General features: G+C 36.3%; 1 protein-coding gene and 1 pseudogene across 1 annotated transcript; one reads left to right on the top strand and one right to left on the bottom strand.

Moving 5' to 3' along the window:
- Positions 1-47,017: 47,017 nt before the first annotated feature.
- Positions 47,018-203,900, bottom strand: NYAP2 (neuronal tyrosine-phosphorylated phosphoinositide-3-kinase adaptor 2). The gene is made up of 6 exons (XM_072621522.1): positions 203,821-203,900; positions 194,943-195,244; positions 151,665-152,759; positions 116,657-116,866; positions 93,339-93,442; positions 47,018-47,458 (listed from the first exon to the last, which is right to left on the bottom strand). Exons 1-6 carry the CDS (start codon positions 203,898-203,900, stop codon positions 47,231-47,233), a joined length of 2,019 nt encoding a protein of 672 aa, XP_072477623.1. The 3' UTR covers positions 47,018-47,230.
- A 67,214-nt stretch (positions 203,901-271,114) lies between these two features.
- On the top strand, positions 271,115-284,357 carry LOC140512391 (eukaryotic translation initiation factor 2 subunit 1 pseudogene; annotated as a pseudogene).
- Positions 284,358-285,336: the final 979 nt, after the last annotated feature.

Here is a 285,336-nt window from a genome sequence, read left to right as displayed (position 1 = left end):
TGTAAAATCTCTTTTCCCCAAATATAGATTGCACTTCGTACTATGCTTGGCTTTCTCTTACTTTAAAATCACAAAACCTAAGGTAGAATGATCAATTTCTTTTAAGTTTCCCAAAACTTTAAATAATAAATATAAATTTAAAAATATTTCATTTATATACTATACAGCATGGTGTAAGGTAATCACCCTAGTTATTATTATCCGTATATTTTTAGGTAAGAAAACTGAGATTTATAGAACAGAAGCCACTTTTCCTTGGTCAAACAACTAACAAGAATTGGAAGCAGTCTGAGCTATGCTCCCTCTATGTCTATATGAAAATGTCTCCATGTTGTCTCCATGTCTAACACTGTCACACCTAACTTATACTTCTCTGCTTGTTTTTTCTACAATTCACTCTTTCTTAATGGTCAAAATTAGACCTGTAAAATCAATCTTTCTATCACTTCTCCCACTTTTGAAGCCATAAATTAAAATATTATTATAAATTTGAGAGCTGAAGAAATTTCTGAAAAATCATCATCTAGTTTTCTCCTTAATTTTACATATAAGGAAACTGAGGTCCATTATCCTACAGATAAAAATAATAAGAAACAAGATTGTATTTAACTTTAGTCCTCTGACTATAAATTTGGTGCTTTTTTTCCATAGTACTGTGCAAGTCAGGAATTCAAGAAGGAGGGAGGGAGGGGAAGAGACAGACAGACACAGACACAGAGAAACAGAGAGACAGATACAGAGAGAGACAGAGTGACAAAGAGACAGAGAGACAATCTTCTTCAGTTGAAGTCCCTCATTTTTACCATTATTGCTTTAGCGTCACTTCTATGGGCTTAAATTTTTGTTTAATTCATTTCCTACTTTGGGCCTAGAGATATGAAGTATACTTCCACCATAATAGGCAGCTAGGTGGCATAGTGAATATGGAGTTTGACTTAAGAATCAGAAAAACCTCAGTTTAAACTCTGCCTCAGACATCTGCTCTCTGTGTTACCCTGAGCAAGTCATTTAACCTTTCTCAGATGGTTTCCCCAAGTGTAGAGTAGAAGAATAAAGGCATATGTCACAGAGATGTCAAAATAAAATTTAATATGTATATGTAGTATTTTGTGAACCTCAAAGTGTTACATAAATACTAATATTATTATCCTTATGTTATTTCTTTTCCCCCCTATAAATCCTGCCCTAAATGTTCTCTTTCATGCTTCTTCCATGTAGCTTATGTATTTTCCTCCCATGAAAATCTCTTTTTAGACAGGGTTTTCATATTATTCCTTTTTTGTCTAATTTAATTCTTTTTTAATAGCATTTACCTTTTCCACAATTACATTCATTCTAGTTGTGATTCATATCCCACCTAGACTAGGTGATACTATAACTTCCTCTTTTTAAATACTTTAGTTTGTCTTACTTAGTATCTATATTTTGCACATTTAGAATAGATATTTGAATTCATGCATTTTATTGTTGCACCTCTTTTTTATATAGTAAGTTGCAGTTTCTCTCTACTAATATTATTTTCATTTTATTTTATTTATTTTAAAACTGAATCATCCAGACTGGAAGGTTTAGAGATACTCATGGCCCCAAGTCTTCCCCTCCCCTTAATTTGTGTGAGAGTTTTGACTGGCTCTTTTTCCTAACTGGGCAAGCTCACCCTTTCTTAGGCAACCTGGTGTCTCCATGCAACTAAAGACTTGCCCTATTGATGCCAGACGTCTTAGTCTAGTCATTTGGTTGGGTTATTATGCTACATCTCTGGTCTCTGGAGCTCAAGAGATGTGCCAGCTTCAACCCTCCCTGTAACAAGGATTACAGGGATATGACAACATGCCTGGCTGCTAATATTGCTTTAGCAGTCACTACTGATAGTTTCTGATTTGGTCGATACATGTGCATTTCCCTCTATTTTCCAATTAAATAACTATTAATCAGATTTGTAATTTCTTAGGCAAATATGCATTTTATTAGTTATCACTCCATTCCTGGGCTAAAATTTATCTTAAGCTGAAGTCCTAAAATACATTTATTTTTCCTTCAGATATCATACTAGTTAATTGCTTATATCCAAATACAGTTTTCTCAGGTGAAGCGCCTCCTTTCAATTATTAGCAATAAAGAAAACATCTGTGCTTCTGAAGTCTTTTACATGTATAGCATTTCATAATCTCTAGGTTTCTCTTAGGCATATTATTTGTCCCTAAGTGAACCCCAGAATTAAGTAATTGTTTATCTTTGTTTGGGTATTAGGTGGTTCTCAGACATATCCTAGATTCATTTTGTTCGAAGACCTAGAATCTCTTAGATTCTAACAGTTATGGTACACTTATACTATACTTGACTCCATATTGAACACTTTCTGTTGGGATTGGAAGCTCAATTCCATGTGGACAGTCTCGGGAGGGTAAAGGTGGGAGCTTCTAAATCTTAGAGCTCTCACGAGACCCCCCCAGGAAATGGTAGGGAATCGAGGTGAACCGAGCTATCTCGAGTAATTCCGCCTCTTCCCGTGAGAAACGTGATGGGAGAGAGATCTCCCCGCCCTCGAGATTGTCCCGGATCTGGGCACACCTAGTTACCTAACAGCATGGTATTCAGATGCAAACTATGCGGCTGAAGGTTAAGTAGGATTGAGGAAGCCTGAAAGCTCTCTTAGCACGTGAGGAGCCAAGAGGACAGTAGGCTCCGCTTCTCTTCTCTCTCCCCTCCCCCTCTCTCCCCGCTTGTACTTCTACTTCCAATCCCTTAAGATCTTAGCCTCCTTAGGAAATCTCCCCCTCTTCCTCCTAAGGAAGACCACCCTGCACTTGTAACCGAGACCCTGAAATAAAGCTCAACCCTTGTTCGACTCTGGAACGTCCTTTCTCTCATATGAGCATCCTGTTTTGGCCAACCGAAGACCTCGGAGGTGAGGTAAGAAGACTTGAGTAGCCCACACAGGCCTCTAGGCCTGGCAACTTTCAATCACTCTATCAAATAATCAACAATAATTTATTAAGTGCCTACTGTGTTACAGGCAACGTGCTACACAATGGGGATACAAAGAAAAATGAAACAGATGTTGCTCTTAAGGTCATTACATTTCATAGAGGGAAACATAATGTTTATTGGGCAAGTAGGTGGGTCAGTGGATATGACACCATGCCTGGAGTCAGGAAGACGTGAGTTCAAATCCAGCCTCAGAAACTCAAGGCTGTGTGACCCTTGACAAGTCACTCAATCCTGTTTGTCGCAGTTTCCTCATCTGTAAAATGAGCTGGAGAAGGAAATGGCAAACCATTCTAGCATCTTTGCCAAGAAAATCCAAATGGGGTTATGAAGAGTCAGAGACAACTGAAACAATTGAACAACAACAACCATAATGGAAAAAATGTATACAGAAAATACAAAGTTTTAAAAATATAGGTGTGGAAAGAACTGGGGATAGAATAAGGTTTTGTGGTAAAAAGTGATGCTACAACTTAACCTTGAAGGAAGTGCCAGATGCTGCAAGTTGAAGGAGAAGAATGAATACATTTTTAAGCACAAGAGATGTCCAATGCAAAGGCAGAAAGAAGAAAGATGGCGATCCAGTAAATCAGGAACACAGACAGGGACAGTTTGGAAGGCCCAAAGAAAATGCACAAACTGTCATTTTACCCTTTCTAACCTTCCAACATGCAATAACTTGACTAAAATATTACCAGAAGAAATGGAGGTGACATATATTATTTTGCAATATTAGAACTAGGGGAAGAGGATTGTGAGCAGCGAGTGGTTCATAAAAGAGTTCTTTTAAATGGATGAGGAGTATAATTGAGGGCAATAAGTTTCAAAACAGGCCTTCAAAGAAGCTGATGTACCAAGCTATAGGTAGAAAATTTTCTGATTTTCTACATAGTAAAGTCAGCCACCTAACCAAGCAAACCCTTCCGCTTGAAGTTCATTCCCCTACTTTTATCAGTCTCTTCTTTGTTATATACACCAAGACTGAGACCTATGTGTAATAATTTACGCTTGGAGCTGAAGGAATGGAAAGAAAAAATTCCTTGTCAAATAAACTCTCCTTTCCCAGAGGCATTGACTATCTGATTGGGTTGGAAGAGCTAGATCAGAAAACAAAGTTTTGGAGAGAGCTTACCACCCTCATGTCTTATAACTGATAGAGCATTATACTGATGGAGTCTCCCCACGCCCAAGCCTTGGGGCCCAGGGAGATACTGGAGGGAGCAAGGTGGGAAGCTGAACCCAGTGGGAACATCACTGCTTTGAAGATGACAGTGGAGAAAGTACAGCTTAGAGAATTCAGAGAAAGGTAGAGGGTAGGGCAAGTCACACACAACCATTAAAATATTAACATGCATACACCTAAATGAAGTAAGTTCAATAAGTTGTTTGTTTGTTTTTTTAATTTATCAGTTACGGCACCTAGAATTCACTTATACATTGACTTCTCATAGTTTGTTATGTTTGCTGCTTTTCATCTATTTCTACTTCAGACATGACTTGTCATCTCTGACTGCTCACTTCTGTAGCTACCATTTCTTGTTAGCAATATTGGTTTTCTTTTCCTTAATAGGAACTTCGTGAAAATGAAAGGATTTGGTTACATGCTTTGCTGAAGCCACTAATGGGTCTCAGCTCCTTCCTTATCTGAGGGAAGTCGTGATAGGGGATAGTACTGCCCTCACCACTCCAAGAAACTGCCAGGTCTTGTGAATTCTCCCTAGCTCAAACTCTCATCTCTTCTTCCTCAGAAGATTGTATTTGCTCTTAACCAATAATAATGATTGGAATTTGTGTTGTGCTTTAATGCTAATTAAGGACTTTGCATATGTTATCACATATGATTCTCACAACAACCCAGTGAACCAGGTGCTATTACTATCCCCACTTTGCAGATAAGGAAAATTAGTCTGCCAGAACAACTGACTTGGTCAGATCTCAGTTAATAAGTGTCAAAATCAGAATTTGGATTCAGGACTTACCTGACCCTCATACCTTCGGTCCATGCCTTCACCTTACTATTTATGCATTATATGAGTAATAATTCTAAGATACTGTCCCTATCAAATCATTCCCCTGTTCAAAAATGATCAATGCTTCTTAATTGTCTACCAAAAAAAGCATAAAATTTTGATTAGGACATTTACAGACTCTTGTACTCTGTCTCCTACTGACCTTCCTGGTCTTTTCTCAAATCCTCCACTTCACACTTATAGGTTCCAAATAACTCCAACTAGTCTTACCATGTACTCTTCTGTTGGTATAGTTTTTTTTTCCTTCCCTAAATGGGTTCTTTCCTCTATCTTAATCTGACCAAGTACCTCCCTTCAAGGTCTTTTTTAGGTGCTATTTCCTCTAAGAAACATTCTCTCATTCCCTCTCCTCCCAAGATGAAAGTGACCTCACCCTTCTTAATTTCCCATATACCCTTCTGCCTAGATCTTTCCTTTATGCTTACCACATTTGCCTTTGCATCAGAATTATTTGCTTTGCTATCTTCCCCTAACTCTACTTTCCTACCACTGGATTGTAAGCTTCCTGAAAATAGCCTATAGCACTTGTGTCATATTGATCTGTACATATCTAGAGCCTTGGATTAGTGTCTTGCATGCACAGGATGTTAAGAAATGTTTTTCATTTTATTTTCCTTTTCCTAGTACTCTTTGTGCTTAAGCAATGAGGATTTCGCAACTATTCAATTAAAATTCAAGGATCTAGAGAGATACCTATTTATCTTCTTATAGACAAAGGACCTGTTCACTGCTTACCTGAAAGGTAAATTATTTATAATTGTTTCAAGTCTACTTGTGAGATTATTTAGCATTGCCAACTTTAAACACAAAAGCATGAATGCTGTCTTCCAGAGCTAGAGCTTTACCTCAGTGGTTACACCACTGAATGCAAGTAAGTGGACTTTCAAAGGGTAGGGGATAAATTTCACATAAAGGCTACATGAAATTCCAATCTGCCTCTTATGCCTCTCCTCTCCCTCCCCTTCCCATTCCAATAATTTTGATTTTCTAAGCTGGACCAAATGTTAAAATTTTTCAAGCTGGAGTCACTGATCCCCTCATGAATTGTATCCTTTCCTTATCTTCCTTTTCCATGAAGTCATGCACACTTCTCAGGAAGCACCCCCTGCTGTTGCTGGAAATGGTCCACAGTATTCATCATACAACATTAATCATATACTTACTTCAAAAACTATGGACCTTCATGCAGTTGGATTCAGAATAGAACTGCCTACACAGCATCACAGCATGCAGGTGATATAGCTAAGATGCCTAATGAATCCCAATGTGCTAGGGCTTTGCAGTAGCAAAAACACAAATGGAACTTTAGATGGAAACCACTATTTGGGAGAGAGTGCTTTTTAAATGTTAACGTTCTGAAACTTTGGATCTCAAAACAGAAGATTCAAGAATTTCACATTCTATTCTGCATTTATGTTACTTATTTTGTGATGAGTAAGGTGCTCATTTAGTGCCCAAAGTCTTATCCAATCCCCCTTCTTTAAATACAGATTCTTAAAGCCATGTTGTAAAGGCTTCAGCTATCATTGTGATAAGACAAGTTTCTTTCTTTGTTTTTATTTTTGAAAATCAACCTAAGTATGGAGACGCTTATCTACAATACTCTGAATATTTGGTAATGAATTCTTTGGTTATGGCAACCCATAAGCAGAGAATAATACACAATGCCCTTCTGTCTTCTATGACTTCCTATGACTTCCGCTATGTCAGTGACTGGCAGGTAGAGAAGCCAAAGGTGCTTGGAACACCAATGCAAATTTCACAGTGTCAATGACAGTTATGAATATGCTGGTACAATTCTGAATTGCCAAATACAACAGACTCTCCACATGAAATACAAAGCCAAAACATTTATTTAGACACCAGAAAAACCAAATCCCGACACCAGAAAAACCAAATCCCAACATGAGAAAGCCAAATCCATCATAGTAACAAAGATATCTACACACAATAACAATGCAAAGGGCAGCACCATCCCCAAGCTTTCCCTCTGTGAGACTTCCCACAAACCAACTCCCTTAAACAAATCACAAAATAAGCTCTCTCACTCATGCTAGCCAGCTACCTGCTTTTCTCTGTATCCCTCAGTTCTGACTGCTCTGATCAAATTTTCTCTCAGCTCTGCTCCAGTTCTGGCTCTTCCTGTACTACCCTTCCTGTTCTATCCCTTCTTCTTCCACCCCTTCTTGTTCCACCCAATCAGCAAGCTCTTCCCTCCACAGACTCATGTACATCAGGTTTCCATGTGACCCAAAAGGTCACATGGGCCTTTTAAGGAATGGCAAAGATCTTACCATTTAAATTACCATTACAGTGCTAAGAATCAAAAAGTTTATAAGTTGTCTACAAACCTGAATTTCAGTGATAGTGCTCTAAATTTGAGATCCTTGTCCAATTACCAAATAGTAGAGACACAATTGGATAAACTGAATTTTACCTGTCTGATATTCCTGCTATGCATACACATATCCACACACAGGACAAAAAATGCAGTTTGTTGAAACAATCTGTAACACATTTTTGATGAAAAACAACAGTGTTAAGATTTAAAAAAGAAAATAAGCCAGTCATCAAGTGAGAATGAGACATAATCAATGTATGCCTCCATGTTCCATTGGGATCCTTGTGATATAAAGAGAATTGCAAGAAAGTACTCAGCAACCTTGTCATGACAGAATAGGCATATATGATTGATCATCTTCATCACAGGAGAAAATATCTCCACTGATGAGATCACAGTTCCACTGGAATATAAGGTATTTTATACCTGATTTAAAATGTTTTTATCATACATCTAGAGATATAAATTGCACCAGACTAAATTATAGTTAACTGTATAGTTTTTTGCAGAGTATGTGACTTGTTGGTAGAATAAAACAACAAAAAAAAAGAATCCCCCCTGTAAAATCAGTTATATGATATCCCTAGAAGGAAGAGATTTTCTGATTATATGATAACTATGTTATATAGACTAAATATTTCAGAGCACTTTCCCCACTAAAACACCAGAAGGTAAATTGTTAGTCCTTCATCTCCAAGAGGACCAATTAAGTCACAGTGTGATGTAGTGACTTGGGCATGAGTTGGATTTAAGTGAAGTAGAGTTGCACAAAGTCACCAACCCCTTTCCAAAGTCATCAGTAGCCACACCCTGGTAAAACAGTCTCAGCAGATGAACCCACACTGAAAGTAACTAACAGGTCTTAAACTCATCTTTGAATTAGGAGGATTTCTCCCCCAAGCATGAGAAGAATGAGCAGATGAGAACAATTTCCTCCAAAGGCAGTGGAAATAGGTGCTATGGAGTGCTCAGAGCTTGGTCAAATATCAAAGATACTAAGGTCATCCACTGCATCCCAGGCCATTCTCTGTCATCCTGGTTTTTGTCTTTTTTTTTTTTTATTAATTTTTAACATTTATTTTCACACAATTTTGGGTTACAAATTTTCTCCCCTTTCATCCCCTCCCCCACCCCAAACCCAAGCTTTCTAATTGCCCCTGTGACCTATCTGCTCTCTCCTCTATCCTCCCTCCCTGCCCTTGTCTCCGTCTTCTCTTTTGTCCTGTAGGATCAGATAGCTTTCTTGACTCCTTAACCTGTATTTCTTGTTACCCAGTGGTAAGAACATTACCTTTGGTCCTAACACTTTGAGTTCTAACCTCCTTAGCTCCCTCCCTCTCCACCCCTTCCCCTTGAAAGACAGGCAATTCAATATAGGCCATATCTGTTTAGTTTTGCAAATGATTTCCATACTAGTTGTGTTGTATAAGACTAATTATATTTCCCTCCATCCTATCCTGTCCCCCTTTACTTCTATTTTCTTATGGTTCTTTCCCTCCCCATGAGTGTCGACCTCGTATTGCATTCTCCTCCCCATGCCCTCCCCTCCATTCTCCGCCCCACCCTGCTTGTGCCCCTGTCCCCCACTCTCCTGTATTATGAGATAGGTTTTCCTATCAAAATGAGTGTGCATTATATTCTTTCCTTTAGTGGAATGTGATGAGAGTAGACCTCATGTTTTTCTCTTGCCTCCCCTCTTTATCCCACCACTAATAAGTCTTTTGCTTGCCTCTTTTATGAGAGATAATTTGCCCCATATAACTTCTCCCTTTCTCCTCCCAATATTTCTCTCTCACTGCTTGATTTCATTTTTTTTTTAAATTTATGATCCCATCCTCTTCAATTCACTCTGTGCACTCCGTCTCAATGTATGTGTGCATGTGTGCATGTGTGTGTGTGTGTACTCCCACCCAGTGCCCAGATACTGAAATGTTTCAAGAGTTATAAATATTGTCTTTCCATGTAGGAATGTAAACAGTTCAACTTTAGTAAGTCCCTTATGATTTCTCTTTGCTGTTCGCCTTTACATGGTTCTCTTCATTCTTGTGTTAGAAAGTCAAATTTTCTTTCCAGCTCTGGTCTTTTCATCAGGAAAATTTGAAAGTCTTCTATTTCATTGAAAGACCATTTTTTCTCCTGAAGTATTATACTCAGTTTTGCTAGGTAGGTGATTCTTGGCTTCAGTCCTAGTTCCTTTGACTTCTGGAATATCCTATTCCATTCCCTTCTATCCCTCAATGTAGAGGGTGCCAGATCTTGTGCTATCCTGATTGTATTTCCACAATACTTGAATTGTTTCTTTCTAGCTGCTTGCAATATTTTCTCTTTCACCTGGGAATTCTGGAGTTTGGCCACAATGCGAAAAAAAGTTTCTCTTTTTTGGATCTCTTTCATGCGGTGTTCTGCGGATTCCTTGAATATTTATTTTGCCTTCTGGTTCTAGAATCTCAGGGCAGTTTTCCTTGATAATTTCATGGAAGATGATGTCTAGGCTCTTCTTTTGATCATGGTTTTCAGGTAGTCCCAGAATTTTTACATTGTCTCTCCTGATTCTATTTTCCAGGTCAGTTGTTTTTCCAATAAGATATTTCACATTATCTTCCATTTTTCGAATCTGCACGGTATGTTCTGAGATATCTGTCTTTCTCAAAAAGTCCTTAGCATCCATCCGTACCATTCCAGTTTTGAAAGATCTATTTTCTTCAGTGAGCTTTTGAATCTCCTTTTCCATTTGGCTAATTCTGCTTTTGAAAGCATTCTTCTCCTCATTGGCCCCTTGCACCTCCCTTGCCAACTAAGTTAGGCTAGTTCTCAAGTTGCCAATTTCTTCAAGATTTTTTTGGTTCTCCTTTAGCAGGGAGCTGATCTGCTTTTCATGCTTCTCCCTCATCCCTCTCATTTCTCTTCCCAGTCTTTCCTCCACCTCTCTAACTTGATTTTCAAAATTCCTCTTGAGCTCTTCCATGGCCCGAGCCCATTGGGTGGGCTGGGACACAGAATCCTCAATTTCTATGTCTTTGCCTGATGGCAGGCATTGTTCCTCCCCATCAGAAAGGAAGGGAGGAAGTGTCTTTTCTCCGGTAAAGTACCCTTCAATAGTTTTATTTCTTTTCCCTTTTCTTGGCATTTTCTCCAACCAGTGGCCTGACCTCTGAATGTTCTCCTCACACCCACCTCGCCTCCTGGTCCTCCCAGCCAGCGTTTGGGGACTGAGATTCAAATGCTGCTTCCCGCCTTAGGATTTTTGGTGGGGGCAGGGCTGCTATTCAGTGTGAGAATTAAGTTCAGGTGCTGAGGTCAGGGGCAGGGCCGCCTCTCAGGCATAGTTCCCTCTGGGGGTTTATGCACAGACCTTCCACAATGGGTCCAGGCTCCTGCCCGTTTGGGGAGCCCCCATCCGCAGCCGCCTCTCAGCCCCCACCTCCTGGGGGACCCGAGCCTTAGGGGCACCCCACTCCCCTCTCAACCCGCCAAAGAGACTCTCTCACCCACCCCCGTCAGTCACCTGTTGGTGGGGGGGGGCCCGTGCCGCCGCTGAAGATCCCGCCTCCGGAGCCCTCTCAGATCTGTGCCTCTCGGAGCCGTGGCCGGCGCTGCTGCCACCGCAGGTCCAGACTGGGCTCCGCGTGTGCAGCGCGACGGACCTTTTGCGAGAGGTTTGCAGGTCCCTCTGTGGGTGGGGGGACCCGCGTGGCCGCTGGAGATCCCGTCCCCATAGTCCTCTCGGATCTCTTCCCCTCAGTGTCGCGGCCGCGGCAGGGCCGCACTCCGCTCCCCGTCCCAGCGCCCAGTCCGAGGCGCGAAGGACCGCCCGCGAGAGGTCCGCAGGTCTCTCCGGAGCAGGAATCTCCCTCGCTCCAATACTCCGTGGTCTCTGGGTGCAGAATTCGCCCTGGCTTGGTCCCCTCTAGCCGTTCTGTGGTTTGTGTGTTCAGAGCTACGTGTATGTGCATCTTTCTACTTTGCCATCTTGGCTCCGCCCCCTGGCTTTTGTCTTAGAAGGCAAATTGTGAAAATGGTAGCACTTATTAAAGAAGTAAAATCCAGAATTTGAACCTGTAAGTTTTAACTCCAAGTCTAGTATTCTTTCCATGATAGCATTCTACCTCAGCTGTTCGAACTGAACATGGGAAGGACAGAGTGAGAGCATGAAATGCCTCTTCTGGATTGCTTGTGGAGTAGGATAGACATCAGCTCTGCCTCTAATGGCAGAGATGCAATTATCCAACCTGAAAACAAGAAAATAGGTTCCCAACCCAGTGGTTGGATGAATGTGATTCTGTAGTCCAAAAATTCCCAGAGATGGAATTGGTAGAACAGTTATATTTAAATTCCTGGTTTTTTTTTCAATGTGGGTACTTAGTCCGCTGATTTTGAGCTGGAAAGGACCTTAGAGATAACCTATAGCAGAAATTACTAACTTTTTTGTTTATTTCATTTGCATCTTTGGCAGTTGGGTGAAAACAGTGGGCCCTTTCTTAAAATAATTGTTTTGTCTATATTAATAATTTTTAAAATGCTAAATTTCAGTAATAGGTTAGAGAAAATAAATGTCAATTTTTTCTCATCCAAGATCATGAACTTTCTACAACAAATCCAAGTGTTCCACAGCATTAAGAACTCTTGTCCTAGACTTACATTTTACAAACAAAGAACGTAAGAGGTTGAGTTACTTTTAAAAGGATATAGCAGCTGTAAGTAACAGCATTGTGCTTTGAACCCAACTTCCCCTAACTCCACTATATCAAACTGTCTTGATAAGATCTACAAGATTACAATTGGATGGTATAGATTTCAAGAACCCAAAATTGCTTTCATACTACAATGAAGCATGAGGGGAGAATTTGAGCAAAGGATTTTAATTTTACCAAAGAAAAGAAACTATGGGACTCTCCATTCATTGCCCCATCATGTCATTATGTAGAATGTGAATATTGTTAATGCAAAATGTTAATTTCCTTTGACAAGTAAAACTTATTATTGCTATCATTATACCAAACCCTCTATCTGAAACCTCAGGATGATATACAGGTAGGCTTGGATATTAGAAGGCTATCAGTGGTACATAGGTTCTGCAGGTCCTACCAAGCTGGCAAGATTCAAAATAGAGAACTAGGGATGGACTATGTTGTATCTGGGACCAGGATACCTCAGACTAGAGATATTAATCAACAGGTTGGCTTTGGCCATAGTGATCCTTGATAGCCATTTACTGCACAGAAGGATTGTGATTTTATCCGTGATGGGATAAAAGTAAACACACCAATGAAAAGACAATGAGAAATGGCCTTAAAAATAAAAGAAGGGAACAGAGTACCCAGTAGTACTGGCAAAAAACAAAAATGCTGTTGCCTTAACTCTATTTGATGGATGTATATACTATTAGTAGATTTACTGTCAGAGACATAGAAGAGCAATGAAAAATTTAAAAAAACTGATTCAAACAGCAAAATGAATTATCCACACTCCTACTTTGCTTGATTTAAACAAATATGATGAAGTAACAAAGTTTTATAATTGATAGAACACGGGACTTGGAGTTAAGAAGATCTGGGTTCAATTCTACTTATTATTTATTAGCTTTCTGACCTTTGGCAGTGTTGTTTGACCTCTCTGATACTCAGTTTCCTGATCTATGAAATGGGGATAATTACAGCACCTACCACATGGGAGTATAGTAGGATTACATGAAATAATGTACATTAAAAAACTCTTCCAACATTAAAGTACTGTATCAATGCGAAGCCCTGTTTTTATTCACAGGAAAGAAATCCCTGAGCTGAGAATCAGGAGATCAATAAATCCAATATGTATTTACAAAGCTTCTATTGTATTCAAGGCTCAGTCACTAGGGATACAGAAATCAGTAAATAAATATTTACTAAGTGCCTACTGTGTACAAAGATTGGGAATTCAAAGACAAGTAAAGATTGTCCTTGACCTCCCAGTCTAATAGGAAAGGCAACTTGCAACCATCTGTATACAGTCAAGATTTTTACAAGATAAATTTGAAATAATCAACATAGGAAAGGCACTAGAATGAAAGGTTTTAGAAAAGGCTTCCTGTAGAACGTGGAATTTCAGCCTGGACTTCAAGTGAGTCATAGAAGCCAGGAAGCAGAAACAAAAAGGAAGAGCATTCTGGGTATTGGGACAGCCACTGGAAATGCCCAAAGCTGAGATATAAACTATCTTATTTGGAGAAAGGAGCTTGTGTGTGTGTGTGTGTGTGTGTGTGTGTGTGTGTGTGTGTGTGTGTGTGTGTGTGTGTGTGTGGAGTGTTAGGGAAGACAGAGGGAACAAATATAAGCAAGTAAAGAAATTGGAAAAAGCTTCTCTTTGAGAAAGATACCTAAACTGGACTTTCAAGGAGGGCCCAAATGACATTTCGTGTGACACTTGGCAAATCATTTACCTCACTTGATTTTCTCATTCAAAATGAAAGGTTTGTTCTAAATGATCATTGAGGTCCCTTTCCTGCTCTAAAATTCTAAGCTTAAGCAAAGTTCAGGGAATAGGAAATGGAATTCCAGCTATGGCCATTAAATAAGGGACAAAAATCATATTAGAATCACAAAATTCACTGAGGAAACTGTCCAGGAGACATTCAATCATTTGCGTAAGGACACATAGCTATTCATTAGCGGTACATGAATGATCACTCAAGTTTTAGTCTTATTTTGGTGTTCTTTTCTTGCCACAGTGTCTTAAAGCTTAACTAGAAGTTTCCCCTAAGCTGGACAACAAGGGCTGCAGAGACTTTTGCTGGTTTCATGTTAAATAGACAACATAGAAAATTGTACTCAAAGATAAATTGCCAATCAGCATCTTATTGTGGTGTTTTGGGCACCACCTCAGGAAACAATCTGTTAAACTGGCCATTGAAGCAGCTGAAGCCAATTGCATACATCTGAGAACTCGGTATTTGATGCGGGTCTCCAATACTTTTATATATTTTTTTCTACTAGGTAAAATTTATTCCTTGTGGTTAAGAATAAAGTATAGTAAACATATCCTTCAAAGGCATATCAAAGTGCAAATATTTCTGCAAACAACAAACCACATCCAAAGAACTAATTACTCAAGAGACTCAGCTTACTGTGGTTGATCTACAAGGATCTAAGGGGGAGGGAGGAAAAGGCCTTCTTTGTGGTACATCTTACACACCAGATGGCTAATTAGTCTATGAATTAACTCTGAATATATGGTTTTGAACTCTACATACCCCAGTTACCAATGACTTCAGCACCATCTGATGTAGTATTCATTGTGATTCTTTACAACTGGAATGTATATTGTTTCCAATAAGATGTTAGTGCATTTGTCTTGAATATAACCTTTCTTTCTTAAAAATATATTTATTATTTATTTTTTCTTTTTAAATTTTGACCTCCAAATGTTCATTTATCTTCCCTCACACACTGAGAAGGCAAACAATATGATACAAATTACACATGTGAAGTCAAGCAAAACATATTCCATACCATCCATATTGCAAAAAAAAAGAAAGAAGGGAGAAAGGTAGGAGGGAAGGACGAAAGGGAAAATGGAGAAATGATGGAAGGTAGGAAGGAAGAAAAGGAGGGAAAGTGGGAGGGAGAAAAAGAGAAAATCATACCTCAATTTGCACTCAGAGTTTATCAGTTCTCTTTCTCTGGTGATGGGGAGCATTTTTTCATTAAAAATCTTCTGGAATTGTTTTGGAACATTGCACTGATCAAAGTAGTCAAGTCTTTCACAGTTGATTATCATTATAATACTGCTGTTACTGTGTACAATGATCTCCCAGCTTTTTTCATTTCATTTTGTATCATATTATACAGCTCTTACTATGTTTTGTTTTATTTCTTTTTAACCACCTCCATCATCATTTCTTATAATACAATAGTATTCCATCACAATCATACGACATTGCTTGTTCATCCATTCCCCAATTGATGATTGCCCCTTCAATTTCTAACTCTTTGCTACCACAAAAAGAACTTCTATAAATATCTTTATACATATAGATCTTTTTTCCTTTTTCTTTGATTTCTTGATGATTCAAGCGTAGTAGTGGTATTGTTGGATCAAAGGGTATACATAGCTGAAGAACAATGAGTATTAGTTGTAGAGAGATAGTTTTAGGTTGTATATAGGGAAAGCTTCATAACAATTAAGGTTTTTCCTACTACCATATGAAATAATCAGTTTCTTTTCACTAAAGAACTTTGAATTGAGACTCTATATTATTTGTTCTCATGTATGCTGCAAAAGAGATTTATTTTCACATATAGATTAGACAAAAGAACTGAGATCTCTTCCAACTCAGAGAATTTATGATTCCTTGAAAATGCATATAAACAAAATCAGATTTGAGTTTCAGTATTAAGTTTTCTAGGGCAGCTAGGTGGAACAGTCATAGTGTTCTGGACCTGCAGTCAACAAGACTCTAAATTTAACTCCGACCTCAGACGCTGATTAGCTGTATGATGCTAGAATGTCACTTACCCCGTTTTGTCTCAATTTATTCATCTGTAATATGAGCTGGAGAAGGAAATGGCAAGCTATTACAGTATGTTTGTCAAAACAAGCAAACAACAAAACAATAATATGGTCACAAGGAGTTAGACATGACTGAAATGACTGAATGGTGACATTAACAAGTATAAGTTTTCAAATAATACTTCAGCCCACCTGACTTGATGATAGCATTCTTTTGTTTGTATACATCCAGAGCAGATGCTCAGTAAATATTCCATTTGATTAAATAACTATTTTTTAGGAATCTAATACTGAGGTGCTTTGGAGAGAAAGGCAAAAAAATAAATAGCAATCCTTTCCTTCCAAGGGTATTGAGTCTAGAGGCAGTTTCTTAACCTGGGCACTCCTTATTCCAATGAGATACATCCTAGTTCTAAATCTTTTCTTTACCAAAGAAATGGTTTCATTAAGAAGCACAAAGGAAGCTACTAAAAAGTACCTAAAAATATTATGAATTGTTCTAGAGTAGCAGCAAGGATTTGAGTTTGATTGGAGATAATTAACATATCCACATATCTGAGACCAGGAGCCATGTTATCAGTTTCTTATCTTGCTATTTACTTGATTCCTAGTAAATGTTGATGGGAACTCCGGCTATCTGACTTTCAGTATAATACCTACAACCATTTTTTGTTTTCTTATTTTGTGAAAGCAGTGGATTTAGATTGTTTGCCTCGTTGTCATTTCTTAGTTTCAAATACACAGATTTATTGCTCGTTGTGAATATGTAGTGGACTGTCAAGTTTATTTTTCCAAATATATTTTATAAAACCTATCCATTTCCTTTCTTAAGACCCAACATGAAGCTGCTAAAAAGTCTTCTATGTTGATTCCATCCCACATTGGTTTCTCCTCTCCTCTGAATTCCAAAGATCTCCCTCCCATTTAGTACTTCATTATACTGTCAGGTGGAATTCATGGTTGATTCAGGTGTGTTTGTCTTGCCCTTTAAGCTAGACTGTATACCTTTTGAGGTAATTGACTATATCTTATGTCTCATGTTATGATAGGGTCTACCCTCTGGCACATAGAGGAAGCTCAATGAATACTTAGGTTTTAAACAATCCTAATCAATTCACTATCCAACTTTCTGTAGGGTTTTTATATACTTTTCCATCCCTTTTGATATATCCCTGATTCCCTTTTCTCTACCTTCTGAGCTGAGAAATTTACTTTTTTCACTGAAAAGAGTAAGGTACTCCCTCTTTTGTCTTGTCTTAACCTCAAATAACTCAAATCTCTTCTTCTACTGCTTCCTCCTTCATCCTTGTCTCAAATGAAGAGGTGGCCCTTCTCCTTGCCAAAATGATCCCTCTATGTGCACAATTGATCCCATTCTATCCCATCTTCCCCAGCAAATTACACTCTCTGCCATCCTATTTTTCTAACTAATCTTTAATTTTACTCTGTCTTTTCAATGTTTCTCTACTGTCTAAAAACATCCATATCTATTTCATCTTCAGAAACTTTCATTTGATCCGTTCGTGTCTGAGAGCTTTCATCCCATATTTCTCCTCCCTTTCATAACTGAGTTCCCTGGAATTAGGAAGACCTAAATTCAAATCTAATCTCAAAGACTTTGTAGCTGTGTGACCTTGGGCAAGTCATTTAACCTTTATATGCCTCAATTTCATCATTTTTAAAATGTAGAAAATAATACATCTGCCTGCTGAGGTTATACGCATAAAATAAGTTAATATTCTGTGAAGTACTTTACAAACCTCAAAGCACTGTATATGTACTAGCTACTACTTCTATAATAATTACTATTAAAATTGATGTCTTTACTTTTTTTTCCCTTTCACTGTCTTCTTAAGCCTATGCAACCTGGCTTATGAATTCATCATTTAATTGCAACTGATTTTTCCAAAGTTATCAATGACCTCTTAATTGACAAATCAAATGTTTATTTATTGACTTCTCTGATACATTTGATACTGTTGATCACCATCTTCCTCTTTAAAGTATATGACTACATATATATGTATATATACATATATTTCTTTGTATATCAATAAATATGTAGGAATCAGCATATTAAGTTTGTAAAACTATAGAATCTTCTTTACCAAAGGGCTTCAAAAATAAGAAAGAATTTCACCTTCCTGGGTTAATTTATATCTAAGCAGGGGAGCATGCCAGATAACTTCACAAATTACTACAATGCTTTGATTCATGACTCTATGCTGTCATTCATTTTCAAGCACAGGGGTCCTAGTGACTAATAAAGAAGGCAAATGAATATCATTCACCTTGAAAGCACTAACTGCCATATAAATATTAAGCATCATAAAATGATGATTGCTTCAGTTAAAACAAACACCTAACTATAGCCATAAAAATTCCTAAAGTTTTGCATGATCAGTGATTACTGAAAAATGATATTATATTGCATTGGAAATCAATATCCAATTTGTTGAAGATTGTGATTTCAAAGGATCTTGAAGATTTCCTGTGTAATAGTGAATAAAAATTTGACCTAGGCAACAATTATAGTTCTTGTCTGTGACTTATGAAAAGGTAACTTAGGGAAGAGAAATCGATAACGGTATTTTATGCATTTATGCTTATTATGAAAGGACAAATGAAGCTGGGGAAGAGAGGACCTATCTGTTTTGATGAACAGTGGATCTCTGATAACAAGGCTGCAAATATATAAAGAAAAACTGGCATAAAGGAATACATAAAGTATCAATTAAAAGCACTAGTGCTTAAAGCTACCCAGGGGAGTATTTTTTTTAAAAGATTTTTGTTGCTGAAAGTTTCACTTCATTAAAGAATTACAATAATCATTGGTCACTAAACATGGTAAATGGAACACACAGAAAGGTAATTGATTTTTAAGAGAAAATAAATATAGTTTGAAGAAACTATTTATATATAATATACTATAGGCCAATGAGAAGAATGTCTTTCCACATTTCCCAAAATATCATTCTTAAAGAAGCACTTTTTTGGAAATGCAAACTTCATAAATTATAAGATTCCCCATTCAACAATCACATTGCCTTGGGAAAATGAGAGAAATCTGAAAACCTGATGGGAAAATACACATCGTTGTAAGTTTTATAAGTAGAATGATTAGTTGATATGTATCTCAAGTCTTGTGAAGTTTGCTTAAATTGCTAAGCTCTACGGTATTGCTAAAAATAGGTTATCTCCCCACAGTGGGACAATAGGATCCCTTTTCTCATTACAACCATTTCCATGCTAAGGGCTGGCAGCTAAGTTTCAACATAACCAGATTTCATGAGGAAAAATAATCTAACTAAAGGGTCTATGTTGTTGCAGTTGTTCAATTGTATCTCACTTTTCATGATTTCATTTTGAGTTTTTTTGACAGATACTGAAGTGGTTTTCTATTTCTTTCTCCAGTTAATTTTAAAAATGAGAGAATTGAGATTAAGTGACTGTCCAGGGTCACAAAGCTAGAATGTGTCTGAGGTTAGATTTGAACTCATAAAGTTGAGTCATCCTGACTTTAGGCCCAATACTCCATGCACTTTACCATCGACCTTGTATAATAAAGAGGCAAATATAATCCATAATTCATCATCTTAAATTCTCCACGTATATATATATATATGTATATATGTATATATACATATATATATATATATATATGGGATGAATGCTTGGGGTTGACTTCATATCATAATTCTTTGCATCATTTTAATTCCACTTGGAGTTATCTTTTTAAAAAAAAATCAGAATATCCTTTGAATATAGCTTACTTCTTAGTTTCCACAGGTGTGGTTAAAAGAGTCCCCAACTTCTACACAAATATTCAAAGTAACAATGCATTTCAATGATATCTTTCTTATTATACCAACACACAAAAATGAAGAAAAACACTTTAATGACTGACAGCAACCCATAAATCAGCAATATTTTCCTCAGTACAGGTGAGAGAAAAATCTCCCATAGACCCTATAAAGTCACTAAATTCTTTCCATCATTCTCTTGGTTTAACTGTCCTTGAAGTAGAAATGGAATTATAATTAAATCAGAGGCAATCTTCTGGCATTCTAATGAATCCTATTTTGATCATAGGACATATATAGTAATCTAATAGCATCTTATAGATGTAGACTTTGCCTGGAAGAAGAAAAGAACCCTGGGTTGCCATGCAAGATTCCCCCTTCCCATCAAATCTACATTATCTAAAGAACTTATGATAATACTGGAAGGTCTTTTGATCCCCATGTCATCATCCCTTCTTTTGCTGCATCTCCAGGGGCCACATATATAATTTTTATCTCCACAAAAGGCTAGAACTATTTAGGAAGTTCCCTCTTTCTATGTAGATAGCTGAATAATTTCAGAATATTCAAGTTTGGGGTTGGTGGAGAGGGAATCCTGGAGCTCAGGAAATGGACTCATTTGAAGACTTGCTTTTGAGAATTCTTCATACTTGGCCATAGGAACTGCTGTCCTGGGACAATTTTGTTGAGAATCGGTGGAACTAGATGGTTGTAAAATGGCCTTTACCAGGGCTATGTCCAGCTTCTCAGGATATAGAAGCTTGGAATTCTCTGAAATCTTACTAATCTTTTACTCCTTCCAGATGTTATTATTTTTCAAGGCATGAGGCCATGGTGCAGACATCTTTGGGAGGTTGGTGTGGAGAATCCTAGGAGCATGTGCAAAGAAAAACCCACAACCCTAGGCAACAAAGTATGTTTTCAGGATTCTTGCTCATACACATCTCTTCAAACATAGGGAAAAAAAGAATGGCTGTAAATGATTTAGCACAGAGAAGTAGATCTGACCTGCATTGGTCTGAGGCAGTAGAAAACCACATGTGGCCTTCTAGGTCCTTGGGTGTGGCCTTTTGATGGAATCCAAGTTTAACAGAACAAACCTTTTTATTAGAGGGATTTGTTTTGTGAAGTTTGGATTTAGTCAAAGGACCACACTTGAGGACCTAGAAGGCCAGGTGTGGCCTTGAGGCTGCAGGTTCTCAATCCCTGGTCTAAGGCAATCGTTTCTCTGCTGTTACATCTATATCTGCCTAAGCTAATAGCTTCATTCACTAATGGATTAATCCTAAGGAGATGAACTCCTCTTCAGTGAGGCTTTACTGAGTACCAATAGATATTCAAGTTCTCACAGTTGTCTGGATGTGTATAGACACATACTACCATACTTCCTTTTGAAGAAGATACAAGATATAAATCAAAGGTCTGTACAAAGGCTTTTTGTCCTGTGAATTCATCAGTTAAATCAGCTAAAATCCTGAGTCACAATATTCATGCACAAAAACACTTCTCTTTAAAAGGAGTAAGATTTTTGGTATTCAAATTCTTTAGTATCAGAATGAAATTGACTATGATGAATGTGCTCAAAAAAAGCATTAATATGGTTTCTCTAGAAAATATACTCAAAGTACAAAGTAACTAGATACCAGGTTTAGAACAGTTACTTTTTCCTTATCACAAAAGGATTACTTATCATGCAAGATTCTTCAGCTGACATTGACAAATACTCAACACATGAAGCAGTTACCCATAACTCCTTTTAAATGCACCCTAAGGTTAAAACTGCAGAGAGACCTCCGGGACTGCTGAGTAGATTTCCCTTTTACCTAAGGCTATACTATCAGAGCAGCAATTCATTCAAGGTCCATATCTCCCTTGCAGGCAAATAGGACTCATCCTTCCAGGAGGAGTCATCTTTTCTAAGAAGTGTGTAGCTGCTGGAAGAAACTTCACCCCTGGGCAAGTAGCTCCAAGACATTTCAGTGACATCTGACCTTTCAAAATCATCAGGTAGCTGCTAAGACCAGAAGCATCCATCTCTTAGGATAACAGTTACTTTTTTTCCTTTAAGAGAAAGAGGCATCCAGAAATAAGGTTTTGTTTCAGATTCATTTAGATAATCCAATGTTCTCTCACTGTTCTGTATGTGAAGCCACTATAGCTTCTGCTAGTAGAGAAGGAAAACCCATTCAAGTTCCAAGTAACAAGCTCAATAAAAGTGCAACCGAGAAAAAGGTAGACATTTAGACCTTTCCTTTTTTGCCTACTGAATGAGTAACTGGCTTTTCCCTACTCAGTTCCTAATCTTTGTTGGCATATCCCCATTATTATGAGCACCAAGGGACCAACCAAGAGCTTCTGATTATGAATGATTTTTTTACCAAGGGACCAGAACATCACTAGAAGTGACCAGAACATCAAGGGTAATGGAAGGTATCAGGGCAAAAAAGAAAAAAAAAAGAGACTCAGCTTGATGGGGTCTATCCTAGTCCAATAGATCAGGAGGACTCTACAGATTATTCCCCAGATCATTACATTTGTGTGATGGTTATTTATGTATGTCATATCCTCCTTTCAGAGTATGATCTCTAATAAAAGTGCAAAGATAAAAGTTTATGTCTCCTTTAAGTCCTAGTATCAAAGTCTACAATGTATTAGACATTTAATAATTATTTGTTTAATCAAAGTGAATTTCTTGTTAGTTTAATGAATATGCTGACTGTTACATTTATGTGTTTTCACAGAGATGTAGAACTGTCATTTGTTGGGGAAAGGGCATGAGGTAAGGAGAAGGAAGTGAAGGAAGGATGTCAAGGCCTTTAAAGGAGGAAAAATGTGGGGGATAGAAAGCATATGATCTCATCTCTTTCAGATTTCTTTTTGAACTCTTTTCCCTTTTATTTCTGATTTCAATCACTATTGCCTTTTTCCAAATGAAATTCAAAGTTCAGCCTTATTTCATTGTTTAATGCCACCAATATTTATTATATAGAAATTATATGTGATAAACTATTCCTAAGAAATGAAAATATATGGATGGGAAACAGCAGAGCCCCAAGCCCCAAGGAGCTGACCCACAATGAGATGGATACAATAGCTGTATAAACTAGCAGAAAGGAGAGGTCCAGGTGAAGGGCTATGGGACTATGAAAAACAAAGAGAAGAGATGATTTTGAGGTTAAGAAATCAGAAAGAGACAGAGAGAGAGACAGAGAAACAGAACAAAAGAGAGAGAGAGAGAGAAAGAGAAAGAGATAGGCAGAAACAAGAAAAATAAAGAGACATAGACACAGAGAGACAGATAGAAACAAAGAAACAGACACATAAAGAGACATACTCAGAGAGACAGAGACAGTGAGAGATAGAGACAAACATACACAGAGAAACAAAGGGACAGAGACAGACTGAGAAAACAGACATAGAGAGTTGGAGAGAGACAAAGACAGAGGCAGAGAGACATAAAGGAGAACGAGAGACACAAAGAAAGTCAGGGAGAGAACCTTCCCAGACTGGAAGGATAAAGAGACAGGGCCTTGGCAATTATTGCATCCAACCACCTCATTTATATTTTATCTATGCAAACAACTGTTTGATTTGGGTAATTCATTAAAAATAGATAAATCAATTTGGTTTAAGGATAGGACATTGGGTTTTAAGAGACCTGGATGATGGTCCTCCGTTCCATCATTTCCTATATAGTCTGACCTTGGTCAAACCATCTCGCTGGCCCTCAGCTTTAAAATGAGGGAAGAGGGTTAGATGACACCTTAAGATTAATTGCAGCTCTAACATTCTAGGACCCACTGTTCTTAACCACATTAGAAGTATTGGTTTCAGTCTAGATAGCTTTCCATTGAACAAGTCATTTCTAGAAAGTTATAATCAGGGGCTTCTAATCTTCTCCAAAGTGGCTCCAACTCTAGATGTAGTCTATCTCTCAGAATATCTTTAGAATAACCTAGAATTTTTGTGGTTAAATAGACATATGTAGAATGATTTTACATATACATGTGTATATATGTATATATGTGTGCATACGCATAATACACATATATACGTGTGTACATTTTTGTGTCTAATGGTAGTCATTTCCAGGGTCTAGGTGAGAGAGGAAAAAAAAGAAATTTACATGATATATTTTACACAGTTTCATACAGTTTCATCTTTTTAAAAATTCCACTATGTTACAGAAATGTTTATTTTATTTCCTAAAATGAAAACAAAATAAATGTATTTTTTTAAAAAGTGATTTTCCCTTTCAGGGCTATCTGAGGTCCCCTTGCAGTTCTCTATTCCTATGGCAGATCTGAACAGTCACAATTGAAGGATATGTACTCAGAGAATGCCCAAGATCATTAAATGGCATTCAGAGTTTTCAGGGTATATTCTTAATGCAGTTTTAAGCACAATAAATGCTGAAGAAATGTATTTAAAGATTTGAACATTCAATAAGGTGGAGAATTTCACCTGTCATTACTTGTCAAATATTCACCCACTAATGTATCCTTTCTTTCCTTCTTTTTTCCTCTTCTCTGTGTCTTTTCTTTTTGCAATTCTTTTTGCAGCAGGGGTTATGTGGCTACATCCTTGTTTGGCACCATATCTAAGGGTCAGTAAGAAAAGTTTAGTAAGAGAAGTTAAGAGCATACGGCAAAAATAAAATTATAACTCAAATTTACATGACATTTTAAAGCATGCAAAGTATGAGAAATAGGGGAAAGAAGAGATGATTTTCAGGTTGAGAATTTTTTCATTTGTTGCTGCTCAGTCATTTCATTTCTGTCTGACTTCTCCTGACCACATTTGGGATTTCCTTGGCAAAGGTACTGGAGTGCATTTTACTGATGAGGAAACCCAGGCCAACAGGGTTAAGTGACTTGCCCAGGGTCATCCACCCAGTAAATGTCTGCAGTCAAATTTGAATTCAGGAAGAGTTTTCCTGACTTCAGGCATGGGCTCTATCCGCTCTGCCACTTACCTGCCTTTGAGGCTCATGGTAACACTGAGAGTTAAGTGCTAAAATTGTCCCCATTTTACAGATGACAAAATTGAAGGTTAAGTCATCCAGGTTCACATGGTCAGTAAGTGTTGGAGAGTGAGTGCTGTGAGAGCATTCAGAAGCACATGGATGCAACCTGAAAAAAATAAATACCTGAAAAGAAGGAAAGTTACCATTGAAATGTTAATTAGGTTGTTTTCTTTTTTCAGTCAAATGATTGAGAATAGAAAAATAAAAACAATTGTGTTTAAGTTTTGTTTTTGTTTTTGTTTTTTGTACAACTAAGGTAGCACACAAACAGTTGACTCATTTTTGAACCTAACTCTATGGTGAAGAATTACTCACAGAGTAGAATACCTACAGTTAAATTCAGGATAAGCGAGTCAGTTTCGGAGACCATGGAACTAGTTAAAATATTCAAACTTCATTCAATTATTTAACAATGTTTAGGAGAACTCTAGTCTCCTTGGAGCCTTGGAGTTCTCATGAAGAACTTCACTCATTGCAAAGCTGTATACCTCCAACACTGCCAAGGACAGAAAAAAATCTGCAGCATCAATACAGTAGAATATCATAGGGGCTCACTGCAATTTAATAATTCATTTATTTGTTTTGATGCTTCAAAGATCTATGATTTCATTGGTTAATTCCCTCCAATAGTGCACATGGCCATTTCTCAACAGCTTAGTATATGGACCTCTGGAATTACCACAGCTGAAAAATCTATCTTTTCCCTATGTCCCAGGTACTGAGTCTATTTGTGTGCCTCTCTGAATTTGGCTCAGCTACTGAATATCACAAGGGGAGGACAGGGAAGGCAGTAAGCATTCATACAGTGCCTGCTATAGTGTTGAGTAATATTATCAAATATTAGCCTCACAACTCTGCCATCAACTGCCTCTATTATAAGATCTGTTACAAGTATCTGTCTAACTTGAGAGAACCTGGGAAAGTTTGTGCTCTGCTAGTATAGCTTTTCAAAATCCCAATTTAACTCTATGCCACAATGGGTCTGAGTAGGATTTTAATGGAATAAGACTAGGCCTAGAGTTAGGAAATGGATCTGTTATCTTAATGGGATAGGACATTCCTGGATAAGTAAATTACTTCTACCAATGATGGCTGGTACCTTCTCTGAAACTTATAATCTGAGCCTAAACTAGCATTTAGTAAATGTCCACTCTGTGCAAGAAAGTTAAGTGACTCAATGGATAGAGTGCTGGACCTAGAGTTAGAAAGACCTGAGTTCAAATCTAGTCTCAGACATTTACTGGCAGTATAACCCTGAACAAGTCACTTAACCTTTGTTTGATTTAATCCACAGGAGAAGGAAAATGGAAAACCTCCCCAGTATCTTTGTCAAGAAAATTCCTGGATAGTTTTGTTATGCCATGGTGCACCTCTGAGCACTAGCCAATGGGAAAAGAGGACCTGTCCAGGACAAGGATAAAGGTGCTCTCATTTACACACTCAGGCTCACAACCTACCATTAAAAACTAAAAGCCTTCCTGGCTTCTACAATGAGTGCTGTCTTTTTCCAAGGCAAGTATGTCTCTCGCATGGAGGAATAATCCACAATATGAAGGAATTATCTGCCTACAGGGTGTTATTTTATTCCATAATGAGGATGCCCCAGATACTGAAGGAAATTCTAGGGATTTTCAGGAGTATGGGAGACTAGTATGATTTTGAATTCCAGAGGAAGTCTAGAACAGGGTGGGGAGGGGCCAGGTCATGAAAGGCTTTAAAAGCCCAAGTGCCTAGAACAGAGAGAATTTAAATGGCTTGCACAGGATCACTCAGGCAGTTGGCATCCAGCATTACTTGAATTCAGATCCACCTATCTCCAAGGCCAGCTTTGAATGTCAGAACAGAATAAATGGCAAAAATTGTATGGGTTAGTGCAGAGAGAAAGAACTGAGAGATACATTCTCAAAGGAAAGAGACTGAGCATCTCTTCTGTTTTGATGATTGGATCTGTGTGCTACCAAACAACAGTGAATTTGTGATTTCAACATTTTACTCCCCTCTCAAATGTGGCTGCCTCTTTCTGCTTCCTTTGTGATGTTGTTCTTTTCCCTATCTTTCTCAATTTTTGAGAACTGCAGGTCACCTTGGCGTCATAATTAGAAATCAGAAAAGGGCATTTAATTTTTTTATATATTTTTAGGAAAAAAATAGTAATACATATAATGTGTCTGAATGCCTGGGAGGATTTTCATGGGCATGTGTGTCCAGAATACTTTGTACAGAGGCACAGAGATATAGAAAGCTTCCCAGCAGCCCCATTCGGGGTTTTTTTTCTCCCTTTTTACATTCTTTTACAAAAGATTTCATGGGACATACTGAGGACATTGGTTGACTAGAGAATGACATTGTCTATGTTAGTTTGTTGGAAGGAACAGACTAATTTGGGGTGGGGTGAGGCGGGATGTGCATTGACTGTTGGAAACTGAAGGGAGTTAAATGAGACTTTCTAACTCTTTGTCAAAGAGAGATTTGAAGTAACTTCATAGATACTACTAACAGAGGGAAGAAAGTTCAAATGCCCAAAGGGTTTAATTAACTGACTAGCTGGTCTATGTTATAAAAAAGCTTAGCCTTTGTGGTTAAGACTCTGGGAAGTGACAGATCTCTGTTAGAGAGAAAGAGCTTTTTATTCCTACTTCAATTACTGTCTATCAAGGAACATGTCTTTCTAAAATAATTGAGACCTGGTCTTTGAGCTGAGAGGTAGCAATTCAGGTGAGATTTTCAGTTAAAGGCCAGTAGGGGGCAACAGGGAAGAAAGCCTAGCAGAAGGCAAGGCAGGGCAGAAGGTGAAGGAAGAAAGAAGATGGGAGGAGATAGAGGAGAGAGTGGGTAGAGAGTAGAAGGAAAACGGTGAGAGTCCACAAGAGTTCGGGGGGATTTTGTTGTTGTTCAGTTATGTCTGACTCTTCATGACCACGTTTGGAGTTTCACTTGGCAAAGATATTAGCATTGCCATTTACTTCTCCAATTCATTTTACAGATGAAGAAACTGAGGCAAACAAGGTTAAGTGACTTGCCCAGGATCTGACAGTGGCTGAAACCAGATCTGAACTCAAGAATGCCTGACTTCAGGCCTGGCACCCTGTGCCACCTAGCTACTTTTTATCTTAGAGGATTTTCATGCTCAAAAAGAGAAGGGAGGGATGGGGAAGGAAATAAACATTCATTAAGTACTTTCTTTATTTCTGGCCAGTACTATGCTAAGTGCTGGGGGTAGAAATACAAGTAAAAATGACAGACAGTCTCTACCATCAAAGAGTTTATGTTCCAGTAACTGGAAAATTATAGTAACCTTTCAGAAAGCAGAGGGATTGTAAAGACTTAGAAAGAATGCACCCCAATAATCTGTGATACCAAGAAAGCTGAGACTGGTGGAGGTTTGGATTTGGGAGTTCTAAGCTATATGGGTCTAAGGCAGGGGTAGGGAACTAGTTGTATATCTTCTCTAAATTTGACATTGATATGGTAATTTCCCGGAAGACAAGCTTCCTGGTTGCCTAAGAAGAAGTAAAATAGCCTGGGTTGGAAATAGAACATGTGAACAATTAAGGAAACCCTGGAAAGGGAAGAAAGGAGAGAGAGAGATACACAGAGACAGAGAGAGAGAGACACAGAGACAGAGAGAGAGAGACAGAGACAGAGAGACAGAGAGAGAGGTGAGGACAGAGAGAGAGGAAGAAGAAGAAGAAGAAAAAGAAAGACAAAGAGAAGAAGGACAAGGAGGAGGACAAGGAGGAGAAAAGTGAAGGAAGAAGAGAAGAAGGAATATAGAAGGAAGATTGTATGGATGGAAGGAGGAAGAAAGAATGAAAGGAGGAAAGAAAGAGAAGGAAGGGAAAAAACTGAAATAAAAAAATGCAATAGTAATTGGCAAACTTTATGAAAAGAGGATAATGATGTCACCAGAAGACATTGATGAACTTTCAGTGCTAGAGATGTGATTTGATTCTCAGACACACCTCTTTGTGCTTTCCAGCTTCCCCTGCATGGTCCTTATTTACTGAGATCTTGCTAACTGGCTGAGATCATGAGGGGATTAGTTAACTGGTCAGAAGGAAAAATTACAGGAATCCCTTTGCAGGCATTGTATGTAAGAGTCTAATGCATTACCCATACTTGCATTGAGGTTGTATTCCTGGGTACCAGTCCCAGGGCAAAGAGGAGTACCTGTACTCCATAACTTATGGCCCCAGTGGAGTGGAGCCCCTGGTTACAATTCAAGGGTGGAAAAGAGTGCTTGTGGTGACTCACAAACCAGAGCAGAAGCCAGGAGAGTAGTAACCACATCTCTCATCAGATCATATCACCTTACAGAAGAACTGTAAGCCTACAGACACCCCTAAACAAACTCTGAAACCAGCTGCTCAAAAAACCTGAAGCCTGGGACAGTGCCCAATTGGCCCAACTTTAATAAAAACTAAAAGTCAAGAAATAGGCTGGAAAAATAAACAAAAGAAGGTTCTAAATACAGAAAATGACTATGACAGGGAAAAACAAATACAAACTTGGAAGAAGACCAAAACATCTAAAGTGCTACATCCAAAGAGTCAAAGGAAAAATGTGAATTGGTCTAAGGTCTTGGAAGAGCTCAAAAAGTATCTTAAAACTCAAGAGAGATAGAGGAAGAATTGGGAAAATAATTATAGTTTTGCAGGAAAAACATGAAAAAATGAGTCAGTAACTTGGTAAAGGAGGTACAGAAAATACTGAAATAACACCATTAAACTAGGGTAGGCTAAAGCATAAGAGCAGCAAAAATGCAATGAAGAGAACTCCTAACAAAGCAGAATCGATCACATGGGAAGAGATCTATAAAAATTAATTGAAGGGAAGAACTCCTTAAAACATATAATAGGCCAAATGGACATACAAAAGCTGAACGAAGAAAATAACTTTCTAAAAATTTGAATTGGGCAAGTGAAAGCTAATTAATAGCTTTAAGAGACATCAAGAAGAAATAAAATCAAATTAAAAGAATCAAAATAATAGAAGAAATTCTATGATATTTCATTGGAAAACCACTGACCTGAAAAATAGATCCAGGAGAGATAATTTGAAAATTAAAGGACTAACTTAAAAACTTGATCAAAAAAGAGCCTAGATATAATCTTTTTTTAAAAAAAAATTATCAAGGAAAACTGTCTTGATATTCTAGAAGCAGAGGGTAAAGTGGAAATTGAAATAAAATCCATTGATCACCTTCTAAAAGAGATTCCAAAATGAAAACTGTCAGGAATATTGTATCCAAATTCTTGAGTTCCCAGGTCAAAGAGAAAATAGTGTAAGCAGCCAGAAAGAAACAATTCAAATATCATGGGACCACAACTGGGATAACACAAGATTTAGTAGGTTGTACATTAAAGGATCAGAGATCTTAGAACATGATATTCCAGAGGGCAAAAGAGTTAGAATTATAATCGAGTCACCAACCCAGCAAAACTGAGTATGATCCTGGAAAAGAGAGCTTTCAGGCATCCCTGATAACAAATAACCAAAATGGCAGAGAAAATTTGTCTTTCTTTTATTTTTTTAGATAATATTTTATTTTTCCTATTATACGTAAAAATAGTTATCAACATTCATTTTTATAAGATTTTAAGTTCAAAATTGTTCTTACTTCCTCCATACTCTTCCACTTCCCAAGACAGTAAGTAATCTGATATAGTTTATACATGTGGAATCATGTTAAACATATTTTCACATTAGTCATATTGTAAAAGAAGAATCAGAACAAAAGGGAAAAACCATGAGAAAAAAAAAAGTGAAAACTATATGCTTCAATCTGCATTCAGACTCCCTAATTCTCTGGGTGTAGATAGCATTTTTCCATCATGAGTCTTTTTTAAATTTTCTTACATCATTGTTTTGTTGAGAAGAGTTAAATATATCCAAGTTGATCATTGCACAATGTTGTCTCTGTATACAGTGTTCTCCTTGTTCTGCTCATTTTACTCAGCATCAATTCGTCTAAGTCTTTCTAGGTTTTTCTGAAATCCACCAGCTCATCATTTCTTATAGAACAATAGCATTCCATTACATTTATATACCACAACTTGTTCAACCATTCCCCAATTCATGGACCTTCCGTCAATTTCCACTTCTTTTCCACCTCAAAAAAAGACTTGCTATAAGTATTTTTGATACATGTAGGTCCTTTCCCCCTTTTAAAGATCACTTTGGAATACAGGTTTATTAGTGGTATTGCTAGATCAAAGGGTATACATGGTTTTATACTCCTTTGGTCATAATTCTAACTTGCTCTCTAGAATGTTTGGAACAGTTCTCAACTCCACCAACAATATAATACTGTCCCGATTTTCCCACATCTTCTCCAACATTTATTATTTACTTTTCAGTCATATTTGCCAATCTAATACATGAGAGAGGTACCTACAGTTGTTTTGATTTGCATTTCTCTAATCGATAACGATTTACAGCATTTTTTCATATGACTATAGATAGTTTTAATTTCTTAATCAGAAAACTGCTGTTAGTATCCTTTGACAATTAATCAATTGTATTCTTATAAATTTGACTGAGCTCTCTATATATTTGAGAAATGAGGCCTCTATCAGAAACACTGGCTGCAAAACAAATAAATAAATGTTTCCCAGATTTCTGTTTGCCTTCCAATCTTGGTTTCATTGGTTTTGCTTGTGCAAAAACTTTTTTTTTTAATTTTGAATTCAAAATTTTTCATTTTGAATTCAAAATTTTCTGTATTTCTTGTTTGGTCCTAATTTTTTCTCTTCTCCATAGATATGACAGGTAAACTATCCCTTGCTCTCCTCATTTGCTAATGGGATCACCCTCTATGTCTAAGTCATGTAGCCATTTTGACCTTATCTTGGTGTATATGGTGTAAAATGTTGGTCTATGCCTACTTTCAGGTTATCAAAGAGTAGATTACTGTCGTTATTGACTGAGTCTTGTACCCATTCTATTCCACTGATCCACCACTCTATTTTTAAGTACCAAATACTTTTAATGATTGTCCCTTTACAATACACTTTAGATCTGGTTGCAGTGAAAATAAAATTAGGATCTTTTGCTTTTTTGTTTTACTAAAAGTGCCTCTGACTGAATAATGTGATTGAGTAGGATCTTTCCCACCCACTGATGTACTTGCTCATTGTGGGAAGTTTGATTACTGGAGTTGTTTTGTAGGAGGGTCCCAATTTTATCTTTTTTTTTTCTATTGAGGCCTTGGTCAGAGGGTTATGCCCTCTGGCTCTAAAAAGTATACAAATGCTCTGAGGGTGAAGTTTTACTTTGGGACTTACTGACTGTAAGTGTTTCTTTGGCTAGGACTCTAGGAAGCTGTTAATTAGCCCCCCAGCTAAAACCCAGAAGTTCATGCTTCCCTCTGTGACAACTATGTATACATTATGGTCAGGCAATTTGGAAGCATTGTCTGTTGATTTATTTTTGATTTCTCTGAAATTTTGATTTTGATTTTCTCTGATACCTGCACTTGATTAAAGTGATTGTTAACCCTTTGAAAGCTGCTTTTCTTTTATGAATGCAGATCTAAGAACCTGTTGTTGTAGGAGGCTCCCTTGTGTATGTTGAGGTGCTTACTGATACACTGGTACAATTATACCACCTTTCTTTGCCTTTTCTTCCTCACTAATTCCCTTGATATCCTTCACCTTTTGTTCTTCCAGATGAATGTTATTATGACTTTTTCTAACTCTATGAAATATTTTTGGTAGTTTGATTGGTATGGCATTTAATAAGCAAATTAATTTAGGTAGAATTGTCATTTTGATTATATTAGCTCAGTCTATCCATGAGCAATTGATTTTTTTCCAATTATATATAGAAATGATAATTTATGTGGCTTTATTTTATGTCTTATAACTTTGCTAAAGTTGTTAATCATTTCAAGTAGTTGTATTTTTAGTTTATTCTCTATGACTCTCTAAGTAGACCATCATACCATCTGCAAGAAGTGATAGTTTTGTTTCCTCATTGCCAATTCTAATTCCTTCAATTTATTTTTCTTCTCTTATCACTAAAGCTAACTTTTCTAGTACAATATTGAATAAAAGTTATGATAATGGCCATCCCTGTTTCACCCTGATCTTATTGGGAAGGCTTCTAGCTTATCTGCTACAATAATGAAAATGCTGGCTGATGGTTTTAGAGAGTTATTATTTTAAAGGAGAACTCCATTTATTCTTAGGTTCTCTAGTGTTTTTAATAGGAATGGGTGCTGCATTTTGTTAAAAACTTTTTCTGCATCTATTGAGATAATCATATGAATTTTTTGGTTTTGTTATTGATATGGTGAATTATATTGATAGTTTTCCTAATATTGTACCAGCCCAACATTCCTAGTATAAATCTTACCTGGTTATAGTGTATAATTTTTGTGATAAATTGTTGTAATCTCTTTGCTAATATTTTATTTATATTTTTACTTAATTATTCATTAGAGAAATTTATCTATAATTTTCTTTTTCTATTTTATATCTTCCTGATTTAGCTATCATCACTATATTTGTGTTACAAAAGGAATTTAAGAAGACTCCATCTACATTTCCAAGTCATTTATACAGATTGGTATTGATTGTTCTTTGGTGTGGTAGAATTCACTTGTAAAACCATTTGTCACTAGAAATTTTTTTCTTATGGAATTCATTGATGACTTGTTCAATTTATTTTGCTACTTTTTTTAAATTTCCACTTCCATTAATCTGGGCAAATTATATTTTCACCTAGATTGTTAGATTTATTGGCACACAGTTGGGCAAGATAGTTCCTAATTATTGCTTTTTCTCTTCATTGGTGGTGAATTCACCCTTTTTATTTCTGATACTGGTAATTTGGTTTTTCCTTTTTCCTTAATCAAATTAACCACAGGTTTATCTACTTTATTGGGCTTTTTTCCATAAACATCACCTCTTAGTTTTATTGATTAGTTAAATAGTTTCCTTGATTTCAATTATATTAATTTCTCCTTTCATTTCTCAGAATTTCTACTTTGATGTTTAATTTGGTATTTTTAGCTTTGTTAGTTGCATGTCTAATTCCTTGATTTGCTCTTTTTCTATTGTATTCATTTAAGAAATTAGAGACATTAAATTTCCCCTAAGTACTACTTTGGCTACATCTTTTAAATTTTTGGCACATTGTGTCATTATTGTCACTCTATTTGATGAAATTATTGATTGTTTCAATTATTTATTGAGAGACTCATTCTTCAGGATTATATTCCATAGTTTCCAATTAATCTTTATTCTCTCTTTCCATGGTCTTTTATTAAATGTAATTTTATCACATCATGATCTGAAAATGATGCATTTAATATTTCTATCTTTCTTTATTTGATTCTGAGAGGTTTTTAATGCCCTGATATATGGTCAATTTTTGTGTAGATTCCATGTATCATTGAGAAAAATGTATATTTCTTTCTACCCCATTCAATTTTCTCCAGAGGTCTGTCATTTCTATCTTTTCTAAAATTCTATTCATATCCTTAACTTATTTCTTGTTTATTTTATGGTTAGCTTTGTCTAATTCTGGAAGGTAGAGATTGAGGTCCCCCATTCATATAGTTTTGCTCTCTATTTCTTTTTGTAACTCACTTAACTTTTCCTCTAAGAATATGAATGCTATACTACTTGATGCACATGTTTAGTATCATTATTACTTCACTAAAATGCCTTTTAGCAAGATGTAGTTTCCTTCCTTGTTCTTTTTATTTTTTAAAATTAATTTGTTTTCAGTTTTCAATAATCACTTCCATAAGCCTTAAATTTTCTCCTCCTTTCTCCCTCTTGCTTCTCTCCCCAAGTTGGCATGCAATCTTATATGGGTTCTACACATAAATTCATATTGAACACATTTTCGCATTACTCATGTTGTATAGAATTAAAATGAATGGAAGAAACCATGAGAAAAAAAAAATAACACAAGAGAAAATATTCTGCTTCATTTGCATTCCAATTCCATAGTTTTTTCTCTGGAAGTGGATGACATTTTGCCTCAAGAGTCCTTTGTGAATGTTCTAGGTCCTTGCATTGCTGTGAAGGGCTAAGTCTATCAGAAACAGTCCTCACAAACTGTGGCTGTTACTGCGTAAAATGTTCCCCTGGTTATGCTCAGTTCACTTAGCATCAGTTTGTATAAGTCTCTCCAGGATTTTCTGAAGTCCTGAGGTTCATTTCTTATAGCATAATAGTACTCCATTCCATTCATATGCCATGATTTCTTCAGCCATTTCCAATTGATGGGCATTCCCTCAATTTCTCATTCTTGGTCGCCACAAAGTGGCACTATAAATATTTTTGTATAGGTAGGATCTTTTCCCCATTTTTATGATCTCTTGGGGATACAGTCCTAGAAGTGGTATTGTTGGGTCAAAGGGAATGTACATTTTTGTAGTCCCTTGAGCATAGTTTCAAATTGCTCTCCAGAATGGTTGAATCAGCTCACAGCCAACAAAGAATTAGTGTTCCAACTCTCCCACATTTTCTCCAACATTTATCACCTTTCTGTTTTATCACATTAGCCAATCTGACAGGTGTGATGTGGTACCTCAGAGTTATTTTAATTTGCATCTCTCTAATCAATAGTGATTTAGGACATTTTTTCATATGACTACAGAGAGCTTCAATTTCTTCCTCTGGAAACTGCCTGTTCATATCCTTTGACCATTTATCAACTGGGAATGACTTGCCTTGTTTCTTTAAATTAGATCTATTTTTGCTTTTGCTTTGTCTGAGATCAGGATTACTACCCCTGCTTTCCTGTTGTTTTTTAACTTCAGATGAAACATAGTATATTCTGCTCCAGCCTTTTATATTTATTCTGTGTGTATGTCTCTCCACTTCAAATGTGTTTTTTGTAAACAACATATTTAAGGATTCTGTGGGTTTTTTTTTTTTAATTCACTCTGATATCTGCTTGCATTTTATGGGAGCATTCTTCCCATTTGCATTCACAGTTATGATCACTCACTTTGTATTTCCTTCCATCCTATTTTGCCCCATTTTTATGCTTTTATCTCTTCTCTCACCCTAGCCTTCCTCACGAGTGTTTTGCTTCTGACCACCACCTCCGTCAATCTTTCCTCCCTTACATTTCCTCCCTCTTTCCTTTTCCCTTTTCCTTCATACTTCTTTATAGGATAAGATAAATTTCTATACCTAAACTAGTGTGTATATTGTTCCCTCTTTGAGCCAAACCCTATGACATTAAGGATTAAACAATGCTCATCTCTTCCATTCTTTCCCTCTTCTGTAATAGGTCTTTCGCAACTCTTCATATAATGCAGTTTATCTTATTCTGCCTCCCCCTTTCATCTTCTCCCAAAGTAATCCTTTTTTCACACCATAAATTTTTTCATATCATCACATCATAATCAACTTATACTTACATTCTATGTATATCCCTTCTAACTGTCCAACTGAGATATAGTTCTCAAGAGTTACAAGTGTCATCTTCACACATAGGGGTGTAAACTGCTTAAATTGAATAACATTTTTCTTATGTTTTTACCTTTTTATGCTCCTCATGAGTCTTGTATTTGAAGATTGATTTTCTGTTCAGCTTTGGTCTTTTCATCAGGAAAAAATGAATTGAAAATAGAGAATTTTATTGAATATCCATCTTTTCCCCTGAAAGATTATGCTCAGTTTTGTTGGTTAGTTGATTCTTGGTTGTAATCCAAGATCCTTTCCCTTCCAGAATACCATTTTTCAATTCCTATTATGCTTTAATGCAGAAGCTTCTAAGTCCCATGTAATTCTGATTGTGGCTCCTTTATATTTGAATTATTTCTTTCTGGCTATTTGCAGTATTTTTTTCCTTGATCTGATAGTTTTGGAATTTGCTACAATATCCCTTGGAGTTTTCATTTTTGGACTTTTTTCCAAGAAGTGATTGGTAGTTTCTTTCAACTACTATTTTACCCTGTGGTTATAGGACACCAGCACAGTTTTCTTTGATAATTTCTTGAAATATACAATCTAGCTTCTTTTTCTTTTTTAATCAAGGCTTTCAGGCTGCACAATAATTCTTAAATTATCTCTCCTGGATCTATTTTCCAGGTCAGTTGAATGAGGTATTTTACAATTTCTTCAGATTTTTTGTTCATTCTTTCAGTTCTGTTTGATTCTTGAGATCACATAGAATCATTAGCTTGCACTTGCCCAATTCTAATTTTTAAGGAATTATTTTCTTCAGTTGGTATTTGTACCTCCTTTTCCATTTAGACAATCCTAAATTTTAAGTAGAGTTAATTTTTAAGTAGAGTTGGTTTTAAGGAGTTTTCTTCAACAGATTTTTTTCTACATTTGGTCAATTTTACTTTTTTAGGAATAGTTTTATTCAGTCAATTTTGTTTCCTTTTCCAAGCTATTGACTATCTTTTGCATAACTCTCATTTCTTTTTGAATTTTTTTCTACCTCTATTGATTTTTAAATTTTTTTTTGAGCTCTTACAAGAGGATGTTTTTGGACTTGAGACAAGTTCATATTTCCCTTTGAGGTTTTGCATGTGGGCATTTTGATACTTTTATCCTATTTTGAGTTGTGTTTTCATCTTCCTTTTTGTCATAGTAGCTTTCTGTGGTCCGGGCTCTTTTCTCTTTTTTTCTTATTTTCTAGTCTATTTCATGACTTTTATTGGGGGTACTGTTTCAAGGTTCTTTTGCTTGGGACCAGGGACCTGACCATTGTCTTTCTGCTCCAGGGTTTCAGGTACTGGTGACTTGTTCACTGCCCTGGACTGACCCAGTCTAGTTGTACCTGTTGTGCCCTGAGTTCCAGATCTGGCAGTTTAGCTTCTGTGCTGGGACTAGATGCCTCACAACTGGTCTACCGTCCCACTGGCCTGCTGAGCTAGGACTGTGGGGTATCAGTTGATGATCTGTGCTATGGCTAAGAGCCTCCTACTAACTTCCTGGACACCAACTGCAGTGAGCTGTGCTCCCCTTTTATCTAAGTGAGACAGACCTTTCCCGAAATCCTTCTGAGGTATCTCAAGCAAGAAAGTTATTTCCTTCCAGCTTTTTGTGGTTTCTGTGGCTCTGAAATCTGTTTAGAGGCTTGATTTAATGTTGCTTCTGAGGGAAGCTGAGGAGAACTCAGGAAGCTTCCTGACTTTTCTCTGCCATCTTGGGTCTCCCTCCAGAAAATTTGAATTTCAACTACAAGACTCAAGAGAAACATAAAAAAAGGTAAACAGAAAAGAAAAATCATAAAATATTACATGATTAAATTGTTTATGAACCAATGTTGAGTAAAGTGAGCAAAATCAGAACACTGTACACAGTAACAACAGCCCTGTGCAATGATCAACTGTGATGAACTTAGAGCTTCTCAGCAGGGCAATGATCCAAGACAATTCCAAGGGACTCACAATGGAAAAGACTGACAGTATCCAGAGAAAGAACTATGAAGCTTGGTGCAGACTGAAGCATACTGTTTTCCCTTTTTTTGTTTTGTTTTTCTTTCTTGTGGTCTTTCCCTTTATTCTGAGTCTTCTTTCTCAAGATGACTAATGTGGAAATATGTTTAATATGATTGTGCATGTAAAACCTATATCAGATTGTCTTGGAGCAGGGAGAGGGAAAGGAGGGAGGGAGAAAAATTTGAAGCTTAAAGTCTTATAAAGATGAATATTGAAAACTATCTTTACAAGTAATTGGGGAAAATACGATTAAGTCTAAAATAAGATTAATAGGTTTACATTCCTACATGAGAATATGATACTTGTAATTCCTAAGACCTTTTTCATTGTTCAGACAATTAAAAGGAATATATTTAAAAAGAGGGCATTAGTGTCAGTTGAATATGATGTGATTTTATCTTAAAAATAATAAATTAAGGGGAGAGAAAGAGGAATTCACTGGAAAAGGGGGGAAATGAAAATAGAATGAGATAAACTATCTCACATGAGAAAGCCATAAAAGAACTTTTATAGTGGAGGGGAAGATGGAGGAGGTGAGTGGGAACACTTTAATCTTATTCTCATCAGAACTGGCTCAAAGAATGAAGAACAAGCACACTCAGTTGAGTATAGAAATCTATCATACTGTGTAGAAAAGTAAAAGGGGAAATAGAGAAGAGAAGAGAATAAGGGGTTGATAGAAGAGTGGATATATTGGGGGAGGCAGTAATCAGAAGCAAAACACTTTTGAGGATAGACAGGGTGACAAGAAACAATTGGATAAACGGGAGAAATAGGGTGGAGGGAAATACACAGTTATGATTCTAAAGTAATTACAAGTATTTGTAACACCTCATTTCTCAAATGTATAGAGAACTACGTCAAATTTACAAAACTAAAAGTCATTCCCCAATTAATAAATGGGATATGAGCAAACAGATTTCAGACAAAGTGACAATATCTGTAGTCATATGAAAAGATGCTTAAGTTAGTTTAGATTAGAGAAATGCAAATTAAAACAGCTCTGAGATATTATCTCACATCTATCAGATTGGATATGACAGAAAAAGAAAAGGACAAATTGTAAAGCGTGTAAGCTCAGTTTTCACGTGGACAGTCTCGGGCAGGTAAAGGTGAGGACTCGTAAACCTCAGAGTTCTCATGAGGCCCCCCCCAGGGAACAGCTGGGAATTGAGGCGTGAAACACGGGCTATCTTGTGCATTTCCACCTCTTCTCAGTGGGAAACTTGCTGGGGAGAGCATCCCACCCTTGAGATTGGCCCGTGGTCTGAGCACACCTGTTGTTAACTAGCTAAGGGCTGAGAACACGCATGGTATTCATGTGCAAACTAGGTGGCTGGAGAGCTTAAGTAGGGACAGAAAAGCCTGAAGGCCCTTTTCTGGATGTGGAGTCCCTTCCGGGGGCTCTTCGTGCTGAGGGGCCCTTGGAGGGAAGAGGCTCCCCCCCCTTCCGCTCCCATCCTCTTGCTGTATGATCCTTGCCCTGTTGGGAGGAGGAGGATTCCTCTCTCCTGAGGAAGAATTCACCCTGCACATGTAACTAAGACCCTGAATAAAGCTTAACCCTTGCTCGACTCTGGAAAGTCTCTTCTCTCAACATGTTTATCCGGTTGATCCCCGAAGACCTGGACGACAGGTAAGAAAGGCTAGGGTAGCCCTTCGGCCTCTAGGCCGAACAACAAATGTTGGAGGGGAAGTGGAGAAATTGAGACATTTGTTGGTGGAGTTGTGAGCTGATCCAACCATTCTGGAGAGCAATTTGGAACTATGTTCAAGGGACGATAAAATCACAAATAACCTTTGACCAAGCAATACCACCAGTAGGTCTGTATCCCAAAGAGATATAATAAAGAGAATAACTAACATGTACAAAATATTTTTAGCAGAACTCTAATGGTGGCAAAGAATTGGAAACTGAAGGGAAGTCCACTAATGGAAGAATGGATGAACAATTTGTGGTACATAATTGTGATAGAATACTATTCAGTTATAAGAAATGATGAGCAGGAATCTTTCAGAAAAACTTGGAAAGACCTATATGAACTGATGCAAAATGAAGTGAGCAGAACCAGGAGAACATTGCACATAGCAACAGCAATATTGTATTATGATTAATTATAAATGACTTAGCTATTTTCAGGGATATAAAGACCCAAGACAGTTCATAAGGATTTGATGAAAAATGCTATTCATCTCAAGAGAAAGAATTGATAGATTATAAATGCAATTGATGCATATTTTTTTAACTATGTTTTTCTTGGGGAGTTTGGTTTTTTTTTTGGTCTGTATTTTCTTTCACAGCATGGATAATATGGGAATATGTTTGGCATTACTGTATATGTATGACCTATGTCAATGCCTTCTCAATGAAGGGGGAGGAAGGGAGGGAGAGAATCTGGTACTCATTCTTTTTTAATGAAATAGAAAGTGTCTTAGCAAGGTTAGTACATTCTTATCTTAATTTAAATTTAGTTTAGTAATTTGATTTCCTACTAAGACAAACTTGGAGAATAAAACTTTTAATGGCATGGTAAAGATGGTAATTTAGAGAATAAGTTACTTTAGGGGAGAACAGGCCTATGTGGTTCAGTGCATATGCATGTGTGTGTGTATGCGCACATGTGTACATGCACGCATGCATGCACAACAATCTTTGAGCCGTCATGAAGATACTAAATATTCCAAAATAGAGAAAATATTGAAAACAATGTTAAAGATTTTGAGAGGTTAATATTCAATATTTGTGGGAGATCTCTGTAAATAGGTTTTTAGAAAGAACATTTGCATAGAAGAAAATGTAGGTGGTTTATGAAGTGCTTGGAGAAAGCAAGAAAAGAAAAATTAAATACTGGATGGTGAACTAAATGGTATTCTTTTTGTAAGCTGTAGACAACTATTATTGTCATAGTGCCCTCAAATGAACCTCAAGTCAACACCATAGGAGATGTCTTCAAATAAAATTTGAAGTTTAATTCAGTTGGGATATGGAACTCAAGAAGATAACTAATATTTGGGACATGTGGAATGAGAAATTCCATTTGGGAGAGGCAAAGTCCTCACTGTACTCACCTCTGTGCCAATCAGAGAGGGGCACTGCCTAATTGTGAGACAGTATTATGGAACTTCATGGTAGAGTCTTTTCTGGGGTGTGGTCATTGGGGAAAAAACTTACCTTGTGGCAATTTCTAATTTTAACTAATTATTAATACTTAAAGCTAAATTAAAATATTATCATCCTCCCTCCAAATTTCAGAACCCTGGGGAAAAGTCTCAAGATCCTCGCCATAGTTATTGTCCTGACCCTACCCTCATCCTAAGAGCCAACCTTGTCTTTCCACATATAAGATACTAAGTATATACTTGCTATTTACTGTATATCTTAGATGTCTACAGGAGTTCAAATTTAATTTCTGGTAAAGAGGCTGGACTCTAGTAGTTCTAAGAATGAATATCAATTCATACCTCAGAGCTGTCTATTTCTTTGATTGCCTAGGTTCATGACTGCTGGAAGTTTGTTTTTAAGTCAAAACTGTAGGAATAGGAATGTAAAATTCCTTTTTATTTTACTGTCTACCCTTACCTCCCCATCCCCCAAAATCTAATGTGAATCCAGTGGCTCCAAAGTAAGTCTCTGATTCAAGTGTTTCCCTCAATGTATGAAAAGACCATATACAGCATCACATACTGTGACATAACTTGAGAAAATCCACACTAATCTTCCTTTTTTCCTCTCTCCCTTAAAAAAGAAAATGACATGACCCATGGAAAACCCATGCAAAATGGACCTACTAATTTACTATCAATCATGCAATGTCAAGGTTAGTTATTTTAAACTATTGCTTTTATTATAATTACACAGGATCACAAATCAGTAAGCACAAAAGGATTGTAAAATATTTTCAATGCACTAAGGAAATCAAAACTCCCCCCCAAACAACATATTGTTACTTCAGAGTATCAAAGTACATTTATAATTACATGTCACTTAAAAAATCAAGTACAAAAATGAAAAGAAACGATATCTGTGTGTAGACTGTGTATGTAGAAATAGTTAAGAAATACATGAGTACAGAAATTTGCTATCTACTCTTGCTTTGCACATATTTTCAGGCACAGACCTGACACTTCTAATGACTCATGAAGAAAGCAATAGAACATTCAGTTATTAAGATATTAGTAAACATGTTACATTAGAATGAAACGTAGTTAGAATGGTTTCCTCTCTTTTAAAAACCCTGTCTTTTAAAAATGTAGTGCCATTATCCACTAAAAAACATACTATCTTATATCATTTTCTTAGTAGCTATTCTTTTAAATTTTTCCAAAAGAGTGATAAAGTAAACATACAGTGGCTAAATACGTAAACACATTATTTTAGTGCAAGAATAACAAGACCTGTGATTTGACTGTGCTTTCTTGTCATCACAGTGCACTTTACACAAATTGCTACACTAGAAAGGTTAACCCCAAGAGTTCTGAACAAAAGAAGTGCATACTAAACATTTTATAAATATATACAGTATGTATACTGTATGTGGGTGCATACATGTGTCAATGCAGATACATTAGGGATGAGGAGACCCAATTATATGGGGAGGTCATTAAACACCTCAAAAGATTGTTCAAATATCTTTGTTGGGGCCAACCCCAACGACATTCCTCTAAGGATGTTCATCCCTAAATTTGAAGGTTAAAGGGAAATTTCATCAGTTGTTTCTTTATCCCTTCAATACACCTGTTTGCCAAGAAGACATTGATCCAAACACCAAACTGTTTTCGATTCAGTCCAATCCTCAAGTCACTGAGTTCAAGAGCAGTTCTTCACATTGCAAAACCTGTTAGCCCATTATTGATTTACATAATTCCATTGGCATACTTCATGTGTGCCTGAAGACGCTTACATATAAACAGACATTATGTGTTGTAAATTAGCTTTAATGCATTCCAGTCATTTGTTTTGATTATCTACTTGATCTGGAAAACACTAAAGAGAAGGCATATATACAAATATCAAACATTAATTATTTAAACAATCCTCCTTTGTTTGCAATATAATAATTTCGACTTGGGAATGTTAGTGATTGTCTAATTAATTGCCCCAGTTCTGCAAATACCAACTTGCCCTCTCATCCAATGCAATTCAATTAACTCTGATGCAGCAAATAATTATTCAGTGCACGCTTTGTGCAAGGCATTGTACTGGGCACTATAGGGCACATGAAGATGGGGAAGCCAGTCTTCCACTTAGAATGAATAGGTCAGAAATGACTATGTCATTGATTTAATGTATTTCCATGGACTATAAGTAGGCAGGGTGAGTTGGTCAAAGCATTTTGTTGCCTGACTAGCTTAAATATGTACTTGCAAGAATGAATTGGTTTTTGTGGTATAAGCTATTGGCATTTTCTGCATTTCATATGCAAATATATAAAGAAGGACTTGAATTAAGCACTCTGATGCTATGCATGGATAGCATTGTATCTGAGGCCACTGAATAGTGCCCCCTTCCTCATATCAGCATATGGATGATGCTAAGCTTGTCTGTATACATATATTGACTTCTGACTTGACTAGACACATTTGTCAAACAACTGCTTCAACTATTTTCACTCATGAGATCATTGAAATAAATCAAAACTCTCCATCTAAGGCATATAGACACAGCCTAAGCTAAACATTAACAGCATGCTACTGAACAACATGGGATCCTTGAAGAAATATTCCACTTACTACCTGAGTATAGCTGAGTCTAGACAGAGAACTGATTTTAAAAAGGTATAATTAAGTCATGTCAGCCTTCATTTATTAAGTCCAGAAAGATTTCTGGAATGCTTAGGATGTGCAGGACCCTGTTTGAATTTATCTCTTAAGTAAAATTGTTAGTTGACTGAGAGCAATGATATATATATATTTGTATCCATTCAAAACAAATATGGTGGTGGGTTATATAAGTCAGTTTTGCAAATGTGGATCTTATCAACTAGTGCCAGAGATCACTGATTATTTCGTACTTGCTTCAGTTACATCTACATGAGAAAAGATGGAGACCTACATTTATACGATAACAAAGAAACTCTATGCCAGGGGACATACTGATGTGTTCTGTTTCTGTATAAAGGTGATAGCATTCTCATGTTGAATCTGGGTGTTTCCTTTTCTTTTTTTCATTTTCTCACTTTCACTTCAAAAAAGTTTATTTCATTTCTATTGAGGGAATATGTATGAAGAAAATCCGTCTCCTTGACTACCAATGAGGCCATTTCCTGACCTTGGAGCTGAACTAGTCAACTGTAACAAAGCAACCTGATGACCATGTCATGCCTGATTTGGTCAGGAAGAAAACTAACCAGATCAGTCCAAGTGTTTGGAAATGTTAACATTCCACTTTCAATAATCAGATGAGATCCAAAATTTTGTCTTTTTTCTGCTTCTCAAAAGGTTGTCTTTTTAATTTACCTTGCCTATTAACACTCTTTTCAGCTCCAGATTAAAAAAAAAAAAGTAATGAGAGAAGAGAGAAATACTTTTTTTTTGTTGTAATAAGCAAACCAGTTGATGAAAGCTTTTCTTATGCAAATTCATCCCTATTCCAATGTAAGATTAATGAGGGTAGTTTTCTTTTTTGTCCTTGGCACCCACCACAGGACTTTGCATATTGCATATGCTCATTGCTTAATAAATGCTCATTGGATTCGATTAGATACATGCAACCAACAATTAATTTCATGGGCATGTAATGAAAGTATCAGGAATAAAAATCACATTAATGTCACTTTTTCATATCACCCAATTGTATCATATTTGGATTTGACTTGGGAGAAATTACATGGAAATCCATGTTCTAACCTAAGAAACTGGAAAAGTTATCCAGGAGAATCAAATGCTGATGGACACAACACACATATCCATCAAAATTAAACACTTATTCTTGAGTTACCCATCTGTCAAGTTATATACTCAGTCTCAGTTCTCATTCTTAGTTAAAAAGAGGTTAGGCAAGAAGTGACAAGCACATTAATATTCTCTTTAAAAATCATTTCCTCAATAAAAATTTCAAGGTTATGGCAAGGATTACAACCTTGGTCCTAAAGGAGAACCACATCTCTTGAGCTTGACTTGGTTGAATCTCTGTGGTAGATTTAATTAAATAGATAGTAAAGATTTATGTAAATAAACAGAAAACTAAGATCATAAAAAACTTTTTAAGTATGTTTTAATAAAAGTTTTCACTCTTATAAGCCAGTAGTGGTTGGATTTGAAACAACATACAGCTGGTGAATTTTAGGGACAGTAATTATTTTGAAGTGATAAAAGACCTTTTTGATAACTTCCTATAATTATGGTTCTGTTTTATTTTCCCACCTCCATTATGGAAAATCCTCTTACTCTTAATTTGCTTTTGCAAATTTTCCTGCATATTCACTCACACATGTATATACAAACACTTACCTTTTTCCTTATCTTGTACAGAATTCTGAGTTTGGACATCAAAATATACATTAGCTATAAATTATTAAAATTATCTTCAAAATATCTCAAAGGCTTGAAAGGAACTACACTGATAAAGCATTACTCAAGGTTTAGCAATATAGATTACAAAAAACTATGAAATTCTTTTATATTTGGTTTTATTGACAAGCACTGTAGTATTGCTGTCAATATCTTTTTAAAGGAAAGCCAATGACAGTGATGTCAAAAACACACTTTTTTCAAAGAATACTAAAGTGATTGTTAAAGAAGAATGTTCATTCTGTCAAATTTAAGAAGCATAGTCATTGAAATATACAAAATATATGTGATTATTAACTTTTCATTTATCTGTGGCAATACCCATATTTTTACTAATGTGTTTTTGGAAGATATATAGCTCTCAATGCAAATCCCACTATCATATACAATTGGACCCATTCCATTTTTTAAAAACAAATTAAACAAAATAAAAGTCACAATTCTTTGGTTGTGGTCATGGTATCATAATTTCTTACAAAGGGAAATTCTGCATGGAAAACTCTGACCTGAACATCAAAAATTGATGGATGATTCTGGAGAAATGTGATTTTTATCTTAAATGTAGTTAACTGGACAAACATTTGAGTATACACACATCCATGAAATCAATGTAAACAAATATTGAATGACTTTCATAAATTCTTTTTTTTCTCAGGCAAAAGAAAAATAAAAACACATATCCTCCTTTCTTTCATTCTTCCATCTGTCAGGAATTGTGGCTACATTGCCATTGTAAAAAAAAAAAATTTAAAAAGCCTTCTAGAAAACAGTATAATTCTTCAGATTCTGATATTCCTTTTCATAGTCACAGTGAACCCTGGTCTCCGCTAATAAAATCAACAATGCAAGGAAGTGTATCCCTACAGATATTTCTAAAGTAAAGTTATTCTACTAGGTTAGCCAAGTATATCGGAATAACTATCTCTGGAGAGTTGACTAACCATTATTTAATATAAACAAGAGGATATTTAAGATAAACTCCTTAAAACTAATGTAGCAAAATAGATTGGTTTTAATGTGATGTGGACATCCAAATTAGATGCTACATTTGCGTTAATTTCCTGTCAAGTTTTAATAAAAATTAAAAGTAACAGATGTGCCTAATGAATATGGTGATATTCAACTTCTACCATCCCAGCACCAGATTTATTCATATATTATACTGCTGAACGATGATTTATACTCACATGCTTTTGTACAGAAAACAAATTTAGGTGGGTAAGAAAAGGAAACAAATTAGAGGATTACATAGAAAATAGAAAATAAATTGCTTAATACATTATATAGTAAAACTCTTGATACCTCTGTAAATTATATATGTATATATGAGTACTATTTCAGGTGTTTTTTGATAGATTAGTAAAATATTTACATTTTAAATACCTTTTGGATTAAAAAAAAATCCTTAATAAACACACATATCTTAATTTGTTGGTAAAAGTAATTTGCCTTGGACTTATTTTAAGCACAACTTAACATGGATTTCCAAGGGGAATGTCATCATTTTATCACAAGTAGAGAAGATACATGTTGACCAACACCCTCTTAAACAGGCCTGGTAAACACTGTGCCCCTTACAAGTGAAATAATAGTCTTATGGAGCTTGCAGCATCTCCTACTTTGTCATATTGCAGTATCCCAAAATACTGTTTGTTGTTTAGAATATGGTGGAGGACTGCACTTCTTTGACCCTGTATTCTTCTTCCAGCTCGGTAGAATCGGCATGCTATCTTGTTTGCAAAGCCCCTTCTCCGTTTTCTGTCTCGCCTTGATCTCTTTGCACAAGCAGCGTTTTTTCTCAATCATCTCCATCATCGTATGGTCTCCATGCAACCACTGCATGCATGCCACCTACCAAAAGAGAAAGACTGATTACAGCACAGACAAGATCTGACTGTAGAGAAGAATTTTTCCTTTTGTCAGAAATTTGGTTTAAAATGTCATCCATGTCCAAGATTCCTTCTTCCACTGGCAAAGCTAAAAATGAATTGGTGAATATTATACAGGGACCTAAAATAATTAGAACAGATAACAATTACTCATAACAGTACTTTATTCTTCCCAGTTAGCAAAGATTGTAATGTTATGTGACATGATCTCATACTTGAATCATTGAGGTCTAATCAAGAAAACATTACTTTCGTAAGTCTGTTTTATACTGTATTTTTAAACTTCTTTAATCCATCCAAATGCAACAGCTGATTTTGTTCTTCTTTTCAGGGCAATCTTATTGTTTTGTAATAGGGTTTAATAAGCATTGTCTGAATTCTGCTGAGATGGTTTGAAAAGCTAAAGCCTTCATTCATAAATTGTATGTTATAGAATTGCATGATTCTTGTTAGTATTTAATGACTCATGTTACTTTGATCTGAATAATGGCCAATTATTTTAATCTTGCATCCAGAATATTATATTGCCAAAACATTATATCAATTTAGAATTTTGAAGTTCAAAGTAACCTTCAGTAAAGAGTGTATTTTAATCTCATCTTATGCCTTTAGTGAATGACCCAATTGGATTTACTGGTTTTTGAGACCCAATGAAGTAAAGTCAAATCCAAGATCAGAAAACTGGTGAGTGGGAAAGATGAGATATGAACCTAATTCAACCTGACTCCAAATGCAACACTCAACACCATATTCTCCAGCCTCCATTAAGCCTTCTCTCAATCCTCCAGTTGCTAAACATCTTTCCAACCTTAAATATTTTTGTGTATGTACATGACTGTTTTTTTCCCCTCGAAATGCAATTTGTATTGCAGTGCCTCAAATATTATGGTATTATTACTGAGTCTAAAAGCAGCTCAAGAATACTTGGCACTCTGTGACATCATCTCTAAAAGGAGAAGGTTGAAGTAGATGACCTCCAAAACCCTTCCTAATCATGAAGCCTGGATAGAAATTCAATAGGCAAAGTTGGGAAAGGAAGAAATTCCCAGCACAGTGAATAACGTGATGAAAGATAGAAAGATAATAGAGGGTACATTTGAGGAGAGAGGATTCTCAGTTTGCTAGAGGTTAGAGGGTATCAAAGGAAGCAGTATGAAATACACCTGCATTGGTAGGGTGGTGCCACATTGTTGAGGGTCATGGATTATAAGCTAGGGAAATTGAACTTTACTCAGGGCAACTACTGAACATCTTTGAGCAGGAGAATGACCATGATGCTTATATGTATGTATGTATATATTACATATGTGTGTATGTGTATGTTTGTGTGTGTGTGTGCAGTCTGCCAGCAGTGCCAAAGATGGCATGGAGGCAGAGATAGAGTAAGAAGATGGAAAATCTTACTACACAGAAGCTAGTCTCTGAATTGTGGAAATGAAAGGCATCTGATATAATAGTAAAATTTTATTCCAATGTCTCATTTTGGTTTGGGGATTATCCTGGGTCACAAAGACTGTAAGAAGAAAAAAATTGGGAATGTTTTCACTATAGGCCCAGTGCTCAACGATGGAGCTGTCCTGTGAGGACAAACACAGCTAAGTCCAAAGAGGTCATCAGCAGAAGAATTGCCCCAGATGATAAATTTGCTCACAGCAGTTTACAAAAACCAACCACTGGTACATGGAAGAGCTATTGATTTCATTGGTAGCAGATGTACTTAACCCACCCAATAATAACATATCTTTTGAAGTCTGAAGGTTGCATCTAGGAGAGAATATAAGCTAATCCTTTCATCTTGTAAATTTAGAAAAGAAGTACATGCTTGTTATCTACACCAAACATCATTCACAAGAGGTGAGAAATTGAAAGCAGGTTCAATAGCTTATTTCAAGTAGACAGGTTTGACTGGTTCTGACTTTGTAATTTTCATCAGCATTTACTCTTTTAATTCTATCTAATGGGCTATGGGGAACCATCAGTGCTATAACAGACAAGTTAGGTGATATAGTGGATACAACAATGGACTTCAAAGTCAAGAAGACCTAAGTTTGAAACATGTTTTCAACTATTTAATAGTTGTGTGGCCACAGGAAAATCACATAACCTCTCTGTACCTTGATTTTTTCATCTCTAAAAATAGCACCAATCTTACAGCATTGTAAGGATCAAATGATTTAACATATAAAGTGCTTTGCAAACCATACGATACTATATAAATAGAAGTTTTGTTTTTCTTTACTACAGTCTAAGACACAGGCTAACTATGTTAAGGAGGAATTATAACTACTTTGGACACAGAGTAATATATATATTTTTTTCAGCCATAGCAATGAACAAATTGCATTTCTCAAGAGCTATGAAGTTTTCTTGCTTGAGGGACAAAATTATAGATCTTTCAAATACAGAAGACATTTCTTAATTCTATAAAGGAATCCCTTTCACCCTAAGTAGTTTTTAAAAATTCATTTTTGTTGTCTTTTATTTTACCTGTCATTGAATCCTTTAAGTATTCTTTTTTAATTAAAAAAAGTTTTCAAATTAGAACAACATTAATGCAATTGTTAGGCAACTCTTAATAAATGCTTGTTGACTCTTGATTGAATGACAGCTCTCACTAATGTCACATTCTGGCTATCAAAAGCAAGAGAGTGCCTGTGCTTCAGTTTTATCAATGAATGACTCCAGTGATGATTAATAAGCAAGGACCTCTGACTTGGAAAGCTATTTTCAATATTAAAAAGATGTCATATCAAAGAGAAGTTAGACTTATTTTGCCAAACGTTACAAGGCAGGATTGGGAAAACTGGAAGATATGTAGAGGCAATTTTAGGCTCAATAAAAGCAAACATAACTAACAATTTTAACTGTGTTCAAATGAGAATGGGTTGACTGGGGTGGAGGCGATTATTAAGTCCCCATTACTGGATGTATGTAAGTATAGTTTGGACTTAGCAGGAACATTACAAAGGTTGTCTTTTTTATTTTTTTTTTCTATTCAGGCTTATTTTGTATTAGATGACTTTGTAAAGTTCTTGAGATGATCTGATTAAACATTATGAGTAAACCCTCCAAATCATTTCCAGAGTTCAGAGGCTGGAACTCAGCATCAGGAAATGAGGGTTCAACATATTTAGCTACTTACTACAACTCCAAAAATGACACCCTTTAGATGTACAAATCTCAACTTTAGTAGTTATGCTGCAGAATGCTAAGATTGCAATATGACTTACTAAGGATATCATAGCAAAAATATGCAAGAATGGGAAAAGTACAATAGGGTACACAGATTCAAGGTCTTATCTGCTTCTATTTTCACTTTATTTTTTTTAATATTCTAACTTTCTCCTGCAAGTCATGTGAACAAACAATACTACAGATGGAGAAAACTGGTGAACATGAAGTAAAATGACTTGAACATAGAATAGGTATTCCATGAAGTAGGGATCATTTTTGTCTTTGAATACATAGCACCTAGCCCTGTGTCTGGCATATAGTAGGTGCTTAATTGATGCTTGCTGGCTGATTGATTATAGAGACAGGGAAATGTAGTGGAAACAACTCTACTGAGTCTAGAACTTGGACTCAGTATCCACTTCCAATAATAACTATGTCACTATAGAAAAGTTATTCAACTTCAATTGTCTTGAGTTTCCTCCTCCTTTGTGAAAAATAATACCTTCTAAACTGTCTATAAATTACAATTGTTGTTATTATAACTGTCAGAATTCTCATTTTGTTGATATTATTATGACCTTGTTAAATATACATCCTGTTTATTTTCCAAATATTTTTAATGAGTATAATTTAATTTCTGAAGCTACATAGATTCAACTTTTAATTACTTATATAGCCAGGCTGGCTGATTTGTAGACTACATGAAGCAAATTTTCAATCACAGATTGGCCTCTATGTGCTGACCATTCAGTGCCAGACTATTATCCTTTGCTACTCAAACACATACATGTGTGAATGGTACCATCTGCAATGCCATCTTGTATCCATGTTGTCTATACCACCGACTGGGAAAGAACCCAAGGGTCTCACAATATCCTTGCTTTCTTCCTCAGATTTCAAAATGTGCTCTTCAGAATTAGCCAAGCATGGCAGCAGGCTTTTGTCGTCAACAAGGAGGAACAGAGTTGAAGGCTAATGGGATGAAGTACTTGATGCAGATGGGTGACATTTTGAATGGTCACCAGAGGTCATACAGATTTAGAGATACTTGTATTTTCTCTCTTATACTTTGGATGGAATAGGATAATATTCTGGAACTTATAAGGATTAGATTAGTCAGTAGGTATTGCCAATCTATAAACTTATGGGCTAGATGAAGTTAATTCCCCAGGTGCTATACTATGCCTTTCTCAATGAAGATAATTGAAAGGTTATTATATTTTTTCTATTCTACCATTCAACCCTTACTCTTGGGTTTATGGTAAATTAGTGACCGTAGGCTTCTAAAAGTTTTGGCCAGTGGGAATGAAATTTGGAAGGTTCTATCACACTAGAAAATAGAGGCCTGGAGACAGAGTCTGCATAATCTATATGAGGCCTAGTCAAGCTAAATGCAGGGAAGCTCACCACCAGAAGACCAGGCATGAGGGGATGAATGTTTTTGTAGCTTTTCTGGTTGCAGTAGCTTATGCAGGGGATTCTTGAAGGTCTTTCAGAATGGTTTTCTGTCTTAGCAGAAGAAATACTGTTAAAATATCCATTCTGTCAGTTTACTGACATTTTGCTTAATATAAAATTGGTTGAGGAGCAAAGAGTTGGATCACAGAGATTCTATCACTGACTCTCTCTTACCCCTCCCTCTACCTTCACCCTTCACTCCTGGAGGATATAGTTGGGAAGAATGCATTTCAAGAATATCATACAGCTCTCCAAAATATCTTTCAGTCAATCCTTGAGTGAAAGATATTTGCCTAAAGAAACCCTTGATGTTAAAAATAGTTGGACATTCTTTATTTTTACAGAGTTTTATCATTTTAATTGATTTGACTCATGGAGTTATAAATAAAAATTTAGTTGAGATGACAGTGCAAATCAGAGAAAATGGTTCTGTGCTAGTCTTCCCAAATATTATCCAAGTGAATAGGAATATATATGCCTGAAAATCATATACTATCTCAGATTATTTATTACCTCAAAATAATCTTTATTCATATTTTATAATGCTTTAAGGTTAGCAAATGCAACCTTCTGAGATATTTAGTGCATGGATTATCATTCCTATCTCATAGCTAGGAAACTTATGCACTGAAGGGCTAATGGCTTTTTCAGGGCCACAAAGCTATTAAGTTCAGAAGTCATAGAACTTAGAGCTAAAAGGGTCCTTACAGTACATTATATCAAGGTCTCGCCTTTTGTAGATAAGAAAATTGAGTGCCTGACAGGGGTAACTTTGTAACTTCTCCAAGGTCATACATCTACTGATTGATAGAGTGTATCTTTGAACTCAGATCCTGATTCCAAAAGCCAGAGCTCTTTCCATTATACCATGGAGTGTGATCTATTTTATTACTGTTGATATGCAAATGCATTAAAAGACCACAGGACATATTTTATATGTTATAGCAACAGATGTGCTACTAAGCACATCACATTATGACACAGTGTATTTCAGCACCAAGGACAACCCACCCTCAAAGTGCTTACTTACTGAACGTAGTGCTAACTTTTTCTTTATTACTAGAACACATTTTCATAAATAGAAAATGCACTGATGGGCAGTGTAAATGTATTTATTACAGGTTCTACCTTGGTGTCAGAACTGTCTGGGCTCAAGTCTTTCCTCTAATACACTGAGTGACCATAAAAAAGTAACATAAGCATTTCAGGCAACTCACATCATTCCTAAGAGCAGATAAGTTATCAACCTGTATTGATAAGGAAAATTTTCACACTCAAAGTATAATCACAGATGTGGACAAAAAAAATACAGTAAAAGGGAAAGATGAAACAAAGTGGGGGAATAAATCTTTACATAGCAGGACTAGATTTGGAATTAGAAAGATCTGAGTTCAAATCTAGCCTCTGACACTAGCTATGTGGCCCTGGATAAGATACTTAATCCCTATTTGCCTCAGTTTCCTCATATGTAAAATGAACTGGAGAAGGAAATGCCAAACCATTCTAGTACCTTTGCCAACAAAACCCCAAATGGGGTCACGAAGGATCGAGCATGACAGAATAACAACAGAAGCTATTAAAAAATAATTGGATGCTGTCAATGTTGTATGTATGCATACATGCACACATACACAGATGTACACATACATACATACACAACACACGTTTATATCCAATAAAAGTGAACGTATAGATTTATTAACAAGTTCTTCCAACATTGTTCATTTCATGTAAGATAAGGTCTAGTAATCTGGTAATCACAAGAATTTAATTTTAATCCAAATTAATTAAGAAAACAAATCTTTCTGCAAGTCATTTCTACAGTTCCCACCACACGCTATTGTAACAAAAGATGTTGCGAGAATTATGCATGTAAAGAGAAAATTCTAGTTTGAACTCTGTCATATGTAGATATGAAAACATACTCCTTTAGTAATTTCATAATTCATAGGATCAAAACATAGAGAGAAACAGAGCTCATTTACTCCATTCCCTTCAGTTCATAGTAAATGAAACTGAAATCTATTTGGTAAAGTGACTTTTCCAAAGTCACACAGGCAACAGGGAACAGAGCAAGGATTCAAATACAAGCCCTTTCAATTCAACACTCTTTCTGTTATACAGTGTTTTCTCCTAATTATTACCTGGTTGTCAATGAATTCTCTTTGTCATGACTCATATTTAATGTAAAAAATAAAACCAGATATTGATATAAGAAAATATTCCCATCCACCTTAAAACTGCTTCAACATCTATAGTATAGATTTTAGTATACTGTATTTCCATATGTCATCTATATTACAATTATATTAATGTTTTATCTCATTCTGATTCAATTAAAATTAAGTATACGATGGATGAAGCAATGTTTTACTTACTAATAATTTGTTGACTGACTAAAATAGAGAAGGAAATTGTTATCTCTGCATATGGACATATTCACTAATGAGAAGATATTATCACTATAGAACTCAAACATAATTTTGTAATAATCGTACATGAGCCATCAAAATTAGATTTTTCCTTCCAAAGGTTAAGATATGTGTCTGTATCTCTGATGGCATAATAGTTCATCTCAGGAAACATTTGTAGGTGGTCCATGGATATGCTATTTAGTCATAGTCTGAGATGATAATAAAGCAAAGTAGAAATCAGCTAACAGCTAATTTGCAATCTCTGAATATATAATTAGGTAATGGGAATTTTATAGTTGTAGTATCAACATGGAATCTTCCTTTGATATTTAGAGTACTTGAGGTAAAATTTATCTTTGTGCTTGATTACAAAATGTCTAGGAAAACACAAGGAAATGTGTTCTATTACACATACACGCACATACACATGTACAAATATACATCCATATGTGTATATATGCTCTAGGACAAATCACACAAGTCTCAACAAGTATTTCTGAAGTAAAGAAGTAAGAGAAAGAGAAGAAAGATTCTGTCAATGATGACGACATTTGAAAAACCAAAACATACAATGTGCAATCAGGAATTTTTTAAGTGATTACTTTAAAAAAATACTGAATTTTTAGTGTATATAAATGATTAACTATGATTCTCAAACTATATTTACTAATTACATTTTTAAATGTAGTTACAACCTAGGTTAATATGATTACCTTATTAATTACTCCATGGGTTCTCCCTTATTCAGTTTTCATTTATTTTATGCATTCTGGGTAGAGCACTGAGCATTGAGTTAGGAGCACATGAGTGCAAAAAATGCTTCAAACACTTACTAGCTGCATGGCATCTAATATGACTTAATGTTGCTAAAACTAGTGTTTCTTATCTATAAAATGAAAGTAATAATAACACCTACCTTCCAGGATTGTTGTGCAGAACAAATGAGAGGATGCACGTAAAGTGTCTGGTAAGCTTAAAGTACTGTATAATATGAAGTTAGTATTATTATGTTTAGAATAACACTTGAAATGAATAGCATTAAATTTACATAACATATTGCTTAATGTATACTTTAGTAAGTGCAAAACTGATGAAAACACTGATGGTACTTTATGTGAATACTCTCATTATATTATGTCTACCTTGTGGTTGTTCAGTCGTTTCAGTTATGTCCAACTCTTTGTGATCCCATTTGGGTTTTTTTTTTTGCAAAGAAATTGGAATGGTTTGCCATCTCCTCCTCTAGTTCATTTTTTTTTTCAGATGAGGAAACTGAGAGAAATAGGGCAAAGTACCTTGTCCAGGGTCATACAGCTACTATCTGAGGTCAGAGTTGAGTTCAGGAAGATGATTGTTCCTGACTATAGACGTGGCACTCTATCCACTGTGCCACCTGGTTGCCCTGTTAATGCTGAGTCCTTCAATATTCAAGATTAATCTCTGATACACAGATTTTAGGGGCTAACCTACAACTTTCATGATTCCATTGAAATAATTTCTTCCATTTGTCCCAAAGTAGTTTGTCCTCTTATTCCTGTCTTATCACTGAGAAATTAATTTGCTTATCAGGGTGAGGCATGATGAAAAATTTTCCAAATTAAATTTAAATCTTTCCTCAATACAATATTCACAAACTTTAAAAAAAAATTTTAAAACTCACTATTTTAGTATTATATTAACTTATCATCCTACCTGACAGTTAAGGTCTGGTGTCTTGAAATCAATTATTTTTCAGGGGTGCCCAGATTGTGATCAATACTTTCATAGCTAAGAAATGTACTGTAAATTTGTCTTAAACATCATATTATATGGGGTTCATTTTTGAAATGTAAAGATATTTTTGAATAAGCCAACTACAACAAAGTAAAAAAAAATGCATTAGAACAGAAAAGGACGTTAAAAAGAAGTGATGTTTTAGACACTGCAATGAAGACATGGGGATATCATCAAACAAACAACTATTCCCTCACTTGGGCTTTTATTTGAAGACTATCTAGTATATACTGGAAAAAAAATTTAAAACCTGAGTAATAGTGGTGATATAATTTTAAATTCAAAGGAAGTCAGAAATCTTTACTGCAGTATAATTGAAAATGCACACTATTGTTGGACCGAGAAAACCCAGCTTTGTGTCCCTGTTCTGACTCTTACTAGAAGGGTTGCTTTGGGCAAGTTTCTTCTCTTGTTTGTACTACAGTTTCCTCATCTATCAAAACAAGGTGTTTGGATTGAATGATGCCTGACATTATCTTTCAGGTTCTATTTTCTGCTGATACAGTATTTTTCCTTGTTACTATTAGAAATAATTAAATGAGACCAAACGTCTATGGTGTAAATCCAACCTCTCTTTTGTTGCTTAGGCATAATTGTGTTAGAATAGAGACCCAGTGTGGTATAGTGGGAAGAAAGTTAGCTTTGGGGGATCCAAGATTCTTCTGACTCACACTAGCTTTGTGACCTTGGTGAGACACCACCTCTCAGTACTGAGGGTAACTCCAAGACCCTAAGTTTCATTTGAGTTTTAGATCTGCCCTAGTAAAGGGAGTTTCTTTGCTGAGAGTGATGAAATCCGTCTGGGCCAAAAATAGTAGGCAGCGTGAAAAGGAATATATTCTGAAAGGAAACACTTTTTTATACACTTTAAAGACTTTCTAAGTCACAGTTTGAAATGCAGGCTTATCTATGGTATCTGGTAGATAAGATCACAGGCTAGTTGTTGGCATTTACCAAATGAACAACCCCAAAACTCATGTGATTTCTAATGTTCTGCCAGTAGATGTTGTCTATTTTATAAAAACTAAACCCTAAACACAACACACACACATATAAAATATATTTTATTTTTATAATTCAAGAAGATAACTAAGTCCAAAATATTTTACCAAAATGGGGTATTAGCATGCAGAATCCTTGCAAACCAAAACAAGGTAAAAACCACACACCATCTATGTGATTTGTCACATGTTGTCTAGTGAAAAGTAATGATCAAGCAAACACACAGACTATATTGATACAAAAACATGCTATATAGACACAGACATAAGTGAGAGTACACATACATACACACAGAGAACACATGTAGAAAGACTAATAACTGTTCAATATACTATATAAGGCTATTTAGACTTAATGGTTTCGATAAGTTCTTGGTTCTTGAGTACACAACTGCTGAGATTCACGTTGTGATTTATTTTCAGATATCTAAAATCCTTGTTTATTGTCTGTATTAAGGTTCAGAAAAGTTTAGGAACCCTAAGTTTGCAGAGAAATCCTAAACCATACACATCCTTCAGCCACCTTGACCTAAGATAATTCATTTCATGGGAAAGTTGAAACATAGTAAACAAGAATGAGTTGCTGAATCAAGCTCAGGGCTTGGCATTTTGTAAAACTCTAGAATAATACATTTATGCAAGGCTTATCTTTTTCCCCTATTTGAAGAATATCAAACATTTTTTGTCCAGGACAGACTAAAAATAACTGCAGGGAAAAATAAATAAATCACATCCACAACCTCAAATAAAGAAGGCACAACATATTTGGTACCATCATACAAATTAAAATTAACGAAGACTCTTGTACTGGGTGCAATGTATGTTGTTAATGTGATTAAGCTAATTGTTTGTATTAAAAAAAAATTCTGAGTACTTTTCAGAGTTAATTTACAGGTTTTTAAATGAACAAGTAATTTATTTTGTAAAGAGAAGGCCTTAAAGAGACATTCCCTGAAGGAGCAAGGAACGTTACAAGATAAAATTCAATTACAGCACACATTGATGTTTAGGCTAAACATATTATTTTAATAGCTTGCATTAGCATTCATTAAATCCCAAATTCATTTCTTTATAAAATATCTGTTTTTAATAGTGTCTAAAAAGGCCTGACCATGGACAAACTGGGGAAATTAATATTCCCCTAAGCTTCTCTCCTTGTGGGCAGAAAAGAAAAGGATGAAGAAGATATAAAATATCTTCATATACTAGCTCAAGAAAACCATAAGAATTGCTTTCAGTTCTTATAAGCTTAATAAGTTTTGAGGTAAAGAATGTTAGTTCTTTTTCCTCCTTGTTTTACATCTATTTAAAATGCCCTGCAAAAACAGTGACTCAGTCAGAGGTAGCATTGACCCCAAAACCTAAAGACTGTTGCCAATAGTCCAACAATTGTACTTTAAGGGATGCTGATTCAACTTGCTTCCTTTATAAGTTACTTGGAATCATACCAGAATCAGACTATGTCCTCAAAACAGACTGGGAAGGCTTCATTGTGCCAGGACATAGCCTATGTCATCAAGGGGGAGAAAACTGATGAATAAGCAGTTTCTTTCAGAGCAGCTCTATATAATTTTTAGAACAAAGTTGCTGCCCAGTCACCTCGGGGTTTTTCCTGTGTGAGCCTTCCTCCCTCATAGCTTACTTCCTTCTCTTTGGTTCTACTTTTTCCTTTCACGTAATACAGCCAGCCCATGCAGAGAGCACAGTGCTGATGGACTGGTCACATTGTTTGAATGTGATGTACATTTGCCTAAAGGATTATTTTACAAAGAAGTCATACAAGGCAAGCACTCATATGGAGGTCTTGAGAAGTGATACAAGAACACTTTCAAAGTCTCTCTGAAGAACTTTGGAATCTATTGTGAGACATGAGAGACAATGGCACAGGACCCAGCATGGCATGCCCACATCAATGAAGGTCTTATGATCTATGAGCAAAACAGAACTATGGTAGTTCCAAAGAAACATGAGATGCACAAATTTAGAGACATCTCCACTCCAAGTGTTCATGTGCACTATTTGTATCCAAACGATGGTAGAGCCTCCAAACTCATATTGGTCTGATTGGCCATATTCTGACACTGTATCCTGACCCCAGCATAGTGATGTCATTTTAGTCCTTTTTGAGAATGAAAGACCATGTTTTTGCCTTTACTCAATACCTTGTTAATTTGCCATTTTTCCAAGCAGCTATTTGGTGAAGTTGATGATGTTGGACTCAATGAAAAAGATCTGAATTCGTATCTTGCCTCAGATCCTCAATAAGTGAATGATCCTGGGCAAGTAATTTTACTTCTAAATGGATCCAACAGTATCACCTACCTCTTTGGGTTATTGTGAGAACCAGAAGATGTATAAAGCACTTTGCAAACCTTAAGGTGCTATGTAAATGCTTACTATTCTATTATTTTCCTCGTCTTCTCTTCCCCAAATCATTGTCTTTTCTAGGTCACCTACTTGTCTTTGTTTCTCTGCATTTCTATTGTTTATGTGAAAGAGAATCTAACAAGCACATATTAAGAGTTTACAATAAACAAGGCACTCATAGCTACAGGGATGTAAAGAGACATTGCAGACAATAGCAGCACCCAGAGCAGTAGTAACAAGCAGTCACAATAACAGCAGCAAAAATTAATCCCTGACCTCAAGGGGTTTATATTCTATTGAAAGATAAAAAGATAAAAGTTCAGTCTTTAAGCCAGTTTCCAATCCAACTCATTGTATGATTGTTTTACACCTATCTCTCCATCTTTTAAAAGAACAGAGCAGGAGATATTATCAAATGTTTTGCTAACCTCTAGGTTAGCATATCTACAGCATTCCGTGACCTACCAGCCTAGTAACCTTGTTAAAAGAAGAGTAGGTTGTCATGACCTGTTCTTTAAGCCACAGTTGTCTCTTTGTGATCACTATTTTCTTTACTACGTGTTTATTAACCATCCCTTTAACAATACATTATAGAATTTGGCCAGAAGTTGAAGTAAGTACTGACCCATTTTTTTTTAAATCCTTAAATCAGAATAGCATATACACTTCTCTGATCTTACCATACCTCTGTCACTCTCCAGAATCTTTCAAAGACCCCTGACAATGACTGAGCAGTCATATTTACTAATATTTTCAGTATCCTAGGATGTAAAAGTTTAAGATGGCTTCCAAGATTCCTTCGGCAATTCATTTAGGCTATGACAAATTCATCAAGGATTCCAATATGAATTTTTTAAAATTTTCCCATTTTTGTCTCAGGAATCAACTCCATATTTTCATTTTATTTCTATCCTTCTACTGCAAATATTCTCCACTGAATTCCCTGTACATCAATGGGTGGTCTTTTTTTTAAATAAGTTCCCCTCTTTCTGCTCATCATGACTGTTTGTCTTTATCTTCATGAATATATACTTGAGAACTTTTCATCCTTCCTGCGATGACTTTCACCTATAAAATTTTAGCCCACATATGCTACCCAAGATTTCCCTAAATCTGTTGAAACTGATTTTCTGAAAATCTAGAATTTACAACAGGGTATGCCCATTTATCTCTGACTCTGTCCCTGGTTCAGATTGTTTGTCTTTTTCAAATTAGAATAGTCATTTACCTCCAAAATTCAAAATTCACATTATTTGTACTGGTTCTTCTTTGTCACTAACAAGGCAATTCTAGAATCTAAGTTTTCCTCTTTGGCATCTCTACCCTTTCATACAAAGATACAAAAGATATTAAGATCATTAAGGCAAGCAAGAAATGTTTAACTCATTTTTCTTTTGAGCATGCTACTACCTACCCTTCTAGATCTAAAATCTAGTCACTGATTTCATCCCACCAGGCTCTCCGCTGATCCTAATGATACAAATGCACTTTCCCAAATCAGAAACTCCAGTTCACCTTGATTTTTAAGCCACATATTGTGTATGTTGGGATAAAATCTGATGTTATGAGTTTATTGCTGGCTCATTTCTTATCTTTTGTCTTTTATAAATTTCTGGATATCTTTACTGCTACTGTTCCTGGAATATAGATTGGTGTACGTATGCAAATGGTTTTTTCTCTTCTTCCTTTTCAGCTTAAAAACCCTTCAATTACATTTTCAATTTTGTTTGTCAACACTCATTTATTAAGTGTTTACAATATGTCAGGTTCTATGTTAAGAACTAGAGATACAAAGAAAGAAACAAAACCACTCTCCTTGCCTTTAAGGAGCATCTTTTATTAGGTGTCCTTTAGGGTCCATCACTCATGACAAATTCTAAGCCACAGTACAGACATCCAAATTCCATCTTCAGATTCCATCATCTTAACCAACTGTTTGCTTACCAATTTTGCCTTTTTCTTCTGAACACTTTCACAAATAGCAGCAGCAGTGGAGAAAACAACGACCTCTTCCCCTAAGGGCTTCACTTTATTGTCCAACACTTAGTCATCTTTAGCAATGCTTTCTAGATTCTTTCTGGCAGCATAATTTGTGCTCATATCAATGATCAGAATTGGCTAGCAGTCACTGATTTTGGCAAATCTTAGGAAGTACTTTATCTTAGCATGGATATATAAACCAGGAAGACAGCATACCTTTTCTTTCTGTTACGATGTTTGCCAAACAGCTATGTACCCCCTTCCCCCAAATCAGATATTTGCTCACTGCCATTATCTGTCTACTTCTTTTGACCTCAAATGGATGCTCTTTTAGCAGACGGCACCTGTGGTCTGTGGCCCCATTGTCTGAAGGGTTAAGAGCTGTTTCTTCATTAGAAGTCTCAATTGTCTTTTCTTCAGTAAGAACCAAAGTTATTTGCTTTTGTAGATGAGGAATCTGAGGCCCAGAGAAGTTAAGTGATGAAGGTAGCTAATACAGTATATAGAACTCTCAACTTGGAATCAGGAAGTCCTGAATTCAAATCCTGCCTCAGACAATTATCAACTACGTATCCCTGGACAAGTCAATGAATTTTCCTCAGCCTCCATTTCCTCATCTGTAAATTGAGGATAATAATAGCATATATCAGGGTTGATGTGAGGATAAAATTGTAAAGTGTTTTGCAAAATGTTATATACTAGAGAAATGTCAGCTATTGCCCTCCTCCTCCTCCTCTGTCTTTACCTACAATGACTTAAGTGGTAAGAGGCAGAACCAATATTTCAACCTTTAATCCAAATATTTTGCTCTCTGTGCAACATCCAGTCTTACACTGGATATCCTGATATATATGCTTTTTGTCAACCCATGTGTAATAATTCTTACTGAATTTAATTTTACTAAATCCTGTCCATCGTTCTGGAATTTTGAGATCATTTTACATATAGACTCTCTTATCTAATGTTTTAAAGTTAGTACTATACAACTTTGTGTCATCTATAGATTCGATAAGCATACCATGTAAATCCCATCCAAGACATTGATAAAATTACTGAACAATACACGGCCAAGGGCAGATCCCTGATGTATTCCACTAGCAACCCTATATCAAGTCGACAGTTCTTCACTGATAATTACTTGAGAGTTTACCCTAGTACATTATTACCTAGCCTATATTATCTATTGAAATCATAAGAAATTGTCAAACGCTTTCCTAAAATCTGATATTCCCAACCATGTCAAAAAAAGTAAGTGACATTAGCCCAGCATGACCTACATTTAGTGGATTTGTAAAAACAAACAACAAACAAAAAGACTTGGGTTTAATATTAACTTGATGAGCTCTCAGTTAATCTCTTGCATGAGAATGTTATTGTATTACAGTAGCTGAGGTCTTTTTTACGGTGAGTAAACTGTGCTTCACTTTTCTATGTTTGTACTTTTGGTATTGTTACTCATTAATTATTTATTACTTCCCCATTTTTTAAAGCATTTTCCAAATATTATCCCTTGGAATACTTATAGTAACCTGTAAGGCTAGACAGAGCAGGCATTAGTAGTACTCCATTAATATTATCCTAGGTCACAGAGTGCCGGGCCCCAGATGTTCTGTCTTATATACTATTAGGCCTTTGCTTTCAAACTGACTTCTAACTCTAGCTCACAATTCTAACATTCCCCTTGAAATAGCTATGTGAAGTCATGGTCTCTACTCCATACTTTTTCATTCGTATTCCAATAGGGGTATGTGTGTGTGTGTGTGTGTGTGTGTGTGTGTGTCTGTGTGTCTGTGTGTCTGTGTGTGTGCATATGCATGTGTTTTACTTCACCAATATGTTCTGCGTCTCCTTCCTTTGGAGATGTAAAGGTCCTACATCTATTATCAATAATCAATTAGTCAGCAGACAGCTAGACCACACTCTTCTGGGCCATGTTGGTTGCATACTGATAAAGACTCAGAATCCCAGGGCCCACTTACATGAACACCTGATGGTCTTTGCCCTGTCTACCTTCCAGGAGTCAGTCTGCTAACTAATTCCTTGAAATTACTTAGCAATGAGTTATACTTCTTCCTTGCCAAGCAGGTCCTGAAATGAAAATCTGTAATGGTGTCCTTTATCCTTCTTCTGAACGATGTTTGCCTCAAACTCCAATTATCACTTTGACCCTACCATTCACTCCTAATCAAGTCCCTCTTCGCTACCCTGAAACCATTTAGAATCTTAGAAACTGGGAAAGAAAGGATAAAATGGAAGAAAATATGACTGAGGGAAGAGAATATGACCGAGGGAAAAGAAGCAGAGAGATGTTATTAAGTCATTTGATGGGTTCCAAGTAGAATTAAGTATGCAAAACAACTAAACTCCATAGTTCTCCTAAATGCCTCAATTGCTTCTTTTTCCCAACATTCTGCTCTCTGATTAAAATTAGCTTAACACAAGGTCATGGGAGAGATAGACTGACAGAGACAGAGAGAAAATTTAAAAAGGGAAGGAACTGAAGTTAGAGGGGGGGAAAGTGAGGCAAGGAAAAGGGAAAGAGAGAGAAATGAAAAATACAAAATTACTGTCAGCCACAGAAATGGTTCTGAAGGATTCCCTTTATAATGAGGTCAGTGGAAGTATCTTCTTAGTGTGTATTTGAGAATCTAAGGTCTAGTTCCAAGACTGTATTCTTTCCCAGTTAGGCTTTTTCTATTTCCCTTTACCCACATCCACAACTGTAGCTAATGAGCACTCATCCCTAAGGCTGGCCAAGCATCTGGAACTTTCCTGTTATTCTTGTCATTTATTCTCTATCTACACATGGAAAACAGGAATAATAGTATCTACCTTATAGGATTATTGTGAGGATAAAATAATATGTAAAGCATTTTTAAAATCATAAAATGCCATTTAAATGTTAGCTATTACCATTTCTATTATTGTGATAATCATCATAACCATGATTATTAAATAGGAAGAGGGGAAAAAATATATTTCTGCTTTTGGAGTATTTGCAGATGTGACAGAGAAGAGGAAGAGTCAATGGGGGGGAGGGAGTGGTTATAATAAATCTAAGGAATGATTCCTTTTTTCTAGTTAGAATATCACTTTTTCCTTCCTTCCTTCTCTTAACAATATAAACCAGGATCTTAAGTGAGATGTGAATGCAGGAACTAATTGGGAGAAAATTCCTCACTCAAGATGGGACCTGACTAAAAAACAAAATATACTATCTAGTAAGAGACAGATAGAAAGGCTATGATACACTATTGTATACACACACATACACATACACATATCAGATACATCTGCATTGATCAAGGCTGGGCCAAAATCCTGCTGAATGTATGTATGTATGTATGTATGCGCACACACATATATACATACATATGTATATACACACACATATACATATATATATGTTGTTGTTCTGTTTTTGTCCTTCATTGCCGAAGAAGACCATGTCATCAGAGAAATGATGACATGACTTGCACTTGACCTTGTTTTGAGGGAAGGATGGAGAGTATAAATATATATGTGTGTATGTATATATGCATGCATGCATGTATATGTGTGTATGTGAATGTACATATATGTGTGCACATGCATGTATGTATACACACATATACATGCATGTATATACACATTGCCATATATATGTAGGGATAATTATATATTTATCTATTTAGAGACATATTTGTGTTTAGGTTTATATCCATGGATGCATATATATGTATATATCCAAAGCTACACAAATATATCTATATTGCCTAAATGTGTATATGCATCTTTCACCAAATGTAAACATAATCATGATGTGGTTCTTCTCATTCATGTATTTGTACATATAGTCACTCTGTGTATATATACACATTCATTTAGATATATATCTAGAGGCTACATGGAAATGTTGTTACAGTGCTGATGCTGAAGTCAGGAAAAGCTAGGCTTTTGACATTCACTTACTGGCTGTTGATAAGCAAATCATTTTACTTTTCTAAGTGTCAATTTCCTCATCTGTAAAATGGGGATAATAACAGTACCTACCTCCCAAGGTTCTTGGGAAGATCAAGTGAGGTGATCCATTCATATTCATATTGGAGACATTCATATAAGCATGTAGGAAATTCATTACGATCCATGAAAAGCAGACTTTCCCAAAGAATGGAAATGTGGAGTTTATATTAAGATATTATAGGATAAATAGGATAACACATTATTATTTTTTTCTTCATTTTTTGCAAAATGCCTGTCTTTTAAATTACATATGTAGGAGAAGAACATGATAGAACATAAAGTGATGAAGTGAACTCTATGAAATATCCAAGTCAACGTTTCATGGATGAGCTCATGAAGTCTATACACAGGACCACAACAGCTCCAGCTTGACCATGCTATGCCAGGCAATTTATACAAAGCTTCCTTGTATTTCCCATTCTAGAATATTCTCTCCCTTACCCCACTGTCAAAATAGGCATATGATGCTACAAAGCACAGTGGTACAATGGAAAGACAAATCAGGAGATGGGTTCAAGTCCTATCTCTGTCATAATGTGACCATGTACTAAGAGGAAATTTAAAGGAATAATGGCCATGCTGCTCTTCAGTATGTGGAATGCAGACATCATGAAGGAGACTCACTTTACTTCCTAGAGGCCCTAAATAACTGTGTCTATTATAGTCCAGTTGTCAGTTTGCATAGGTGGAGGGAATTGAGATCATATGTTTAGACAGGAAGAAAATACAGCTGAAGTATGCAGAATGTATTTTGGTTTCATTTTCAATTTCATTCAACAAACTTGTACAAGTGCCTACTATGTATAAAGCAATGGAAAAGTTTGATACACAGATAAAACATAAAATCTTCCCTGAAGAAGATTATAATCTCCTGGGAATGGGGTAGAGGAGGGGAGTTTCCAGTAGCTGTTCTCTAGAATCTGAAATAGTAACACAAATGGAGTGCTAGCAACAAGAGGTGACTCCATTTTATTTACATACATCACTACACTGAGGCTTTGTGATCTGTTTTGCGTAGGTTCACTTTCTCCCAAAGCACATTACAACTTGTTTACTCCTTAGAGGGATATCCTTTTTAAGTCTCAGGTGCAGATAGATAAATTAGATAGACAGACAGACAGACAGATAGATAGATAGACAGATAGACACATAACAGATTATTAATAGAGTAGATAAAATATATAGATAGGTAGAAACAAATAAAAGTAGGTATATGTGTGTAGATAGATAGACAGACATATAAATAGATGAATAGATCTATAGACAGATAGTGATAGACCTACAGATAAATAGATATACAGGTAAATAGATAGACCAACCTACAGACAGACTATATAGAAGATACACAGGCAGACCTATAGATGGATAGATAAATAGATAGACAGACAGACAGACAGACTGACCAATCTTCATTGATAAAGCCTGGGTCAAATTTCTGGTAAATGTCACACAAAGAATTTAGACAGGGTCTCAGACAAAAGACGTGCAAACAGTCCATCAGTGGGTGATGAACACAAGCTCCTCCAGTTTGATTGGCCTTGCAAGAGCTTTGCATGGTGTTGATGTAGTCTTGGAGAACTAAATCCTGGTGAAACATGAGAGGGGTACAAGACTTGCTGTCCTTTAATCAGAAGGAAGAGTTGTGCCAGAAGTTAGAAACCATTAGGAGGCATTAGGGCACTTGTAGAAGATGCTTTCTGGTTGAAGATCACAGTACAGGGAATAAAAGGACTTTATTCCACTTCTGGTGCAACTGTACCCTTTAAATTCATTGAATTACTCCATTCATCTTTTACAGCAGTATACAGTATGCATTTTCTTTATAGGAAATTCAGTCATCACTCATAAAGCACCTTCCTTGGATACAGAGCACTGCCATAGGTCGATTCAGGATTTGGAGCAAACATATCATCCACTATTCCCAAGAGCTCTCAATGAGAAGTCCTTCTGAGATCTACTGATTGCTAGGCACTTGACATGACTGCCAAAGGTGTCCAAAAACAGTGATTTTTTTTTGCAGTGGTATCAACAATTATGATGCTAGAAATATAGCACCATTTACCAAGGACTTCACTGGGTTGTTTTTAAATACTAAGGAATATTTTAATATCAATCATCAAACTTATACCATTTTTATGTATTTTCCCAAATAATACACTTAATTGTAATCAAAGAAACAGTTCCATTGACTTGTCTCATCTACCTCCAGTCTCATTTTTCAACCCCTGGAATTGTCCAAATCCAGGGAAAGAAAAGCTAAAATAATTTCAAGGGTCAATCCTTCTTAGGTAAGCTTATTCAAAGTCCTCCACTCTCTATAAGAACGGATAATAGTAATACATATTTTGCACTGTCATTTGCTCAATAGATCTGTCTTAGATATACAGTTCTCAGTGCAGAATAGAAGGGATATGGTCTACAGCCTCACAATGTGAGTCTCAACTCAGTAAAATCCTGGGTGCCACCCATTAGAGCCACAAATCGGTAAGCTTTTGTTGATTTCCTTTCTGTGGATTGCCTGGACCCAGAACTTTGGCACTTAGCTTAGCCATTAAGTCAAGTATAAAAGGCAAAAACTTAGTGGGTAGCCCTAAGGTGCAGAAATGTTAAAAGATTCACTTCACTTTTTTTTTTTTTAATTTCCAACTGCCAGACAGAACTGGGCAGAAGACAATGCTACTGACAAGTTGGAATTTCAGAACAGTTTTATAACCAGTCATTCCCCTCCATCTCCACCCCCACAAAGAGTTCTCATTCTCTGTTTAAACCCTGAACTCACCGTGAACTTCTATGGATTACTCATAGATCTCCATTAAAGATCCCTTTTCTTGACCAGCACATACGGCTGATGAATCCCCAATCACCTCCTTCCTGAGAGCAGAGAATGCTTTCCTTTTATCTTCCTATCTCCTGTGCTGCAAAGCGGCACAGATAGGAGACTAATAAATGATCAATATCGGTGATCACTGTTATTTAAAGGTTACACATCTATCTATGTTGTAGTATAATCATCATTAACTAATGTCCAAGAGAGCCACAAAAATCACATCATTCTCATCTATTAAAACATGTGATTTTGTATTGATGTTTCATTAGGCAGATAAGTGGTACAATGGATAGAGTCCTTAGCCTGGAATCAGAAAGATCTACATTGTGTGACCAGGTGTAAGTCACAACCTCTGGTGGTCTCAGCTTTCTCAACTGTAAAATGAATATAATAATAGCATCTAATTCCCAGGAGAAGTGTCAGGATAAAATGAAATAAATTTTCCAAAGTGCTTAGTATGACATCTATCATGTAGTAGGAACAATACTGATAATAGCTATTTTGATTATTATCAATTATTAGAAAAAATAGCTTTATGATGTTTATCAATGAAGAAAAATAAGAGTTTTTCTCTCATAAAAATGGTCTTTTTATGTATTTTCAATACAGTTGCTTCCAGATTTTTTTAAGCTGAGCCTAACCTAAAATAGACTATTTAAAAATATTTCTCATCGAATTCTTCCGATAGTCAGTCACCAAGTGCCCACAATAGGATTTTCCTTACGAATGTTGAAAAAGCTTTGCCAATATGGAATTCAAACTAAGGCAACAGCACCACTCAGTGGCAACATGGGCACATGAGTTTTAACCATCATTTCATATATTTACTTCCCAATGCTACTGAAAAATTTTTTGTAGGATCTTGCTAAAAGAAAGGTAAAGAGGTCATATAGTGTCCCCCTTGGCCACCAAAATCAGTGCATAAAGATATACATATATTCTCTTTTTAAAAACCTCCAAGGATGACACTCTATAACTTTTCTCAGCTACCTATTCCTGAATCTCACTTACGAAATTATTTTTTCTTTCTTTTTTTTAAATGATGAATAAAAATCCTTTCCATAGCAGTTTATAATCGTTTCCTCTAGTTAATTTATCTTTTTTTAGTGGAGACAGAGAACAGAAGGTCACTGTCTTTTAATGTGAAGATCTGTAAACCTCTGGTGATATTAGGCCAACAGAATTAGATGGAAGGGGTTATTGTGAGGAGAAGGGAGAGGGAAAGGAAGAGGAAAGGATGCCTACCCAGTGTGTGAAAAGCCAAATGAGCCAAATCATGCCAAACTGATCTCTCCCTCAGATATTTTCTTGCCTATGTAAAAAAAAAAAACAACAGTTCTTCTCAACTCCTTTTATTAAATCCACTCACCATTCCTAGGATTTAGACATCAAAAGAAGGTTAAACAACATTGAATACAGTAATATTAAATTTTTTTTGTATCCTGAACCTGTTTGCAGGTCTGGTGAACTCCATGGGTCCCTTCTCACAATATTATTACTAATTGCATGAAATAAAATGTTAGAAAACAATGGAAATAAATTACATTGAAAAAGAGTTATCTATGCATGTGTGTATGTGCGATTTTTTTTTTAATTCATGAACCACAAGTCAAGTGTAATCTTGTTTTGCAGATGAGGAAACTGAGGTCCAAAAAGGAAAAATAATTTATCCAAAGTCGCACAATGTAGTAAATGACAGAGCTGGGTTCTCCTCAGGGGAAGAGTTAAAGTCATTTATAAAGGACAGAATTTCTTCCAAATCAGTCATGATTTACTATAACCGTCACCTAGTAAAGGAAACAAGAAACATTTTTTGCTTGTTAAAGGCTGTTACATTTGCCCATTTTCCTTTACTATAGTGAAAGCAAATGGTTGCTGTCACTGTTTGGTCTCTGGATAGAAACGAAACTTCACGTTTCTATCATTTTCTCTTTTCGAATCATTTCTAAATGTAGTCAAATGCATTTGTGGAGCAATCAGTTTAACAAAGTTATTTTACATATATTTCTTTTGTCTGACCCTCACAACAAAAATGTGAGGTGAGTCATGTGATTGTTAACGTCCCTATTACAGATAAGGAAACTGAGAGTCAGAGACATAGCTCATGTCTGGTAAATAGCAGAACCGGGACCCTTGCAACGAGGCCCCTTCCTTCTGGGTTCAGTGCTCTTTCTATTATACCACAACTCATTAAATTTAACACACGCTTGGGCCTGTCATCTCTAGACTTGAAGACATTTAATAGAGCTCTTCTCATTAAATTTCATTATTTTACTATTTATTTTACTATTTCTCCCTATGTTCTGGGGTTAAGTTTATAGATTTCTGAATGAAATTCACTTTATTTTTTTAAATCATTCTCTAGAGAATAATAAAGAACAACTTTACATAACGTTCTGTTCTTGGAAGAATGCAAATATATAAAGGCCCTATTGTCTTCAGGAGCTATAGATATCATATAGAAAGATATTTATTCTTAAAATAAAACCCACTAGAATAAAAGTTGAATCATAATCTCTCAAATAGCTTTTTGTTTTCTCTTCTAAGAGGGAAGAATGCACTCAGTGAAAAATAGGGCTCTTAGAGTGATCCATTCTAAGGTGTAGGCATCTTTTTATGGTTACATGTGGTCCATGAAGATCGTGGGATCATAGATTTAAAAATAGAAGACGTTAAAACTCATCTAGTCCCAATCTTTGTTGGGCCACCTCTTTGTCCAGATGAGGAAACAGAGTCCCCCCCTCCCCCCAAAAAAGTAAAAGGGCATAAAGCTAGTAAATGTCAGTGCTACTTAGTATAGACTTAGGTCCATGCAGGAGACAGCTTCTACTTGTTCTCTAGAGTTGATTATGAACATTTATATCTCAAAAATTAGCAAACAGTACAAAAGTCAGAGATAGATATACAGTTTTTTGATGGTCTAGATAGTGCTAGGGAAAATGTTAATAAAGTACATTAAACTTAAAGATGAGTCATCTGTACTTTTTTTGGTTTTGCTTTTTTGTTTTCCTGAAGAGCCCATTATTACCAACATCCCATTGATTAGAATCTAGGTCCCCCTTGACTCCAAATCCAGAACACATTCCACTGTACTATGGCATTCCCCTAACTCTTCCCATTATCATCATCATCTTCTTCTTCTTCTTCTTCTCCTCCTCCTTTCTTCTCCTTCTCTTTCTTCTTCTTCATTAGGACTCATTATTTTACTTGGTAAAATCACTCCATATGAGAATACTCTTTATCAATGCAGAAGGCTCCCGATTTATAGTCTCAAAGAGTTAGCTTGCGTAATAAGGGATTGAAGGACTTGTCTTTGGTATGTGTCAGGCAACACTTGAAACTAGATCTTCATAATTCCACATCTGCGTCTCTAGCCATGCTACCTCACCAACCACCTACGTAAAAAGAATGATAGTCTTCTACCATAATGTGAATATAAATTCACAATTTTAATGGGATCCATACTTGAAATTCGATCATTACAATATTCCTTAAGTGATGCATGCATCACTGGAAAAATAAGGCATAATTCTTGTGAAACACTGACCTTTTATTTCTGTAATATAATATTTAGTTGATTTTAATGGGAATCAAAAACAATCATTTGAAATTTACAGCTCCTTTATCTCCCCCTAGTGGAGATGAAAATCTACTTCTATTATTTATCTGTTTTGGTTGATCACTAAATTATCTATTAAAATTCTGTGCGTGTGTGCTTAATGATAGAAAGAATTCACAAAAGCCTTTAAATTGATGAATTTCTTACTCCAGATTCTAATTATCATGCTTGTTTACCAAGTAGCCAAGAACTCATTACTCACAATTTGTTGAACCATTTAGTGCTGAAGGCAGTGGTTTGAAAATCAATAAGGGGGCCCACTAAATCATAAAAATCCCACATTAACTTAGAAAATTAGTATTACCGTTATCTATGTACTTTAATAATGTTTTTTATTTCACTAAGTATGTCGCAAATACATTTTAATTTGGTTAGGCCACATGCTGGATAACTGAAGTGTTTGAAGCTTTTGGTGTGGTAGATAGAGTTCCAGACACAGAGATGAGAGACCTGAGGTTGAATCCTGCTTCAGATACTAATCTGGGCAAATCAGTGACCCTCATCCAACCAGTTTCCTCATCTATAAAATGAGAATAATAATAACATTTATATAATAGGTTTGGCACAAGAATCAAGTGTGATGATATGGATAAAGTGCTATATAAATTTGACCATTATTATTCATCGACTCCTCTGATGGCATGGTCTTCTTTGGTAATGAAGGATGGACACAACAACAATAGCAACAAGAAACCTTTAAGGCTAATACTTCCAGTATTATTAGGCTTATACTTCAGACAAGGGAAAAGTCTCAGGGAGGTAAAGCTTTTCAAATCTAACTTAGGTCACTTCTCCCTCCTCCAATCACCCCTCCCCACTCCAATTCCCTCCCCAAGTCAACATGCATTTGACTTTGTTTTGAGTGAGGGAGGTCTGTGCAGGTCACCAGCCTCATTTCTCCTCCAGAGCCATCTGAATCCAGTGACCAGATATTCATCAAGATGACTGGAGATGACCCAGAATGAGGCAAATGGGGTTAAGTGACTTGCCCAAGGTCACACAGGTAGTGAGTGTCAAAGGTGAGATTTGAACTCACCTCCTGACTCCTGCACTGGTGCTCTATCCACTGGACCAACTAGTTGCCCCAAGTCAAATGAATAGGAAAGTGTTCATGCTACTAAACCCTACTTGAACTATCTGAGGATAAAGGGCTAGAGGTATTGGAATTAGGAGGTAGGGTGGCACATACCATATAGGATGGCTGACTGCTAGAAGGGAGAAAGAATACCCTGCCAAAAAACAGCTCTCTTATACACTTCATTAAATAGGAAATCATTTGGATTAATAATAGCATAGGAAAGAGAATAGTGCCCGGGGCACAGAATTTGGAAATAGAGGTCACTTTTCCTCCTTATTCTCTGTTTCCTCATCAACAAAATGAGTGACTGGTCTAGATGACCTCTAAGGTCCCTTCTAATTCTAAATCTGTAATACTATGAAACTGACCCAGAACGACAATTCCACTACTTACTATTAATGTGATCTTGGGCAAATCTCTCCCTCAAGCTAAGGTCTCAGAGCCTTAGTTTCCTCATCTGTAAAATGGGGGTGAAGTGACCAGTGCAGTTTGGACTAGAATAAACTCAATGCTTTCTAAAGTCTCTAAGTTGTAAATTCTCTGATACCCTCTTTGGAGCTGCCAATATTGCCTGAGGAAGGTTTAGTTAGATGTCTCAGAGACATCACCTTTGATTAGAGAGACCAGTTTGGAATTAAGCAGGATTTGGCAGATGGGAGGCAGTTGGTGGGAGAAAGAGGACTTTGGACCAAAGAGTCTGGTAAATAATCTCGGAAAGGAAGAACTTTTCATACTTACAGCCTTTTCTGTTCGTTCAGCCTATTGGCAGTTGCTATAGCTGATATGATGTTATAGGTTGCCAAAGCTTGCATTTTTGTTTTAAAGACTGACAATTTTCTTTTTAAAGTCTTCCTAAGTCGTTTGCCCTAGTCCAGCATAGTCTAATCATGTACAGATCACTTAGAATTTTCCCACAAGGTCTTTGATCCTCTGTCCTCAGGGAGGAAAAATGAAGTAAAGAATAAAGAGAATTCAGGATTATACAATGGGAATAATAGTGGGCATAGAGTGACTTGATCTGTGTTTGCTTCTGCCACATCTCAAAGACTATTACCTCCTCCACAAAATGAGAACTTCATTAGATGACTTCTAAGCCTTCTTCTATTTCTAAATACTACGATCTCAGTGTGAAAATGTCATGGCAGATTGACAATAATCTATAACCTATGAGAGGAATTCTTAAACTTTTTTTGCATCATGAATGCTTTGATGGAGATTATGGACCACTTCACAGAATAATGATTTTCTTTGAAATTCACAATTAGATGGGATGCTAAATTTTAGTTAAAAATTAATGAAGATTAAGATGTGAATGTTTCTCATCCAAGTTCATGGACCCCATGAAATCTAGGTCAGTGGATCCCTGGTAAGTACTCTGGAGTCCTATTATCTTAAAGACTTAATTGGGCTAAATTGAAGTTAATAAGAAGGGAGGTAACAGCCCTGGTTATGAATTTTTTCTGTCAGAAGTAGTATTATACTTAGTTCTTCCAGACTGCAAAGCCAGCTCTCTATCATCTGTGTCCTTGAACATTTGCAAGAAATCTGATGCGTGGGGGAGCATGGAGAAAAAGATGCCACCATTTTTGGTTGTCTTAGCTATGTAGGAAACACAAGAAATTATTCCCAGAGGTGGCTGGCAGTTGTAGGAGCATAGCCAGAAAGAGTGCTGTTAGCCATGTCCACAAAGACTTCTTCAGAGTCAAGGTGAATAAGACCTTGGATACCAGTGGCTTCATCCATCAATTTTCAAATTTTCTGGCCTATTAAATGAGTCTTGTTGTTTTATTTGCTTTGTTTGGTATTATTTCTTTTGTTTTCATTTTTTTGCTTCATCTTTTTGAATTTTTCTTCAAGTATATGTTTCCAAAGTTTCTGTGGAAGTGCTTTTCAACATTTGTGAGCAAAAGTTTAAAGATGATACAAGACATTTAGCTTTTTCCCCTCTTTCATGGTTTTCCCTTTCTAGTGTCCAATCTTGCATTGAAATCTACTTTCAAAAAAAATTTGCTGTCACTCATTTTTATATTAATTGGACTCTATTGTAAAATTCAGATATTAAGGCAAGAGGAAACCTGAGAAACCACTTGACCGTTGAGGAAATTGGAGGCAGGGGAGGTAAAATTCTTTGCCAAACTCAATCTATAAGTTCATGCCAAGATTCGAATTAGATTGACTCTTTTGCTTCAGATTAAGAAGTCAGAAACCAAGGTTACTCCTGATTGTAGACCTAAAACCAGAAAGATCATTAGAAACCATCTACCCTAACCAACTCATTTTACAGATAAGGAAAAGGAGGCTCAAGGAGATTCAGCGACTTGCTGAAAAGTCTCACAGGTACCAAATATCAGTCAGGATTGAAACCAAGGTTATCTCACTCCAGAATCAAAGTTTTCCCCATGTTCTTCTTCTAGGAGAATTAATCTTCTTAATTCTACAGCTTCCCTCTCTTGATTATTTCCAATTCATCCTGTATATACCTTGTGTGGAAATATATTTGTCTATATTTGTTTATGGCTATATTTATTTCTTATTGTTCCTATTTATTTATTTATTGTCTCTCTTATTAGACCATGAGCTCCCTGACCTCAGGGCTGGTACTTTGACTTTTCTTTGTATCCCCAGCACTTACCACATTATCAGGTACAAAGTCGGTGCTTAATAAATGTTTACTGACTGAATAATTAAGAGGATTAATTTTTCACCTTGGCAGACTTTCCCTAGGAGAAGAATAATTTCAGGCATCAGTGATAAAAGGAAGGATATATCATTGAGGAAGTGGGACCACCAGAATACTCCTTTCTAGAGTAGGTGAAGTCAAACTGAACCATTCTGCCTAGAGTCAAATCTAACCATTCCTGTTTATTCTTAACCTAATCACTTAGAACAAACGACAAACGCTTCTAAATCCTCTCTCTTTGGCTAAATTCAAGCTATTACGTGGAACCATAAAAAATGTTCCATTCTACATCAACAATAGATTTATATGGGATAATAGTTCATTCTACTCCCTGTCTCCCTTACTTCATGGATCCCAAGTATTTTCTAAATATCTATAGTGGTTGTTTTCTTGCAAACAATTTTACCAAGAAAATCACTGAAGACAGAGGTACTCGGTTAAAATCAGCAAACCTAGGTTCAAAATCTGGGTCTGCTATTTGGTGTCTTTGTGACCTTGGATAAATTGCTTCATCTCTCAAGACCTCATCTTCCTCATCTACAAAATATAATGGTTCATCTCTAAGGTTTGTCACAACTTACAGGAGTCTTTACCTCAGAATTGCTTCATGGTAGTCTGTCTTTCTCATCTTCCTAGCTAGAAGTTTACTTTTCTAAAGGTTAAGAGTTATGTGACCTATTTCTTTTGTATGATCCTTTCCCCACTCCCAACTCTAGCACCAAGCACAGGGAAGGTAATAAGTAATAGAATAGATTTATGGGGCACCTTCAATCAATCAATCGATCAATTAGTAATCATATTAATTACCTATTATGTTCTGGGCACTGTGCTAAGCACTGCGGATACAAAAAGAGGCAAAAGATAGTCTCTGCCCTCAAGGAGCTTACAATCGAATGGGGAAGGCAACATGGAAGCAAATACACACAATGCAATCGATATACAGGATATAGAGGAAAAATATAACAGAGAAAAGACATTGAAATTAAGAGGGCTTGTGTGAGGCTTCCTGTAGAAGGTAGAGTTTTAACTGAGACTTAAAAAGAAACCAAGAAAATCAATAGAGCAGAAGAGGAAGAACATTCCAGAAATAGGACAGGATCCCTGTAACTACCTTCACCAGTTTTCATAAAGATTTCTTGCTAAACTGACTTTTATTTGTTCCTCACTGTCTCTCTTAGTGTTTTTCATAATAAACTGCACTCTTCTCTTGTAGCTCTCCTCCTACCCATCTATTCAGTCTTCTTTGATGACGTCCGACTGCCTTTAAGATTAAATGCAATCCACTCAGCTAAGCATTTAAGAGCCCTACAATCTGGCTTCCACCTACCTTTCCAGACTGATTATCTTATTTTCCTTCCTGTATTTTATGTTCCAGCCATACTTGCCTACTAGTTTCTCTATGAGTTTGACAAGTAATCTCCCATCCCTACTTTTTAAGACTTTTTTTGCTCATCATTCTCTTTAGCACACTATGACTCAGCCAAACTGTTCCCTGCTCAGGGTCTTTCTTCTCCCACTTTTCTTTTCCTCTCTACCTCTTGGAATCCTTAACTCCCTTTAAAGCTTTAGAAGTATCTTCTTTATAAAGTTGTTTTTCCCCTTGATTTCCCCAGAAGCTAGAGTCTCCCATGCTGTTAATTACCTTGAATTTACTTTTGCATGAATTTTTATTTTCTTATATGAGCATAGAGTATTTTTCCCTGATTTACAATATAAACTCCTTGAGGGCAAAACAATTTCATTGCTGCCTTTGAAATACTAGTCCCTAATATAATGCCTGGCACACAGTAGGTGTTTAAGACTGGTTATGTACCTCTTCCTCATTCTGCCTCTGGAATATCTAGGGTTTTTTTTTTTTTTTCAGAGCTCATATCATGGATCACTTTTTACAAATACAGACAAAATTTTCCCGAAAATTTCACTCCTCCAGGTTTCAGGACCCACTTTTTCTAGAACTCATTTTCTGTGTACTTATCTCTATGTGTGGTGTATCTCCCATCCTACATATATAGGTTTTTCCTTTCTCTCATCAGGATTTCTCCCTGAGAGATATAAGTTCCTGAGATGTAAGTTGGCCTCACTAAATAGTTGATGCTAAATTTGCTTACTTCACACTGAATTTAGGGTCTTTAGGGAATTATTTTCATTAAAAAAAAAAAAAAACAATTGAGTGGGTAATATTTACCACTATTTATCATTTATTCTAGAAAATATATGCTTTGGAGTAGCAGTATCTAAACAAATAAATAAAAAAAATATGACTTTTTAGTATGGGAATTGGAGAGTGATATGTATCACTTCAAAACACAGTGTTTGATATTTAGGGATAGGGCACTTGACTCTATCCCATGATCCCCCAAAAGGTAAAGTTTTGGACAGACTTGCAACCTTGACAATCTTCAGTATTAGACAATTTCCTGGTAAAAATACAATAGAAATGTATATAGGCCCATACCTTTGGGATGAGAAAGGAACTCAGAGGCTCTTTAAACCAACTCCTTTATATTATAGAAGACACTGAGGACCAGGGACTTACTCAAGGTCAGAGGGGAGGTTTGTACTGATTTCAGAACTAGAGGACTTTCCAGAATGCTGCACTGTATTTCACAGGTAGATTTTTTTCATTGCAGTTTATCACTAGTAAATCCTGCTTTACGTTCTACTCACTTATTCATGTCCTTTTTGATATTATTTGTTAACTCTTTTCCCCCAAACTACCCCCTAAATCAAGAAGAGCTGGAACTCAAAGGTTCTCAGAGTCATGTATTTTTATTCAGAAGAGACATAGTCAAAAGGTTTCTTAGCTGGTTTTTTTGGTGCCATGAACCCTTTTTGTCTCAAAATTGGACAATTAAAGTCAATATGATTACAAAAGAAATAAGACATGAAATGATCAAAATATATATTTTAGTATTCATAGAACCAGGGCAAACTTCTGAGTTTAGGAAAAGAAGACTAAGAGAAATTAAGTGATGTTCCCTTGGTCACACAGCTAGTAAACATCAAAGCCAGGATTTGAACCCATATCTTCCTGATTCCAGGTTATTAAATCAACCATTACATCACTGTGCCCATTCTAGAAAAGGTGTGCCTAGAGAAAGCAAACTTAAAAAAAGAAGGGCAGCTTTATTTATTAGGCTAATACTTTCCATTAGCCTAAGATAAAATTTCATTTATCTCCAGAATGAGGAAAAGTAGTTTATTGGGATAGGTACAGGACTGGGGTGAGGAACCTTTTGTCTTAAAAGCCACACGTGGCCCTCTAGGGCCTCGAGTGTGGTAATCTTCCAGACCACAGGTTTCCTATCTCTGGTATAGGATATGAAAGAGTTGAAGTAGATGACCTAAAGAGATACAATATTCCAACTCGGAAATTACATGATTCTCTGATATGAGAATAAGTACAAATAAACTATGCATTTCACACAGCTCTTGGCTTACATGTTCACAATATGCCTTCATTATTTTCCTTGAAAAAGATGAAAATTCTCAGATTACACATGCCCCTGATTCAGTCAGTATGGTAAGATAGCTATTCCAATATGTGTATGTGTATGTACACATATATTCCCATTTATACATATATGCTTTTAAATGTACATACACATACCTCTCTCTCTCTCTCTCTCTCTCTCTCTCTCTCTCTCTCTCTCTCTCTATATATATATATATATATATATATATATATATATATATATATATATATATATATATATATATATATATATATATATATATATATACACATATACATATGTGTATATATGCCAGGCCTAGAGGCCTGTGTGGGCTACCCGAGTCTTCTTACCTCACCTCCGAGGTCTTCGGTTGGCCAAAACCGGATGCTCATATGAGAGAAAGGACGTTTCAGAGTCGAACAAGGGTTGAGCTTTATTTCAGGGTCTCGGTTACAAGTGCAGGGGGGTCTTCCTTAGGAAGAAGAGGGGGAGATTTCCTAAGGAGGCTAAGATCTTAAGGGATTGGAAGTAGAAGTACAAGTGGGGAGAGAGGGGGAAGGGAGAGAGGAAAGAAGAAAAGCAGAGCCTACTGTCCTCTTGGCTCCTCACGTGCTAAGAGAGCTTTCAGGCTTCCTCAATCCTACCTAACCTTTAGCCGCATAGTTTGCATCTGAATACCATGCTGTTAGGTAACTAGGTGTGCCCAGATCTGGGACAATCTCGAGGGCGGGGAGATCTCTCTCCCATCACGTTTCTCATGGGAAGAGGCGGAATTACTCGAGATAGCTCGGTTCACCTCGATCCCCTGCCGTTTCCTGGGAGGGTCTCGTGAGAGCTCTAAGATTTAGAAGCTCCCACCTTTACCCGCCCGAGACTGTCCACACGGAATTGAGCTTCCAATCCCAACATATATATATATAGACACACACACATGCATATAAACATATATGTATGTACATGTACAAATAGAAATATGTGGTTATTTTTCTTTGGGATAATTTCTACTTATATTTCAGATAAACGAAAATTCACTCTTTAAAATATTAAGGATAATGAAGGAAATCTAAATATTTTGTACTTGTGTGTATACATAGATGGATATAGTATATATAAAATATAGCCAAAATCCTTTAGTATATTTATTTTCTGATTTATAGAACAGGAATACTTAACTACTCCTTGGGCAAAGAAAACAAATACAGGTAGCAGCATCATATATTCCTCAATAATGACTTACTGAAAAGCAAACTGGTATGGTGGAAAGAGGCCCAGTCCTTCAATAAAAATGATTGGAGGCCAAAACCTTCTTCTGCACCATGTTGGTTTTGTGATCATAAGCAGTAGCCCAGGCAAATCTCTGAGATCATCAGTTATGAACCACTTATAGAGTGGTTGAGAGAGCATCCATATTGGAAAGTCTTCACATGGTCAGAGTCACAGATTTAGAATAAAATATTCATATGATGTCAGTCACTGTTTTTTTTGGGGGGTTTCTGCTATTGTTCTGTTTTGTTCCCAGTAGAATTAGTAACCAGATTGAAGACAGACAGAAGTAGTAGTGAAGGCATAAGGAGTACATAAGGAGGCAGGTGCAGGGATGCAGGGGAAGTGATAATGAGAGAAGTTTTCTTAGAGAAACATCATACTTTATAAAGGAATTCTGTTATAGTCCCATTAATATATTTTACCTTCACTCCAACACTATTTTCTTCTTTTCTTGAAATAAAAAAGATTGCAAACTCTGTTCATACAGCTAGGTGGAGCTATTTGTCCACCAACATTCTGAAATACATTTATGGTGTTAAACTTGGTTAGACTTTCAGATCTTAACAGGTTGGAGATTTTCCATTGCTCTCTTGCATTTTTTTATGTAATTTGACTGCCTCCTTTCCACTTCCCCAAATGTAATTGCATTTAAGCTAGGGGACAAATTGAGTCACACAAAGGTCACACTTTAAAATGCATTAGTGTGCCCAGGACTGACTTTATGCAAACATTGTTTTCTATATCCTTGGCTCCATCTTCTTTTGGTGACCTTCTTTCAATCAAAACCCACCATACTATGACCTAATTTCCCAAGGACCTATTGTATATATTAGATTTAATTACTGTTCCAGGTCTTTCTAAGCTCTAATAGCTCATAATTTCTTGTAGGTAATCTGATCAACTAATTTGAATAAAGTGTTAATGATCAATAATGACTTGTTTTGCTATGCCTCCTAGATAACACCTTTGTTTGAAGGAGTGAGGAGTATCCAAAAGGGAAGTTGTATAAAAAGATGCTTTAGGGTAGGAATGACTAACTTACCACTTCTTCCAAGTGTTGTCTCTGCCTACCTGGAAATGTGAGTAATTCAGTAAAGTTTCCCTAAGTGTCAGTTACTGAGACAAAGAAAAAAACAGCAAAATACAGGACACTGACTCATATATCTCACATTCCTCAAGCAAATATTTCCTACTTTTAAAGGAAGGAAAACCCAGTTCAGGGAACAGTGCACTCATTCTCTGAAATTTTGTTTTACCTGCCCATCATGAAAAGAAACTTTGAAATAGAAGCCAAATAAAGTGCATCTTCATTTAAAGAGGAGATAATTCGAATGTTGAACACCAACCAATTCAACATGGGGTGTAAAAGGGAAAATAGAATTTTTCTTTTCTTTTCTTTCTGTGCTTCTAAGATAGTAAAGTTAGGCCAGGCTGTGTCCCATAAGGCTGCTTTCCTACCAGAAGGTAACTACTTAACTCTGCCTAATCAGGGTAGATACTAGATTTTGTTTCCCTTCCCTAATTTCTATCAATACTCAGTTCAAATGCCACCCCCTGATCAGGCCATTCTGATTCATCCATCTAATGCCTCACCCCTAACTATCTTGTGGTTACTTTGTATTTTATTGTTTTGTGTGTGTGTGTATGTATATATACGTATACACACGTATATACATATGTATATGTGTGTGTATATATATAAATATATATGCATGTGTGTATATGTGTGTGTGTGTGTGTATGTATGTGTATACATACACATCTTCTCTTTCTTGGTAGAATGTAAGTTATTTGAAGCCAAGGGCTGTTTTATATTTTGTCTTTTTCCCTAGGTCAATGCTTAATAAATCTTATGGATGAATTGATGGACTCAGCCACCTTGTTATTTTGTAGTCAGCCCACCCTTTTCCTTGACCCCAGTTCTGTGAATGATATGCTCTATAATAAAAATGACATGTCACGTTTTTATAGTACTTTTGAGTATCCAAAGTTCTTTCTTCATAACAGTCTTGTGATATAAGTAGAGGAAGGAATTAAGCAGATGGTTTATTGTATAACAGGTACTGTGTTATGCACTTTATAAATATTATCTCATTTGAACATTACAATAACTCTGAGGTCCTGTCTTTTGTGATTCCCATTTTACATTTGGGGAACTGAGGCAAGAAGGCTTAAGTGGTTTGTCCAAGGTTGCACAGCTAGTAAGTCTCTGAGGCCAGATCTGAACTCATCTTCCTGACTTAAGGCCCAATACTCTATCTTACCTGCCTCTATAGCAGTATAGACATGATTGTCTTATTTTTATAGTAGAGAAAATTGAGGTTTAAAGAAGGAAAAGGAGATCCTTATGGCTACATAATTAGTAAAGGTTAAAGGTCAGGTCCTTGGATTCAAAGCTCAGCATCCTTTCTACTACATGCAGATATCTGGTTTCCTGGAGAGTTTTCTCAGCTAGTCTCCAGATCCTGCCTCAGGTCAAGTACACACTACATGCTAAAATGAGTTTTAAGATGGGATGAGTTTTAACCTCCAGCCACATTCTGTCCATTCTAAGGATTATATGGATTGTAACAAAAAACAAAAACAAACAAACAAAAAACAAGCAGGAAGTTGGAAGACCCAGAATTCAGAATAACGAGTAAGTGGCTCTGCATGGATCTTAGAGATATGACTACAGCAGACAGTCCTAGCTTCAGCAATCACACCTAGGAATTTTTATAACTGGGTCAATCACTATGAGTAATCAGCAAGACAAATTTAACTGAATTTGAAGACAAAGAAACTTAGAATTTTTGAACACTAACCCTAGTAAGCATTAAGGGTGTGGTTCTCAATGTAATCAAAAAAGGCCCAAGCATGTCAATTATTTTAACCATTTGATCAAATCATAAAATAAATATGTGTAAGCCCTTAACCAATTTGATATTATATGAATTGGGTCATTGGAAGAAAGACATATGATGACACACATGAAGCATCTTGTGATTGGCTGAGAAAATTAGGGACACTTCTTGGTCTATGTTAGTCTAGTGGTGAACTTATTCAAGGAGAAAACCTCAAAGACTGGTGCTGGAAGATTTCTATTCTGGTTCAAATTTCAATTAGAACCAAGCTCCTGAGAGGCAATCAGTCTTGGGGAAATGAATGAGGTAGGGTAGTGTCTTTCTATTTGTCTTTTTCTCTCTCCTTCACCTCAACCCCTGAATTGAGCATTAACTAGGTTATCTGAAAAACTGGACCCAGAAGATTGAAATGGAGATGTCAACTGATGAAGGTGGTAAGGTAGAAGGTTTTCATTAGAAAGAAGTATAGGCAATGGAATTTACAAAGGTAGGAACCTATATAAGAAACCTTATACTTGAGGGCAATTCATAATTCACAAAGGGGCAAAGGGTTTCTAGTCACCAGGAGTTCGGGAGTTGTGAGGTACCATTTGGCATACAACATTATCTTTGTTCTCTGGGCCCATTCTCCGCATGGACCTTACATGTAGTTCTGAGGTAGTGTGTCCTAAAAGTTTTCTTTGTAATTACTGTTCTTGCTGTACTATCTCAATACATATCCTTGTTGTTTGGAATTGTTTGGAAGATTATCAGTGACTCTTGAGAATCATTATTGTAAATCCCTTTATGGTTTCCTATAGAACTAAGAGGCAACTGCCCTCTGGGGACCTGCCCAGCCAGTGTTAGGAGATGTTGAGAAAGTAGCCTATAATGGATGCCAATCCATGGAGGGGGAGATTCTAGATTCTAGAACACTCTAAGGTCACTCATGAGTTGGCAGCTGTTTGGGAAAGAGTTAAGGGGGACCAGTTGACACCAGAGGTAGGGAGCTCCAGTGGAATATGGGATAGTATTTAAAGGAAGTATCATGAACTGATAGACTCTAGTTTAAATACTTATTCTTGTTAACCAGATGTTTTTACCATGAAAATCAGTGATAGAATTTCTCTGTGAAGATTTCCTATAGTGCCCTATCTCTGCACATAAAAGCCCCCTGAGATCTAAAAGAAAACGTGATATTAAGGGTATGGAAGACATATACTCAGATGGAGAAAACCCTTATAAGCCCACTGGAGGAAATGTGGTCCAGCTCATGGATGAACAGAGCAGCAACAGGTCTATCTTTCATTAAACACTCCCTTGGCTTTTCCTGGGAACTCATTAAGGTGTGTTTGTGAAAGAATGAAAAAAAGAATACCATCTTTTTGCTTTTCTTAATAATGGTAAAGCTTCCCTGAAAACAGTAAGTCATGTGACTACTCTGCGTCCTAAGAGGAAAAATATCTAACCAGATAAACAAGCAAAATACTATATAAAAGAAAACACACAGCCATTGTTGTTTAAACATATTGATATGTTACTGAATAAAATAAAAATGTTTTGTCTTAACGTGTCAGTTTCCTGGAAATCCTTGGAGTCCATTGTGAGAAAAAAAATCCAAGTTTGGACGTGAACTCAGAGAATAAATAATAGAAAGAAAACGATCCTCCAAACCATGAGATATAAATTACTGGATATGAGAGCTATTTAAGTGAAATGAATTTTTTTTCTCTTAGCATTCATTTGTTACTACATTTTAAATAATTATGTTAGCATTGGAATTAATTAAATATCATTTTATAGCCCCTGACATTCTTCATAGAAATGCAAATTTCACAGGATTAAGCACAATCTCATCAATTATTAAATATCACTGTTAACAAGAAAGGGAATTTCATTGTGACATATGCAATAACCTTTAACGTAAGTAAGCACATGAAAGAGCGGCACGGTATAGAGGACAGAGGGCTGGCCTCATAACCAAGAAGTACTGGGTTCAAGTCCTGTTTCTGAAACTACTAACTTGGTGACATAAAAGCTGATTACATTTTCCACCCCGTGTAATCTGTAAGACTATAAGGTGTAGAAAAAACACCACTCTTCAGTGGCAGGGAACTCTCCATATCAGGAGGTTCACTATGAAATCACAGGTCCAGACCAAAAACTAACTAAAGAACCTATTCACTTCCTTAACTTAGTTTACCTAACTAAAGGACTTACAATGTGGCACAATTCATACGAAAGCTACCACTCTCATGTGTATCGCATGTACAGTTCCTACTTTGAATCACTTACAACTAGTAGACATACTTGCTTAAATTTGTTCTCTGTCAATGACATTGTATCCTGTTTATGGATTCATAATGTTACAACGTGATGGAGAAATAGGCTCCTGAATACAAGGAAGGATCCACTGCACAAGAACAGATTTTCTAAACCATATGGACCTTGTGGACTCATCTAGCACTTAGCACAGTGCCTGTAATGTAGAAATCTCCAATGGAAAATGACTACATTATTTCTTTGGGCCCTTAGTCTCCGGTTATTTCTTTGTATATTCAGCACTTTGGCTTGAAATGTAAATTAAAAGAAGTATCACAACAGTGTATTTATCCAAGGACCAGGATAGGCTTCCCTTCTTCCCCATCATTATTGGCACCTTTGAAAATGACTTCTTTCTTCTGCCCCCTCCAGTCTCACCAGACTTTTATGGAAGATACTTTCTGAATTTCTTAAATCCTCTATAGAGGCATATGGAGGTTCAGAGGCCACCTAGATCTCAGGAAGAGAAGCAGAGAACATTTCTGCAATAAATTCTAAGATGAATCATTGGAAAATAAAATCCATATATAAGGAACGGACTCAATAAATTCATTCTATTGCTGAGAATTAAAGATGAGAGAAGAACATGAAGTGCTAAGATTCACCTTGTTGAAGGGTTCAAAAATATTGATTGGATGAATGTTGTATTCAATTAAATCACCTTTTTACTCTGCCTCTTTGTCAAAATAAAACAAAACTATTCTTGAATTGACTTGTATATTTCCCAACCCCACAGAGTCACCCTCTTCATTCCTATATCCTTTAGCTACTCTCCTAGCCCAAACAAAGTATTAATAAAATAATATTTAGAGCTGAGATGGACCTTATCCTAGACCTTGCTAGAACTACTAAATGCAAATATCATTTAGTGCTTTCTTTTTCCCATACAGGAACAAAAATAAGACAAAAATGCATAGTGCCTGGAACAAAGTGAGCACTTAAGAAATGCTTATTAACTTAAAAGAAAAAAAACTTGCCAGCCTCTGAAATTTACCAGCTAGTGAGCACCACGTGAGTAAGGACTGTCTTTTACCTTTCTTTGTATCTCTGGTGCTTAGTACCATGCCTGGTACATAGTAGGCACTTCATAAAAGTTTATTGACTGAAACACATGGGCTAGAGAAGAAGGGGGAGTTGGATCCTCTACACACCTATCCAATAACAGGCAAAATTCTATTACATTCAATTGGTTATTGATTCCTTTTGTGAAAACTACTCTGAAGAGCTTCCATGGTTAAGGTATTATTTTATATACACATACATACAGATACACACAGATATACCTCTCCCCACAACTTTAACATTAAAATATCCATGAAGAAAGAGAAAGGAAACAATAAAGTGATATTTAATTCAAAGCACCTTTTATTATGAGATCAAATGAGATAATTATAAAGTGCTTAGCATGGTATCTGGCACATAGTGAAAGCTATATAATGGTTAGCTAATATTATCTGTCTTTAGGTCTACTGCATGGATGGAAATAGATCAAAGTGGGCAAGAGAACTTTTGTGGATATGATTGTCCTAGATTTGTCTATATTAGAGTAGAGAGAGTATAGATTTACAGCTGTATGGGACCTCACAATCCAACTAGTCTTGATCCTCTCATTTTACAGATAAGGAAACTGAGACTTTGGGGGTTAAATGACTTGCCACAGATCACATAGGTATTAAGTATCAGACATGAGATTTAATGCAAGTCCTAGAACTCAGACATGCCTCTGAATCTGTGATTCTGTGATCCTTCAACAAAATTAGACCCTTTGCCTTTGGCTCTAGGTCAATTATGAATGGGATATGGATAGGACCTGCTGCCCATCATACTTATGAACATGCAGAAACACTTTAATAACCACTTGTAATATGCTGACACCTACAAATCATGGGTTGGAGGAGAAATTCTTAAAGAATTCATCTATTCAATAAGCGATTATTAAGCACCTACAGAATGCTGACACTATACCGATCACTGGTTAATCTAAAATTTCTAGTTTCCAAAGCTATTAAAGGTAAAAGATCCAAGATGTTTAGGATATGTTTGTATTTTTTCACTGATAGTTTCCTCATTTCTCTCTGCCTGCCTTTTAGAGCTGAGTTGTTTAAAAATCCTTAAAAGCTCTTTCCCTTATGGCTTACTTTGTTTAATTTTTAGTAATTAAGTCTCACAGCTGGGTATAGCCAGCAGTAACTTTTGAGATGCAGGTGATAAAGCCAGTCTTTCTGTTTCCCTTCCTTATCTACAAAAGCAAATATGTAACCAGTATAAATGGCCAGCTCCAATCTACCTTTCCAGCCACATCTCCTTCTTTTCCCTTTTATGAATCCTACAAAGAATCATAAAAATCTCAGAATTTCAGAGCTAGAAAGGATCTCTGTGGTTAGCTAGCATGATTCATACCTGAGCAAGAATTATGTCTGTATCATAACTGACAAATAGTCACATAGCCATTGCTTAAGATTTTTACTGAAAGGCAATCCATGACCTCCTATAGAATCCCATTTCACTTTTTAGAACTCTAATTGCTAGGAATGTTTTTCTTACATTAAGCCTAAATTTGCTTCCTTTAAGTTCTGCCTGCTTCCCCTAGTTCTCTCTAGGGTCAAGCAGAACTAGTTAAATTTTTCTTCATGTGACAGGACTTCCATAGCTCCATGTCAGGAAAGCATTGCCTTTTCACTTTTACCTTTGCTCTTCCCTGGTTCCCTTTTAAGACCTGGCTCAAATCCTACCTTCTAAAACAGGCTTTTCCTAGTCTAGCAGTGGGGCATCTCTGGCCTTGAGGCTACATGTGGCCCTCTAGGTTCTCAAGTGAAGCCCTTTGACTCTGTCCAAACTTCACAGAATTTGAGATTTGTCAAAGGGTTGCACTTGAGGACCTAGAGGATAACATGTGACCTTGAGGCCACAGGTTCCCCACCCCTATACCTAGTCCCTCCCTTATTCCTTTCACTTAGTCCTTCTGAAATGGCCTATTTGCACTGTATATATCTTCTATGTACCAGTTATTACCATGTTCTCTTCCCCATTAGAATATAAGCTCCTCAAAATCAGGGACCTTTATTATCACTTTTATTTTTTGTTTACCTAATTCTTAGGATAGTTCCTGGTACACAAATAAGCCCTTATTAAATGTTTAAGCTCTTGAAGACAAAAAGAAGGACAAATATTGTAGTATCATGACAAATGGTTTTTGTTTCAATATTTTCAAGAAAACATGGCCTGTCACACAGGCCAAAGTTACAAGTGTTTTCTCTTGAGACTTAGTCCATGTTTCTGTTGGAGTATCATGAGAAGAGTTAGATAATTTCTTGGACGTCTCCTAAGATTAAAATCCCATGATGCTAAGTAGTGATTTGTATCTTGTCAACTAAAATGAATTAACAAATATAAAGCATTTTGCAAACCTTATGGAATGATATAAAAGATATTATTATTATGGAACCCTGGTAGAATATAAGCTTTAGGGTACAAGGGTTTTTATTTTATAATTTGTTTTTATATCATCAGTGCCTTCTATTTATCAGTTTCTGTATTAAATACTTTGGATTGGACAAGACTCTACTTAAAAACATCCTTTTCCTTGTTCCCAACAGAGATTAGTTCAAATGGTGGATTTCTCAAGAACACCTTGCCAAGAAAAACTGGTTCAGTGGCTCACAAGAGTCTACCCTTGTCTTAGCCAACTGTTTTGTTCTTCTGAATGAGAATGGTCCTGTTATAGAACCCTACCAGCTGGTATCCACTAGCCTAACTCTGTCATATAAAGAATGAAACCATCAATATCTCCAGTGGAAATAGGGGGTAGGAGAGGTTACTGAGCAAATGAGTCTGATCTCAGCTGTGAATTTGGGGATTCTTTCTGTGAAATGTCACTATCATTGTAACTCAGCTTTTATTTCCTTTTGCCCTGAGTTTTTAGCCTTAAGGAAAAAATAAAATAAAAGACTTGAACTCTAAGTTTCTTACACTAACATCCATATAGATTTCCTTTTGCAGCTAACAAAATTGCTGCTTAATTATTGGTACAAAAATTTTACCCAATCTTCAAGCATTCATAAAATAACAAATGATACAATATATGATGGTACAAACAAGTGAGGTATATATCTAGGGATACCAGTTTTCTGGAATTCTCTTCAACCTTATATGTGACTAAATTTAGAGAAAATAATGACTCCTTGCCTGCCTTGGTTGTTCAGTGTCTTAGTACGGTTTCTTTCTTTGTGTTGGGAAAAATTTTCTATGCTGATGAGAGCATCCTTTATTCACCAAATGTTCTCCAATGAGCTGACAAAGTTCTGTGGCTCCTGTGTTTGCTATACTACAGCCCCTACGTATGCTCCAAAGCCATGCAAACAGAACCATTATCTCTCTCTTTCTGGATTTATAACTTAATAGCTATACTTGATAAACAACATTCATCTTTTATCCTGATTCCTGGGTACCCTGGAAGCTTGAACTTCATCATAGGAACCCTATTCAAGAGTTCGAAACAAGTTACAAATATAGCATATGGGTGACTATAACAAGCAAACCAAAAACAAGAAGTCTGAAGAGAAAAGAATTCATCTCATAGAGGAAGAGTATCCTTAAAGAAAACTAGAGTAGATCATCACAGGATCATAGATTTTAAAATGGAAAGAAACTTAGAAATCATATAATCTGACTTTCTGTTTACATAAGAAAGAACTGAAAGCTAAAGAGATTATAAAGAATATGTCCAATGTGATACATCTAGTATGATACAATCCAGGAACCCCAAATCCAGTGTTCTTTTCATTATGCCACATTTTCACCAAAACTATGACTATTTATTAAGGCCACTTGAATCAGTAGTAGCAATAGAGTGACATCCAGTAGAAAGATTTTTGTTAGGGTAAAATATTAGAAGACATGAGTAGTAAACTTGGCTGTATACTCAGCCAAGATGTTTTACTAGGAACTTTATGACCCACTGGTTTGTAAATGAAGATGTTCAGGTCCCAAAATGATTGATATCAAACAACTACTGAAACTATCATGATCTGGTGAAAAAAGGATACAATTACTGGTGGTCCTACCTTAACTACATGTCATGCTTGAATCATGTGACTAGCAGTCTTAGATATCTCAAGGAGAATGCTTATAACTAGCAACTTATAGGAGAAAGGAATGAATATTTCTTGGTCCCATAATCATATCTCAGACTTTAAAATACGGTAGCAGTATGAGAATACCTATTGCTATTACTTCAACTCTAGATCATAGAAAGATGAGTGAACCATTTAGGCCAAAGACACTGCAGTCCAAAGACCCCAAAGAGGTTCATAGATAATTTTCAGGGTATCTGTAAATTTAAGTGGAAAAATTAATTTTTATTTTAATGTTGCTGGTTTCCTTAGAAAACCAATACAATTTATTCTACATATTTAAAACATTCAAACTGACCAAGGGATCCATGTCACAAGAAAAAGCTAAGAACGCCAGATCCAGCTCATGTCAATTCTGATCTCTACATCACTGTAAAATATACCTATGGTATATGCATCATGTTAAAGCTTCCTACTAATTTCCTTAGAGATCAAATTGTATTATTCTTCTTGAAGATACAAGGAAGATTCTACATGGTTTTGCAAATACTGAATGATGCTGCCACAATGATCATTATCTTTATTGCAATGGCTACCTTTTTAAGGTTTTCTCCACTTTCCTTGAACATACACAGGGGGTATTGGAGGTGGGGTAAATGAAAAGAATACAGAGAATTCCTTCAGTGATTAAAGGACAATTCACAAGCAAAAAATAAATAGCATAATATACATTAATTCCATTCATAATAATCATCCAATCTTTCACCGCAATTTTCTTCTTTCAAATCCTTTCTTGTTTATTTGATCATTTGGTAAATGCAGCTTTGTCTTACCCTCATAGTATTAGTCAAGCAGGTTGCACTACCCAGAAGCATCACTCTCCCCACAACTGCTTGATTTCAATTCTAAAGGCCTTTTCAATTCATTTCTTAGCTAGAGACTAGATCTTCAAAAGAGCAGTCAAGGTGCCTTTGTCGGAAAGAAGCCAGACTTATGTCTTGTTTGCAGAGTGCCTTTCTTATTCATAAATCAAAGCATGAGCACATTAGGTCACTACAAAACACTAAGAAACACTGCAGCCTCCCATTAGAAGGAAGTACAATTATTCTGCTACTTCACATTTTTCAAATGGCCTGACATTTTGAATAATTGATAAGTGCATAATTTCTTAAGGAGAAGTATATTTTCAGTAATGGTCATTCCTTATAGAGCAGATGTCCTCTGTACTCTGTGGATTTATTTCATAAGGTGCCATTTTAGAAATCTCTCTTTCCAGATGAAATGAATTTCATGAATATTAACATGAATTGACCAATGGGGGGGTTCCATAAAGGCATAAGAGCATGTCAAAATCACTGTTAATCTCACGAACAAAAGTAAATAGATGTCTATTTTCTATTGGTAAGGTTTTGTTTTTATTGTTGGGAGGTGGGAGGGATGGGGGATAAGGGAATACAGAAGTGAGTTTTCAGTGGTATGTAGAACTTGTGTATGTTAAAATTCCCTCCACTAATATTGATTGACACCTTTGTCTATTGAACATGTAGTAGAGATGATATTTAGAGAGAATCATGGTAGAACTTACTAATCTTTTGTTGAATTGTTCTGGAAAACTAGGAAAATTCCAAAATATAACATGTCCTCAAGTAAATAGTATGTTAACATTGCATATTACACAGAATTACATGGTACTTGAACCTATCTCTTTCTTAATTTCTTGTCTTGTCACTTCAAGTGTTAATGTTTTATAGTCTCATCGACCATTCAGGAACACTTAAAAGTTTCTTCCTGAAATTATTATTGACCTAGTTATTGTGAAAAGACATTTTGCTTAACCTTCAATTCTAATTCTACAAATTTTTGATGAACGATTAGAATTATACTCTCCAGTTATTCATTTTTTCTATATAGTCTAGGTTAGAAGAGAGGCTAGCTGCCATGTTTAATCAAAATAAGCTCATATATGAACATTTATAAGGACAACAATGTTTCACAGTGTCTTACAGTCATGCTCCAAGGTAAAGGAAATATGACACTGGCAAAGATGTTACAGTACAATAAGACCAGAGTTCAAATGTATGTACAAGTTTGGGTGACAACATTGATGTGTTTTCAAACAAGACATTTAACAGAAACCTACATAAAATAAAATAGTTAAATTTATCAAACGTTGATAAATTTTTTAAAGACAGTATAAAAGTACATAAGACATGGAAAAAGACTAAAACTACCAAGCTAATACATATAGTACAAATTTACTACATTTATATTACAGAATGATGGAAAATTCAGACAAAAAGAAACAGCAAAGAAAGTTCCACCAGGAGCAAAGAGCAGACTTTCCTTGCTGAGTGATGGGACACACAAGTGCACAGCCCATCTCATCCACGCATATGCACACATAGAAAAGTAAAAGCAAATGTCAAGAGTCTACAGGTAACAAATGACAAGACAGATAGACGTGAGAAGCATTTGGCATGTTGCGTGCGTCACATGAAGTCATTCACGATTGGCTAACGATGATGGTACCTGGCTCTGTTGCAGATCACTGGCTTGCCTGAGAGGAGTAACTGACGGAGGAGGCACACCTGATGTAGATGCAGATCGACCTAATCTGCAGCTTACTTTAGGCTCTGTGAAGGAGGAAGAAGACAGTTAGCATCACTGACCTCAATTCAGGCTTGAGAGAAGTAAGGTAATGAACCTCTCACACAGAGTAATGTCAAATTGATTTTTCCAAGGAACCATTTCTTAAGAATATCTTCCATGCAGTTATGATGAGTAACTGCTTTCAAGTTTGCTCTCATTGTACTTTGCCACTAAACATTATAATATATGAGCTATTATCAGAGCTGTTATTAATGGCAATTGATTAAATCCTTAGTGACCATTGATTGTGAACAGGGCTTCATGCTTAGCTCAGCAGTTTGGGGATGAGGAGAAACATTTGCAAACCACTACATTGTCCATGTTTCTCCTTCTTTCTAAATTTATCTTAAAAGCAAAGAATCATATATCCTTTGTACTAATATTTCATTACGGTAAAGCAACTTATTCTATGAATGGTATTTTATTTTTTAACACTGATAATCTTAAATCATACCACCACTATCTTGGTGGTTACTAGCCAATTGATGACTTGCTACTACTTTATTTGCCTAGCCAAAATGAGAGAATCATAGAAATTGCAGTGATGAGATTTGAAAACATGTCATGGTAATGGAAAGAGCTGCTTTGGAGTCAGAGGACCCAACCTCTTATGATTACAATTCATTTCAACTGAGGTAAATCAGTTAATCTCCTAGTGCCTCAGGTTTCCATTTTGATGTTAAATTAAATAGTCTCTGACGTCCCTTTCTTATAATCTTTCCATTAGTTCCTTTATTATAGGATCTTGTAAACATTCCTAACACTATACAAAACACTATGGGATTTACAACATTTACAAGTATTCATTTTTAAAAGAAATTACAATTTAGGACACCAAGGGCTTATAAACATGACAAAGAAAGTTTTATCTCCTCACTTCACAGAAGAGGAAACAAGTCCAGAGAAATGAAGTGACACCCAGCTAATAAATATGTAGAATAGGATTGGAACCCAAGGCTTCTTGACTTCACTTCCAATACTCTAGTCACCACTTACAGTGTCATCTAACCAGTCAGGATACATGTGGACCAAAAAAGTCCAGAGTGCCTCCTGAGCCAGATTAAGATGTAATTTGCAAATGTTTAATGAAATAAATATGAAATACAATATAACATAGATAATGTCAATTTGTGGTTTTCTAAGTCAAATATAGGGATCTGTTTCTATTTGAGTTTCGTATCACTGCCTTATATCACATTGATCCTTGAAAATTTCTTTCACTATCAAAAGCTAATAGATAGTTTAAGGAATCTGGGAAAGCCATTTAAGTAAAATAATTTTTGCTGAAAACACAAAAGGATGAAGACATTTAGCACATTGGGTTTCATTGATAAAATGATAATTTATATTTAAAAATATGTAAGTTCAGTTTTGGTTCCTACTCTCCAGGGCTTTCTAAGGAAAATTCCACAAATATCTTTAATCAGAAGTCTCCTTTAGATTTCACACACTGGAAATAGCTACCATGCTTGAGGAAATTGACTACAGAGACAACACACAGAGGAGCCAGGAGATGTGAGCAGTAGAGACTAGTGGAGAAACCTTACACATGAAAACTTGTAGCCAAGGATTTTAAGTAACAGTGAGAAACTTCCTATGGGCTCTGCAGGGCCAAAGGTTACTTGTGCATTGGTCTTAGTTTTCATTCAATAAAAATGTAATAAGTATAGGCCTTCTTTGCTATACATTGCGGAGGATATCTCAAGATTTTTAGTTGAGATTTGAGTCACATATCATATACTTTAATGTTTAATCTGGAGACTTCTGGCAAAAAGTGCCTGCTAAACTGAATTCAGATAGCACAGCTCCTATATACCTATTGCAGCAAAAATTTAAAAATACCACCAGAGCAAATAATGATCAAGAAATTTAATACAAACTACAGTGACTACTCCAGATTCACAGAACTAGACAGATAGAATCATATGGGCAATGGTAAAGGAAGTCTTCCAGAAAAGACAGCAATACTTCAGGCAAACAACACTATAAACTCCAATACAACCAGAGCCTTCAAGGCTCTGCGTCTGTAGGCAACAAGAGCAGAAGATTACCCTGAAAATGTCCTTTAGGGTAGAAAGGAACCAAGATTTTGAACTGTGGGAGTCACTGGAAGTATTAAAATGAATATGGTTGAAACAATTCTCAAACTAAGATACCCAAGGATCAAGAGCACAAAGTCCCTACCACTCTCTGAGACATGAGGAAAAAAGTCTTAGAGAGGACAAAGGAGGTTTCTCTAGAGGTTAGAGTGAAGGAATAGATTAAAGAGAGGGTATAGAAGGGTATTTAAATTAATTGGAATGGGAGGATAAGGGAGGATCCTTGAAGGGGAGTTAGGTTAAGTAATAGGAGGGCAAGGTAGCCATATTTAATTATAACCTTCAGAGGAAGGGACAGATTAAGAACAAAATAAAAAATGCACAGCAAAGAACAAAAGAAAACTTTCAGGGAAGCAAAAAAAAAAAAAGATGGGCAGCTCTCAAGCACAATAAAAAATTATTACGTAGGCTTTTGTGAAATGGAAATTTATTGCTATATATTTTGAATCCTCTCTTGCATTCTGCTGTGTATATGATATGCTTTTTTCTTTTCTTATCTTGTATTTCAGATTTCAATATTTAAGTTTATAATTTGTTTCTTTTTCTTTTCTTATTGTATATTTAAGTTTTAGTAATGAAAAAGGGAAAAAAAGAAAAGCTCAAAGCAAAACCCTCAAGTATATAACAGCCAACTTCCAGGGCTTCCAAGTCAAGTTAAAAATACTGCCACACCAGAAATAGTAATTTTTTAGTTCCAAGGTATCAGTCAGTAATCCACAAGCCCTAGAACTTCTCCTTTGAATGAGAGATGAGCTTGGAATTCAATATTTAAAATGTTCAAACTCATTTTTGGCTTATTACCAAAAGTAGCAACACACAAAGATGAGAATAATACTATGGAGGAAAAGGAGTGGAACTTTAATGGGACAGGACATTTCGAATTTTGTGGATGAAAAGACCAGAGCTGAGTAGGAACTATAAATGCAAACATAAGACTCAAGGGAAACCTAAAAATGGAATTTTCAGAGAGTCTGTAGGATTTCAAAGGTTCAACATTTAACAAGGGAAGAAGAAAAAAAAATGTAAGTCCATTCAGAATGTTAATTTTTCAAAGGTATTGAGGTATGTTAAGAAAATGGAGGAACTGGGGATGGATTTCTTCTATTGTAAGGATTTGATGAGAGTAAAAGAAAGAATGGAAAATGAAATACAGTAAGTTAGAAAGGGGAAAGAAGGGGATGAAACTTACTATTTCTCATAATTAGTTTGTATAATATTTATAGTTTATATATAGTTTGTATACAAACAAGGAAAAAAGAGATGGGAGGAGTACACATCCAATGAACTATACTCATATCTGAACTAACAAAAGATGACTGAATAGACATGCATACACACAATAGGTTTATGGAAGAAATACCATGACATACGTGATGGTATTTCCCCTCAACAGGGAAAAATGTAGAAATGATGGAGTTGGGGTGGGTGGGTGGAGAGAGTGTGTTAAGAGGGAAAGCCCTATCAAAGACAGAGTAATCTCAAGACAAAAAAACAAAAAAACAACCTTATAATCTCAAGATGAGAATAGGGAAGGGGGACAAGGAGCAGAAGAACTAGAAATGAAGGGAGTTCCTATCAATTGGGGAATAGCAGGACCAAATGTGGCATATTAATTTAATAGACCATAGGAATTAACAAAAAATATAATTTCAGAGATGCTTGAGGAACATGAAATGATTCAGAGAGAAGTAAGCAGAACTATAAGGACTATTTGTATAATGCAACAACATTGTAAAGAAAAACAACTTTGAAACACGAAAGAATGCCAATCAAAACAACCAGCCACATCTCTACGACAGACCCTATGATGAAGCATATTGCATCAGATATAGGTATAGAAGGAGACAACAGCCACTGTATGGATTTGTCTTCCTTGAGTATGCACAGAAGAAAGAAGTTCAAAAGGGGGAAGAGTAAAGCATTAGAATTTTCAATGTAATGGGTTAATCGGTTGAATTTATAAAGTATGTGTATATATGTGTGTGTGCAAGTGTGTGTGTTTAATTAAGCAGTGAGAAACCCTCTTATTATGTTTTATTTTGTCATATGGAAATACTCAACTTTTGTTAACAAGAGAACAATACATATTTTAGATAGAGATAGAGAGAGACAGAGATAGATGAAAGACAGATTGTGTGTTATGATATAATCTTGGACTTTGATCTCCTAGGACACAGCAAGTATTACATACATTTGTATATTTAGTACACGTTAACTTGGCTAATCCCTGATATACCTAAGTAAATAATTTAAGACTCCATATTTTTAAAATTTTCCAAATGATCTCCCATTGATACACATTAACAATTCCTTTTAAGAATATTCCTCTTGCTAAACTAAACTAATTTATAAAGCCATTTTCTGATCAGATTAAGTTGTTAAACTAATGAAGGCAAAAGTATGACTAAGAAAAGGGGGAGAAGAAATAACAGACCTAATGCTATTAGAAGAGATGAAAATGCATACTTCGTATTTTGTAGAAATGTTGCCCATTCAGTCCATTAAAATACCATTTGAAGGCCTAGAAAGACTTAACAATCTGCTAGTCTCATTGAGTGAGTGGTTTACATCAGTTGCTTCTATTTCCTCTTCACCTAATAATAACCTGAAACCAGGCTCCTACATACCATTCCACTGAGGTTCCTTACTCAGAAAACATTTGTGATGTCCAAATCCAAGGGTCTATTTTTTTTTTTTTTACTCCTTATTTCCCTGACATCTTTTGATGCTGGTCATCACATTTTTTCTGTCTGGACTCTCTCTTTGATATAAATGGCAAGACTCACTTTCATATCCTTTTGCTGCTTTGATCTCTTCTTCCCTTCATTTACTTTTGCAGAAAGGTCTAAGTCAAACAGACTTCATTCCTCTCCCAGTTCATCTGATTTTATCTTCCCCCACTACTTGGGGCATCCTAAATCTGGAAATCCAACTATGACTCCACCCTTCTCACCCTAGAATATCCTTTGGCTAGGCTAGCCTTCTTCTGACATTGGTGAGCTCTTCCAAAGGCTACTATTTTGTCCAGGTTGAAAAGTCATTATTCCTCTTCCAGCTCTGCTGTTGAAATTCTCAACTTCCTCACCAATGTCCCCACAGCATATAGTATTCCCCACTTTTCAACTCCCCTTTGTATGTTCTCTTCTCCCATCATAATCTAAGCTTTTAAGAATAATCACTTTCTTTTTGCTTGTGTTTGTATCAGCACCACCTAACACAATGCCTGGCATTTGGTAAAGGGTTAAAAAATGCTTGTTTCCTCCTTCCCTTTTAATTGGGACATTTTATTGAAGATTTACTTTTCAACCCTGTGCTAATCGATAGGAAAGAGGCAGCATAGCATAGTGATAGAGGGTCAACCTGGAAACAAACACTTTGAAATGGTTTCAGTCAAAGCTGTTGAGGTTCAAGTCTCACCTCTGATATTTTGCAGCTGTTCTCAGGTTAGGTCACAACCCGTCAGTGTCAGCAGGAAATACTCAAAAAGACTGCAGAGTTTAAAGAGACTCAAAAGACCAGAAGAAAGTCCAGAAACTGAAAAGACTGGATCTCTCCTCTCTCACCCTCACCAGTTCCAACCTAGACCCTCATGCACGGGCATGAAAATCTCATTCCAATGGGGTTTGGGACTTAGCTTAGATTCTATGAGTGCTCTACACTATTCACATCACAACAATACCTCAGGCAGCTCTCGAAGATTTTAAGTTACAAATAATTGACTAACTGCTGATTTAGATAACTGATGGGTGGAAGGAATATCTACACTGGGAGTGCTCCATATAGATTAAATCACAAGTCTTGATTAAAGAAAACTAAAACAAAATTACCTTCACACCCTTATGGAAATAACACATCTTCTCCCACTGCAAATCACCCACCTCTTCAAGCAGTGATTTCCAAATCCATCTCTCTATACTTGACTTTTTTCCTTAACATTCAATTGTTCTTTGGCTATTTCTGCAATCACTACAATTTTCTCAGGCACCTGGGTTCAAAATCTTGGAGGCACAATTATTTCATTCTTCTTCTTTTGTTGTCTGCATTGACTTTTGTCTCCAAAATGTCTCTCATATTTGTTCTTTTTTCTCTATTCCTCCTGCTACAATTCAAATCCAGTCTCACCTAGAAAGACCATCCCCAAATTACTACCATAGCCTGCCTCTTGGTTTCCTCATGGAAAGCTCTACTCCCAATTTATCCTGCATACCAATGTCAATCAATCATATTTGCTGAGTGTCATTCTCTGCTCCAACATCTTCTGTGAGGCTTATTGCTTACTGAGGCAGGCTGGTGAAGCAGGAATCCTCATCCCATCATGTAGGAAGGAAGAGAGGAGCTGATAGGAAGACAGTAATAACAATAGTTGCCTGGTGGAAGCATATAATGAAGCTATCGGGAAAAGATGGAAACTGGAAGTTCCTTTTTGCCTTGAAATATTCAATTCATTATTTCCATTTAGTGTATCTGAGGTATAAGACTGGATAGAAATAAATAGTTTTATAACTCATTCATAGAGCAATACACAATGTTAAGGATAGAAATAGCAGTATGACTTGTAACTTTCCCACTCTGGGTGTCATGAATGCCCATTTACCTTAGGAGTACCACCTGCCCCTTCAGAGCATATTATGTCAAATTTCCATCAGGATTCTGGAATGAGATGCTCTAACTGATGTTTCCTAGAAATTCTAATACTGAGAAGTCTCATTTAGACATGCTGAAATAATAAATTCAATCTCAGTCCAAGGAATCAGAGGTAAATGATGTGGGTTCACTCCGGGGTTCTGTTCAGCACTACAGCTGAAAACATTAGCTGTTGAGCTAATGAAGTGAGTGTCTCTTGCCATATGAGATCACAGTGCTGATTCATTTACTCTGCTCTCCTGTCTCCAGAACAGACTGGGAACTGATTTGTCTAAGTAGATGAAGTCAAAGGGAATATCCCGTAAAACAGTTGGTCAACAGTATCATACAACAAAGAGAATTTTTTCTCTTCCTTCCACTTGGCCACAAGAGGAGCTGTGGTGTAGTGGCAACAGGATTCAACTTAAGATCAGAAGATTCTTTAAGTTATCTTTAGGCTAACAAAGTGTTTTATATAAGGTAACTCATTTGATCCTCACAACCACCTTGTGAGGTAGGTGAGAAAACGGAGGTACACAGAGATTAAGTAACTTGGCAGGGTAAAGCACTTCAGAAGCTGGCTTCGCTTAAACTTTTGCAGTTGTACTATACATTATTCTCCTTCATGATGAGAACCTAGCCCATAGGTTCTCAAAGTGGGCAATATTGCCCCCTGGGTGCTCTGATATGATGGGGAAGGGGGCCGTGGTAGCCTTGGGTGCAATTGGGAAGGGTATTGAATAAAAATAAGATAGTGGAAGCATAAGGACATAAGAGACAAAAAGGAAAATTTGAAAAATCACCTGCACATGCTTCATCAGTTGGATAACAGATTTTAAGTCATAGTGATTACATTATTTTCCAAATAAACACACAAAATCCAAATTATAACTAATCAGTGATCAAGTCCACTGACAGTTCTTAACAAGTAAGTGTTGGCAGGAGAGCATGTTGTCCATTATCAGGAAGTCCCGCATGTATCGGCAAGGACATGTGCATGTGATGACTCGTTTACAGTTGATATTATACAATAAAATGACACAATATTGTACATTAAGATGATAGTTGAATTCAAATGAAACAATGAGCTCATCAAACAAAAGAGTACATAGGGAAAAGAGAAGCATTTATTGATGATTTATTTGGCTAACACTAGATTAAATGCTCATGCATTGGATCATTCTGCTTCCCTGAATATTAAATTTTGTTGTCTTTTGTCTTCATTGATAGACAAAGAAAGTTTTTTATCCTTATTTAGGGGTAAGGTGAAATCCAATATTGTCTCATTTATTGCATGTAGTGAAATCTTTGGAATCTCCATTGCTACTGAGGCTGCTTCTGAGTGGTTGCTTTTCAAAAGCTTAAAAGACCAGGTACCCCCACTCAAGATGTGCTCATTTATGAGAGATTAGTCTTACCAAAAGCAATGCTTCATCTAATATCAAAGAATTGAAATCTGTCATATTCAGATGAGGTAGCTCCTTTTGTAACCTTATTTTTTTTAAAATGCACTCTCTTTCAGAGGCCAACAGAAGTACTGTGAATTTAAAAGTCAATTGTGCTGGTAGAAATTTCTAATCAGTTTCCATCAAGTTTCCAGGGTACATGAAAGGCCAAGGAGGATTGCTTGAATGTTGAAAAACATAGTTGACATTGACAAAAACATTGAACATGAGCCAAACAGGTAGTAGAGAGCACTTGAGATAACATGGTAGGTATCTGAGAGAAGCTGGAATCTACCTACATGTTAAAGGCCAAATTTTCAATACACAATAGAGAAATAGTGTGATGTGTTCAAATGAATGCAGTGTTTGTAAGCAAAACGGTCTAGATCAAATTCCACTATTGTGGAAATATACTAAGGCCCCCTTTTTTTAAAGACAATATTTAGAAAAAAAAAAGCCACTCCAATCTAAAGATTTATTCAAATGAAGCACTTACTTAAATTAAATCAGCACTTAATTAAAAATCTAGGAAAAGTATTCCCTCCAATAAAACCTTACCCCCCTCTTTTTAAAATTTCAACATGAACTTAACAAATTTTAAATAAAATTGACTTTTCCATACATAGTTGGTATAACAAAGGGGTTGCATATGCTACTATCAAATTCTATTATATATAGCTTGCTTTTGTTTTTAATATATAAAATTTCAAGTTGTAGTTTTCAAAGCTGTCTTGTTTGTCTATGTTTCATTCATATCTTCCTTCTGCTGTTTTCTCTACATTAAAAAAAAAACCTCAATATCTCCATTTCTTTCTTTTTTCTTTCCTTTTTATAGACCAATCATTTTTCTTTTTGGAAACTTTTTGAAAATTCTTTAAGAAGGATTTTAAAGAGTATGGAAAATGGATCAATAGATGGGGGTAACTAAGCTTACAGGGAAAATGTCTTCATCCACTTCAAATCATGGCTACGTTGATCCTTCACCAAATTGAATGGTTTAAGAGAAATGGATCTACAGAATATACTGACATTTTAAAGTTGTTTGATGAATGGTTACTGTTACTTGAACTTGCTTATTGTGTTCTGTCACATAGCATATTTGCATTTTATTTTTGTTGCCATTGTTAATTTGTTTAGGAATACCATTATTTGTAATTTCAAAATGACTGACATTGGAGAGACTTTTCAAAGACACGTAGAAGCTACCCAATTTTGCAACCCTCTAAAACATAAATTAATAAAATTGTTTCTGGCAGGCATGTGTCCCAAATAACATACATATCTTTTTTTCTTTTTCTTTGACACTACATTCATGACTGTGACATAGTGACACAATGTCCCTCCATCATATGTGCATCACTTGTAAACAGGGCTAGATTACATCTAGTGGAAAAAAAAAAAACATTGAACTTGGGAATCATGGGACTTGAGTTAGAATCCCCTGTGTGGAGACACCTGGGAAAGTCCCTGGAATTTTCTTGACCTCATTTTTCTCATCTATAAAAAGGAGTTGAGCTAGATAAACTCTAAAGATCCTATTAGCTTTAAATCTTGGATCCTATCACACTAGATATTTCCTAAGGTCTTTTCCAGCACTGAAGGTTACTCTTTTATTCAGAGATAAAATATAGAATGAAAACTGTAATTCATATAGTCAAAAATTCTTGATTGTTCATGGTTTGAATGATTGAGAAATTCTGCTTTCCCCCCCTTTCTCTTGTTTGTTTACCTTTCTCATTTTCACTTCTCTTACAGGAGGGTCAAAGCAGATGGGAAGGATCCAATAAGGGAAAGGAATCACATCCATTCATTTTGTTATTTGTTAAAACCTCTGGAAAAAGATTTAGCAGCTTTAAAAAAGACACCTGAAACTCTGGGATTCTCTAAAATGAACTGGACTTTGAGTGGCTTAGGGGTTAAATTTTTCTACACTCATCCTTTTATTATTATTAGTTATATGGTATTTAGGATAGTTTTCTCATTTCCAAAAGGAAAGAGTGATCTGTTGAATACAAAAACCTGAGATTTAGAGGAAGTTCAAAGTTTCAGGAAATTAAAAAAGTCACATTCACAATCATCTGGCTGGAATATTTTTGTCAGAGCTCTTATCCTAGAACTGACTCTAGAAGAGAAAACTCACATAATGAGATTCTTATCATTATGTGAGAAAACTCATATAATGAGAATTTCAGGAACTAAATACTCTTTGATAGGGTTTGAAGCAAACTGTCCCTCACTATATTTATTTCCACAACTGATCTCATTTAGAAAAATTTGGGGGTGTAAGGGAGCATGGCAAGGATGCAGCTCAGAGATGAGGTCACAGTGATTACTTAAGGACACAATGATAATAAACACCATCCCATTATTCCACAAGTTCTCCCAAGTTCATGTAGAATAGATTTTTTTTTTAACCTGGGATCTGTGAACTTTACATACACACATACACACGTATAACTATACATCTACATGTATATAAGTGGATATATATATATTCACACACACATACACACATGTATGTTAGATAGATAGATAAGACAGATAGACAAACAGATAAAGCTATATCATAGATGACAGTGTTTTCATATAATTGGTTACTTCTGTAATGTTACATATTTTATTTTATTCATTTAAAACATCGTTCTTAGAAAGGTTGTATCGGTTTCACTAAAGGGGACCATGATATGAAAATGGTTAAATATTCTATTAGAGAAGACAGAGAGAAAATACAGAATAGGTTCTCTAAAATTCATGAGAAATGGAGGGTCTGGCTCCCCCAGTTTCCTTATCTCATCCTAAGACTGTATCTCTTCTGTCAAAACCCTATATTGATATAACAGAAGCTGAAATAGTTGTGTGAGGTAGAAGAGTTCACTTTGCTCCTGTCTTGAGTGATTGGAGTCAACAATGGTTTCTTAGAATTCAAGGAACATTAAATGTGGGCAAATCTTTGGAACACTGAACAAAGGGGATACTTTTAGGTAAAGAGGAGGAGGTGAACATTGGCTCTCCTGAAAGCAAAAAAGTAGAGGTAATTTTTGGAAGTGCTTTTCTTGTTTACACAAAGAGGGGAGACTAATGAAGTTAGTGGTTGTTACTTAATAAAATATATAGCAACTTTAGAGAGACTGTCATTTGTGGATAACTGAAATTTAGGACAGCCAAGTTACTTTGGCATTAGCTCTGTTTCTATGTTCGTCTCTACCTCTCTTTCAGTTTTGTAGGCATTACTCCATTTCCCTCTCCTTTACCCCTGTTTCTTAATTTGATTTTAACATATTTCAAAGTCTATTCCTCCATGGAACCTTCCACGGGGAACTGAATAGGGCTATTACACAAGGAATTTGCATCTTATTGTGGGACATCTCCAATTTTCAGAGTAATGAAGCACTTTATTGCATAATGAACCCTGAAATAATTGAGAATTATGACTGTTTACCTCAGCTGGCTAGAAATTGTGGTGGGATGGATAAAGTTTTAAGCATGGAGTCAGGAAAACTGTGCTTGACATTTATTGGCTGTGTGACCCTGGGAGTGTCGGTTTCCTTATCTGTGAAATGGGGATACTAAAATCACCTATCCCATACATGAGGTGTGAGGATAAAATGAGCTAATACATTTTAAATACTTGGCAAATTCTAAAGTGCTATATAAATGCTAGAAATTTCTAGGACCACATGTTAATTTGCTATCACTCCCACCATTTTCTTTGGGCCTATAATCACTCAAAATATTATATTACTTGTTTATGAAGTCTGATCAAATGAACACTCTTTCCTTCTTTACACTTCTCATATTCACAGCAGGAAGATATAAAACGGTGGCAAACTATCAGGTAAATTGTGACTTAAAAAGCCAGAGAACAGGAGGGGAGCAAAGTGGGAGATATGGGAAGGGAACATTTCCACTTAACTGCAGTGACCACCTTGAACAGGAGATGGCAGTGAAAAATATTAGTTATCCTCTTTTCCACAGAGTTATTAGGTTCTTATTCCAAACATACACTTTCACAAGATTTGACTGTAAGAAGCAGGCTTCCATTTTGTGGATTGCTATTGGTTGTCACTTCACTTATAATAGCAAGAGCATTCTTTAAAATTCAGCTAAGGGCAGAGTCCAGTCAAGAATTGGTGCACACTAGCCTAAGCTTAAACAATGAATCCCATTTGGATCACCATTCACCAGAGGCTTTGAACTCTCCCTTGATCTGTCATATTATAACTACTTACAATATTCCAGGTAAAGTAGAATTTTCTGTATTTAAAAGTGCAGGGATCCAGGCTCTTGTTGTTGTTTAGAATTATTTTAAGAGGGAATTTATTAAAAACTATCCTTTCATTGTACCCTAGTCAGCTATTTGATCGCCAATTTCCAGATCTAGCTTTTCCAAATGATCTAACTGAAAACACTACAGCAATGCCAAGAAGAAGCAGACATAGCCCTGTGACCAAATTCTCTCTTAGACTAAAAAGCATAAAGAGTTTACATGAAATGAAAACAAAAGAAAACTTTGCTATTGCATTGCCTCTGGCTCTCTCAAATTTGACTGATCTGCAGCATTACTTACATGATGTCATCAGTGTGAAAGAATTGCTCCATTTCATGCCTTTTTGAATTAAATTTTGACATTTTTTCCAAATCTATTTACACAAAAATCTTTCCCTAGAGCATGTGGGGCTCAATAGTGCTATACTATTAGGGATCAGCAATCAAATGTGGAACATCATTCTTTCTAGCAGTTTCCAGGGTAATAAAGCACTTTATTGCATAATGAACCCTGGAATAATTGGTTATTTTGACTGTTTACCTCAGTTGGCTAGAAACCGTGGTAATGGGTTCATTGTCCATGTGGACCAAATCAATAAGTACATATTAACCATATACTATATATCAGGAACTATGCTAAATGTTAGGGATATGAAAAGATTAAAACAGGGTCAGTCATCAAAGAACTTACACTCTAATGGGAAATCTGGTTCAAGGTATTTGTTCTACCAATGATGGGCAAAAAGTGAGTGTCTTCTCAGGAATGGGCAACAATTGTCAATTACCTGGAAAAGCTATTTCCTTCTGTGAAATGAACTACCTAAGGGTCAGACACCCTAACTTCTTTCTCATTCTAGATCTAAGCCCTGATATCTGTATGACCCTGTTGAACCTTATTTCTCCTGCCTATAAAATAAGGATAATAATACTTGCTCTGTCTACCTTGCAAGGTGTTTGTTTGGATCAGATGAAATAATATTCTTCAAAACCCTTTAAAAAGCTAGATTAAGTAGAGTAGGAAGTGCTTTATAGAGGTACGTAGTGTTTTATGTATTTATAATTATAATTATTATCTCCGTCTTCCCATCTTTATCAACTACTAGTACTGCTACAACCACTTTGAAAGTTCCTGGAGGTCGGAAACAGACCATGTCTTAATCATCTGTGTATTGCTCATAGGGCCTATGAGTTTATCGAATGAATGAATGGATTTTTTGAAGGAATGAATGATATGGCTTTAAATTTTCTTTCTCAGTAAACTCATTTATAAATTCTTTGCCCAAAGTATTGAAATAAATATATAACTAAACTGACATAATCAGCTATATTTGACCCTGTTATGTGGATGTTACATACAGAGAAAAGAAAGAGAATATTAGGAAAATGAATATTTTAGTATTTTATAACAACCAATTCAGAATGGGAAAGTTGCATGCTTTTGATTGTATTTTAAAGCAACAAGAGTTCTTCATTTAATACCTTAGGGTAAAGGCAGATGGCAGACTCCAGCAGTGGAATGCAGAAAATATTCCCTGATGAACCAAATAATCACTGTCTTAGAACTAGAAAGGAGAATAGGTTGTGGCAAATTGTCTTCTGCTCCATGGTCTGTTAGATTGCAAGATATGAAGCAATGAGTTTTTGGTAATGATAGCCTAGGGGAGGAAGAAGCTGAAACCCAAATACCAAAGAAGTTGGTGGAGGCTTGACTTAGAGCCAAGCTGAGGACAAGATCAGAGTCCAGTCAGGAAAAAAGCCATTGATAAACTGGAGACTATTCAAAGAGAATAATCAGGATGGTAAGAGACTTTGAGATCGTCCTTGAGATTTTATGCCTTATAAGGATCAGTTGGCGAATAAGTTCATAATTAGTCTTGAGAAAAGAAAACTTGGGAGGACAAGAGAATAATCACAATATGTATATGGTTCTGTGATCTTAATCAATTTGAGAGTTCTTCTCAGTGATGCAGCTTCCAATCCATCCATGTTTGACAAGCTGTGGAACTTTCTCCTTGTCTTCCCCAAATTTCATCACATGGGGTCTCTTCTCAAAGTATAGGGAATCTCCTTACTTTCTTCCAATTATTGAAACACCTTGACTGTCCCCTTGTTCTTCCTCACTTATGCCATGTGACCATCCCATCTTGTGAGGATGATAACAATGTTATATTTATATAATACATTTATTTTATTATGTTATTATATTATATTAAACAATAGTATTTACATAGCAGTTTAAGGTTTGGAAAGTACTATCTGTACAAAAATATGTGTGTATATATATATGTATGTATGTATATACACACACGTATATATGTATAGACAGGTAGACAAATCACTAAAAAGTTGTCTTTAAGAATTTAAAAGGCCATTATATAGAAATACATGATCTATTTTGCCAAAGAACTAAACTAGAAAGAAGAAATAGAAGAAACAAAGAGGCAAATTTAGATCTGATATTGAGGAAATCTTCCTAAGAAATTAGAGCTGTGCCCCATGGTGATGTAACTGGCCTTGGTCTATTTCTTTGTAGGTTTCCAAGTAAAGGGTATGCCATAGATGGCATTCCTACTAAGGTGTGGACTGAACTAGTTCACTTTCAGGGATCCTGAGAAAGAGGAGTAGTGCAAGAACCCAGAGAAACCACAGGTAGGGAAGTTATTGACCCCAGTCTAGCAAGGTCATGGAGTAGAAAGTTGTACTGGCATAGATACATAAATGAGATTGAATATGTGATGGATCTTTTCTCTCATGCCCACATATATGAATGTAATTATTGATTCGGTGAACCTAGAGGGAATTATTGCCTGAAATTTTAAAATATTGTTACATGGTTGTCAAGCTAAAATAAATCAGAATTATTAAATCTGTATTCTCTATAATAAGTCATAAAATATTTTAACTGGAAGAGATGTTAGTAATCCTCCAATCCATAGGCTTCATTCTAAGCTTTCAATATTGCTCTAAACAATAAACTCCATTGGTTCCCTACCAGCTCCAGAATCAACTATAATGTCCTCTGTCTGGCAAAGATATTCATAGTCAGGTCCCCTCTTAATTATCAACTGACTTAGTCTGTGATTCAATGGCACAATCATCCCCACTGTTCTCACAAAACATCCCATCTTCCCATTCCATTAGACTGTGAGGTGCTTGAGTAGGGAGCTGTCTTTTGCCTTTCTTTAAAACCCAAGCACCCAAGGAAGAGCCTTCCAAGGCCATATTGGTCTGATCAGTTACAGTCGGATGCTGTACCTTGACTCCAACATAATGACATCATTTTGGTCCTCTTCGAGAATGGAGAACAACCAAGTACCTAATACAGAGTTAGACACAAAGATACTGAATACATACTTGTTGACACACTGATCATTTTTGTAAACCACTTGATCAAAAGATTGTAGAAAATATTAGAACTGGTTGGGGCCTTAAAGATCTTCTCATCTAATTTCCCTCCTTGTATAGAAAAAGAAACTGAATCAGAAAGAGACAAAGGGACTTGCCAAACTCATGGCCATCATGCTACTCTGTTTACTCTTCTGTGGTTTGTATTTGTTTTTGTTTGTCCTTTTGGCTGGTTGGCATAATAGGAATACAGAACTATGTGATTAGGCACAAGCTATGAATTAAATCCCCTTGTAGACACTAGCTTTTCAGATTTTAGTCACCAGACAACACTAGAAATACCACCAACAACTTTGATAAAAGTATATTAGTCACATGCTAAGCAAAGATAGATCACAGAAAATCTTAGATTGAATTTAGAGACACAAAGTTTGTAATACTCTGGTCAGATCATGTTTGAAGAATAGTGATTTGGTTCTGGGGACTGCACTTTAGGGAGGATACACCATAGATCAAGCAGAGAACGGTGAAGGGATTGCTTTTAATAATTTGAAGGGTTATTTTGTAGGAGAGAAAAATAGAATTGTTCACCCAGAGAAATTTCTTGAGAGATGGGAGGATTTCATTTTTGTTCCCAAATTGCCAGGGTCTCGCATAGTTTTTGGCACATAGTAGGTGCTTTAATGAGGGCTTGATGATCAATCAATTGCTTGGTGCCTGTTGACAGAACTAGGATCAAGAAATAGAAGCTACAGAAAGCAAGATTTCAGCTCAACTGAGGAAAAAATGCTAATAGAGCTCTCCTAAAGTGAATTGAGCTGCCTTGAGAGGTAGTACTGCATTAAAAATCATCTGCATTTTTTTAAATGCTCAGAATAGAAAAGCAGTAAAACCAACATATTTTTGAAAGAATCACATACAAGCAGAATATCTTTGAAACTATATGTTGTATTTGTTATAATATGTAAAAGGGGAACAAGCTATACAAGTGGTTTACAGTTTCATGCACAACTTTCTTGCTATGTTCTGCTATGGAAATGGCTATATCCATTTTATGTAGTGTATGAAAATTATTTGAGCTGAAACTATACTAACACACATATGTATATGCATACATATGTGCCTATGTATGTACAGTATATTTGAAAAGATCTTTAACCAAAAGATGGATGATTATTTTTTAAAAATTTGTTGTGGAGAGGATTCCTGTTCAAGTATGGGTTGAAGAACATGACCTTTGAGTTCCTTTTCCATTCTGGGATTCTGTGAATCTATGAAATCCATCACACCTGATAGAAAAGACAACCCAAAGTCTGTGAATTACTGATAGCAAGTAAGTGGTATCACTTTTATAAATGAAAGAGAACAATTATTTTTACCTACTTCAATAGAAGACCAGGATATCAGTTAATGAGTAAATGAACAAGTATATGAGTAAATAATTGTTTTATTTTCCAGATCACTATGTACAGGACATAGAAGACAGTAGGTCATGATCTTATGATCTTCAAAAGGTTAAAATAGCCTCCAGAGGTCCAGTAACTGGAATCCACACCAAAATATGCTGGAAGGTAAACCCAATCAAAGACCCAGTCTCTAGTAATAACCTACCAGGAGGTTATTACTAGTAGAGGAGACACCAAGCAGCTGAGATGAAATGTCCTGCCACAAGGGGGCAAATCATCCAAAGGCTGTAATGTGCAAAGAAAGGAATTTGAAGAGGTAAAGTAAAAGCAACCCCTTTTAAGTTGAGTCTACTCTCCATAGGAGGGGCAGCTAGGTGGTGCAGTGGATAGAGGACCAGTGCAGGAGTCAGGAGGCCCTGAGTTCAAATGTCACCTCAGACACTTGACACTTACTAGCTGTGTGACCTTGGGCAAGTCACTTAACCCTAATGCCTCATCCTCATTCACCTCCAGTCATCCTGATGAATATCTGGCCACTGGATTCAGATGGCTCTGGAGGAGAAGTGAGACTGGTGACCTGCACAGCCCTCCCTCACTCAAAACAAAGGCAAGTGCAAGTCATGTCATCATTTCTCTGATGGCATGGTTTTCTTTGGCAAACGAAGGATGAATATACTCTCTTCATAAGGATTTAGGTGATGGAGGGGAAAAACTGTTCCACTTTGAGACAATATATTTGTAGTTCTGTCCATTCTATATCTTCCTCAGTATATATGCCTTTGAAAATCCCAAATGCTATCAATTAATCAATAACATATTAAGACAATATCAATTACTTAACTGATAGGGGGGTGTTTATCACCAAGAAGGATTTTGGGGAAATATACCAGAAAGGGAACTCCAGCTGAAAGTATCAGAACTCCACTGCCCCTTGGGAATATGCTTTTTTATATCTGAGGGGCAGATGTAGACAGTAGAGATGTGAGGACATGATAATGGGTCAGGAGAGTAAATTGAGGATATAACTACCTATGCATATGAATGTTCACATTCTGACAAACACACATGCACAGAGTATGTATATTTATGGGCATTCTACATGTGATTAATATGCACATACAAAAACATTTGCTTATCTTTAAATAATACAATGATTAGATCTCAAGGTCTTTCATAATGTCGCCTCCCTTACTTCAGTTCATATCCCTAGACTTCCCAATATCCATTTTTCAGTTAGGATTATCTCTACACTGTTGTCCACATGTGCTCTTCTTCACTCAATGCTTTTGTTGATTGGCTAATTATAAGATTTTATGCCATATTAATTTGAATTCTGCCACTCTTCTGGTGTCTTCATGGAAAGAAAGAAGGGGTTAATTATACAAAGATCTAGATCCTGTTTTGTCCTCACTCACAGGATAAGCTTTAAATCATCATCTTTAGTTACTAGTAAATGAACACAAAACTAAAAATACCTCAGTAACAAAGTTGATGAGTCTATTAGAAAATTACTGAGAAGCACCTTAAGTAAGGAAATTTCTTATGTAAAGGTGTCAATGTGGGGATACTAGCATATTTTTTAGAAGATTTGTAAAGTTAATATAGGAGAAATATTATATTGATGTTTTAATTTCAAGTTTAAGCACCACTTGTAAATGAGCACTTAGCACCTACCTAGCCCCCACCCAAAGGTGAGAATTGAATAGAGGTAAGTGGAAAGGAATCAGAGTTCAAGAGGAAGTTGGGGATTGTGAACTGGGCAATGCTGCCTCATTCAACCTAAGTCAACTTTAGCCTATGACAAGCAACTAGATACAAATTAAATTGTTGTCTACTCTGGCAACAACAACACATATACCTACTGACTGATTTCTCTAAACCATTATCTAATATATGTTTCAAAGAAAACATATAAGAGGTGGGAGGCAAGTATAATACTTTATACTTTTTTTGAGTAAGCAGGGTATAATGGGAAAAAGAGAAAGAAGAAAAAAAAGAAACAGATCATTGCATCTGGGGATGAGGGTTAAAGCATAGACTTGACATGGCATCATTATCATACTCAAACCACTTAACACCTCTGAGGTTCAGGTAGTACTTCTATAAATTATGAATGCTAATAATTAGAGCCTATCTCATGTTCATGAACAAAATTCTTTTTTAATGTTAAAATTCTATATCAATTATATTATTTTTATTACTTTGCAGCATTTCACAATGTGATACGTATAGCTAGCTCAGGTCTGGACGCAGGATTGGCTCTCAACATACAACTTTTGGTCCATTCATTTATATTTCAGGAAAATTCTTTTCCTGATTTCCTTTTCAAAATATGCCTGGGGACAAGGGATAAATGTGGCCATTCTGATTGTGATAAAATTTTCACGTTACTATGATTTTAAAGATTTCAAAATGATGTATGATGATACATACCTGTAGGCAAATGATATCCTAGGAATATTTTGTGTTAACAGTAGAACTCCGAGTCTCCAAGAATTTTTGTCTTTATAGGAAATTATTAAATTATATTTCTCTAGAAAGATCATTTCTCCAAATAAATGCAAATGATACAAAATTAACACAATTCTTTGTTCCTGCAACTTAATTCAATACAATGGAATTATTTTTTTTCTTTTAAAAACATAACATTTGAGCAAGATAATGGGACTATAAAGAAAAAAACCAAATAACTGTTCCCTTCAAAAAATTTACATTCATTCCTTCTTCTTAAAGAAAGTGATTTTTATCTGCCATTTGAACATGTCATGAGAGAATTAGTCTTACAAATAAGACAAAAGGAACAAGTAGAAAGACGGGAACATGAGGAAAAGAATAGGTTGTTTAGACAGTATGTCAAAAAAGAAAGTGATAAGTTCTCATCTAACCTCTCACTTCTTCAATATAATAGATTTCTCTTTAAATTTCTTATAAGAATACCCATAAACATTAATAATATTTAATCTATTTATGGGCAAATTTCTAACTATTTAGCAAAATGTAAAATACCAAGAACAAACCCTTGTCTTGTTAACAAATCTGGACTTTTGTTTATAAAATGAGACAATTGATACTCATATTGTAGAACTGTGTTACAGTGACAGAAATTCAGAACTTGAGGGAATTTGGAGGTCGTAGGAGGCAGAATGAGTACTAAGGTGTGAATTGTATGCTTTGAATTTCAGCTTTGCCATTTACTACCTCTGTGACCTTGGATAGTTGTTTACCTTCTATGTGCTCCAGTTTATCCACTTGTATGAGATGGATTAGAATGCCCTTTGAAGTCATTTCTTGCTCTGGAGCTTTGGTTCTGTCTAACCAAAATTGAGAAGATGAGCAACTAGCTCAAAGTGAAACATTTACAGTAGTAATATCAGAAACCAGAATTTGGACCCAGATCTTTTTATTCAATCTCTTTATTACTATAATAATCCATTAAATAGATATACATGGTTTTAAATGTATGAAAAATATCATCACATCCAATTCTACCCTCATAGAATAACAGGATTTATACCTGAAAGAAACCTAGAGATCTAATCCATCTCCATCTTCTCAGAAGATGAGGAAATTGAGGCTCCAAATGACTTGCCAAAGGGATCTCATCCTAGGTGGTCTGACTTGAAGTCAGTGTTTTTTCACTAGATCACCCAATTTTATAATTGCATATTTTTTTATCGTCTTTGATTCGCTGTCTCTAGTATGACTCCTTTTTTCCTCCAATTTATTAATTTGTTTTCAGTTTTTAAACACAACTCCTTTCTTGAATGTAGTAGATACTCAAAAAAATTTGATTCATGAAAATATAAAACCTACCCTACCCCTTCCAGTCCATTTACTCTAAAGATTTTAAGAACCTTATTTATTCCTGCCAAACCCATAAAGACACTCTTTCCCCAAGAGGTTGTTCGGATCATTTAGCCTATCTGATTGGATGTTGTTGTTCAGTCATTCAGTCATGTCCACCTCTTCATGACCCTGTAGACCATAACATGCCAATTCTCTATATAGTATTTCTTAGCAAAGATGTTGAAGTGGTTTGCATTTCTTTCTTCATTGGATTAAAGGAAACAGAGTGACTGTTCCAGGTCACACAGCTAACAATGAATTGAACTCAGGTCTTTCTGACTCCAGGCCCAGTGCACTGTAGATGATGACTGTAATGGAGACCCTAACTTCTCAAAGACTATGTCAGTGAAGTATAAACTGTCATAGATCTTCACAAGGCTTCTAGTAAAAACTACTTGCATACTTATCCAGGGACTATATTAACTAAGTGAAGATATTCACCACAATGGATGGCTATGAAGTTTTGGGATTTTGGAGTGGCACAGAAATTCATCTATCCATCTGCTGGGGTATGCCCATCAACCATATCAAAAGGAAGGAAGGCCATCAACATCACTTATCTTTTGAAATTTTGAAAAAAGGCAATATCTCAAGTTGTAATAAGTCCGCCCAAGAAAATGCTTGCATGGGTATTTCCCCAAACATCCTTTCAATAGGTGCGAAGAGTCACTCAGCTCAACCTTCTATCACAGTCAAGGGGAATCACAGAATAAACTCGTGTTAATTGCTTCTGAAAATGAGTATCACACTTGAAAAGAACATTAAGAGACTGATCATTTCTTCAGAGCTTTGTCAGTCTGAAGCAGAAGAAGCCTGAAAGCAGCAGGGAATGTTTTTGCTTAATTGTTGTTTATTTTCATTGCTAACTCTACATGGGTCCGGTTTGTTATTTTCATCACTTCAAAGAAAGCATATGATGGCTTTATATTCTTGTTCAGTTTTATTTATTGATTAAATATTTTAATATGACAAAGCATCAACTTAAAAGTATTGTGAGTTTAAATTTGAAAATAGGTCATCTAATTGTGAGTTATCTAAGACCTTTATCTCAGTTGCCAGGAAATGTGGAGTCAAATTCAGAACACAATTTTAGGATTCACTTAATTTTAGGAGCCTGGTTAAAGCCACTTTTTCTTTGTCTTTTATTTGTCTCCTATATGTTTTTATCCCTAACATTCTTACTTTGATTACCTTTAATCTCCTATGTCATTTTATATTCATTTGGAAGTGGCAAGTATAAATAGGCAATATGACATATATTATGTAATAATATATATATACACACACACATACATCTATGTATATATATGTGTGTGTATATATACATACATATATATATATATATATACATATATATCTTAGATGGGGTGACCTTATTTCTGTGTCTTATTGTGGCATAGAAGGGACTCCAAGTTTTCAAAGGCTATGCCAGAAAATTTGTGTAGAGTTCAGATATGGAAGCAAAGCAATGTGATACAATGGGAAGAAAAAAGAATTTAGAGCCAGAGAACTTTAAGTTTCAATTCCACAATTATATTTCCCATTCTTAAATTTCAACTCCCAATGTTTTTAAGTGGATGATTTGTCACCTTAAAATATTTAATTGATAAGTAGAATTGAACACTTCCACTCACCTGTGTTATCTATATGCACTCCATAGTGCATCCATACAACCCATCCTAATGTCCTTCTCTAGGTCTTTTAAAGTAATAATAATGGAATCCAGTAAGACAACTTATCAAACAGGTCAGTATCATGAAGATGTAACTATAGGATGAAGTGTGACTATTTGTCATAGGCTGATCTTTAAGTAAGGAACATCTGAACTGATGAACAATATCTGGTACATGCCAGCTTTATCACCATGGGCAAATAAGAACTCAGACAGCAGATGGCTGTGAGATTTCCATTAGTGGAGGAAAGTTAAATCATTGATTAAAAAGTCCTTCAAATTAAAGATATCATCATGTCACATCCTAACTTCTGCTCCTCATTCCCATAGTAGGTACAAAGAAGAAATGTGAATGGATAAATCTGTTCTTTCTTTCAACTAAGCTGGAGAATTTTGTGATTGATATTCAAATTCATCATTTTGTAAAACCAGCTCATGAGAACACAATAAAAAAATTCCAAAAGTTATATTAGTGAAATTAATCATTACATTTTACCTGAGCTGCTGTTTCCTGCTAACAGGGTTGGACTAACAGAGGACCTTCCCAGTCTACTGGTTGTTACTGGTGCTCCTGGTGTCCCATCCCATTCCTGAGCTTTTATTGGCTCTCTAGAGGAAGATGCCCTGTGATGGCCTCTCTCTTTGTTTTCCAGCTTTGGTAGTGGTTCTGTACTGTGGCTTCTTATCTTCAACTCATCTGTTGGTTCTACAGGATAAACAGAATTCATATTACATGATAAAGAGATAGTTTCACAAAAGAAAATAAGCAGGATCAATAAAATATTATAAAAATAATTTAATCTTAGAATATAGTTTTCCTAAAGATAGAAATCATATTTTTAGCATCATTTTTGAGGGATGAAGGAAAGGTTAGGGAAGATGACCAGTTTTCTCATCTCTTTATATTTCGATCATGCTTGGTACAGGGTCTGGAATTTTAATATTAATGTTCTATCTAGCCAATAACCATTAAAATGTAAATATTTGAGGTATAAATGTCTAAAACTATAATTTGTATGGGGGTTTTAGACACTAATTAAAATTGGGAACTCTTAGAATCTAATGCAGACACTCAAATAATTTTAAGATGATTCATCAAGGTGTACTGGTTGGTTATATTGGAGTAATTTCCATGAAACATATATGTAGATGGGTCTGTACCCTGGCCTCTTCCAATGTGTTCTATAACCACTGGCCCAAGGACATGGGTGTTTAGTGGCTCCTGTTCAATCCCTTGGTCCATGTGCTGGGCAGGCTGCATCAAAGAAGCCCAGCAAAGGAGAGAGAGCTTCCCCCAAAGTAAAGCTCATTAAGTCATTCTTTCATTTCAATTCTTTTTTGAGACGTAGCCAATGCTCTTGGAGTATCTATGTAATTAAAAATATAGATCTGAGAAGTCAAATTACTTGGAAATTTTCTTAGATTAATTTTGGCTTGTTAGTAATATAAAGTTTGGTATACCTATTCCAAAGTCATTTGGTGATTTTACAAAATCATGTTATGACTACCATCTAGTTATGTGATAGTAGGCAAGTCATAATCTCTCTGGATCTCAAGTAATTTATAAATAGGGACATTAGTCAAGATAGTGCCTTTTAATTTATTCTAGGATTTCATGTCTATTGTGTAAGCTCTTCAATTTTATTCTGACCATTTCCTTGTTTAACAAATGTCTCTTTAATGACCATAAACCAAACAAAATGTCAGTATAGCACCAAAAAAGGACATCATGGAGCTTTTCTATGCCATTTATTGAGTTTCAGAGAAAAAGTGTTTTTTTTACATGCTCTTCCCTCTAAGTCCAACAAACAGTCTGTGGTCATCTATCTCATCTTCCAGATTCTCAAGAGATCTTTGGAGCATTGGTTGGCATTTCACCCTTATTACTGTTGCCGTTGCTTTAGACATTGTTAGATTTACTAAATATATTATTATATAAATTGTAGCACTTATTAGATACAGTTTATAAAATAATTTATTTTTCAAAATAATTATTACTCCCTCCCTCCTTCCCCAGATCTCACACCTGATTGGACATTTGGTCAAGAAAGAAAGGAGAAAAGAAAAGTTTTGAAGCATCAATTGTTCGGTAATTACTGCAATTTCAGACAGTCCTTAAATATGAGACTCAAAAGATAAATTTGAGGTTAACCCACTGGTAGTTATTTTCTTTGTTCTAATTTAATTGCTTTCCTCCGCGTGCCATGGACTTGTCAGTTAGGTTTCAAGTCTAATGAAATTAGACCTAAATATAATACAGAAAAAAAAATAGCACCTTTCCTCTTGTTTTATTTTTTTTTTTGAATTGTCATGTCCCCAAGGTTCACATGCTGTGAAATTTGGCCAGTATCCTGAGAGAAAGTTAAAAGGATTCAAAATATTATACAAAGTTTAGACCTCACTGCCATCAATATTGCCATTATTATTATCATCATTATTTTCTCAATGAAGAGCAGTTATTTAAATCTGAGAGTAGGACATCAGAATTTTTATCAGCAGAACAAATCAGGGGACATGTACGTTTGACAGCACATTTTCCTAAGAAAATCTTTCCACTCAAAATGAACATTAAAATATTCAAAATACCTCTTAATAGACAAATATGGAAATCATATAGACTTGGGAATAATATATTTGATGTGGCACATTACAATTTAAAAGAAGTCTATTCAGAGGAATGTTGAGGATGGTTAAAATCTACATTGTGACAATTTTTCACACTTCTTAAACAAACTCCCCCCCTCAAAAAAATTCTCTTACTAGTAATGAGAACTTCATTAAATCAGAAGGATTTTGGAAAAATTGCCGAGTTCTTTGGAAATTAAAAACTTAATAATGCAGATTATTTTTTTCCTGAAATGGTAGTTTTATCCAATAGGTGTATTTTCTATCAACATTCATCTTCAGTTCTAGTGTGTTATCTACCATTCAATGCAGTGAAAATAGATCCTTTCTCATTTAACATCTTCGTGAAAATCACACCACAATTTATACTTATGTAAAGCTAGGAACCCTTACAAATGCCATGTTAATCAAGAAACCAGAGTGGGAAATGGCTGCTTTGGAGAGAGGATCATTTATTATTTGTTAACATACCAAACAATCTTGAATAAATAGTAAGAGGTTTCATGAAATTCTGCTCCAGTTTCCAACATCCAAAAGGATTCATTTGCCTCATCAGTCAATTACTTCTACAAACAACTTGATGATTTGGGTAAGAGGCTTTTATGTTTGTGATTTGTAACTGCAGCTACCACTTGAAATTTCCTGGGCTCACACAGGGATCCCTTAGTTACAGGAAATGTGTTCTAATTGTCCACAGCACAATAGGGACCAAAACTACCACAGCTCAGGGGGCTGACCAGAACTTGTGTTCATGGCTTGATGGAAATGATTCGACAGAATTTGATTTTCTATGTCCCTATTGGCTTAATGGGCAGGATCAAAGTTTCTCCATTTTATTCTAACCACTGAAAAATGGAAATGATGAAAGGTGATTAAAATTGATTAACTACATAGAATAGACAGCATTATAAGGATGACTGAGATATTATGATAGGGCTGTTTGATAAGATGAATACTATGTTTGTGGAACTGTAGAATATTCATGATGGAAATGACTGAGATCATTTAATCCAATCCCTCATTATACATATGGGGAAACTGGATGCTTTAGAGCTATTAGAACCATTTAGTTTCAGAGCCAAAACTACAGCCCAAGGTCTCTTGACTCCTGGTAGAAAAGTATTTTCACAACCATATTGATAAGTCATCATGCACATGACCAGATATTTAATAATTGCTAGCATTTATATAGCTCTTTAAGGTTTGCAAGGAACATTACAATTATTCAATTTAATGAAATAAAACTTTAGAAAACAGCTACTATGCTCCAGGTATTCCACTAAGTGCTGGGTATACAAACAAGAAAAAAGAAAGATGGGAGAAGGCAACACATAGAAGGGTGCTTGAAGGGGATGTGGGGTGGGAAAGTAGAGAGTAAACTGGAGATTCCAGATCTAGCCCTCCAAAAAGGGGATGTTTGGAGGAGTTTAGGATTTCAGACTCCAATCAGAGATAAGAGGAAACTAAGGGAGTTGGGAAAATGTTGAGTATACAAAGCTAAGTTAAACAGAAAGAAAATGAGATTTCAGGCGACCCAGCTTATCCTGGATGGGGCATCATGTCCCTTGAAGTTCAAAGCAAACAGACCTTCCAACAGTATAACATTTGATCCTCGTGATACTAGGAGGTAGATATAAATATCCTCAATTGAGAAAGTTAAGGAAGATAGAAATTAAATGCCTTGCCCAGGGTTTGCATACAGATTTGAACTTATGGTTTCCTGACTCTACGTCTAGCATTCTGTCCAATCAGCCACATGCCTGCTTTCTAAAGATTTATATAAAAAAATAAACTAGTCTCCCTTTGTGTGTAAGAAATCACATTGCTACATGTATGGCATGAATTAATGAATTTCCAGGTGATAGATCTGGAAGAAATCGAAAGGAAAAAGGCTACAAATTAAAAACAAAATCTGCATCTTCCTCTGCCCCTTTTCTGTGACCTTGGGTAACTCATTTAAGCACAATGGGCCTAAATTTTCATTCCATGAAGAAGGTTGGACTAGAAAGCTTCTAAGACCCTTTGGAGTAAGGAAAATCTTGGTTCAAACCCTGACTGACCTATATTAGCTGTGTGGTCAAGTAGCATCATTTCTCCATGCCTCAGGTCACTGAGGGTTTCCAATAACTATTGATGGAAGGTATCCCAGAATTCCACATGAGGCATTCTCCACATTCACAAGTTCCTTTATTCCCTGGCAAATTCCTACAGCAGAGGAAGGATCAGAAATGACTATGGAAACCCAGTCTCCTTTACTGATAAATTCTTTGTAAACTAGTTTCTGATTGGTCTTCCTGGGTTAAGACATCTCAGAACTCTAGTAACGGAAATCATGCGTTTTGATCCATGCATGGGACATTTTATATACAGGGATATGAAATTTTGAAATTATTACTGAAGAATATCAAACTAAGTATAAAATCTAAAAATGTCATCACATGATCACAATAATGCCAAGAGTAGTGTGAGAATCTAATAGCTTTTGCTTTTAAACCTTAAGATGTTACATAAATGAAAATCACTATTATTCTCCAACTAGTTCTATTTACTACAAAACTAATTCTATTCAGAGCTATCAATACTACATAGAATCTTTTTTAAAAATGCCTATTTAATCCAACAAAATCCTTTTTTTAAATTTCAAATGGGATGAAAATAGGGCCAAATCTTTTCTTCTCTTCCTCCTGCCACCTTACCAATCAGTTGGTGGTTTAGAATCTTCCAGAGTGAACTTAAAATAAGTTCAAGCACTGTATGAAAGTCAGAGAAATGAAGTTGCTTACTTAGGGTTCCATGGATAGCAAGTATCAGAAGCAGAATTTGAAAGTTTGCCTGATGCCAAGTCTTGTATTCTATAGCCACGGTGTGTGTGTATGTATGTATATCAAGATAGTGACAAACAGTCTTGTAGAAATGCTAAAAGAAGTGACTTGCTCAGGGTCACACAAAACATGTATATACACATTCACATGTGTAAATTAAACATATTATGTAGAATATGCACTGCATATACAGATATTATATAAAGGCATGTGGTATATATACAACTATGTTTATCATGTGCGTGTGTGTGTGTGTGTGTGTATGTGTGTGTGGCTCCTCCTGCTATTAATGGTAAATAAAGGAATTCCACTCAGAAATCACCAATCCATCTGAATGAATTCTTGTATCTGCTCAGAACTTTTCTTTGTAACCTCATTTACCTTTTTTGAACTTTCACATGGATTCAGGATCTTTGTAACTTGTGAATATAATTATACGAGATTGGGAAGAAGACAAATTTCATGGATGTCAGTCTAGATTTTCCTGATTTGGACATAATTTTCTTTTGAGGTACTTCAATACAGTGGTATTGGGAAACTAATAAAGGCTAAAAAACGAAGAACAGATTGGATCGAGTCTAATCTCCAGCAGTGCATTATGTGGCCCATATCATTGCTACTGAATCATATTTATCAGGAACTCAGAAGCAGAGCAGGCAACAAAGAAGGTGCCAAGTCCTTTCTCCCAGGCCTGCAACGAAGGCTCACTTCTACACACTTAAAGATTAAGAGTTGTTAGAAGAAGAAAAAGAAAGCCAGCTTATAAAGAAAAAGTCAGAATGCTTTGTTTCCTTCACTAATTCAATCAATGGATGTGTTTCTTTCAAGGCCTGGAAAGAGCAATGACTAAGAATTTATCCACTGGAGAAAGGCCCACAAGGCTTTCCTAAGATCAAGTGGGGAAAATGACCTTTTAAATGATTTTTTAAAAAAGACAGATTTAGTGTGGAAAGGGAGAGACTTCAAATGTCAAGATGTCTCATGTGGAGAGACACCTTAGGATTTTTCAGGCCTTGACACAGGGAGATTTGGGGTAGGAAGGGTGGAGCTCTAGAATTCACATTGGCATGGCCACTGAGCAGAGGAAGCCAATAAGCTGCCCACTTATTTTAACTAATTATTGCTATTATCTAGGCAGTATGGCATAATGGGCAGAGATCCAATCTGAGAATCAAGGAGACCTGGTTTCCCCTCCTACCTAGGACATACACTGGTTTTGTGACCCTAAGTTAGTCATACGTACTTCTACAGGACTACCAATCCATTGCTGATCCCTGTCTCATTATTTTAAGGTGCCTTCCATTAGCATCTCTTTTTATTCTATCTTGAGATGAAACTGTAGGCCTAGGTTCTAGAGTAAATTCCATCTCACTGGGAAACTGGGACCCCAGGATGTCAAGAGAGAACTCCCTTTCAGCATATATACCCAAAGCTCTTTTGTTAGTAGAGGTATGAGTAATCTGATATTATTGCATTATCCTCTCTTTCCACTTAACCAACATAGAATCCTGAGGGGCGGGACTCCAATCAATTAATTTATTTGGATGAACAAGTTCTCTGGTTTTCTCCTTAACCCTTTTGACATCTATTGAATTAGAAAATTTTTTCCACTCCTATTTCTTATTTACCTTTGACTCAGTCCCTTATCGTCCCTATCTTTTTTCTTCTCTCTTTCTCCATTGTGCTCCCTGGAAACCCCTCTACTGTTAACGAACTTCCTTTCTTTTGGAAACTTCATTGTATGTATCTCCATTCATCCTGTTCCCTTATAGAATCCACAAGGGCAGAACCTACCTTTGTAAAAAGAAATAAGAAAAACTAACAAACCATATCTGCCTTCATATGTAACACTCTACTCCCACAGAAGTCTACTATCCTAGAGAGGAGATAAATGAGTCTCATCATCCCTTCTCAGCAACCAAGATTCTTCATTGCAATGGCATTTGACTTATTGTCATTAATCTTGACCCTATGGTTAACCAATTCAACTATGCAACCTATGCCCTCATAATCATATTTCCAGGTCATCCCTTGTTAAACCCCAGCCCTACTTTATACTACCCTTTGCTTTTTCCATTCACATTCATATGCTCCTCAATATTTCTGGATAAAGTCAAATAACTATTCCAAGAATGTTTGCTACAAATTCCTATTTAAAGTCAATGGGGCCCTCACTGCTACACAATAATCACGGTCATCTGACATGAATGATTATTACGAAAGTCCTCAAAGACATTCTAAACATTTATTCCTAAAGCCCTATTGTAGCAGTCATGATCCTCCTTTAGAGTAGACCTCAACTCCTACTTGACTGAATTAAAAAAGAACAACAAAAAACCTTATCTATTGAGAGAATCATGTTCTATATGTATTGTATTCCAGTATTTACAACATAAGATCTTTGAATAAGAAACTAATCTGTGTTTTTCTTTCTCAGGATCTAGCACAGTATGATGTACGCAGCAGGCTTTTAACATATATTTGTTGAACTATTGGAATGAATCCTAAAGAACAAGTAACACTGATTAAATAGTGAGCTTTCAAGTTACAAAGCTAGTTTCACAGAAAGACAAATGGGAGAAGATCTGTATAATGGGTTGTTGTTATTCGCTCATGTGTAACTCTTCATAAACCCATTTGAGGTTTTCTTGGCAAATATTCTGAAGATTTCTTTCTCCAACTCATTTTACAGATAAGAAAACTGAGGCAAACAGGGTAAAATGACTTGTCAAGGGTCCCATAGCTAGTAAGTGTCTGAGGCCATATTTGAACTTAGGAAGATGAATCTTCCTGACTCCAGAACTGGCATTCTATCCACTGCACCACTTAGTTGCCCCTTGCAAATTATAACCCAGCTAAATATTAGATAGTTTTGAGCTATTGTAGTCAAAAACAGTCATCATCTGGTGACCAATCTGTCTTTCTGAAATTAGCTGCGTTGGTCTTTGGATAGCACCCTGTCACAAGACTATGCTCTGACCCTGTCTAGATAAAAAGAACCAGAACCCAAACTAGGGGTTGATGACCAAGGCTCTGACCTAGGTAGATGAATTTAGAAAGTATTCACAGCATTTGCAGTCTCTGCATAGCTTAGAAGCAACAGTGAGATGTCCTTAAATGATAATAATTGGTGCAGATGAGATGCTAGCATATGGTGGAATGGAGTACATTGCTATCCCATCTGGACATACTCACTCCTTCCCTCCCCATGTGCTGACCTTGCCAGTGGAAGCCTTGCACTCATGTCCCACGGTGAAAATAATAGAGCAAATGGAGAGAAATGTCCATTTACATAGTCACTTTTTTTAACAAAAGAGGAGGAAATCCTCAGGCCTTGCTATGGTGAGATTGGACCAACCAATTAGTAAATATTTATTTATTTAAACATTCTATTTACCAGGCTCTGTGCTAAGTGCTGGGGATACAAAAAGAGGTAAAAGATAGTCTCTGCCCTCAAGAAGCTCACAGTAGAATGAGGGAGACAATTGTCAAACAAATATATTTATTGTTCAATTGTTATAGTTGTGGGCTACTATTTATTCATCACCCCATTTGGGATTTTCTTGACAAAGATACTCCCGGGGTTTGCTATTTTCTTCTCCAGGTCATTTTAAAAATGAGGAAACTAAGGCAAAATGGGTTAAGTGATATGCCAGTCTGAAACAGGATTCGAATTCAGTTCTTAACTCCAGGCCCACGATCAACTCACTGCTCTACCTAGCTTCCCAATACGTATACAAACAACATATATACTGGGCAGCTAGGAAATGATAGAGAGAAGCAAAGCACTAAAATTAAGAATGGTTGGAATAGATGGGATTTTAACCAAATTTGAAGGAAGCTAGGTAAGCCAACACAGGGAGAGGAGTAAGCAGAATATCGTAAGTTGGGAGACAGCTAGAGAAAAGTCCGAGAGTCTGGTGACCAATGGCTTAGGTCAGTCTTGTCTTAGAGAGCAGTGGTGTGAATGTATGGTTCTTCTGAGCTATCTCCATCATCCTGTTGCAAGGTAACTTGTGGCATGCATCTGGGGAATTGTTTTCAATTTCCATATTCACAGTTTAGGAAGGACATAGACAAACCGGAAAGTGTCCAGAGAAAGGCATCCAAGATAATGAAAAGTCTTGAGTTCATACAAAAAAGAGGATGAGTTGAAATAAATGAAGATGTTTTTAGCTTCTAAAAGAATTGTGGGGGTGGGGGCAGAGAGGGGATGTCCTCTAATATATGAAGGGTTGGCATATGTTAAAAAAAAAATAAAAGATTAAATTTGTTTTGTTTAAACCAAGAGGATCAAACTGAGAATGAATGGAAATTCTGAGATGAATTTAGTCTTATTTTGAGGAGAAAAAAACAAAAACTTCCTAACATTAAGAGTTACATAAAAGTAGAATTGATTTTCTTGGGAATTATCAGGTTCCCCCTTACTCAAGATCTTCAAATTGAGCCTGGATGACACCTGGTAGAATATATTACAGTAAGATTCGTTTTCTTTTGGGGAGTGGCGGGGGGGGGGGGGGGGGGAGGGGGTAATTGGAGTAGAGAGTCACTGACAAACCTTCCAACTCTAAAACTTGGTTTTCCATGGGATTTTTTCCACTACAATTCTCCATATGTATTTCTAATGAATATGCACTTCTGTTTACCATCTGAAGAGAAGTTTTGCATTAAAAATAATGACAGTGCCAATAATTAGTACTTCTTTTTTAATACAAACAGATCATATAATCTTAGTCTGATGTCAAGAGTCATTGACCGAGAGAAATAAAGGCAAGGTAATGTTCAAAATTCATGAAACAACCACTCCATTGTCAGAGCTGAAAAGTCTGTGTTTTGAATCTGAACATCATTATGGAAAGTGTGCTTATTGTTTAACAATTCTTTTTTATTCCAAAATAGTGTATGAAAATGCAAATGTCTAGCTATAGTTCATCACATTAAATATTTATGGTCAGAGTTCACTGAAGCTCCAATACCTATGTTACCATGCTAATGCTTCAAGTCCTGTCCCATGTAATTTTCTTTTCCTATGTGGGACTATGCTGTTCAGTGAGGAAGAGTCAATCCAAGGCCCAGGTCTTCACATATTGGAGAGAAAAATAACTGCTAGAAACCTTCCAGAGCGCACATAATTCTGAAATAATTGACTCATGCAATTTTTGTAATTTGAAAGCTGTCACAACTTTGTAGGGAGGGCATATGCAAAGCTTTCAATAGAACCTGAAACCTAAGTGACACCAATGAGCTATATAGTAAGTTCTGCTCACAAATTGTGCCGAGACACCCAAGGAACAGAAGGTTAGCCAACTTGCTGGGCATACTCTAGAGCAGTAGTTCTCAGTGAGGATGTTGGGGGCACTTTCAGAGTGTCCTCAAGATCAAAATATTTTTGTAATAATACAAAGATGTTTTCATTTCCAATGTAGTAAATAATGAAAGGTATAACTCAACACTTTGGAGGATGCTTTAATTAATTTAATTTGAATATAAGAGGGTCCTGAGAAACCAAAGGAGTCTTGCTAGACACAGACTTACAAACACATCATTCTCAAGTGTTTCTTGCTATCTGTAGTACAGAGTGATGGAGAGATTCCTAAAGTATGAGACAAGGGAGCAGAGTTTTACTCCTAGCTCCTAACAACTGGGTAGCACAGTGAGTAAAACATCAAGCCTGGAGGCAGGATGATCAAATCACAGTTCAAATCAAATCAACCTGGCCTTATACACATATTAGCTGTGTGACCCTGGGTAAGTCACTTCACTTCTGCCTGTCTCAGCTTCCTCAAATGTAAGATGATATAGATAATAGATAGTACATACCTCCTGGCATTATTTTGGGGATTAAAGGAGATTTAATTGTAAGGAATTTAGCCAGCACAGGGATTAAAACATAGTAGGCACTATATAAATGTTAGCTATTACCCTAGCTCTACCATGAACTATCTGTGTGACTTTGAGAACACCATTTCTCATATTTGAACCTCAGTGCCTCCACCTATAAAATGGGAGTAGTGGCATAGATAAAGAATAAGGCCCTCCTAGCTTTGAAGTTTTATGATATAAGTAAATGAAAATGCTGTGTGTGTGTGTGTGTGTATGTGTGTGTGTGTGTGTGTGTGTGTGTGTGTAAGAGAGAGAGAGAGAGAGAAAGAGAGAGAGAAAGAGAGAGCGAGAGAAGAGAGAGAATTTCATTGTGTTGATACCTTATTCACTGTTTTCTTCCTTCACTACCAGAAAAGAAAATATATTATAATGAAAATTTGACCTGTTTTAAAAAGAAATATTAAGGTCTAAATAAAAGTAATCTTTCCTAGAAGAGAAGAGAGAAGGCTCAAAAACATTGATTGCCTTTTCCTTTGCAAGAAAAATGGACAGTAATACAAATAAACCAAAAACTGAAAACAATTTGAGAGCATATGTACTCTTCCACTTCCATGGCCTTCCACCTCTGCAAAAAAGAGACTTTTCATTTTGTTTACTTATTAGTTTTATTTTTTAATTAATGGGAATACATTTTCCCTCCCTTCTTCACTTCCTCTGTCTATCCTCCCACCAATTCCTTGTACAAACATGTGAGAAAGGTGATTATTAATAATAGCTAGCATTTACATAACATTTTAGAGTTTGCATTTGGTCCTGTAATTTATTAATAATTAATTATTGTTATACACCCAATTTTTAGAGGCAAGGAAATTCAGACAGGTTAGTTTATTTGCCTAGGGTCATAGACCTAGTATGCATCTGAAAGAGGATTAGGATTTAAACTAATTGTGATAGACTCCAAGTCCAACACACTCCCCTCCACCTTGCCCCACCACCACCACCTAGTTCCTCGAAGGTTAAATATATCCATTAAACCAACTAAAGTGATACACTGAACCATTTTTTTTTTTTTGGTGGTGGAGGTAATTGGAGTTAAGTGACTTGCCCAGGGTCACACAGGTAGAAAAGTGTCTGAGGTCATATTTGAACTCAGGTCTCCCTGACTCCTGGGCTGGTGCTATAACCATTGTGTAATCTAGCTGCCCATGAGTTATTTGATGTATGGTAAGGCATAAGCTAATGCTGAAGGCTTTGTCACATTCATTAAATTAATGGATTTGTCTCAAGTATGTCTTCTATAATAATGAATATGGTTTGAATGATAAACTGATTTTCTGCATTTATTACATTTAGAAAGTTTCTTCCCTAAGATTATGTTGTGTTTAATTGGGTCTGAAAATGGTTTGAAGCTCTTTCCACAGGTGTTTTATTTGTGGAGATATTTTCCTAAAGGGATTCTCTGTAGAAGAATGAGGATTTCCCAAAAAATATTATATATTCTGGAGTATTAAAAAGTTTTTCTGTTTGGGTTTGTGACTTGCCTGGACTTTCTCTTGATAACTTTTCTGACTCTTTCCTGATCTCACAACCCCAAGACTCTCCCAACTTAGAATTCCATGGACCATCCTTGCAGAGTTTTTCCTTAGATATCTTTTGTATAGAAATAAGCTATTCTGGAATTGACTGCTTAGTTTCATATCTTGTCTGAAGAACAAGGCAATCTAACTGAGGACTTAAATCAAAGTAGACTCAAAAGCCATACTATATTCACTATGGGTAAGCACTTGACATAGACATAACAGTAAGACTTTTTTTAAAAAACAGTGTAAAGAGTACACTAGTACAAATTTTGTAGATTGGTGACCTTGTTGTGATGTCAGGTTTTAAAATTTTATCATTTCACTGTGACATGTAGGTACCTGGATTCTTGAATTACATGCCAGTAGAGCACATATATGTCAGGTCCTAGCAAGGTGGAATACTGATCTGGAGACAGCTTGTCAGCCTTGTATGAAAGACCAGCATTTCTATGTTCAGACAGACGCAGTACTAGGTGATGATTTTTTTCCTGGTCATAGACACCTGACTACAAAGACCCAGGAGGGTTTTGATCTATATAAGCAAAGTGAATACAGACAAAATCACCAGTCCCTGATGATCATCAAACATAACTTGCATAGGGAATGTTTGTGGTCCCAAGTCTAAGATTCACAAAAGTGAGCATTATTAGGGGTAGCAGAAGAGGAAATCAGAAGAAACAAAACCAATTTCAAAAAATAGCTGTCTGAATTCCAGACACAAAACTATAAAACCAAATCTATGCATCACTATTAACTGATAGGAATCAGTAATAAGCCCAGGATTTAGGGGCTGTGTCTGGATAGGATCAGATGTGAACAAAAGATTTCAGCTGCTCAATTCACTACAGCTTTTCTCCCTAGCATCCTGAATGATAGGGTCTCAGAAGGATCAGCCCCTCTCCCTGCAGAGCCAAATTAATGAGGTACAGTGAATTGGAACACCTGGATGGGGATGTATCTGATTTTGCCACACACTGATGTCATGGATTTTGAAAAAGAATCTTGGCTTGGGACACATAGAGCATCAGGCTTAAGCCCGGATTGTGGGTTGGGTAATCTAAGGCACCAGACTGTCTTCAAATTGAAATTGCTACATAAAGAGAGGGACTGGTAAGGTTATGTTGCTCTAGGTCTTTCCACTTCCATCAGGGGAGAGGTGGCAGGATATGCACTGCCAAATTCAAATGCTCTGTCCTGGATCTTTTCCCTTTAATGGGCTTTAGCACTGGCTTTACCGTTAGTTTGGTCTCCTCTCTGGAAAACATTAGAGATTCTCCCTGGCAGGATGATAGATTGATTCACAGATTTAGAGTTAGAAGAGACCTCAAGCACTGGTTAGTCCAAACTGATTTATGTTGGAGCCTGAGTGGGGACAAGAGCTTGGAAATTGTCCTTGTTTCATGAAAGACTTTTTAAAGTCTTTTTAATGGAAAGTGCCTTTCTAATGGAATAGTTATTAGAATAGCAGGTAAGATTGGGGGAAAGTCATCAAATTTCTCTGGAAATCAGGTTTTCCTTTCTTCAATATAATAAACAAATTAGAGAACAAGGAAGGAATGACCTATGTCTTCTTATCAGTAGGGAAAGAGTTCACAAGCAAATAAGAGGTAGAGTCAAATCAAGGTAAAAAGCATTTCTTAAGCACCTACTAAGTATCTGGTACATAGTAGGCACTATATAAATTCTTTTCCTCTTCCTCCCCCAGTCATAGAAAATAAAAATGGACTCTAGTTTTCTCATTTGTAATTCAATACATTTATTAACAGTCTATTATAGAAGGATATCAGATAAAAGACTTTTTCTTCTCACATTCTGAGATCTTGTAATTTCTATGGTTTGTCAGAGCAGGAAAGGTACTGTTCATGGAATTAAGGGGATAGGATTCCAATCCAACTCCAGCATTTACCAGCTGTGTGTCTAAGATCTCTCAGGGTTTTAGTTTTCATTATCTAGATAGAAGAGGTAAATTTATTGGTATTACTGACCTCATAGAATTGTTATAAAACTTCATAAGTTTCTTCATATATTTGCCTATTATCATTATGACATCATTTGCCTATTATCATGACTTACTTCTGTATACCTGTAACATATGAAAATGGGATTCACCATCACCAACATCATGAGGCCAAATTCTATGCTATACTCATTTTGTTTAGATTCCAACATACAGTCATTTCTTAATTATGTAAAGTATACCATCCTTTTCTTGGGCTTGCCAGGTACTTTGTTCCTTCACATTTTACCTCACTCCCTTTTTCTAACCCCTACTTCCCCCTTCCAAATATGTACAAGTGCGCTCTCTCTCTCTTGCTCTCTCTCTCTCATAAAAATCAAGTCCATTTTGTTTTGTTGCTCGTTATTTATACACATTAAATTTTGTACTGCTTGCATGATGCAAGACACTCTTCTACGTTGTCACTCTTCTGTGCTTTTAATTAAAAATGCCATAGTTTCCTAGTTTTAAACTTTGAAAGGAAGATAAGTCTCTGAACAGGTAGGTAGGAGTTGTGTGGGCAGTCCAATATGTGCACAGGTGTGATCAACTTTAATTAAGATACAAATCATTTTTTAGCAGATGGAAGAAGGATTCAGTATTACTTAAAAGAATAATAGACAGGCAAACTAAAAATTTCAATGTGTGGCAAGAAAAGAAAACCACATAATTTCCTTTCTTCTTGTTACAATTCTGAGAACACGTTTGTCAGTATTAAGAGAAAGGGACAAATGTTTTAAAATTTCATCTTCAGAGAGAGATGTATTTCCAAACTCTGACCAAGCACCCAAAGAACATTGACTATTTTAGTGTTAAAGTTCCGTTAGCTACTAGGCCCTGAGCCATGGACTCCCTAGCTCTGAATTATATTAAACATCTAGTTTTCCATTTCACAAGTCAGAGTTTCAGAACCTGGGGACTGGCATTTTTGAAAATAATTTGATCATAATTATTAATTTATTATTGTCATTAAATTAATGATTGGTTGGTTATTATTACTATGGGGTCCTGACATCAAAAGGGCTAAGAAACATTCATGGATTTTTCAATTCTTTGTGAATACTTGTGAATTGCAATGTAGGTATTGTCACAAATGATGTATATATTAACTCACCTGTAAGGTCTTTTTAATATTTTTTTGTATCCTTTATATCATCTGCTATGTGTTTTTCATATAATAGCTACTCAACAACTCTTTTTAATAAAATTATTCAAAGGTAAGGAAAATGCAAAGGAAACAATAAATTATTATTATAAAAAATGCCCTAAAATTTAATTCATTAATACTCAAATGAATCTTTGATTTCATAGATGTGGCTATTCCCTGAAGCAAAGTAGAATATACCCATCCATGACTTCTCATCCTTTATTAATCTGATGGTTCCAGCTTGGAATGGGAAGAATGAGATACTGTAGCCCATCTAACATTTAATAAAAAGGAAATTTATTTAAAAGTAGCATGGACAACTCAGTCCCCTTCATTTCTATGTGGAATTAAAATTGTCTTTAGTATGGTGTTAACTTACAGGGCAGTGACAAATCCATGGTCTCTTTCCTCAAGGAAGGAGGAAACAACATGGAAAAAAATTGTGCATTCTGTATATGTCTGAATAGCTTTATATCTAGATGTGCATCTCTCTCTCTCTCTCTCTCTCTCTCTCTCTCTCTCATATGTGTGTGTGTGTGTGTGTGTGTGTGTGTAAATGAGAGATTATCTTAGAAGAAAGGCACAGGAAAAGGTCTCTTGAAAACGGTAGGATTTTAACTGATTCTTAGAAGGAAACCAGGGAAGAGAGAAAATACTGCACTAATGTTGGACAGTCATTGAAATGGTATGGTGCAGAGTAGGGAGGTGGAGTGTTCGGTACAAGGAAAAGCAAGAAGGTCCTTGTTGCTGGATCATAGACTATCCAGAGGGAAGTACAAAGTAAGAAAACTGGAAAGATTGAAGGGTGGAAGATTGAAAAATGTTTTAAAAGCCCCAAAGAGGGTAGTTACCATTCAAAAATGTGCATTATAGCTATCCAAGTTGTGTCTCACACTTTCTATTTCAGCCAAAGGAGACTAATAGCTCTTCCTTGAACTTGACTTGCCATCTCATGACTCTATATTTGTACTATCTGCTACTCATCCTCCATGACTGACAAGTTACTTTTTTCAATTTTTTATTCTCAAAGAGGACCTATGTCATCAGAAGGCTGATGTCTTGACTTGCAAATGAATTGTATTTAAGTGGGGCAAAGCTATACAAACTCATCAGTATCACTCTCTCCTTCAGAGTCATCAGAGTCCAGTGGCAAGACATAGGTCAAGATGACTGAAGGTGGCCCCAGACACAGTGGAAGACTTTGGACGTTTTTAAGATAAGATTTTTCCCAGAACTCAGTGTGTCTGAAGAATGAATATTCAGTAATTAAAGGTTAGGTGAGAACTGAGGTAACAGGTGGCCTAGTCTGCCTTCATAAAAGAATCAGACTGTTGTTCATCCTTCCTTCTCAAAGACAACCAGGAGGGTGATGTTTTCACTTGCAAGTGATTTTTTTTAAAGTAAGTCTTCAAAAGTAAGTAAGATTTTCAAAAGAAACAACTATATTTTCAAGCTATCTTAAACATGTCTTCTTTCAATGTTTAGGGCAAATGTATCCATGTTTCAGATGGTCTACCATTAGCAGTTTGTATACCTGGAGTCTATCACTATGTTTTGTATATGATAGACTAGTTAATAATGCTTTGTACTTGGTGGACCAATTAATTATTGAGGAACCTCTACAGAATCTACTTCTGAGACTCTGGACTATCTCTGCCACACCACTCTTCTTTTTTTTCCTTTTCCAATTTATTGATTTAATTTTTAGTTTTCAACATTCACTTCCACAAGATTTTAAGTTTCAAATTTTCTGTCCATCTCTCCCCTCCCCCACCCCAAAACACAGTGCTTTTTGATTACCCCTTCCCCCAATCTATCCTCCCTTCTCACACCCCTCCCTTCCCTTATCCCCATCTTCTCTTTTTTGTAGGTCAAGATAGATTTCTATACTCCTTTACCTGTATTTCTTATTTCCCAGTTACATGCAAAAACAATTTTCCACATTTGTTCCTAAAATTTTGAGTTCCAACTTCTCTCCCTTCCTCCCTCCACACCAATACCCATTGAGAAGGCAAGCAATTCAATATAGGCTATATATGTGTAGTTGGTAAAGACTTCCATAATAGTTATTTGGAGGCAGTTAGGGTTGGGTGACTTGCCCAGGATCGCACAAGTGTCCGAATCTGGATTTGAGTTCAGGTCCTCCAGACTCTAGGGCCATGCTCTGTCCACTGTGCCACCTAGCTACCATTGGGCAGCTAGGTGGTGCAGTGGATAGAGCACCAGTGAAGGAGTCAGGAGGACCTGAGTCCAAATCTTACCTCAGACACTTGACACTTACTAGTTGTGTGACCTTGGCCAAGTTACTTAACCCCAATTGCCTCATCCTGGGTCATCTCCAGTCATCCTGATGAATATCTCTGGTCACTGGATTCAGATGGCTCTGGAGAAGTGAGGCTGGTGACCTGTACAGCCCTCCCTCACTCAAAACAAAGTCAAGTGCAAGTCATGTTATTTCTCTGATGGCATGGTGTTCTTCAGCAACAAAGGATGAACATGACATAATAGTAATGTTGTGTAAGACTAACTATATTTCCCTCCATCCCATCCTGCCCCATTTATTCTATTCTCTCTCTTGACCTTGTCCCTCTCCAAAAGTGTTTACTTCTAATTAGCTGCCTCCTCTCATTTCCCCTCCCTTCTATCATACCTCCCACACTCCATTTATCCCCCTGTCCCCTATTTTCCTGTAGCATAAGATAGATTTTCATACCAAATTGAGTGAGCATGTTATTCCCTCCTTAAGCCAAATGTGATGAGAGTAAGCTTCACTTTTTTCTTCTCACCTCTCCCTTTTCCCCTCCATTGAAAAATCTTTTTCTTGCCTTTTTTATGAGAGCTAATTTGCCCTATTCTATGTCTCCCTTTCTTCTCCCAATATATTCCTCTCTCACCCCTTAATTTTACTTTTTTAGATACCATCTCTTCATTGGCTTTTTGGACCTCTTTTGCCAATTGAGTTAGCCTATTTTTAAAGTTATTAATTTCTTAAGCATTTTTTTGGATCTCCTTTTAGCAAGCTGTTGACTTGCTTTTCATGATTTTCTTGCATCTCATTTCTCTTCCCAATTTTTCCTCCACCTCTCTTACTTGGTTTTCAAAATCCTTTATTGAGTTCTTCCATGGCCTGAGACTATTTCATATTTATTTTGGAGGTTTGAATGCAGAAGCCTTGATTTTATGTCTTCCCCTGATGGTAATGCATTGTTCTTCCTCATCTACAAGGATGGAAGAAAATACCTGCTCACCAAGAAAGTAACCTTCTATTGTCTTCTTCTTTTTCCCTTTCTAGGGCATTTTCCCAACCAGTTACTTGACTTTGGAGTTCTTTGTCAAGAAGAGGGTATGCCCTGGGGACCTGTAAGTTCTCACTTTCTCCAAGGTGGTACAATCAAGGGAGATCCTGACCTGCACTCTGGTCTGGGAGCAAGTACAAGCACTCTTTTCTGAATAGGATCTGCCAGTAGAATTCCCTCTCCAAAGAGAGATACCAGCTCCACCATGCCAGCCAGCACTCCTCCTCCTCACCCTAGGGCTTCCAGTCAGGGGTGAGATCCAGATCAGCATCTCAATTTCCCTAGGGTCTCTTGGCCAGGACTCCAACAATGGAAGTGCTACCACCTGGGGCCACCTGGGGCCAGGGCTAGGACAGAAGGAGCCTGTTCCCTTCTCAAGCAGGTGAAAGAGATTTCTCACTTACCTCTGAACCTGCCTTAAATGTTGGTGGGTTGAGGAATCTGGGAATCACAGCTGCTGCTCATGCCACCTTGAAGCCTGCTATAGTCCTGTCCCTGCAGTGGTATGGTCAAGTCTGGGCTGTGCTTCATTCTGTACCTGGTGCAATAGACCTTTCCTGTCTGCCTTCCAGGATGCCTTGGGCTGGAAGTCTCTTTCACTCTGTTGTTTTGTGGCTTCTGCTGCTCTAGAATTTGTTTAGAGTCATTTTTTTACAGGTATTTTATGGACTGTGGGGACAGAGCTTCTACAGGTGCGTCCTTCTACTTTGCCATCTTGGCTGTGCCTGCCATACCACTCTTGAACTTCTCACATTGAACTCTATTGCTGAGGCCTGTCTAATTGTCTGGTTGTTCCCAGGACTTCCATTTTAAGGAATGTGTACAGGTTAACCAAGGTTTCTTTCCTCTATTCCTCTATCTTCCAGTCCTTATTCTCTGAATTTCCCTTAAAATACATGAACTTGTAACCTTCCATTCTTTTCTACCAAACCCCTCTTTAACTTTGTTGTTTTGTCTTTACTCAGTAATCTTTTTAAGGGCAAGTGCTATCTTTCATTCTGCTTATATATTTATTCTCAGCATTTTGCAGGGACTAAATACAGTAATACTAATATCTAGTAAGCATTTCATAAATGCTGGTTGGTGACCTTTTATTTTATTATGGACTCCTTTCACAGCCTAATAAAACCTATAGATCTCTTCTCAGATAAGGTTTTTAAATGCATCAAATTAAATACATAGGATTATGAAGAAAATAAATTTTATTAAAATATAGTTTAAAAAGTAAAACAATAAAATGTAGTCTGTATATAGGAAAACTAGTCTAGTAATGAAGACTATAGTAACTCTAAAATAGAAATGAACATAAACAATATTTCAAAATATTTGTGACAACCACATGATATGAAAATATGTGTGATTTTTATTGGTGCTATTATGTTCTGTTGTCTACATTAATAAAAGAAATGCCAAATTTCTTTCATTTGAACTCACAGACCACCTGAAATATATCCAAAGATCACTTAGAGTTATAAGGACCCCAGGTTAAGAACTTGTATCTAGTAAATGCTTAATAAATATTCACAGAATGAGATTGAATGGAAACTGAACAGGACTAGTGAGGTAGGCTCTATTTTTAATTCTTACTGTAATTTTAGAGTGTCATTTAATGTCTTTTACTCCCTGCTTAATGTTCCCCAGATCAACAGACTTTGGATCTGTGCTAATTTAAACACATTGTGTAAATAAATGAACCATCTGGCCAAAGGATTCAAAACCCCAAGAGGCCACAATTCCCAGGATCAGAATCATTTGTCCTGGTCAATTTCTTCCCTATCATTTTCTATTGTTAGAATAGAATTTTTAAAGGGAAAGAAAGAATACCCAAACCTAGGGAATCACTGACAACACTAAGATGGCTAATGCACTTGTCTCCTTAAATGTCTGCTATTTATGAGTCTCTTTCAGGCTCTTCATTGATTTTCCATGGAAGTAGGTCAGGACAGCTTTTAAAAGGAGCATTTTCCTGCTCTGGTTTTCACTTAACTGTGAAGAATGAGTATAAAAAAATGGATATGCAAAGCAATTCTGCTTAATTAGCATCCAGAAAAAAAAAAACTTACTAGGAAAACCCTGGATGTTAGAGAGATACTTATTGACAATGACTTATTTCAACACTCATGTCTTGGCATTGGCATTATCTTCACTTCTGAAAAATATGAGTTATCAAATTTATCTCCCATGTATAGAATGATCACTTCTCTTTCATGAATTTTTGTGATTAAACAAAAGGCTTTGGTGTAGGTATTCATGCATCATTCCAAATCTTACCTTTGACAAATTATAAGCAATATATATGGTAAATTACCATATTTAAAGTGGAAATTGGACTAAAAAACTCTATCTTAGGATACTTCACCAAATTTCAAAGGAAAACAGCATTGAACTTGGGTTAGTAGTCATCTAATTTAAACCCCTCATTTCACAGATAGAGAAATCAAGAATCCAAGGGAGATGAAGTAATTTGCCTGAGATCACAAGTTAACATTTGGACCCAGTTTTTCTGAATTTTAATCTAGTATTGTTTCTATTGTTCTGGTTCAGTTTGGTGGGATTTTGGGTATGTGAAGAGCTCCCCCTAATAGCACTCTACTATGGGATATTATTATTGTGTATATATGTATGTGTTTGTGTATACACGCATGTATGTATATGTACACATATGTACATATATGAGTAATCATTCCAATTTTATCTTTGACAAATTATAAATAATTCATTTAGCAAATTTCCATATTAAATAACTATAATATTAATGAGATGAATATTCATGAAAGATCTTTCCCACCCATTAATGGGTCTCAGATTAGGGGAAGCTTGTTTTGCAGGAAAGCCCACATCTTTTATTAATTGCTAAGGAGGTTAAAGAGGGTTGTACCCTCCAGCTCTCAAAAGTGTATATATTCTCTGAGGTGTGGTTTTGCTTTGGGGGCTTGGGAGAAAGTTCATGTGCCAGGTGAGATTCTGGGTAGCCATCACCTGCCCCCACCCCTGGCTTTGAAAATCCATTTGTTGATGCTTCTCTTTCTGGTAACTATGTATGTATGTAATGGTCAGACATACATAGTTACGTGATTATGTCTGTTCATTTGTGATATACATACATATACAATGCAATGTACATAAATATTTATATGTGGAAGTTTATAGCTATATGTGTATGTGTATGTATATTTGCATGTGTTTATGTGTGTATCTGTATTTACATCTAAGTGCGTGTGTGTGTATATATATACAATGTATATATGTATATTGCATACATGTGTGCACACACATATATGTATGTATGTGCACACACATACACAGTGTGATGCATGTGTGTATGTTTATATCACGCATGTTTGTGTGTGTACATATATGTATATTTTCTTGTAAATAGGTGTTTGCGCATTGTCTCCAACATTAAACTGTGAGCGCCTGGAAAGCAAGGTCTGTTTTTTGTCTTTCTTTGTCTCTCCAGTGTCTGGCACAGTAGTAACTCTTCAAAAATGCTGATTGATTGACTTAATAAAATTCAAATTGGAAAATATCCTTAAGAATTTAACAAATAAATGGTACAGGAATTAGAATATTATACCAAAAAATCTATTGCCTACCATTTCCCAGACAAAACAATGACCTATAAAAATTAAAAATCTTTTTAATAATGTCACAATACTGAATGTCCATAGCCTTCAAATGTAAAGAATGAAAAGCTTTCAAAACATATAGTGGGAGACATTAAAAGTCCATAGGAATAAGAAGTGTTACGTCATTCCAGTCATTCAGCCAGTTTGCTGGAATTGTCTTGATAACTTTTTTCAAAAAATCAGCTTATGTTCAAACACTCAACGCAATTGCAAAAGCAAACTTATTTTCTGCACAGTACTTCACTAAGTATTAAATATAAAAGATAGTAGAGTGACTTGTCTTAGGAACATTTCTATTTGAACTACATTGAATGTAAGGTGAGAACAATAAGAATCAGGAATCCTATCTGTTATTCATTTAACGCTGATAAGTTTGCAAAGTATTTTACCTGTAATTTCATTTGATTCTTGGGGCAAACCTAGAAAATGGAAATTACAGCTATTATTGTACCCCTTTTACAGATTAAAAAAACAGAGGTTTTTGAATTAGGTAGCTACATGTCTTTGTCTGTAAGACAGTAATCATAAAAGGCAGGATTCAAACTTCAGAATAGGAAAAGTAACCATTAATAGAGCAAATAACAACCCACACGACAGTAGGCATTGGGGGGGCAGGCACAGGTTCTCATCTAGATTTGATCTCTATGTGGCTGGCTTCCTTTCTTGCTCTGTCTTTTCTATTTTTGTAGACTAAAGATTCATAAATTAGAAAAATATAGTCTTCGGTAGCCAAAAGATGCACAACCTATGCTCTTCAATGACACTGAATCTTAACCCAAAATGAGAGCAATATAGAAAAGTGCATTTTGGGGCTGCAGCATTGAATGGTGGAGTAAAAGTAGGAACCTGCTTGAGCTCTCCCCCAAACCCTTGCAAAATACCTGTAAAAGTATGACTGTAAACAAATCCTGGAGATGCAGAAACCACAGAATGATGGAGTGAAGCAAATCTCCAGCCCAAGACAGCCTGGAAGGTCTACAGGAAATGTCTATCACACTGGACTCAGAGCAGAGCAGAGCACACAGTCCTGTGTGGGCTTCACCAGCACAGAAAGGACTGGAACAGGCCTCAGGGTACTGAGCAGCTGTGGCAATTTCTAGACTTCTCAACCCAAAAATGCCAAACACAGCATAGAAGGTCAGTGGGAAAACTCTGTCAGACCTGAGTGGGGGATGGGTGCAGTCCAACTGGAATTGGGCCCCAGACCCACGATGGAGGATGAGGCAGTGGTGGCAGTGGCAGCAGAGACTTATGGAGCTCTCTGCCCACAGATCTGGAATCTAGCCACTGATACAAAACTCCTAAAGCCTGGGATAGTACATCCACCTCCACCCCCACACCCCATGCCAACTGGAAGCAGAGTCCTACCGTAAAGCATTAGAAAGTCAAGTATTTGGCTAGGAACATGAGCAAACAGAGGAAAAAATGACGACTATAGAGTCTCACTTTGGTGACAAAGAAAACCACAACATAGAACCAGATGAAAAAAAGTCACAGTTCCTACATCAAAAACCTCCAAAAAAAAATATGAGTTGGTCACAGGACATAGATGAGCTCAATAAGGATTTTGAAAATCAAGTAAGAGAAGTAGAGGATAAATTGTGAAGAGAAATGAGAACAATGCAAGAAAATCACAAAAAATGAGTCAACAGCTTGCTAAAGGAAATCCCAAAAAATAAAGAAAATAACACTTTTAAAAATAGAATAATCCAAATGGCAAAAGAGGTCCAAAAAGCCAATGAGAAGAATTCCTTAAAAAGTGGGATTGGTCAAATGGAAAAAGAGGTCCAAAAGCTCACTGAAGAAGAGAATTCCTTTAAAAGTATAATGGAAGAGATGAGAAATCAAAAAATTATAAAACATAACCCAAACAATGAAAAAATGGAAGACAATGTGAAATATCTCATTGGAAAAACAACTGACCTTGAGAATAGTTCCGGGAGAGATAATTAAAAATTATTGGACTACCTGAAAAACCATGACCAAAAAAGAACCTAGACATCATCTTCCAAGAAATTACCAAGGAAAACTGCCCTTATATTCTAGTACCAAATGGAAAGAATCCACTGATCACTTCCTGAAAGAGATCCCCCAAGGAAAATTCCTAGGAATATTGTGGCTAAATTCCAAAGCTCCCAGGTCAAGGAGAAAATATTTCAAGCAACTAGAAAGAAACAATCCAAGTATGTGGAAATACAATCAGGATAACACAAGCAGCTTCTACATTAAGGAATCAGAGAGCTTGGAATATGATACTCTAGAGGTCAGAAGAGCTAGGATTAAAACCAAGAATCACCTGCCCAGCAAAACTGAGTATAATACTTCAGGGAGAAAAAAAATGGAATTTCAATGAAATAGAGGACTTTCAAGCATTCTTGCTGAAAAGACAAGAGCTGAATAGAAAATTTGACTTTCAAATAAAGGAGCAAGAAAAGCATGAAAAGGGAAACAGGAAAGAGAAATCATAAGGGACTTATTAATGTAGAACTGTTTACATTCCTACATGGAAAGATGATATTTGTAACTCATAAGACCTTGCTTAATATTGGACACACGCACGCACACACACACATGCACACACACACACACACACACACATACACACACACAGAGGGCACAGAGTGAGCTGAATACAGAGGGATGATATCAGAAAACAAAGTTAAGAGGTTAGCGAGGAATATATTTGGAGAAGGAGAAAGGAGAGATAGAATAGAGAAAATTATCTCATAAGAGGCAAAAAAAAAAGTTTTCACAATGTAGGGAAAGGGGCAAGGTGAGAGGGAATGAGTGAACCTTACTCTCATTGGATTTAGCTTAAGGAAGGAATAACACACACTCAATTGGGTATCTTACCCTACAGGAAAGTAAGGGGAAAAGAATAAGCAGGGTGAAGGTGATGACAGAAGGGAAGGCAGATTGGGGAAGGGGGTAGTCAAAAGCAAATGTTTTTGAAAAGGTTAGGGTCAAAGTTGAAAACAGAATAAGTGGGGGACATGGGATAAGAGGGAGGGAGATATTATGACTATTCCACATGACATATGACATATGTCAGACATATGTCCATTATGACATATTCCATGACTATTATGGAAGTGTTTTGCATAATTACGCATGTATAACCTATATTGAATTGCTTGCCTTCTCAATGAGTGTGGGTGGGGAGGGAAGAAGGAAGAGAATTTGGAACTTAAAGTTTTAAAAACAAATGTTAAAAAACTGTTTTTACATGCAACTGGGAAATAAGATATTTAGGCAATAGGGTATCGAAATCTATCTTGCCCTACAAGAAAGTAAGGGGGAAGGAAAGGAGGGGGAGACTGAAGGGAGTGCAGACTCGGAGAAGGGGTACTCAGAATGCATGCCATATTGGGGTGTGAGAGGGGAGAGATGGGGAGAAAATTTGGAGTTCAAAATCTTGTGGAAATGAATGTTGAAAACTAAAAATAAATAAATTTAAAAAAAAAAGTGAATTTTTCTTTCCCTGCCCTTGGGAAAATACACCAAGTTCCTGAATTGTGACTATTGCCCTCCTGGGCTTGGCTTACCCTGGAATGCCCTAAGGGTATGGGAGCTATTCCACCAGAATTCCAAGCCTTGCTCCTTGCCCAGTTCTTCAGAAGTACCATAGAGTCAGCTGCTTATTTGCCATTCCATGAAGAATAGGAAGTTTAATTAACCTGGCTCCCAAGACATCACAGCACTAACAGGTTGCTTCGAATAAATAGCTTCAAGATCAGAAGATCACTCTTGGGATTTTCTTCCATTTATACCAGTGGTTTAATTGTTCTTGCTATTACTGTAGAAGCAAAGGGTAGAATTTTTTTAAAAAGTGATTTTTCCAGTGCTAAGGAACTAAGGAAACTTTCAAATCCCCTACATAACATAGGAACATGGGAACATTCTACCTATAAGTGTGGGCATGCCAACAAACCTGAAGAAACAAGCCCAGATTTATGAAGTCCTTTCTTCTCCAAAGAACTCAGTGGCTTCCTTCAATATCATTTTAGTCCATTTACTATGTGAATTCAACAATGCATAACCATTAACAGAATGGAATTCATTCTAAAAATGCTGGTCTCAATTCTTCTCACACATGCATATTTCCATTTCCAAGTAATGGGAGGTAATCATTCACTTATGCTGGAGATGATGATTACTTAGGTGCTACAAAATGCTACGCAGTTAAATGCTTTATTACTACTTTTATTTTTTCTCCCTTTTAATAAATCTGCCTTGAATGAAATGGGACTTCCTTCAAGTGCATGACTTAGGGAAAAAGAAACAGTTCACCTTGTAGCTTCTCTTGGGATAGAAATATTTTTACAGTTTTCTAAACTAGAGGGGCTAACATGTGTAGCCATATGTGTATGTGTAGGCATGTGTATATGTGTGTACATGTGCTTTTGTGCAAATGCATGGATTCACCCATGTATGTGAGTAGGATTGTTGTTAGGTTCAAATGAAATAGATGTAAAACACTTTGTGCACTTAAAGTGCACATAAATTCCAGTAATTTGTTGTTGTTTAGTATTATTATTTCCCAATAGGCACCAGTCTTCCTGTGTCTGATTATGATTTCATTCTCTCAAAATTCTATTACATTTCTACTGAGTTCAAGCAATGCTTACTGAGCAAGATAGGTGTGTTTTGGTAAGTGTTCAACAACCAGGGTCTCCAGGGGAAAACATGTATGCACACTCTTTATTAACACTCTTTAAAAGTCTAGGCAAACAAAGTAACAAATCATACCGTGCTTTGAAGTGATAACCAATTTCTAAAATTGCAATGCTCATACTGAAAATTTAATAGGGGATTCTCCCTACCAGTTGAAGCTAGCCCCGGCATATCCATATATGTACTCATGCATGCTTATGTATGTGTATGTATGTACACATGTGTGTAAGAGCACTGGATGTGGGAAACAAGAAGACTTGGGAGTTCAATCCACCCTCAGATACTTAGGAGTTCCATGACCCTGGACCAATCACCTACACCTCTGCCTTTCTCAATCTCTTAAAGTGGGGCTAATAATAGCATCTATATTCTCTGTTTATTATATAGATCAAATGAGATTATATTTGAAATGTGCTTTTCAAACCTTAAAATGCTCTAGCAACGTGAGTTGTTACATTACATGATGGTCAAAAAATTCTTGTACAGATTGGATTTATTTACCAAAACTATTTATATGCATGCCTATTCTCTTAATGACTAGTTGGTTAACCACTAATATTCCTCTTCTTTCCCCTTTTTTTACCTTCATCATTCTCTTTACCTTAGAACTACACACATCAAATAAACATGAGTCTCTGACGTTTTCAACTCGTTCTACAGATGAGGAAACTGAAGAAAACAGGGGTAAGTGCCTTGCTCAGGGTCACACAGGTAGTTAGTGTTTGAGATCAGATTTGAATTCAGGAAAATGAGTCCTCCTTGAATACAGTCACAGTACTCTTATCCTTTGTAGCACATAGCTGCCCCCTAATATAAATACTAGTACCTATCTCACAGGGTCCAAATAACATAGCATATAAAATACTTTGTAACACTTTTCAAACTTCAAAGAAGTATACAAATTCTAGTTTATTATTACTATCATAAAAGAAGGTAGGCAAACAAGGTTATGTGACCTGTCCAAGGTCACACAGCTAGTAAGTGTCTGAAATCAGATTTGAACTCATGAAGATGAATCTTTTTGATTTCAGGTCAGGGACTCCATTATGCCATTAGCTGTCCTTGAGAACTTTAACTTACTCTTTGAATGATAACTAATAGAACCCAGTGAATACAACAATCTTTCTATAACTTGTAAGTGTTAGAGATAGGTCTCAAAACCTGATTTTCTTGGTATAAGGTCAGTATTCCTACTCCTATATCACAATTATCTCTCAGACAAATTATTGATTAAATAGGCTTTGCTGACTGCTCTTGGAAAGAAACTATCATACAGGAAAATGTATTCTGAGTTTTCATTTCATTTCATTTGATTTAAGAAATACCATGTGTCAATCATGTATTGTGAGAATTTTCAGGATGGGTAAGACAGGAATGGTCCTTGGTATCAAATGAAACAACACATGAATTTCAGTCAACAGGCTTTTATTAACCTATTGTGTTTCAGTCACTGTGCTAATCACTAGGGATAACAAAAACAGACAAAAAACAAATTCTATCTCTCAAGGAGCTCACCGTCTAATGGGGAAGTAATATGCCAACAACCATGAACAAACACGACGTATAGAAAATAAATTGAAGATAATTAAAATAAGGAAAGAATTTGCATTAAAGGGGACCAGAAAAGACTTGTTGCAGAGCTGAGATTTTAGCTGGAAACTGAAGGAAAGAAAGGAAGCCAGGAATTAGAAATGAGGAAGGAGAGAATTTCAGGCACAGACACAGCCAGTGCAAATGTATGAAGTCTAGTGATAGATTCTCTTGTAAGAATAAGCAAGTGGGCCAGTGACACTGAATTGTGGATTATGTGGAGATGAGTAAGTTTTAAAATTGCTTAGAAAAATAGGAGAGAATCAGAAGGTTATTTAGGAAGGCCTTTGGAGTTTATTGGATAAAGGGATGACATGTTCAGACCTTCACTTCAGGATAGTCCAATGAAGGATCCATTGGAGTGGGAGAAACTTGAGGCAGGGAGACCCAGTTCTGAGGCAGAAGGATCCACTGACAGGTTATTGCAATAGTATAGGAATGAGGTTATGGGGGCCTGAAATACTGTCACTGAAGAGAAGAGTATAAAAGAAATATTTCAAAGGTGAAATCAACAAAAATTGGCAAAGAGACTGAAAATGAGAACTTTCTATCGATTGGGTACTACGATTTCTTTCTTTGTTGTTTTCATAGCATCCAAAAGTCAGTTCCCAGCACCTCCTAAACCAGTCAGCTGTATATGAGTGATATCTCTAGCATTTCGTTATTCTTGTTATATTGTATCACATTATTATGTTATTTTTTATTGTATTATATTGTAGTATGTTATATCATTATTTTTAAATTCATTAATGATAAATTACCAATGTTAAATTTATGGAATCAAAAGTCTATTTCTTATAACTCAAAAGGATGGTGAGACAATAGTTGTAAACTTAACCTTGTAAGACTCCTTAAAACAACTAAATTCTCATGTATGTTTACACATGTTACAAAGAATTTCATCATTTCATGAACACAAAGCTTGTTAATTAAAAAAAATTGGTGATTAAATGTCTTATTTAAAAAAAAAAAGAGCCTAAGAATCTAAACACAGAAGGGAAATGTGTCTGTGTGCATTAATCACTAACAGCTGCTGACCACAAAAAAATGATCAATTATTTATGAAATTATGTCTTCTCCAATGATTCGATTATATCCATCCCAGGTGGCCCTATTTTTTTAACGTAAATTAATGAAGGCAAGACAATGTCATAGATCAAATCAACTAAAGTGTCCCACAAACTTTCAAAATCAAGAAATTTGCTTTCTTTCTCCCTACAAGGACTGTTCTGCCAAAAAAAAAATTCCTGCTATAATTTAAAAATATTATTCATTTTAATGTTCTATCAAAATCATAGTTTTAAAGAGGCAGCATGGTATACTTGCTAAAGAACAAGCACTGACATCAGGAAAACCATGAACCAAACCCTGCTTTTGACACATCTATGTGACCCTGAATAAGTGACAACGTTTCAGTGTCTCAAGATTGCTGATCTTCATTGATGGGGTGAATACCTATGCCAGGACATTCATATACGGATTAAAGCACAGGTCTGAAGACTTGGGTTTGAATCCTATCTCTTACTCTTACTATTTGTGTGGCCCTAGATAATTAACTGACTTAGCCCAGTATCAATTTTCTCATCTGTAAAATGGGGGAGAGTAGATTTGATCATCTCTGAATACCCATTTGACTCTAAAGTTTTGACAGTGATCCTTGGTAGAAACACAGCTTTCCCCACCTTGCAATTTTAGCACTTAGGTAACATGTGATAATGTTTATACATGTACCTGAAATGATGAAAACACAGCACAGGATGAACAATTTCTGTCACTGTCACTTGAGTCAGCAAAATTTGCTGTGAAAATATTAGTATTTAATCGCCTTGATCATAAGCAAAAATACAGCAGGAAAACATCATTCTGACTTCTTGCTTGCCTCTTTCTCTCATTTTCTCTTGACAAGATATTAAAAAAAAAGAAAGAAAAATAGAGGAATGCCTGACCATTACAACAATACAACAGCAGGCAGGATATGGACGAGAGAGGCACACTCTTTTATGCCTCCAATTATTCATAAATATTCATGTATTTGCAAGCATAATATAAGAATGCCTTGGAAATGTGCATTTTAAAAGTAAGGTTTCTATAGAAAGGTATCTTAAGGTTGACTTTAGAAACCAAAGAAACAAAGGGAATGATTTATAATCTAGAACTGCTAATTAGCTGCCTCTTTTTCTTTTATTTCAAATTTTTGTCAATAATTATAACAGACAAAAAGCCTGAGAAGTGATGTGCATGAGGTACATCTTTTTAACTGCTTAGGAAGTAAGCTGGCGCAAAGTTCATTTGACATAAAATTTTCTATAAGTAAAATGGGAGTGGGGGGAGGGAGCTTCCTTCCATTTTAGCTCTGCATTGGAAGGATTGAGAAACTTGAAGTATACGGCTATTACCTGCATTTTATTTGTTCGCCTCAATCCTTGCAAAATGACTGTGACTGACCCAGCAGGAAGTAGATACTGGGGGAATGAAGGTAGAGTATATCATCTCCTGGGCAGCAAAAGATAATTCTCAGTCATTTGCAAATGGGCTGAGCCTTTGCAGGCATGTGAGATTTTGCCCATCCAGATTTGTTCCAATAAACCATTCATTGCCTGTGCCATACCAAAGGTAGGGATGTTCATAGTTTCAGAAGGCACCCATCTTCCTCCTTCATCTCAGACTCTATGTTTCTTTATTTCATATGATCGTAAACATACAAGGGGACTGAATCAAGATAAATGGGTTCAAATACTAGCATTAATACCCTGAGCTTCGATAAATAGATATCTATATGGATATAAATACACACATACAAATATATGTATATATACACATACCTATCCATACACATGCATGTGTGTATTTATTTGCATCTATCTATATGTGTAGCTATCTATCTACATTTGTCTTAAATGAAATGTTTGGGCTAAATGATCTGAGCCCATTTCCAGCTCTAATATCATGATCATCAAATGCTACAGTTATAGACAAGTCATCTTTGTATAGCCTGAATTTCTTTTATCTCTGAAATAGGGGTAAAACTACTCTCAAATACAACTATTTTATAATTCAGGGAACTACAGTAATGTCAGTTATTAATAATTCAAAAGTAAACACTAATTGGATATTCATTTGCACTCTATTTTTCTCCATTTCACATGTGAACATAATTTTAATTTTAACTGTAATGTAATGGCATTCTATCTAGTGCCTCAAAATGTACATTCCTAAACACTGATTTGGGAATGGGTAGAAATCGAGCACAGAAATTGCTAAAGGTTATAAAGAAAAATAAACTAGATTCCAATTGACTTTTTTCATCTCTTAGCCTCTTCAGAAGAGAAGAGAGTTCTTTTATGGAGTCAATGAGAGAAGGCAGTAAACTGCCAAGCTCCAAAGAATCTGACAGATGGATTTTTCTTGAAATAATTTCATTAGCTCAACATTTCTCGTCCATATGCATTTTCCAGTTACTGGGCACAGTTGCCAGCTGGGACCATCAAAGCCGTACCCCTGAAGTACATAGGTAAGTGAGCAAACAATGCTCCCCCCCAAAAAAAATTGCATCTTAATTACAGAGATGAAAGCAACTCTAGGACAAAAATATAAACTTATGATTGTGAGTAAACAAATCCACATAATATCAGTTTTTATTTGCAGATTTTAAGTGGTTTGTATAGAAATTTTCCTTAACTCTATATCTCACTACTTAGATTGTGTCAATACAACATCAGGCAAATGAATGAAGAGTGAAAAAAATATTTAACCAATTATGCAAATGTATGACATTATTAGAAAGCACATTTGGAAATTGGTTTTACACAATGTATTCTTATAGATCACATGGTACCATTTCTTTTGGCCAAATTATACTCTTTATGATCCTGATTTCCTTTACTTACATGTTGTAGTAGCACTTTTTTAAAATGGAATTGCAGTTCTGTCTTGTAATTGTAATTTTCATCTGTACCTTATCTGAACAGAACCTTTTTGGGGGCTTACTGTGGGTAATCCTTTAGGATTAAAGCATTGCTGAAATGTTGAAGTAAAGTAGAATTAGATCTATCACAGGTCTTTTTCCTGACCACTCTTTGCTGTTGAATTCTTCTTAGCACAAAACTCATAGGATTTGGAGAGTAAGAAAACAAAACAAAAAACCTTAAAGATCATCTAGGGTCTAGACCAACCTCATAATTTTACAGATGAGAAAAATGAGACTTAGTGATTTACCAAAGGTCTTATATGTAGCTGCTACCAAAACCAACTATAACCAAGCATTCCTGATTCTCAAGCCAGTGTTACTTCCATACTATCTTCCTTTATCCTTTATGGATTCTGGATATAACATTGTAAAACAACAAATATTTATTAAGGGCTTACTACATGCTGTGTCCCGAAAGTACAAATGCCAGCATGAAAGAAGACAATTCCTGCCTTCAAGGTGCTTATGTTCTAAGAGAAGACAACACACTAAAGGAAGCTGAAGGGGGTGGTGGTGAGAGGAGATGAAAGTATCTGGCACAAAGCATTGTAGGAAACCTTTGGAGAGTCAGGATTGTAGCCTGGAAAGGAATGAAGAGATGGTTAGTCTGGGCCTCCTCTCTTAAATGTTGGTTATGAGAGGAACCAACCAAATGGAGGAGAAAGGGAGGGGAACAGAGAATCCAACGTGCAAGACTCAGGGGTGAAGTGAGCTTCCAGAGTGACGTGGGCTCTGGGTAATAGTAGAAAATAGATAATGAGAATCAAGAATATAGTAATACGTTATCTCTGTGAATGTGGAATATGAGGTGGATTAAAATAATCAGTTGAAGATGACATTTCAGTATGTAAAGTCTAAATATGGTCTAAATTTCCTTAAGCTGAAAAAACCCAGAGTTCGATCTGCGAAAGGGGCAACACCGAATGTCATTTTCTTTTTTTTCTTGCTCATTATATCTTCTAATTTCAAGTAGGCTGGGGAGTCCAAATTGACCGGGGATTTCCTCATCAATTTCCCAATACATGCCCAATATTTCCTTCCTTCAGTTATTTCTCTTGTGACAAATACTTGCAAATTTTTCCTACTGCATAGGAAAAGAGAGAGAGACTGATCCTGTGACTTCACTGACACAGGGAACTCCCAGATAAGTTTCAATGCCTCAGATTTCAAATGGTAAAAGAAAGAGAAAGAATACTTTCCTTACATGATTTAGTGAGAGTTTGGGATAGGAAATGGGACCTGTGATTTCCTAGTATAGATGAAAGTTCTCCCCTCCACTGCACTTCATCATCTTAGTTTCCTGTAGCACTGAAAGGCTAAATGATATGCCCAGAGTGGCAAGTCAGTCTAGAATGCATTGTTATCTTTCAAATAGATGGGCTTTATTTTTTTGTAAACATTACTAATGAGCATCTTTCTCTGATTAAGGTTTTATGGGTAAGAGATATAGGAGGAAATTTAAGCAATGCTAAAACAAAATGAACCAAAAATGTAAGATAAATGAACATCAGGTTATACAATGTTTCTCCCCCCACCCCACCCCCAAGGAAAAGTGCTTTAAATAAACAGTTGCCTATTTGTAGCTTCAAAGAGACTTTTTATAGGTAAGGAAGTGATTTTTTTAAGGTTTCTTCCTGATGCTTCCTCATGAAAGCATCAGGAAGAAATGCACCATTTCAATGGAGAATTGAACATCAGAGACAAACCTTGATCTCTATGCTAGATTGAGAGGCTTGGTAGATGAGTTGATAATTAGAAAGAAAGTAAAATGCCATAGAAAACAGTTAAGAATGGATTGTAATTATTTTACTTGGTAGTTTTTCCCAAAGTAAATTTAATATTATTTATTATATAATCAATATATAATTTATTATATATAATACATATAATTTGTTTTAGATACAATACAAAATTTATTATATCAAAATAAATAACAATAAAATATTAATATATAATTATATATTATATAATTAATATTTAATTTCTAACTTCAAAACATTGACATTTCCTTTTTTTATGATGCTGAAGTAATGACATTATTTAAAGTCATTGTATTATAAATATTATCTCATTTGATCTTCACAACAACTCCGGGAGATGAGTGTTATTGTTATCTTACATGAGGAAACTGAGGCCAAAAGAGATTAAGTGACTTGTCCAGAGTCACTCAGCTAGCAAGCTTCTGAGGTCATTTTTGGTTCTGAGTCCAACATTCTGTCTACCATACTAACATGCTAAAACTGTAAGGCTCAAACTCAAATTCATATTTATTTGCATATATTAGATTTAATTTGTAAAAGGAAAAAGCTCATACTGACTTAAATTGTATTTAGAAGAAAAGAAAGCCAAACTTACTCTCCGCAGGTTCTTTTGACCTTCTTCCACTGGAGGACTTCCTCAGCAAGCTTCGTCCTGAGGTAAAGAGGCTGGTGAGCTCTTCTAAAGGACTTGTGGGAGTTCTGGAGCGGGAACCACTCTGAGAGGACCCATAGGTACTGACAGAGGCATTTACCATCTTCCCTCCTTCCTGTAATGTGTTTCTAGCTGTAGTATGAGGCACTGATGGAGAACTTATTGAGATGCTTCCTGAATGTAAAGATTCATAGGGTGGTGGTCTTTTGAGGCTTAATGGGGTAAGTGACCTCCCCATACTAACAGGAGAAGGTGAAGCAGAGTGACTTTTAGGGTATCCATGTGGAGATGGTGTTCTATATAAAGTGGAAGGATGGGGAGGTGACGAAGAATGAACAGAAGAGGAAGAAGATGGTCCATGAGCTATTGTCTGGTCTTTCTCTGATTTGGGATGACCAGAAGTATGAGATGGCAGTGATGATGGAGAAGCTCCAGCCTGCTGTTTGATGTAAGACACATTTTCCAACACAGGAAGCTTTGTGACCTCAAGCGGAGTTAGAGGTGACTCATCAGAATTGGGGGAACACTGGACAGGTGCTGGTGGGAACACCAACAGTGGGGGTCTATGAGACAGTAAGTTTGGAAAGGGAGGGGGAATATCACAAAGCAAACCCTTTGGAGTACATGGCACTGAGGACTTGGCGAAGTCTAAGTCAGGCACTGTGGGCGTAGCACACTGAGAAGAGCAGCTGTGATGGTCAAATTCACATTTTGACTCTTGGCCGACATCATCAAAAATAGGATATTTCATTTCCTCATAAACTGCCTCACTTTGGTCATCTTCCTCTTTTTTGAAGTCTCTTAAAATATTCCCCACCATTTCAATGTACACAGGCTCCTCTTCCTCAGCATCTAGAGCAGGACTGCTCACCTGTGATAAGGATGTGTCCCGTGTCAGCGAAGTCTTTGTAGGCCCATGCTTTTTAATATAGGTTTCATCAAAAGATGTGCTTAGCTGGGTATTTGGATTTCGCTTAGGCTTAGGAGGAGGAATCTTCTTGGAGTATTCATCACTGTGGGGTCTGGGTTTGGCTGGCCCTACAATTAAAAGAGGAGATGAGTACATCAGGAAAAGTTCTTTGTTGTTGCTCTTCTTGGGTGTTTTTTAAAGAAAGGGTCTGAGGTAACATTGAAAAATATCATTTATTAGAGGAAGGGATATGGTAACATAACTACATTAATCTCCATCAAAAAAAATTCAACCCCAAAACACTTTCCATATTTAATTTAAACCTGTTGATGAACTATTATAATACTCATTTTCATAATAATTTTTAATGAACCACTGATGAATGCTTGAAATTGGAAAAATATTTCCATGTCTGCCTTTGAAATTACAAATTGAAACATTTACATGAAACATAGGTGGATAAAAGCAGTCGCAAATTCCATAAAATTTAACGTTCAAAGATCAAGCAAGAAAGAAACTCATGAAAATTGCATGGATTCAATTGGTATGAATGGCCACAAAGACCTCATTAAATGGTGAAGTTATTTCATTTTAACAACATGGATGTACCAAATGATCACATCTTGTATTTAAAGAAAATTCCTAGCCTGCTATTCTTAATCTCAACTTCTGTGCATATAAGTAGCCTGTGCACTCTGTGGCCCATTGCTTCATGTGGAAATAGTCTCCCAGATTTGAAATTCCCATAAGATCAATGCTGATATTTAAATCTCCATATAGATGTCAATTACACTGAATGCATTGGTCATGTTTGATATTGGTCTATATGAAAACTTTTGCACAATTTCTTAGATCTCTTCTGTAGACATATTGGAATCTCTAACAAGTTTTAAACAGTAGATAACTATTTTCTACCTCTGAGGTTTTAAAAGCGTTTTTTTATACCTTTGACTTTCCTAACAACTCTGTTAAGTAGATGCCATTGATACCCTCATTTTATGAAATAAACCACAACAACACACAACACTATGCATCTTAAAGGTTAAGTAACTTGCCCAGGGCCCTTCTGTTTTTAGGTGTCTAAACAGGTAGAACATGAAACAGATCTTTCTCATTCAAAATCAAGTACTTTTCTATGTCACAGTGTCAACCCTAAAACTGCTCTGAGGGCAACAAGAACACTTCACTGAGATTCAAATAATTTATATCTAGAGATAATGAGCTATACATCATATATCCTATCAGGAGTACCACATTTTGACACTACATAAACTTAGGTCCCCAAACTACGGGGTGGATTGCTCTGGTAGCATGGTTTAAGACTAAAACAATTTGCTTACACTCATGCAAATTAACTGGAATCTTATTATTTCATCATCTCATTGTGCTGACATATGGTTAGGCTGATTATCATTATTGTTTACAGGCTGGCAGAATATATTTTGCTCATCGTGGGTGATATGATAGTGGCGGACAATTTCACTTTACTGCTTACAGGTAGGAGGCAATGAGTAAAGAACTTCTCTGTAATTTACAACTTCAAAGGCATGGTGGTTTGGCACAAGCTGTGAGAATTCACTCAGATTATCTAGGAGGCAGTTTTAAAGTGGAATCCTTTTCACACTGGTGGGTCTTCAAGAACCACTTTATCAGAAAGGAGGAAAGGAATGAATTACGTATAGCACAGGGCTTTTTTTTTTTGGTCATGGACCCCACTGGCAGACTGACAAAGTTGATGGACTCCATAAGAATGTTTTAAATAAAATGCATAGTATAAAATAAAATACATAAAATTACAAAAAAAAATCCTAAAATTGTCAAAATCCAATGACTAGAATATTAAAAACAAAACAAGATTGCAGATCCCAAATTAAGAAAGTGTGATATGGAACAAAAAAATTGGATTCAAAATCAGGGTTGATATTTCCAGGCTCATCTTCCATTCTTACCAGCTGTGAGGCTATGAGAAAGTCATTTCATTTTTCTGAATTTCTCAGTTTCCCAGCCTGTAAAATAATGATTTCTCCTATCTCAGAGTTTTTGTTAGGCCCAAATAAGATAAATTACATAAATACTTTGTAACCTAAGGCACTATACAGATGTCAGGTAAGATTAGGAAGCAGCTCCAATCAACAAATTCTCAATTTTAAAAAGCTAAAGCTTACTCAGAAAGTTGTTAAGTCTGACCAAAGGGAGTTCCAACAGGTAGTTATTAAGTGTTTGATACATATTGGCCTTAGGCTATACACTGAGGATACAGGTACAAACCATAAAGCAATCCTTATTCTCACGTAGTCTACGTTAAAAAAAAGGGGGGCACATAAGGCAATCATGCCCCTATTCTTTTGATATTACTAGCAAGTCACTTTCTGACTATTTGTTAAACTTTAGCTGTTCTCAAGTTCTTCCAAACCTTTTGGTCTCAGGATTCCCTTACGCTCTTAAAAAGAGAGGAAACTCTTCTGTATCCAAAAGAACTGTGTATATGTGCTTGTGTGTGCATGTACACATGTGTTATATCTATTGATATTTTTGACATTCAAATTTAAAAGATTTTATTATTATTATGAAATGTTTTTGGCCTCACAACCCTCCTGAAAGAACTCCACTCCTTCCTGGATCACAGTAGGACTTTGAGTAAGAACCAGGCTGATGAGAGTCATTGTGGCTCTTCAGTCGGATTAGAAAAGGCAAGGCAGTCATTAGAGCTGCTCTGTGACAGCATAGAATGAAGAGTACCTGTCTCCAGTTCTACTGTTCCTCATCTTGGACTAAGAAATGGCCTAGGGTTTGTATTTCTTAAATCTGCTAATTTGCACTTGGCCTCTCACCAGCCTGTTACACTCCAAATGCACTATTTCCAATTAGTACAAAAATTAATGAGAAGAAAATAATTATAGGTGTCTTCTACCAACACTGTGACAGCTTCTTAGAGTTGATATGAAGTGTAAGGGACATGTGATCCACCCCTTTGCTTCACTTATCCCCCAAACTTTCACAAGAAAATCAGAGCACACACAGGGGACAGGAGTGAAGGATGTGACCATTTTCTACCATCAGAACTTCTGTGCCTAGGACAAGCTCAGTAACACATCCCAAAAAAAGTGGTACAAAATCTGCTGTCAAATCAATTGAGGTTGAAGGGAACAGAGAAGCTAGGTGGCTGTTTCTAGGGAAAACAATGCCAGGGAGGAAAGAGAAGGATGAGACTGAAGAGGAACCTACCTGAGGTGTTGCAGTAAGGGCAAAGACACTTTCCTATTTAAAACAAAAATCACTCTTGCTGAGTAGATGCTCAGCTTACTTAACACATTCTCGTACATCTAGAGCTTAGATCATAGATCTCAGAGCTTGGATTAGTCCATTTCCCTCATTTTATAGATGGTGAAACAGAAGCCCTGGAGAATAAATGACATCACGTCAAATAATATTCATTTCTGTGCTACTGAAGGACTGAAAGTGCTGACGACGTGCCCCTCTCTATGTTGGAGCCCTTGGACAACACCATAGCTGCCTTTCTCTAGCTTTGATTTATTTCTTCAACCTCTCTTAATTCCAGTACTTTTCCTCAGTTAATCATTTCCTATTTATCGTGTACATGGCTTTCTTTATATATATTTGTTAGCATCTTATCTTTCCCACTAGAGTGTAAACTCTTGGAGTAAAAGGACTGTCTTTTGTCCTTTTTGTATCCCCAGTGCTTAGCACAGTGTCTGGCACACAGCAGGCCCTTAATAATTGATTGATTGATAAAAGCAATTCCCTCAGTGAAGTTCTACTAATCCAAGTGATTCTACCTTAAGAATCTACCTTAGGAAATTCAGGATGAGGTCAAAGGGCCCTACTACCTGGCAGCATTATTCACCAGGTGATTGGTTCTCTCCTTTTTTTTCCAAAAGATATTTTCTTTTTTGTGAGAGGCAGAAAACTAAAGCAGGGAATGATTTACTAAAGTAGGTTCTTTGTTCCAAAGCACTTTTAATATATATTAAACTTTATTACCAATTACACAGCTTATTTTTAAATTTTAATTTAATTTTTAATATAGGAAATAAAACAAACATTTCCATAACATAGTACAATTAAAAATTTAAAAAGGTGACTGCAAATAAAACTGCAAATCTACTGTGCACAACTCGCTATTCATTTCAAATATACAACAAAATTATCTTAGATGAAATTTACGTTTCTTTTTTTCTCCTTTTTTTCTTCCCTCCTCTCCTCATTCATTTTTCTATCCTTAGTGCTTACAACAGTACTTAGTACATAGTAAGTGTTTATCATATGCTTTATCTATCCATCAGTCTAAGGGCATAATTTCAGTTTTTTTCATATAGATGAAATGTGACATTCAGAAAAAAATTATAATGTAAATCCTAATCAGGTGAGATGGTAATGTACTACAGTAGGCCAAGTGTCAGAGTCTGAGTACCCAGGATCAAACTCTGCCCTAGACATTTACTAGTTACATGAACTATTTGCTTTAATTTCTATCTAGGCCTATATTTCTTCACCTCTGAAGTAAGTAACTTGTATCAATGATGCCTGTGGTTGCTTCCAGCTCTAAATCTATAGATCTATGCTGAAAATAACCCAGTCTTCACCAGATCACCATGAAAATGGTCATTCTCAGGCAAATGCCTAAATTCAGTATCATTTCTTGGCACTAGATTTTTTTAAAGAAATTTTACTATTTTAGAATCTGCAGAAACCCTGTCAGATGTTGTTTACCTAGTCCATCTTGACTGTTTGAAATCTGAGACCTGAGAATGATTCTCTTATATAACTCAAGTGGTAAAAGTGCTCATAACACACCTGGATTTTTTTTTCCCAGGTGACTTACTTCCTCAAAGGACTTTGCTCTGATAGTAGAAGATTTCCCTAAGTGAAAGTCAACATCCTGTTATCAAGCTATCCTAACTCAGTATCAAAGTATTACGTATAACAAGTCTATAAAGTTATATAGGATTCAACTAAGATTTTAACTATGCCTCAGTTTACTACATCATTAATTTTCCTTTGCCTATACAAAGAAATACATGAACATTAATATTAGTTGATAATCATGCCATATTCAACTTTATTTTTTAGTTTTTATTTCATGAAATGAGGGGATTGGTCCCTTCCTGAGCTATATAAAATTATATCAATTTCAGTCCTCCCTCCAGTGATAAAAATGTGGAATAAAGACAAATATCCATTCAAAATATGGTACTTTTCCATCCTCAATATAGAGGAAGAATATTATCCATGTATTTGATTGATTCTGCCTGGCTTCTCAATTGCCACTGTTAAAAATGGCAACATCGAAAAAAATCATTGCAAGTCTCAATATTTAACAGAATATAACTATGCTAATGATGATTTTATTGTTTTTGAATGAATTTTCAATTCTAACGAATAAGCCCAAAGATAGATGCAATCATTTCAGTTCAGCCCCAGAACACAAATTTTCAAGCTTAAAATAGCTTAATGACAGCAGCACTGAATAGGCAGAATGTGACATTTTGGAAATGAGATCTCTGAGCACAAAGGTTATGCATTGCTTTCAGACACGCCTAGATGATCTGTCTTTCACAGTTAATTTTGGAAATTCCGAATGCTGCTTGTCAAGCTATCCTTCTGAAATCTTTCTTCCTATTTAAAGGAAAGAATGAATGTGGGAATGTAACTTTAGCATTTCTCTGTGTTCCTGACCCAGCACATAACAAAAGAGAGACAATATTTTTTTTTAAAAAATCTATGAGGTTGGCATTTTTAACATAATTCTCTGCATCTTAGTTTGAGAAAATGCAAAATCTTCTTCCAATTCTGTGTTATTGTAGACTTGTACCAGTGAAGTTCACAACTAAACATAATGAATTTCCAGAATTCCATTTCTATATATTGAATCAAATAGATTTATCTCAGTATTTTTTTTAGGTAAAGAGATGCCAGTAAAGGATTCTCTAGTTTGAAAATCCTTGTGTTGATACTATTAACTTAGCAAACAAAATCATCTGGAGTTGTAAATAAGTTGTTTCCTCTGAAAAGATAGGCAGCATTGCTTGACTTGGAGTCAAGAGAACTTATATTCAAATCCTATCTGACATTAGCTGTGGATTAACATCTTTTTAAAACACAATGAAATCTACTCTCAAGTAAGACAACAAGCAAAAATCTCACAAGAGTGAGAATATAGTCTCAGTTGTTTTGGCCTTGGGTGAGGGGGGGAGAGAGTTGGTAACATATAATAGAAAGCTGCATTAAGTAAGGAAACACCATGATATAATGAGAAGGGTTTAAGATTTGGAGTCTGCAACTTCAGAAAAACCTGGAAAGACTTTCATGAGCTGATGCTAAGTGAAGTGAGAAGAACCAGGAGAACACTGTACACAGTAACAGTAACATGGTGCAATGACCAGCTTTGATACTTAGCTCTTCTCAGCAATGCAAGGATCTAAGATAACTTCAAAAGACTCATGAAGGAAAATGTCATCCACATCCCGAGAAAGAACTATGGAGTCTGAATACAGATCAACATATACTATTTGTGCTCTCTTTTGTCTTTTTCCTTGTAATTCTTCCCATTGGTTCTAATTCTTCTTTACAACATGATTAATGTAAAAATATGATTAATAAGAATGTATATATAGAGCCTATCGATTGCATGCCATCTTGAAGCAAGGGGAGGGAAGAAAGGAGGAAAAAATTTAGAACTCCAAATGTTAATGGGAGTGAATGTTGAAAACTAAAAATTAATTAGTTAATTAATTTTTAAAAAAAGATTTGCAGTACATATTGGGTTCAAATTCTGCTTCTAATATTTGCTAATGTATGAATATGGGTGAACCATGTAGCTACTATGAGTCTCAGACAATTCAACTTAGATATCTTTTAAGTTACAGTCAGATAGCAATGTATGTTGTTACTCAAAAAGAAAAAAAACAGAGATCCTTGACCTACCTACGTATTCTCATAAAAAATAATTACAAGGTTAAAGGGGAGGGAACATATCTATGTTGTATCATACTAGCCTTGTCTTAATATAGAAAGTGAGAGACGATTTCCCACTTCCAAAATAATGGTGCTCACAATAACTCTCCTTTCACAGCCCACTATTCCAGGAGATAAAGGTATATTTTTCTTTTTCTCAGTAGCAAGTGCTGCAATATATTCTTCAAGACTGTTATTTTATTTATAAAATCATTTAATAACAGAGAAGATAAGACTGTAGAATTGCTGAAGAGGTCCTTTCCAGCCTAGACCTCTTATGATACTTCTGATGACCTAGTCTCTTACTCTACTGACCTGAAGAAGATTTCAATCTATCTGAATCTCTTTCACAATCCAAACCAGTCTACCTGAAATGCTCTCCTCCTCATCCATGCCTCACAGGTTCTCTAACTTCATTCAATTAATTTCATTCAAAGCATGTGTCTACTGCGACTTTCTTTTTAAGGTCTTTTCTGACCTCTCCGAGGACCCTGATTACTAGTCATCTTTCTCTCTCAAAAACCACCTTTTTATTAGTTGGACATTGACTTATGTGCATACATGATGTGTACCCCAATAGATGAAAAGTTTCTTGAGTACAGAAATTGCTTGTGTTTTGTCTTTATATCACCAAAAAAGTGGTTTAAATGTTGTAGGCATTAGATAAGTGTTTATTTGATTTGAAAGTTGGAAATGAATAAATTAGCTCAGTTCTCTTAAGAGGATGGGAGAAGGTTTTGTTTTTTTTTTTTACAAACCCCTGTTCTGTGGAGTGCTTAATTTATCTTGAACTACATCAGAACAGAGCTAACTGCTTAGGGAAAAAGTCTTTATGTTTATTAGTATTTATCAGCAAGGCATCTACCTCCCCTACTTCAAAGACAAAACATACTGTCATTCTCAGAAGATACCACACCTTAGTATGTTACACACATGCTTCAGAAATCAAAGAAACTAATTATATCAAGAAGTTACCCTTTCACTCAAAGCCTAAATAGTTAGGCATACATGCAAACACATGTGTCTGTATGTGTCTGTGTGTACATGGCAATAATTCATTAAAATACATCTCACCAGGATGCCAATGCCAGGTTCAAGCCAAGAAATTATGAGTGGTACAGTAACAAATAGACTTAGACCTATCTACACTAAATAAAGAGAAGAGAAAGAAGACAGTCTTCAGACTGATGTCTAGGATGAAGAGAGGCATAGTTCATAGCATTGCTCCAGCTAAAATACTTGTGCACACAGAACACTTACAGTGTGAAATACTCAGTTACAATGGCATCATAGCCCATTTGTCAGTATGGCACAATGGCAAAAAGCCTTGTTCTGGAGTTAGAGGGTCTGAATTTATACCCTAGTTTTTAGGCTTACTACTGCTGGGACCTTGGGAAAATCATTTAACCTCTTGGACTTCTTTTTCCTCATCTGTAAAATGGAATAGGACTAAGAGCAGGGTGCATATGTTTGTGTGTGTGTATGTGTGTGTCTTTGAGATCTCTCCCAGATCCAAAAATGATGAATAGTTTTGCCTCCTAGAATGATGTAGATGGAAGTCATTGAGAAGGTCCTGAGAAATGCAAAAGTGACTGAGGCGCATCAGTCTCCATGAAAGATCCATAACACTCAAGAGGTGCTCAGTGGGTGTTGAGCTCTTGTCCATGAAAGCATCTTCCTACTTCACTACTGGGATTGTAGGGTTAGATAGAGGCTCAAGGAGATCCTGGAATCAAGTGGATTTGAGTGGAACAGAGTTACTGGGACCCTGGATGAGTATTCATGAATTGCTGTTTGTCAACGCAATATTCTTAAGTCATAGAGGTTCCTAGAACATTTCTGAATACAGAATGAGTTAATTTATTGGCTATGTCCTATTTTACACTACGGGGAAGGATAACAGTAGTGTGAGTTTATTGCTATAGGGAATTTCCCAGATGAAGAAGGCTGGCTCTTTCTCTTTCAGCTTATAAGCTTAAAGAGTTCCCTAAGGTAGAAGAGAAAAATCTAGTTAAAGAAAATCCTCCTTCCTCATTCAAAAAATAATCTTCCTAATGAACCAGTATGATTCCAACAATGAAGTAAGGGAAATCAAACTTACAACTTTTATTAACTGTGCTATCATAGCCAACTTACTTGACCTCTCTAGACCTTGTCTAGGTTTACTTGTCTATTAAATGAATATACTAGCCTATGACAACTCCCTTACAGGGTAGGTATGAGTCTCATAAGATTAATGTGGGTAAAGTGGTATATAAATGAATTTAATCACTTTTCAGTCATGTCCAACTCTTCATCACCCCCTTTTGAGTTTTCTTGGCGAAGATACCAGAGTCATTTTCCATTTCCTTTTCCAGCTCATTTTATATATGAGGAAACTGAGACAAACACTGTTAAGTGACTTACTCAGGGTCACCAACTAGTTTCTGGGGCCAGATTTGAACTGACAAGATGAGTCTTCCTGATTCCAGGCCCAGTAATCTGCTACATCACCTAGCTGCCCTATGTAAATGTCTACACATTATTTAAACACACACACACACACACACACACACACACACACACACACACCCAGAAAGGATGAAATTGGAATGGAAACAATATTATCTTTTTGTTGTCTTTTCTACAACTTGTCTTCTTCCGTTTGCTTTTTTCTTTTGCTTTGTCCTTGTTACTCAAATTTTGAATATTTTGTAAATATGTCGCTAGTTGTAAAATACAGAATTTAATGAATCCTTTACTATGTGGTTCCTGTAGAGTGATATCTCTACTGATGATGTCATAAAAGAATAAAATACTCACATCCGTCACATCATATTTGAGCAAGGATTTGGTAGGTCTATGGAGACATCAGAAACAAAACCATTATCTACATTCTTACTGTTTCTGGACATTTACTTAACATCAGTTTTGTCACTGTTCTGGTACTTCTGCTACGGATTGCCAGGGTGACCTTGGGCCAATCATTTAACCTCACAATGCTCTAGGCAAATCACCAAGATTATAAAATGAAGAGAAGTAGCCAATTTGAACTGGCACAGAGTATTGCCTCACCCTGAGCACTCCCCAAAGGATGGAAACACAAATCCAATGTCAATTTTGAAAATGCAGATTACAAAACTTGTGCTACCTATTTCACAGAGTTGTTAAGAGATGATATGCTAACTCAAGCTATGCTTTCATTTTTGCAACCGTAGACCGAAGGGTAGAGGAGGACTTTAGAGACATTTAGGTAGGACATTTGTCTCAGATTACAGCTGGGTGAGCCCAGACAAGTCACCAAATCTCAATTTCCCCATCTATAAAATGAAAGAATTCAATTACATCAAAAGTTCTTTCCAAGTTTCTAGCTATGATCATATGATCTAGTATCACCAAAACCCCTTACTGTGAAGATGAGTATTGTAAGCCTTTTTTCTATTTTTTTTTTTAGGAATGTAAGTCTTAATAAGATTAAGTTACTTAATTGAGATCAACAGGAAATAAATAGCAGAAGAGTATTGAATCCAAGACCAGAGATCTTTTTTTTTTTTTTGGTATTTCACCACTTCCTGCGAATGTTATCTTCATTTTATATGTGAATAAACTGAGTCAGGTTAAAAAAAAAAATCCTCACACTTTCATCAAAAAGGAAAGGAAGCAGAAAAATAACCAAGAAATTTTACTCTACCCAAAAAGCTTCGTCACCTCTAAAGAAGTGAAGATGTATCAATCGTTTACTTCAGGCTTTTAAAAAGTAAATTTGGAAGAAAAATCTATGTATGTGATCAAATATCAGGACAATCTTTCATTTCCTGAAGTCACTTTGCCATTGCAACCTTAATAAAGTAAGGCATATGAAACAATATCACAGAAAGAAGGAACAGAAAGAGAAAAATGAGATTTAAAAATCGTCTCCAAATAGACCTAGGGACCACCTTAGCTGAATGGTAAGAGGAAAGCCGTGTTTGCTGATCTCTCAGCACTGGTGTTTGTATAGCAATGTCTGAAATTAGGGAACGCTCCCAACAAGAGTGAGAAATGGGTAACAGAACAAGGGCAAAATTTTTGGTTGGTTTCTGCAAAATTATAAGCCAGCGCTTTTGGAGGGAACCAAATCTAACGTATATTTGCCAGAGGTAATGTCTTAAGACCATCTTAGGACTGAAAAAAATATTATGGGAAGCAATAATTGATATTTTAAGTCCAAAATATTTTTCCATACTAAAGGGAATTTGAGTGTCAGTGTGTGGCCAGTCAAGACAAATTACCAAATAGGGTGGATGCATAGTGATCCCTTTAGCAATTTTTAGGAGAGAAAATGAATGGGGAGATTGTGTTCCTCTTTTTTTGTGTTTTTAAAAATTATTTATTTTTATTTTGGTCTATTTTTTGGTCTGGCCCATGATTTCTTTAGTATCATGAACTACCAGTAAAGGAAAAAATCTTTACTCAGGTCAATGAGTGCCTGTTGTTGGCTTGCCTTTACTTGGTTTGCCTGCAATGTCAAGTGTTACAAAGACGCCTCAGTCACAGACAGTAAATGACTTGGCTCAGGCCTGGGTAGATATTATAGGCCACAGGCAAGATTTAACTCTAGGTCTTCTTGATGCTGAGAATAGTTCTATTTCCCCTGTGCCAGGCTGCTTCTTTTGGGGGAATGTTTCTCTTTGGGTTTTTGTTTTTCTTTTTACCTTTCGCTAAAATTTCCAAATTGACACTAAATACAGAGGCTGTCAAAGTTTAAAACTACATCAAGACATTTAGGATAGCTGTATTTTTTCAACAATGTGGAAGCTTTCTTTAACATTAGAGATTGACGGTGGATAGACAACCAGCCTTAGAGTCAGAAGGACCTGAGTTCAAATCCAGATTCAGATATCTACTATTTGCCCAGGGTACTGGGCAAGTCACTTAATCTTGATTGCCTTAAAAAATATAGATCAACAAGTCATCTGGAATAGTTACCAAGATCTTCCTAGTTTCAAAGTTGGCTCACTATATGCTATACTATATTATTCCTAGTACCCCTCAGTACTATATTTGTTCCTATATCATTTGTTACTGTTTCCATAAGTAATGGTAAAATCATTGCCAAGAGGCAGGAAACCTTTGTTCAAGCCCTGCCTCTAACTTTGGTGACCCTGTTCATCATTTAACATTTCCTTGTTTGTCAAATGGAGATGATACAACTTGTGCTATCTATCTCGCATAACTATTGCAGATATTGTAAAGGGTAATATAAATGTGAACTACCCTTGTGGCAATGTAATGGGAAAAAAGTTTAAGGTAAAAGAAATGCATTACAAAGATTGAGAGAGTATGTTGGTGAGGACCCAGAATCTCACATATACATAGTGTCGTTGTTTAGTAGATTAGTCCAGTCTGACTCTGTCACCCCATTTGGAGTTTCCTTGGCAAAGATATTGGAGTGGTTTGCCATTTACTTCTCTAGCTCATTTTACAGATGTGGAAATTGAGGCAAACAGGGCTAATTGACTTGCCTAAGATCACACAACTAGTAAGTGTCTGAGACCAAATTTGAACTCAGGAGGTTGAATCTTCCTGACTCCAGGCCTGGAGCTCTATCCACTGCCCCACTAGTTACCCCATAAAGAAGGGTAGTCTAGTAGAAACAATCAGAGGACCTTGGTCCAAACCAACTCTGATACGAGTATCTTTTTGATGTTGGACAAGTCATTTAGCTTCCCTAGTCTTCAGTGTCCTTATCTGTATAAAATGAGAGGTTTGGAAAGGCAGCTTGCTTTTTGTTTGTTTGTTTTGGGGAAATTTTTTTTGCTTTGTTTTGATAAATAACTAGACTTGAGATCAGAAACACCTCAGTTAAAATCCTGACTCAGACCTTTACTCATCTCTTTGGGAAGTCACAACTTTCTGCCCCAGTTTCTCCATCTGTAAAATCAAAAAGCTGGGCTTAATGGATTCTATGTTCCTTTCTAGATCTTTATCTAAAAAGTTATAGTATAATTTAAATATATAAACCTGGCTACATAAAGTATTAAAGTACTAAGTTTGTAAGCAGAGAAGAACAAGGATTTAAATCCCAAGTCTGTTACTACCTATGAGGTCCTGAGCAAATCGTTTAGCCATTCTAGGTCTCAGATTAGTCATCTGTAAAATGAACTTAATGGCCTTTAAGGTCCTCTCTAAAAGCTATTTTAGTATCACTACACATTCCATAATTCACAAGTTTTGTCCAAAAGTATTTTGCATTTGTATGCATATGAGAAAGAAGGTGGATGATGGAGAGAGAAAGACAGAGAGACAGAGAGAGATCAGAGAGTACTGTCATTTCTCTTGAGTTCTAAGTCAGAAAATCTTGAGAGTGGTCTAAGAGTGCTTAATCATAAGTTCAGTCTGAGCAGTGAGCACTTAGTATAGGCACTACATTAATATGACTATATTTACATTTACAAAAAGCTACCTAACTGGAGTGTGTCACTTCTGTCAACAACTTCCCACTATTAGCTAATCAGGTATTTAGATTTGAGCAGAAAGGAGAAAAAAAGTCAGTTTAGTCACTTTAATGTACATGAATCCACTTTGAAAGAGAAAATATTTGCATATCATGACCAAGTTACTTTTTTGCCCCTTTCTCTTTCTAGTATGGCTTTATATAGTCAAGAGACTGTATTATCAAGGGTTTGGCCAGAGAGGAGCTGCAACTCCTCTACTGGAAAACTTATCTGGCACCAGTCAATAAAGCAAGAGCCCAGTCTTTATTACTTTTGGAGGGGGTGTGAGGTGGGGTGAGTAAAACCTTGAACTATAGATTTAAAAGAAAAACCTCTTAGTAATTAGAAGCTATTTCACCTGTTATTGGAAATCAAGAATAGAAATGCAGAATCATTTTACCCACTTATAGATCCCAAGGGAATAATTAACTCCTCAGTGAGCCTAAACTGGGATATGATAATGCAAAGAACTGCCTTCTCTTTTAAGTACTAAGAATGGGTAACAACCTACTAGATTCACCCAAGTTGTAAAAGTTGAATCCATCCAAATCAATGGTGCCAGAAAAATAGCTCAAAGTATGTATCTCATTGAGAGGATATGTCAGTGCCATCATATCCCAAATAATGTGAAGGTATATTTCATTCATCAATTCATTCCTACATCAATTCAGTCATTCATTCTTACATTCGTTCTACAAGTACCTTAATATGTACCTTTTATATGTCAGGCATTATGCTAGCACAGCCCCTACCTCAAAGGACTTTTCAGTTGGAAGCATACAATATGAACACTGATAAGTAAATGTAAAATGTGTACAAAACGCATACAAAGTTACTTTCAGGATGGATGATACTGACAACTGGCAAATGGAGAAAAGGAGATTGACTTCTAATAGGAGCTGGCATTTGCACTTTGAAGGAAGATAGAAATTCTAAAAGGTAGATATAAGAAAGGACTGTATTTCATTCATGAAGGAAAACTTTTCTAAAGTCATGGGGGTTGAAATCGATGAAATGGCTAAGAGAATAGGTCAGATTACATAGAACTCTATCAAACTATAAAGCACAACTGTTCCATTAAGATAGGTTGGAGCTAGATTATTAAGTAAGATCCTAAAAGGCAAGCAGGAAAGTGTACATTATCTAAGAGCTAATAGTGATACACCTTATTGAGCAGGGGAGTACCATGGACAGAGGAATATCACTTGGAAAGTCATGTGGAGAAGGGATAAATTACAAATGGAAATTCTTGGATGTTTATTTTAGTAGCCTCAACAAAAGATGATGAAAGTCTAAACTAGCATGACAGTTTTAAGTACAGATAAGAGTACAGATGAAAGAGCTGCTGTCAGCTCATGATTGACAAGGCTTGGCAACTGGATCAGAGAGTGGGAAAAGCTGGGGATGATTTCAAGGCTGAAAAGTCTGGTAACTGAAAAATGATACTCATCAGAAACAGGAAAGCCACCAGAGAAGCTTTATGGTATGATGAATAGAACCATTAATTTGGAATCAGGAAGTCCTGAGTTTGAATTCTGCTTTAGATACTTACCAACTATGTGTCAAAAAGACACATTTCTCTGGGTATCAGTGTCCTCATCTCTAAAATGAAAGAATTGGACTTTATTCCATCCAGGTTTAGAGCTTCATATTATAAGTCTGTTACTCTTATCAGTTAGGAAAGGGAGAGAGTTTTGGAGAGAGCAAATGAGTTTTGTTTTAGACACGATGAGTACGAGATGAATGAGACATCCAATGGAAGATACTCATTAAGTAGCTAGTAACAGCACTAGAATTCAGGGGAGAGACTAGGGTTGGGTTAAAAAAAAAAAAATTTCTGTAATACATTTGGATATAACCAAACCCCTGGGAGCTGAGGTAACCATTAAGAGAAAGAATGAAATGGAACATCTTGGAAGGTAATAGATTCCACTATATAGGATGTCCTCAAAAAGATGACAAATGGTGACGTATCAAGAATGTTACTAAAGAGATTTTTTATTTAGGCATGGGTTGAATTAAATGTTCTCTGCTTCAAAATCAGAAATTATGTGTGTAAGTATGTAGATGTTCATTAAATATATTTGCCAGTATATTCTGAGTTTTATATAACTGTGGTGTAGTAGAAACAGTACTGTACAATCAGAAGACTTTGTTCAAGTCCTTACTATATATCTTTTAATTATATGACTTTGGACTTGATGCTTTATTTCTAATAGCTCATATGCAAAATTATGATAATATTTTTATTACCTATTTCAGAGTTGTTTTGTAGAAATTACTTTTTAATCCACAAAATATTTAAGAATTAGTTACAATCATTTGTGGATACATAATTTATTGAAACATGTAAATGTATGATATACATGCAGATATACTGCGATATTCTTGTGCATGCATATAACATATATGCATAAGTATACATCATTAAATGTGCTTTTAATAAAAGCTTCCTTCACATTTATTTTATATAGACTATAAAAATTAGCTGTGTCTATATAGCTGAGAATCTATTACTCCCCTTGGGGAAATAATAAAATGAATGATTGCCTCATCACTCCAGATTTTATGCTTGTTGAACTTTGAGCTCCATATTTCAATTTCCTTCTTTGCTAAGTTAATATTCCCAGGGTACTCAGGTCAGAGTGAGAAACCTTTCTACAAAGGTAAAATTCAATACTTTCTTGAAAAATGAAACTTTAGGAATGGCTTTCAGAATCCACTACCTTAGATTGTGAACTATAGACCCTAGTTTTTTACCAACCTATTTTTGTAGTGATGGTGGTGAATTAAAATAATTAAAATCTAAGCAATAGAAAAAATGAACTTATGAATGTGGGGGTAAAAATACAAATACATGAAGACAATCCATGATCACCCTGATGTCCTAGCCTCAGCGGCAAACTATACTTCCCATATCACCTACCATACAAAAGATTCAGTTATTGTATCTTAAAAAACAATTGGTGTTCTTTCATGTTATATTCCAGATGTGAGTAGGCTTTTAAAATATCATTTCTGTACCTATTTTGACTACAAAGCATTAAAATCTAATGTAAAACTTCATTTTTGAGCATAAAGAAATTGACATTTTCACTTCTGAGACTGTGAGACTATTACAAGATAGTGAACAGTATTAAAATAAATAAGATGCAATAAATCAATTGATTGATTTTAGGGCTGGAAGTGACCTCAGTCAAGGATGTGGAATCTGTGGCCTCAAGGCTAAATGCGGCCCTCTAGGCCCTTAAGTGCAGCCCAGCCATAGTTGAGGACCTAGAGAGCCACATGTGGCCTCAAGGCCACAGGCTTCCCACCCCTGAACTAATCCAACCTCCTCAATTTATAAATGAAGGTAAGGAAGTAAAAAATATGAATTGCCCAGAGCTGCACAGATAATAAGTTGCACAAAAGCGACTGGAAATCTTATTCCCGCTTCACTGTTTCCACATCCTTTTCTTCTTGATGAAAAGTGTTGCCACTTTCAACTCAGAACTGAAAAGCACTGAAAGTATTTTGTTTTGTTTTGGTTTTACAAGATATCTCAGAGAAAAGAAAAATGTAGCCAAAGAAGCAGCATCCTAAATGTGGATTTGCCTAAGAAGCCAATGAATGAGTTAATGTAAGCATTTCTACTCTCCATTCACAAAGCGACATTATAATTCAGTACGGCTGCCGTTTGATAGAGCCAGTTTTGAGACATGGAAATAAGGCCTCTCTGCCTCTGGATCAGAAATGCCATCTGTGATATGTGCACAAAGAGCATGCCCATGGCTAGAGAAGATGCCAAGGAAAGAGTGTACAACTCAGAAATGCCAGAATAGGAGCAGTCAAAACCTATAAAAGCCAGGGTGTTAATACAAAATAATTCTTTTCAAAACAGTTTGTGTTCCCAGAAAATAGCTACATATCTTTGTAACTAAAGAAAAGAAATGGGGGGGAGAGTGATTGAGAGGCTAAGCTCAAGCAAAAACAGGGTTGGGACTGGTCTGTGGTATGGAATCACTCAGCAGGGACATGCCCCACTGTTCTAGCACACCTGTGGTGCCCAGCTGGAGTCCTCTTCAATCTCTGATCTGAGTGTTCTTGAACCGGTTTGCCTGTAACAATTTGCAAATCATACCAACGTACAATGCCACAATGGGGCAAGACAAAGTGTGTGGAACCAACCAGGCACCCCCTGACATTTACCTAAGAGAGGGAGCTAAAGATTTGACAGATAATCACTTGCAAACCAACTGATTTCATGTACACTCCTGACAGTCACCATTAAGAAAGCTGAATTTCTCTCAGGAATTGGCAAGGTTCCTAAAGAGAGACTACTTTAATGCAACAGCTCAGTCTTTGGCCATGGGAGATAACAATGTGTCCAAAATTTTTATATATATCGTACAAACCAGCACTTTCCAACATGATTAAAAGTATTATCTTTATTCATTTATGTATGTCATGTGTGTATATGTATGTATGCATGTATGTATGTATATCCATATATCCCATCCATACAGTAAATCAATAGACAAGAGTTCCTTTTCTCTGGGAGTTTATACTTAATGGGGGAAGCAAACACACAGCCTAGAATAATCACAAATATTTGTGAAAAACAACTGATGAAAAAGAAAAAATAGAGCAAAATGAAAGAATGAACGTGCATTTGATGGGATGAGGTCCACAAGGACCACTGATCTGTGTATCCCCTTTATACACACTCCACTCTATGCCCCACGTTTTGATCCTGTTTAATTATTTTCTCCCTCCTTCCACTTTAGCATTTCCATTTCTCTCTGACCACATCAACTAAATCCTGAAATGCTTCAAGAATGTATCACACAAATTAGCACTCCTTTGCCTTACTAAGAACTTGGAAGATGTATCCAGGTTCAAGGGGGCTCATTACTAGACTACTAGTGGCTACTAGGAAATAAATTTTTCTTCAGTAAAAGTAAATGAAATCCACCTAGTAAGCCAGAGAAGCAACAATTTGCCAGGCATTGTGCTAGCCGCTGCATAGGTAAAAGTGAAAGCAAATCCTAAATGAGATGGAGAGCACTGGGAACCTGTTGATAAGGAAAGGCTCCGAGCAGAAGGTGGCATTGGAAGTAAGACTTGAAGGAAATCAGGGGTTCCAAGAGGCATAGATGAAGATGGAATGCATTTCAAGCAAACACCAAAGAGGCAGGAAATTGAGAGTCTAGTATGAGAAACATCAAGAATGCTAGTTAGACAGGACCAAAGATTGCAAAAAAAAAAAAAAAAAAAGAAAGAAAGTAATGAATATGGCTAAAAAGACACATTAGGTCAAAGCTCTGAAGATTTTAAAGATTTCAATGACCTGAAGTCTCTCCCTTCCTTAACCTTGGCAGTGGAATTTGTCTCAGACAGGTGAATTGAGGGCAGCTTTCCTGCTGCTACCTCAGAACAGATTTTGTAGTTTGCCCTGAGTGCAATGGTTCTGAATTAAGAGGTTTCTATTTGCACTATGGAAGGTGAAGAACTATGCCAGAGAAATCATACATCCTTGAGGTGCTGAAAAAATATTTTAATTAAATGAGATAATACTAGTAAAGCACTTAACACAGTGCCTGGAGCATAGTAGGTGCTAAGTAAATATGGATTTTCTCCTTCCCCTTTATATAATACTGTTTAGGGTAGAGCAGATTTTCAACATGTTATAGTGAGTCAGATTACTGGAACCTTCCAAGCTACAATTTCTTCAATTCAATCCAATTCAATTAAACAAAAATGTATTAACTTAAGTATCTGAAATTAAAGAATTTACGTTCTATTGAGATTTACTGAAGATCTGGTTGACTTTCTAGACTCCTACAGGTAGGTAGGAAATACAAAATGAGAAGCCTAGAAAGAGGGACATGAAATCGTTCAGAATATACCTTGGATTTTTGGTAGAACTCCATTTAAATAACCTTAAATAAAATAAGATATCCTTCCAGATGCTATAATGGATAGAGTACTGGACATGAATTCCCAAAGACCTGAATTTGCCTCTTGCCTATGACACTTACTGGCTGTGTGATCCTGAGCAAGTCACTTAATTGTGATCTGATTCAGTTCTCTTATAGATGAAAGGATAAGGAAAGAAATGAACTAGATGTCCTTTAACATCTTTTTTTAGCTTCAACATTTTCATGGCTATAGACATCTTGGTAATTCATTTTTCATGCTTAATGACTTTTGACGGTTTCCTTTAGCCTTGACCATAACCTTTCTACTGTGATTTAAGCATATTTCCTTTTAACTTTGTGAGGATTGGAGGCATAAGGGTTAAGTAGAAATTACCTTGGCTTTGATATCATAAGATCCATGTTCAAACTGGTCCTTCCACTTACTACCTAACTATGCTGAGGCAAATCACTTAGATCTCTTGACTACAGAGTCCTTATTTGTAAAATCAAAGATTAGATTAACTAATATCTTATGGTCCTTCAAGCTTCAAAACTCTGTACTATTAAGAAAAATAACTTTCCCTGCAGAGAAAGGACTGAGAACATTTTAGTAGAAAATGCAGTCAAGAGACATTGAGACCTGTTGAAAATCCTGGTTCTCCAATTGCTATGTCCTTGGGCAAATCATTAGCCTTAATTCCTTTATCTATAAAATGAAGTGGTTGGACTAATGACTTCCAAGTTCCCTTTAAATACTGATTCTATGATGCACTGGGAACATCCTTCTCCCTTCCTCTCCATTTGTTCCTTCCCCTGGCCCAGAGGTTTGGACCTCATACAGGTAGCTGGATTAAACACAACTTGGAGGAGATGAACATTACCTTTTCTCCAGTTTGGTGTGATCCATAGAACTACAACTCTGCAGCTCTGCTACTGTATCCTATGGCCCTGCCTCTATGCCCTAGGAACTATCACCCTTTTTACTGAGGTATTCCTATGAGGTATCCCATGGTCGTCCCATGAGTCATTCTACTGCACTCTCATGACTTCTAGCCCTTTCTGTTTCAATAATAGCTTAATTCTTTTATGTTTTATTTTCTCCAATCATAGTTAGTGCATCTTGACAGCAGGTACTATTTCAGTTTTTCTGTCTGTATGCCCACCACTTAGCACAATTCTTGGTACATAATCAGTATTCAATAAATTGAATTTCATTCATGGATCCATCCAAGGATTTATGATGCACAAAGTAGAGTTGTAAGACATTGGACAAATCACTTAAATCCTCTGAGTTTCAATTTCCTAATCTATAAAGTAAGGATGATAATAATGCTTGTGCTCCCTTACTCCCACTGTGGGAAAAGTACTTTATGGACCTTAAAAACTAACATTAATGTGAGTTATTAAGTGAATTACCTACTGACATAATAATACATTTACTCTAGGACATGATGTTATTGTAGAGGGTGGATTTTTTTTTTTTTATATAAATATGGCCAGACTGTACCTCCCTTACCAGGAGGCAGAACAGGTTAACAGAAAAATTTAAAATGACTAATACTTCCTAGAGTGTCCTCTGGCTTTTGAAAAAAGCCCTACATGTACTTGCCTTCCAGAATATAAAGCAGCATTCCTCCCAGTCTTTAATGTAATTTTGGACAGGGTAATAGTTTCTGAACCTCTGACATATACTTCTTTGTCTCTCAGGGATGCAAATGGACTCTTAGGGAATCATATGGAATCATATGGTTTGTGAGGCTGTCTTGTGCATTCTTTATATTCCCTTTACCTCCAGAAATCTGTATCAATAAACCTGGTAGAGCTAACTTCAAGGAGTGTGCAGCTGTATTTCTATTTCTTGAAATATAGAATTAGCTTAATTGCAGTCTATCAAAGGAAGATACATGAAGCATAATCATCTAGCACCTTGGAAGCTTCTTGAATGTAGTGAGTCCATTTCAGGATCTCTACACTTCTTTCTGTTCCTTTGCCAAAAGCAATACTACAACCATACTGGTTGGGTTAGATTCCTTCTCTGTCTGCCAAATTAATTTGGTCTGTTCTCCCAAGGGAAGTCTTTTGGTTGAATAATCTAGAGTGTATCACTGACGTGAAGAATTTAGAGTTGGAAAGAATCTGAGTGATCATTTATTTCCATTTATTTAACAGAAAACAGAAATGAGGTTACATGACTTGGCCAACATCACCAGATGCTTAAAGGAACCATTGCATTTGCTGTTACCAACAGTGTTTTCTGTCTTCTCTCCCTGCTCCCTCCCTAACACTCCTCACTCCTTTTTTGTTTACCCCATACTTTCCCTCTCTTCAATTACTCTTCAGTAGTAGTATCAGAATGGTGTTTATTGTTTTTTTCTTAAATTATTTATGAAAATCACCTTCACCTATTGAATTTTTAAAGCCATGGAAATATAAACCATATAATAATATTTATTTTAATATATGTCTAGACAGGGAGCTACTAACATATGACAAATAGTGTGATATCTATTTCAAGGAAAGGGGTTTGTACTCATGTCCTCAAACCCTAATGATAAACAGAAATTTCAAATGGGAAACAAGGAAATATGGGACATTATATTCAACAGAATTTTTTGTAGCAGACAGATTACATTAAAAAATGTGCAGGGGAGAAGGGATTATAACAGAAAGATAGACTAGGTAGATAGACAGGTAGACAGAGAGTCAGATAGAGATAGATATACAGATAGATAGATGCTAATATGTTCCAAACAAGTTCAAAGTAGAATCCTCTCAACCTCTTAAGAATCATACCTGTCAGCAGGGTTCTAAAGATTGGATAAAAAAATAGGTCAAACAGAAAGATTTATTAGCATATTAAGAGATCTGCTCATGCTAACTAATGACAGATTTAGGTTCCTGGGGTACAAATTTGGTTTTATAACCTATTAGGTCCCTTTAGGCAGTATTCTGTGACAATTTAGGATAGAAAAGTAAACATTTTGTGGCTGAAGAAAGAGCAGAGAAAAAGGGGGAATTAGCTAAAAATTCTTTTCCTCTAAATTCCTTTTTTCTAAAAGAGAAAAGAAAAATATGCAATGTAAGGAATAGGATTTGTGATCAGAATAGGAAATTGTTCATTGTTCAAGGACAGAAGATAAGGGAGCGAGAATGAATACTGTGAAAGATTTTTTTAGACAAAACTGCAGGACCTTACCCCACACAGCAAGTGCTTGTTATAATGGTGCAGGAAACTTTATCCTTTGAATATGGGTTGGGGCCTTTTGAATGTTAGACCAACAAGTGATTGAGGGATTTCTACATTATTAGTAATTGTTGTGAAACAATTGTGCTTCCTATTTTCCCCAAGAAGGGAATGATTTTTTTCTTTTTTCTTCATTGACATGCCAATCAAAGGAGACTCTTGGGAATAATTTAGCCTTCAGAGTCACAGCCTCAACACAGGTGCTAAAGTTCTTATGGGAATTACAAGGAATTTTCTAAACTTTATTCAGATTGCTGTCTGTTAAAATAGACTTCAAATAAGCAACAGACATAAACTATAAAAATAGCCTTTATATTATGTAGGAAATACTCTAATTAGCTTTCAATCAATTGCCCTTAGTTAGATGTGATTGTTCATATTATCTGCTATTGACTAAAGAATGATACAGTCTCAGGGAGTAAGAGTTAAAGGAAGATAGATCAGAGTACTGAACAACAGGCTAAGGAGGTAGTATCTGAGAATGGCAATTCATTTTTTGGCAATGCCTAAATTATCAAAATGATCCACTATTGGAGAGGGATGGACCACTCCTTCTGAGGGTCAATAAAAATTATATCTCTTGGAGTCTTGAAAATTTTAATAAAAATGGGGGTAATGCAAAAGACATTGTGGAGGTAAGGAGATCTATCTACATATATACATAACCTACATACATAAATGCAGGTATACATATATGTGGAAAGAGAGTGACAGAAAGATAATTTTTTAAAACAGTCATAATTTTGTAATGAGGTTCTTTAAAAGTAGCACAATTTTATCTTGGAATGAAATTAGAGTGAAACACATTCTGTCTTTAGAATTCTTTGGCTTCTTTCTTTTGGGGTTCATTTAGTTTCCATCATTTGTCTTTCCATTTCTTCAAACTTTTATCATTATTATTGCTATTTTTGTCATTGTTGAGCTTTTAATTTCTCTTCCACTTCTTTTTGAGAGAAGTCTCTATAAGACCTAGGGTTGGTTTTTAGTTAGATGGAGGTTTAAATCCCAGTATATCACTTTTGAAAGACTGCTACCTAACCAATAAAGGTGTCTCCTGATAGACAGCATGCCGATCTTACCAGATGACTAAAGAAAGAAAGTTTCAGTTTAGTTTATGCCTAAGTCAAACCTTCAGGAAGTCACTTCAGACATTATTACTAAGGCAGTCCCCTCCAAGCATGTCTGCCCTTTCTAATTGAGGTCAGACAATGGGAAGCTTTCACTAATCCCCAGACATGGTTCCTTTGGCTTTGGTACAATCCTTTCATTTAAGACCTTTCTTAAAAGCATCCTCCTGGTGATAAATGAATGATATAACTGGCAAGCCTTTTACACTATTGACACTCATATTTCAAAAGGAAGCTAGGATTACGATTAAAGAAACACAGTATCAGAGACAAGAACTAAATCGGTCCCTACAGCAAAAGTAGCTGAAAACAGAATTATCCCCGGTATTTCATCCCAGGAACAATGGGGAATCCATCAAAGGAACATAAGGTGATCCTGTCCCAAACCTGCACAATACGGCCATTTCTCCAAGTTGTCACCAAGCATCCTCAGGGATGACTGTAATTCCATTTGATACAAACGAAGGTGGCCAGGGCAGCTAAGCAACACTTCACAGAGGATGCATAGCCTATAGATATAACACCATTGTGGTCAGAGACTGAGCAGTGAAAAACTGCTCAAACTAATCCTAGGGCTAAGAAAACAATCTGTCTGCCATTTCATGTTGCAAGCATATGTTTTAGTTTCTTTAAATGATAACTCCGCGTTGTTAGCCTTTCAACATTAGAATGAAATGGATGGATGGATGGATAGCAAGATGAATGGCTGCATGAAATCAAGGACATCCATTCAAGAGGAAGGAAAGTAAAATATTTTCACAAATGCATACTTTATTGATTATGTTGCCAAAACTCAATTATTCTCTCAAATCTCTTGACCAGTGGGGAGATATAAAGATTAGCAAGCACCCACAGAGGCTAAAAGTCCTCAATATGATTTCTGATTTCACTATAAGAAAGAAATGTCCAGATTATCACAGTGATGAAAAACCAAGTGAGGCTCAACTATGATCAAGCCATCTCTGAAGAAACCAGCTTAATTTCCTCTTGGATTTTAAAATGTATTTTCCAAAAACACCTTTGGCTTCATTTTTCCACCTTGTTCTCCCAGAGCTGCTTTCATATCAACAAACTTAGAACCTTCAGTAAACTGGGCTATAGGTCAAGGGAAATTTTCCAGACAAATTGCAATAATTTCTAATGTTTATTGTCTACAAATTATCTTCCAGTGGAAGACTTGTCATTAATTTGGCTCTCATTTTTTTTATTCACCAAGCAATGGAAATAGATTAGATGATATCTGTATTAAATAATTTTATTTTAAAGTTTATTTGTAAAGGACACAGATTTAAAGTAAATGTTACTATAAGGATACTAATAGTTCAATAAAAGAAGGAAAGAAACATTTATTAATCACCTACTATATGCCAGAAACTATGTTAAGCTCTTTATAATTATCTCATTTGATTCTTGGGTGATATTCAGGAAATTGAGGGACACAGGTTGAGTGACTTGCTGTGGGTCAAATGGCTAGTTGGTGTCTCAGGTCATATTCTCATTCAATTCTTCCTGATTCCAGGCCAAGTACACTTACCCCTAAATCACCTAGATATCTCAAGTTCAAGACCGGAAAATGTAATCTAAGTTTAGAGGAATACAGAAAGGTTACAAAGATGTATGAAAATGGAATTTCTTTTAGAGCCATGAATGTAGCTAACAAAACAAGATGGTATTCCTAGATGGAGTTGAAGGTTCATGGACTCATTCATGCTAGAACTGGGCAGCTAGGTGGTATAGTGGATAGTATGCTAAGCCTAGAGTGAGGAAGACTCTTTTCTGAGCTCAAATTTGGCCTCAAACATTATTAACTGTGTGATCCTGGGCAAATTATTTAATCCTGTTTACCTCATCTGTACAATGAGTTAGCAAAGGAAATGGCAAACCACTCCAGTATCCTTGCCAAAAAATCCCAAATAGAGTCACATAAAAGAATCAGGTATTGCTGAAAATGACTGAACAGAACTAGAACAACCTCAAAAAATCATCCAAGATTCCATAAAATATTTGGGAGTCCACCTGCCAAAACAGAAGAATTAAACAATATCCTTAGTTTTCTTGTCTATGAAAGAAATGATTATTAAAGAACCAATTATTTGGGAGATCCAAGGTTTTGGGGTTTTTGTTTGTTTGTTTTTTTTCCCTTTCAATCTCCTCATTCTCTGCTAGGTCAATAATGAGATTGAATTAACTTTCTTCTCAATCTTATCTACGCCCTACACAAATAGGTGTTGTACTGGGACTTGGCTTAGGGGTGGGGTTATAATCTTTGTCTAGATAGCCAGAGGCCAGAAGTTCTCTGAGAGCTGCAGTGATCAGTCATGTCTTCCAGCCTCTCATTAGAATGGGTCCATTTCTCATTATATTCATTCTTCTAGTTAAACAAGAGTTGATTGCCACCCTCCGGAACACCCACTTTTCCTAGGTCATACAAGCATTGAGTGGGTTCCATGGAAGGACAAGGGTGCTTTAGCATTCAAGATTGTCAATGACCCCTTAGTAATAAAATGATCAATTACTCAGGAACTATATCTCTCAAATATTTTATGCATCACATCAAAAAATAACTGATCCTTTCAGTGAACTAGTCTACCATCTATTGCAATGGTAATTTAAATGGAGAACTCTTTCCTATTCATTAGTAGCCTGAGTCACAAGATTCTGAGTCACATGGAGCCTGTGGAGGGAGGAGTTTGTTGAAAAAGTGGAACAGGAAGAGGTGGAGCTAAAGCATAATTGAGAATTTAGTGAGAGAGCAGTCAGACCTGAAGGATACAAGCAAGCCTACAGCTGGCTGTGAGTGTGAGAAGGGCATTTTGTTTAAGAGAGCCCTCTTGTGATTTGTTTAATGCAGATGGTTTGTGGGAAGACTAGCTGGGGGAAAACTTGGGGCTGGTGTTGTCCTCTGCAGGTTATTGTGTATAGATTTTTGCTACTGTGATGGATCTGGCTTTCTAGTATCTGAATAAATGTTTTGGTTCTGTCTTCCATGTGGAGAGTCTGTTGTATTTAGTGATTCAGAATTGCTCTGGGAATTTCATGGCCACTGTGGGTGCTGTGAATATTGTATTGGTGCTACACTGTATCATTGGAAAAACAAGACTTCCTATACCAAGATTGCACAGGAAAACAGAAAACCAGGGGAAATCTTTGCAACAAGTATCTCTGATAAAGGTGTCATTTCTCAAATTTATAGAGAACTGAGTGAGATCTATAAAAATGCAAGTCATTCACCAACTGATAAATGCTCAAGGGATATGAACAGGCAGTTTTCAGACAAAGAAATCAAAGCTATCTATGTGAAAAAAATGCTCTAAATCACTATTGATTAGAGAAATGAAAATTAAAAACAACTCTGCAGTACCACCTCTGACCCATCAGATTGGCTAATACGACAGAAAGGGACAATGTTGAATGTTGGAGGGGATGTATTAAACTGGGACATTAAGGCACTTTTGGTGGAAGTGTGAACTGATCCAACTATTCTGGAGGGTAATTTGGAACTATGCCCAAAGGGCTATAAAATGGTTCATACCCTTTGATCCACCAATACCACTGCTAGGTCTATATCACAAAGACACAAAAAACAGGGAAAAGGACTTATTTGTACAAAGCTAGTTATAGCAGCTCTTTTTGTGGTGGGTAAGAATTGGAAATTCAAGGAATATCTATTAATGGGGAATAGCTAAACAAGCTGTTGTATGTGATTGTAATGGAATATTATCATGCTATAAGAAATGATAATCAGGATGATTTCAGAAAAACCTGGAAAGACTTACATGAACTGATACATAGTAAAGTGAACAGAACCAGGAAAACATTGTGTACAGTAACGGCAGTTTTGTTTAATGAAGAACTATGAATGACAAATATTTTCAGCAATATTATGTTCTAAGACAATCCCAAAGGCTAATGATGAAGTGTACTATCTGCCTCCAGAGAAAGAAATTATATGGTTTGAATATAGAATAAAGCATGATATTTTTCACTTTCATTTTTTTATGTGAGTCTTGTACAAAATGAGTAATATGGAAATGTTTTACATGATTGCATGTGTATAACCTATATTTTACTGTATACCATCTCAAGGAAGGGGGGATGGAGAGAGGGAGGGATAGAATTTGGAACTCAAAATTTAAAAAAAATTTTTTTTTCAAGAAAAAAGTTTGTGTCTTTCAACTTCCTTTCTATGTTTTTAGCTGAAATTGAACTGAGTTCTGAAGTGTAATCCTAGAATAGAAGAATTCCAAACCAATAGGTCTGCTTGTTATGACTCCCAGAGCATTTGAAGGATGATAGAGACTTGTAGTACCCAAAGTTTTATATATCACAGCCAACAGCTGACTCATGAACCCCCTAGAAAACTGGCAATGCAGTCAATTAACCATGTCTGAAGACTCTTATGAACCCTAAGGAACCAGGTTGCCACAGTAGTGTGATAACATACCTTGTACTGAATTGACATTAAGGATGATAAATGAGTGGTTGGCATGAGAATTGTGCCAAATCTAGCTCAGGTGCAAAGATGTGTAGAGTTAAATAGTAGCAGTAGTAAGTTGTACCACACACCATGGCAAACCTGGAAGAGGGTACATCGTGTGTGATTCCATTACTACTTCTGACATTTACTAGGGATGCAACTAGGGATGTCACAAACCCTCTGAGCCTTGGTTTGCTCCTCTATAAAATGAGAATAGAAACACCAGGAATATCTTCATCCTAAGGTTGCTGTGGGGCTCAAGTAAAATCATGTATGCGTGCTTTACAAGAGCTTTGCAAACTTGTAAGTACTATAGAAATGTCAGTTAAAATTATCAGCGTGAATCCTGGCACCGATTTGTTGCACCTGTCATTTTAAAAGAGAAAGACTGCCTCAGGCATCAAAAATATCCTTTGCAAAAAATCATAGGAGATGAAATGCTATTTTTTCCATCCTTTCCTACTTTTATTTTGGCTACTCCCATATACCTCCCAATAGCTACTCACAGCATAGTCTCTTCTGGAATGCAGTTTAAAAATGCTTATTCCTGCCCACATGCAGTCCTCTAAGATTCACACCCAAAAAATGATAATGCGTTTCTCAGGGAAAAAATTTTTCAAAAAGAAAAGAAATGCTGAAGAGAAAAATGGAAAATGCTTCTAGTCAGTATGTTTTACTTTAATATGGGGTTCAGAAAGCTATGATTATTCCGCAATAGCCGGCTGGCATTCGCACAACATATGCATTAGCTGCTATGGAGTTTAAATGTTTTACGATAACAGTACTAGATATGTTTGTTTATTTTTTTGGGGGGGGGAAGTTCCTGAAATTATTTTCCATAGAACAAATGGTTGACATTAAGGTCATAGGAGGAAACATAGAAGAGAAAGGTTGTGTTCTTTAATAGTATTTTCTGCCTGTATTATTTTGTTGATCTCCACTGAAATAAGACAGCTTTTGTTAAGAGAAAGGAATTGATTGCAGAGAATCTGGGAACATAATGTTATAATTAAATGCTTGAGCGTTTTATTTATAGGGAGAACTTGTATTTTTTTTTATCCACATATTCTTCTCTGATCTGATTTGGTCAAATTCTTCAGTACATTAAAATATGAGAACATGCACTCTCTTTTATCCCAGTAACTTAAAAAGCCACCATTCCTTTTGTGCAGACATAAAGCGAACAGAGATTTTTCAAATGTTCTTTACGAAGTAGAATCAAAGAATTAAATCTATAGGCATACACACACATATATGTATATATCACATTTTTCTATGTCTATGCTTTCCTTTCCTCCAGATTTTGCACTGTAAAAGAGGGAGATGGTAACAACAGCATTGAGAAATGAAGAAAAGAAAGTGTAAGGGGCAAGGGGAAGCTAGATGTAAGGATGCTGAGAAAAAAGAGGATGATCCTTTCTCATGTTTGTACACTCTCCTGGAATATTAGGTTTAATCCCCTCAGAGAGGATGCATGAGGAAGAAATTGAGAGAGCAACATGGATCATGAAATTTAATGAGAAGGAAGAACTAGATGGCAACCCTATGCCTAGAATGCATTTATTTAGAGTAGAGTCCATGTGGACCTTTGGGCCCCCAGAGTGGCTAACATACCATCCAATCAGCAGAATAGATATTTTTTGAAGATTTATTGATTGATGGAGAAAAAATAAGGAAAATGAACAGAGGTAGAGAAAATGGTAAACAAAGGAGACTGTTGTGTTAATTGTTTTTTTCTTTTCTTTTTTCTACAAACAATATTGGGTCCAGAAGAGCTGGAAAATTCTCGTGTTTCTTTTTTTTCCTTTTCCATATCCCTACCTAGCAGTAAGCACTAAGTAAGGTAGTTAGGTGAAATGGTGGAAAGTGCCAGAATTGAAGTCAGGAAGACTAAGCTTAGCGTGTTCAAATCCAGCCAAATGTCACACAGCTAGAAAATAAAAAATCTGAGCTGAACTCAAGTGTTCTGATTCTAAGCCCAGTGCTTCTCCCACTAACTAACCCTGTCACTTGAAAGAAATAAAATGCAGTAACTTGGAGACAAAATTTGGAGGGAATCTGGAATAATGGAATCCAGAAGACCTGGGTTCAAGCCCTGCCTCTAGCACATAATGAGTTATCCTGGGTTGGATATTTAACCTTAAAATGTCATAGTTAATCTTTTATTAGTTATAGATTAGGCAATGATCTGTATTGCAGGAGGAAGTCCCTTGTATCAGTGAAGCCACAGACCTATTTCATATATTTACATCTAATATTGTTTTGGAACTTTTAAAAAAGAATCTTGCAAATAGATAAGGGAAGGCTCTGCTTTCCCCTCAGGATTTTGATCAGTATAATCAATTACATGATCTATGATCAGCTTTTAACCACAATAAAACTTTTCTTTAATGTATAAGACTATCAAGATGTAAGGAATAAGAAATTTGGTTTGTTTTTAACTTTTTTTTAAGATATGTGCACTAGCTGAAAACCATCCACTGCTACTGTTAAAGTAGTACCTCTAAAAATTGTATATAATAGTTGATTCTCTTCTATGATACTCTCTTACAGATAATATCTCAAAGGGAAATATGTAAAAACAGATCTCCAATAAAGGAGGCAGAGAATTGTTGGAGCATCTGACTCTGACTTGGTTGCCACCAGTGGCAGGTTCCATTAATCTTGGGAAATTTTTCATCTCCTGTTTCAAAGAACAGCAAATCATTTAGAGTTACACATCAATCAGTGGCAAATTTAGAAGAGATTTCCCTCTGCTTTGGGGAGGAAATATCAGGGGGAAAGATAACAGAGAGAAATGTATATTGTATATGAATCTGTCTCATCTTTTTGTATTACTGGATTTTGCAACAGAATGACCCATGTGATTCTCAAGGGCCTTTGAGGAGGGAAGGGAAGATGGTTTTAAGTTTCATTCCACATAGATATTTTAAATTTAAGCACCTCAATAGAGTTATGACCTGAATACTAAGGAAGCCCATAGGCATATTGCACATGTTCTATTTCATGCAAAAAAAACTCAAGAAAACCCAGACATAATTTGAAGTGTGCACTCTGATGTCTCATGAAAGAATTCATGTTAAGGTGATATCATTCTACTTCAAGCAGAAGTGAAGTACATTCACAAAATGTTGGTGTTATTCAACCTTATTCATGCTTCAAATAAAGTCAACTTTACAAGGAGATGTTACATCAAAGTCCAAGAGGGGAGAAAAATTCCTGGAAATGTGTCAAAATAGGTAGAAAAAAATGAGTTATGGAAAATGACTTAAAAGAATCATAGCTTTATAGATGGCTGGACTTGGCATCAGGAAGATCTAAATGAAGATTCTTCCTCAGTCATTGACTATGTGTCCCTGGGGAAGTTACTTAATCTCTCTGCCTTAGATTTTTCATTTCTAAAATGGTCGTAATAATAATATCTACCCTCTAAAGTTATTCTGATGATAAAATGATATAATATTTATAAAGCACTTAACAAACCTTACAGTGAGATCAATTTCTCTATCTGTAGCTATGTTAGCTATATTCTTTTCTTCTTGTTAAAGATGAAACTTATATTTACTTTGAGATCATTGAGGGTAAGGGCTATTTCATTTTTGTCTCTGTGCTTCTAGTCACTAACACAATGCCTTGTACATAGTAGGCTTTTACAAAAATTAGACTAAATTAGGGCCATTCAAATTCATCAATCTGTTTAGGTATTCTTTGATTTTATGTTAAAAATGTATATTCTTAAACTATACCCCAATGAATTTGTTATCTCACTGAGCTTCCTTCCAATGATGTGCATTGCAGCAAAATTATAACTATTCACCCTATGAGACTATTCATGTCTTCCCAGTAGTTTCCAATGAGAAGCCCACCCAGCAAGTTATCCTTTGTTCAGTTTCTGAAGAGATGCCAATGATGTATGCAGGATGTCCACTGTAATCCATTTTCTTCATGAGATCAGTGTATCTCCAAATTTAGTCATGTATGACTTAGATGACTTTATATGAAATTCCTACATAATTTTCCTCTTGTGAAGCTCAAGAGAAAAAGTAGCTCAATAGTTCTATTACCCCTCAGATTGAGGTTTACATATAAAATATGTTTTATATATAATATTTGTATTAATATATAATACAGGACAAATATGTAGATATAGAAATATCAGTAGAGAGAGCAGTTACACAGAGGAACTGATTTTCCCCTCATGACGACATCACCATCTTCTTCTATACAACAATAACTAATAGTGCCATCCCTCTTTCTTTTAAGAATGGTGGATAGGAAAATTTTTGCTGACTTCTTATGGAAGTCAGACAATAAGATTAAAGGATAAATACCAGGAGTAGGTTTGCATGCAGAGTAACTAGTTGAAGATTGCTGAGGAGAGTAGGGAGGGAAGGAATCTCCAGTTAGTTTAAGGATTTCATCTGAGAGCTTTAGTAAGTGCTCCCAGGTGGAGGTTCATGCTAAGCACACTTACAAAGCTCATATATTGGTAATAGGCAGCTGAAAATTAAGAGCGTGGGCTAATAGTGACAGATATGACTTTAACTTCACCAACCATTGTTCATGTATTTATATATTCCCTTACAACTGAAGTAAAGGCTGGTCCTTCAGTATACTAAAGATAATAAATTGTTATAAAATATAAATTATATATTATAAATTATGAAAATTATGCAAAATTATATATTATAAATCCTTATGAAAAAAGATCTGCCCTGCAATAGGATAGAGGCTATTGCTGTACAACACTAGGAAGATACCATATATGAATCTCAAACCACAGAATATTAATGAATATAACCTGTTCCTTATGAGATATTTGGTTGAACTTTTCATTTTTTGTGAATGAGTATGTAGCAAAATCTTCAATATGCTGTAATAAAAATATACTTATGCAAGTAAAAGTAACTATACTTATGCAAGAATTAATCTGTATTCACATTGCTTCTGTCAAGCGAATATCCAGATCTAAGGCATTTCTGCTTATTGAATAGGCTGTTAGACCTAGAATCAAGAAGAACTGGTCTGAGTCACTTATTAGTTGTGTGACCCATGAGAAACTGCTGAACTTTTTTTGAAATTTAATTTCCTCCTCTGTAGAGCACCTATCCCACAAAGTTGTTGATAGGATAAAATGGTATAAGGTACGTGAAATGCTTTATAAAATATAAACCACTTTTAGTTTTATTAATCAATTTTCCTTTGACTTATTAAAGAAAAAATACCCATATATTTCTATTAAATATTAGAAATTAAATTTTCCCATATTGATTATTGGTAAATAATGGAGCTTGACATCACCTTTTTAACAAGAAATATGTTGCATTTCTTCTTTCCAGGAAGAATCTTGGCAGCATAGACATATGGCTATAAAACCAAAGCTTGTTTTTTCAATCAGTGCCTCCCTCACTGAGGTCAATTAAAGGCAAGATTTATGTTGACATCCAGCCACTCAGGTTTAAATGACGGTGGTACAACACATTTTCTAAATGAAATAGAGACATGCTTAGAGAATGAAAGTTCTTGTAGTGGAAAAGTCAAAGTTAAAACCAGTCCTATCCCAAAAGCATTTGTTAAGTACCTACTATGTGCCATGCACTCCACTAGACACTAGCGTATAATGAAGAAAAGGCGGGAGTGGGGTGGGGGGGAAGGCCCTTCTTATAAGAAGTTTACAGCCAATGTTAATGTATTACATAGAAAAAAGAATTAGAACATAGGAAATGTGTGAATATGCATGAGGGGGGAAAATGTTATCTTCACTGAGAACTAGAAGAGAATTTTTTTTCTCATTTGATTGGTTACTTTTTTGTATCTTTTCTGGATGTCACATGTTCCCCCTTTATTAATAACATGTAGATAAACTACAAGGTTCCAAATATATCTGATCATTTTTTTTTCAAAAATTCTTTATTTTCCACTCTTAATTATGCATATACCCATTAATAATCTGAAATGCAAAGCAAAAGAAATATATATACTATAACCCAAAAGACATTGGCACAAGTTTGTCAGATGTCAATCTCATAAATCATGCAGTAAAATTATATGACGCACATTATAGAAGAAGCTCAGAATAAAAGGATACCTAGAGATGGTCTGCTCTGTTTGTCATTGTTCTCAGGTGCAGTCTCTTTGACTCTGGGGACTACTTCCTCCCTACAGATTAAGCATGTGTTGTCTGCTCCTATTAGAATATGAGCTCTGTAAGAGCAAGGGCTGTTTACTCCAACCTTGGCAGTGCTTTGCAAATTGTGAGTGTTTAATACTTTCTTTTTCTCTTTACCCATCCATTTAGTCCTAAGCCAATTAACACTCATCACACACATTTTTTCTTTACATTTGTAACAATTCATAGGTCTTCGTGCATGTCAAGAGAAGGAAAACTTAATTATGTTGTAGAAAAGGTATTGGACTTGGATTTAGGAGATTGTCTCTAAGATTTACTATGTGAACATGAACAAATTAATATTTCTAATATTTCTGCAAAATGGGAACTTAAAATGCTTGTACAACTTGGTACTTGGTGGTTCTTGGTTACATGTGCTTGGGCCCCAATTCTAAAATCACATTTCTCTTTAAAAGTCACATTTCTATTTCTCCCTAATCTCAAAACACTATCCCAGGCAGTTTCTCCCTAGCCCAAGGATACAGACTGCCCAGCAACAACAGTTATCTCCCTTCCTGATACAGCAGCCAGCTGCACCCATAGAACTTATTAGTCTGAACCAGCTGTGTACTGAATGAACTGGCTGTGCACTGGGTCATAACAACATTTACTACTCACTGACCAATCACATGTATCCTGGACTTAGATATTTGTATACTTCCTTACATTTATCTTATCTAACAAGACATTGATGAGAGCAACCTCGTATTTCTGACTCAGCCCTGACTGCTAGTTGACTTTATGATGTTTCAGGCCTTAAAACCACATCTCTATGTAGCCCCCTGTTGCACTATTTCCCGATGAACTCTGGGTAAAATACCTTCCCAGTAGATGCCAAAAGTACATGTTCCTTTAAGAACTGACCACTCCTTAACTCCTCCCTAACACCACCCCAAAATAACTAGTTAGCATATTTGGCACATGTTTCACTATAGAATATCCTATATAAACTTCACCTGTACCGTTCCAAGGTTGCAGGTTCCCTAAGAACTCTTGCCCCCTGAAAAGCATATTAAATCTTTACCTTGACCTCAACAATCCAGGTAACCTGGCCCTGGTCTTTGTGGGGGTCTCACCCCCTTCCAGCCCTCATCACCACCATCTCAAAGGTTCTTTGCTTGCAAAGTGCTTGTAAGCCTTCAAATTCTTTAGGAATGGTCACTATCTTTATTGTTATAAAGATCGTTACTAATTTAATACATTTTTATTTTTAAGCAATGACATCTAGATTCTTCTGAATCTCTAACACTATAAAGACAAATAGATCCTGGAATGTGAACTTGTCTCTTTGTGCTCACTTAGTAAAAGGAAAAAAAAAACCTTGTAACACTTTCCCCTACACAAACTGCACATGCTGGAACATGATTTCTTTATCACCCTGAGCAGACATTCAACTGCCTGAAGTTTTATTAACTCAACTCAAGTCTTTGGGCATTTCTTGGGAGGACACCATGGAGTACGATCAGTATTAAACAGAGCCTTTAGGATTATAAAAAGGGCTTTGTGTAGCAAGGTCTGGATACGCCAGGTGGAAATGGTGGCATTTAGAGATGCAGTATGCTCCACTATAATTATCATAAAGTAGGGAGCCTTTCTCCAAGGCTTCCTAAATGGGGACAATTTCCTGAAGCAAAGTTGAGAGCTTATAATTTCTATGGTACAGACAACAGCCCTCCAGAATGCTAATCTCATTTATTCTAATGCTCTTGTTCCATAATTTTGGAAAGCAGTTATTACTATCCTTGTCACTTCTATCCCTTGTGTTAAAATGGGAAAGAAAGTTCAAAATCTTTTGGAAGAGAAAGACAATCTTTGTCTTCTTCCACAATTCTCTGTTTAAATTGGGCATAACTCTTTGTCAAACAGGTAATGAAGTAGAAAGTAGAAAGAAAACTGGATTTGGAAGACTGTTACAAATTCTTTCACTGCTACTTATTACCTGTGTGACGATAGGTCAAGGCTTCCCTTCCATGAGCTTTGGTTTTATTATCTGTAAAAAGGATGGGGGTGGTGGATTACCTGATTTCTAATGCCTCGTGTAGGTTGAAATTCTTTACTTGAACAAAACTACCAAGTCAAATCCATCAGTGTTGATTTTAAGTACTATTTTAAAAAGTGTTAGATAGGAGATGAAGAATCTTTCATTGTGAAGAGTTATAGGAAATAAAGTAGAAGCCTCCTTGACATCAGATACCATGGAATCATCAGGGGTGGCTGCATCTCACCATTCAGGGACTCATCTCTAATCTAGGGAATATTCAAGAGGCATGAGAGAATGAATAAGCCCAGATTATTTCAACTTCACTCCTCCAAAGCCCATACAGTACTTCTCTGTTGCTTTCCACAAGCCAGAAAATCAGGTTCATTCATCTCTAAAGTGTGAAACCACAAACAACAGCAATCCATTCTCTTTAAGGTGGGATAAAAAGGCCAGGCTATTAAATGTGTTGAAGAGCTTCTCCTGTGACAAGGCATAATATTAGAGGGGAAAACAACTGAATTCATAGCAGAAAAATAATATGGATCTCATACTGAGCATCCTTTGCTTCTGTAAATATGATTCCTTGAAATGATTACTCTGACATGAATGTGGAAGAGGCATGCCAACAACTCTCAATGAGATAACACTCTACAGCAGGTTCTAAATTGTTTTCAAACTAGCTCCTGGCTATCAGCATTGCCAAAAGTTAAAGCTTTTCATGAGTGGTTAGTGATCAAGGCCCAGCTATTATAATAATTACCCTATTTTACTAAGCCGCTAAGTGCTCAGTCCATTGTGCCATGGGGAACAGAGTCAGGAAGACCTGAGTTCAAATCTATCCTCAAATACTTACTAATTGGGTGATCCTGGGCAAGTTATTTACCCTCTGTCTGCCTTAATTCCCTCATCTACAAAATGAAGATAATAATAGTACCCACCTCCCAAAGTTTTTATGATAAATGACAATATCTGGAAAGTATTTTGCAAATTTTAAAGTGCTATATAAATACTAGCTATCATTATCAACATTATTATTATTTCTTCATAGAAAGACATAGCCTCTTGATTCCTCATCTTGGCAATTATGTGGAAAGTATGTTTAAATTAGAGGCAAGAATACTCCGAATCAGTGAATCGTAGAATCTAAGTGTGCTAGACAAGAGAGACTTCCAGAGCAATCGAGGCCAATCCGCATATAAATAATGTCACATGTCAGCAAGTGGTCACCCAGGCTCTGCTTGAGGACTTCCAATCAGGGGAAATGAGCTGCCTCTGAGAAACCTTCTTTCATTTTCGCATAGCCTAATTGTAAGGAAGATTTTCCTTACACTGAGCTAGAATCTGCTCCTCATAACTTCTACCCATTCTTCTTACTTTTCCTCCATGGCCAAGATGAATAAATCTAAATGACAGCAAAAACTCTCCAAATACTTAAAGACAGTTATTATCATTTACCCATTAGGCCTGTCTTCCCCAGGATGAGTACATCCACTCTGTGAAACTACTTTTCTCTCTATGTTGTCATGAGCAAAGTACTTTATAAATGAAATACTGTGTAAATAGAAGCGGTTATTATTGTGAAGAAATCAGTAGGCTTATTTTCATTAATTTGTTAAGGTCTGACTAGGTCCCATTATACATAATACTGAGTACATTCGATAAAAAAATATTAAAGTGAGATAATCCTTGCCCTCAAGTCACTTCTGTTCTAATTCTTGTCATAAAAAGGGACACCATAAGTGATGGCTAGGAAGGAGAAAACAAAAACAAAAAAATCTCCAGGAGAAATGAGAGATTAAATGATTTGACCTCAAGGCAAATGCATGTGTCAGAATGAGGACTCGAAACCAGTGGCAAGCCTGACACTGCTTCTATTAGAAAATTGCGTGCTCGCACACACACATGCACACACCCATTTATTCCTGTTTCCTGGCATTCTACCTCTATTTTCCACTGGCACTTTACATTTTTATGGCTCGCATAGGCACAGTTGCAATTCTGGAGTACAGAAACTGGGCTTGACAGACTAGAAGAACAAGATGTTGTTTGTTTCTTAACGTGGTGTGACAGTGGACAGGGAACTAAATTGTGTTTTGTGTTTGACAGTGACAGTATTGGCAGACTTGCTAGATGTGTATACACAGGATGGTTATGGGTTGGAGAAGCTGCTGATCAGCTAACGGATTTATCCTTCATGCTGTATCTCAGATTCTGTCTGTCTTCATGTCCATGGCCACAATTGGTGGTATCACTCACTGTGTGTTGAAGACAGTCATGACCTTTACCCATTAGGCCTGTCTTCTCCATGATGAACACATCTACTCCTTGGAACTACTTACCGTATGGTGTTGTTGTAAGGACAGACTTGTCCTCTCACCTTACTCTCTGCTCACCTCACCTCATGTCTCAAAATGAACCACTCCTTGAAAGTGGACAAGAGGACAGATGGATGCCAAGAAGATAATTTTACTGTATTAATAGTTATTTCATATGTACCATTGAAGTAAGGATTTTTTTCTTCATGAACATATTTTTATATTTTCCTTTTTTATTAACCTTTTAAAATATTTCTGAAGGAAGTCTTTCTGCTACCTTATCCAGGTCTCTTTAACTTGCATCCAGCAGGGGAGCCATAATTCTGTATTTATACAATTAGTTTGTTAGCATGGAAATTACTCTAATGTCGCCAAATCAATATTTTGATTTTCCTGACATTTAGGAAGAAGTGTAGGGCTAAGATTTAGGAAACTCATTTAAAAGCTTTGATAAGTTTGATATGTAGAAATATTGTGAAAAAAACCATGTTGAAGTACCCCATTCTAGTCAATCCTTGATTATCTGAACTAATGGGTAGAAGTGGGAAGAAGGAATAGATGGAACAGTGAAACAGATAACCTAAAGAATAGTGAATGGGGGAGGGGGTATATTTCTTTCAGAGAATGATATAAAGTCACCCACATCCACAAACACATATATCCAAACACCTATTTCCTACAATTTCTCAATATGGAAGATCCTATGTCTTCTCTCTAATACTATTTAAAATTTATTTTTTAATTAAAAGATATGGCATCAGATTCAGTAGCTTAATCACATATACAGCTCCATCCATTCATCCTTTGCAACTCCAACCCTTATCACTGACCTGCACAAGTAGGGATTTCACAAATGAATGTTCAGTTTTAGTTTGGTCCTCTTTGAGAACAAAGGATAAATAACAACCTCCCCAATAGGGACCAAACTTAATTTAGCTAAATTGACATGTATGCCTCTGCCATTCTGAACACCTAAAACTCAACTGAGGAAATGGCAAAAGTAGGTGGTTTCCTAGCTATAGATCATTGATACTTTACCTCTTATAGCTAAAAATAGTGAAAATGAAGTAAACAAAAAAGAATCTTTCCTCTGAGACAATGTGAAGGATCTCTTCATCAACTGAGAGCCAATCAAGACATCAGCTTTCCTCTAAGTCATCAACGATGACTGTTGTCCACCCACCTTCACAAGGCCTTTTGGAAATGGGATTCCTGCTATGCTTTAGTATTTAGTAACCTTTGCTATTTACTGAGTGTTTCTTTCAATCTCAGTCTTTTTTACAGTGTCTTAAGGTCTTTCTTCTACTTTTCTCTCTGCAAGAATGGAGATGATGCACCATTATTGGCCAGACATTTTGAACCTTTGAATTCTGAAAAAAAGTGACCTTGATAGATAAGTCTTGTATTGTTCACTCCCTTCAGGAAACTGCACATCCAAAATACCACAGAGTATTCAGTCTGTTTTTTAAGACTATTCTTAAACTGTCCCCTGAACTATTTCTTCTCTACAATATAATTGTAATTCTTCTACAATATAATTTGTTAGCCCTCAATGGCTAGGTTCTCTTAAAAATGTTGAACTCCTTTAGATTTTCACTTTATTTGGTTGTTATCCAGTTATTTCAGTCATGTCTGACTCTGTGACCCCATTTGGAGTTTTTTTGGCAAAGATACTCGAGTGGTTTGCCATTTCCTTTTCCAGATCATTTTACAGATGAGGAAACTAAGGCAAACAGTGTTAAGTGACCTGTTCAGGGTCACACAGTTCATTTTGCATGGAATCTTAATAAATTTGTAATCTTAATAAAGCCCACGGTGATGAGAAGTAGCAAGTTAGAAGTGGAGGGGGGAGTTGCTATTATCAGCAGGCAAACGGCAAATACAGAGTAAAAAGTACTGAAACTTGAAAGCAAAGGATCTGTATTCAAATCTCAGTCCCACTATTTACTACTAGAGTGACCTTAAGGAAATTGCCTAAACTCTGGCAATTCAGCTCTAAACTTGATCGAAAAGTCTTAAGTGAGTGAAAGTCACTAGTCCCCTTATGTGGGAGGATAATGGAGAAAAATAGTAGAACAAGTACAAGAACTTTTAAAATGTACACCTATCTAAGGCTATATAGAATAGGGAGAAAACAGTTGTATTTAGCCTCAAGATCTGCTCTCACTAAACGGAAAAAAAATAATATTCATCTAAAGGATGATTGATTCTGAAAGACAAGGTTATTATTTGTGATGGAATACTACTGTGCTATAAGAAATGATGAGCTAAATGATCTTAGAAAAACACAAAGACTTGGATGAAATAATGAAGAGTGAAATAAATTGAACCAAGATAATATTGTATACAATAACAGCATGTTGTTTTCAGAATGACTTTGAACAGGTCATTTTGACTCTTACAAATATCCAAATTTATAAAGGACATATGAAGAAAGATGCTACCTGCATCCAGAGAAAGAACTGATAAATAGGTATATAGATATATATTTATGTATATAAATTTGATATAAATTCTGGACTTTAATAAGGTTCAAAGCTTGAATTAAGAAGAGTCTGAACTTAATAGTCTCCCTTGTTAAGTAAACTCTGAAAATGCCTTTTGTCAGAAAAGCATATAGGGTTGACTTAGCAACTTCCTTAGAAGACCCTTCTCCTGGCATCTTAGTGATAAGGAAAAACACAGATGTCCTGAGTTGTAATTTTAATTGAAACTTTGTTTACCCTTTCTTGTGTCAGCTATTTTGAGTACCTGTTTAGGACAGGAAGCCTGGTGGGATTTTCTTCTTATCGTACGTCACAGAGACATATGTTTACACAGCCTGGAACTGCAAGGCCCAATCGACACTACTTTAATTGTCTTGTCTTACTAAATTTATAGTCTGATCAACTAAGAGAGTTCCTTTCTCATGGCAAAATGTATATAACCTAGAAGATTTCTGTACTGGGTAGCCAGAATATTTTTCTGAATCCATAATGCATTATGTTACTGTTTTCTTTAATAGGGAACTGATTAGTTAATTAAATCATAAAATGTATGCATTTAGCCTGTTGCCTTTTCTTTAACCAAATTTTCAGGTCAACAATACCAATTTGTGTCTAATGGTAGCCATCTCTAGAGCAAGGAGTAGAGGAAAGAAATAGAAAGAAAAAAAGGAACTTACATGATAATTTTGTATTTAAAAAAACTAGCAAGTTGTACAGGATACACTATGCATGAAGCTGCAAATCTATTATGTTTTTTAAATCATACTCTGTTATGGAAATGCTTGTTTAATACCATAAATTAAAAATAAATCTGAAAAAAATACAAGGTTATTATTGTTGGTATATTCTGCAAAATATAGAAAACAATTAGAAATATATTCTTCACAATGCACTGCATATATATAGAAAAAGCAATCTTTCATATCTGGAAAATTCTTCTAAATAAAACTCATTCCTCAACACTAATGGATAAGTTGATCCAAGAAGAGATAACATTCTACCTTAATTCGTTGTTTTTCAAAGAGCTGCCTGCAATTCAGGCATGATTATGGGACCATGAAGCCTAATTACATTTGGAATATTGTGCACAATTGAGGAAAGCAGATGGTTGTTAATTTGCTGACCTTAATGTTTTGTGTGAAATGAATTTCTTGTTAAAGTAGGAATGGTGTGATTTACCTTCTGTCCTCTCGGGGAGTCGCACGCTTTTCCCCGTTGCTGTGGCATTGACGGTCTCTGACGAAGTGCTCAGTTTTGTACTGGGGTCCCGCTTTGGCTTTGGTGGAGGCTGTCTCCGAGAGCCACAGCTGCTGTCATCATCCGTGCCCCCTACTGAGTGAAGGGACTGGGATCTCACGGAAAAGCCACTGGAGCAAGGATGAGGAAGTCTGTCCTGAGGAGCAGGCATGGTCATAAATCCCATTCGGAAATGTTTGCCCACGTAACTTCCTTCGTGCCCTCGTCCAACTTCTCCACCTATGCTGTAATGGAAAGAAGAGGGGAAAATCTATGAGAATCCCACATATAAATTATCCCAAATTGTATTGTCCATGTACTGTAGGTGATTTCTGAAAAGCTGCATATGAACATGTTATTGTGAGTGAATTCACACTTGAAATGAATGCTAGAAATGGAATTAGGGTTAGGGCTGGAGTTTGGGTTTCCCTCTCTCCTTTAAGAGGGAGGGATTACTTTACTCTGATTACTTTACTGTTCTGAAAATTTGTAATTTCTTCCCTCTAATACAGATTATGACCCTTTTATGAAAGTTTGAGAACTACTGTGGCTAATTGTTGACCTGGACCTGCCCTTGGTCAGTTTCATCTCTCCCTGAGTCATATCCAAAAATTTCACTGTTAGGCATTCCAGAGGTTGTGTTCTATTAGCACAGCCTTTGAAAATCCAGGGACATCTCTATACCATAATGAAAAGATCAAGGGGTTATTGTTTTAATTTCTTTAATTCTGAATTAGGAAAAGTTCCAGTCAGTCTCATTGTGTTATAGGAATGAAAGTAGTATATGTCAACAAAGTCCAGATTTTGGTGGTTTCAGAAAGTTGGGAAGACTTTGAGAACCAATTCTACCTTCTTAGTATCAGCTGGATAATAAATTTGGGTCTGGAAAGGATGCCAGAAGTTAAGAGTTGTATAGGGTGAGGCCTATAGTAAGCTTTCCTATTCTATTTCCCATTCAAGAGCATTGTCAAGAGACAAAGCAAAACAAGTTTGTTTTGTTTGTTTGCATGCTTGTTTTCCCTCTCTAATGAATTTGAAGCAAAAACAAACATTGGCAAATCACCATCTAGCATTTAGTGATTTGGCCTAATCAGTCTCTGAAACTACCTGTTAGAAGATAATAGAGAAGTCTTCAATTCTCCCTAACCCTTTTCTGATTAGGAAATGGAAACTTGAGGTCATTTGTTCAGCTTGGGGATACCATCGGTATTCCAGTGAAGCAATGAAACTAATTCACCAATTATTACCTTGCTAGCAGAAGCAAAAAGTGCTGAGGTAGGTAGGTGAAATTCTCTGCCTCATGAGTTCACAGGATCCTAGATTTAGAGCTGAAAAGGAACATTGAGCCTGTGTAGCACAGTGAGATCATTTTACAGATATGGAAATTGAGGTCCATCTCTATGGACTGGACTCAAGGTCAAACAGAGGCAGGATTGGAGTCCTGTCTCCAAAATCATAGCCTTTTACATTACATCACACATCAATTTAGGGGGCTCCCCGAATGCCTGGGTGCCATCTCAGGTCCTTTCTTATTCCTATTTGGTATCCCATACAACCCCTAACTTACTATTTATCTATGTGCTGTCCTTTTTTTTTCACCCTCATATTATCCTTTACTATTTAATTCTGTAAATTAACTTGTGCAAAGGTGTTAATAACTGATAATTTGTGCAATCCTTCCCAGACAATCTAGTTGAATTTTATAAGACCTGTGATGCTTTTACACAAATAAGTGAACAACGGAGGAAATTATTATAATGAAAGATAACCGATAGAAATAATGTTGGACATGGAAATATCTGGCGTTTCTTTTAGTCTGATTAAATGTTGATCTCTGACAACTACTACGTTATTTTCTAGTAGAATGAGAAAAGGAGATAATAGCAATTGTAATACTTAACACGCAGGATTGAATTGCGTAACTTTAAATTTGGACCCAACTGTTCTGCCATTGGGAAGATTAGGGCCCAGAGAATTTATAATTTATAAAATTTCCCAAAGTCATTCATCTGACTAATCAAACACTAGAGCATAACCTGGGTTCTTCCCCTAGCTTCCTTTGTGACCTTGGGCAAGTCACTCCCCTAGCTCTAGTTTCCTTATCTGCAAAATGAAGGGTTAGGTTTAACACATCTCTAAGGTCTCTTTCAGAAATTACATTTCATGACCTACTTTACATTTCAAAGCCATTATTTGAAGTGTTTCCCCTAGCCACAAGCACTCTTTCCATACTGGAGGAAGTGGAAGCAGTGTATGGAATCTGAATGAATTCCAGTTGTTCCCAGAAGCAGAATAGAGCAAACCAAAGTATTCTAAGCACTATTTTTGTAGTAGCTATTCTGGAAATGTGAAAGAGAAACAGAAGTGATACATGGGACTCTACTTGTAACAGGAAGATTGAAGCAAAATTTTAACTTCCTTTATTGTCTCACTTTTCTTTCTTTGTTCCTCTCTCTCTCTCTCTCTCTCTCTCTCTCTCTCTCTCTCTCTCTCTCTCTCTCTCTCTCTCAGCAAATATGGAAGTACAGTTTTTATGATGTCATATATATATACATGATATCACATTTCCTGCCTTCGCAATAGGTGGGAGGATAGCAAAGGACAATTCAGAAATCACTTTCTTTTAAAAAATGAATGTTAAAAATGGATTTTTTATTTTAAATTTCATTTACCAAAACTGAAAAATTCTCATCCTGACAATATGTAGTAAACAAACTGTCTGATCTTGTCATGATTTAAATTTTCCCATTATTATTAAGTGGAACTTTCTAAATACAAGCCAATAACATATTTGTATTCTCAAACAGGAAAGAAAAATTTAATAAGCAACTCCCCCCAAATAAAAACACAAAAAGAATAAATTCTTCTTACCATTTTAAATAGGTCTAGGTTTAATCACTCATAAAAATGGAGTTGTAGGATTAGGGCTGTAAGTCTTGAGCCTGGTATCCTCCATAGCAAAGTGAATTTCCTAAAGCTAGAGTTGACCATGTCACCATTCTATTCAATATTACCCCAGTACATCTAGAATCAAATATAACTTCCATTCTTTGGTAGTGAAAATCCATCACAATCTGCCCCCAAGCTCCCATTACAGCCTTGTTACACTTGTTACAAACGGTACCTGATATAAAGTGGGAGTCAAGTAAATGTTTATTGACTAATTATCTGACTGACTTCATGCACTCTACATTCCAGGCAAACTGGCTTTCATAATTTTCTTCATTCAGGGTACACTTTTTCCCATCTCCAAGTCTTTGCATTGGCTGTCCCCTATACTTGGAATACACTCTTGCCTCACATGAACCTGTTCAAATCTGTTTTGTCCAAGGATCAAATCAGATGTTGACTTCTACATGAAGCTATGAAGCCTTTTCTGTTTCCTCAGATTTCTAGTTCTTCCCTCAAAAGTATAATTATCATGGCCTTCCAATGGATCTGGTCTCAAAAATGAGATATTCCTTCCAGGGATATAGATTGTAACACAGCAATGCCTTTGTCCACTATAGGAATCTTGTCTATACCCTCTTACAAATTTACCACAGGGGGGTAACTGCAAAGATTTTCCTTTACTCTTATTATCACAATAGATATACAAAGGATATGAGAGATATAAAACATTTTCCCCTCCATTTTGAAATATTATGTACATATTTACTTACATTCTTCTCACCCAGCTTGATGGCAAACTCCATAAGGCACTGTTTATTGTATTTCTGTCTTTTTGTCATCAGCACCTTGGATAGTTCCTGGCACATGGCAATTGTGCCAATAACTGCTTGTTGACTTATTGTCATGAGCAGTACTGATAAATGAAACTTGAGCTGTACGTAATACAGAATTTCATTCAGAACTGAGAAATTTCTTCATCTTTAATGAGACATTTGAAATGTTTTATGCACACACACATACTCACACATACATACACCCTATAATATATATACATACATATATATATAATAGTGTGTGTGTGCGTGTGTGTGTGTGTGTGTGTGTGTACAGAGTACATGAGATGATGGAATTTATTAGCGGTATAGTGCTATAAAAAAAGCATACATGAACCTGGACATTGTAGAGATTTAAAGTGTTTGCCTTTCTAGGCACACTAGGTGGATTTAAATCTTTCTTTACCCTTCCTTTTCATCTCTTTTGCCTATCACTGAATGAATGTTGTGGGATAAGAATAAAATAAAACAAGCTTTTGCAATTCACTTTTATTCCTCTCTCAAATTATTTCTATGCTTTGTAAGAGATTCAGTATTCCAGTAGGAACAATAAAGGAAGATGATTTTTTTCCCTTTCGATTAAGCAGTTATGATAATTACATGATTATTGCAGTAGCAAATGAACTCCAAAAAAAACAAGCAATAGATGAGGAATGTGGATTTCTCAATATAATTTCAGACATAGCCAACTAGTCCATCAAATAAAGGCCAATAACTTCAGGACTTGTTCAGTTTTTTATCTAATCACCTTCCTGATCATTAGCTTTATTTCATTTAAAAAACTAACAGTAGTATGATACCAGTTATATAGTATTTAATACTGTATCAAGAGAATGTGAAAAACCTCACACAATATAAGTCTTCTGAAATAACAGCCAAGGTCTGAGAAAAGACATCTTGCTCCTAGGCTGCCCCACATCCCACACCCCACAGGACTGAAAACATGACACTGTTTTGGATTTTGACCATGAAGGTATGTATTTCTCCTCTATTGGCATTAAATTATAATCCTACATGACCACCCTTTAACACAGTGAGGAAGATAGTAGAGCATCACATTTGTTACTCCCAATATTAAAGAGAATGAGCAGTTATGTAGGGGAAGAGTCAATTTCCCATGAAGAAAAGGCAGAAAAGTTAAGGGATCAAAATCAGTTTCAGTTGTCCACCTGAGAATTTTCCATGTCATGGAATCAATCAGGTATTCCCCATGCCTCATCAGAAAAGATGTTAGCAATCTAATCTTGCTGGTCTCAAGAGGGGAAAAAAAATGTTTGGACATGGATGAGGCAGAAGCTAAACCTGATCAGTGGGAAAGGGGTGGAATAGAAAAAGGCTGACAGATAAAGCTTAAATATAAGCCAAGAACCCCCATACCCTATTCCCCTCTTAAACAACAACCAAAAAAAAAGCCAGCAGAAAGGCTCATAAATCGATAAGGTGAAATCAACAGATAAACTGGAAAACATCACAAAACAATGTACAAATAATATGCTGTGACAAAAATTGGCATGAAAATTCTCACTTAAAAAAGTTAAATTCTATTCCCAGAAATAAAGCCTAGATTGTTTTGAAAAGAGAACTAATCAAATATTCCAATGAATCTGTTCTCAAAAATGAAATATTCCTTCCAGGGATGTTATAACCCAGTGAAGCTTTTGCACACTATAGGAACCTAGTCTGTATCCTCTTATAAGTTTACCACAGGGGGACAACAGCAAAGTTTTTTTCCTGTACTCTTATTATCACAGTAGACGTATAAAGCATATGTGAGATATAAAACATTTTTCTCTCCATCTTGAAAATTAAAAGAATGAAAAGACTGAAGGTAAAGTGGAAACTAAATCTCAGACATTAGAAATTCTGAAAAAGAAAATGGAAGACACGGAACTCAAAAATACAGATTTGTATGAAGATTTACCAAGATAGAGTCAAAGGCCATAACAGCAGAAATAATAACACTGAAGTCCTCTGTAAGTCAAAGGGACAGAATCTGAAGATATGATGTACAGAAATAACTCAAGATTGCATTTTTCCCAGGGGAAAACAATGCTGAACTGAGGATATTTAATAACATGTTTGTAAGATACAGTAACTTTTTTCCTAAAAAGTATTAAGACAAATTACTGATTGATAAAATCCATACTTCACCAACAAAGGGAAATCTCAAACATATATCATCAAGAAACATAAAGTTTAAAGCTTTGAGAGAGACGGTCAGATACCAATGAAAGTCCACTCAAATAGTCAAGGAGTATTAGAAGATATTCCAGCTGTCAGATGCTGAATATATGAACCCTGACGTTTATCTCAGTATATCCAGATAATACTGTACTTTAACGTACTTAAATAAAACCTCACAGTGCTGTGTGTGTGTGTGTGTGTGTGTGTGTGTGTGTGTGTGTGTGTATGAGACAGAGAGAAACAGAGAAAGACAGACAGAGAGACAGAGATTGTAATGAACTCCGGAATAGTGTATCTTGGAAAGCTGAACCCATTTAGAAAAACAAAAAACAAAAAAAAACAGGCCCATTATTTTGAAAATGGAAATATTAGACTTCTATGCATATACAGCTAGATGGTGCCATGGATACATCACTGGGCCTAGAATCAAGAAGACTCATCTTGAGTTCAAATCCGGTCTCAGATACTAGTTGTTTGACCCTAGCAAAGTCACTTTAACCCTCTTTGCCTCAATTTTCTGGTCTGTAAAATGAACTGAAGAAGGAAATAGCAAACACCCCAGTATCTTTACCAAAAAAAACAAAAACAAAAAAAAACCAGCAACAAAAAAAAACCCAAATAGGGTCACACAGAGTCAGAGAGGAGTGAAAAAACAATACATGATATGTATAAATCACAAATCTACATATATGCATAATATAAGTACACATCACACGTACACAATTGTCACCCCTGAGGTTCTTCCTCTCCAGGTTGATTTTTTTTGACTAGGTCAAAGATGCCCTTCTTTCCCTCATTTTTTTTTACCTTAACTAATCTCTGAATGGGCATTGCCTCGGTCAAACTGACACCTGCAAAAAACATCCGCTTTAAAAGGCCAAGATCTTCTACTGCATCTGGGAAGATCTCCAGTCACCCTGATGTGTTTCTAGCCACTGCGCCCAGATGGCTCTGGAGGAGAAAGTGAGGTTGGTGACTCTGCACAGCCCCCCCCTCACTTATATCCAATTCACTTATGCCATGGTTTCTCCCTACTGCCATAGTCTTCTTCAAGAAAGAAGGACTGGCCAGTTGGGCAATACAGATTTCCCTTCCTTCCTTCCTCCCTCCCTTCCTTTACTTCAGAAAGGTCATAAGATATCTTAAGAGTTTACAGGCTATATTTCTTTCCTAAGAACCATGACTTAAACAAAAATCCAGTGGGCTCTTACCAAGTGGCCAACAATAGGTCAAAGGCCAAACCCCAGTCCTGTTATTGTTGGGACCCTGATTGACTCAAAGTGAATGTAAATAGGAATTGTTTCTGGGCCAGAAACCCTGAGGGTCTTCCCTTCAGGTCTGATTTTTTTTTTTAATAGGTTAAAGAGACCATTCTTTGCCTCATTTTTTAAACCTAGCCTTAATCACTGAATGGGTGTTGCTTCAGTCAAACTGAGACCTGCAAAAGACCTTAGCTTTAAAAAGCCAAAGTCTTCCACTGCTTCTGGGACCATCTCCAGTCACCTTTATGTGTATCTGGCCACTGGACCATGTTCCAGTCCTCTTCAAGAATGAAAGACACCAGCAACAACCGTGTCTACTTCCCTGCCTGGTTTCAACCGCCAGGAATAAAATATCCCTCCCAGGTTAAAGACATTACTTCTAATCTCATTAACTTCCTAGCTCTAGCCTTGATTGACTCCACCTTCTACAGCCTCCTCTCCCTTAAAGGTGGGCTAGAGCGTAGTGTAACAAACTTATCTCAGTACCTTTCCTCATATAAGGCTCACTCTATTTTGGTTCTGCTGTTCTACCTTTTTTAAGTTCCACTGAATAAAATGCACTAAGTACTTACTCCCTTAGAGTCAGATTTCTCCCCACCCCCACTATCCCTTTTGTTGTCTGTCCTTTTTATTAATTAATAATTAATTACTCAACAATTAATTAATAATTAATTAATTGGTTACTGAAAAGGACTATCCTTTTTATTAATTGTATCCTCAGCCTGGACTGGTATAAGTTTATGTAAACAAATAAAATACTGATCACATTCTTTTAAAATAATAATGTATTATAAATAATAATTAATGCAAAGAACATAAGCAAATGATACAAATTAAACCTGGACTACTAAGTAATTACATCCCAAACAATGAGTGGGTCAAAGAAAAAGTCATAGACATAATTACTATGTAAAGGAATATGATAAAAATTAGACATGTCAAAATTTAGGAGATGCACCTACAGCAGTTTTCAAAGGATAATTCATACCACTAAAAAAGAGTCAAGAAAGAAGAAAATATTAATGAATTGAATGTGGACCTTGGGGGGGAAAAAACATCTATAAATAAGCCTGGAATAAATAAAAAGAATGAATCTTGATAATGAAAGAAAAAATAAAAATAAAGGATTACAACAAATAACCAATGCAAGTTCATTTTTTAAAGATAAACTCAAACTATTAACTAGTTACAGTCCCCAAAGGAAAAACAAAAGAAAATGAGAGAATAAATGTCAATTTAAAAAGAAAGTATCATTGTGAATCCACAACAGAAAAGAAATGTAAAGAATCAGTAGATATTATGGTACAAGCCAGATTCAGATTTATGTTGTTCATTCTTTTTTCAGTCAGAACTGAGGCAAACAGAATAAATCACTTGCCCAGGGTCACCCAGCAAGGAAATGTCTGAGGATAGATTTGAATTCAGGAAGATGAGTCTTCCTGACTCCAGGCCCAATACTCTTTACACTGTGGCACCTTGCTAACCCTTGCCTCAACTTCCTATCTATAAAATGAGAGTTGGAGAAGGAAATGCCAAACCAGGCCAGTATCTTTGCCACAGAGATCACAAAGAGTCATATATGACTGAGCAAAGCAACAAAACAACCCCCACCTCCCCTCAAGACTCAGTAGAAGGACTGTCCTGTCATACCTGCTCTTCTTTATTTCAACTGGTTGTTCTAGGACAGCTGGGCCTTGGCTCAACTTTTCTTGACTTTGGTCCTTCTCCATTTCTAGTCCTGAGAATCTATGCCAGCTTCTGGATGTCTCTACCTTTTATACAAATTGCTTAGGGTGTAACCAAGTCACTAGCACAATAGATTTGATGGATTCAAGGTGGTGTAAGTGATTCAATCAGGAAGATTCTTACTAATTAGCTTTTAAAGAGTTGTATGGGGCTCAGTGAAGCCCACCATTACAGAAGACTTAGAAGGACTATAGTAGCTGTATTCTACCTAGTATTTGAAAGACTGTCCCACAAAAAATTAGATTTACTTTGCTTAGAACAGAGTTCACAACTAGGAATAACAATTTAGCAGATTTAGAGAATCAGATTTTGATTCTAATTAAGGAAATATTTTTTTCAAGGTGTTATGAAAAAATGAAATGGGGTTCCTCCAGGAGATAACCAATATATTCATGGGACAGAAGACTTGTCATATATCGGAAAAGAAGATTGCCTGTTGGGGAGGTCACAGGGGAAACTAAATAATCTCTGAAATCCTTACTAATTTTGAGATTCTGTTACTCTAAATTAACATGATCCTCATTTCAGGTTCTAGAATATTCTTCCAAGATAAAAGCTTTTAGTATGCTTAAGTAAGACACTGAAGTATGCCCTTCATCCCAGGACTAGCCCAAGTACATTCAGAAAGGCTAATAACTAGAGGGTTAGCCTAATATCAGATGATAATTTTTTTCAGACCATGGTATCTCCTGAAATTGCCTATTCAGCTATAGAGTGAATATGATTTGTTTCAGTCGAGGGAATAATTATTGTGAGGAAAAAAACATTGTAGACTTTTCAAGTAATAAAATAGAAACAAACTTTTTTTTTTTAGATATTTTGCATACTAAATTATGATATATTGTTTTATTTTAATAAAATTTCAATGACTTTTCTTTTTATACACAATCATTTCCAGATATAGTACCCCTGAGAACACATACATTGAATGCTTCTTTTTTAAAAGATAAAAGTACTTAAGTAAATTGAATGGACATAGTTGCCACATCTGCAAGTATATAATACATTCTATGCCCCTCACTTCCATACTGAAGGACTAAGGCATGGTTTTTCTTATTGTTATTCTTTGGGATCAAGATTATTCATTGCAATTATTTATAATTTGACTTCACTTTAGTGTTTTTTTCATAATTTACATTATTAATGTCACTATGTGTATTTTCTCCTGGTTCTGATTACTTCATTCTGTGGCATTTAACATAGTTCTCCTTATGTTTCTCTGAATTCCTCATCCTCCAGACATTTTAAATAATCAACTTTTCTTATTTGTATCTTCCCTTAATACTTCATATGGTGTCTTTCTCACTCTAAGTAGATACTTAAACGTGTTTACTACATTTAATTTAATGGCTAGTTGCTTATTGGTGCTATTAAATTTTTAGACAGAATAAGTCACAAGGATTTATTTAGAAACTCTTCCCTGACACTTGAACATGGACCAACATGTCCAAGTCTGGGAGATTTATGGGCACTCTGATGCAGAAAAGACTCTAAAGAAGAGCTACTGGAAATAATTATGTCCCTGGTATCACTTTTGACGGAAAATAGAGGTTGAATTCTTCACTGGAATGACAGTAAGTTAGGCTCTCTGTTTTCACAATTATATTAACTCATTCCTGGAGATGGGGCTATCTCTAGGGAAATAATGACATGAATTATTTTAGGCAAAGCTTAAATTTTATGCTAAATATATTCAACTTTAAGTGGCAAAGGATAGGGTGTTGTTTAATCATTTCATCATGTCCAGTTCTGTGTGACCCTGAGGACTATACTGTCCATGAGATTGTCTTGGCAAAGATAGTGGAGTGGCTTGCCATTTCCTTCTCCAGTGAATTAATGCAAACAGATTGTTTCTTTTCTACCCAGGAACCCTGAGGGTCTTCTCCTCCCGGTTTAATTTTTTTTTTTTTATTAAAGGGGCCATCCCTTGAGCAACTACTTAAAGAAGCCTTTTCATTGAATAGGTGTATCTCACTCAAAGGGAGAATGTGATAAGCCTGAAAGGGCCAGGGTCTCCCATTGCATCCTGGGCCGTCTCCAGTCATCCTGATGAATATCAGGCCACTGGACCCAGATGACTCAGGAGAAGAAAGTGAGGTTGATGACTTTGCACAGCCTTTCTTCACTCAAATCAAAGTCAACTGCAAGTCATGTCATCATCTTGATGTCATGGTCCTCTTTGAGAATGAAGGACAAACACAATAACAGAAACAGAGCTTAAATAACTTGTCCAGGGTCACATAGCTAATCAGTAAATAAGACTGGATTTGAACTCTTCCTGACTCCAAGCCCAGCACTTTCTGCAGTGAGTCACCTCGTTGCTTCCTAAGGAATAAGATAGACTCAAGTAAAAATTTCAAAATTTACCTCTCTGGCATCTAATGGCTAAAGTACACGGGACGTAAATGGATTCTGTTGCATGTGACCATCTGCACCACCCTCCTCTATGCCAGGACTGAGCACAGTGCCTTAGATATAGGAGATAGTAATAGTGTATGGAGTTATTAATTTTACCTACAATAAATCTGAATAAAGAATAAGATTCTGCAATGAAGATCTGTGGTTTCATCTGTGACATGAATTCCAACTTAGAATATAAGTAGCGGGGAGTTACCAAAAGCATACAGAGTTTATGAGTTGCCTAAGGATCTCGTCACTGTTAAATGTCAAGGTAAGTGGGTGGGTGGGTGTTGAACTCAGTTTTTCCTGAAGCAAAGCCTGGCATTCTAACCATTCGACCTCATGACCTCTATCTAAAACACTTATTTTCACGTGTATTACATGTGAAGCACATATTTTATATGTACTAATTATATGTATATGCAATTATATGTACTAATAATTATATGTACTAATGTACATGTAATTAGTACTATGTGCCAATATGCATAGGTACATGCCAAAAGAGATTTAGGGTCAGTTAAAGAGTTATAGGCTGAAATGAGTCATAGATAGAGGATTGAGAAGCTGAAATCAAGGGATGCCAAGCTGAATATATAGGATAGAAAGTAAAGGAACATTTTTCTACCAGGAGAAGTTAAGCTCCTTGAACATGGTGGCTTTTGGTTTTTATCTGTTTTTTTATCTTTATGTCCTAATCAGCTAGAATACACTTTGCACATGTGTTGTTATTGTGATTACTGTTGTTGTTCAGTGGTATCTGACTCTTTTTTTCCTTTTTTTAAATTATTTTATTTGTTTTCAGTTTTGTACAATCACTTCCAAATATCTTAGATTTTTTTCCCCTCCCTTTCCTTCTTTTCCCCCCTCCCTCCTCTCTCCCTTCCTGAGAAAGTGTGCCATCTTATATAGGCTCTACACATACATTCTTATTAAATACATTTTCACCTTAGTCATGTTACACAGAAGAATAAAAATGAATGGGAGAAACCATAAAACAAAACAAAACAAAACATAACACAAGAGATAATGGTCTTCTTCATTCTGTGATCCAATTCCATAATTCTTTTTCTGAATGCAGAAGGCTTTTTGCCTTGAGTCCACTGGGAATTTTTTAGGTCCTTGCATTGCTGTGAAGGACTAAGTCTACCAGAAAAATTCCTTACACACTGTGGTGGTTGCTGTATACAAAGTTCTCCTGGTTCTGCTCCTTTCATTCAGCATCAGTTCATATAAGTTGTTCCAGGCCTCTCTGAAATCTTCCTGCTCATCATTTCTTATAGCACAGAAGTATTCCATTACACTCATGGTATCTGACTCTTTTTGTCCCCATTTTGGGTTTTCTTAGCAAAAATACTAGAATAGGTTGCCATTTCCTTCTCAGCTCATTTTTACGTATGAGTAAACTGAGGCAAATAAGGTTAAGTGACTTGCACAGAGTCACACAGTGAGCAAGTGTCTGAGGAAAATGTATCTTCCTGACTCTAGATCTGGCATTCCAGTGTTCCACTCAACTGCCAGTTTGCACATAGTAAGGATTTAGTGTCTATTGAATTGAAGATAATGGAAGCAGAATGCTGGATGAAAGACTTCAGTAACAAAGAAAGACTATGATAACTGAGATGAGAGCAATCTGCTAAACAAGTCCTTTCAGAGGCCATGCAGAGTACCAAAGGTTAGAGTCCAGACTGGGAAGGCTAGCAGGGATCAAGATACACAGGAAAACTGAGAGTTAGGGCAAGCAATATAAGGAATCGGAAAGGAGAGAAAAAAAATATGACAAAGTTGAGAGTCCAAACAAATAATAGGAAACTAAGAGAGTTCTAGGAACTGAAGAAAGATAATGCAGAAAGGAAAATAATAGGTGCAGGCTTCCAGTAACAAAACGAATTTTGATCACCAAACTCTTTATAATCAGGTTCAGAGATTTTATGTGGTTCCTAGGGTAGCAGAAATCAATCCTGTAGAGTAACACCTGGTTAACATGGAGGTTAGGTAGAAATGGGAAACTATCAAGTTCTGACAGCTAGGTGATTCTATGGACAAAGTGTTAGGAAGACTTCTGAGTTGAAATCTAGCCTCAGATACTTAGAGCGGTATGACTCTGGGTAGGACACTTAATCCTGCTTACCTCAGTTTCCTCACCTGTACAAATGAGCTGGAGAAGGAAATGACAACTCACTGTGGAATCTTTGCCAAGAAAACCCAATATGGAATCATAAAGAATTGGACATGGCTAACAATGACTGAACAACAAGGTTCCAATAGATAGAACCTGATATGTTTGTCACTATTCACTCTATGAAATTTCAAAGCAGGTACCATTTAGGCAAGGGAAAGAGATCTGGACTCACTATATATGCAGTTACCATACATAGATCATTGTGGTAGGTTAGGAGAAGGAGTCTAGACATGTGCCTTCATCAGAAGCAGATTAGTCTTTCTAAATTCAAAGCTAGCCTTCCATCTGTGATGCCTCTCATAACAGTATAAAACTAAAAAGGTTTATTTTTAATAATTTTTGCAAGGATTATTTTTGCTTCAGATGTCTACTTGCCCATGCAAGAGCACATCACCAAAGTCTATTTGAAGTACAAAGAAAAAACTCAAAAGCATGAAATTAAACTGAGAATTAGCCTAAAGAAGGAAGAGGATTATTTTTGCAGACCAGATGCAAATAGCCATTGACATACTACTCACCCAAATTATTGATTAAAGGGCAAGACACCAGTGTCTGAGTGGACTCATACTTTATTTCCAAGTATCCTTTCATCTTCAATCTTGTTTTTTGGGTCATTATTTTTTCTCCAAGCTTAGTACCATAGAGGACTGAAGGATAACTGTCAGCCTCTAAAGAATTACCACTTGTCCTTGCCTGATCCCAAGACCTGTCTATACAAGCAGAGGACTATTTGATTCCTTTAAGCAGACAAACAAAAGATACATTCATGTTCCAAAGAGTCAGAGAAACCTGAACAAATCCTGACTCTAATACTTATGGAACTTGGGAAAGTCACTTAAACTTTTGTGAGTCAAAGTTTCTCACCCACAAAAGAAGCTATGTTGGGCGTGGTCTCTAAGGTTAACTGCTGGCTCTAGATTCTATACTCATAGATCTACATGCAAAGGATTGAACCAGCCTAAATTATATTTTTCTGAAGTTACCTAAAAATATGCTTCAGTTTTCCAAAGGCCTATCTGACAAAGCTGATAAAGGAATAGAATGAAATACAGGAGTCTCTCAAATCATGCTTACAATGCAAATGAACAGGATGAGTGAGTCATCTTGTGATTTTGTTTCTCAAACCCATCCACATTAATATTCTGGTGCTCCTTCCTAGGAAATTCTTCCCTTAAGAGGGGCACTGGCTGAAAAGAATTCACAACCTCTGAGAAGGGGTATTGACAGGGGCAAGATGTCTTCTCTAAAAGTGACAGTGATGCCGCACTCTGCAGTCAGGAGACAAACAACAACACTGCTCAATAGACGTGGTCCTAGGAGATGCTGGGTAAAAAGCAGAAGGAAGCCATCTTTCAGGTCTGTGTACTCCTGCCTCTTTAAACACACAGCTGTGAAAAAGCAGGATGTATATTAAAGAAATACATGGAAGCCTTGCTACAACCCTATTCTTGGCATCTTGCATGTCTGCTAGGTGAAATTGTCTTCTAAGGAGATCCTTTTGTTCTGTAATGAAAAGCCCACTCCCTCCAGGCAGGCCTTTTCAGTGATATCCTGAAGAAACTCCTACCAATGCAGATCAATACAGGCTCTCCAACTGACACATCTTTAAGGGCTGCCTGGAGTACTGAGAGGGGGCACCAATGACTCAGGGCCATATAGTGACACATGGCACCTGGTTCATGTGTCAAAGGAATGACATGACCCCAGATCTTACCAGAAGGTCATCAGTTCTCTATCCACTGTGCTGTGAATCCTATCTCCTGGCAAATCTATCTGTAAAGAAGAATCCTATTGTATTAGAATTCCGGGGCATTCCTATTTTTTCAATCATTTGACACAATTATCCACAGTTTCTGTGCCTCTTCCTTTCCCCTGTCTCTTTCCCTATTTTCTTCTTTCCTTCTTTATTTCTTCTTTTTGCTATCTGAAATGCTTCAAAGCAAAACCAGGAACCTATGTTCCCAAAGACAACAATGATGTAAAAGGAAAGAGCAATGGGAAATATATATGGTAAAACTACACCCTTTGACTCTAAAAGATGAGATAGAAGGCATGTGATTCAGCTTTGTAGAGAAGAGGGACTATTGTTACAGAACACAGTGTGCATGTATATGTGTGTGTGTGACATACATATTGATTAGTTTTGATGGACTTTTTTCTTTTTAAAAATATTATAAGAAGAAGAGATACATAGAGGGTATTGGTATTTGTGTTGTATTGGTAAATGTACATGCTATAAAAACAGAGAGATATCAGTAAAGTTGTTGTTTTATTATTATTTTTTTAAAAAAGATGCTATTAGGGCTGTGACCAAAAGGAAAGAAAGGATCACGAACTCAGAAGACATCTAACAACATGAAGGAAAATAGGAGAAAACAGTAAAATATAAGGAAACTGACAATCACAGATTGAAGTATGCAGCTGCTCACCTCTCAATTATCTGCAGGCATCCTCTTCCATGATTCCATTGTACATCCATCAGAGAACCATTCCTAGAGTGAAGGTGCAACTCCTCATCTCCATCTCCTTATTATGTCTTTCTCATCCAAGGTTCAGTTTAGGGGGCCACCACCTCCATGAGGTCTGTCCTCTAAGACCTAGTTTCAAGTGGTGACCTTTGTCTGAATTACTCAACCAATTTGCTTTGGTCCATGTTCTACACTTAATCATTTTCTAGCTTTTATATTAGTCTTTAGATATATCTCAGCTTTACTACTCGATCCTAAGTTTCTTAAAAATAGAGCTTGTGTTTCACAGTAATTCAAGGACCTAAAACATTCCCAAAGGACACTTGAGGCAAAATGCCACCCACATCCAGGGAAAGAAGTATGGAACTGCAATGAAGAACAAAGCAGACTTTTTTCTCATGTTGTGTTTGGTTTGGTTTTGGTTTTTCTCATGGTTTTTCCCATTCATTTTAATTCTATGCAACATAACTAATGTGAAAATGTGTTTAATAAGAATGTAGATTGTATGCTGTCTCAGTGAGGTAGCAGAGAAGGAGGAGGAGAAAATTTAAGATTTATGCAAGTGATTTTTGAAAAATGAAAACAAATAAATTTTAAAATATTAACAAATAAATTAATTTTTAAAATATTAAAAAATAAAATTTAAAAAAAAAACAGAGCTTTTGTCTCACATACCTGGCATATTCCTTAGATGGGCCATTTTCTAAGGCCTACCCTACCTTATAACATAGTATATTTTAGATTTTTTTCCTTGCCGTACCATCAAAACTGACCAAGTAGTCAGTTTTGCATCTCCTAAACTAATTTGACAAATGACTCCTTGTCCAAATGATGGTGGATGTTCAGAAGATCTAATGCTGAATATATTGTAGTTCCTAGGTGATAAATATTTGAATTTGTCCAAGTCTAGAAAGACATTGTAAAAATAGGAGGCTAATTTTAATTTTGAGAATTTTATGAGATAGATATTTTGGGGAGGCTGTATTTAAATGAAAGGGCAGCTAGGTGGCACAGTGGATAGAGTCCTGGGCCTGAGTTCAAATTTGAGCGGAGATGTGCACTGGCTGTATGGTACTGGGCAAGTCACTTAACCTTGTTTACTTCAGTTTCCTCATCAGTAAAATGAGCTGGAGAAGGAAATGGCAAACAACTCTAATATCTTTGCCAAGAAAACCCCAAGTTGGGTCACAAAGAATTGGACATGATTGAAAACGACTAAATGATAACTTAAATGATGGGATGAGGTTGGTTACTTTGCTCCAGTTATAGATAGGGGCCACTACTTGTTTAAGAACTAGCAGTTGTACATCCCTGAGAACTCCCCTTGAGGGATGACCTCATAGTGCATATTTTTCAAATAAAGCTCATTAAATGTTGTTTGACTCATTTAAGAGAAAACAATAGAAAAGTAGGAAGAAAGTCATGAATGGAGGGGAGAACAAATGGGCTAATTTTTGCTGTGGCTGTTGTTCTAGAAATGAATTGTCTTACTGTGTTACAGTGGAAAAAGAAATGTCATTTCCTTACAAGTTATTGTCATCATTAAAAAAAAAAAATCCAATCCTAAATATCTTTCCTGAACATCCTTGCTTATTCAGAAATCTATTGATTTCTTTCCTCAGTTTCAAGCGTTTGTTTTGGGTACTTCATTTCCTTAGTCAGATATCTATTTTCTTCCTTCATGTTCTTGATATCTTAAGATTCTTACATTTTTCAGATATCAATTTCCTCTCCCTGGTTGTTTATGATCCTTCCTGGATATTAAGATCAAGTATTAAAAAGGGGACTTGCATGCAGGTTCTCTGTTGTCTGCAGATGGTTGTCTATATCAAAGATGGGGGCGGGGGGGAGAGAGAGAGAGAGAGAGAGAGAGAGAAAGAGAGAGAGAGAGAGAGAGAGAGAGAGAGAGAGAGAGAGAGAGAGAGAGAGAGAAGCATACTCCTTTGGTAAGAGATTTGTTGTTCAATTGCGTCCTACTCTTTGTGATTCAATTTAGGATTTTCTTGGCAAATATACTGGAAGGATTTGTCATTTCCTTCTCCAGCTCATTTTACGGAAGAGGAAACTAAGGCAAACAGGTTTAAGTGACTTGCTCAGGGTCACACAGTTAATAAGTATCTGAGGCCAGATTTTAACTAAAGATGAGTCTTCCTGACTGAACCAGGTCCTCTATCCACTCCACCACCTAGCTTGGCAAGAGAATGTAGCTCCTAATAGCTACAGACCAATCAAGAGTATTCGGAGTCTTCTCTCTTCACCATTCTCTGTTTCTGTTTCTCTCTGTGTGTCTCTGAAAATTTTGTCTCTCTATGTGTATGTCTCTCTGTTTTGTCTCTGTGTCTCTGTTTCCATGTCTTTGTCTCTGTTTCTCTCTGTCTCTCTCTCTGTCTCTGTCTCTGTCTCTCTCTCTTCCCTCGTGAACACATAACCATACCAGGCACTAGCAAGCTTCAGCTAACTTTTGCTTGTCATGTAACTCTAGCCAGTAGCTTTGCATCTCTCCCTCCCTTCTCTCTGTCTCCATCTGTCCAACAGGCCCTAGAACGATGAGTATCCTTCCCTAGAAAGCTGTTAAGGAAAACACAGTTTAACCACATTAAAGCCAATCTGCCAATAAGAGCAACAGAGAAAGCTTCTGCTGTAGCTGCTCCTTGGGATGTTTCTGAACTAAGGAGAATGGATCATATTTGAAGCAATATGGAAGAAAATTGATGAGTTTTCTTTGTTTCAGCACTATATTCTTTGACCTTTTTATAAATCATAGGATCATAGATTCAAATTTGGAAGGGACTTAGAAACCATTTTTCTCAACCTCGTTATTTTACAGATGAAGAAAATGTGTCCCAGGGAAGTTAGGTGACTTGTCCAAGGTGACAAAGTAAATAGTACAGCTAGGATTCAAACTCAGCTCCTACAAAACTAAATTTATCACTTTTAGGTGCTATACTTCTATGGAGGAACTGGCATATTTATGAATTCTACAGTTTATAGCAACAAAATTCTTTACTTAAAGACTAAAAATTGAGGTTGACATTTTCATAATAGGTTAATTCAGTCATCTAATTTTTTTTTTAATTGAACAACATATTTAAAGAGCTTATCATCAAGGGTTGAATTAGTGTTATGGTGTTATGTCTTTAACTTTTTCTGACAAGTTTGACTTCTGTGTAAGTTTTTATAGAGAAAGAAAATGTATACCCCTCTTTCCATTCATGCAAACTTCATTCTAGTTCAAACCCTTATCAATCAATTGCATTTTGGTACTAGCTTCCTAATTGTTCTTTCTACTTCCAATCTCTTCCCTCTCTAATCCATCCTCCATCTAGGAGTGGGGAACCTGTGGCCTGGAGGTTAAATGTGGCTCTCTAGTTCCTCAAGTGCAGCCCTTTGACTGAACCCAAACTTTATGGAATGGAATTTTTTTGGATTCAGTCAAAGGGCTGCACTTGAGGAACTAGAGAGCCACATGTGACCTCCAGGCCTTGAGGCCACACATTTCCCAGACCTGCTCCACACCCATTGTTAAAATGATCATACTAAATCTCAGATTTGACAGTTTCACTCCCCAACTTCCTTCCCCAAACACAGATTTACATAGAGCCAAAAATCCTCAATGGTTCCCTATTTGCCTCTGGGCTAAAATGCACAAACTTCACCTGAGTCAGATAACTTGCCCAACTTGGCCTCCCACGTACCTTTTCAGTCTTTTCATATATATGTGTGTGTGTGTGTGTGTGTATGTGTATATATAAATATATGTGTGTGTGTATATATATGTAATATACACACATATATAGATAGATATGTGCATATGTATATAGAGAGTTTTGGGTTTTTTTTCCCTGTTCCTGCAATCTATGTTCTAGTCAAACTAGGCTGCTATGTGTTACAGGCATGTGACATTTCATATCCTGCCCTTGTCTCTTTCCACAGGTGACTTCCCTTTCTCCTCCCTTCATGCTTGTATCCCAGGCATGGAACAGGAGGGGTAAGAAGGGGTGGGGAGTCCCTTCTCATTGGCCTCACAGAGTTCCTGGGTTCCTTCTTCCTTGAGGCCTCTAGTCTGCCCAGTTTTCACTCTCTTCCTCTTGTAACTACTTTACATAGCTTTACATTTACTTATCTATTTGTATTCTATATCCACCACCCCACCCCACAACATAAGCTTGTTGATGGCAGGAATTGCTTTTTCTCCATATTCTCCTTTGATCCCTAGGACCTAGTACCTGGCACATGGTAGGTGCTAAATAAATGTTTGATTCCATCACTTAATTGGAGTTTTCATTATTACCTTGGAAAATATAGTAATTAAATAATAGTAAAAGTAATAAAGCAATCCCTATTTATCTTTTGTTGACCTCTCTAGATATAAATTTCTAAGGTGCTCAAAGCAATACAAACTTCAAACTGACTGTAAACCTAATTTCGGCATTGGTTTAACACAATAAAATCTGTAGCTTAGTTTTTGAGCAAAGGAAACTGGTTATGAGGCAGGCAGTATGACCTGATGTGATTTATTCAAGGCCCCATTGTTAATTAAATGTCACAGGCAGCATTCAAACCCAAGTTTTACTGACTCCAAAATCACCTGTCTATCCACTTTTTCAATATTCGAGATAGCTTTTCTCCAAAAATTAGAGTAGAATATGGCAAGTTTTAGAAAATATTTCTTACCTCTATTGCAAGTCTTTAATCATAAGTCAGGGTTCCATGTTTACAAATGGTGAATATGCAGGGTCAGTGACTGGTTGTATAAGATTAGAAATATACACATAAAAAAATATATATGTATATGTATATATATGCACACATGCACATATGTATGTATATGTGTATGTATGCATACATATATGTGTGTATATAGACATAGATACGAATATAGATGATATAGATGGGCCTGTTATTGTTGGACAGAAGTGAAGTTGTTAAATATACCCCAGGGTTGGGGAACCTGTGGCCTTGAGACCAGATATGGCCCTTTAGGTCCTTAAGTATGAACCTTTGAATCTAAATTTCACACAGCAAATCCTCTTAATAAAAGGATTTGTTCTGTAAAACTTGGACTTGGTCCAAAGGCCACACTCAAGAACCTAGAAGACCATTGTGACTTTGAGGCTGCAGGTTCCCTACCCCTGTACTAGACAGAGCACTGAATTTATAATTACATGGGTTCAAATTCTGGCTCTGACACTTTCTTCCAATGTAACCTAGAGCTGATCACTTACCCTTTCATGGAATCAGTTTCTTCATGCATAAACTAAGCAGGTTAGACTAGAAACCCTCTAGTGTCCATGTTAACTTTGTATCTGATTCTTTAATTCTATGATTGTAAGGGCATCAAGCTTACACGTTCTTTCCCTTCATTCAACTCCTCTTATGATATTCAGTGGAGCTCAATGTTGGTTGAACATCTAAAGATCTGAAAAGTGAATTTTCCAATCTGATAAATTTACAAGGGGGCATTCACTCAGTTCCTGGTAGAATCAGATCAAATAATTAATTTAGCATATTCTAATACACATACACACACACACACACACACACACACACACAGCCAAACAACTCTAAGAGATTCAAATTATTTGTGGCTTTTCTTCCCCTCTCATAAAACCAATAAAAAAGATTACACTGTTCTTTCTCTATCAAAGTAAAAAGGAAAAAGTTAATATTCTCAGCTGCCTCAACTAAATCAGACTGATAACATACTGTTGTTTTTTCCAGCAGAAGTTTCTTTAGAATGCAAGCTCCTTGAGGGCAGGGACAATTTTGTTTTGCTTTTTTTTTTTTTTTTGGACAACATCTGGCACTTAGCAAGTAATCAGTATTTTTATTTATTTGTTGTCTGACTGACTGACAGTAGTGAAAAGAGAACCAGATTTGGACTCAAGATTGTTTGGGTTCAAGAACTGCCTCTGACACTTCTTTCCAGAGACCTTGGGCAAATCACAAATTCTCAGTATCCCTAGGCTTCCCTCTAAGTATGATTTACCTTAAGAGCTCCCAATCTTTTTCAGTACCTTTCTCTGCCTTTCAGTAACCATTCCTTCTTATTCTTCTCATTCAATATGAAATACTTCTTATGCTTGCCTTTTATATCTTTAAATACCTCTTATTCAATATGAAAGGAAATCATTTCTACAGTTATCAATGTATATGCACATAAGAAGTGAGATTATTTACCAAATATTCCTCATACATCTCTTGAAAAGATTCTCAAACTCATTTGGGGGTATATGTACCCTGGACTAGGAATCCCTAATTTATAAGCTAGTTGTGTCTCTGTTTCAGATGTATAATACTGCAAGTCTGACCAGGACAAAACAAAATAAAATATGACAAGACAAATTAAAAAGCTAATTGGATTGACTGTATAGAATCCACTTAAGTTGGCTAAAAAGTAAAAATAGAGACTAAAAGCCAATTGACTCAATGGTCTTTTAGAGACAGTGAACAATTCACAGATGGTTCCCCTTTCCTGGAGGCACAGCTGTACTGAACTTAAAAAAAATGATACCCCAAAGTCAACACACTATGAACCAACTGGACAATTAGGTTCATATGATTCTTTCAAAATTAAGCCCTGGGGGAAGAACAAATTTTGCACAAAGGTGCTAATACCCTAGACAACTCCTCAGTTTTGAGAAAGCTAAACTTCCCAAGTCAGCAGCAGATAATACTCATTTCCTTGTTCCTCCAAGGAAGGTCGTTTCCCTTGAACTTGGACTTCACTAATAATGGACTCTCCCAGCTCCCATTATCAATGACACAGCAGTAAGCCCTCCTTCCAGCAATTGAATTCGGTGCATTGTTATTGGTGTTTTGTCTGCAAACCTAGCAAAATATGTCTCGCAGTTTGCAGAGTCACTGTTATCCATAATATTGGCAGAAAGGGATTGATGCTGCCTGAAGCTATTTCTGACATGAAATTTCACAGCCAGCAAAATGAATTCTCCTCCAATCTGTAAAGTACCCAAGTATTTTACCATTCAAACACTCTGACCTGTTATCTCTATCCTAGAAGTTGAGGCTGTGTGATCTATCAAAGAGCCCTAAAGGAGGAGGGATTCTGGAAAGTTCAGGTCTAGCTTAATACCTAGTTACACATTTTGGCTTTCATAAACATCTGGCAGATGGCAGAGTAATACATCAGGTGCTGTACTTCATAAAGGACTGGTCTAAGAGGAAAGTTAATTGGTGAAAAACTCCTTGAAAGAAAAGTTCAATTATCCAGATGATTATTTGAAGTATGTTTCTAGAAAGCACTGGAAGATGTTTGAATAGCAATGAATAGCTGTATATATATATTGATACCTATATGTATGCATGTAGAGAATATGGAAATACTTTAGATATGTATTATAAACACATACATAGATAAAATGGCATAATGGAAACAAATAAATACACATAGTGAATACATAATTGTATACAAATATACTTTCCTTACCAGCAGATTGGTGATTTCAGAGGAACTGGGAATTTGTGATGAGGAACTTCCTCTATCAATTTAGGTAATTCTTTTCTTTGCAACTTAAGATTCTTAAAGAGGTACCTAACACTCCAAGAGGCTAAGTGATTATTCCAGGCTCACGTCACTCCTCTATTACAGGCAGCACCCAGACCTCTATCTTTCCAACACCAAGGACAGCTCTGTATATACTGCAAGTCATGGCTCTTTTCAATATGTGTGTATATGTGTATATGTGTGTTTGTGTGCATGCCCACACTCCATCTACTTACCTGCCAAATGGAAATAGTAAAACCTGACTTAATAGTTTCAGTTGGTTGTAAGAATAAAATGAGATCACAGGCTTAGATCTCAAAGAGACTTTAGAAAATATCTTAATTATTTAATGTGAATGAATTTAGAGATAAGTAGATAGATATATAGATGTAGATCTCACTGTTGATACAGATTTCATTAAAAATAGACATATATGTGGATACATGTGTTTGTACATGTATGTGAATCATCAAATAGACTATAATTTAGTTGTTCCATTACATTATATACATGCATATTTTGCTATGCATTTGTTTTGATATATGTATGAATGAATTTATTTATATATAATATAGTATGTCTTTACATGTATATGTGCATTAAAATGTATCTATATATGTGCTGTATGTGTTTATATATATGCTTATGTGAGCATGTATGTTTATATATATTTGTTTACATGTACATGAAATCAAAGGACTATTTAGGAAATTATTTTAGTAATATTTCAGCTAAAAAGTAATAAAGACCTCACCTGTGGTAGGGATAATATGATCAGAGGAGATAAATGGGGGGAAAAACTGTTGTAGAGTACAGGAAACAAGAACTGACTCCTAACTGCATATGAGTGGCAAAGGAGAGTGAGGTAAGATTTAAGGACAATGGCAAGGTTGTGAACCTGAGTGATGCTCCAAGGGCATAGCATTTTCAGCATTAATAAGGAAGTTTAGAGGAGGAGAGTCTAGGAGCACATGTTCATTCTGAGTTAGAGAGAGGACATTCAGTTGGCAAAGTCTCCATGCAGTAGACAGTGCTGGAACAGAATTCAGGCCACCAGTTTAAAAGTAAATACGTAGGTAGAGAAGTTAGCTGCATAGAGATGATAATTGAGCCCATGGGGACTCGTGAGATCACCAAGGAACAGATTATAAGGAAAGAAGAGGGATGAGTACAGAGTCTAAAGGAGGCTTCTTCCTTATGGATGTATGATGATACAACAATGGAAAATGAGGAATGACTAGACAGATAAGAGGAGCATTGAAAGAAAGCGGTGACACAGAAAGCAAGGGAAAAATTATCCAGAAATGAGCTTATTACCAGTCTCAAGAGTCAGAGAGAAGTAAAGAATGAGGACTGAGAACAGCCTGTTCTATTGAATTGTAGTTAAAAGATAGTTGGTAACCTTGGAGAGAGAAGTTTTAACGAAATGGCAAGGTCAGAAGCATATTTGAAGGGCTTGAGAAAGTGAATGAGAGAAAGGAAAAAGAAACAAAATAGATGAAGCCTACTGTAGCCTGAGGCAGAGTCAAAGGGCAGATTGTTTTTTGTTTGGCTGTTTTTGATTGTTTTGTTTTGGTTTGGTTTTTAAGGACAAGGAAGATGAGGCATGTGAAATGTTTCAAAATAATGAGACCAAGCATAAAGGGATCAAGCCACTTTTGCTCAGATTCTAAGACTCTCTGAAAATTATCACAGGAATAAAATGTCAATATTTACTAGTTAGATTTAAGAATGACAAGTTCAATCAAAATCAAGAAACGGAAATGAAAGCAAAGTACATAGTTACAAAAAGAATTTTAAATTTCTATTTGTGGGAGTTTTATTTTATTTTATAAATTTGTTTTCCTCACAAGCTAAGGGAAAGAAAGAATGGTTAACAGTTTGCTTAGTCACAATGCACAAATACATGACTTACGTCAGTTTCCAACACTAACCATAAGTGAAATGGTTAGTGAGCACAGTTAAACATGTATACATATGACTGAGGAAAATAAATGCTAAATTCAAAAACTTCTTTTTGGAAGACTCAAACTGATGGTTCCAAAAAGATTTCAAGGACATTCTCTATTATGAATTGAGAGGAAATGCAGAGAGGAAGGAAATTATGTTGACATTTTTTAATCTTTAAAGATAGCCAATCTTCAGACAAAAATTGTTACTAATCCTCCCCTCCCCCCCAAAAAAAAGACATTTGCAAAGCCAGATATTTAAGATATTATTGCTTTATAATGAGTTTCCTAATGATTAGAGGTCTGGGGACCTGATTTCTAATTCCAGCTTTGTTAATTCCGGGCTATGTAACTTGGCTTACTATCTTCCTATTTTCCTAGAATCCATTTTATAATTTTTTTTCCTCTCATTTCACTTCTTCTCTTATTTATATTCATTTGAATGCCTGGCTGACCTAATCCTCACCCCATTCACCCACAAGTAGAACATAATAAACTCCTTGAGGAAAGAGACAAGTGTTATCTTAGCCCTTAAATGTTAAATGTATTTTCCTTGTATCTCAATTTATTCTTATACCAAGTGCAGATAGTAAAACCTGCCTTAACTACTTAAAGTTTGTTATAAAAATAAGATTGGAGATCAGGTTTAGAATTCAAAGGGATCTTAGAGATAACCCCATTGAGATTCCTCATTTTCGAGATCAGAAAACTAAGATTCAACAAGTTTGAATGGTTTGCCCAAGTGGTGAATAATAAAGCTGGGATTTAAACCCATTTCCTCTGAATCCAAATCCAGTATACTCCCTAATGCATTGCTTTCTTCCAATATTGTTTAATAACATTTTCTTTTTCAGGGAAACTTTTCCTTTAAATTCCTGAAATCATTACATATATTTTAATTGGCCATTTAGTTGACACATCACAATATAGAGTCAAAATTTCTGAAATGACAGGGACTGCTGAATCTACCTAGTTCAAGAGTCCCTACCACAGCTGGCAAAGGGCAAACTGCGATAAGACTAAAATTTAACTATCTTGGCAAAGGGCACTCTAACATTTTTGAGTTCTAAACTAAACTAAATGTACCTACGGCTCGAACAACAGTTTCTTTGTCCATCAACATAATCATGTTGACATTTCCACTGGAAATACTTAAGAGTACTGCAAAAGAGCATTTTCCTCCCATATGTATTAATCCTTTTGAGAAGGGTCCCAAAGTAGATGTCTATTCCCAAGAGCAGAATGAATAAATTTTTGAAGAAAGAAAAAAATCAATGAACCAATCAATTGAAAAGCACTTATTAAGCATGTGTCTATGTGTTAAGCTCTGGAGACACAGATAAAGGTAAAAATAGTTCCATTTTAAAGGGAGAGAAAATATGAAAAGTTCATACAAGATAAACTCAGAATAAATAGGAAGTCATGATAAAGTGGTAGGCACTAGTAACAGAGGGTGAGGGGAGTCAGATGAGACCTCTTGCAGAAAGTGGGATTTGAACTAACACTTGAAGGAATCCAATAGCATCTAAGAAGAGGAGGTAAGGAGAAGAAAGAGCATTCTAGAGCAAAGGTGTGGAATTAGAAGGCATGCAAACATTGTGGGAGAGGAAAAACCAATAAGTCAGTGGAAATTGATGTTAGATGGAATGGAATAGGATCACGTGTAAGAAGATTGGGAAAATGTAATCACAATATAGCTTAAAATTAGTACAATGAGATGCCCTTAGACAGGTCATCTGGACCTCATTTTTAGAATAACTTTCCTTCCTACCTACCTCTTCGCTGTCACCATTGGTATTCCTCAGAGAAAATATTTGAATCTAATACTCTGTGTCAACCAGGCAATTTTAATGCTTGTTTTATGGGGAAGCCCGAAGGGACTTCGGGGGGCCTGGTGTTGAAGTTTCCCTTTGAACTAGTTTCATTCTCTCCTACACATCTTTATTCATGACAAATTAAAAGCTATTATCACCACAGACTAGTAACAGATTTAATGTCCACAGTGCATTTTAAAATAAAAAGGAACAATTTCTCCCATCATAATGGAGGTGGGATATTGGTCTCATTGCAATATTTATCATCTCTGCTATTTGTTGCACACTGACAGCACAATGAGTCAGTGGTGTATGATATAGAAAGCCGCCCACCATCTTTGCCCTAGGGGTTTACAGTCTAATGGATAGCAATTTTAAATTTAGCATACACAAGATCCAAAGCTATATGAAATCTTTTGGGATCAGGAAAATGTCATAAGTAGAAGTGTGAACTGATGGATAGTACACTGAACATGGTGTCCTTTTAAAGAAAGAGAATCTAAATTTAAGGCCAAGTTAAGCTAAAGTCTTGCCTTGTATCCTGTCTCATTATTTAGAGGACATGATTTCCATGAGCATTTACAGAGACTTTTCTTTGCAACTCTGAAAGCCTTTGGCTTTTGAGTGGATCTGAATCTAGAGAGGAATCACACAAAATAATTTTCATATTCTGTCCTTTATCCAAAAATGAAAAATATAGATTTTGGAAAGTTGAGGCATGATCACATAGGTTTTTAGAAGGGATGGTAAGTGGTCCATACACATATAAGATAAAGTAATTTTTTTTCAATATGAAGGTCTTTTTTGACCTATCTACATCCTACGCCCCCTACTTCCAGTAGTTAGGTGTCTCTTCCTCCTGAAATTTCTTTGTCTAGATCTTGTATAGGTGGACCTGTATACATACTATATCCACTATTACAGTGTTCTTATCCTGGGGTCTGTGAACTTAAATACAGATAGATAGATAGATAGATAGATAGATAGATAGATAGATAGATAGATAGATAGATAGACAGACAGACAGACAGACAGACAGACAGACAGACAGACAGACAGATAGATAGATAGATAGATAGATAGATAGATAGATAGATAGATAGATAGATAGATAGATAGATAGATAGATAGATAGATAGATAGATGCATTTTGGTATGATTGTTTCCTTGGTAGGCCTATGTATTTTGTTATTATGTTGTTTTGTTTTTGTTTTGTTTTTTTGCATTTCAAAACCTTATTCTGAGAAGAGGATCTATAGGCTTCACCAGATGGCCAAAAGGGCTTATGGGACAAAAACAGGTTAAGAATCTCTGCTCTAAAAGAATATCAGTTCTTTGGAGTCAAGAACCATTCATTTCTTTGAGTGCATGACCCCTTTTTCCTATTTCTTCCCTCTTCTCTCTTTTTGTCCTTGTCTCTTTTCATCCCTCCATTCCACTGGTGCTTTCTCATTTGCTTTCAGTTCTCCTGCCTTTAATAAATTAGTTCATTAAATACATAAGCTTTTTGTCTGAATTGTTCTACCTTCTAGTTCCCATTTAATCTTTCTTCTTTCTTTTACTGCTAAACTTTTCCTTTTGTGGACCACACTCACTACCTCTGAGATGACCCATCGCCCTGCTCTTTTTTTTTATCCCTTTTTCTTTCTTTTATTTCTCATTTGATCCTCCAAGTATAGGTTAATCTTGAGATTCCATTTTCAACCTTCTGCTCTTCCCTCTCCACACTCCCTTCCTTGATGAGGACTTCTTTGCTCAAGGCTTTGACTGTCACCTCTGTCCAGATGATTTCCAAGTTTATAATTCCAGCTCCAACCTCTCCTTGACCCTCTCATTCTATATTTCCATTTTCCTACAAAGTAAATTAAAAAGTATTGCTTTAAAACCGAACTCAACTTACTGTCATCCCTCAAAAAAGTGATTCTTCTTCTTAACTGTTCCATTTCAATGGAACAGATGAGTGAAGATTTTCCTAATATTCCAGACTGTGGACCTTGAATCAATTTTGATTTTTCCTTCCCTTTCAATTCTCTCATCTAATCTGTTCATAAATCCATTGTTCTTTGCTTCACAATGATTCTCAAGATCAGTCTTTTCTTCTCTTTTCCTGTTGCTACATCCTCCAGACTTTTACTGCCTTGTACATTGATTGCCACAGAATCTTCCCAGCTCATCTTCATCACCAATTCCAATCTGCTCTATAGTACTGCTGGAATAATCTTTCCAAAGCAAAACTTACATTAGATCATTCTTGCACTCAAGACTCTACAATGAGTTGTTTGAAAACCTGCAACAGTTCCTTGCTCAAGAACCTACAATGATTGCCTGCTCAAGAATATATAATTATATAATCTATGATTCCTCTTTGGCTATCAGGTAAAGTCTAAACTCCTCCCTGTCTTCCAAAGCCCCTTATAAAAAGACTATACTCACAAAATCTTGTTTCTCAATGCTCCCTCTACACTTCCATTTTTCTACTTATATCACTCCATTCTTATTTCCTTGCTTTTGTCTCCCTATTCTTCCCAATTTGAATGTCCTCACATTGTCTACATTTCTTTGTATCCTCCACAGCACATAGTAGAATACTGGGCACATAATCGATGCCATAAATGCTTGCTCATAGTGTGATTATCTGTCATTAATTGCAAAACATATAAATTTCCAGTCCCCATGTAATTCAGAGGATACTTAGTCAAGATTAAATTGAAATGTATATTGCAAGGAATTATAGTATTGTGAGTTTTAATGATGTTGGTTGGTTTTCTGTACTCTCAATGTATTTAACTGATTAATATCTATATGTAATAGTGATGTGTAACTTTACAAACAACAGAAAAAAGCATTTAAATTGTATCACTACCATTAATTTAAGCAAAACCAGGAAAGTTAAATCATAACAGTTCTTCCTACTGGCTCACCTGAAAACATAACACAATGGCTTACATAAGCCCTGTGAGGTAAACATGCATGTATATATACATGCACACATACACACACAACACAGTTATATATGTAAACATACACAATTTTGTTAGGGAGTGAGACCCAATTATATAAAGTACACAAAAAGCCTACCTTAAAATGATAGCCAGAGAGATGGGAGATCACAAATCTTACTTGTTGTAAGTTATTTTCTTTTCCAATATTCTTTCCTCCTACTGTGCTTTTGAGAAAGGGAAGATTTTTTTTTCTGATGAAGTTGGACTGCTTCCTTTGGGAACCAGCAACACTGATATGGGTCAGAGACAAAGATGTCTGGCTATTTGTAGCAAGGAGGTACTAGCTAGTAAAATCTTGCTGAACTTAAATATCTTGTCACCTCACAGACAATCAGCCCTAAGTCTAAAGAATTATGGCAAAATTGTTCATGACTGGGAGGCTCATTAAATCTGAGTCACCAGCTCTTGTGAAAATTTCCCAGAAAATCACAAGGATTGCTACTTCTTGTTTCAGTGCTGTTCATTGACCACAGTAAGTCTGGTGACCAAAATCTTCTTTCTTCCCACATATGACATACACATGCCTATAAGATATTTGGATAATATGTTTAGCTCCCTGAAAGGTGTTTATATGTATAGAAAATTCATTTACATTTAAGAACCTACCCAGGAAAAATAACTCTAACTTATGAAATATTTTTCTTCTAAAGAGTGCAATATTAAATCATTTTTCCCAACCAGACACATTGTACAGGTTGTGAAAATGAATCACAAAGGACTTTCTGGAATTCCCCAAAATGATAAATTAGTCAGTGGAAGAGATAAGAACTAAGCCATGTGCTTCCAGTACCATGATTCCTTACCCAGTGACCCTCGACAAGAAGTCTTCTAAAAGCAAAGGAAAATTGATATCAACATAATAGTTGGGATTTGTATAGCACTTCAAGTTTTACTAAGCAATTCCCATGCAACATCTCATTTGATTCTCATGACAACTCTATGAGTAACTTCTTATTGCCCCTATTTTACAGAGGAGCACACTGAGGTTCAGAGAAAAGAAATCATTTATTAAAGGCTACAAACTACAAAATTTGTCCATCTTTGAAGACTGGATTTCCTGACTCTGAGTCCAGTGCTTCATCAGCTAGGATAAGCTACCTGTCATGAGACACATTTTTCAGTGAATTTTAAATAGGCTTTTCTGAACACAAAATAATTTGTGTCTGTCTATCTATCTATATCTGTCTGTCTATCCACCTATGAGTTAACAACACCATAAATGGAATCAAAGAATAAACATGATTCTCATCCACAGCCAAACTTATTGTCCATGGCTCCAAAAGAAACATCTTTTTCAATGAGTTAGTGTATATAAAGATTATAAAAACTACACAGTCAGATAGACCTGGAGTATGGCTCACATGACTTGTGGGAAGTAGGTCACTTTGGAAAAGGAAAAAAAAAATCCCTATTAAGTTTGTATTCCCAATGTAAAAATCTACTCCCTGATAAGTTGAAGAGTCAGTGGCAGATAATGAAGGGGGAAAAAGTGTTCACTTGGAGTCAGCAATGTGGATTATAATTCAGAGAAAAGAGATAAATTGAGTTGAGGTCTTAACTAGAAGGTATAAGAGGGTCAAGAAAATAATGTTTTACGTATTTAATTAATACATCAGTTATTTAAAAATGGGAGAGACTTGAGTAGATGGGAAAATGTCAATGGAAAGGAAGCAGTGTATGTCAGGGAGGGTAAGAGCATAATTTTATGTTTCTTTTACTTAACTAGTAGTTTACTTAACTAGTACTACAGAATGGTAGGTTTAGATCTAGAAAGATCCTATCCCAAATCCAGCTCTTACTGACTGAAAATCAATTCAATTCAATAAATAAACAGTTCTAATAACCCACCGTGCATAGCGTTATATACAAAACCCTGGGTGTATACACTAAAACAGCAATGTCAGTACCCTCAAAGAGCTTCAATACTTCTGCCGGAGAGGAAATGGCACAAAAATAAATAAATGGCAAGTATATAGAAAGTAATTTTAAAATAGAGAGAATGCTAATGACTGTGGAAGTCTGAGAGTTGTTAGGACCGGAAAAATGGCTTGGTGTATAATAAATCATTAGCAATTCATTTCATTAAGGATGGAAATCTTGCCCATTTGTGATAGCCTTTGGTTAAAATTCAACTACATTGGTATTTAGACAATAAGTTTTCATTCTTTTTAACCTTTAGTAGAGTAATATACTATTATTGGAACTAAGGTGACTTAGTGAGTAGAACTCTGGGCCTGCAGTCCAAGAAAATCTGAGTTCAAGTCCAGTCTCAGATATGAGACTAGCTGTGATCCTATGCTGGCCATAATTCACTGGAGAAGGAAATGGTAAAGTACTTAAGTATCTTTGCCAAGAAAACGCTGTATGGGGCCATGAAGAATTGTACACAACTAAATGAGAAGAAGAATCTATGATTTTCTTTAGAGTTTAATTTGCAGGTTTAGATGATGACATAACCAGGATGGCATGATCAATGTTTCTAGATGTAATGAGCAAATATATCCTTATGCTTTATTAGATATAAGGAAAGATATACTAACATGAGATTTTTTTTTCAGTTGTCAAGCATAATGACTGTTGGACTCAAAAGGTATGAGGGGAAGAACACTATACTGCAAGTTTTTGGGAGACCCAAATTATGTACTATACACACAGTCTTCATCAAGAGAAAGCTAATGGATCTATAACCATCTGAACTACTCCAAAATCTAATACAGTAACTGCAAATTAAAACAACAAAATTTGAGTTCCTGCTTATTAAACTTAGCTCCTTTAGAGATTTGGTTGTATCTTTCTCTTAAGGAAGATAAAAATTCCTTTGTATCAATGCCCTTATTTACCTTGACTTTTTCAAGTTCTGTTATTGTCTAAAATGAAACACCATCACTTCCGGAAAGTGTACCCACAATAATTTTAAAGACCTATTGATTTTAGAATTATTGGTTGATTTGCTTCTTTTTTATTCAGTTATCAAGTTATTTGCTTTTTTTAGTTCTCTTCTACTTGTGGTTAAGCAGAGAAAAAAAGAAGGTACTTCTAAAAAATTAGCAAAGTCAAATAAAACTCATTTCCACATTGGCCATGTTGAAAAATACGTCTCATTCTGTAGATTAGTCCATTGGCTGTCAGGAAGTAGGTATCATACTTTCTCGTTGGCACTTTGGAATCATGATAGATCATAGCATTGAAGTAAGTTCTTAAGCCTTTCAACATTTTTTTTTACAATATGTATGTTATAATACAAAACAGTTTTCTTGTTCTGCTCACTTCATTGTAATTTAATTCATGCATGTCTTCCCAGGTTTCTCCATAATATTTTTCCTTCATTTCTCCCAGAGCAATAGTACTTTCACTACATTCAGAGGTTATAATTTGTTCAACTAATCTTCAATTGATGACCACCCCCTTAATTTCCAACTCTTTGTCACTATAGAGCACACGTGCACACACACACACATGCACACACACATTTATATGAGCAAAAAACTTTTTACTCTTTCTTAGATCTCTTTGGGTTATAAGCCCAGTAATAATACTTTTAGGTCAAAGGGCATGCAAAGTTTAATTAGTTTTGGGGAATAGTCACAAGTTGTTTTACAGAATGGCTATACTAGTTCAGTATTCCATGATCTACACCATCAATGTGCATGTTTTCCCAAAGCACCTCCAAAATTGATCATTTTCCATTTTTGGAAATTTTGCCAATCTAATAGGTATGAAGTGAAACCTCAGAGTTATTTTAGTTTATATTTCTATAATTACTAGTAATCTGGAATTTTTTCATATGCTATAAGTTCATTGAATATAATATTCATTGAAATAGAGGATGAAATAGAGGAAACATTAAGTCCTTATGATGTGTAAGGCATTTTACTAAGCCTTTTAAAAATATTTTCTCATTTGGTCCTCAAAACAACCATGAGAGGAAGGTGCTGTTATAATTCTATTTTGCTATTTTATTATATTTATAGCCCCCAAGCAGACTATGCTTCAAAAGTACAAGCATTCTTTTTAGTTTGTATTTTTTGACTTTGTATCTGAAGATACCCTCCCAATAGTATATGCTTGTTAAATTAAACTGAATAAGGAATAAATATTGGTTAACAATCCAGTTCAATTCAAAGAGCATTTAAGTGTCCAAACTTATGGTCCTTACATTATTGTAAGAAGTAGAGGGAATCATAATCATACTCAAAGAATTATAATGTCATCAAAGATCATCAAAAGAGTTAAAAATAATGGAAGGTCCAGGAATGATTTTTGTTATGTTTTGATGATGTTAAAAGAAGAAAAGAAAGAGAGGGAAGAAAATACATTAAAGAAAAAAAGGAATAATGTGTGAGGGGCTGAGTCATATAATTGAGGGCACAAGTAGAAGTCTACACAAAGCCTAAGTGGAGGAGAACAGGAATCAATTAGATTCCATTTTCATTTGAACTGGTCAAAGGAGAGTAGAGCACATGTGCAATGTTACACACACACACACACACACACACACACACACACACACCAAAGAGTTTAGTGTAAGAATGCATTCAACTCAACAAGGAAATGGGAAAATAGAATAAAAGACAAGGGAATATAGTCATAAGTAAAACAAACCCTAAGTTCATATAGGGAATCCAGAAGAAAGACTTAAAAAGGTGGGGTTCCTGTTGCTAAAGGGAGAGAAGAGGGACAGGGGAAAGAAGCTCTTTGTATCAAGGACTGCCAGGCCTAGAGGCCTGTGTGGGCTACCCGAGTCTTTCTTACCTCACCTCTGAGGTCTTCGGTTGGCCAAAACCGGATGCACATATGAGAGAAAGGACGTTCCAGAGTCGAACAAGGGTTGAGCTTTATTTCAGGGTCTAGTTACAAGTGCAGGGGGGTCTTCCTTAGGAGGAAGAGGGGGAGATTTCCTAAGGAGGCTAGGATCTTAAGGGCTTGGAAATAGAAGTACAAGCGGGGAGAGAGGGGGAGGGGAGAGAGGAAAGAAGAGGAGCGGAGCCTACTGTCCTCTTGGCTCCACACGTGCTAAGAGAGCTTTCAGGCTTCCTCAATCCTACTTAACCTTCAGCCGCACAGTTTGCATCTCAATACCGTGCTGTTAGGTAACTAGGTGTGCTCCAATCTGGGACAATCTCGAGGGCAGGGAGACTCCACCCATCACGTATCTCCCCGGGGAGAGGCGGAAATACCTGAGCTAGCTCAGTCTGACCTTCTCGAATCCCCGCTGTTCATGGAGGGCCTCGTAAGACTCTAAGATTTAGAAGTCCCACTTTTACCCGCCCGAGACCGTCCACACGGAATTGAGCTTCCAATCCCAACAAAGGACAGAGCATTAGCACTGAGTAAATTCCTACTTCACATCCTTTTCTTTCTGTGTTAAGAGAGGGAAGGAAGTGAAGAAAGGGAAAAAATAGAGGATCATATGGATGTAAAAGCATAAAATTAAAACATTTTTGCATCAGTAAATCAATTGCAGATCAGATTTGAAAGAAAACAGTTAACAGGAAAAAAATGCAGCAGGTTTCTCTGACAAAGCTCTAATTTCCAAGATGTATAAGAAACTCATTCAAATTTATAAAAATATGAGGTCTTCTCCAATTGATAAATGGTGAAAAGATATAAACAGAGGCAGTTACATGGCACAGTAACCTAGAATCAGGAAGACTAGAACTCAAATTTGACCTCAGAGTAGTAATGGCTTTGTGATCTTAGACATGTCACTTAACCTCTGCCTACCTCAATTTCTTCTACTGTAAAATGACAATAATAATAGCACTTACCCCTTAGGGCTGTTTTGAGGATCACATGAGATATCTGTAAAGTGCTTAACACAACGTCTGGCACGTGGTTCTTGATAAATGCATGTTTTCTTCCCTTTCCCTTCTCTTCCCTGTATTTCTATAACAACTACCTTCTCCTTGTAAGATTCAAGAGTTTGAATAGTTAAATGCTCTTTAAATTGAATAGGGTTCTTAACCAATATTTATTCCTCATTCATGTCAGTTGAACAAGCAAATATTTGCCTCTCATTGGCAAAGTATCTTTAGATACAAAGACAAAATGATAAAAACCAAAAAAAAGCCTTATTTTTCAGGAGCTTATAGCTTATAGGGGGCCCATACAAGAAATATATAAATCGAAAGGATATACAATGTAACTTCAACAGAGGAAGAAAACTAGTGGGAAGGAGAAGCATATAAGAGATGCTTGTAAAAGTTTGTAAAAGATGCCATCCAAGCTAAGCCTTGGGGAGAACTAGAGATTCCAAAAGAGCAAATGAAGTAGGAGAACATTCCAGCCATGGGGCATAGTCTGTGCAAGAAAAAAGAAGTGTGAGAGAAAATGGATATTGACAAAAGCATTAAGGACCAGATTGTCTGGAAAGAAAAGGAGCAAAGACAAGAAGGAGGCAAACTGGAATACCATGGACAGAGCATGACCTCAGACAGTTACTATCCATCCATCCATCCATCCATCTATCTATCTATCTATCTATCTATCTGTCTGTCTGTCTGTCTGTCTGTCTGTCTGTCTGTCTGTTTGTCTGTCTGTCTGTCTGTCTGTCTATCTATCTATCTACCTAGCTATCTCTATATCATACATGTGTGCATACATATATGTGTATACAAATACACAGTGCCTGGCACACAGTAGATACTTAATAAATATTTACTGATTGATTGACATGTACTTGATATATAATTATAATCAGTTTCTTAATCTATGAAATGGAATGATAATATAAAGCATTACAAATATGTGAGTGACTTTGTTGCTACCATATCATTTACTCCCTGGCATTTATTTTTTCTACCAGGAACTTCAAATGACAGCAGTGTTACCATACCCAGTCACTAAGTACCCATTTTATTCAGGACTCATTTTGTGTAAGACATGAGCCAGCATTTATTGAGATCTCCCCTAGCTGGTAAAGATCTGGCATGTAGACTGCCATTTTAAAGATGTGCCAGGGACCTGGGATGCATAGAAAGTCAAGAAAGCCAAAGTAGAGGCAATCCAAGGGTTCAAGAGCCTTTGCCATAGATTACTTTAAAATGAGAAAGCACAAAAGATAATTAAAAATAAAATAACTTTACAGCCAGATGGAACAGTAGATAGAGCAGGGGACTGAAGTCAGAGTCACTTAGACATTTACTAGCAAGTCAATTAACCTCATTTTACCTCAGTTTCATCAACTGTAAAAATGGAGAAAATAATAACTCTTACCTTCCAAGGTTGTAGTGAGGATGAAATGAAATATTTGTAAAGCACTTAGCATAATGCCTGCTACTTAGAAGGTGATAAATACATGCTAGATATTATTATTATCTATAAAATGTACTTTGTTTCTTTGTTGTGTGTTTGTTTTGTTTTTTGGTAAGACCATAGATTCTCATTTTTTCCCCCTGGTGCTTATGAGTGCATTAGACATATGCTGCTAAGCATGTTTTTTTCTCTTTTTTTGCTAGCTATGTGAAGAACAATTAGGACTCCCAAACTCCTCCCCCTTTTCTTTTTAAAAACAGCAGCAGTCTTATGGAGTAGCAATACATGTAATTTTGATTTACACAACATGACAGCCAATCAATGTGTGTCAGAGGAAACTTCCAGCAAGAACAAAAGGGGCTTTGTGAAAGCTGGAGTTCAAGTTTTATTTTTTCATCTCCACCTGTATATTTTCTTCTTCAAACAAATCCCTTCAGCATGGCATGCAGGCCACAGTCGCTCAGCGCCAAGAGCAGATGTGCTTGCCTTAACTGACAAAAGAGAGGCGGACTGGCTCCACTAGCTGATGTCTCAATTCGATCATGAAGTTAACATCAGAGGGAGAGGGGGGTAGAGTGAGAGAGAGAGACAGGGATAGACAGAGACAGAGACAGAGACAGAAAGAGAGATAGAGGGAGAGGGAGAGGGAGAGGGAGAGGGAGAGATAGAGGGAGAGGGAGACAGAGAGGGAGAGATAGAGGGAGAGGGAGAGGGAGAAAGAGAGGAAGAGGGGGAGAGAGAGAGAGAGAGACTGAAGTCTGTTGGAACTGACAGCTACAAATGCCTCTTATAAGTACTTATGAAATAAATAGTCCAAGTCAGAACTACAATAAGAAATCTTGTAGAACATTAGAGCTAATGGCGCAGAGAAGGTGCTGCATTCTATGAGTAATTACTTGTGTAAATAAAAATAAAGTCCAAACTTAGATTGGGGTGGGGACACAGATGTAATAATTGTCCTGGCATATAACAGCACACGCCTTTCCTCTAGACCAAGTTGTGAAAAAAACATATGTTCTGTAGCGGAAAGAATGCTAGAGTTATGGTCAAAAGACCTGAGTTTGAATCCTGGCTCCAACATTTGCTAGTTATGTGCTTAGGGACAAGTCACTCTCTCTGACTCATTTTTCTCTTCTGCCAAGTAGGGATAAAAATATTTGCCCTATCTCAAAAAAACATTGGAAGGAAAGAGCAAAAGTGAACTATTAAGCAACACATTTTCTTCCCCAAAATACCTCATGGTCCCCCTCCCATCTCCAAAACATATGCTTGTGGCCATGGGAAGTACTGAGTTTATCAATATCTAGCAATAACATGGAGGTATACTACATATCTGTCAGGAGGTATCCAGAAGGAAGAGCCAGAAAAACTGCGTCGGCTCAAAGGATCATGGAAGGAAGGAGTAAGCTAAAGAATAATCACTACAGTGGTTGCAAGAGGGAGAACTCAGTATTGGCTTTCTGCCAAGGCTACCTGGGCTACTCCATGGATGACGTGATTTTATAGACATATAGGAAAGAGCTGACCACAAAAGGTTTTCACATAGCTTTTCATTTCAGTGAATTTTTCTTCCTACTGAGCTGCCTAGCTTTATTGTTTCTACACTGCAGAGGCTGGGCAAGTGCTATCAGACCTCTAAATCTCATTTCATGGGGCAGGCCAAATTTCAGATGACTCCTCCCTAGGTAAGGATCTGTTTTATACTTTATCTGAGGTTCTTAAGTCATTTCAGGAGGATCCTTCCTGTCCCCACTAACTCCATTTCCAAACTCCTCCACCACCCTGACAATTTTTGCCCATGCTGCAGGACCAGATAAGGCAGTCTGTGAGAGAGGTTTCCTGGGAACTCCTCACCTTCAGCTTAACCCCTAATAGCTTTTCCTTCCCTGAAGTTTTAAAATAGCCACTCGAGTTATAAGAGAGAAAATGAATTTAGATGAACAGTGTCTGGAAACAAGCCCAGAGGTTATTTCAAAGGTTATTTATGAGAAGCAAATGTCTCTGTGGAGAAAATCAGGGGCATTCAGAAGCAGAAATCAAGTCTACCTTAATGCCATAAGCCCAGCTCAGCAAGCCTGCAGGGCTCAGTGGCTAAAATGGCTCACGCCTCTTATGTCTCTTGCTGTGCTATTTGCCTGAGCCTTCAGAGAATTCTGTACAGCATCAAAGCTGGAAACATTTACCTCCCGCAGAACCACTAATAGCTGCCACTTCTCCTCTCAGCTCATCTACTTCCATGGTCTCATGCCTCTAGACTCTTAGTACCCTCTTGACATTGTTACACTTTCCACCTGCTATATTTTTTTCAGATAATGGAATTAACTAATAACTTCTCTGAATTTGGTACCAAATTGCCTTTGATTACTATCCTGAAGTCAAAGTAAAGGAGACCAAGGTGTTATGAGAAGGTCTAGTTCCCATCCAGCAAACCTGTGATTTTACTCACCATTAGCCCAGTAAGTAGGAAAGCCAGAGAGATAGCAAGGAAGACCAGGTTATGAAGAGGCTATTGGTGGAAACTGGGGCATGGTCTGGAATACGACTGCATATCAAGTCCTCTCTTTGGCATGTAGATCTTTTCATGATCTAGACCGAGGGTGGAGAACCTGCAGCCTCAAGGCCATATGTAGTGCTCTAGGTCCTCAAGTGTGGCACTTTGACTGAATCCAAACTTCAAAGAACAAATCCCTTAAAAGAATTTGTTCTGTCAAACTTGGACTCATTCAAAATGCTGTATCCAAAGACCTAGAAGGCCACCTGTGGCTTTGAGGCCACAGGTTCCCCACTCCTGACCACTACACTATGATGCAGCTACAATGCACTAACTCCATGCATTTGCACGAGCTATTTGTCTGTGCCTCCATACTAGCAATGCTCTGCACCCTCATTTCCATTCTTTGTTTTCCCTTGTTTTCTTCATGAGGCGGTTCAAAGCCTATGTTATACAAGATGTATTTCTTTGCTAACTGATGTTTTTCCTTTCAGATGACTTTCCATCTACACGAAATATATCTTGTGTGCACGTAGTTATTTATATGTTGTCTCTTCCATTGGAATTCCCACTTCTTGAAGGAAGGAGATATTTTGTTTTGTTTTTGCATCACCATGTCTCCCCCAGTACTTCCCACAGTGCCTGCATGCAATAAGTACTTGATAAACCATTTGGAATGACTATAACTGACTCAACTCAGTAAGGCATATATGTGCAAATATTTGAACACTGTTCCTTTCCCTTGATTATCACAGAGACCACTGGATTATTCTTACAACTTGTTGATTGGAGGAGAGTATTCTTGGGTGATTCCAGATCATCACATAGTACTCTCTAGGAGAGAGCAAGCATGTTATATGTGGTCTGGAGTTATAATAGTGGGACTATATGGAGGCGATCTCAATAACCTGAACATTTCCAGGCTTTTCTTGATCCCGTTCGTCTTCTATCAGCTCATTCATTCCTTCAAAAATCTGCTCAGTCCAGCAGTTGTCTGACTAATCCTTCACCCAGCTATTATGTGGCATCCTCCTGGACAATGCAACCCTAGTAATATCACTAAGGTGAGTAGGGTACTTTATTCACCTTAAGAATATGTAGCTCTGTTTCCTTCTAAATGAACCAGTTCAGTAGACAGACCATTGACATATGGCACATGCAAAAGTACACTAGGGAAAGAAACTTCTATAAAATGAGGTGACTGGTCCATATGATCCCCATAGCCCTCCCAGCACAAAATATTATAAATGTAAATCAGTGGCAAAGAGATGAGGATAAGCATAGGAATATTAGTAGATTCTGCCTCAGTAGCAAAACTCTAAGTCAAAGTGGTTGGCCTCACTAGGCATTAAAAGGAAACGAATAGCAAGTCGTGAAGAGTAGGAGGGACAAAGCAAAGGGGGAAACATGCATATCACCATTTTTTTGTGCCCTGTCCAAAGAACCATGTCTTATTTGAACAACTGCTCAGAAGAACAACTGCTTATAAACAGTGACTTCCCTTTGCTTCATATAGTGAAATGCTTACACATCTAGTGCTTTGATAAAAGACACATACACACATGGGCCTTTCCTAAAATAGTTACTCATGAGAGAGACTCTCTAAAATTTTGAGGAGTTTGTGTATTTTTCGCAAAGCCCCTGAAAAATCTTTAAAATGGCAATTTCTGAATTTTAAAAGAAATTCCTTATGTAAATTTCCAAGTGTTTTAATTAATTAAATTATGGTTCTTAGAATATGAATCCTGCCCTCCAAAGAAAAAATAAAGCTTGTCATTCCTTATAGGATTCCCATTTTAACATGCAGTTGAAAAAAGTAGTTCAGCAGAAGAAAGAAATGGCTTTTTTTTAATATTATCTGAAACTAGGTAGTTTGAAATTCCCAGGATCCCCTTTATCATTCCTGAATTGGTGGGATGATATTGCTGAGTTTGTTCTTTATGAAATGCACCTGCATATGGTGCCATGTGACCCTTTACCCTAGCTTTCACATGTTTTTTTTTTCTTCTTCATGTACTACTTAACATATAACAAATAATACTTATTTGAAGACTGACCTCCTACAAAAAAAAAGTATTCAGTACTTGAAACTAGTCATTAAGCTGCATAAAAATCTAAATTTTATCTAATAACTGTCAAAGGGAAAATATTAGACCAAAGTATTTATAATTAAAAAAAAGATTCAGTTTTTAAAAATTCAATTCATTTAGATGTACCCAAACCAAAGCTACTGCAGGGAAATCAGGTTAAAGACAATATGACTGAAATAATTCAAGAAGTAGTGTAAAATGAATTTATAAATTATTAATCCTCTGTATGTTGTTGCTTATATTTTATTCACAAGAAGAGATCACTTCCATAGGTATACCACAGCAACACCATTTGTTTCCTAACAACATTTCTCTCTCTAAACATCAGCCATTTTCTTTTTGATGAAAAGATTAGATATTTACCAGCTGTCTGAGGAAGCCCGGAATATTCCATAGATGCCCTGGACCAATGGGTCAATGGACCCCATCCTTCCTCGATATTTCATTTCATCCATTTTTCTGCTCTCCTCTGTGTGCCTTTCATTTACAAGGATATTGAGATTTGTTTACCTACACCAGCTGCTCTAGGGTGGGGTAGGCATAGGAAAAAGTGGCATCAAGGGAATTTCACTAGAAGCCCTAGTGAAAGAGGATTGAATTTCAACTAAAAAAAGCTGATTATACTCAGAGAAAAAAAGGGGGCCAAGGGGTGAAAAGCAGCAGAAAAGTAAGAACTTAAAATAACTTGAAGAAGGGCAAGGAGCCTGTTTCAACCTGAGGCATAGAAAAAAAGATAAAAGAGGAGATGTTAAAGGGAATGAACAAACAAGAGATCCCCAAAGATTCAGAGACCTCTGAAATGCACCCCCTTGAAATTACTCATGTGAAGTATGTGATATTCCCTTATCATTAATAGCCACATTTCTCTTGAGCTTAATGGAACTTTTCTGACATGTGAAAAATGACAATTTACTTCCATCTGATGAAACTGGGAATGGCAGAAGTCTTAGAACAACACTGACCCCCAAACAAAACTGAGAGTGTTGGCCTTTGTGAAGCTATTTATTTTTCAATTCCCTCCTGTTGTTGTTTTTTTTTTTTAAATATAGACTGCTTGGAAATGATTCTAGGATTTTAAGGAGGAACTCAAGTGAAACAAACGCTCTGTGTGTGTGTGTGTGTGTGTGTATGTATATGTATGCATATATGTATATATATACACATATATATAAGAAAATAGAAGGTATTTGACAACAATAAACAAAAATACATGTTGAAAAGGTATGTACTTTCCACAGTTCTTCACACTGCAAAATTTGAGTCTAAAGTTAATGAAATATGTAATATGAAATATACCTTTTTTTATGGTCACAAAAGGGAGACATTATGCTAGCCAGAAAATTAGATATGTATATATGTATATTATATATATAATATAAAATGTTACATTAGGAAAATGTAATCATACAGAAGAAAATAATTAAGTATTCTTAATTCTACTCCATTTATTTTTCTCCCAAGTTCAGTAATATAAATTTAAATTCTGGATCACTAAGTAAATACACCAGAAATGACTCTCTTTGACAGTAGATAAATAAACAGATAGCTAGCTAGATGATAGATAGATAGATAAGTGAATAAATAAGTAGATGGGTAGATAGATATATAAACATGTTAAATAAATGAATAATGAGATCAGAAGGACAGCTTAAGAACTGGATAAATGTTCTTTTCCTTCCTGTGAACTACTCTTCACTTTATTATTCCACTTGATTCAGGAAATATTCTTTGAGCCTTCCCTATGAATCCAAATTTTGTGACATTTGCTGTGTAGGATCCAGAAAAACTTAAGACCCTATCTTTATTCCTTGGGAACTCATGAGTCCTATTAGGAAAATAAGATAAACATGCATCAGGAAAAAATATAATAACCATTCATGTTAAACATTAAATATGAATTACTATCACATAATAGCAATTGTTCAAAGGAACCTCCAATTATTTAATGATTCCTCCAAATAAATTTGAGTTACAAGGTTATGACTTGTCAAAAGGGGAATTTACCATGGAAGATATTGGTCCTGTTCTCTTGCTAAGAAGATAGAGGAGACTCCTCTCTTCGGTGTTTGAGATGATTGTCAGTTAAAAGTGTGTGTGGGGGGGTGGAATTTACTCTAGTTTGGTTAATAAGAGCAAGCTGCACAAAAATTCAACATTTTGGGGCCCTTTTTTTGATTTCCTTCTTTTCTTCTTGAACTTCAAAACTAGAAGACAGAAGCAAGGGGTAGGGAGCTGAGGGGTGGGGAGGAATAGCTATTTCACTACAACACCCTCTACACATACACAGGCGCAGAAAACATCACTGTAAGAGCATCACATGCCAAATAGCCTGAGCTTGCCCAGGTAAGCCTGACTAGAAAGCTTTGAACTTTCTAGTTCCTGACTTAGTCTTTCTTTCACTGAGCCAAAGCTAGAGACTTTGGTTGTTGCTGTTACGGTTATCCAGTCATGGTCAACTCTTTGTGACCCCATGGACCAGAGTATGCCAGGTTCTTGCATTCTTCATTATCTCTTAAAGTCTGTCCAAGTACATGATCATCGTTTCTATGACAGTATTGATCTATCTCAACCTCTGCCATTTTTTTTCTTTTTGCCTTCAATCTTTTCCAAAATCAGTTCACCCCACCCCCTTTCCAATGAGTCCCAGTTCTCATTATGGGGACAAAATTTTTAAACTTCATTTTCAGTATTTGACCTTTCGGTTCATGTCATAAATTAATTTCTTTAAGCAATGACTGATTGCTGTCCAAGGGACTTTCAAAAGTCTCCACAATTTGAAAGTGTTCGTTCTGTGCTGCTGAGCTTTCGTTATGGTCCAACTCTCACAGCTATACGTTGCTATTGGAAAAACCATAGCTTTGACTATACAGACCTCTATTGAAAAATTGATGTCTTTTTAGTATACCGTCTAGATTTGTCTTAGCTTTCCTCCAAAGGAACAAGCTCCTTTTAGTTTCATAAACTAAAGATCCACAATCCTAGGAATTAGCTTCATAGGTAATCCTGAGTTCCAGAGATTCCAAGAGAACAAGTCTCTGAGTTCAAGCATGGCCACTTATCTCTTAGAGAGAGAATTCAATTCAAGAGAATGCTTCTTTTTTTGTGGAGAAAGATGAGAGCAGCCAATAGAATTGAGGAACAGTTGAAGGAGTAAAGTCATCCATGACATGAGGGCCTAGGAATTTGGTAAAGGAAATTCTTCACCAGCAACCCTTTACACTATTGAAATCATGGGTCCATTGTCCATTGTCCAATGTCCTAATTTAGCATAATTCAACGAGTCTTGGGAAAGTGCAATCAGGAGTGTTATCTCAACATTCTGTGACTATTTATTTATTTTTAAATGCCAGAACTGCCTCCACAGCTATAGATCAAACCTAGATTAACCTTTCAATAACTTCATCTAGCCAGGTCCCAAATCAGTACAAATAATGAAATCTGTGAATTCAAAGTCATACTATTTGAAGTTATAATGAAGTAGAAATATGGTCATTGGTTCCAGCTCAAAGGAAATATGTGATAGAAATTCTAATAATGCAACCATTTTGGGGGATTCACTTTTTATATTATTTAGGACCTCTCTACAGATTCTCATAGAAAGTTGCTTGAACCTCAGAGAGGTTAAATAATTTACTTAGAATCAGGCAGTCATTAAAGGTCAGAGGAGAGTTATAAACCCAAATCTTATTTACTCCAAGAACTATACCACAGTCAATATGTCATGCTGCCTTTTTGTATGAGTATTGGATAATATTTTTTGTTGAGCAATATTTCTGACCAAAAAGTATTTTATGTGAAAAGAAACTAGACAACAACAGTCATATATTCATCTTTTTGCCCGGGATTCTGTGTTATTTCTCATTTGTCCTGAAGAAGAGATGAAATTGAAATGATTGTGAAGCTTTCTTTATGGTCAAAGAGAAATCAGCTCCTGAAAGGAAAGGAACAAGATGATGACTAACCTTTCTATTTCTTTTCTTGCTTTGAGCCTTTTATCAAAATTGACATTATTTTACATGGTAAAAAAAAAAAAAAAAAGTGAACATCTGTCCCTGCACAGAGTGACTTGTCTAGACAAGCAAAGTGGTTTGTATAACATAGTGACAAACATTTTACAAACAATGCAGCTTTTTTATTGAGTGTGAATGGGCTAATTAAGTAAGAAAGAAAATTAACTCACATCTTCTCAACTCATTGACCCTGATTTTATTTTACGGGTTCATAACTACACCTTAATAAAGATATGCTCTCCCTCACATTCTCAATAAATTATACAGCTATGGGCAGGATCTTTGATTTCATCACTGTGTAAGAACTCCCTCTGTGATGTTGGCACGGTCTCCACCAAAGCAGATAGCAACCTATTTATGACACACATACTATCACTGGAAATTTTCCAAGAAATTAATCCTCTAAAATGTAAAATGTAGGATACCAGAAGTGACATTCAAAGCTAGGATTCCATATTAAAAGGGTCCTGTGACTTTCTTTCCCATCATTTTATGATGTTGCTAACTTAGGTCAGAAACCTAACACTAAGAAAGGACATCCCAGGCATTATTAGACTGCATAAAGCATTGGATGCCAGTACAGTTTGCAGATTTGTTTGCAACTGGGGATAAGGACAGGGAAATTAAACAATAGTCGAGATAAAGGATGATGCAGAAATTATTACTATAAAAGAAAACAACTTTAATAAATAGTAACAAAATGAAATACTTGGAAGTTTTGAGAAAGTCAGAGGTTTTCCTTCTCATAACGAATTAGCTTAATTGAAACTGAATCTTTGGAGGTGCACCCACAAGGAAATCTGAGGGGAAAATAAATCTCTCAAGCACAATCTATGGAGACAATATGGGGAAACTTTTTTTTTTTTTTTGCTGCAGTGCAGATGCATTTTAAAAGAAACTACTTGGAATACTAAATATTTTCACAATACATTGTAACAGCTCCAAAAATGCTATTAGGTGCTATTACGTTGGCTGAAAATAAAGGGAGCCATTAAAATTTGGATCTTTGACATACTGTGTTGTGATGTCAATGGCTTATTGATATGCAGGTGGCATAATATACACTCTAAATATTTGAATATGACATATTTGTAGCTGTTCAAATATTTTGTATTTATTATTATGCAGTTTTATTTGAAATTCATTTCATAAACAGAAAAATGTAGATGTCCTTAAAAGCACACAGCCATACTGTTAATTTAGGGCAGAAATGAATTTTAATTGTAGGGGGAATGGCCTGATTTTATCTCCCATTCAAGTTACACTAAATTCTAAAAGATTAATTTGATGGCAGTGGATCCATTACAATCAAGTTTCATTTTGGCCTCAGATTCCATGGTCCAGGACTCAATATATAGTCTCTATAACTCTCTAATAATTTTTGCATCCTTTCTTTTCCCAGTCTCTCTTTTCTTGCCCCATATGATTGATTTAGAATGTGGTTCTAGGCTCAGGCATGGGTGTCAATCATTTCTTTGGATATTTATTCTCATTGCTCATCTCTGATCATAGTTTAAATGTGTATGACATCATAGTTCTATCCTGTCAACCTAATGCCATATCTCTAATTTCTTCCAGACTACTCGATATAGCAGTGACACCTCAAACTAAGTGTGGCAGAAGCAAAATTCTTATTTCTTCCCCATTGTCTGAATCAGCCTCTTTCTCAGTGTTTCCAATGTGTTAAGCAACACAATTTTCCATCTTTTCCTCAGGAATTTTTATAGCATATTATTTCATGTCTTTCCTTCTTTCTTTCCTTCCTTTCTTCCCCTTTTCCTTTCTTTCTTCTTTCTTTTCCATACTATATCCTCACCACCAGGTTTTTATACTGTGTTCTTAATTATAATATCTGGATATTATTTTTTCTACTCCATTCTCATTGCTACAGCTTTTTGTAGAAGATACCTCTAATCTGCATGATTGTGAAAGTGTCTATGCTAATCTCTCTGACTCTCTTCCTAGTTGAGGGTTAGGATCATAGGACTTAAAGCTGAAAGGGCTGTTATAGTAGAAAGGGAAGGGAACAATCATTTTTAAGTGCCTGCTACATGCCAGGAAATGTGCTAAGGACTTTACAAATATTATCTCACTTAATTCTCACAAAAATTCAGGAGGATAGGTGCTATCATCCCCATTTTAGAAAAGAGAGGTAGATGGTAATTGTCTTGCCCAAGATCACATAAATAGAAAGGCATCTGAGGCTAGATTTGAACTCAAGTCTTTCTGATTCTAGACCTAGAGTTCTATTCACTGTACCACTTAGCTTACTGTTTACAGGTAACTTAATACAGTGTTGTCCTTTTACAGATGATGAAGCTAAGACCCTGTGAGGAAAAAAGAATGTTTTGCCCAAGATCTCACAGATAATAAATAAGAAGTGGACCTGAGATTTGAAAGCACACTCTCACCCTACTTTATAAAGGACATTTTTTTTCCAACACCCAAATCACATGGCCAAAAATACTTCTGAATCTCATCTAGGTGAATCATGTCTTCCACAACTGGAGAGACTTTGAGAATAACTTATTCTAAAGCAACTGTAATGGCTTCCCCAAATAACTAACTGGTCCCCCTTTTCAGTTTCCCTGTTTGAGTCAAAAGCATTATCAATCTCCCAGGCATTCAGAGAAGAAAACACTTATACCACAATATAGCTAAACAGACTTTTTTTTGATCTCCATGACCTCTCATGATCTCTCTGAAACAGAAATTTTGCCCCAAAGATAAATTAATCTGTTTCCAAGAATCTAATCCGAATAGAATCCTACAACAAAGACAACAACAGCATCCCCAAAGCCAGGAAGTGATATTCCCTGATCTTGAGCTCCCTTTAGCACCTCTCCTCCAACTTGCACATTACCAGCAGTAAGACTCAAGAACACAACACAGACTAACATCAAACCCCTCCTTTACTCTAGTTCTCCCTCCCTCTTTTCAGTGCCATGGAGACCCCAGCTCCAGAATATAGAAGTTTGGCCCTCAACAGACAGCTTGGCCACAGCTCCTCAGGAGTAAAACATACAGGGGGGTTGCAACTCAGAAGTACCAGTGTGACAAACTTCTGAACTGTTGCTATCAGGGAAAACAGTCTGTGAACTGCCAGTGCTGGCCCAGAAAATTGAGGAACAGAAAGAATGGGATGGAGCACTAGATCAGGATACCATGCAAGTGGATTGGGAGGTAGCTATGAAGCACTGCACCGAGCCTGAGGGAAAGAGCACAACATCCAGCTAGGGCCAGTGCTGACCCCTCAAAAGTCACTTAGGGCAGAAGCCTAGGCTGTGAATTATACCAAGTGAGATGGGGCTGAGATAATTTGAGATTCAGTAACCAATATTATTAGAAATGAGGGAATCAGGAAACCAATAATAAAGAAAATAAGTGAAAAGAGACTTAAAATATCAAAGATTAAAGGAAGAAGAAAACTCAAAATCCTTGAAAATGAAGAGAAAAATCAACAAGGAATAAACAGTAACAAGAAAAGAAAATATGGCCTCTAGATCTAGTAAATGAGTTCATGTATCTATGGATAAATATTACAAAATGAAGGAGAAAGATCTAATACCTCAACTACAAAGATCTTCAAATACAAAGGAAAGGACATTTGAAATACACAAAACTATTTTGCAGCCTTGGAATATGGGGAAGGAAATGGAATAATATATTGTGAAGATCTATGAAACTTGAGATGCAGTACATGGTGACCCATCCTGCCAATATGAGCTTAACCACACAGAACAAAAAGATAGCCATGAAATAACAAAGAAGAGTTTGAAATATTTGTAGAAGAAAAACCAGAACTGAAGAGATTATTTGCCTTTTGAACACCCCAAACAACGGAAAAACAGGAAGAGTGAGTGAATGTAATAGACAGAGATAGTAATAGCACTAGAGAGCAATAAGAAGTTTATTTCTAAATGTACCCACGAAGATAGGGGTGAAGGTAGAAATCTAGTAGAGGTAACAAAGAAGAATTACACACAGGATATTTCTGGTGACAACATGCCTTCAGGTGAATAATTTTTTTTCTATGTGGGGCACTACATTACAACTTGGGAGGGTACACAAAATGAGGAGAGGGGGACAAGCAAATAGAGAGGAGTGAATGATGCAATGAGGTCAAATCAAAGGCTAGCAATGTGAAGATGAACAGTGTGGTCTCAGAAAGAGAAGAACCTACAGGAAAGTGGGTGAGAAGGAAAGGGGGCATTGAAAAGGGAAAGAATAGAAAGAGTTCTTACTTTGGAGATGGAAGGAGGATCCTTTGATGAAATCTAAGGGGGAAAAGAGAGGAAGACTACCATGGATAAAGCCTGGGAGATCTGTGTATTTGTCCTGGGAGGGGAGAAATTGGAACCCTTCAGGGCAACTGGCACCTGGAAGAGTTTGAGAGCATGGAGAATAGGAGATTTCCAGGCAATTATAGGAGGAAGAAAAGGTCAACAAGAAAGGGTAAAGATCATTGATGGACTGCATAATCACAGATGTCATGGGGGAAGAGTTCTATCATGGGGCAATAATTGCCATTGTTCTCAAAATGAGGCATAATGGCAAAGGAAAATCTTTTCCCTTATATTTATACTGCTACAAGACAGTGACAGAAAGTGTTGAGGATAAAGCCCAAAACTGATGCCTTGGAAGCTTTGATTGTATGAAGAATACACAGGAAAGGGGGAGAGCAGACATTTATATGAGTCATGAATAAGAGAATAAGGGTCTAGAGTAAACATAAATAAAAGAAGTGTGATGATGAGAGTGAGAGTAATCCTTTTTGGAAAGGGGCAAAATAAATGAAATTTAATAGCTAAGGAACAGCTAAAGGGAAGGAGAGAAAAAGGGGATTATCAAATGATAAGATAGGATCATGGGTAAAGTTAAAAGAGACAGTGAGAATAGGGTCACCTTAAAAAAAAAGATTAAAGAAATGTAACTAAAGTAATATAAACTATGTTTATAGGAGAAGAGGGAATTTGAAACTGAAAAGCTTCTGCACAGACAAAATCAATGCATCTAGGATAAGATGAGCAGTAGTTGAAAAGGAAAAAAATCTTTGTTGACTTTTTTGCCCCTGATAAGGGTTTGGCATCAGACATACAAATAGTATGTATTTGTATGTGTGTATATTTATATTGTATGTATGCATATATGTGTGTACATGACTGATAAATATTCTCCAACAGATAAATTAAGTTGTATGAACAAATGATTTTCAAAATAAGAATTGTAAAGTATTCACAACCACATAAAAATGCTCCAAATCATGAATAATAAGAGAAATACAAATAAAAAAACCCTGAGGTTTCACTTCACACCCAGCAAATTGGCAAATATGGCCCCCCAAAATAGAAAAAGCTAATGTTGGAGGGAGTTGTGGAAAGATAGGTATACTAATACATTGTTGATGAAGCTGTGAGGTGGTACAAACATTTGAGTAAGCAGTTTAGAATTATACAAATAAGGTGACTAAAATATCCATGCCCTTTCAACCAGAGACTCCAGAGATTATTCACCAAGGAAGCCACTGGTAAGAAAAAAATATGTCCTAATATGCTCCAAAATATAGCAGCAGTTTTTGTGATAGCTAAGAATTAGAAGCAAATATATGCCCATCAACTGGGAAATGGCTAAACAAATTATGTTGCACAAAGGTAATGGAACACTGCTGTGCTTTAAGAAATTATGTGTGTGATAAATATTGAGAGATCTGGAAATATACTTATGGACTGGTGCAAAGTGAATAAGCAGAGCCAAGAATACAATATAGCCAGTAACTACACAATGGAAATGGAAAGAATAATAACACCTCAAAAATTCAAGTCAATTTAATTCAATTATAAAGATCAAGTAGAATTCAAATGAAAGGAGATGCAAGGAAATCCCCAGTTTACCACTTTGTGGAGTTAGGAAGTTCACAGGTATTACACATTGCTTATGTTTTCAAACTTTTTCAATTTATAAGTTGTACTGACATTTTTAATCCTTTTACAAAAGTATTATTAGTCATATGAGATGATTCTATGAGAGGGTACAAAGGATACAGAGCATACTATGGTTATTCAAGATATAAAATACATCAATAAAAAGGTATTGGAAAACAAAAGAAAATTGTCATATTTGATTTCCCCTTCTTTATCATTTTAATCCAGTTACGAGATTTTATTAATTCTTCCTTTCTATTTGCATTAAAGTCACTATAGTCCAGGCCCTTAACTCTTTTACTGGCATAGCTCTTTCATCAGACACTTCAAACCCATGACCCTGAATGGATTTAGAGCCTTATCAGTCCTCTTGGCTTCAATATCCTTATGCAGAAAACCAAGTAAAATTCTTACTGTTCTAGAACTTAGCAGACTACTAAGACTGACTCCACTTTGTAAGAATACAGTTTAGCGTATACAGCCAATCCCCAACATTCACTGGGGTGATGCTTCTAGAAAACAGTGCAAAAGTCAAAAGCACAAATGTCGATACATTGAACTCATGGGAATGGGGGTTAGGTTTCCATGGTACCAAAAACTATATATATGCATATTTTTTACTAAACATTGCTGAAAATACACTTTTTTGCATGCAATTCTTTATCACAAAACACTAGTTCTGCTAACATGCACTTTTCTTAACACAATAATCATGAAATAACACATGGAATATAGTACACAAAATAAAATTGGTAATAGGTGAAACATTTCCTCACTAGTAATTCCCTAGAATTTTGTGACATTTTGTGCTAACATGTCAATGAAAAAAACTGATTTAAGACAATGTTCACTTTTCGCAACACATGCAATCTACAATTCACTACATATTATATAGGAAACAAAATTCTTAAAACTAACATGTATTTTAACCTGAATCTTACCTTTCACTGTCAGATATACTATTCTGCTATAAATCTTTCTATTTTGACTTCCATCTGAAAACCAAGGGAGAGGTTGCTGAAACTTTAGTTGCTACTGTCAAAAGATGCCAAGCCTGTTGATTTCTCAACATCACCTTTGATGCTGTCTTTCATGGCTGGTGGCTGTCACTGGAGATTGTGAAGGACACACCAGGCAAAATAATCCATTAGCAATGTCTGTTTCATGTGCCATTTGAGATCCTGAAGGGTCTCAGAGTATGGAAGCATAGCAGAGATGAGTTGACATTTAACCTTGACACTGTGATAGATGATATGTTTAGCATCCTCATTGTCTCTACTATGCATAGCCATGAATGTACCCAGTTGCCAACAGGAAAGTGAAAATCAGGTTACTAACAAAAATCACAGAATACTCAGAGTCAAGACAATTAAATAGGTGGATACTGAACGTTGACTATAACTTGGTTTTTTTGTTTGTTCTTTTAGAAAAAAAAAACTGTGGGTGAGTGTGGAATGGGGAAAAACATTTCCAAGAAAACCCCAGCATATTGCTGAAATTTTCCTAAGGCCTTATCCATGTAAGATGTGATACTTTATCCCTAAAAGTTTCAGGGAATAATGGCTCAGGTTGCTGGAGTAGCTTTCTGATCACTGTAATATTAATTGTTAATGAGAGTTAAAGATCTTCCCTACCCATTAATGGACCTGCCCACTGAGGGAAACTTGATAGGGGAGATTTGTTTTATAGAAAGGCCCACACCTTTTGTTAATTTCTAATGAGGCACGAGTTCACAAGGGTTGTGATACCCTCTGGCTCTGAAAAGTATATTTATACTCTGAGGTGAGGTTTTGTTTTGGGGCTTACTCATTGGAAGTATTTATTTGGCCAGATAAGACTCTGGGTAGCTGCTTAGGAGGCCCCCAGCTTTGAAAATCCAGATGTTGGGGCTTCTCTCTCTGATAACTTATGTGTGTATCTAATGGTCAGACAGTTGGATCTGTCTGTTGATCTGTGATGTACGTATTGCCTATGGTCAGACAGTTGGAAGTCCTATCTATTGGTATTTTCTCTGAAGTTCAGGGTGCTGACTTTTTCTCCTGAACTAAATAAATGATATATGTGTTTGATGAAAGTGATTGTTGACCTCTCAAAAGTTGCTTTCCTTTTAGAAAAGCAGATCTAAGAACCTGTACAGTAGGCCCTACTGTCTGTATCGGGGTCCGCTGATAGAGTCACCTGAGTAGAAAAACCAAAACACTAGGAGTCAGAGGCTCCTCTCTGAGGCTTCTAGCCAGAAGACTAGCGCCATGATCACTGCCAGGAAATTATGCTCAAGATAAAGAATGCTTTATCACCAGTGTATATCCTTTCCTTGATCTGCAGTCTCTTCTTCATCCCTACCATAGCTATGTAAATGAGTTTTTCTTAAGTGTTAGACTAATGATGAGTGTCTCATTTCACACTAAGCTTAAATCTGGGGTGCCAAGATCATACCTGGGATGTATCAGATCTAGTCTACTTCAATGAATAAACACCATCCTTTTTTTTAAATTGAACTATAATAATGATAGTGGTGATATCAATAATAATAATAGCTAGCATTCATACGGTATTTTAGCATTTGCAGAGCATTTTATGTACATTATCTAATTTGATTTTAACCAAGCCTAGAAAATAAGTAATTCATTATTATCTGAAGTTTACAGAGGAGGAAACTGAGGCTGATGAGTTATATGACTTACCCAAAGCAAATGGCTGAAGAAGGATTTGAACTCCAAGTACAGGTGCCTGAGAATTCTTCTCTTACTGTGATTCCTGGAAGGTATTTTTGGGTTCTGCCCTCAAAAAATCTGTTATTGTCATCTCCATCATCATCATCACCACCACCACCACCACCACTCTAAATATCTCATTTTATCTTTACAACAACCTGAGATGCAGGTGCTATTATCTCTGTTTTACAGATGAGGAAACTGAGGCTGGAAACATTTCAACAATTTGGCCATGGTCAAACAGGAAACTCAGGACTTCTAGAAACTAGAGCCAGAGATCTATCTACTGTGCCACCTATCTGCTCTGTACCTTGTTGCTCCCTCCTTTTATAGTGAGCTTGTCAATATATCCCAGTTGCTTCTAATAAGACCTTCTCATAATACTTACTTAACAAAAGCAGTTTTAAATTTGGCCAGATAAAGTCAAAAGTCACTCTCTAATAAGACAAAATTAAAGTTCTTCATTCACTTAGGAGATGACAAGACGTTTCACATTCTGGCAAATGAATTCTTTCAAACAACTAAGTAGGCTATTTCCATTAACCCAATAGCTAGTGTTTGTCTAGTTCTATTTATGTAGCCAAGGATATCCACAATCCTGCTACTCATCAGTACTTCCTTAGATAAGGAACAGGCTTTTGCCATTCCTTGAGCATGAGTGTCCTTCAGCAGAGATGACACATTCTCCTAAATTACTCAATGGGAAAATTTGAAGGAAGAATAAAAAAGGTAAAACTTTAAAAAAAACCAATTCTGTCACCTGTTATATTGGTGTTAATTATGGCTATCGCCTCTAAATTGGACTTCTTGCCCTCAGGCTATATTCTTTCCAATTTGCATTCCCTGAGAGTTTGGATGTCATGAAATTAATTAGATATTGGGGTTCCAGAAATTAAGCCTTAGTGATGAGTGGATAGATAGCATATTAAACACAACAGTATGTTTGGAAAACTACCAAGATAAATCCAAGATGGGCCCAAATTGGATTGGCCATTAAAATGAAAGTGACTTAAACAAGTCTATACCCTTTTCAGGCTTATGTTTATCCTCAGTATGACATTCCAACCGTAGTTTTCTTTTAAATAATCAAGCTCCCCTCCCTCATAGTTTCATTTTTCTTAATAAAATGTTCCAAACCAGTGGAGTGCCATTTCAGTAGCGAATCCCTAGGGATTTGACTCAATCTTAATGACATGTATTCATGCCAATCCACTAGGACTTGAGTGAAACATGAGGTGGAAAGTTCCAAGAACAAGACCTTAAGTTTTGACATTGTATTGTGGAGGTAAATGCCTAAGGGCTCAGCTCCATATTTAGGATAATTATACTTTAATTTCATGATGATGTATTTCTTAAATATTCTTGAAATATAAGCAGAGACAAAAAAAAGTTATTCACCTCAAATTCAGACCAATAATCAAAGGCCAGAAAATCAAAAATTTTCCCCTTTGTATTATATGCTACCAGATTCATCTTCCTGAAACATTCTTCTTGCCAGGTTACTCCACTGCTCAAAAAGATCTAACTCTCTTGTCTATAGCTCCTCAGTCTCCGATAAAACTCCTCTGGCTCTATCGACTGCTTAATTCTCCTCCACTCCCTATCCATCCAACCAACCACCTATGTATCCCTCTGTCTCTCAACAGGAATCCTGTGCTCTAACCTGCCTGATCTCCTTCCTATCACTTAGTCACAGCAAGTTATTCCTTTTTGGTTAGGACCATTGGATTCCTCTCTTCCTATCTAAAATCTGTGCTTAGTTACATTCCTAATCAATCTCTCTCCCTAGGCATTTTCTGACTACTTCACCACCATTTAACCTCATCTCCCCCATTTCTAAATATATGAAGCCACTTATTTATTAAATAACATCACCTCCTATTAATCTGTGGGCAAACATCTGTAATACCTGCATTTTAGGGGCTTCATCTAGAAGATGAATTGGGATAAGATTAGATTAGATGCCCATTGAGATCTAACTTTAAGCCAATGAACCTATGATCCTGAGTATATCTTTTTGTTTACAAATAGAGCAGAAGTGCTGGAAATAGCTTTCTCCTTCTTTGATATTACCATTTTCTCACTGCCTATTAAATGCTTTCTCTTTAGTCAACACTCAGAAAAACTTTGTTGGCTAAATAAATCTCTAGGCCATCATTGTTTTGTGGGACCCTACACTTAATAAGAGATGCAAAGACAAATATTTCTGTGTAGTCTTTAATAATCCAGTGAGTGTTGATCCTTCCCTTCACTTTGTTTACTTTTCAACATATTAAGCTCAGCTATACCAAGATACTCATGCTCTCCTGTCCTTTTGCCATATTACATTATCAAAATAAGGATAGAAATCCCTAGGGTGGGCCAAGCTCTATCTGCTAATGTGGATGCTCACTTCTCTGATTAGGAACTAGAAAATGTTAGCCATTTTCTTGCTCCCCAAAGTATTATGTCCCATTTCATTCAGCGATTACCTAGCAGTCCTTCTTTTTTGGCTTCTGCAAATTTCATTTTCCTTTGCTGTTTCCAGAAGCTTCACTACACTTAGACTCAAGCAATTTTAGAACTGGATGATACCTTAGGGATCACCTAATTGTAACACATTTCCCACTCAACTTTGGAATCACATGCTTCTAGGTTCAGCTTGATCTATTTTTGGATAATAATGAGTATCCTCCAATGGCTTATGTTCCTCATCCCAGAATAAACTGGGAAAAATCTATAGTCAATCTCAGGTTAATGCACTTATCGCTTACTCTATTAATAGTTGAGACAGGAACCATAAATAAAATAGAAAAGTATTTAATTGGGATAGAATTGCAAATTAAATAATTGTAATCAATCTAGCAATAGAAGTAATTTAGCCCCTCTGTGCACAAATGACAATACCATACAGACTCATACACCAGTGGCTTTGGGTTTGAGATGAAAAGCTAGTTGGAAAATACCCCCTGCCTGTTTCTTTATAGTGTCAAATTTTGGCTTTTGACAGCCAATGCTGAAGTCTTTCTAATGCAGATGTTAATGTTAGGCTGCTCCATGGGTTTGCCAGGATTCTGTCAGGAGTATCAGGTTTGTCAACATCACGTCAGTCTTGCTTACATCACGCCCCTACTTCCCGACCTTTTATACTTGGATTGATTGTAGACATTGCTGATAAATAACTCTCTGCTGCACTGATGGTGAAGTCCAAGCCACTAGGCTTGGACTTCAAATATTCTAACAACTCAGCAAATTTATGTACCAATCAGAATCCTTCCCTCATGATACAAATGCTCTGTGCATATATATTCAGGTTCGTGAGAAATAAAAGTACTACTGATTTCTTCTAATGATAGACATTCTCCAGGGCAGCATAATAGGACAAGGAATCTCAGAGAAATGGCAAGTTAGGGATGAATCGGAAACTGTGAACCTGGATGAGTGGCTCAAGAATTAAACTGAGTCTACCTGAATCTATATTCAAGCCTGAGATCTGACTTTGTCTGACATATGACTTACACAAGCGCTTTTATCTCTTTGTATCTCAGTATTGCCAATACATTACGTAATGAAGTTATGTTTTGTTGTTGTTCTTGTTTAAATATTCAGCATTACAAAAGTCATAATAAAATTGATGAAAGAGACAAAATGACTATCATTACTTCTCCCTACAAAAATGCATAAACACAGATGACCCATTAAATAACCTTTTTTGTTACTAATGGAAAAATAACACTAAAAACATGTATAAATTAGGAAATTAATACATAAACCATTTTCAAAAGTTCTCTTTTAAATATATATCAAATGACATAATATTTGAAAAGGGCTTAACATAATGCCTGGCTATGTCGGTGTTGCTCGGTCATGTCCAGTGTTTTGTGACCCTCATTTGAGGTTTTCTTGGTGGAGAAACTAAAGTGGTTTGTCATTTCCTCCTCCAACTCAATTTACAAATGAGAGAACTGAGGCAAACGGGGTTAAGTGACTTGGTCAGAGTCACACAGTTAGCAAGTGTCTAAGGTCAGATTTGAACTCATAAAAGTGAGTCTTCCCAACTCTACTCCAAGTGGTCTATCCACTGTGCCAAATAGCTGCTTCTGACATATAGTGGAAATAATAATTTATTCCTGATATATTGTAGGTAATTGAGAAATTATTCCCTCCTCTTCTCTTTACACACAGAAATTAAGAAATTCTTTGTGGAAGACAATTTAGACTGCCCTTGAAAAGGGGTAATATTCTGCTGCAGTAGAAGATGTGGTCAAATCCTATCAATCAAAGCAGACCATTCCACGGGTACAGTGAAAAACTGATAATCTTTTGGAGTTGCCCACTCACTACAAGGACAAGCTATTCACTTGAGGTCACATGGACCAGCATCAGAAGACTTGTATCTGTATCATCCTGATCCTGCAGCTAGCTCTCTGTTCAAGATACCACACTGTCTAGTGTGTAATAACACATTCACATGCCATTGAAAATTTTCTAATTACACATCCATATTAATTGATGGGACAAGAGACAATTTTGTTTTCTAACATGGAAAATATACATAAATTATAGGCCAGTGAGTTTAAATTTTAGTCCTAGGAAAATTCTTAAATATAGTATTAAATAAGTGGTTAATGAACATATAGGAAAACAAAAGAAATGGTACTCACAAAGAGACATCATACCTTCATCAAGAACAGGTCACAACAAATTAAAAATACTTCATTCTGCACAAGGTTATTCAACTGGGACATCAGAGGAATGTTTTCAATACAATTTTCCTATATTTTAGCCTCCTGTTTGATGAAGTATTCTAGGTTGTCCTTGTGGGGAAAATGGAGTCATATGGACTGTATCAGTGGTGTCAAACCCAAATAGACATGAATTCCTATGGGCAGCGTATTGACTTAGAAAACCTCAAACTGGCATTATCTGTGTTGTTGTGTTAAACATTTCCCAATGACATTTTAATCCACATCTGGGGCACTCTTCAGCCACATGCTCAGGGCCTTTAGTTTCACACCTCTGGTCTATATAATAGTAGAGATTAATTAGATATGTTCAGAACTGGTTGAATGGTTGAAGTCAAGGAGTGATCATTCATGGATAAATATTCACTTGGAAAGGGAGGAAGGGGGAAACCAACATTTATTAAGTGCCAACTATATGCCATGCACAATGCCAAGTCCTTTACAAATATTATCTCACTTGATCTCATTTGGAAATAGGTCTCTAATGGAGTACTGCATCTATAGCTGACCCTGAACTATTTGATATTTTAATTATTGACTTAAATAAAAGCAGACAATGCCATTATCAAACTTTCAGATGATATAAAATTAGAAGAAACAGTTAACACACTAGATGATAGCTCAGAAAAAACATCCAGATAGACTCAATCAATGGGTTGAATCTAATAAGATGAAAAAGACTAGATATAAGTGTAAATGTTATTTTTTCTTTTTTACTCCTCATTTTATATCCTCAGTGCTTGATATAGTTCACTTAATAAATGCTTTTTGATGAAATAATCTTTGGAATAAAAAAATAACTTTACAAATCCAAGATGAGGAAGGAATCATTAGTTTGTATAACTCTGATGAAGGTAACATTTTTTTCCTGAAGAATGATTTAGAAATTTTGATGGAGTGCAAAATGTAAATATGAAAAAATGGTATTATATCATAGTCAAAATAAGTCATAATACTCTTGGACTGAATTCAGAGAAATAGTTTCCAGAAATAAGAGGAAAGTCAAGTCATTTATTGAGTAATGCATTCAGTTCTGAGCACTGCTTATTAGGATAGGCATTTAAGATCTGGAAAATATCGAGACTAATCAGAATAGTGGAGGGACTTGAATCCATAACATGTGGGAATCACTTGGAAGAGCAGCAGAGAATAAAGATCTGAGGGGATATGATACCTATTTTTAAGTACTCAAAAGACCGTGTGCTTGAATATGGGTCTGTTGTAAGGAGAAAAGTCTAAGCATTAGAGCAACCAGAAAGTGGAGCAGGATGCTGCTAGATACGGTAAATTTCCCCTCATTGGAGGTCTTCAAGCCAAAGTGGAATGACCAATTGGCAGGATGCTAAGGAGGATTAGGTAGCCACTGAAGTCTCTTCCACCTTTACACTTACATGATTTTGTAAAATATATGTGAATGATCTATAATGCCATCAGCATGAAGAACTCCTGGTATAGTAACTCCCCTTAGCAATGTTGATTGCACTACGATTTAATAGAAAAATCCTAGAGAGTTGCCCCAGGTAGTAGATGCTACTGTCATCCCCATTTTACAGTTGAGAAAACTAAGACAGACAAGGGTTAAAGTTTTACCCAGCCTCACACAGGAGTATTGAGTTTGAATTTGAACTCAGGTCTTCCTGACTCCAGGTCCAGTATTTACTGTACCACTTATTTGCCTTATATAGCTGCAGAAACTGTGGTTCAGAGATGTTAAATTACTTAGCCACAGTAACAGGGAGTTCTTATTATAGTTATGACAACGGTGATAATTAGAACATATGCACAGATACATACATGTGTGTACATCTCAAATTAAGGTTTGCAAATATTATGTGTTTACATGTAAATGTTCACATTTAAATGCTACAGGTTTATGCATGTTAACTTTTGATATTTATAACACTCCTGTAAGGGTAGGCTACTTTTATCCCTATTTTATAGATAAAGAAACTGAGGACAGCAGAGGTTAACTGACTTGAACAAGAAACATCAGAAGCAGTATTTGAGACCAGATACTCCTGACTACAAATACTGTTCTCTATCCACCATTATAGCAAATCATCCCAAACAACCATTTCAAAGTGGCAAGGCTCAATGTTTCACCATTTACAGAAAACAAAAGCTATTTAAAAATAGGATTTCCCATGATCTCATCACCAACCAAGGATCAAGGTCAGAGGAGAGACAGATTTTCTAAAATGTGTGCATTAGGTCTGGACCAGAATTGAAACTTCCAATATGGTCCATCTTCCTGCTATATTTACCCATAAAGATAAACAAACAGCTCAGAGATGAATTGTATCTGAAAACTAGTTTTGAAAGGGTAAATTCAACTAGATGGAGACAGCATGTTCATAATGTATTTCCTAGCACAGACAGGTTGTCTGGCACACAATTTCTGCCTACTGGTCTGGAGTCCTGTCCCCTGATTGCATTAACAATAGAAGCATGGTTAATTCCCTTTGCACTTCATTGAAAACTCAGTCTCAAGGTTCCCTTAACGTACTGTGAAAGCAAGCTATATATGCGTATTAATGACATTCGGCATTTCGGGCACTACTCTGTAAGAAGAAATGATCTTTCATGTAAGATTATACCTGCAACACCTCTAGGGACACTGTAAGTAAAAACAGATGGAAAAAGCAGACAACCAACAGTCACATGTACTAGCCCTTTTTTGCTACTGTCTTAAGATGTATGATATTAATATTTTAGAATAGAAAGCATAAAATCTGTGTTTCTGTTTTCCTTTTTTCCTGTTCAGCAGGCATCCCCCTGTATCATGGATTTGCCCATTTGCTTTTCCCAGACTAAAACTGCTGAGTATACTTTTCTACTGCAAGTACAATGCACATTTTTAGCACAAATCAACAGAAAGAAAGAGTCTATTGCTTGTATGTCAGTCTGAATTTCTATCCTAGAATCTGGGTTTTCAAATTGTGTTAATGACTGGATCATACTGCACAGTAATGGGGTTCAGCTATCTTTCCTATGAACTGGGATCTTTAGCAGAAGATGGCAAGGGTCTATGGCCTTCGCCCTCGAAAAAGCTTTTGCTCCTGTGACCCCTTCTCCTATTGGTGAGTTCTTTCCAGAATTTCCATGGTCAGGCATCCTTCTTCATGCATGCCAGCACCTTCTCCACAACTTATAGTCTCAAAGAGTTGCCTAGAGCACTGTAAAATTAAGAGATTTGCCCAACGTTACACAGCCAAGATATGTCGAAGGTAGGAATTAAACCTAGTCCTTACTGGCCCTGAGGTCAGATCTCTAACCTTTGTCCACCTCTAAGTATCCTATATGGTCCATTTAACGTTTTGAGTATATGCACTTCTGGTTACTTGATAATATTCTAGATAATGCCAGTTATTTTTATTAAATATATTGGTTTTCTAAATGTGAAACATTTATGTAGGGCAAAGTAGCATCTTATCTTTGTGGAAGGTATTTAGGACATCATAACTTATGTATGTTTTACTGAGAGACAGTGCTTGTGTAATGACTAGAGATCCAGCCTCAAGGCCAGAAAAATCTGGCTTCAATTTGAACATCTGACACATTCTGGCAGCCTGACCCTGGATAAGTAACTTAGCCTCTCAGTGCTTGAGGTAACCAAGCTGCCAAGGTACAAAGGTGGCGTAACCTGCATTGGAGGGAGAATTTCTTCTTACGGGAATTCTCAATACTAGTAAAGTAACATAGCTCATCTCTATCTATCACTAAATCCCATGCGGAAAGTTTTCTTATATTCTTATTTTACCACTTAAAATCTGGAGGATTGAAAATTAAGTGCTCCTTAAGTTATACTGATAACAAGACTGGTTTTTTCCAAACTAAACTCTGATTCCAATTGTTTCTAAACAGATACCTGCACCCTGAATCTATGGACAACCTTCTAATTCTTTAATTATATGCTTTAAAAAATGTGTCCCATGTGAAATGTGAGTGATATTTCTGTCCATTTTCGAAACATAGAATCTCAGACTTGGATGGGACTTTAGAAATCAATTAGTCAAACCTATATTTGAAAAAAAATCCTTTTTACAGTGTGTTCATGAAGTCATCATATGCCTCTTTGATTGAAGACATTCAGTGAGGGGCATGTTCATTACATTGTGAAGTAATCTATTTTACTTTTGTATAGCTCTGCTAGTATTTTTTTTTTTGAACTCATAATCATTGCTTCGCTCCCTAATCTCCAGTCATCCCTTTCATAGCCTACATCCAGTATGACTTACTATCATTGAGAGTTAATTATTTTTCTTGTAGAAAAGCTATATACACTGGTATAGCTAGGTGGTGTAGTAGATACAACATCAGTCCTGGAGTCAGGAGGAACTTAAGTTCAAATCCAGCCTCAGATACTTGACACTGACTAGCTACAAGACCCTGGACAAGTCACTTAACAATCGCTTCACAAAAAAGCTGTATAACAAAGTTGTAAGATAAGAAAAATTGCATAAAACAACACACTGAACATATGCAGCATGGGGAACATGCTTATTCCCTGCACAAAAGGTTCTTGGGAAAAGATGAGTCAAACTTGGAATACAAAGGTATACATATAGGGGACTCTTGAGGAAAATGAATACTTTGAGAGTCCTGGTAGGGAGTTCTGTTGATGGAATCCTCATGAAGTTTTCCTTATGTGTGACCTTCCATGACTTCAAGAATCATTTCTCCTCTACAATCCACAGTCATATTTTTCCACAATGTAGGAAAAAGCGGAAGTGGATCACAGTCCATGAAGCAGCTTTCTTCCTTGGATTCTTATCTTCCTAAATCTGTCTGTGCATGTGTTTATCCATGGTTGTCCTTGTTATATCTCTCCCTACTTCTGATTGGCTGCTATATCTCCTATTAGCCCCTTCATTCTGATGACATGGCTATGATGTTTTGGGAAGGGAAGAGAAGGAAAAGTTCCCCTTCCTCTTGGAAACATTTTCTTCCTAGGACTTGGATCCTACTGGAATTCTTAATGGTGGAATTGAAATCCTTCACCACTGGCTTGTACTCTTCAGTTCTCAGCTCATTAATGTATATACCCACTAATCACCTCAATCAATCACATCACTTTTTTTTTGACTTGTTGAAAGAAACTCAAACTTTACATTCACAAAGAGATCAGAGGTCTCATACCATCTTTCTACATGTTCAAATTTGTAACAAGTCCTTTGATTGATTGATAACTGGGTTGAGAGAGGAATACAACCCCTTTATTTGTATCAATTATTCTTGACATTTTTATGTTGGTTAAGTGTTTGAAATATAAAAACAGTTTTCCATGGAAACATCAAATGCCATCATTTTCATTAAACCTGACTCATTTTTATATATCGATGGGCCACAAATGAGCCATGAATGTATAACTGGGTCAAAGGTTTTGCAATAATCAATGAGGGCAACTGCTCTATTGGGCAACTTCTTCAATTATTACAAATTAATAACAAGTCCATCTTTATACACTGGGAGGTTCCTTGGAACACGTTACTTTCCCCTCCTTAGCCAATGTCTTTTTGTTTAGCATTTCTAATTTTTAAAAACAATTTAATTTATCATTGTTTTGAATAAAGGAAACAATAATAAGACTAATAATTATCATTTCATTATTTCTATCTTTTTCTAAGGAATTTAAGTAGAAAAGATCCTGGGATAAACCACTATTCTACTATTACTCTTTCTTATTCAATGTTTAATGTACTATACTGTACTCCAAGACTCAAATGGAGCTGAGATGTTATTGATTTTCGAGTTCACCCAAATTATGAAGGAGGTAACCCATCCATATCTGCCTAACCTTTGCAGCTCTTGTCTATGTTTTCCACAAAGTTTGTCACAAGTGCATTGAAACTGATAGAGGTCTCACCAGTTTCTAATGACATTACACGACTTTCTCACATCTTGTTTTATCCTGTTTTATAGGATATAATGTTTTATAGAAAAAATTTTGTATAGAAAAAAACATTAATATCATGCATACAGATCGAGAGGGAGTCATTGGAAACTCCTAGTTGTGGTCAGTACATATTATTCTAACATGCAATCCCTTGAGATTGTCTCTTATAGCTTCTTGTCTTCGTAGGTTCTCCTGTCTTCTACATTGCAACTTTCTCACACCCAACATGTGCCTCTCAATTGCCATCTATAAGATACTCATTTCAAAGACAAATTTATTCCATATTTCTCTGTCATACAGCAATACTAATAGAATATTAGTATCGAAAATATAGGCTTTTGTTTTCATGGGAAACTTAGGAGCTTTACAATGTTCAGAAGAAATCTAGCCCCCTCTTCTCATGTTCAATTCTGGGTACAAGTGGTTGGTTCATTGGTTTTCTCTCTCTCTCTTCTCTCTTCTCCTCTCCTCTCTCACTATCTCTAAATACACATATGATGCACACACATAAATACATATTTACTGTAATTATGTACACTGTTGGGTGAGCTATATCAGACATCTATCTAAATGCCTGCTGAAATCTGGGAGATGCACACACATACATGTACACATACTGTGTGCATATGTATATATAACACACAAGAAAGATGAAATGGATGAAGAATGTAGACAGATAGAGATAACAGATGATGCATGAAACAAAGAGATGTGTAATCTTTCCCCTCTGTCTGTTTCTATCTCTCTGTCTCTCTTGATCTCTCTCTCTCTCTATATATATATATATATGTATATATATATGTATGTATGTATATACATGTGTGTGTGTATATATGTATGTATGTATATACGTGTGTGTGTGTGTATATAGAGAGAGAGAGAGACAGAGAGGGAGAGAGAGAGAGAGAGAGAGAGAGAGAGAGAGAGAGAGAGAGAGAGAGAGAGAGAGAGAGTTATCTGTTCAGTTGTTTCAGTTGTGTCTGATTCTTTGTGACCATATTTGGGATTTCTTGGCAAAGATATATATGTGCTTGTGTGCGTGTGTGTGTGTGTGTGTGTGTGTGTGTGTGTGAACCACAACCACACACACACACACACACACACACAGTCTCCTTTGAGTGATTATAGATCTCTTTCAAGAAGCTCTGAAACATTATGGGTTTAATGAAATCAGCATATTGTCATCTATAAGAAGGAACATATGAAAGATCTCACAAGTCAAAGGGCAAATCCCTTTCACAAAGACTGAAGTGGATCTCCATCCCAATGGTAAAACAAAACACTCAGGGATTACACATCTCTGTTTTAGACATCACTTGATGTCTATGATCTGAATACCATTCAACAGAGTTTTAGCTGTTTTTATATATTTCAAACAATCTTAAATGATTTTGAAAAGTAGATAAAGTACTTTGTTAAAGACTCTGTAAAGCAACAGATTTTTTCTTAAATGTTCAAGTAACCATAATCACAATAGGATGTGATGTTCTCTATATCTTTATGTTAATTTTGAAGTGGTAAAGACATGACCTATTGTTAAATATTGCTTATGAAAGCCTTTTTCTCCAATAACACTCTCTATTAGGATTTCCTCAATTCATATGGAGCTGTTTTCATGCATTTTTTCCCCTTTGAACTAAGAAAGCCTGATTTAATTCTCTCCACTGGCCTTTGGTATCTTTCCCTTCTTCAAATATCTCATAAATTTGTCCATCAATGCTCTAGAAACTCTATTGCCTCCAGAACTGATCACCTTTTGTAGACTTTGTCCAATCTGTCTACTTTCCCCATCTTTATAGCCATTCTTGCCCATTCCAGAAGTGCGTCTGGGATTCTGATAGTAGAATCCAAGTGTGATGGTAACATTGCCCTTTAGAGAAGGAGAAATATTTGTCAAAATGATTTTTGCAAATATTTTCCATTTGTCTCTGTTGTCCTTACATTCCCATCTTTAAATGCCCTTGGGATGCCTGCTTAGTTGCATATCTCATCCAGCTTTTTTCACTATTATACAAATAGACAAAATAACTCTTTTTTTTACAATTGATTAAAAATAGGGAATGGGAGCTCTTTCCTGTCTGTTCACCAAAAATGTCTTCCGAAAAACTCCAATAGCAAATTGAATGATAAGAAAATTTTTTTCACAATTCTTCTCTCCCCTACCACCCAGATTTTAATATGTTCTATTAGATCTCTATATTTTGAAAAAAAAAATGTTCACCAAAAATTAGAGGTTATGACTATTTAGTATTACAATATTCATTAAATACATTGGCTTTGAATTTCTATGAATCAATATTATTTCTAGGTGATTGTGGATAGCAGTTCTGGATGTAATACTAATTCAGTTCCAGTTCAGTTTATTTGCTGAATTCTCAAGGATGGTTTGAGGTCCGTATGTGCACTGGATATTATCAGTATTAGGCTCATATTTTAAGCTTTCCTAGTTTGGTAGAACCAACAAACTTTGTATTCCTTGGACACAGCCTTTGAGAAACTCCCACAACATAATGAAAATTTAGATTAGGACTTTACCCAGCCATCTTCCATTTATTCAATCTTAATCCAAAGTCATTTCTCTAGCCTTCACGACCCTCAAACACATCAAGACTACATTCCTCAACCTGACTTTCAGGACTTTCCACTGGCTTCCCCCAAACTCTCCCCGGAGCTATCCAGATTTGTTTCTCAGAATGCAAACTTCCTGAAATAAATAAACATCTTTAGTTGTTGTTGCTGTTTAATTCTTTTATCCCTATTGGCAGCACAAGGTCTTCCATTCAGTTAGGAGTTTAATGTCTGTAACATTGAGCTTATTGAATTGAACAGAAATGAATTTGAATCTTCTTCTCTAGCCAGGTAAAGCTCCTTCATGCCCACCTTCCATATCATGTAACTCTACTCGTTGTTGTTGCTTATGGCATATTTTCTACCTGGATTGATCTCCTACTTGTGTTTGCTTCATAAAATCTTACCTACCCTTCAATGTCCTCCACAATTTTTTTATGGCACATTCACAATTAGCTCTCCATCCTCTGAGCTCCTATAGGTCTAACTATGTACCACATATCTTTAAAATTGCATTTAAAATATATTTTATTGATTTCTTTTGTTGTCACATGCAGTTAATTTCTGAAAGCATACTCCCTCCCCTCTCCAGTAATCCATCCCTTATAACAAAAGGATAAAAAAGGAAAAAAATAGTTCAGCAAAACCAACTAATACATCAATATTCTTTGATAGTATATGCAATATTCCTTATTCTTTGGCCTTCACTTCTCCAAAGAAGAGGGGGAGCATTAATTTAACAACTTAATAATTTCTTATATATTTTCTTTTACTATTCTTTCATTGTTTCATGTAGGACGGTGTCATTGCTGCAGCCGGACTGTAAGTTCCTTGAGGAATATAACTGTTTTTTTTCAGTAAGTATGTAGGTTACTTTGAAGGGTTTGTGATTTGCACTGGGGGAAGGAGCACCAGCTCCAGTAAGTCCATGAATTCATCAATTATGAAACTACTCCTACCCAGTTACTAGAAAATAAATGGGCTCCTTGTGAGTGGTTGTTAATAAGTAGTGACAGATGAATTAGTGTCTATTAATTTCAAAGAGCAAGTGGTGAGTGTAGTTGTTTTTGCAGGACAGGGAGGTGGAGAGAATGGCAATGTTGATTTATTCTGCAAACCAGCTACTGATGTCCACATCAAATATCCCTACCAACATGAGCATATCTATTACTCAAGGCATAACATTAGAGAATGGGGTGAAAAGTCCTCATTTCAGCCCTAAAACTAAAGGATTTCAGATTATCTGCTGATTAGAATTGTGTAGACACAATGTAAGTCTTGTCTTCAGGGCTTCCAGATTGATTTTTCAGTGCTTATGTGACTTTCTCTCTGTATTTTATATGCAGTACTGTATGGAAAAACAGATATGGATCCTGTATACACACATGCACATCCTGAGAACTTGCTGATACATATCCTTTTTAAATTGGAAAATTATAAGAACATCTCCTGCAGCCTCAACTGTCAACTTTGCATAACTCCCAATCAGTTTCTCAAAGGGGAGTGGAGCAGGGCTAATACCTGGAGCTTTGAATATGGTGTGTCACAATGAAGACTGAGGGGAAAAATAATTTTTCTTTTCCTTTCCTCCCATTAATTTTATTTAACCAACTAGTCTCTTTATCCCCAAAGTGTCCCCCAAATGCTCATTCTAGACACCCTGAAGTTAAAAGAGCCTGGAAGAAAATTACTGGGACTTTATACTACCCACAGAAAATCAGCCAAAATGAAAAGGAAAGAAAACTATATGGATTCCTGCAAATTTCAACCAGAAATGGGAAAACAGAAAAAGTTTTTCTCAAAAGGACTTGCTATATCTGATATTTTTGAAGGAAAAAATAAGATTTTTTGAGTAATATTAGTTACCTATTAGTGTGCATTTTTTTTCCCTATGGTGTCATTTCCCATACCATGATAAACCTATACCAAGGGACAGGAACTCTCTTTCAAGAAAGATAGTCCCTAAGAAGCCCCTTGAACAAAGTCTGAATATCATTAAAGCAACTGACTAAGGATCACTAGTCACATTTTGTAATCTAAATTAGATAACCACAAGCTACCTTCAACTGGAGGTTAGCCTTAATAAGTCTATTGGTTAAGAGGGAGTTTGATTGGGACAGTGAAATTTCTGAATGGTCAGACAACTTAAATGAACAGAAAACTTCAAATAAACCTGGAACAGAACCAGGTAGCCTTGAATACGGGAGGGGTTTGGGGATGAGGAGCTAATGGAGGCCATCAAAGAAAAAGAGAAAAGACAGCTGCTGAGAAGGCCATTGTTCATCTTAACAGTTTACAAAATTAAGTTATTGTTGTTTTGTTACTATTATTGTTGCTTTTGTTGTTGTTACCAATGTTAATCACTGCTTTTTGGGGACAGGTAATTTTTTTTGTAAGGATATAGATTCAGGAAATAGCCTCCCTATCAAACACACAAGCACATACATGTCACTGGTGTCATTTCCCTAGGTACCAAGCTGAGAGGATCCTGAAAGAACCAGCAGTCTTTCAAAAATATAGACGTAACAGAGCTTAGCGCCTAGCTATTATATTCAAAATCAGAAGTCACCAAATTGTAGAATGAAGTTTCTCACTCAACCGTCTTTGCTCCAAGTCCTCCATGCCTCCAAGCCACCATCCAAGGGTCTCTATCCCTATCCCACCCTAGCAATATTCCATAGCTCCTCTTTTAACTGAAGACTTCATGTCCATTTCATTGAATGTTTTGTTTGCTTGTTTGTTTCAGTTTTTGCTTTAGATACAAAAATTCCTAGTTTCAATTCTGTCCTGAAGAATGTTGAGAATATGGAAGAAGGCATTCCCTTCCTCCTGTCAGTGAAGTGAGCCATGCATGAACTTAGGTCTACTTTTAACTTTCTCCTTTACCTCTTTTTGCCCTTCTGGGAGAGTAGTGCTTTTGTGCGAGAAGGAAGATGGGAAAATGAATCTTCCTCTGCTTTAGCTAGTTTCCAAACATCTGTGGTTTATCTAATCTAAACTTTCAGAGATTGGAAGTATTCATAACCAAACCATACACATACATGCTACATTTAATTAAATGCTGTTTCTGATGCTTTATATTCAGTGACAATATTTGAAAAAAAATCCACTTTCTCTAATTAGGATCAAGTGTTTCTGAAATCTATGTTTCTAACTAATTCATGCTGATGTTGAAGCACCTGATTTGGATTACACTGTAATCTGTGGCAAAGGAAGATATATTTTGACTCTAATAAATAATGCAACAAAGGAATATAAATTAAATAGTTTTTTTCTTAGTTGATAATAGCACTAAACTTGAAAATGTATTAAAAGTCTATCATCATCCTTATCAGGAATCCTCATTTGTTAAATCTCTGGGGCTTACCCTCTAACAGGCCTGCCTTAAAGTCTAGGAGTGTTAAGAAATATGGTCATGCAAAAATTTTTCTGTACGTATTTTGTTTTATTTTGCTTTGTTCACTGGATATTTCACTTTGATCACTGAATATTCGGCCATTTCCTATGGCCTTAGGGTAATGAAAGTATGAAATTGTTAATGGCCCTTGGCCTCCCTTCCCCCCACCCCTACCTGTCTTTCCCCAATTGATAAACTATGATTCAGAGAGGAGAGCAAATATCCACCATCTGGTATCAAAGGAAGGATGTTGTAAAGACTTTCCATATTGAGTACTCACAAAAGGATTGTTATCTTTTATATTCACTTGGTGGTTTTTTTAAGGTCCACCATGGCAACAGGATCATCTATTCAGGCCCACTCTTACAATGTTGACAGCAACCATTCCCTTGACAATTTGGCTCTACCTGTCCATAGTATCCCTAAGGGCTACTATTCCTGCAAGCAACACTGAAAATCATAGAACACCAAATAAGACGACGCAAATAAGAGGGTGTGTAAGGGAGGTTAGGTAGGACTTTCTGTTGATCCAATAAGTAATGGCATATTCCTCCTGGCAGATCACTGGCAAAGGCTTTGTTTGGCCTCTAGGTCATGGAGTGCAAAGAGAGGCAGCCTCCCTAAACTGATATATCCCCCAGCTAGTTTTGCTTATTGGAGCAACTGGCAACACTGTTAGAATTCATTATCCTATTAAGGAGAAATATCAGACATCATGAAGGAGACCATTTTTATTGAATGATTGTGAAATAGCGAGAGGACAAAACCCATCTGGCCCTTTGTGTTATGAACTCAAAACTGTCTTTTGTCTCTTTTATTTTTTTATCGCTGGAGCTATGCAAAATATTTAGTATTTTAAGGTAGATGCTTAATAAATGATTATTAATTAATGCAGCTGACACGTCCAGCCTCCACCACACAGGGTTTGGTCACTTTTTTCCAATGCAGAATAAACCCTTTCATCTTATAATCACCTCTACTTTTATTTTTCTTAGCACAGCTTTCATAATTTCTAAAATGTTTACGAAAAGACAAATCCAAGTCAAAATTATATTTCTTATCTACAAACAGGGTGCAAGTATTGCTGTTTCAATAATAGTTTTACTTGCTCTTTTTTCTATGAATTTCAGTATTTAAATTTTTCTTTTGTCTCTAATCCTATAATGATATATTCAGAAGTTAAAAAAATAAAAAATTCTTATTGACGTGAGTTATAGGACTAACAATAAACAGGGTAAAAGTAAGACATAAAAAAGGAAGTATAAACCTTGGTCCAGCACTGACACTTGGGATGATATGTGAACAAGGTTCAATACTAGGGAAGTCTCAAATAATATTATTTTTGATTCATACCTCTAACCAAGATCTTTACAATAAGAATAAAAAGGACTTCAGTGCCTACACAGTCACTCAGGAAAATAAGTTGTGGAATATAGAGTAGACCAACAAGGACTTACATCTGAGTGGCCTAAACATTTAAGACTTTCTACTTGTCTCTTTGCTAAAGCTGTTTCCTCAGAGGCTTATAATGTCCTCCGGACTTACAGTAGTAACCTAGATAAAGAGGTCTTCCACAAAGGGAAAAGAACTTGGATTGCTAGGGAGTCAAAGATGTCATGACTCCCAACTCCCCAAGGTTACATAATCCCTATAGAGTTGTAGTACCATCCTAGATACACACTCCCCCCACAACACACATGTACAGACACACATACATATCACCTGAGATTTTTTCTAATTCATAAAGAATTCACCCTCATTTTCCTGGACTTGGATGGTCTAAATCACATATTACCAGTGAAGGGACTTGTTATAGTTGGCTCCTCCACATCATCATTTTGTCCTTTTTTGTGCCTAGACTCTGGTTACACCGTTCAGGGATTCCCTACACTTAGACATATTTATCTATGGATAACATCCCTGGAGAACCCAGGGCCCCAGATGCAACAAGTCTACTGGATTATACTACCCAGAATTCTTTTTGGAGGCTGGAATCTAAGTGTGCCTGACTGACTTCTCCATGTTCATCCTCCTAGCACTCATCTGTCTCTCTGTGACCCTATGTCTCCACTTGGTCATCATCAGGAATGAAGGGCAAACAGCAGCAATGTCTCCACTGCCCCTTTTCAAGGTCCAGTCCAAAGGTGTAGTGTAGAGTATAAATTATACAATCACCTTCAATGTGGTATAATTGATGTACAGATTTGACTGGGACAAAGTGTATACCTTATCAAAAACCTTACATTATCAAGAGAATTTCACCTGGTTAAAGAGATATCATCGATGCCAGAACAAACTCCTGCTCATTGGAAGAATTCATACCACACAGGAGGAGAAATCATACTACTAAAATTATATCCTCAACTATAGGTGGAGTGATGAAAAAGCTAATTTATCTTAGGAACACCAACTAAAGATTTTCAAAAGTAAATGAATTTTATAGGTATAAAGATACTTAAAGACCAGTCTAATTGCCTTTATTGTATAGAAAAGAGAGGTGAAGCCTATATGTGATTTATCCAAAGTCACAGCAAAGGCAGGAAGATTCAGACCCAGATCAAAAACTTGGATAACTTAGTCCTTAAAGCAATGTTGGATTGTAGAGTCATAGCATTACAGCTAAAAAGAATCTTGAGTCATAGGATAATAAACTTTAATAACTGAGTCTAAGCCTCTCATTTTAGAAATGAGGGAACTGAGGACCACACAAATTAAGACACTTGACTGATGTGACATAGCCAGTAAGTCTGAGGGAGGATGATAACTTGGGTCATCTGAACTCCAAGTCTAGCTCCCCATGAACTATAGTTCACATAGGAAATTTTCCTTCATCATGTTTTATAGATTATTCTGTAAATTGTAGCATTCTACTTCATTCATATACCATGATTTATTCCCACATTCCTTAATCGATGTGCATCCTCTTAGTTTCCAGTTCTTCGCCACCATATACGAAAAAGAGCTGCTGTAAACATTTTTATAAATATAAAATTTTTTTTTATATTTTACCTCTTCCTTGATATCATTGGGGCTATAGTACTAGTAATAGTATTTACTGAGTCAAAGGGTAGACACAGTTTAATACTTTTGTGGTCATAATTTCAAATTAATTTCTAGAATGACTGTACCAATTTATATTTCTACCAAGTACCTTCCTCTGAGTCTCTCCTTCCTCTCAAAATCCCCACAAGAGAAATGACCAGAGTCTATCAGGGATTAACTACTCTCTCTATTGATATGGTCACAATTGCAACTGGGTGCTATCTTCTGACTCATTCACCTACCATTCCTACCCTTTACTCAACTGCTTTTGCCCAAAGTGAAAAAAAATTCTCCTTATGTTCCTATTCCTTAACCTTAATCTAGTAGGCTTTGTAACATATCATACTGCTTTACCCTTGATCTCAAAAGAAATTGCCCAGTAAAGACATCTGGTAAATGATATTTATAGAAAGGTCTCTTGAGAGAGATTTCATTTTATTTAAATCCAGACTTTTTATGTGAACCACGAGGATTTTTCTTGTACCTTCAACTAGGTCAGAGTGGAAAGAGCAAGCCCAGGTGTGGCGGGGGGAAAAAGCTTTCCCCCAATTGACTTCCATTTGCATTGAGAATTCAATTCATCAAACATTTATTAAGCAGCTAGTAAATACAAGGTATAGTGCTATATCCTGGGAATACAAAATATAAAACCAATAATAACCCCCAAACTTAAAGAACTTATATTCTCCTGGGCCTAAGGAGTTGGTATAACATAACACTAAAACAGATATGTGACTATAATGGAATTTGAGGTGAAAGAAAATACTGACATCCCAGGGAACCAGCAAAGACTTTTTGTCACATATTAGCTGAACCTTGAAGGAAATTAAGTATTCTAAAAAGAAGAGGTGAACTTTTCAAGTATTACAGGAACGGGGACAACTTGAAAAAATAAACAAAAAATGAGGAATGGAATTCCAGGTTCAGGGAATAGTTAGTCTCTTCAAGAGGCTAGAAAATAGAATGCAAAAAATGAACCATGTGAAATATGTCTGGAATAATAAACTAGGAAGACTGTGAAAGGATTTAAATACTGAGTTGAAGAATTTATATTTTATCTAAAAGACTATAGGGAGATAAACAGTTTCTTCAGCAGTGGAGTAACAACTATTTAGGAAGACAAACCCAGTATGTAAAATATGTGTGAAAAAAAATGTTAGCTCAAGTTGGTTCCTGAGAATTCATCTTTTCTAAAGCTCTTATTTAACAGATAGGGAGCTATGGTCCAAAGAGTTCAGGTAAATTTTTAATGATCATATAACAATCTAATGGCATAGCTATAAATAGAATCTTCATTTTCTAATATTATCCACTCTTATTTCTATACCTTCTTTTCTGTCATCATAGTATCTATCCTTATCAACTCAATGGTGTTGCTCAGGAATTTTTAAGTCATATCTGACTCTCCATGATCCCATTTTGGAGTTTTCTTGGCAAAGATATTGGGGTGATTTGCCATTTCCTTCTCCAGCTCATTTTATACATGAGGAAACTAAGGTGACTTGGCCAGAGTTACATAGCTAGCAAGTATCTGAGCCCAGATTTGAAGATCAGTCTTCCTGATTTCAAGCCCAGGAATCTATCCATTTCAACACTTAACTTCCCCAACTCATTGCTTAAATATTATCAGAATACGATGATGCCTACCACACTCCGAGAAAAAGAAGTGACAGCTATGGCAGAGTCTGGTGCAGCCAGAGTTCTTGGTGTCTCCCACAGGGTAGAGAGCAGTGTGAGGACTTGGTCTGAGACCTACACACACATTCCTGTGAATGACAGGACCAAGTTTTAGATTCTACCAGTGCAAATTTCCTTAAATGGAAGATGTGATTATGGTGAATTTGGAGTTTATGTCAGTCTGTTGGAATACAACAATATTGAGGGCATGATACTTCTTAGTGAAATGTCTAGAAGATGTATCTACTCCATTACCAAACTCATTTGAATTGGCAGAAATTAACATGTGGCAGGCATTAGAGTGGACAAAGGACAAGGATTTGTTTATTGATTTGTCAAAAAACAAGAGCATATCCAAAAGAAGCAATCAAGTGTGAAGACAAATTCACCAGATCCCAAAGTGTTTATAGCATCCTTTGCCATCTTGCTGAACTGTTAGAGTGCAGTAAGAATGAGCAGCTGAAGAACTTGTTCCAGAGAACTGGGTCTTTGATAACAAGTATAAAAGCCCAGGATGTGATGTCTCTGATGCATTTAAACATGCAGTCTCAGACCCTTCAACCCTACATAGACTGGATTGAATGAAGATGAAAGAAGAGTGCTGATGGATAATATAAATAGGTGCTTGACACCATAAACTGTCAAAATCTGAACCGATATGAAGTGGCTCATTGTGGTTGTGAGGAATTGATGCTATAAAAGAAGTTCTAAGAGTAGGTTTGAATTGTTCCACAGAAAATATACCCATCGAGATTAATCTTATAGCACTTCCTCGATATGTAATAACTACTACATCCCAGAGAAAACAGAAGACCTGTCTTTGATTGTCATCAAAGAAAGGACTGAGGAGAAGAGGGGGTGTCTTCAGTGTTCAAATGGAGTCCAAAGAGGTCACAGAGACAGATGAAACAGATTGCAAGACAACCAGAGAGACTTGAGAGGGATAATATTGAGATGAATGGATATGATAATGCGAGGAAATGGAAACCAAAGGTGAAGATAAACATTTTGGGGAAAAGGAGTCTGACTGAAGCAACACAGATTAGCTCTTCCTGGCTTAGATATGCTAGACTTGAAAGCTTTCCAATGATGAAAATGTCAAAGCTGAATACTTTGTATTTAAAAATACTTAAATACCTCAACAAACCACCATGTGAAATGCCCTCCAGGATATTTATTCATAGATTTGGATTGGCAAGAGGGCCAAAAAACGATGGATACCTATTAGGTCTGTACTTCCTGGATGTAACTTCATTTGAATTAAGTAACCATTCAATGCATTGTACAGCATTTGTTTCTATAAACTATTTTCTCTAACCTCAAGTGTCTTCATCTAACCACAGAGGATGGAAAATAGAAACTAGACTGTACCTCATACCCACATGAAAGAATCCTCATACAGTTCATAGATTAACTATATAGGTACCTGCAAATTTAAAAGATCACTTTCTTACCTAGCAATCATAAATCTACAGTTAAATGGAGAAAAATCTGAAAGTGAAATGATCTTTTTTTTCCTATTCATGCCAAATTTTCTACACCTGAAATATAATGGGAACCCTATGGGAGAGAACAGAAATCAAGGTGTCCCCTACATTTAATTTAAATGGAACAAGATTAAATCTTACATCACATATATCTTCTGTCCCATTTATAAGGTTTGATTTGTGCAACAAATCATTCATCAAACACCCACCCAACTTATTTAATCAGCATGTATCCTACATGCTCACCTCAACAGGGAAGTCTGCACATTTGTGAAGACAATTTGAAGACATTTTCACAGACAAATTAACAATATTTGCAGGGAGAATCCTGACATCATCACCAACATCAGTGTCATCATCATCACTGTCCTCATCATCATCATCATCATCATCTTCGTCATCATCATCACCATCATCTTCTTCTTTTTCTTCATCATCATCACCATCGTCGTCATCATCATCATCATCATCATTATCAGTAGTTACATAGGGCTTTAGGATTTGCAAAGCACTTTACAAATATTATCATAGATTATCCTCGCTACATCCAAGAAGGATAGGTGCTATTTTTATCCTCATTTTCCAGGTGACAAAACTGAAGCAGGCAGAGATTAAGAAACTTTCTTCAGTATTATTTTGGGGGTTCTCCTTTAGCAAGCTGTTGACTCACTTTTCATGATTTTCTTGCATTGCTCTCATTTCTTTTCCCAATTTTTCCTCGACCTCTCTTACTTGATTTTCAAAATTCTTTTTGAGTTCTTCCATGGCCTGAGACCATTGCATATTTATTTTGGAGGTTTCAAATGTAGAAGTCTTGATTTTTATGTCTCCCTCTGATGCTATGTTTTGTTCTTCCTCATCCAAAAGGATGGAAGAAAATACCTTTTTAGCAAGAAAGTAACCTTCTGTAGTCTTATTTTTTCCCTTTTTTGGGGCATTTTCCCAGCCAATTACTTGACTTTTGAGTCCTTTATCAAATGGAGAGTATATTCTAGGCACCTGTAAGTTCTCAGTTCCTCCAAGGTGGTACAATCAAGGGAAAGGAGTTTACTCCTCTTCTGGCCTGTGCTCTGGTCTGGGAGCAACCACAAGCACTCTTTTCTGCCCAGGAAGTAAGAGTAGGATTCCCTCTTCACAGCCACCACTAACTCTACCACACCCGTTCTCCTCTTTACCCCAGGACTACCACTCAGAACTGAGGCTGAGATCTGCTTCTCAATTTCCCCAGGGTCTTTAGGCAGAGGGCTCTAAAAATGGACACTGCTTGGGGCTGGTGCTGAGGTCAGACCACATACCCCTCTTACTCAGGTGAAAGAGCTTTCTCACTGATCTTTGAAGCTGTTTATGGTATTTATGGGTTGACAAATGGGGGAACTGAAGCTTCTACCCATGATTCCATGCCCTGAAGCCTGCTCCAGTCCTGTCCATGCCCACAAGGCCCATTCTGGACTGTGCTCTGCTCCTCGCCCAGTGTAATAAACCTTTCAGCCTTCCAGGCTGTCTTGGGCTGGAAATCTCTTTCACTCTGTCATTTTGGGGCTTCTGCTGCTCTAGAATTTGTTTAGAATCATTTTTACAGGTATTTTATGGGCTATGAGGAGAGAGCTGGAGAAAGTTCATCTTTCTTCTCCACCAACTTGGCTGTGTCCCCCTTAAATAAATTTTTTAAAGCATATATGAAAGTGTGGAAGGTCAAGGAAGGAAATGAGACAAAAGATCATCATTAAAACAGATAGTGAACTTATACTGAAAGATATATGTATGTGTGTATGCACACACACATTTTATATACATGTATATAAATATATACATACTCATTAATATTTGTTCAACACCAACTCTGAACAAAGCAACTATACTAGGTACTACAGAGGATGTAGATTTTGAATAAGTCAGATTCCTTGTGTTCTTGAACTTTACAAGTCTAGTATGAGATAAGATGGGCAGCTAGATGATACAGTGGATACAATGCTGGATTGAGAAACAGGAAGATTCATCTTCATGAATTCAAATCTGACTTGAGATACTTACTAGCTGCATAACCCCAGACAAGTCACTCAACTCATTTTGCCTCAGTTTCCTTATCTGTATAAATGAGCTGAAGAAGAAAATAGCAAGACACTGCAGTGTCTTTGCCAAAAAGACCCCAATTGGAATCATGAAGAGTTGGACATGACTGAAATGACTGAACAACAACAAAATGTGATATGACAACAATACAGATAACTAAATAAACAGTATTGTATGACAAGTTCATTAGAGATTTGAAAACCAAAAATTCATGAATCCAAGGGACAAGTTCATCACTAACAAACACAATCAAGGATGGCTTGTAGGACAACATTTGGAGTTTCAACAATGGTTAGTCCTTCAGAAGAAGAGGCAGAGGGAGGACATTCCAAGGAAAGTTATAACAGGAGTAAAGACACTATCAAGAAAATTCTGGGCATGTCTGAGGGACAGAGATTAGTCCAATTTGAATGAATGAGGGGAAGAAATATATAATATACCTGAAAAGGTAAGATAGTAACAAATTATCAAAGGGTTTGAATTCAAGACAATAGAAAGACACTGAATATCTTTCAACAGAGGAGTAGCACTGATGATTCATGCATAAAAGAATGTCCATTCTTTAATAATTTATCTTTTCAGCACAATGCAGTATAAACTCATGATTTTATTGATTCACTTTATTCATTCTTTCCTTAATGATTTGTAAGCATTGTTAATGATTGACTTCTCATCAGAATTATAATCAATCAGCAACTGAAGCCAACCTCTAAAATCTTCCCTATATAAAAGAATCATCAATGCTCCCTACTAGTAAAATGGAGTGCTCTATTTTTGATATACTTGAATGAATTTCGATGTTTGTGCTTTGCACTTTGCTACTCTCTGGAGTCTTTGGAAACCAGTCCAATTATCCATGTTGCTTAGTAAAAAGGAAAAGAGGGAGAGGAACAATTAAACACAATAGATTTGAGTATAGAGAATCTTACAAATGTTTCACAAATCTACTTGCATCTCTTCTCAAGTGAACTTTGCTTCCTTTGTCTTCCATTTGTCTGCCTGCATCACTCACTTGGACACGAAAACAGCTGCTCAGCTACTGTGGTGTTTCATTTAGAAAAACACATTTCATTAATAAATATATTGTGCCTACCTGCCTGCCTCATGACCTTTGGGTCTTGATTATCATAACAATGAATTACTTTTATGTCTGTGTATTCACAAACACTCTCTGGGGATCAATAGAGGTTCATATAGCATAATGGGGTCATGTGTTCAATCATAACTATTAGTAGCAGAGCCATATTCAGCTCTGGTAAAGAGGACAAGAGTACATAAATTTTCGAGGGGAGGGTTGGGCTTAGAGGTTTTCCTTCACATTAGCTTTACTAGATCAAGTAGGAAAAGACCAAAATGACACAATAAAGGTGGGACCATTTTCCATCTCTATAGCTCTACCGATATAGTACATATTTGTTTTCTTATCTTTCCCAACTTCTCTTATTTCCTTACATTCACACTCACTAAGGTTAAAATCCTTATCAATTCTTGGGTTCCTTTCTTGCTCCACTTATCCAGGCTTGTCACACATGACAATGGGCAGAAACTTTCTTAGAGGATATGTCCAAAAGCCCCATGGGATGTGTCTTGTCCACACCTTTTTCAATATTACAGCACTTTCCCTTCTCAAGGACTTCTTTCTCTGCTGATGGGCAGAGATTACCACCTGGCACATCCAGATTGATAAACAACAGGAAGCTCATGTCAATATGCCATGAACCTGTGATTTTCTTGGTATGGCACCTCCCTTCATCAAGGCAAATAAATAATTGCTCACAATTACACTGTGCTTTATTGTTAACAGAAGATTTTACATACAGTAAGATGCATCTCATTACATCTCATCCTCATTAAATGTCACATTTGATAGTTGATACACCTAAAATTTAGGTCCCATTATTTTCCCCATTTTACATATGAGGAAATTGAGGCACAGAAATGTTAAGTGACCTCCTCAATGCATGTCTACCCTTCTTTCCATTGTCTCTTACAGCAATAAGTGAAAACAAAAACAAGAAAGCAAACTTAACTATCCTTATAAACCTGCTTCAAATCAGATAAAGTGGAAGTATCAATCTATGAATGCCGATAACCCAGACCTGCAATGACCTGATGAAGTCATCAAAGAAATTACAGAAAAGACACAAACATAGCCATAGAGAAAATTGTGCCTCAGAAGGTTGCCACGGCTAAGCCCTTTTCAGCCTCAGATAAACTAGCTTAGTATATCCAGTATACGTCATTTCAGCAGAGATGGGCTTTCAATTCTGGAGTTAAGCAAAAAAAGTTATCAGATGGAGAAAATGAAAAAATCCAATAAAACCTCTGAAATTAAAAATTAATTTAAAAATATAGATATGCATCACTGTTGTCTACAAATTGGAATGTCAGTTTTATCCACCTTTGTAACAGAATAACTGCTTTATTTCATGGGTATAGGGAGAAGATACACACAAATGATTGAAACTTCCCATTGTGTAGCTGATTTGGAGGACTCTATTATGCTTTAAGTTGCTGCCTATCTCTTAATGTTAGCACTAGAAAGCAACTGAAACCACTTCTATTTCCCTGAATTTTCCATTAGAACAATGTAAGTTTAGTTTGGAAACTGAACGGGGACACTATATCAAAATCTAATTCTATTTTGCTTTGTATTTCTTTAGTTACTACACAATTTTGACACCTGGGGACAATGAGAGGGGATGGGCTTTCTTTCCAGTGTGATATTTCCTGATCATTCTGAAATAGAATTAACTAACAACACTGATCATCTTGAAAGTGGTCCACCTGTCACTTTGAAATTTCAATTTCAATAATGGTCTCTGTAAAAAAGGTATTATCTGCTAGATCTGGCAAATGCATTTATTCTGCATTATAAAAAGAAAGGCAGAGCAATAATTTCCAGCCTCTAAATTCCCTTTATACAGGTAGAGAAGGACCTTTACCAAATCCAGATCTGATAGAGAGAAGAGAGAAGGGGAAGGGAGATTTTTTTCAAAGGATTTTTATTAGAATAAATAAATTGTTTTAGCCCATCTGTAACTTGCTGACTTATGTACCCAGAGAGCCTTGAGAAGTCAGGTAACATGCCTTTGGTCACATTAAGGATAAGAAGCACAATCTGAACCCAAATTTTCCTGACTTCAAGACTGTTTCCTAATGCACTTATTCCACATTGCCTCTCACTATTACAAAATACCACAATCACCACCACACAGTGTAAACAGTTGCTGTGGCAGAAGGATACTCTCGGCCGGCTCTTCATAGCTTCTCTGTGAAATCAAGATGTATCTGATGGTCTGTGAGGTCCTTCCCAACTCTGAGATTCTGGATTAGGATTGAAGGTATATGTATATATTTCTTTTTCTCTTTCTCCCATCCTTCCCCTCAAGTCTCACATTTTTAAAGGAATAATAAACAAAAGAAAAAACCAACATTGCTTCTGTGTGCCAGGCAGTAGTTGCAACATGTAAATTTATCTGAAAAGATGGATTTCCCCATTCTACTATTTGTCTCTTTTCATTATGAAAGTTGATACACCTCTATAATTAGTTGCCAGCCTTCCCCTCTAAAATGATTGACTTTCTTCTATATCTCTCCTTGAACCCTTTCACCTAGACAGATTTTCAGCCTCTTTATACATCTTGAAGCCTCCCATCCAACCTATTTACACATCTCTCCTGAGCCTAACATGTCCCTGCCCCCTCCAATAGCTGACTCTACATCTTCTCTCAAGGTCTAGTTCAACTTCTGACTTGCCCATAAATTCGTCCTTCTGCATTGACTTCTGTGACTCCTGTGAGTGTTGGTAACTGTTTGTGTCTATGGTGAAGTTACATAAAAGATCAATTTCTAAGTTTACCTTATATTATATTTGTGTTCCTGTTTTATTCCCCACCCCATATAGTATGTATACTATACATACTATATGCTTGAAGCCAATAGCGATTTTTACATTCTTTCCATCTCTCAAAGTACTTTGCATAGTTGCTGTTGTTAAGTCTTTTTTTTTAATTGTATCCAACTTCATCAACCCATTTGTGGTTCTTGACAAAGATACTGGAATGATTTGCTATTTCCCTCACAACTCATTTTACAGATGAGGAAACTGAGGCAAATATGGTTAAGTGACTTGCCCAGGATCACACAGCTTATAAGTATTTGAGGCCAGATTTGAACTCAGGAAGATAAGTGTTGGATTTGGAGCCAGGAAGACCTGAATTTATATCCTTACTTACTCTCTACCTGTGTGACCCTTTGGTAATCCCCTAACCTCTCTTGGTTTCATTTTTCTCATATCTACAAATACAGATAATGATAAAAAGCCCTACCTCACAGGGTTGTTGTGAGGATCAAAGGAAATTATATATATATAAAACACTTTTGAATCATTAAAACATTTTATAAATGCTTGCAATTATCTCCCTCAACCAAAGTCAGACCAGCTTTTCCAGTGAATTTTTCTTACCGCTCTTTCTCATTGGTCCTTACTAACTAATGGATAAAGAAAATGCAATACATGGGGGAAAGATACAGAATATCATGACTATGGATCTTGTAGCACCCAAAGGAAAGTGAAAGTCACTATTTTAACCAGATAAAATTCGAATGTGTCTGTCCATTTCAGTCATGATAGTCCTTAATGGATAGTCTTAACTCGGAGAGCTTTTGAGACCCCTTTTGACTTAACTATCTAATGTTGACTTGATCCTGATTTCCCTGATGACCCAACCTTAATCTGAAACATAAAAGTGTGGCTTAGATACTGCTCACTAGATCCAAATAATCTGGATGATGGAAAATCTTGGAGTTTTACATCTCAAAAGTTCTGAGGCTCTGGGACTCTAGACAATGGTTCAAAAAGAGCTTCTTTGGAACGGAGGAGGACCAGAGATGGATACCAAGAGCTAAATGCATGCTTTTATGCTATCCCACAATGGGATTTTAAAATGTTTATTAAATGAGATCTAGAAATCAATAATTCAATTACATACTTTTACCATAACTTTATTTTAAAAGGTTTCCTTTTTTGTGGCCAATATATTCAAGTTAACTGAATTTAATTCAGTAATGAAAAGGAGGATGGGATTAATTTAGGGGCATCTACCAAGCTGCTCATCTGCTTGCAGTTCAAATATCTCCTGTCTTTTGGAGGACAGAAGTGAGGCAATCAACTTTAAATGACTTGCTCCCTGATCACAAAGATCTCAAATCTGAGACCAGATTTGAACTTAGATCCTCTTGATTTCAAGGTCAATGCTCTATTCACCGCACCACCCACCTGCCCCTCAAATGTCTACTTTAAATACTATTTCCTCCATTTCATGCAGTTTTTTTTTTTGGTTATTTGTTTACTGTCTTTCAAGTTTAAAAAACCAAATCAGAACCTACTGCCAGCAGGAGATCATTGATCAAAAGTTGGAAACAACCTAAATGGTTATCCAGTAAAACCCCCATACTTTAAATGTGAGGTATCTGGTGAAGAAAGGTTTGATAAGTTGTCCTAGATCTTATAGACAGAAAGATAGAGATGTGTGTGAAACTAAGATCTTCTGACTTTAATTTATTGTACTATTTTAGTTACTGTTGTTCATCATGTATTCTCTTCATGATCTCATTGGGAGTTTTCTTCATGAAGGTACAGGAGCAGTTTGCCATTTCCTTCACAAGTTCATTTTACAGATGAGGAAACTGAGATGAACAGGGTTAAGTGACTTAGCCAGGGTCTCACAGACAGTAAGTGTCTGAGGTCAGATTAGAACTTAGGAAAATGAGTCCTCCTGATTCCAAGCCCAATATTGCATCCACTGGGTCACCTAGCTGTCTATCTCAATTACTACTGAACCTTAGATGTTTTGTTGTTGATTTCTCTTTTTCAGAAACAAACCTTGCAGGACACTATGTCCTTAGGAATTATGGACCAAATGGAGATTCAATAAAATCTCCTTCATTCCCAGATGGCTCTTTATCCTGACACTTGAGATTGAAGAACTTCATGAACATCTACATTTGTATTTATTTGACTGACTTCCTGGGACCAGTTTTTCAAGTCCTCACTTAAAATGCCTTCCATTACAACTTCTCTCTTAGAATGCTCTAGAGTACAAATTGTTAACTGTTTGATTAGTGTAGTAGTGTATATTAGGCACTGATTTTAATGAACCATGACAATTTCCAGGTTCCTCTTTCTAGTTTTGTGGCTTTTGAAATGATTGATTTACCATTCTTGATCTATGAAAGCCCTTTCTGCTCCATTTTAACTATTTCCATGCTTTCTCAAAACCCTGGCACATTTGTATCACTCCAATTTAAGGTAGTGATGGGATTAGCATGTAATTTTGATCAAATTTATGTTAATATGGGTGTCATTTCAGCCCTCACTATTAGACTTTGCTTAGTATTATTTCCAAGTGTATGTTCACTGTGAAGGGCATTGTGGTATGATGGATAGAGAGGAAGTCTTGCCACTTGGAAGAGGATTCAATCCTGTTTCTGAAGCTTACTGGCTGTGTGATTCTGAGCAAGTCACCTCTCTATAACTTCAAAGGACTTTCTAAAACTGTGTGTTAGAGAGAGTTTGCTAATCTAAATTGGTAGAAGGAATTTCCTTCCTAGGGGTTACAAAAGAAAAAAAAGTGTCAAACTCAGATAGAAATAGGGGCTACCTAACCATACATAAGGATCCCTGTGAGCTGCATGTTGACTCACAAAACCCACAAAATAACATTGCCTATGTTTAAGTGTCTTTTATTTTTTTTGTTGTTGTTGCTAAATGGTTCCAAATCTTTAGACACATGTTTAACACTTTTAATATTCTTTTAACAATGTATCATAGCTCTGGAAAAAGAAAGAAAGAAAAAAGAAAGGGAGGGAGGAAAGGAACGAGGAAGAAAGAAACAAAGAAAGAAGGCAAGAAAGGAGGGAAGGGAAAAGAATTGAGGAAAGGAAAACGGGAGGAAGAAGAAAGAAAGGAAGAAAAAGAGGAAGGAAGGAATAAAGGAATGAATGAAACTTTTGTAATATTCTAAAATAAGATATTTTAGGTTATTTTTATCACAGTATATTTACATTGTCTTCCTGAAAAAGTTCTCCAGAAGACCCATTTCCTAAATATGAATTTGGGAATTTATCACCTAACACTTCAAGGAAAGTGTTAATTGGTAAATTATTTCTGAAATTGACAGGAAGCCTCCCAAAATCTTGTTAAAATAAATCCCAGGGGACTGTGAATTATCTCTTATTGTTATTGAAGAAGACTGCTATTTTGCATAAATCAATATCAGAGTGATGGAGTTTTACAGTAAATTGCTCAGATCTTAGAAGAACACTAATACTTTTGGTCTGCAAAGTACTGAGTAGAGGATCCATGAATTCATTTCTTAGGATCACAGACTTAAAGCTGTGAGAAAGCTTCAGAAGTCATAAGTTCTGTTCCCATGTTGGATGGCCTGTGGCTCTGAGGATAATACTTCAGCTCTCAGAGCATCGGGTTTTTCATTTTTCAGATCATCCTGTTGGTCTACCCAACCTCTAATATTCCTTCTATCAATGGAAAATTCTTTGGATCTAATCTAATCCTTCTCATTTTCTAAGTAGGAAAAATGAGGTTCACAAAGGAGACGTGACTTGCTCAAGGTAACAAAGGCGGTAAGAAATAAAGCTGAGATTCAGAAGTCATTTTCTGATTTTATATCTAGATCTCTTCCTAATGGACTATCCCAGTTCCTGAGTACCATGCACTCAGACTATTACTGTAAATGAACTCCCAACAGGTAGAAAGTTTGTCCCATTCCACTAGATGACATGGATCATAGGACAGGGGCAATTTTTAATAAGAAAAATACGTGAAGTTCTATCCAAAATCATTAGAAAGTAGCTAAAAAATCAATTTTGTGATTTCATTTTTCCATACCTCTCACTAATAAAGGGACCTTACTCAAACATTGAAAAACTAGTTTTCTTTTCTTTTTTCTTTTAGATCAGAGTCTCTGGTCTAGAAGGGTCATATGGGACATATATAAACAGTTTGTGTTCCATATTGACGCAGATCAGTGGTTTTCAAATTGTTTGGTGTCAAGATACCTGTATTCTTTTAAAAGTTATTGGGGATATCACAGTGAGCTTTGGTTTATGTGGAAAGAATCTATCAATATTTATTGCATTAGAAATTAAAATATCTTGATATTATTATGAAAATAGTTTTAACCTCATGGATCCCTTCAAAGGGCCTCAGGGACTTCCAGGGCATATGGGTCACTAACTCTATGAGGATGAGGATTTATCTTATTTAACCTTTTATCTCACCTAGGACTTGGAACAGTACTCAGCTTTTGTAAGTGATTAATAAATGTTTGATGAATTGGGGGAGGGGCATTTTAAAAGGCATCATTAGAAATATCTCTCAAGAGCTAGGCATAATAATTTAGCCATCTATATCAAAATTCAGCTAATCTTGTTGGTGGAGCTGTGAGGTCATCCATCCATTCTGGAGAGCAGTTTGGAACTATGCCCAAAGGGCTACAAAAATGTGCATACCCTTTGACCCAGCAATATCGTTACTAGGACTGTATCCCCAAGAGATCATAAAAATGGGAAAGGGTGCCACAAGTACAAAAATATTTATAGCAGCACTCTTTGTAGTTGCCAAAAACTGGAAGTCAAGGGGATGCCCATCAATTGGGGAATGGCTGAATAAATTATGGTATATGAATGTAATGGAGTACTATTGCACCATAAGAAATGATGAACAAGAAGACTTCAGAGAAGCATGGAAGGATTTATATGATCTGATGCTGAGCAAAAGGAGCAGAACCAGGAGAACTTTGTGCACAGCAATGACCACACTGTGTGAGAGTTTTTTCTGGTAGGCTTGGAACTTCACAATAACGCAAGAACTTAAAAAAAAAAAATTCCCAGTGGTTTTCTAAAGCAAAATGCCTTCCATACTCAGAGAAAGAATTATGGAATTCATTTGCAGAATGCAGCAGGTCATGTTTGTGTGTGTTTGTGTGTGTATTATGTTTTGATTTGTTATATGATTTCTTCCATTTATTTTAGTTGGTCTATACAGCATGACTATACTGAAAACATATTCAATAGGAAAGTATATGTAGGTCCTATATAGAATTGTATGCTGTCTTGGAGAGGGAGGGGAGTGGTGGAGTGTAGGTGAGGGGGGTAAAAATCTAACTTTTATGGTAGTGATTGTAGAACATTAAAAAAAAATAAATAAAATAATTTTTAAAAATTCATCTAATCTTAAAATCAGTGGACAGATACCCTTGAAAATGAAACAATGAAAAACATAATGGCAACAAACTGCCTGACAGGAAAAATAATTACACCCCACCCAAACCCAGGTCTCCAGGTAACATGAATTTGACCATACCATAATTGTTTCATGACAGCTAGATCAGTAGATTACTGAGACTCTTGCTAATTGGATTTTATATGATTTCAGATGTATTTAAACTAATAGATTAGATATTAATGTGCAGAAACCATTTTAATGCTTGATCAATTAGCACTGACTTTCCAGTGTGTAGAGATAAAAATATAGTTACCTTTCATTAATTGTATATTCTCAATACAATTTGTATTTTTTCCATTTTTTGGTTATTTCTTCAAGCATGAAAAGAGCAGAATTCTGATGAGCTACAACAGTCTGCTGGAGGTGGGATTTTGGCAAAATGATGTGTTGCAAACAGGTCCAGAATTTCCTGGCATGCAGAATGTAGCTGAAACATCCCCAGATTTCATGAGTAACCCAAACATGTTTTAAGCAAGCCATTTTCACACAGGAAATTTACCCTATTACCAATGCCTACAAATCTTTTTTTTCTAATTTCTATATAGACAAGCTAGATGACATATGGATGTAAAGCTACACAGGAAAGCCTAGGTTAGTACACAGCTGGCTTACCCTTTCAGTCATTGACCCCATTACTAAAGCCTTTCCTCCTAGACCTTTCATTCTCTACCTGGGAGGAAATGGAAGGGGAAAGTATTTATTAATCACTTCCTGTGTACTGAATACAGTGCTGAGCAATGGAAATACAAAAAGGGCAGTCCCGTTGGTATCTGAATGGCATTGGTAAGAATGACTTAAAGGATTGTATAATATGATCTTCCAAGTAGAAATTAAGAACCATGTTTTCAACCACACTTTCTTTACTAGCATACCAAAGATATTTTATTAAACAAAATTTTATTGCATGCCTCCCATATTCCAAATAGTGTGCTAGGACCAGAGAATACAAAAACAAAAATAATATAATCCTAGTCATAGAGGTATTTACAGTTAAAGTAGGGAAGAAAGAACATAAATACCATATATAGGCATATATAAAATGGATACAAGGAGATGGAACAGGAGATGAACAAGTAGCTGATGGGATCAAGAAAGACTTTTTGTAGAAAGTGGCAACTGAGCTGAACCTTGACAGAAAACAAAATGCTAAAAGATGGATGTGAGGAGGGTGTATATTCTAGGCATAAGGGATAGCCATTTCAAAAGCACTGAGGTAGGAGATGGGAATAACATGTATTAGGTAAGATCAGTTTCACTACGCAGTAGTGTTCGCAAAGGGGAGCGATGTGGAATATGAAAGCAAAAATTGGTAAGGACTAACTTGGGAAGGGCTATCAATGGCAAAAGGTGGAATGAATGTATAAGGGTGGGATTAACGTAAAGACTGGTGTTTGGGGTCTTCTGCATGACCTTGGAAGGTGGCCTTTATGGAAGTCTTCCTTTCTCTAAC

The sequence above is a fragment of the Notamacropus eugenii genome, chromosome 6, assembly GCF_028372415.1.
Source record: "Notamacropus eugenii isolate mMacEug1 chromosome 6, mMacEug1.pri_v2, whole genome shotgun sequence".
NCBI lineage: Eukaryota > Metazoa > Chordata > Mammalia > Diprotodontia > Macropodidae > Notamacropus > Notamacropus eugenii.
Note: the sequence above shows the minus strand (reverse complement) of the source record. Positions and strands in the feature narration are given on the sequence as shown.

Excerpts from the sequence above, each read along its gene's own strand:
- NYAP2 (XM_072621522.1), bottom strand. The coding sequence starts at position 203,900 with ATGGAGAAGGACCAAAGTCAAGAAAAGTTGAGCCAAGGCCCAGCTGTC. Across the intron at positions 195,245-203,820 it reads GTTGAAATAAAGAAGAGCAG|CATAGGTGGAGAAGTTGGAC; the intron begins GTATGACAGGAC and ends TTTCCATTACAG. Across the intron at positions 47,459-93,338 it reads GTGATCTGCAACAGAGCCAG|GTGGCATGCATGCAGTGGTT; the intron begins GTACCATCATCG and ends CTCTTTTGGTAG.